Here is a 286344-nt window from a genome sequence, read left to right on the forward strand (position 1 = left end):
GAAAAACTTTGAGCTTCGAGGAGCAGATAATGTCCAAGGACAAATATCTGAGCATATTTTTAAAGTCGAATGGAGGCTATTGTGTTTATTATCCTTCAAATATTTTTCGCAACATGCGGGAATCTCGCGGGAATCGGCAGGATCTGCCATTCTGTCATATGTCAATCACGTCAAAGTTTGTCAGTTGGCTTCCAAAATCTCCACGTCAGATTTCGCTTCAGGTCGAAAGCGTTTGTTTGGGGAAAAGGTAAACATTTGAAAGGAAAGTAAACTTGTTTAATTCCGTGAAACACAAAAGCAAGATACAAGTGGCGGATAAGGTTACAGGGAATCTAACTACCTCTCGAGAACAAGCTAAAGACCACTGAAAGCGAAAAACTGTAAAGTATCGCATTCCGTAAAAAGTGTAAACTGCCGTCAACGAAATAGCCGGCATCTCGTGTTCAATAGCTTACCGTCAAAAACGTTTAGAGCTCTTTAGAGCGTATGTTGTTTTCTGGTACTGGTTTATCGACCAGCAGGTTTATCTCTTCTTCTGTCACAAAAGCAAACCGCTCCCCCATCTTGACATTCATTTTAATTCCAAACTTGACGCTCCTTGAAGTTTTTGAAATTGGGGAATATCACTTCGGGAATATCCTCGGATATTCCCCAGTTTTAGCTGGGGTATATTCGGTCACGTGATGCGTTTAGACCAATCGCGCGCGAGCGAAAATATTTGATGGATTATAAGAGCCATTATACCATCCCCGAGAAACAGGGACCATTTACAAGATCTAGCAATATTTCTTGATTGTTTTTAATGAAGTTAAGAATTGGTTCATGCTTAGCGTGCGTATATCGAGTTATGGCTGCACGCGGGAAGTTTGGAGAGCACGAGAGAAGCGTAAGAGTTGCTCGAGGCTTAGCTGAGAGCAACTCTAGCTTCATGAGTGCTCTCCAAACTTCCCGAGTGCATCCATAACTCGATTTATGCACAGCTAAAAGCGTGAACCAATTCTTTTATAACATAGTGAAAATAAAGTAAATGATTCCTGGAAAACAGGTTTTGTTCCTAATTAATTACAACATTCTCTGTACAAAAAAAAAAAGGTAAAAGTGGTTTCTCACATCGGTTTAATCTAAACGTTTCATTAAAGTTCGGCAAGCTCTTATTGCGTCGTCGAAGGAGACGCTTCCTAATCGAGTCGTCCCAATACTGTCCATCATGCCCAGCGCGCGTGTTCCTTAGCGCAAAAAATCGAGAAAATATGTCGGTGCAAAATCGCACCGTCACAATAGCATAATGAATATGACAGTCCATCATGCCCAGCGCGTTTCGTACCCAGTGCCTACCGCTGTAAATGTTCCTAGGCCCGAGTAATCGAGAAAAGAGGTTGTATATCGGATAGGATTGTATATCGGATGGGATCGATATAAAAATAGATATTAATAATGTTTTGAAAAAACACACATACACACACACACGCGCGCGCGTTTCGGGTAAATAACCCTTGCTCAGTGTGGAGAAAACCGCTTTTTGTACTAAGAATCTACCTCTGTGCACATGCATGTTATCAAGCGCGAGAAATCCAGAAAAGGTTGTATATCGGACATGATTGATATAAAAATAAATATCAAAAAGTGCAAAAATGGTTTAAAAAACACAGACGTTTCTTCAGTGTGGTCATGTCATGCATCTCCGAGGAACTTTTCTTTCACCGTTCATTATAAAAACGTCACAATTATAGCATCTTAACGTCCCGCGTGCGTTTCATCCCGTTCCTCGTGGTCGCTACGAAAAGTACAAAACGAAAAGTACAAGACAATGCAAGATCCTTTTCTTTCTGAAATATTTGCCGCATCCTTGGTAGGATGCCCTATAAACACCTGGGACTGGTAGCATAAAACGTTTGTAACGGCTGTGGACAATTGTTCCGAGAAAATAAGCTAATGTTTTGCAACTATACTTACAGGTTCCTGTAATCTTAACATGATTAATGCAACCCAGTAGGGTGCCTAAGGGCCTAAGTCGACGCACTATAATCTTGGATTACTACTAGTAAATATACATTTTTTATGGTGTTGTCTCTCTGTAAAAAGTTTTTTATAACATAGCGCGCGCATGCTTCCACCATCTGACTTGCACACGTCATTGGATGGACGCACGGCCGTGCGTATGTTGAGAAATGTACCATTATGACGCCAATAGGAATTAGACTAGGATGCACGCGCGCTATGTTATACCAATTATTGTACTCACTCTTGTTGGATATAAGCTTGGCCGGGTTGTTCGCAAGCCGATTAACGCTAATCCACGATTAAAAGTTAACCGAGGTTTTCATCTTGCACATTAAAAATGATTTTCAAGGCTCATTTTAAGCTAATGGTAAAGAAAAGTCTCGGGCAAAACTAAAGAACAAAAATCGTTTGGGCGAATCCTTACGGATTAGTGAATATACTCCAATCAAAGTTCACGTTAACCCAGGATTAGCTTTATCGGGCTTTGAACAACTGGGCCCAGATGGTTATAAACAACTCGGCACTACGCGTCTCGCTGGCTATCAGTATCATCTCATATCCAATGGATGCTCGCGAAGTAATTGTTAAGTGTTACCCACTCCAGTAACTACGGTGAGACTGGCACGAGTGATGGATTATGGGATCGCTTGGGTAGAATGATGGAAATTACACCGAGGAATAAGAGCATTTCTTGGCAGACAGTTGTATAGGAAATACTCTTTTAGGGGAAAACTATTTGACAAGAGCTACGCTACTCTGAGAAAAATGACGAAAGATGTCAACTTATTCCGTCGGCGCGATGTCCATTTCAGAGCGGAAAAACGCTCTGCGCAATTTTTCTACGCATATCCGTTCGCGGGCGCAAGTGAATTGAAAATGCTGCCGTTCGATTCTGTATTGTTGAGCAGTGGCTTTTGTGCTTAAACTACATTTTACCATCTACGTTTTGTCCAATTTCATCGAATATGCTATAAAATCGGACCGGGCATTTTTCCCACACCGTGTAAGGACAAGAACGAAAACTGGACTTGCGGTTCAGGTTCCGGTACATGACTATAAAAACAGCAAAGGGGCACTTCTTTCGTAACTATGCTACACGAGCTTCATCTCTATTTAATTCTCTCTGTTTCTCATTACAAGACAATTCAATTTGCCGTCAGCACAACTGAAATTGAAATAAAATTCCATTTAAAAAGTTGCAACTGGTCAACCTCTGCTCACTGGATGCATTTATTTTTTTTTTTTCGTTTCTAAACACAAAATTGCGCGACGAGTGAATGATGGCAAGAGTGCGACCACGGAAGGCTTTGTGAAAGAAATTCAAAATCTCCGCTAAGCACAGTGACTAAAGGGATTATTTGGGAAGTTTCCGTGATTAAAGATATTTTTCCTGCCTTCAGTTGACCTGTGCAGATAAATATTGTTACACATCAGTTGTATAATTGACCTGAGCCTACTAGATGGATGCACACACACCGTGTCAAAAACAAACTTTTTTAATAAATTATTGTGTTTATCATGATCAACTTTTAGCTAATTATACTGGACCACAAGTAGCGAAAGCTAATCGAGGCGGGCAGTGAAAGACAAAAAGAAATAAACAATATACTGAAGAGGCATAAACTAAACTAAACTAAACTAAACTAAACTAAAGGAAATAAAGCAGTACAACATACTAGGAGATCGAAAGTAACGCATCGCATGAAATTGCTCTCTCGACACCGATAATTAGATCCTTGCGAAAAAAATTAAAAATCCACTCTGGCAAACAATTATATACTTTGGCAAACTCAGTAATTAACGATTAACTATTTTTCTACCCAGGGTTGAGCTCTCGACCTTAAATATTCAGGGGTTTGCTTATATAGTCGCCTTTTGTAAAAAGGTCCATGACAATAACAGACCCGTAGAGGCGATTTGTTTACACGCCGCGGGAACATTGAAGATTTGAAAATCTTTCTAAAATTCTAAGAAGCCCTAAGAAAATCGAACCACAGCAAGGTTACATCTGCAGCTATCTTCTTGTGTGGGATAATTATCGCTACTTACCGAGATATCTGCGGTAGCATAGTAAATTGTTGAAAATAAGAAAATTAAAATTGCCGCCATTTTTGAAACTTTTGGTGCCCAGCGCTCACGCAGAGTTCGCGCATGCTTTTTGTGTTTTTCCGCTCTGAAGATGTCCATCCATCTTCCCAAAGAATCCCACAATCCCTCACTCGTACCAGTCTTCTCACGGTTTCTGTGTGGGGAATTCGAGTTTATAATGGACTTTCATTGTTGATGAACGTTCCCGTGTGAACGTTGTTCTTTTCTAAATTCCCGACGAGCACATTTGAATGTCTTATTTTAGGGCTCCGGTCATTTGAGACACACACAACAAACAAGAGAATAGTTTATTGTTTTAAAAGTGTTTTTTCTACAGCAGGGGCGGGGGAGAACACTCCATAACGCCTGGCCAGGGGCGGGGGAGAACACTCCATAGCGCCTGGGAGTTTTTTTGTATCTGAATCATCCAACAAAATTTGACGTCACATCCGGTCAAATTGGCGCTCAACAGCCTCTCTCGGCGAAGTTGAATGATGGCGTCTGGGTCAGGCATGATTTCTTCGGATTTTTGAGCCATCAGTATCAGGAATTGTGAACTGTGGATATGAAAGATGTTGTAAAGATATTGCTTCGACTTCACGAGCAAGAGTTTTCCAAAGGAGTGATTTTTTCTATTGTTTTGACGCAAAATACGAGACAGCTAAGCGTCCTGTCATGGCGAAAATTTCACACTCTCAAAACGAGTGGCGTTCAGACTTTTGGCTCTTGTGGCTTCTGATCGTTCGAAAGCTGAAATTTTAATAGCCTATCCCGTGTGCAACATAATGGAGGAGACATCGTCAGTCATAGTTTGCAGTGTTAACATCGGGAACCTAATTATCACTCGACGTGAAGTGTTGGAAGCCTGTATCATTGAAGCTGTTCCAATTGTCTTCGTTTTAAGAGACTCGTAATCCTTTCAGGTGAGTAAATGTAGTTATCTTTATTTCCAGTTCTTTTCTGCCGACGTGAGTACCTTTGCATGTGGGCTTTAGAGTAATAAGTCGGTTTTGTGCTTCGTAGTTCTTTAATAAAGACGCTAGTGACGATTAATTAATAAATAGTTCATATCATGTTGTCCTGCAAGTGCGGGCTTGAGGAGGGGCTTGAGTCAGAAAAATTAATGTATCTGCGTAGCCTGGTTCATATTGCTAGTGTGAGACAGTTGTTAAAGTTATTGATGTCAAGCCATCTTAAACAATAAATTAAATAGCATTATTGCGAATGACATTATTTCTCAAGTATTGAAAGAAACAACCCCTTCACCCTTTACTTCATCTGCACTCTCACCACTTGGGTGCTCATGGGTTAAGGTCATTCCCTAAAATAGAACCTACACTCAGATTTTTTCCAAACTTTGCCCATGTGTGGTTCACTATATGTAAACTGCAAAAATGAAATAAAAAGAGGGGGTCTCCATGCTTGTTCATCAGCAACGAAGCATTGAAATATGTTAATTTCTGCATGTTTGGACAAAAAGGACTATAATAGAGCATTTGCCAAAAACGGGAATTATTTTCTGAAAAGAACAGTTAACGGCTCATTTCATAGAATATTTTCCTTGTTCATAAATCATTTTCAAATGTGAAATCTGTTTGAAAACTATTCCTAACCAGTACTACTGAGATATTCGACAAAATAATCTAATTCTTTACTTCTGAAGCTAGACCAAAATGTCCATTGGCTAGATATTAAAAGGTGCAAAATTTGATATTTCAAACACTAGGATTTTCCTTAAATTTTCACAGTAGTTAGTAAACGATATTGTGGTTAGAAATCTGAAAAGAGAAAATAGGTTCACCAGGTTGGTTTTGCAGATATTTCACAAAGCAGTGGTAAATCGAGTTTCAAAACTGGTTTCTCCGCGAAGGGACTGGGGCGAGTCTTATGAAAACACCTTAATTTCCTCGCAAAATGCAAATTAAGAATTTTGTTGTTAGATACAAGTCAGATTGAGTGATACTCAGTAGTTAGCTAGAAATGAGCGTAAATTTTTTATTTTGCCATTGTGCGCAGTAGAGTTGCGCACTGCAAAACAAGGGAATGACCTTAAGGCTTTGTATACATTTGTACTATAATTATGTGACGTCAAACTGTGGTAAGAACAAACAGTATGCCACAAGCCACAGACAAGTAGCCTGCGTAACAGTCGTTTCCGTTTCCTTCAAGCCAAGCGGGGTAAGCGCGCGAGGGCATTGGGCAAAAAGGAGCAAAAAAAGTGGGTGCGGGGGGAGAGGCAGGGAAGGAAAGGAAACGCCTGCCGCTGAGCCCAGACATTTGACCAAACGCCGTTCGTCAGCGAACGGGAGGCAATGATGTATTACCATTGGTCAATTGTCTGTCAATCAAACCCATGGACCAAAACAACATCCGGTTAACTGTTTATCAAAGATGAAAATATGGACGAGGCGCAAAAGAACTCTCTCGAGTGTCCTTTCGACCAGTGGTCTCAAAAATACGACAACTATTGGAAGCAAAATTGGCTGGTCAGAGAGCTTGTTTCACATACGAACAAAGAAATTTTTATTCAAACTCTGAAATCATAAATAGATTGAGGAGGCCTCAAGTAAATACTCTGCAGGAAAATTTCAGTTCTAATCACGGTCTGAAAAGGCAGTTTTCAATATTTAGAACGACTTTGTATTTCACGCTACGCGAAATACAATTTTATCCTGGAAACGCGAGGAAGTATTTAGCCATGTTGGACAAGCTCGTTCTGTCTGTAATTCCAGCTGTAAGCAAATGAGTTGATATGCTAAAACGTAAGTATAATTTGTCTTGGGTAATTTTATCTACCTTTGTTCGAGCGACGTTAAGTTTACAGATAATTCATCATTCAAGATAATCTTCTAAAATACTGTAGCTTAAAGCAAACAATTTGCCCGCCGCGATTGTGTTTTCGCTGAGATTTACCAGAAGTTAAAGATGATTGGTTTTCATATGACATTTGACGTGACAGTGTAGGCCCCAAGGGAGCGAAGCCATTTGGGGGCGTTCAGTAAAACGTCTGGGCTCAGCGGCAGGCGTTTCCTTTCCTTCCCCGCCCCTCCCCCTGCACCCACTTTTTTTGCTCCTTTTTGCCCAATGCCCTCGCGCGCTTACCCCGCTTGGCTTGAAGGAAACTGAAACGACTGCTACGCAGGCTACAGACTAGTGGCATGACCGATGTTCTTACCTTGTTTTGATGTCCTCTTTGGGTTATCAAAGGCCACATGGAAGGCCAAATGGACTTTGAAAACTCTTTATGGCTGACAATGTCATTTGTACATCATACAATATTATTATTTACCAGTTATTTCAGTTATGTTAGTTGGTGCCAAATATTTAAGGGTGGGGAATTGCCTTTTTCTCTGTGTCCAAGGTTGGGGAAGAGAACATAAAGTAAAAAAAAATATTGCGAATTCCTGGAGGTTATCTCGCAGCAGAAATTGACCCATACATTAAGTTCTAATAACATTTTCTCGTTTGAACCAATGAAATTCAAAGTTCATTTTGACAAGGAATTTTGAGTTCTGTTTAATTCAATGAAAAATCAAAAGTTCAATAACCACGCAATCAGTTCAGTAACAGTAGACCTCAATTGTAAGAATAACTATGGGTGAAAGGTTTTTTATTACAATGGGACAGATACGAGGAGAGGGGAGAGGAGAGGGTTTTACGAGAGCGTGGTCCATACAATTCAATTAAAAAAAAAAAAACTTCAATAACCACACAAATTATCAATTCGAAAACCCACATTCATTCAGTGACAGTGGGCAAATTGTAAGAATAACTATATAGGTGAAACGTTTTTTTTTTGTTACAATGGGATAGGTAGGAGGAGAGGAGAGGGGAGAGGGTTTTACGGGAGCGTGGTCCATATTTAGAGTAGGCAGAAAGTTACAAGTGAAACTAATAAGTATCTATGTATTACAAATAATGGTAACAACCTGACATGCATTTAAAATAATAATAATACAATAATAATATTTATCCAGGGAGCTCACTCGCCTTGGTGGTTTTCAGTGGGGCCCTGCAAAAATCTATTGCCCACTTATCCATAACCCATTGTTTGTCTTTGTAATCATATTTGGCAACAGCTGCCCAATCATGTAGCTTTTTCTTGTACATAGTTCTACTTCTTTCTTGTCAATTATGTAGACTAGTGGCCTGTTGGTAAATTTGTAAAAATCTAGAAGTCCGACGGTTCATTGAAAATCAAAAAAACACATATCAGTTCAGTGACAGTAGACCTTAAATGTAACAAAAACTATAGGTGATGTGTTTTCAACTTTCTCTCCTTCATGTTTGTCAGGGATGCAAATGAGAGGCCTGCTTGTAAATTTCATATTAGTTCAATTCAAAGAAGGCTTAAAAATTCAATCACCACACCAAAACAACAAACCTCCCCCCCCCCCCCCCCATCCCCCCCCAAAAAGGGGGATTATATTGTAATGTATATTTATTTATTAACCACCTGGGTGATAGCAGACCTCAAAATTAAGAAAATGTACTGGTGTGGGTGTTTTTAGTTCAATGGGGCTTGCAGAGGGAAAGGGAAGGGAAGTGGACAAATGTGTTTGCATTATATTAATAGGTTTATACATTATATTACCATGGTTTAGAATTTTCCTTACCTAGATGAAATTTTTAGGGATTTTAAGTTTTTAATTTTTCATTTTAATTCTTTTATTTTTTGAGATTTAAAGGAAAACTCAACAGGAAAGAGACCGGCAATTATCTCCCCAGACATGGCAAGAGGCAGTGGGGCCCTGCAAAAATCTATTGCCCACTTATCCATAACCCATTGTTTGTCTTTGTAATCATATTTGGCAACAGCTGCCCAATCATGTAGCTTTTTCTTGTGCATAGTTCTACTTCTTTCTTGTCAATTATGTAGACTAGTGGCCTGTTGGTAAATTTGTAAAAATCTAGAAGTCCGACGGTTCATTGAAAATCAAAAAAACACATATCAGTTCAGTGACAGTAGACCTTAAATGTAACAAAAACTATAGGTGATGTGTTTTCAACTTTCTCTCCTTCATGTTTGTCAGGGATGCAAATGAGAGGCCTGCTTGTAAATTTCATATTAGTTCAATTCAAAGAAGGCTTAAAAATTCAATCACCACACCAAAACAACAAACCTCCCCCCCCCCCCCCCATCCCCCCCCAAAAAGGGGGATTATATTGTAATGTATATTTATTTATTAACCACCTGGGTGATAGCAGACCTCAAAATTAAGAAAATGTACTGGTGTGGGTGTTTTTAGTTCAATGGGGCTTGCAGAGGGAAAGGGAAGGGAAGTGGACAAATGTGTTTGCATTATATTAATAGGTTTATACATTATATTACCATGGTTTAGAATTTTCCTTGCCTAGATGAAATTTTTAGGGATTTTAAGTTTTTAATTTTTCATTTTAATTCTTTTATTTTTTGAGATTTAAAGGAAAACTCAACAGGAAAGAGACCGGCAATTATCTCCCCAGACATGGCAAGAGAGGAAACAGACAGTGAAAGGAAGAAAGCAACAAGCGTCATTTTACCTCTTTAACAGTCAGCATCTTTGATCTTTTAGAACAGCAAGATAAATCCACTTTTAAAAGATTTATTAATAATCATATGCCAGGTGCGATCATTCCCAATGAAAAAGAACCAGTATATAATTTGCGTAGGAGAAGGTGTCACCTTCCTAAGATAAAAACGGAGAGTATTGTTGTATTTTATAGTGTATTAATTTTTTTTTTACTTTTTCACTGTAACTTAGGATATGTATTTTTATCCTTGATTGAATAAAGGTTATTATTATTATTGTTATTATTATTATTATTATTATTATTATTATTATTATTATTATTATTATTGTTATTACTATAATTATTATTATTATTTTAAGACCGGAAGAAACTGCGATGGCATGCAGTTAGCAGAAGACAAGGAGGAGCTTGTAAAAAGGGAAACAGGGATTGCGGCACTTGAGAGAAGAGTCGAGAGACAAGAAGAGTCAGTTAAAAAGTAAAGCGACAATTAAAAAAAAAACAGTAGTGGAGGCCAAGCGGGTGGCTGCCCAGCTAAGGCTTATGGCTGGTCAGCTTGACAGCTTGGCTGACCAAATTTTGGATCATAGGAATACGTCAATGTAATCAAACACAATGCTGTACACCAATGTGAAAATTATTGTCAGCAGACATTTATTAGACTTTGACACATAGTAAATTATAATAAATCATATAGCTAAGCGGCCATTGCAGTTACTCCTGGTCTTGTCACATTCTTCCTTTCACTGTCTGTTTCCTTTCCTGCCGTCTCAGTGGGATTTGCCGGTCTCTTTCCTTTTGAGTTTTTGTTTAAATCTCTAAAAATAAAATAATTAAAACGAAAAATTAAAAACATTAAATCCCTAAAAATTTCATCTAGGTAAGGAAAATTCTAAACCATGGTAATATAATGTATAAACCTATTCATATAATGCAAACACATTTGTCCACTTCCCTTCCCTTTCCCTCTGCAAGCCCCATTGAACTAAAAACACCCACACCAGTACATTTTCTTAATTTTGAGGTCTGCTATCACCCAGGTGGTTAATAAATAAATATACATTACAATATAATCCCCCTTTTTGGGGGGGGATGGGGGGGGGGGGGGGGGAGGTTTGTTGTTTTGGTGTGGTGATTGAATTTTTAAGCCTTCTTTGAATTGAACTAATATGAAATTTACAAGCAGGCCTCTCATTTGCATCCCTGACAAACATGAAGGAGAGAAAGTTGAAAACACATCACCTATAGTTTTTGTTACATTTAAGGTCTACTGTCACTGAACTGATATGTGTTTTTTTGATTTTCAATGAACCGTCGGACTTCTAGATTTTTACAAATTTACCAACAGGCCACTAATCCACATAATTGACAAGAAGGAAGTAGAACTATGTACAAGAAAAAGCTACATGATTGGGCAGCTGTTGCCAAATATGATTACAAAGACAAACAATGGGTTATGGATAAGTGGGCAATAGATTTTTGCAGGGCCCCACTGAAAACTGCCAAGGCGAGTGGGCTCCCCGGATAAATATTATTATCATATTATTATTATTTTAAAAACAAGTCAGCCTGTTACCATTATTTGTAATACATAGCAGCGCTCCAAGCTGCGACCGTTTTGGTTGCCATGGCGAGTGGAAAAAATATTTGGCGACTAAAATTCTGGCGAGAGTCGCCAATTGGCGACCAGCAGATTAAAAGAGAATCTTACTTGAAAAATTATCAATAATAGGACGAATTTAAACAATAGTTCAAGTGGCGGCGTCACCTGTATTTCTCTTTTCCTCTCTCGTCGTTCACTAACTCAACGTGAATGCGTAAACTTAAAATGAGCGTAGACTTGAAAGAGGCCAAAGTTTACTTACTGTACCCTTCTGAGGAGCAGAACTTACACCTACCCCGACAAAGACAGTTTCCCTGTTGATACGCTTCAGTGACCGGCTGACCGCAAACGATTTGCCAGGCCGGTCGGTCTGTTGGCGGCAAACTGAATCCATTCCTTTAACATATCGCAATGCAAGATCGAGCGCGAATAATTTTTGATGTATTTTACTTTATAATAAAAATAACTGGATTTCTGTCCTGTTTTGTGCATTTCATTAGTTTTGGGACACTGCCTTATGGAATGAAAAGTCAGGAGCTTTAATTTTCCCATGAGAAAGAAAAATTCAGTGCTAAGTCCAGGTGCAGTTGTCAAGCATGAATAACTACGCAAGTCTGCTTACTTGGTGGCCTCTGCAGCTCAAAGTGGCAAATTTGATCAATTTAAAGGGGTTTTGCGTACCATTGGCAATGTTGCCCGGTCTCACCAGCTTTGTTATGTTGTTAATAGATCATTTTTGCTACTAGACGTCAGTCTCTTCCTTCTCTCTCTATTAGCAAAGCTGGATGTGTTGAAAACGAGCCATTTGGCACATTAAACCTTCGTGTAATATGCCATGAAGTGTCCTCCTTTACATTTCTTCTTTTTTCTTTTTGGCGACTGCATTTTCTTTAATGGCGACCATTTTACAATTGAAGGTCGCCAACAGGCGACTTTTTGAAAAAGTGAACTTGGAGCGCTGCATAGATACTTATTAGTTTCACTTGTACTTTCTGCCTACTCTAAATATGGACCACGCTCCCATAAAACCCTCTCCCCTCTCCTCTCCTCCTACCTGTCCCATTGTAATAAAAAAAAACGTTTCACTTATATAGTTATTCTTACAATTGTCCACTGCCACGGAATGAATGTGGGTTTTTGAATTGATAATTTGTGTGGTTATTGAAATTTTGTTTTTTTTTAATTGAATTGTATGGACCACGCTCCCGTAAAACCCTCTCCTCTCCCCTCTCCTCTTATCTGTCCCATTGTAATAAAAAACCTTTCACCCATAGTTATTCTTACAATTGAGGTCTACTGTTACTGAACTGATTGCGTGGTTATTGAACTTTTGATTTTTCATTGAATTAAACAGAACTCAAAATTCCTTGTCAAAATGAACTTTGAATTTCCTTGGTTCTAACGAGACAATGTTATTAGAACTTAATGTATGGGTCAATTTCTGCTGCTAGATAACCTCCAGGAATTCGCAATATTTTTTTTACTTTGTGTTCTCTTCCCCAACCTTGGACACAGAGAAAAAGACAATTCCCCACCCTTAAATATTTGGCACCAACTAACATAACTGAAATAACTGGTAAATAATAATATTGTATGATGTACAAAAGACATTGTCAGCCATAAAGAGTTTTCAAAGTCCATTTGGCCTTCCATGTGGCCTTTGATAACCCAAAGAGGACATCAAAACGGGGTAAGAACATCGGTCATGCCACTTGTCTGTGGCTTGTGGCGTACTGTTTGTTCTCACCACAGTTTGACGTCACATGTGCATAATTATAGTACAAATGTTAAGGTCATTCCCTTGTTTTGCAGTGCGCAACTCTACTGCGCACAATGGCAAAATAAAAAATTTACGCTCATTTCTAGCTAACTACTGAGTATCACTCAATCTGACTTGCATCTAACAACAAAATTCTTAATTTGCATTTTGCGCGGAAATTAAGGTGTTTTCATAAGACTCGCCCCAGTCCCTTCGCGGAGAAACCAGTTTTGAAACTCGATTTACCACTGCTTTGTGAAATATCTGCAAAACCAACCCGGTGAACCTATTTTCTCTTTTCAGATTTCTAACCACAATATCGTTTACTAACTACCGTGAAAATTTAAGGAAAATCCTAGTGTTTGAAATATCAAATTTTGCACCTTTTAATATCTAGCCAATGGACATTTTGGTCTAGCTTCAGAAGTAAGGAATTAGATTATTTTGTTGAATATTTCAGTAGTACTGGTTAGGAATAGTTTTCAAACAGATTTCACATTTGAAAATGATTTATGAACAAGGAAAATATTCTATGAAATGAGCCGTTAACTGTTCTCTTCAGAAAATAATTCCTGATTTTGGCAAATGCTCTATTATAGTCCTTTTTGTCCAAACATGCAGAAATTAACATATTTTAATGCTTCGTTGCTGAAGAACAAGCATGGGGACCCCCTCTTTTTATTTCATTTTTGCAGTTTACATATAGTGAACCACACATGGGCAACGTTTGGAAAAAATCTGAGTGTAGGTTCTATTTTAGGGAATGACCTTAACCCATGAGCACCCAAGTGGTGAGAGTGCAGATGAAGTAAAGGGTGAAGGGGTTGTTTCTTTCAATACTTGAGAAATAATGTCATTCGCAATAATGCTATTTAATTTATTGTTTAAGATGGCTTGACATCAATAACTTTAACAACTGTCTCACACTAGCAATATGAACCAGGCTACGCAGATACATTAATTTTTCTGACTCAAACCCCTCCTCAAGCCCGCACTTGCAGGACAACATGATATGAACTATTTATTAATTAAACGTCACTTGCGTCTTTATTAAAGAACTACGAAGCACAAAACCGACTTATTACTCTAAAGCCCACATGCAAAGGTACTCACGTCGGCAGAAAAGAACTGGAAATGAAGATAACTACATTTACTCACCTCGAAGATTACGAGTCCCTTAAGGACGGTGCCTACTAATACCGAAGTATTTTTGTGCGGTTTATGACTATGCAGGAAAAGCAGATCTTAGCAAGGGCTATTGGAATCCAAAAAGAAAATTGGGGGTAACCGTGCATTTTTCAGAGATAAGTAAGCAATAATATCTCTAAAAAGCGTCAAAATAGAAAGCAATGTATGGGATTTTTTCCTAACTTGAAGCTTAATTATCTCTGAAAAATGCATGGTTACCCCCAATTTTCTTTTGAGATACCAGAAGCATTTGCTGAGTTCTGCTTTCTCCGTATAGTTTTAAACCGCGCAAAAATATTCCTGTATTAGTGGGCACCACCCATAGGAAACCCGAGTATCTCGAGATGCGCAGAACGTATGCGCAGTAACAATAGTAGGCACCTTCCTTAAAACGAAGACAATTGGAACAGCTTCAGTGATACAGGCTTCCAACACTTCACGTCGAGTGATAATTAGGTTCCCGATGTTAACACTGCAAACTATGACTGACGATGTCTCCTCCATTATGTTGCACACGGGATAGGCTATTATAATTTCAGCTTTCGAACGATCAGAAGCCACAAGAGCCAAAAGTCTGAACGCCACTCGTTTTGAGAGTGTGAAATTTTCGCCATGACACGACGCTTAGCTTAGCTGTCTCGTATTTTCCGTCAAAACAATAGAAAAAAAACACTCCTTTGGAAAACTCTTGTTCGTGAAGTCGAAGCAATATCTTTACAACATCTTTCATATCCACAGCTCACAATTCCTGATACGGATGGCTCAAAAATCCGAAGAAATCATGCCTAACCCGGACGCCATTATTCGACTTTGCCGAGACAGGCTGCTGGGCGGCAATTTGACCGGATGTGACGTCAACTTTTGTTGGATGATTCTGATACAACTAAAGTGGAGGATTTATAAGTAGTTTTTAAAGATTTAAAGGTTAACGTACAGTTGCGGCGAAAACAAAGAAAGAAACAAGAACAGAAAACAAAAAGAAATAAGTAAAAAATCTTTCCAGGACAAGCTAGACTAGTTTCCATTCCTCTTGACGTCAAAATGTCTCAAAATCCTTCAGCGACTTATCAACAAAAAAGTTTAATCCAATGGTGATCTTGTGGTAGGTCTTTCCTTGACGCTTATCCACGATAAAACTAGTTAATCGAAGTTTTCCGTGTTGGTTGGTGAAAGTTTTAAGCTAATGGTAAGAAAAGTCTACGTCAAAACCGAGGGACGAAAATCTTCTGTTAAATCTCTTAATTGATTAGTAATTAAACTCAAATCAAAGTTCACGTTAACCCAGGATTAGCTTAATCGGGCTTTGAACAATTGGGCCCTGGGGTCAATTCAATAAAACTCTTTCACTTTAATCTAAAAGTCGGACCATTGTATTTCTGACTAGCGCAGCCGGAAACGAGTTTTTAAAAATCTTTAAAAGTCCAGCTTTAAAGTGTCCGACTTGTAATTACAGGTGTAGCACACTACACGTGTAAAAGATGGTAAGAATCCAATTTAATAAAACTTTTACAAGAGTCCAACTTGTAAGTCACAAGTGCAAAATACAACTGAAGTCGCATGTCACTTGTAAACACACTGAGTAAGACTTCAGAAAAACAAATTGTATTTTGAAAACATTTCGTCTTCGAGTGAAGAGGAACTCGACGAGCTCCTGAGATGTCAGATAATCCGTCGACCTAGGAAGTTTGAGGAAAGACGGCTGTTTGAGGTCCAAAAGGCCAAGGGAATTTCGAGAGAAATTTCGTCTCCCGGTGGACGCCTTCGGCCATCTTTTAACGCCGAGACGTGAGGAATTATGTGGCAGTCTGTTTAAACAAATAGCAGAGAGGTGACAAGCATAAACTAGCTAGCCTGCTGTCCGCGCTCAAAGACAGTGGGAGATATAATTTTAGGACTAGGCGTATGTTTTCAATCCCAAATGTGAAAACAAAGAGGTTTAGAGATACTTTCATAATGCACTTTGCAATTAAACAACAATTGTAAATAGAAAATTAATACTAGTGTAGTTAGCATTTTTGTAGTTTGAAATTTTAAACATGCTGTATGTAACACAATTAGAACAAGTAATTCAGTTTATAGCTGCAAGTTGTGGTTTTTTGATTAACGATTTATCATCTTTTATCATCAATAGGCCCGCGTTTGGAACATACAACGAGACGTAACCGAGCACTAACGGTAAGACAGCAACTTTTAGTATTTCTCCACTTCCTTGGTACAAATTCCTTCTATCACGTAATGCACTCTTGTCATGGTATCTCCACCTCAACAGTATGGAATATCATTCATCGCGTTGTCCCTGCGATACTAAGCTTTAAGCAAGAGTTCATATGATGGCCTAACCAGCCTCTTAATATAGCCGCAAAATTCAGACACATAGCAGGCTTTCCCTGTGTCGCAGGATGCGTTGATGGAACTCACATCCCAGTGAACCCACCTCAAAATGATGAAGACGCCTACGTCAACCGTCGTCATTCTAAATCTCTGAATGTCGCTATGGTAGCAGGCCCCGATTACACAATCTACTTCTGTAGCAGTCGATGCCCTGGAAGGTGGCATGATTCACGAGTGATTAAAGAAAGCACTTTGTGGACCGCCTTTGAGCAACAGGGGCATAGACCATTTCCAGAAGCAGTTATTCTAGGTGACTCTGCCTACGCGTGCAACAAGTGGTTGCTCTCCCCTTTCAGAGGAGACGTAGAAGGGGCTCGTCTCAGGTTTAACAAGGCACATAAGAAAACACGCTGCACTATCGAGAGGGCCTATGGCGCTCTTAAGAAAAGGCTCTACAGACGGGAATGCGTGAGAGTGAGAAACATGAAAAGAGCCGCCGAGCTTGTCCAGTGTACTGTTATACTGTACAACCTCCGCATTCTGTTTAGTGATAACGGTGATGATCTGCTTGACGATGCAGATCTCGACATTGCATGACGACGATGAGCTAGATATCAACAATGGAGAGGAACAAGAGGACAGACGACAGCCGTTGCTGCAGCACTTCCAATGAGTGCGAAGGATAAGACCAATGACACTTCAAAACTTAAACTGTTTCAATATCATCAAAAGAAAACAGTCCACAACGAAATACGCCATATTTTTTGGAAGGGCCAAATTAATATACCATTTGTTACTCAAAAAAGTGAGTGAATCAAAGAAGACTGGTGCAGGGGGGAGTGGAGAGCTTCCAACGCCACCTAGTTCAAACCAACCCAACGATTAACTTTACTATCTGCTGAGTTAACAGCCGCTCCGGTTCTCCCTGGGCTAGTGCACTCGCACATTTAAGAGGGCTGAATCATATAAAAAGGGACTGTAAAAACTACAAGTGTAATTTCTTTATTGAATTGACCCCTGGTCAGAGTCTTCACTAGTTCTTTGTTTGTCTCTTTAATATCGCCATGATTTCGCATCACGAACAGTTCTTTACGTGGGATGCCTGTTGCAAACCGCGTCAAGGTTTCGGTCGAGTATCTTCTTTTTTTCTTTTTCTTCTTCGTAGTCACAAATTGTAATGTCTTTTAATTAATTTATTCATTAACCAGGATTAAACCTTCTTTCTGACTAGAAGAGAGATTTTTCTCTTCTATTGTTTCAATTGTCTGCAGCAAACACGGCCCAATCAGAAACCATTATCTGCGCGCATATTTATAGGTCTTAGTGGGGCCTGGAAAGGAAGGCTTTTGTCCTAAGCATAAAAAATCCAATCAGTCAATCAAAATAGCAGCCTTGTTCATTCACGCTTCAAGATTCTTATATACCGTTTTCAGAGAGAAAACAAACCTTTTTGAAGCGATAAATCGCAAAAAATAACTTCTAAGAAGTGCTCGACAGTTAAACGGTGGAAATTGGAGAGTTCACGGCGAAGAATTACGCTTTGAGAGACAGATTGCGGTATTTCAAGGCCTAAGTTAGTTTCCCGGCATTGATGCCGTCCATATGTTGGCTGAGTTTGTTGTTGATTCTCGTACCTGCTCCGAGGGTTTTTTTCCGGGTTCTCCAGTTGTCCTCCCTCCACAAAAACAACACTCAGTTTCAATTTCCAATTCGACTCTAATTAACCCTAATTCGACCCGGCTTAATTTACCTCGAGTTAGCTTGGCACTACCTTCCCTAAATATTGTTGCATATTTAAAATTTGGTCATTCTTTCAGAAAGATGAGCAACATATTTTTATTAAGGGATGCTAAAATAAAGGAAGGCTTTATACTGCCGTAATAATTACAAAAATAAGATGTTCATATGATTCACTTCTAATCACAACAACAAAAAGAAAAACCTTTGAATGCAGAGGTCCACACAACGCAGGAATTAAACTTGCTGGTAATTTTGCCGGATTTCTCTTGTGAAAGACCTCGTGTCAGGTGTCACTTGAACGTGAAAATACAAAACTGAATGCAAGGCTGGCACTACGGCAAAGGGCCCACAACAACAACAAACAAGGATGCTAGGATATACTTTAATCAACCCTGAAAAAGCTTGCTAGAATCCTTCCACCCAAAAAATCCTCAAGAAAATTTTATTTCAAATCCCAGAGCATTCCCTAATTGCTAATTTCAAACCTAGCTAGAACATAATCTCGAACCCAGAGTCCTCAGGCTCTTTGACCAGCGCTTGGTCGCCAGGAGAGACTCTGGTGTACTGGAATTTTATTACCACAGGATTTCTGCGCTGGGTGAAACACTGAATGCAGCCAATCAAAAACTTTATTTTATTTCAAATCCCAGAGCATTCCCTAATTGCTAATTTCAAACCTAGCTAGAACATAATCTCGAACCCAGAGTCCTCAGGCTCTTTGACCAGCGCTTGGTCGCCAGGAGAGACTCTGGTGTACTGGAATTTTATTACCACAGGATTTCTGCGCTGGGTGAAACACTGAATGCAGCCAATCAAAAAATTTATTTTTTTTCGAATCCTGGCGACCAACCGCTGGCCAAAGAGCCTGAGGACTCTGGGTACAAGATTGACCCAGAACATGGGCCGTTCGCATCTTCCGGTTATTACTTTACGCGGAAGCCGGCCTCAACTGAGGGATCGAATATAAAACACGCCTTATTCGACGCTAAGGTCATTCACCTCTTTAATAAAAGTCAAGAGTATCTCTTCTTGTTCGTGGCCATTTGGCTGACTTAACAGATTTTCAGGGAGCCCATTTGGTTGAGGGAAAGTATCACGGGCATTTTGATGTTTTTGGTGTGCAACAATGTCTTCACTTAGTAGCAAAATAATTTTAAACACCAAGATAAAGAATCGAAATAAACTGAACTCTTGAAAGAGGAACAAATAATAATCTGTTCTAGCGCAGTTTGGAGTTCAAAAAAGTTACCGTAACTTTTTTCAAGCTTGCTATCCATTCAAAAACCCAATCCATCTTTTGTGACTCACTGATCTTGAATTTTAGTACACTGTACTTTAGTGGTAATTTAGAACAAAGCTGTATCATTATTTTATGGTTTTTGTTCAGTAATAGAAAAATGCTTTCGGGGATTTTTGAAATGGCACCAAATTACTTGACACTTGTCCTTTAACGTGGCTGAAATACGATGTTCTAACACGCTGAAAAATTTTTTCCAGAAGGAAACTGACGAGAGATGTTGCGGCAGCAGAATATTCCAGTTTTCAATTCCGCTTTACGGCGAATACCGCTCACTCAGCTTTGTTTACACCACAATTCGCAATCAAGGAACACCCTCGCTTGCATTAATAGTATCTTTATTTCCGCTAAGTTTTACCACGCGTAAATCAACCTCGTGGACTTCTATTGTAACGGTGTGTTATAACAGCCAATATTAGTAACAAGGGGGCTCATTAGGGACAATAAATATGGTCGTGGGAGGTCAATTTTGGTGTAAACTACGCTTTAGTGGTAATGAAGCCCCGAGGAAACGTGACGATGAAAAGAATTCAAAAGAGTTTGGCTTTCAGATTTCAGCTGTGTCAGTGCTCTAAAAAAATTACAGTTTTTGCCGATTTAAGTCTGAAGGTTATGGTTTTGAATGGAACTACCCGGGCGTCAGTCAGAATAAGCGTATTGATTTCTTTTCGTCAGTCCGTGAGATCAAAAAGAGAGAGACGTCTTCAAAAGTCAAATCATAAAGTGCAATGCGCTTTACTCTTTGAGTTGACGCAAACGTCAAGTCTGAAAACTCCGGTATTTGGATTTCAGAGGACATTTCCAAACCTGAAAATACGGTCCAGAGAGCGCCCAACACCCTCCCAAATAATCTGAATAATCAGGAAAAATTTTAAAAATAAATAAAAATCTGGAGAGTTTCGTAGAACCGCCTGCTAACAAAGGCCCTTTCAAATGCTATTTCGAATTGTTTTTAAGTCAGTAATAAAAAATCTAATGTACGCTGTGCTAGCGTTAATAGCAAAATTGTGAGATTTATTAATTTGACCTTGACATGTATGAGAAAGATGACCATATTGATACGGAATGCTGATGGGCGGTTAATTAACGGGCGACTATAAACGAAATCCATTTTATCCAACGTGTTGATAATCATTCATCATTCAGTAAGAATTTAAAGGCCTGACCGTGCAGATAATTTATTTTAAAATTTGGCGATATTTTGTATTAGCTTTGGAAAAATAAACAACTCATCTTACAGTGTACAATGAGGCACGTACGGACATAAAAAACGTGATCCCCATATAAAGTGCTCTGAGTTTATGATCGATTGGGATGTATTATAAATTCACTCTTTCAGTATTTGCTTTATATATCTCCGCGTACATCACGAGAAAAACTCATAATCACTTATACACAGTGTATTACGATGTATGGAATATGTATGTGATTTGAACTATTTTCATAGCCGGTACATAACTTTGTAAAATTCACGAAATCTTGTTTTGAATACATGTACGGATTCTACGTGCTGCTGTCTTTGAGCATCATCAACTTTAAAAAGTGTCGAATGTCTTTCAGTTTAGCTGAGGTTTCGAATTCTCGAAGTTAGAGCAAAATCTCGCGGTAACAATTTCGCGGCAAATTTTAGCGATATTCGATGACGACAAGTGCACACGTACCAAAGCTGAAAAAACTATACAAACATTCAGTCTCAAAAAGACATGAGTGACATTAAGTAACTAGAAAAAAAAAATCAATGAACAGGAAAGTAAAGTTAAATTTTCTTTCTATGGATAAGCCGATTTTCGTGGGTTGAATCTTAACGCGACCAGAACAAGGAATTAGGATACCTGATAATCAAAAATTTTCATTTGTAATGAATTCTTTTAAAATTGAAAGATTTAAATGAAGGAATATTTATTTACCAAACCTCAAGATGAAATTTTATCTGTCATTTGCCTAAGTTTATCGCATTTTCACGGCCTTCCGGGTTCCACGTTTTTTTAAAATATATTTTTGTTCTTGTATCGCCAGCACATTGTGACAGAACTAGTTTCAAGTAACACGGGCAACGCTCTTTCTACTTTTTGTAACATGGAAATTTGCTGCGCACGTAGATGGTAACACGGGCAACAATCAATCGCAACTTGCAATGCAACATCGTTGCGCGACAGGTTGTAAGAAAATGTTGCCCGTATTACTTGGCTAGTTAGGTTCGTCGGACCGAAACACGCGAAATAAGTCCGAACGGAAAATGAACTCTCCTCAACTTTCAACAAAGACCTTGTCTTCCGCGTTGTTTTATCCTTCCTTGTTTATATTTACATATCTCTATAATCATCACAGACACAATCCGGTACGGTGTCAGCAAGTTAAGGCCCTGAAAACAAAGAACAGCATTGTTCCCGAAACTGAGTGAAAACTGAAGAGTGGGCACACCAAGTAATGCATCAGCTTACAGTTGGAGGATACGGTTGATAACTCGCTAGTCGAGAAATTTCTCTTCGTGAAAGATCTAAATTTGCACGAGCTAATGCTTAGTAAAAGAACAAATTGAATTAATTCCGGCTTAATAATACGAAGGTGGAGGCTGATTGATCCGGTAAAAGGTTTCCGGTTTTTTTATCAGGCTGAAATTCTCTACGGGGCTTTCTTCTTTTAGGTGGATGGAAATGCCGAAAATTTAATGGGAAAATGTTTCTCGAGAGTTCTAACTCCCTCTCCCAACCGTTTCCAGAGTCGAGGTTCAAAACGGGGGAGTAACAGGTACTGAATTTTGCTTTGCAAAAAACTCTCGTGAAAATCGACACCGCACTGGGTATGGTGCCGCAGGCATTGTCCCGATTAATTCTAATTTGGAAGCACCTCGCGAAGAACTGCAGACAAACACTGCTACAATACGTGGACTTTGTGACTAGTTCATTAGATTTCTGATCTTTTATAAATGACTGCTGGTCGGCAGCTTCAACCCCCTTATAAAAGATGACTTTTCCGAAACAAAGATTGATCAGAGTTCGACGCGCTGAACTGCTGGCTAGCACGCCTCCAGTCAACCAATCAGATTACACCGTGCGGGATAATAAACGCCACAATAAACAGGAAAGTCGATTGCTCAATAGCTTGAAATCATTTGAATGGTCACGGACTAGCAGAACTAAAACGCTACACCCACTAGTCACGAACAATGGTTGTAACATTTCTGTTCTCGGCGATAGTTGCTAAAGAAACCTTATGTTGCCTCGGTGGGAGAGAGAACTGAGACGAAAATTTGGTTGTATCAAATTTCCTGACCAAAACGGCTCAAAACGGTTCAAAATGCATCAATGCAACACCTTGGGGACCGCACGTACTATATATTTATATAGCGGAGTACTAGCCCCCGGGACTCAAACACTTGGTCACGTTGAAGAGATTCAAAAACTGACGCAGGCCCTTCGTTAGAATGAGCAGCGCTTATTCCAGAACAGTCAATCGGTTAAACACCTTACCGAGAGCTTTAACTGTTTAAAAATCACGATCTTCGTTTCTGAGGTTTCGACCCCCCCACTCTCGATCCATTTCGAATAATTGTTTTATCTCGGAGTACATAACAAGCTGAATAATAAAAAAAATAGTTAAAAAAAAAAAAAAAGAAACATTTCTTTGTAAATGGAAAACAAGCTTTATTATTTATAATATTTCGAGATTTATGTTTTTAACTTTGTCCGCACTGCGTGGCAGAAACAAGCGTGACGGTCAAAATCCGTCCAACACTGATCTGACACAAAGCAAAAATAGATATCCACAATTTCGATTTCAACAACAGTCAAGAAAAAAAAAATGAGAAAATTATTTTCCGTTCGTGCGGACATTATACAGGCAGTGACAGGTAATGGTCACGAACGCTCGCAATTATCATGGGTTGTCTTGGCAACGAGAACAATACACGCGTGAAGGTTGCGAAGCTAAACACTTTCTAGATTTTCGTTTCAGCACTTGGTACTTGATAAATTAATTTCATGAACGCAGTTTGCTGACAGCTGCGTATATCTATAATTACGCTTGAAAAAAATCCTTTGTACATAAACTGCCACTTGGTTTAAATAGTGGCAAAGTTATCGGGAAGAAAAATCCAGAAGATTTTTTAACATGTCTTGCGCACGAACTGAGAATTTCAATTTTTGGTAATGTCGTTGATTTTGCATTGTGAAACGAACTAAAAGAAAAGTTATTCTTTATAATGTCACGAGGATTAATGTTCTGAGTCGTCACATCCTGTGGACTTATTATGCGAGTTTTTCATCTTTGATGTACTGTATGCCGCCGACTTCCGACCCAAACAAGTCGGACACATGATTCGTCATGAGAAAAATATATAATCAACTCACGCACCAGTCCTATGACTCATGGCACGGATTGTCAGCTGACGGCCTTTTCTCGATCAAATCTATTTTTGTCAATGAAGTTTCCCAAGGAATTGATCTTAAGACTTTTCGATGGTGACATTTTTTGAGTAAACGATGCAATTTATTGACCATCTGATGATTTCGTGTTAAGTTTGAAATGTGTTGCCGCACGAATATGCAAATTTTCAAAGAAAACGAAAGAACCGCCCGGAAAAGTTTCCTTTACTCATGAACAAAAGCCTTTGTGTTTTCAACCAATCAGTTACCGTAAATTACATCAGATGACCTGATGATGACGAAATACTTCCTTTTATGGAAGGTAGGTCTTCGCGGACCTCTAAACACAAAACCCTCATTGCGTCAGTTCGTTCTGATGTGTCCTCAGTAATAATTTTCGTTGCGAAACTTTACCATCGAACTTATTGAGTATTACACCATCATGGCACTTGTATTCTACCTTGTTTGCTAGGAGGAAGGCCAGGCAGGCCTTCCAGCGAATCAAACCATCTACGAAGGTAGAATTAGAGCGATACGAAGCGATTTTCGATCGAATTGTTGTCGCACAAGAGCTGACTTACGCCATCGCATCGCCACTTTGGTGCAACGTCATACGTCTTACTTGGCAAAAACGAAATACACGTATAGTCGTACACGGACGCATTTTGCTGATTTGGCTGCCTCGATTTCTCTCGATTCGTTCCACGAAGAAAGAGTCTGTTTAAAAGGAAATTTGGTTGCTTTAAATGAACCCTTCGACGATTCGTTACCATCCCTATCAGCGTAATGCATCCAAAACAAATATTGAAGCTACGCCATTATCGAACTTGACTATAACGCATCAAGCAACGAAGCGGACAAATGATTTACCACAGATATGCAAGGTTGGAAAATACCTTTTACTGGAAAGACCCGGTGGAAGTGCTTTATACAAAGCGGTGGATACGGAGTCGAAAACAGAACTTGCTTGCAAGATAATAGACGTGAATAAATTCCGGGAGACACTAGCGCCGATGTTTCATCTGCCACCTCACGACGGTATCAATAAGATTATTGAAATTTTGGTCAGTGACTCGTACGCTTATGTATTTTTTGAGCGATCCTTTGGGGATTTACACTCGTACGTTAGAACGAAACGCAGACTAAAAGAAGAGGAAGCAAGCAAACTATTTCATCAGATCGTCAGTTCTGTTGCACATTGTCACGACGCGGGTGTTGTCTTGCGCGACTTGAAACTCAGGAAATTTGTGTTTCAAAATCCGGAGAGGTAAGCGCGTTTTTTCTCGATCTGTGAGTAGGGATGTTTTCAAATGTCTATGTTGCTCATAGCTTACGATAAACTCGTATTTCCATGTGCTTTTTTCTGAATCTATTCAGTATTGTTCGGTTAGCTCCTCGTGGCTAGATTGTGTGAGCTTTACGTAGCGTGGCTTACAAGCGGGTAGTGCAACTTTGTTGTGGTTATACATCTCTTAGCTACGGGCGCTGATTTTATTATTAGCGTTTTACGACCTCTAGAAAACAAAACTACGTTCTTGTTGGTTTGAGTTTAAACTTGCCCGTGACAAAAGACTTGAATATTTCCATGTAATATTTTCTTCATGACAAAAACAAAACATCGTTCGTGTAGATTTCAGTTCATTTCCGGTTCGGAGAGTTCCCGAGGCACCTGCACTTGGAATGCATGAAATCTCTTTCGTGGCGTAGTTTTAACGTCGAAGAGTAAAACAACTCTTACTATGTTGAAAAAACCTCTCTTCCTAACAGTGAAATTAAAGGGAATTGTGAAAACGTACAATCATCGCTGGATCCAAACAATTATGATAATTTTTGTGTGGGCCGATGTTTTATCATCTCTAGGGCTTTCGTCATTCGAACGCGCACTGCCTCGTTGTGGCATAAATAGAAATAGTAGGAGAAATTAAGTACGTAGGCGCTTTCCGATAAAAGTTTACTAGTCAGCGTTTTTGCTTTCACCACCCCCTCCGCAATTCTCCTTTTTGCGCTCCCGGAAATGGCGGGTGTCTGCGGCGGGAAATTTTAATCTTCATTGTCATTCAACCCGGTTACCCAGTTTACCAAAAGTGATCTTTATATCGCCAAAGGAAATACGATTAATTTTATTGGATTTCGATAAAAATGTTTCAGATCGACGGATCGGATTTAATTTTCGGCCCCATGATGTGAAAGTTTTGAGTCGTTGGCAGATGAAATCATTCTCCACGTGGCATTTCAAAATCTCTAAAACGTTGCAAGTTTGTCAAGCCGATGTAGCCACGTGGAATCACGCTCTCCTCATTGTGTTTTATTCTCGAGATAGACCTGGCCGTTACTATTTGGTCGACAAAGCATATATTGTGGCAACACAATTAACTCGCACGCTTTTATTCCAAAACCAGCAGCGTGTTCCGGCGGTTGCTCTTTGTTTCGAAGGTTTTAAAAAGATCATCGTACTTTGTTGACAATTCTTTGATTTATAAACGGGAAACGAATTTCAAACGTCGTAAAGCGAAACTTTGAACAAAACTTTACGAAGTCAACTTTAAATATGGATTTGTCATCCTGATGTAAGTGTGTTGTTTTTAGTAATCCTTGCTTTCGGATTACCTGAGATCTTCACAGTGTATTTTAAGAGAGATGTTTGATATTCGCCCATGCTCTCGAGTGCTTTTAAAAGAGGATAAATTACGAATAGATTGTACGCCATATGGGTGGGGGCATCTTTGGTAAGTTTTACACTCGCAAAACAAAGGCTGTTATTTTGATTTATCCGAGGTGTTGCGATTCTATTTCCTTGGCATGACGTTTGCTCTTCCACTTCCTTTTGATTTTATTTTGGTCTCACGCTAATTGTGCTCATTAAACTTTGTCGAAGGGCCGGAAAAATCGACGGAGAGTGTTCAGTTTAAATACAGCTGTTCTTTAAGAACTTAAATTTTTCTTTTGCCCCGAGAGAAACAAAACCAAGTATTTTGCTTTGAGAAGTAAAACGCTGCCATTTATTTTTATTGTTCATCGCTAAACTTGAGTTTTCAATTGACCTAGTATTAGAAACAAATTGTGACTTTCTTCAAACAACTTCAAACGGCATCAGATATAGAATTTCTTGTTCGTTAATGGAAATATTGGAGCGAAACCAAATAGGCAACCTGGAGCTGAACTGTTGCTTTCTGCACGAGGAATAATTTATAATGACATAAATTTATTGTGAATTGATCAATGTGAAAAATTAAACCTGGTCTTACATGTGGGGCAGATGTTTGCACTGAAAATGCATTCAAGGAAAATCTCGACAGGGATGAAAAACAAAAAGAAAATGGTTTTGAGCAAAAGTCGGATTATTGTAATTTTGAAAAACTCTTATTTCGGAAAATTTGTGTCGAGTTTATTGTTTGATTGCACTTTCATTTTCAGGCCCGTAACCTCGAAATGTTGTTCATTTTTAAAGATCACGGCGTTTCCGGGATGTAGATTGTGAAGAGTGAAATCATAATCAAAACGAAGATAAGGAATAGAATTCGGTTATATTACTTCGGCAGAAGAGCACGGAACTGGCCAAAAGGCGGTGAAATTAAATTCGAGCTTTGTAAAATTTTAGAGGCTGTTCAGTTGTGATATTGTCTTTTGTTATTGTTGACATGTTTTAATAGTTAGTGGTCTCTCTTTCTTAAGAAACACCAGCTTCCCTCCGCTGAATATCGTCCATGGGAAATATAACCATTACTGCACGTGCTTCAGTTCCACCGTATAACACGTGGCTTCGCCCTGTTTTGTTACCCTTAAACTTGACGCATTAATCGGTTTTAGAATTCGTATCATTCTCATTTTACATTCCCCAACAATAGTCCCATTTGCTGTTCAAATCTACGATGTTGTTATAAAACAAAGCCTTAAGCCCTATTTTCATGTCTTTATACCTTTTTTGGCATAAATCAACCACCATATGTCTAAAATTAATTGGAACACTGTCATTTGTTAACGTGCGTTCCAGTTTGGCCTTTGTTCCGCTTTTTTTCGACCTCTTTTTTCAGTTCTTTGTTTGCTGAAAAAAATCAAAATAATAGTACGACCTGAAACACGACACTTCTGCAGCGGTTGAATGAACCGTAAGTTTAGCGAAAAATCTTCGATTCCTTAAGAGTGCACTTCGTTTATCGTGTGTTTGAGACGAAAACATACTGTTGCTTTTTTTGCGTGATCTTCAATGCTCTGACATTTGCGCACGTGGCTCGTGGGGTCCTCGCTTACCGTTCTCTTTGTTCTTTGTTTGACTCCTCGCTTTTGTTTTCTTTGGTCGTTTAGCCCTAATTGCGGTATCGAAATTTCTGGACTCGGTAAAACAACGGTAATGGTAAATGAAAGTTCTTAGACGAAAAATTATGGCCACTTTTCTGAGGAGCAAAAATTACCCACACGGCGCAGCTTGAGTATTTTTATCTTGGGTGTGTTTTTCCAACGTTTTGCAATTGGCGAAAAACTGACGAAATAACAGCATCCCGGAACTGGAAACACTGTCTACCATGGCTGTTTCGTAACATCAAATGCTATAATCATGTGGCTAGGAATTGAGTTTAAACTTTTGAGAGAACACTACCCAACCGTTTCGCCCTTGATAACCAACGTTCTCGTTTCTTTTTTGTTCAGGACAAATGTGAAACTCGAAGGCTTAGAAGACGCCTTCCCTCTAGACGGTCAAGACGATACGCTGGAAGACAAACACGGCTGTCCTGCGTATGTTAGCCCGGAGATCTTACAAGCTAGTGGTGGTTACTCGGGCAAAGCCGCGGACGTGTGGAGCCTCGGGGTGATGCTGTATACTATGCTAGTGGGCCGGTACCCTTTTCATGACACCGAACCTAGCGTCCTTTTCACGAAAATTAGGCGCGGACATTTCACGATACCGGATACTATTTCTTCGAAAGCGAAGTGTCTCATTCGCTCAATGATGCGGCGGGAACCGACTGAGCGACTCTCAGCCAGGGAAATTCTTGAGCATCCATGGTTCATGTCGAGTTTTCACATTACTAGCCCCTGTAAAATAGACCAAAAACTGGCAGATCAAACGGTGCCCGACCTAGCAGCAGATGACACTACATCGTTCTTTGTTTGACTGTCACGTTTGTAGCAAATTATTTAAATATTCCCTGTACATACATAGCAAGGTCTTCGCTTTAAAGACCAAGACGCAAGGAGAGAGTATGTTTTATCTCAGAGATTTTATTAGATTAATTTTTACCTTTCAAAAATTATCGCTAGTTGTAGACCGAGGAGTCCCTCTAATTTCTTTATTGAAACGCGCGCGTAGATTGGCATTTTCCTGTCTCGCGCGTGTACTTCGCGTCCTTCGCGACTTGTCAGGAATTAGAGGAACAGCTCGTTGTCTATCGTGTTTGTGCATTTTTATCTTTCTTTTTGCCGATATCGACATCAGAATAATATTATCGGAAATTTATCGGACTTGCGTGTATTTTCAGTTAGAGAGGCTTTTTTGTGCTAAAGTCACGAGCTTTGCAAGGGAGGAAAAACGGCATTCTGAGCGGATTTTCGCTTCCGTGTGCTGTTTGGCGGGAACGCTGTTCATCCATGCCGGGCACACAGTGAAGGGCTTATGGTTTGGAGATTTACCGAGGGAAAAACGTCCAACATTTACTATGCTGCAGTCATGGTTCATCGTTGTGATTAAAGGTTGAGAAAAAGTCCTTGTGTCTTTTCACTTTGTTGTGTTATTATTGCTGGTTATCTTTGATAACGTTTTGCGAATCTTTTCCATTTATAAGTGCATGATCAATCAAGGCTTGAGTTTTCTGACTGGATAACTTTAATGCGCTGAACACTCCATACCTAGCAGATAGAATTCAGTGTTCCCCGGTTTTAAACTCCAAACATTTCGAAGCGGAATCTTACTTAGAGACCGGGACTTAGCGGCGCTCACAAACGCCCGTAGGTTGCAAACAGGCTTGCCTGTGAACAGAGCGAAAGTAACACTAACCTTTTACTAAATAACTTGGATCACCGAGAGAGAATACGCTCGTGATGAAAGGCATCAAATATTCTTGCCGAAATAAGTTGAATGTACGTAAGCTGTTCTATTTAAAGCGTTAAGTGCAGTTGCGGACTTCCGGGGATTTTGACGTTCGCTGTGGTTACGACAAATATACGACCCAAATTGAGTTCCGTTTTGATCAAACCTAGAACTCGAAAGAAAATTGAGTCGAATTTTGGATTTGCTACATGATCAAATGTGTATCGTCTAAATCGGTTCTTTCTAAATTGAGTAAGTTCTTAGCATGTCCTTAATCCCAGAACCAAGATACAAACGGTCTTGTATGCACGTCTGTAACACGGTGGCTGAAGAAATGTTCACTAGTTCCTATTTCTTTAATTCCTTCAACTGACAAAAAATTTAACTCTCGTAACATTTGTGAATCCTGTTTTTGAATGATTGTATGCGTACTGAAATGGAACACGAAGATATTGCGCTGCCCCCGCCCCCGACCAATCTCCAAGGGAGCGAGTTAGGTTGTTTGAATGTGGTTCATGTATCACCCGGGACACTCTGCTCATATTCGCCGCGCAGTCGTACAGTTCGTTTCAGTGGGGGACGTGTTTAGTTCCCAAATGATCTATATAACAGACTGGTATTATTTAGAAAAGGAACAAGTTAGAAAATGAAGATGACTTTTTCCGGAAATATATCGCTTTTGCCCGAAGGCCGACCGGTATTTAAGTGAAAGGGGCGGAGTTGCTCTTCGGCCACTGGGCATGGGAGAAGTGATTTTGACCTTGGCATTTCCTGTTATTTTTCTAATTTAGAATTTATTCATCTCCACATAATATATTAGAAAAAAATAGTATAAATATTTATAGGGAGAGAACGAAAGAAAAAAATATGCATTATAAAACATAAACCGCATATACATAGGCAGAACACATTTTCGTGCCCTAGCTGATACTCTGCTTAGAAATCAATGCACGTTGGTTTGGTGCCGCCGTTACCAATAACACGAGAAGAAATCAAAACAATGTCGATTATACCTGTTAAAACCGGAAATGAACTAGCCCGCGTAGCAAGGGTTTCCTTTGGGGTTTTGTGCGATTTTTGCAGTGTGAACGCGCGGTAAAGCGAAACACGCACGAAAACCCAAAACCCAACGGAAACGCTTTTCTACGGCGCAGGCTAGAAACGAACGAGTTCAACGATACATGCTTTATTTAACAGCTGTACCCCGGAGGGTTTTTGAACAACCAATTATATTGAAAAATATTACTGGTAGTATGTACAAAATATATGTAAAATATAGAATATAACGGGACTATACGATACAATTATCGTGCTGAAATTACTAAGAAGACAACTTAAGCATAGACTTTCAGCTAAGTCGTTTGCCCTCGGTTGATTCTTGAGATATTCCGCATACAGAACTTTGACAGTTTTGTACTTATTTTATTCCCGATGCAGACCCATGATAACGGGATTTCCAGTAGGTCTCGATTGCGACTCTGGAAGTCGTGTATTCAAGAGCGTCAACCAAACTTGTTACATGAATATTGTGGTGCAATCTGACTGTGGTTTATTGGCCAACTGCCTTGTATTCTGCTAGATTTTTTCATAGATATGAAGGACGCATTCAACCCTTGCTTGCTTGCCCTCTGTAAAATCTCCAGTCTCTGCCAGAGTTTGTTGAACTTTCTCGTCAAAGTGCTATCTCGGTGATCCTGCGTTCCTTTTCAAAATTAACTTTTTGTCCGACTCAGCGGGGCAAGAGCATACTTCAAAAATATACTAGGCCAACGTTCGAAAGACTGGAGTTGAAAGTAATCGCCGCGCTTTGTCCAGGGTGTTCTCATATCAGTTTGAAGAGGGATTAGAAAGGCTTAAAAATGAGTTTAATCTGTCGCCTTAAGGAAAAACGCGCAAGTTCATAATTACCGAAAAAAGGTTAAAATACTACAAGACCAGCAGAAATGTATGAAAAACTACCCTGCAACCTTTGTTGGAATGTTGACACACGGCATATTATTCACAGATTAAAAAGTTTTTATCCTAAACCTGACAACTCGACTAGACGTTTGACTCGTGGGATTAAATTCATTCTAACAAGATTTTTCCTTAATTCTTTCCTCCAGCAAAACGGATTTTCACTTATTGAAAAGTCATCTTTCTTCCGTCCAAATCCTTTCCCGCCACGTAAGTTGCCTGTGTTGCGAGTTACAAGAGAACTTTCAAACGCGCAGCAACATCATAGAAACCGCACGGCCTCGATCGACTTTTGATTAAAGAGGATTAGAGAATTGACAACTGAAGTTTACGTAGCACTAGCTTGTTTAAGGGGAAAGCAATTAATTATTTTTCGCCTCAAAAGTGCAAACCAATCTGACAATATTGAAATATTGATGCGTTCTTGACAGAAGTTCCGATACTATTGAAGTGCCGATTATGATCATGTTTACATCAAGATTATGATAAATAAGTTAAAAGCTGCCATTTCTAATTATTCACAAGGGTAAACTATGTTTATTTCTAAGAATAGTAAGCCCCACCTATACGCCCAGGAAAGCTAATCCATAGTTTTATCAGTGTTTTACAAGGTTGTGCCTTAAGTCTCGTCACAAAAACATAAATCCGTGATATTGTCCTCGCGACACCCTTGGATGAGTAATAGTGTCCGTTGAAAAGACCAACGCAAAGAGTTATAAATTTTAATATTCGACTTGAATTAGAAGCCTAGTAAAACAGTTAGACGATACTGCAATATTTGGCACGGACCGCAAAGCAGGACAGTGTGCCGTGAGTGTCTGATTGTTTGTTTTGGTGATCTTTGACTGAGGGTCAATTTGGAAAGATTGAGTTGCCATTCCAAAAGTTGGGGAAAAAACCCCATAAATTCGGGGTTTCACGGAGCCAGAAAGCTAAAAAAATACACCTTTTATTGCTGAGCTACTGTATTTGTTTTGGGTAACTTTCATAGGGTGACGAGAGAAGTAAATTTTACGGGACTACTGTATTTTTGCGGGTGATAGTTGGCATTTTTGTGGAATCTATATTTTCTGCGGTAAATATCGTTTCATAGTTGAATTGGACCACACCTAAGACTACGTTGCGCAACACACCTGTAACGTTTCCGTTTCAAGACAAAGGACACATGGGGTGCTTATCATTTGCATGGAATCCAGTTGGAAAATCAAATGGCACGCATCATTCCATTTGGAGTACTTCTGAAATTATGGGCTTCTGGTCAAATGGATGCATTTTAATAATTACTCCTTTTGGGATTTACAGCTGATGTTCATACATTTATACATTCATACATTCATATTATCCATCTTCTGTTAAGTAAGAGAAGCTAAATAATTTCGTATTAACGCCGAAAATTTCCATTCGGGTGGTTTGCGCAAATGATAAGCACCGAAGGTTAGGGGTACTTATATTAGAGACCTATAGACTGCAGTACGAGTACAACTACCAATATGAGATTTGACTTCATGTCTTCAGCGAAGTACTAAGAAGAGATATACTCGCTAGGAAGCTTCATTTTACTCCGGGTTTGTGAGCCACGAACTTGACGCAGTTGTTTTCAATGATGATAGCTAAGCCCTTTCGTGATCCAAAAAGATGAGGTCACCTACGTCTCGAGGCCTTGTTTTCGCCACTACGCCGTTCTCACAAAAGCTCAGTCGTAGTAAAATGACGTCCGTTATCTCGTTTTCCCGCCAAAATGACACTGATTCACGCGTGCGCACTCTTTTTCTATTGGAAAACTTATACTTGCAGTCGTACTAGAACCCAACTGACTCTATTAACCCTCTATTTTCAATAAAGAGCCCATATGGGGCTCCTGCAGCGGTAACAGTAATTCAGAAAACAGTTTCTAAGATCCGGATCGCAAGGAAATTTACAGGCGATCATTTGGGGGTAGTGGAAATGCACGCATAAATACTAGGGAAAGGCGAGTCATGGATATTTGCGTTCACTGGTCGCAGCGTCCTGACAGGCTCAGGTCAAGTTCCACGGTCGAGGTAGGTACAGTTCATGTCCATGTGGGTGTGGTCGAGCCTTAGTGGACCCGTCAAGGAAGTTAGTTTAAAACTGTGGCAGTGATGCCGCGTTGACGGCGTGACAGGAGGAATGGAGGCGAATATTTGGTCAACATAGATGATAAGGTAATTTGACCACCATAAAGAGATTCGAGTGCTGACGTTTCATGTGTTAGCCCTTCGTCTGAGCGACTGACCCGGTATTGTATCTGAACATTTTACCTTAAAAGAATATTTAAAATATGCACCGAATCATATCCGATTGGGACAAATGAACGGTGCCATTTCTAAAGACACACCCTCAGTTGCGCTGATCATTATGATATAAGGACTGTAACTCCACCCGTACAATTAGGAATTCGAATGCTACAGAAATGATGACTTTACACGAGTGATTCTCCTTTTATTCTCAACATTATTCTTAGGCAGTACGTTATATTATTTACCAGATACTCGTCGACGATTGCACTGAGAGTGTCCGTTAACAGATCGTGGCGAAGATTTTTAACTTTTAATTTTCGGTCATTTTTCTAAGCCATGACGTCAATCAATTAGTCGACTCAATCAATTAATAACAAATTTAATAACATGTTCGATCTGCGGATCGAGATAAGAAAGCTAAATTGGATCAAAGTGAAAGCTTATTTCTCACTTAACTCCACCCAAGTTCTATGAAGTGTTTTGCTGAGATATGAGGAGACGTGAAGGCGATCAAAGAAACACTGATGGATCCAGGAGCAAAACAAGGTGAACCAGGGAAAAACAAATAGCACTGACGTTTAGGGATCAAGACTAATGACTGTTACCCCAATGTCTAGTGTTAGTAATGGACCTAATGAAGGTAATACAAATTTCAGTCGGAATTTAGCAGAACTCATTGTGTGTGTTTTTTAGGGAAGTAATACTATGTTGCAATAACTTTTGTTAGTGATTTTGTCATTTTGTGTGCGAATATTACTGCATATAGAGAAAATTTTACTGGCAAACACTAAGTGAGCATTTTTATACGATTTTGTGAATTCTGTATTCACGAAGACGCTCAGGTATATACAGAGGCTGAGGAAAGATGACATATAGGTGGCCTTTTGTACATTTTTTGTACTGGCGGCCGGGACTGGAGAGGACATACCCTCATCCATACTGATTCAGAACTGTATGTACATAAATGGTGAACCCTCTATGTAAACTGAACACATTAGTTTCTCGATTTAAGGGGTGTGTGTGTGTTTTTTTTTTTAGCTATTTTCAAAGAAAACGACAAAACCTTTAAGTTTACAAAACAAGTTTCGACAGAGACTTCTGTCATCTTCAGTTAGCGGTTAATGTACAAAGCGTTAATTGGAAGTTGAATTTATAATCTTTGAATAGACAAAAATGCTAATTATGATAAACGGTCACAACAAAATGAACATGAAACGTGACAATGTGAGAATTAATACAAGGATAAAACAATTTGGGTCTGAAATAGTCGACTGGCTATTTTGACGAGTTTTGCTGTTTTGCCTAATAATTTGGTCTGTATTAGCCTCTCAAGCAGTATTTTTTAGGCTCGTAGTATTACTCTTCTTCCATGCAACAAATAACACAACGCCCTAATTTTTTTTTGATATTTTGTCTTTGGATTAAAATATTCGCGAGCTCGATTGTTTCAGTAATTTGGAAGGATTCCGTTCGCCTGCCTTTTCTTCGTTAGTAAAGGGTCTCTGATACGCGGGTTAACCCGCGCTCTTTGACCCGACGGCTAAGCCATGCTGATGAGCCCCAATAAGGGCGAAACAGCTGTCCATGGCTGTCACTGCCCACGTGATATGGCTGTGCGCATGCGTAAGGTACTGGCCAGGCCGTGGGTTGGTGTCCGAGTGTGTCACTTGCTTTATTTGATTGTCTTTTCTTCGTTGTTTGAACCACCCCTCCCATTTCCCCTTTCAGTTTTCCTCCTTTTCCGTTCGGACTCTCTTTTTTTCGTTTAACCCAATTCCACCAAATGAGTGAGTACTGTACCACAGATGAACTCAAGAGAGGATGAACTAGATTTTTCTGGGGGACATGTTTGACTTGTTAGCCCCCCCCCCCCCCTCCGGAGGGATTCTCAGGTGACGGGGCGGCGCGAATGAGGCCAAACTGTTAGACTCCCATGCGACATTTTTTGACATTTTTTTATTTAAACTCTCCTCGCTTACCGTTACATAACCGCAGCTCAAAAATACAATTCAAATAGGAGAGAGGAGAGAAGAGGGGCACCTCTAGTAAAACTAATACTGTGCCCCTTTAAAGGAAGTAAATTGATAAGAAACGTAACTAAGTAGAATAGAAAAAATAAGACCTCCATAAAGTCCAGTTAGGCTAAAACTGGACACATAAAATCCATGGTCATGCAAGGACGTGACCCATAATTGTTCAACATGCATGAATAACGAAAACCCTGGGTTTCACTTATTATTCACTTTCAGTCAACCTCCCCTTCCCCCTCCCCCAAAATACGTTACCAAAATCTTTCACCTCAGAAAAGGTCACCACAAATTTTCAAACCAAGTCTTCCAAAGGACCTTCGAACCTCTCCTTCCCTAATATACGCAAGTATCCCCGCCCCTGGTGTTAGCCCATGTTCGCCAATGTCAAATATTGTCCTTATTTGGGATATGCATAGTCGGCCGGGTACTGATGTGCAAGGCAGTGATGACCAATTATATTTTTAGATCACGGATATACTGATAAAATTAAGACTGGTAATGTGTAGTGCATAGCTTTCCGCCGTCGCAGTTGTGTCAGCAGCTGCGACAGAAAAACCCGAAAAAAGAATTTAGCTATATTACATTGCATGTCCCACTAATAACAAGAATCTGTTGCAAGATTGCGTTTATTATATGGATAACAAAATAAATATTTATGAGAAAAATTATAGAAAAAACATTTAAAAACTACACTCACGCTTGACCTGCTACGATGGTGCCTTTAGTAGAACTACATTAATAGGGAGCTTTGGCAACGATGACGACGACGGCATAGAAAACGTCACTATTAAAATGAATTCACGTTTTTCAAACGTCGTCGTGGTTATTCCAACTCGCTATAGTTGTCAAATGTAGGTGAAATTTCCTGGAGTTGTATTCTTGGAGACCGCACCGCCCAAGATTTGAAAGAGAAAGAAAAATTCGTCGTCGTGTGTTTACGTCCTCCGTAAAATAGCGCCCCATCAGGAAATTCCACGTCCTAATCGTGCAAAGACGGCAAAGAAGTAAAAAAAAATGTACCAAAAAGTGTGATGCAAGTGCAGAGTTGTTGTTTTGGTTATTAAGCCTATTGCGTTTTTGACGCTAAAGCTCCCCATTGCCTTGCATGCATTGTCAACGCGTTCCGGGAGTGACAGAAAGCTTGTTCTTCTAGCGGAAATGTATACATCGCCGCCCGTTTTAAATTTAAAACTGAATTTTCTGTGCTTTAAGATGTCTGTGTTGTTGTCGATATTGTTCGCAACGTCTAGACGCACGCGAAAAAAAGAATTTCGCGAACGAGTTTCTTGCAGCGCCAAAATTTTGCCTGATGCGAACAATTTACAGTTTCAGTCAATAATAAAATGAGTTTAATCATGAGTAACCTCTCGTCGATGTATCCCTTTAAAATCCAGGAAAAATTTGCCACCTTTTAGCGGTGACAAAACAAGCTTTTGAAATCCCCCTTCCCGTGAACTTTTGCCTGGCGCAGTCACGCAAGAGAGCCACAAGAAATCCTCACTGTAATAATCGCGCCTAGAAATGGTAGCAGCCACGCGCAAGAGCACAGAAAATGGACTGGCCTAATTTCCTGTTTTCATCCTGTCTTCCATCAAATTGCATTTTGCACGATATACGGGCATATACCCGCCACCGCCCGCCATGTTTACATCCCGCGGGCAGGGCAATCCCGTAAAAGTGACAGTCGGTGACAGTCGTGGTGGGAGTGTCAACTCGGAAGGCCTGGGCACCAATCGCGTAATTCGCCGGAAACTTCAATCTCACTTCACTCGGAAAGCTGGCAAAGTTCGCCACAAAAATGTTCCCTAAATGAAACCTTAGGTGAAAACGATTAACCAAACAACAAGTATGCCTGACAGAATTAGCGTCAGAAGCTTCCTAGACGAAGCCAGAGAGGATGTATCATCTCCTACAACCTCGAATTTCATGTCAACAATGAACGCTTGTCGAAACACTGTCGGAGCATTGGAGGAGGTAGGTTGTCACCGACAATTTTCATTTTCGTATGCGTCGATTTCTATCTCTTTGTGAATGAAAATGCGTGTTATCAAGGAAGGAGTGCTGTTTGCATTGGTGGGTTCTGCTAATAACAGGTAGTTTGGTGTTAAAGAATAATGTTGGAAGCAGTAATTTGCGGTAATTGATATTCTATGATCGATAAACTGTTATTATAAACATGCATGTAAGATTTTCTGTGAACAATTGCGATGAAGCTTGTATTTTTCAGTACTCATTCATTGATATACGCTACAAAATTTCACAAAGTAACCACTTGATGGATAATTTTGATAATCGATCGTTTTATTTCGAAGAATTATGGCGGCTTGTGGGAATATGTTTGAAGAATGTTTGTCCTAGCTGTTCAGGACTGTTTATGGATAAACCCTAAGATGATCCAGATATAAACTATATTTTTATACTCATGAAAATTTATGATTAAGTGCTTGATATGCTCTCTTCCATATAAGCTCAACATTAGGACCACTACCATTACAGAAATTATGGAGTCATGAATGCGGAGATTTTATTCTTACCCGAAAAGATAAATATAACCAGCTTAATTTATTTAATCTAGAGTCCAAATAAACTAAGATTTAATAAATATAAACTGATTAGGTAAATTAAATAGTTTCAAGTAAAACCTTAAAATTATAACTTTTAATAACTAAGAAGTGATCAAATGAATAAGACTACATGTACACTGTACTGTACTATGACTATGACAAAGCACATTGCAGTTGAACTCACTGATCGCATGGCAATGTACTCATATTAATCACCAACAGTGAATCATAATAGGGCCGTTTATATGAAAGAAATTTAACTATAACTTAAACTTGGCTAAGCTGTGAAGTACGTCAAATTGCGCTGTTTTTACCAAGATAAGGGTTAGTTTAATTCGTGATCTATGTTGTTATTTTCAACGTATTTATATGGTAAGTTCACGACTTGGCTAAAGAAGTACATGTAGCTAATTTAACCCATGACCTATTTCTCTCATATAAACAGCATTATTCAACACATTGTAACACTGCCCAAAAATGGTTATGGTACACTGAACATTTGTCGTCCAAAGTCAACAGATATTTTTCAATATATATAATTCCATGTGTCACGAGTGGAGAAAAATAGTAAACTGAATAAAGATTGTCTTCAGTTTTTCTGCAATAAAACGGTGCTTTGCTATCAATATATTGAGTAACAAAACAACTATCCTGGTCAATTTTGCAGAATATCCCCTGATTTTAGCCAGCTCAGCCTACGACCTCTTCGGCTGAGTATCAGGCAATATTCTGCGTGATTTCGCAGGATAATTGTCAATTATTGACAATGTGAAATGGTGCCTAAATGGATGGTTAGGGTGTGCACTAAAAGGTGGTTTTCACTAGCGACGGAGTTGGAGTCGGAGTCGTAAGAGCGCTTATGACCTAGTGAAAATCAAAAACAGGAGTCGGAAGCGGAGTCATAAGCGCGACAGAATCGGAGTCAGAAGAATCAGAAGGTTTCCATTTTCTTCCGACTCCGCTTACGACTCCGTCGCTTACGTTTCGGAATCGGAACGCTGCTTTCACGAGGTCATAAGCTCTACGCTTCTGATTATGGCTCCGACTCTGTCGCTAGTGAAAACCAGCCTTAAATCCATGGACACCATTGATACACTACAGAACAGTGCACAATGTTCACTGGAACATCAAAATAAAGCGTAACATATCCAGGAAGAACTAAATATCAGGCTTGGTCTAGCTAGTTGTCAGCTGGTAAGTGTTATGGTGTGTCTGGTTTTAGCACATGCTGATGGTGGGCTCTACTGTATTCAACAAGGCACAAGAAATGGGTAGCAGACTTTCTGAGATTTAGTTCTTCACTTCAAAAAATTCCTGGACACATTGTGGGCAAGACTAAACAATTAAAATAAAGGAACCATGGAGTTCAATGAATACCAATTACCATGCAGGCACAGCCATGCTTATAGAACCAGTATTAAAGATAATTACTTTTCATGTATCTTATCCAGGGATGTACGTGAAGCTAAACATTAGAAGGCTCATTAATAAACCCAGCAGGCTCTTTTGTACTGGCACCTTTAAAATTAGCCTCAAGTATTTGGGCCAGTTATTTAAACAGAGTCTAACTTAGGCTGTGGCTTAAGCCAGTCAGTGGGCCTCCAAATCTGTTCAGATTAAGTGGTTTATTTTAAGTAAATAAATAGTTTGCTAGTCTGGGATGCAAGCCTTCCTAATTTACCGTCAACAGCAGACAGTGTTTAGATATGACTGTGGGTAAAATTGAAAATGGCTTAAAACGTGGTTTTGTTAAACATTGTCTAAACTGGTCTTTTGTGTTTTGTTGAAATTTCAGTCGGTAATAAGCTCTCTTTCAGACTGTAAGATTTGTTGGTAGCTGGCTCTTAGTGACATCCCTGCTTATCAAAACCCCACCTACGAAAATGAGGCAGGTCAAAGATCTAGAACAATCAAAGTCACCACTGCTTTTATAATCTACATTTAAACAATACAAAGTGAATTTATCATGACCATCTTTAAGTCAACTTTGCTATTAGTGGTAGCTTCTGAATCTAGCTGGCATTGTCTCAAGGTCTGTGTTAGGGAGCACTTCTCTTTTTGGAAGATTCAAGTGAAATTTGATAGAAAACCAGTGCTATCACACCACAAATTAGCCAACCAAAAATTAGTTTTGTGCAAGTGAGTTAGTCTTGTGTGCAAACCATTGTTTCCTTAAAACATAAGATCTAGGCCTTTTAGCTTGGTGGTTTAGCTAACATAGCAGCGTTATCTGCAAGTTTTTTTGCTCCCACTCTACCCACCCTGCTTTGGCGCATATTTGGTAAGTATTCCTTACCACTGACTTGCTCAGAGTGACAGCACATGGCGGTCATTATTTGTAGGGTTGCCATGGAAACCTTCTTGCTCCCAAAACTCCACCCAGCTCCATCACCTTTAATTATTTGTTAAAAGCCATCTGTACCTAAGCTCATCTATTGGCAATGAATTTAGGCTATGGTATCTGTTTTGTATCAAATACAAGCTTCATGGCTATTCCTGAAACCTCTGAGTCTCAGAGAATTTGTAAACTGAGATGATCTTGAATAATATTTCTCTTGTACCTTTATTTCAGAGTCTTGATGAAGATTACAACATACTAAGTAAACTGAAGAAATCAAGCAAAAATGTTCATGCAGCAGGACTGAGTATGTTTTTATATCACCTAGTATTTCTTCTCTCGTTTAGTATTTATTTAGCAGTTATTAAAACTGGATTGATGGAAAATGTACTTCCGGCGTTTTGATTGGCTTAGCAGCTGTGAGATATCAGCCATTATTAAAAATTGGATCATTGCATAATGCAATTCCATGGATTTGATTGGCTTAGCGGCCAAGGTATATGGGCCATTATACCATGCCCGAGAAATAGCGACCATTAAATTGTCTTCTGGTTGTTCTTGCAAAGCAAAATCAGCAAGATCAAGCAATGATTGTTTTAAATAAAACAATTATCCACTCATGCTTGTTGGATGTAAGATGGTTTAGCCAAATTGTGCATCATGTGCTAGGTGGTTATCTGTTATCTCATATCCAATGCACTCAAGGAATAATAAATTGTTATAAATTATACCATGCCCAAGAAATAGCGACCAATTGTTTTCTGGTTGTTCTTGCAAGGTGAAATCAGGAAGATCTAGCAATATTTTCTTGGTTGTTTTTAATAAAAACAATTGTTTCACTGCTATTATTGGATATGAGATGATTATACATGTAGCCAACAGGGTGCCAAGTTGGCTATCTATCAACTCATATCCAAGATGTGTTTGTGAAATCAATATTGTAATTGAAGGGCTGGGAGCATTAAACCGACTTATGTCGAATTTCAGCCCGTTTTTCGAGTTTGCTCGGATTTGTCCGAATTTTTGCATGTGAACTTCAATTCGATTGAAAAACATTGTTCAGTATTTTTTTCCGCCGAGTTGTGTTTCATATTAATGTCATTGGGAATTGTTACCATCTTCTCAAGAAAAATCGATAACATTATAGTCACTATGGATGACCAAAAGGACAATGCATTGAGTATTAATATTTGTATTAAATATAAACTTGTTGTCTTTGAACCACGGCACACGAAAGCGGTCTTTCTCGCGGGAGAAACGAAAAGAATTCTGTTACACTTTCATTTGATTGTTACAAACTACTACGTGCGTGACAGGAATGTAAGAAACCCACCTCAGATACAATACGTCATCAAAATGTCCGCACATTTCTCGACCACAGCTCTCACCTCTAAAAAGTCATTTATATATGTTTGTTGGCAATGTGTTACCTTTGGCAGCGTGTAAATGCTTTGTTTATCATTAGATCGCCATGTTGAAATGCTTTCCTAAAGGTGTTTCACAGAGGAAATCTATTTTCCAACAGTTCTCACCCCATTACGTAAAAATAATTCAAAATTCAATTAGTTTCTTTATTGCGACATGGGAGAGAACTGTTGCCAAATTACTAAGACGCACTTTTGCTGTGATCAAAAGGGGTAGAATAGAAGGGCAACAAATCGGTTTTTCATTGAGAGAAAAGTTTATCTCATAACAAGCCATTTCCTTTCCTGCAACACGATTTGAATAAGCGAGAACTGAGGGCGAGAACTGTTATGCATTGAAAGGAAACAAGTTCTATGTCATGCACTGCGTGACTTACGGCCTTACTGGCTTTCAAGAGACCGGTCTTTGTATGAAATGCAGTTATTTTCCCTTACGGTTTAGTGAAAAGTTACAACCATGTTAATGAAATAATGTGACAGTGTTGCTTGAAGTTCGTTATGCTACTAGTTGGTTTTATCGCCCCGAAAGGAAAACACAAAATTGGAACTAGCATTTTGCTGAAATCATGCGAAAGCTATTTGCGCCACACTTAACCTACGGCTAAAAAGAGTAACTTTCTTGACTTCGTTAATGCGCAAAGCGAAAATATGCACCATAGGACTTGGCTGACCGAAAGCCGTGACTTACATTCCAATGTTTCCACTTCCCAAATACGCACAGTTACCTTACAACAAGAACACGTGGTCCGAGTCTCTTAACCGACGAGTATGACGTGGACAACATCTCTAACAACATTACCTTTCCAAGCACGTGCACTAGTAAACAAGGAAACCACCACATTCCCTTCCCCCCCCCCCCAACTCAATGTTGTTTTCTGGGTCACGAACAGTCTCCTGGCAAGCATCACCTTCCAAATCAATATTGCATAAGGGGGGGGGGGGGGGGGGGAAGGGGGGAGGGAGAAATAACTGTGGTAGAATTAAGAAGAGAGAAACAGTGAGTGAGTGGTTTCTACATCTGTTTTCGGTTGTCATTGTATAGGGGGAGGGAGTGGGAGAGAGAAGTAAAGTTCTGTGGTAGAATTAACAAGAGAGAAATAGTAAGCAAGTGGTTTTTGCGCTGTTGGTGTTTGGTTTTCTCAAGGAGTTTTGTACACGATTGTAAAACCGCGAAATGTTTTCAAAACCAGGGAGAGCAAAAATTGGGACAAATCCGAGCGAAATCGAAAACTGGCCTAAAATTCGACATAAGTCGGTTATGCTCTCAGCTCTTCAATTATACCATGCCGGAGAAACAAGGTCCATTAAACTGTCTTGTGATGTTTCTTGCAGAATGAAATCAGTATGATCTACATGTATAGTAGCAATAATTATTTCTTAAGTTGCTTTCTACTAAAACAATTGATCACTCCACTTGCATTTGATGGATATGGGATGATTATAGCCAATTCGTTGCTACAATGTGTGTGCCTTGTTGCACTCATGGAATGGTAATTGATAAAAAAATTTATTATTAATTAACATTTTTTAACAGGACTTCACCCGGCATAAAATAGTAATGTCTGATCATCTGGAACAGCTTGTTGTTGTTGTTGGTAGACTTATAATTTCATGCCCACCTGGTAATGATGAGGTATAGCCAACAATTTATGTTTGGAAAGAGCACACAGTAATAACTGGCTGAACCCATGATAAACTATCTTCTTTTTGTGATCTTCAGATTATACAACAAATCAATTATCGTTAGCAGAGAGCCTTGAAAAGCTTGGTTCATCCTCGCTCTCAAAGGAAGCTGATACCGGAATTGGTAAGTATAATAATAATATTTACTTCTCAATTGTAGTGAGAAGTACATATTAGACCAAAATAAGTTATTTTGTCTACAAATTATTGTTGGTAATATTTTTAATAATTGTTGTCTTGAAGTTCTGTTACCTGAGAACCTTCTGATTGATGAGTAGGTGTGGATCAACATCGTAACAAAGAATTGTGCATTTGTTGCAACTCAAATCCTAGCAGTATACAGGATGTTTGTCACATTAACCTAGTTTAAATTAATGGCCTAACTCCCATGAGTGTCTTGTACAGTAGCTGGGTGGTAGAGCATCTGAACTAATAATTGGAAGGTCATAGGTTCGACTCTCGTCGGGAGAACTTGGATTTTCTTTTTCTGAGTATGCCTGTGTAAATGACCAAAAAAATGCTTCTGTTACAGTCATAAGTTGCCCACAAAAAGTTTGGAGTCCCCAGTAGGAATCAAACCCTTTATCTTCCTCCACAATGAACTTCAAATTTGTCTCAAAATGGGTGATTGATGGAACTTTTTTATAGGGATGTTCTTGCACATACTGTACATGTAAGCCACCACCCCACCTCCCGCCCAAATTTTAGCAAAATTGTTGGGGAAAAGTTTGCGGCTTCTCTGGTACCCTATGGTTACCGTACCTTATTCACTTCTTGTTTTCACTGTGCCATATTAATTTGTTTTCAGGTACTGCATTTTTAAAATTTTCTGTTACATTTAAGGTAGGTAATAATGGATGTGTTTACAAATGTTATTAATTAACATATTTTGAGAAAAAAAAAACAGATTTTCTGTGTTTCAACTAGAGTTGCGTGATTGTATTTATTATGATTATGTCCATAATGCTTAGTTTAGTTACTATAATAATTGTCTATAAAAATAAATGTCTATAATAATTATTGTCTCTTTACTCTTTTTTTCCAGGAACTCTGTTCAGTTATGAAAACACTGGTAAGAAATTCTCAAGAGCTGTTACTTTAAATAATAAAATTAAAATTAACCAATCAATGGCAGTTTTCTATAGACCATAGAAAACTGCCATTGATTTGTTTTTTACAATAACATGGAAAAAGTATGATTGGTATTGGCTTTTTAATTATTTTCCGATGAGAAAGCGCACACAATTCATTTGATGTCATTTTTGTTGCCAATCCACATGCGGGAAATTTGACAGTTATTGTAAAATTTTGTTTAGAACCCTCCCTCGGCTAAAATTAGTGATACATTTGCTTATCAAGTTTTTGTAAATAAATAGTCAGAGAGTTATTTATAACCAGCTGCATTTTTTGTTACAGTTCACAAACTACAACAACATGGTTTTGATTCCTCTGGATTCTTTGTTAAAGGGGGACCTAAAAGATGTCAAAGGGGTAAGGAAATCATTTCATGAAGTACAGTGTTCGTGTATCTATAACTTATGCCTGTGGGGTTGAGTCATCATCAGCAAAAAATGGATTGTGCTCCTCTTAGACCTAATAAAACAAGGTTAAATTAGCTAAAATCTAAAATGAAATCGCATAATTTGCCGCATAATAGACCTTTCTTGCCGCATAATGAGACTTAAAAGTGCCGCATAATTTCCAATTTTTTTCGCACCCTATCAGAAGCCCTGAATAAATAATAGTGTGGATGTTAGTGATTGAGCATGTTTATAATTTGTTAGTTCTTTATGATATACTGGTTTTATGCATATTTTTATTTTTATATTCTTTGATACGTGTAGTTGTCTTTACTTAGTGGGAAACTGCTATTAATATGATATTGACACAGACGTAAATTTATTGTTATTATAATTATTATTACTATGTAGCCTTGCAAGTGTCTAATTATCATTTGGGAACTTAAGCAGCGACGATGGCAATGCCAACGAAAACGTCACCTGAAAATATAACTTTATATTATTTGTGCTACTTCGCGATTATTTCTGCTTGTTTAATTTAGATACAGAAATGGCATAACTACCCTGAGGAACCAAATTCGCTGTCGTGTGTTCACGTTTTTTACAAAACCTTGAATTTGGTCATTTCACGTTGTTGTTTTGCACAGGACGGCAAAGAAATGTCAGTACCAAAATGTAAAACGCATGTGCAAAGCGATTGTTTTTGCTCATTAAACCTACTGTTTTGCGGCGTTGTCGTTGCCGTTGCCATCGTCGTTGCTTAAGTTCCCTATTAATAAAAAGAATGCTCTTCCAAGGAGCCATTTATGAAGTACAAATACAAAACAGAAAAATATCAGCACACACTTTGCTGAATACTCAGTAAAGTTCCATGTGAGGAAGGCTTTTCCAGAAGTTTGATAAACCCAAGGCCAGGTGCTTTAATAATTGTTTATTTTAATACTTCTGTGAATGTCAATAGTTTGTCAAAACAGTGTCATTCTGTACATAACTCATTTTTTTCAGGATATGAGAAAATCATTTGACAAAGCTTGGAAGGATTACGAGGCCAAAGTGTAAGTCTAGAATGTTATTTCAAAATACTCCTTTCCTATGCCATTAATGAACGTCTTGATTTATTGTTAACTTAATGGATTTATTTGTAGGTAACAAACCAGTTTCTTTGAACTAACCCTGAAATAAACTTGTGGTAATATTAAAAACAAAGAAACAAAGAAATTTTTAAGATTAATTTTTCCATGCGTCTCCAAAGTAGTACACAATGCTGTTAACACTACATTTTAAACCTCAGGCTAGTGGTAATACTACTTTTAAATACCTCTTACTAACTGAGTTTGAGGTCCCGACTGTAAGTTACAGACCGAGTTTTTTGCTGTTGATTTGTGACCCAAGCACAAAGCACGCAGGTGAAAAAACGAAGATCTGTAACTTACAGTACAGACCAAGAAAACAAGGTTAGTAAGATATTTATTATATCTTTGAGATTAATTGGGTACACGGGAAAGGAAACTTTAAATTTAGGGGGCCATACATTGAAATATGGCCTGAGGGAAAGACAGCGGTTTCAAATGTTTAATACTTAATAGCTTTTTAATAGCTTGCCTGGGTTAACACAAAAGTTAGTCATTATGTTATTGCAGCAGAAAAAATCTGAGTGTGGGAAGATTTGGCACAAACATTTTTAAATTGAAACCAATTTAATTTTAATTTTTTTTATTTCTGGACAGATTTATTTACATCACAGTAATTGTACATGTAATCTGGGTCAAAAGAAAATTGAAGTCATTGGAACTGGTGTGAAAATTTTCAAAGCAAAATCATGACTGATTCTTTTGTAGGGCAAAGATTGAGAAAGAAAAGAAGAAGCTTGCCCAAGAAGCTGGGTGTGTCAGAACAGAAGTGACTGGGGGAGAGGTATAATCTCCAGGAAATTGACTTTTGCACCTGTTACTGATGTCCACCGTACCGGTTAACTGCAGTCAAATGCAAAACAAAAATTAATGAGAAATGTCTGTTACGTTTAAGATAGCGTTTTTACTGTACCATGAGAGCTCAATGCTGATAAGTTTTTTTGTGAGTTTGTGAATTTACTTACTAAATCACTTTATGATTTACTAAAAATGTTTCAAGCTTTTTTTAAAGTGAAGTGTGTGGAAACTGATGGACTCTGTCTGTCTGTGTTGACTGTTTTAATAGGTGGCATACTTCACTTTAAAAAAACTTGAAACGTTTTGTAAAGTAAAATAATCATAAAATGATCTGGTAAACTAACAGATGAACGAAAAACTTTTTTGAGCTCTTAAAGTAAAAAAGATACCTTTGTAAGACTTTTCTTATTTGTTAACATTATTTTGACTGTGGTTTTAAAAGCTTACCAGTGATGAAATCTTCAAAGACATACATTCTTTTCTTCAATGAGTTTAACTTATGCGAATGCTGAAAGATTTGCTATCTCAGCCAAGGTTGCACAGTTTCATTCCAAAAAGCTACAAACAACTTAATATTTGAGCACCAAAGTTCACCTAAGGCTTATGGCCAGTTGAACTTCAAAACAAGAAAATAACAAAAAGTGGAAAAAGATGGAAAAAATGGAACACAGTTTTGTTAGGATTTATTAAATAATTTGTAATGGTTCAATGGGCAGCTAGGGTGAGCCAAAATATTAGTAACAATAATCTAAAATCAATGAGCACTTCCTGAATTAGTTTATTTGCTTTAATTATTAGATGGCTGAAGAAACAGAAAGGGAGAGAAGATATTTCCAGTTGCAAATGTGTGAGGTATTAGAATGATGCAAATTTGTTTTTTAAATTTCCTAATTTAATTTTAAAGTCTGTACTTGAACTGCACATGTCGTTTTCCAGTATAATTTGCCCACTACATGTAGGTTATGCTTTTTGTTAATAGAAATATTTTTCTCTGTTTTTCTTTCATCCAAGTTTTTAATTAAAGTCAATGAAATCAAAGTCAAGAAGGGAGTTGAGTTGGCTCAGCGTCTGGTAGATTTCTACCATGCTCAAGTCACGTAAGTTTTTAGAACTCTTGAAAATACTTCTTAATGGCCAGGACAGTCCGTCTACATCAAGCATGACCAGTATTTCCAAGAATGAAATCAACATTTGAATTCCTCTGTGTAATGTCTGGCATTTGAGGGGAATCTTGAAGATTTCTGTGGAAATCTTTCTGAAAAAGACTCATGAACTGCCATAAAAAAAATCAAAATACTTGGGAAACAATATTGTTATTTTTGAAAATATGTAATGTCATGAAAAATTCATAGTTAGTTTTATCAATAAACTAGCGAAATTTCTATGTGAATTCTGAAATTTTGTTCAAATTTATTTAAAAAATACTGGTCACACGTGATGTAGATTGATTGTAGAATGTTGTTGCATTAACATGGGGGAAAAGGAGAGGATATTAACAGCCCAATTTCGATATTATTTTATAATATTAAAAATGCACCCTGAAACAGTAACATCACTCCGAGGTTCCGGGGAATAAATTGTAGAGTTTATAAGGGTTTATTCGCCAGAGCCTCGCAGTGATGTTTATTGTTTCTGGCTGAATTTTAATACATCGAAATTGGGCTATTTCCTTAGGAATAACTTCTTCTTCATTTTTGGTGGGGGTGTTCCCTGGTTTTTCACATCCTGACTCATTTTAATATCAACTCTTTCAGTTTGCATACAGTTACATGTACCTGTTTATAGATATGGTCTCTAAAATCCATACCTATGTGCATTTTCAATCAAGAAGTTAGCATACCGGATCTGAGTGAAATTATTAATCGCACTTTATAATTTTCAGAATGACGTATTTCAGTTCTTGTTCCCTCTTTTTCATTTGAGACGATACTCTTGTGCCCGCGTAGAAAACACACCTGATGTCTGACTCAAGTCAAAACCATATCCATTTTTAAATCAAACCTGGCAAAAGTATTGCAAAGTTTAAGACCAAAAGCCATCATAGAGGATATTTAGAGGAATGCTATATCTGTAATGCTTACATATTGGGAGTAATTTAAGGGGTGCCTGGATAAAAGCCCTTAGTGACTTCTGATAAATTGCTAGAATCTCCTTTCATGTTACCTTGTATTTGCTTGTGAAACAAAAGAAGAATGATACCTTTCATCAAAAGTCACTTAGGGCCTTATTATGCACTCCCGTTTAACTGTTGCCACTTTTCTTACTCCAGGCTTTCTTCTGTTTGTCCAATGAACACTTTCTGTCTCCTTTTGTGATAAGTTTCCCCATCCTCCACACGTCAACTGACTTTAAAATCTGTATAATTTGTTGCAGGTACTTTCAGATGGCATCACAGGTGCTTGAAAGTATGAAGGGGTATCTAGAAGAACTTGCTGCAGATCTTCAACAGGTCAGAATACAGTTTAATTGTGTAGTACTATTTTGCATACCCATTTCTTTTCTAAGAGTCCCCCCCCCCCTGTCACATTTGGAAATTCCAATTTAGCGTCATAATTCCCCACCCCCACCCCCACTCATGGAGGAGTACTGTGAAGTAATACTTCTTGACACTTCATGTTGGATATCCTGTAACGGATTATTAGTGGTCTGCCTGTGGTCTTATGCACCCTGTGGAGGTGTTATGTGGGATTTCTGTAGAAAAGCACAATTATGTCATACACAGAAAAGTTCATAGCTACATGTAGCTTAAGTGAAGATTGCAGACTTGTATTATAGAGTCCTAAAGTGTGACGTCACAAACATTTGAATTTTTGAAATTATGGGATTTGTTAGTGCATTCGGAAAGAGCATGATGAAAAATACCTACTTGCCAAAAATCAGCATCTTATTGCAATTTGGGAACGAGATATTAGCCCCTATGACTCCATACAAATCCTTCTAATTTTGTCTCAGTTCTTAACGTTTGGAGCTGAGACAAAATTACAAGGATTTGTATTTGTAACTGTATTTGTCACACTAACCTGTCTGTAAATTGAATGCATCATTTCGAAGGGATGGTGCTGTAAATTTTGAAAAGTAATCCCTCCGAAAATGGTACGCGCTAGTTTGAAGAAATTCAAAGGACTAGGATAAAACTTACAAATCCTTAAAATTGGTACAGTCTCTTTACGAACTGATCTGTCTGGCCAGCAGTTCTGACAAATGGAAAGCGGCCTTGTTGTTGTTGTTGTTGTTGCTGTTGTCGGAGTGCTTCTTCATTGAGAAATATTTGTTTTTGTTTAGTTAAGATCCCAGCAAGATGACGAAAGAAAGGAACTGAATGACTTGAGAAACAAAATCAAGAGCCAGCTACAACTGGATAAGGAGGTGAGTTTAAAGTTAATCCTGTCAGAGTGAGCCAGTTTTAGGTTTTATTTAAACTCCTGAAGATATTAAGTGTTCTGCAATATGTGCTTGAACCTTGAAGCTTTTTCAGATTATGCAAGCTTGAGCATTTTTTTTAATTATTGATAGACAACACAGGTCAAGGGCAGCTACAGTTTACATGGTCAGCAAGGTGACAAGCTTCATGGGAATGAGAGAGCAGGCTTCCTGCAGAAGCGCAGTGAAGGGTAAGCTTCACTTCAATCAATATATGTGACCTTCATGCAAAAAAAAACGTACAATAACGATGCCCTGGTAATCTGTTAAATGTAAGAAAACTAACGGATAGTAACGGATAGCTAACGGCTTTTAAGTCATTCTAATGTTTCGTCCTAACATTTAAATGCCTGCTACTAAATGTTCTATTAACCCCTACATGGGGTCAACATTCTAACGGTTCAAGTCATTGCTAATGGATCACCAAAGCGTTTGAACAGTTGTATAATACCATTCTAGCGAACGGATCGTGTAAGGCGTTAAGCTGTTGTTCGAAAACTTTAACATACGCCGGAAAAGCGTTTCCAATTTATTACTAAATAATAAATAATTATTATAAATTGAATTCGGTTTGCGGTGTTTACAAGCATCAAAATCAGTCCAAACATTTAATCATTGTTGATGCAACAAGCTTTGGCAAAAAACAACAACAAAAAAATTGTTCTTAATCCAAGATGTGTAGTTCACTTGAAGGGAAGTCTAATGTATAGTTTACATGTATAATTAAAAGCAATCCTCTAAAATGCACCTCTTGGCTCTTAGCGCAAATTATTTTTAGAATACTAGTTAATGCTCACTGATAAAAATGTCATCACTTTTTTCAGTTTACGAAAAGTGTGGCAAAAGAGGTACTGTGTTGCTAAGGACGGACAGTTCACATTAGCTCACTCACCGGTAAGGCAAAGTTTAATGACACAGTCTTAGGTTTTGATCAAATGCAATGGTAATGGAAGTTTGATTGTGCATCAATTGCTTTTCTTTTTTCAGACAAGTCGACCAACTCAAACACTCAATCTTCTGGTTTGTCAAGTTAAAGTAAGTGTTCCTTCAGTCTATAGCATACAATAATTGGTTAAGCTGTTGCGGTCTCCCTGTTTACGCACTAGTTATTATTTTTCTTTCTTTTTCTGTGCCATTAGGTGCCATTAGGTGGTAACGAAGTATTTTGCTTTTTGTATTTTTATATTAGTAAAAAAAAGAACGAAATATTTTGTTTTTTGTATTTTTATAGTAGTACAACTCAGATTCCAACTCGAACTTCAACTCGAAGTCCAACTCGAAGTCCAACTCGAAGTCTAAATTGAAGTCCAACTCGATTTCGAACTCGAATCCAAACTCGATGATTCGGGATTCCCCCATTAGGTGAAGCAAAATAAAATACATGTAGTATCTTACATAAACCCCTTTTACATCCATTGGTATTCAAGGTCCTGGAGTATGTTCCTCAAAATTCCCAAATAATTTTTTGGATCCGAATAGTATTTTTCAAGGCCACTTTCTCCTGATGTTGGTAGTTTTTCATGCAAACTAACCCAATGTGTTTCTTAATGTTGTGAAGGTTCCCACCTTTTAGCTTTCAAAATTATGACAAGTTGAATTTTTGGTAATGAACATTGTGCATGTAGGATATTTTTTTCGGGTCCTAACTGTGTTCAGGGGTTTTGAGAAGTGCTCACCTGATCCCTCTGCTGCTCCCCTTGCTGGAGATTCTTCATTCTCTCACCAAAATGCCGGTTAATCTCAGTCTTCCTGTCTTTTTTCACTCAGTCATCCATGGTTTGTTGTTGGGATCTTGTAGGGGTCTCGGTTTGTAAACCAATTTTTTTTTTCTCAGTGCGTGAGCAGGCGAAGATTCAGTAAATGAATGGGATGTAATCTGATTAGTTCAGGCAGTGGGCAGAATTTTTTTTATCTTGCCCACAAACCCCGGGCGGATTTGCTGAAAATTGTTGTGACAAACAAATGAAATATACCGTAATCGTTCATGCTTAACTTTTAGGAAGAGGATGGAAAGAAACATACTTTCAACATTGTGTCTCGTAAGTTGATAACTTTTGAAGTAATAATTATGTAAAATTAAATAGAAGAAAGACCCTTGCAGTTTTTTTACGCAACTTGAGCAGTTGCGAAAAGAAGGCCTGAAAAAAATTCAGGCTTGAATGGGATTCGATACCATGACCTCTGCGATCCCGATGTAATGCTCTACCAACTGAGCTATCAAGCCAACTGGGAGCTGGTCATATTGTGAGTTGGTAATAAGTTGTCTAAATAACTGCAAGGGTCTTTCTCCTATTTAATCTTTCACCCGGAGTTCAAATATTATTCAGATATGTAAAATGTAGACACAATTTTCTCAAAATAGAACAAAACTGCTAATCCTCTCTTTTCAGAGCATATGATCACTATCACCCAGTATGTCACATGAAAACTGGCTTTTGCAGCAATTTGTCCCTTTTTTATATTTTTATTTTTTGCAGTTTAATACCTTATGACGTAAAGAAGCCAGAATAATTCTGTATTTCATAACGTTTAGTAGAATGTCACGTAATGCTGTTCCTGGAGCAAATTTTCATCGTTTTTAACCTCTTGTAAGCGATCACTTGACATTATAGTCTAATCTTCATGTTCGCTGTATGTACAACGCTACTCAGAGTTTACGAGGAACTTTTAGTGACAACCTAGCACTGCTCGTATTGTAACTAGGAAAATGCATGCGATAAATTCTCTTCTAATAAAGAGATGTGTCAGACCTGTTCCCGGAAGAGACCCCCCTCTGGTTCGGCTCTCGTACGCGACCACCCTCCGTAAGCGACCGCTACATCTTAAGGCCCGTTTAAACGGTTTCAACATTTGCCTAACATTCGTTGAACAAAAGTTGAGCGGATGTTGGGCAAATGTTGGATGAGCGGAGTGTTCAAACGGTTTCAACGCAATTCAACATTTTTAAGAACAAAGGAAATGTTGAAGTGATGTTGGATGAAAGTTTAAACCAATTTAAATTTGATTCAACAAGCTTTTAACATTTTTATTACACTTTCAACAATGTTGAATGACCTGTTCAAACGCCCCCGATATTTGGTTCAACAAAGTGTTGAACGCATGTTGAAGCAAATGATGAATCCTTAGTTTAAATGGGCCTTTTGCAGTTTGTGTAGTTACTTACTTGAGGTTCGACTGTAGTTTATACTTCACCCGTATGCTGATTCAGCGGTTTTCATTTTGCAGACAATAGAACATATTTATTTCAAGCTGATGATGAAGCAGACTTAGAGGCGTAAGTTATTAACTGAATGATTGCACTGTTAGGAATTAAACAAGAACTGCCTTGAAACTGATTGTGAAATAATGTTCTCCACAGATGGGTGTCTGTTCTCAACAACAGTCGGACAGAAGCTTTGGAGAAGGCATTTGGTGACAGTGACAAAGCTGAGGTACTCGTTATTATTTCATCATATGAAAAATATTAGAATTTCAGTCAGGAATGGACATGATTTAATGTTAAACGGGTCGGACTGTCACTCGGACTTAAAAAAACGTTGAAACACAACGTTTATCAAAAACTTATAAAAGACATTTTGGCCGAAAATCTTCGGCCTTCGTCGGTTCAAAAAAACACGAATAAGCAAACGTCTATCTAACGCCTGTGAACCGTAAGATAGGCGTTCGAGAAATTTGATGCTGATCAGGGGAAATAAGCCGCTGCAATTTCAAGTGAAAAACTATAAATTTAGCCTTCGAAAATGCTCCTAATTGATTATGTGATCGACACATGGTATAATATCGCCTTGGCGTGTGGGGAAGAAGTGAACTTACCTGCGGGAAAGAAGATTGCTTGTAGGGGAAGTAATTTGCGATGTGGCAGTGTCTGTGTGTCTGAAACGTTTTGTTTCCATTTTTGAAAAGCTCAGGAAAATTTAATTGCATCGTTTTACTTTTCGTTTACTTTCCTTTCAGTCGGAGGAAAACTCATCAGTGGTTAGCAATCTTAAAGAGGTAAAACTTTCTTTGTGCATTGTCTGTCTTGTTTTCTTTGTTGTTGTTTGTTTAGAACTTGTTAGTTTTGATCGTATAATTTTGATTGTCAGCTGAGGCAGAGGATTGTCAAACAAGTACGACGATTACCAGGAAATGACACTTGTGCAGACTGCTCTGGGAAAGGTACTGAAATTACTCTATCACTTCTCCTACGTTCTGGTCCCCAAAACAAAACCACTATCGGAAAGTGTTTGAAGAGCTTTTGTTTGAATGGTCGCATCCCAAAATTTCTATCCACCTACTCGAAATTTTCACTGGAAAGTGCTGCTCAGCAGATTTCATTTGAATGGACACACTTTAGGATTTCATCCACAGACTCAAAAGTTAGAATCACCTTGTACAGCATAATAAACAGCACCTCATGAAAGTACTGCTCAGTAGCTTTCATTTGAATGGTCACACTTTAGGATTTCATCATCAGACTCAAACGTTAGAATCACCTTGTACAGCATAATAAACACAGCACTGGAAAGTACTGCTCAGTACCTTTCATTTGAATGGTCACACTTTAGGATTTCATCCGTAGAATATGAGGTAAGCATCACATTGGGTTCATATAAATCTTAGAACATGTCTTTGCCTTCACAAAACCATCATTGATAGGTTGCTATAGATGCTTTTTTCATATTTCATAAAGCGGTGTTAATCAGTTCCGTTGGTTGTGTTCCTTTGGCAGATCCAACATGGCTGGCAACCAATCTTGGCGTATTGCTGTGTATAGAGTGTTCGGGGATTCACAGAGACATGGGTGTTCACATCTCAAGAATACGATCCATTGAACTCGACAAACTAGGAACTGTAGAATTACTCGTAAGTTTTTATTGTGTCTCAGGATTCACAGATACATGACAGCCCACATTTTGAAAATGAGTTCAATTTAAGGCAGCGTAGCCTGCTCTGTCAGAAATGTTTGCGTTGTCCGTTTTCCTCAATGCCCAGAGAAGACTTACTAATAAAGTCAAATTCGGGAAATATGGAAAAAGAATGGCAACGATTTTCTGAGTTTTATCCAAGTGAAATGCATGGTATATATAAGGGCAGACCTTTTGTTATCTCAAGAACACCGTACCGACCTCAATTTTGTGTACGACTTAGGGTGCGTTCGATTGACCCTATTCCGGAATAGGAATACATACAATGATGACAAGAAATTGCCTTCCCAAATGTACTTAATAAAAAGGGAATTCTAGTAGAAAATCCGCTTATTCGTATTCCAGAATACGGTCAATCGAACGCAACCTTACATGTAATGTTTGCGATTTTTGCAAATTTCTTAAAGATGTGAAAAACGTTTTGGGGAGAAATGACCCTGCCAACAGAGCGTGTCTTCCTGGCAAGTATTTTTTTTTAACATGTACGAAGTTGTGTTTCGCATCGTTGGCTTGTTAAACGTACCCCGGCCGAGAAATACAAAAGGCTAAGCCTCCGTTAGCAGGTTAGAGAAAATTTTAGAACCCTTACAAACGTTAACACATGGTGTTGTTTTTTTTATATTTACAGCAAGCGAAAGCTGTAGGAAATGGTGGATTCAATGAAATAATGGAAGCAACGTTAGATTACAATGAGAAACCCACGGCCTCAAGTAAAATGTAAGTCGCTCGCTTTATTCTGTACGTCTTTCAGGCGGATGTTACAGGGAACAATTTTTGGTGCAACATCAGTGTATTGAAAATTGCCTTATTAGTTATCTTGTAACGTGATGCGCGGACATTGGTTAACGAAGAAATTTGTTGTGGAAACAAGTTTTTTTTGTCTGTCTTCAAAGCCTTGCCACACGTTACCGTGAGAAACAACAATAACAGCAACAACAAAAAACTTTATTTACCCCAGAGTCTACAAAAAGCATTTACGATGTAACACACAAATAGTAGGGAGACTGGCTACCTGAACCTTAGAGTTAAAAATGCCAGGTAGAAAATATATTTTCCACTGTGTTGTCTTCATGCGCCATGTACATTTTTTTTTTATCAACTAATGAGATTATAAGTTTGGATCGACTGGAAGAAAGCATTTCCATTTGACTCGGAAAACGTCCGAAATTTCCAACCGAGAATTTTGAAATGCCCCATTCACACCAAGGCTTAAACACATAAACACATTAAGGCTGCTTTTGGATTTTTGTAGACTACAGATTTAGCACAAATGAAAGCATAAGTTATAAGTTAACGTTTACTTGAATCCTATGTCAAAGCCAATGGTACAGCTCTCTGTTACCAATTTTCGTTTTGTTAAACCCAGTTTAATTAAACATGTTTTGTTGGTGTGAATGAGGCTTAAGTTGCCCGTTCCGGAGTTCAAACATTGGAGGCTGGGGACGGGTTTTTAAATTTTCATTTAATTAGAAATTAGAACGATCACATTAAAATTAGTCAGTTTACCAAATTTGAGGTGCTGTTGTTAGATTGCAACCGTGTAGGAGGCTTGCAAAAATCGGAAAAATTAGAGCCTTTGTATGGATTTGGGGACGCCATCTCAGAATTAGAGATATTTGTAAGGAATTTGGGCGACCTTTGACAGGTCACAGCCTGGTTACTATGCACTGAAACATAACCAAACTTTGTAAACTTACTAATTTTTATGTGATCTTTCTGTTAATGGGGTTCATTTCTTCATATGACGCAATTTGAACAATGTGTAAAGTAGGGTCCAGTCCCTTTATGACCTTCGGAACGGGCAATAATGGGAAGCGCTTCAGGTGGCCTTATCTTGAGTGACGAATTTTGTTTTTCAGGGATGAAAGAAAGGAGTTCATACGAGCGAAATACATTCAACATAAATACGCGATAAAATCCGGGGATAATACGGACAAAATACTGCAGGTATGCTTTTATGATGTTTCTAAAATACTTATTTCGTTACATCAAAACTGCAAGTGTTAAAAAAATTTATTAAATTCTCAGCCTCGGATATTGCATTTCTAGCGCTCTGATTGGTTCACTAAATCCCGGTTATCAGCTCATATACCGTAGTTTGACCTTATATGGAAAACGATTGCCCGAGGTGTCGCTAAGCTAAGAACTTTTTTCGGCGGGAAGCGAAAGTTTCTTCGGAAAAATGGAGAAAAATAAAAGAAAAGGAAAGAAATACCAGACAATGACAACAATAAAAGCCACAAAGTTCGGCATGACACTATTTAATAATACGTATCTCTTAAGTTTCTTTTAAAATCAGAAAAAAATGCACGATTTTACGATTACATAACAACAAAAACAATAACCGGTTACCTTCAAAAATTTCAGGATGGCTTGCAAATCCTGGCGGTAAGAGGTTAAAACCGATCGAAGAAATTTCTCAAGAAGAGCTTAATGCCTGTCTTTCCGTTTCTACGCATTTACGAGGACTCCAGTTACAAAAGTTCATCCATGAAATCCGTACGAGCGGCGGCCATAATGTTCGTTTCCGTCGCTCGGCACCACTCAGCAAAACATTTGCACAAATGTGCACAGCTCTTACGCTTCTCGATAAGCTTGAAGTTGAAAAACTTGCAGCAAATGCTTGTCTCAGTGAGATTGTACCTCGTACACTTGGACTCGTCTTGCCTTAAGTGTTTTAAAACGTCTGCGAGGAATTCAGTTCAGCATAAAAAAAGCCGTCCTTGATCCCTTCCTTCGTTCGGCACCACACAGCAAAACATTTGCTCAAATGTGCTCAACTATTATGCTTCTCGATTAGCTGGAACTTCAAAGGCACTTAAATGCTTGTCTCAGAAAGGTTGTTACTTGTACACTTGAACGTATCTTGAATTTGAGATGTCCGGCTTTGTCCGATCTACTTCGCTTTCGATTTTTCATTCAACTCCGTTCGCAATGAGCTGCGCGTGTCATGTGATCATTAAGTTTCGCGCGCTTTGGTCGGAAGTTGTCTCAACTAGTCAACATCCGGTCGTTTAATTTAAAAGAAATTTTTACTTAAAATTAAATTCTTAAAACTTCAACATCAATATCCAAACGGGGAGAATTTAATAAAACAATTATTCCATTCGCGCTTGTTGGATATGAGATTGGTTATAGCCAACTCGGCGCTTCGCGCCTCGTTGGCTATTTACCATCTCATATCCAACACGCGCTCATGGAATAATTGTTAAATATATTTTCTGTATTTCAATTTTAACAGTTATCAGTTGTCGAAGGTCGAAAAGACGACTGTTTCCAATGTTGCTTCGAATTTTTTCAAACTTCAATTTAATTTTTCCTGAACTGCCAATGGTTCATTAAGCGAATAACCCATTTTAACTATGTCTCATGGAATTATAGAGACATTAATTTCAACCGCATTTACTAAAATCGGATTTGGCTTCAACTTTGCTCGAAACAGGAACTTCACCAGGCTGTGAAGTCTAAGGACATTTTAGCTGTTTTACAAGCTTTTGCTGAAGGAGTTGAACTGACAACGCCGCTTCCTGGACATGTAAGTTGAATGCACCACAGCAACAGGTGCAATGTAATGTAAACTAAGTTTTTCTACAAAATTATCATTTTTATTGATAGTTGTAATGAGTTCAAAAGAGAACAACATAGTCTTTAACCAATCAGAATTTAAATGTAATTTTCTAACCAATCAGAAAGAAGACAACAACTAAGCATGACTTTCTCGTGTTGGCCTGTGGCGCTTTCCCGCACGTGACGTGAATTGCACGTTTCCCGCGCTTGCATGCCACCGAACATGGCAGCTGTTATTTTGTTGTTGTTCTCTAACAAACCTAGTACTTATTGTGACTGAGGAGATGTTATAACGTTCTGCGATACTTTGGGTTTTTGACTGTCATAAAAACTTTCTACATCTGTAATTGCATGCAAGAAATCTCCTGGTGAATTAATTTTGTTTTTCTTTTGTTTTGTCCAGCCCAAGAATGCAACAGCGCTTCATGTGGCCGTTGAACAGGAGGACTTAACTTCGCTTCATATTGTTGACTTCTTAGCGCAGAATTGGTAAGCTAATAGAGAGTTTAGAATTGCGTTTACGGCAAACGGCAAACGCGAGATTCGCGTTTATGTTTTCTTGAAGAAATAAGCACATTTATTTATTTGACTTCGCCTTCAAACTGAAAACTATAAGCAGAACATAACAACGTGAGACAGAAAATAAACGATTCTTGGTTAAGGCAGGGTGACCACAACAGCTAGCGCCAATTAATGTGGGCCCAAGATTTACAAAGTTCGAAAACACTCGAATAAGTTAGTAAAATATAGTAAACTAATAACAACACGAAATAGGTTCTAAAAGGTTGCGTGGCATATTACATTTTAAACAGACAGATTTCCAGGTTCTAGGGTCCTCAATATCGAAGCGCGAAATAAGTGCATCTTTGTAGTATGAGGAGAGCAGAGATTTAAATTGATTCAGAGTTACATGCTCATATCTTGCACATAGCACGAGACTAGTGCAAAATAATCCTTGCCTTTGCAGCTTACCCAAAACTACACAATTTTACTGAGAAACTGTAAACAGCAAGCGGCAAATATAGGATAAACATGGTCGCGTGGTCATCTCTGCTTTTTCCATTTGGCGTAAACGTAAATATACATCTCTCTCTTTTTAGAAGTTTCACGTGGTCAGGAAAGTCCTTAAAGCTAAAAACTACTTTCCACCAAGGAAAGAAAATAAAAAAAGCACACAGACCAGAGAAATACAGAGTCTTCCAGTACTGCACTGTCTACATAATACTGGGTCAATATCCTATTAGATACGAGTGATACAGACACAAGCTCATAAGTACAACTGGAAGCTCAAAGCATACCGTATTCCGGTAACATGCTCCTGTAAAAGCGTTGTAACTGTTCGTTTTATTTTTCAGTATTTATAGGGGCAGCACATCCGTAATTTAAACGATTTTGTTCTAGAAGGAGACTCAATTCTTTTTCGTTGTTTTATTTCGTTCCAGCAACGATGTAAACGTGGCTGATCAAGACGGCAACACAGCGCTTCACGTGGCAGCTTTTTCCAACAAAACAGAATGTATGAGAGTTCTGTTAAGAGGTGGTGGCACAGACAGTCTTAGTATTGGTAAGTGCATTGCACAATCCATTTATCTTGCTTCTCTTTTTCACTTAATCTCTAATAATCTGAATCCCTGTGCTTTTATTGCAGAAAACAAGGATGGAAAAACACCCATGGACATCTCAAAAGAATTAGGACACGCAGAGTCAATTGAACTGGTGAGTGCGCAAAATGATCGCACTCTCCCACCAGTCCTGCCAAATTAATGGCAAGCTATCACCAATGTGTTTCGCCTAACCTTGCAACTCAACTCCAAAATGCCACCCCCTCTAGCAACACTGTTGCCTGTTATGCTTTCCAAAGTAAAGGGAAACAGAATGGGGGAGGACATTTCTTATTTCAGCCATATGGATTATGCTACCTGTTAATATTACGTTAAGCCTTTAAAGATAACAATAACAATAGTAAAATACGTTTATAAAGCGCTAAAACTATAGGTATTCTAAAGCGCTATAAAAAGCGCTTAGCGCTCAAGTATTTAAAGGAAACGTACGTAGGAATTTGACCATCATAGTTATATTATTATATAAATATCCCTGTTCATTATTGTCTTTTAGCATTTTCAACCGTGTAACACTCCTCATGTATATATATACACATGTATAAGATCCTTATTTAATTATGTATTCATTCTACTGTATTTGATTTAATTTCTAGGCGGGTCCACAAGTTTATTAGTCTGAGACTTAATGTTTTTAACTTCGTTCAATAAAGTTCTTATTATTGTACCCTGCAGTTGTCTCATACTTGGCTCCCATCCCTGTGATGTTTATACATCTATTTCTAACCATTTGTTAACTTTATTTTATTTTATCAGCTGAAGCAGAGCGCTTCTGATAAACTGGGTTGGTGTGATAATGTCAAGATAGACTGGGGACTCAACGAGGTAAGGCTGTTTTGTCAAGAACGAAAATTAGGACAGTTATGCTGCTGCTGAACAACATTTTAAATGTCATGGCTCTGAGCGTATGGTACTACATTTTACTACATTTGCAAAACAACAAGGATCTCTGGCGCAAACCACGACTGCAACGCCATTCACACCTTTGGAACTACGTTGCTACAACTTCCACTCCGTTAGTTTATGGAGAAAGTGAATTAATAGATAGATACTTTATTAGCATGTACATGGTAGCCATTGGCTAAATTACGTACAATAACTGTATATACTAAGGGAAAAAAAGCTTTAAAAATGCTAGAGATACTAAAAATATTCTATAAGATATACAACCTAATAAACATTCTTATTGTTGTTAATTAAATTACACTGAAAGTTAATAAAACTATTCTTTGTACGATTAGTTTTATAACTAAGACCAAACATTCGGTTTCTTCTTGGAATTGCAAGCACGTCTTCTGCTCTATAAAATACAGTAGCACTCGTTAAAAGTTGCAGCGATTCCTCTCATCAAAACATCTAATCAGATATGTATTTTATTCTCCAGGCGGACGGCATCTACGATAACCCCTTAGATCTGCTCGATATTAAACCGGAATTCAGCGACGAGGAGACATTAAACGACTCCAAAACTGAGCCAAAGGTGTGAACAGAAGAGATCAACTTGTACCATAGTTAATAAAAGGCAATGGCTATGAAGCCTGACAAACGTCTTGTTATATCTCTTTGTTAGCATTTTTGGCCTTGACTGTGAACAAACCACAATACATTTTAAAATTGTTGGAGCAACGTTCCTCTTAAGATATTTAACGTTAGTGTGAAAATTAAAAACAAAGGATTGTGCACGGTCGCGGCCCTTCTAACGTAAATAGGCTATTTTACAGTTGTGTGCTTAGTGACCTGGCCTTGGATTGGAAGCGAGGTTTATATTAATTCAAGGTCACGCCAGCCTCGCTTACATTCCAAGGCCAGGTCATCTAGCACACAACTGTAAAATGGGCAATTGCAGCACCATTGTTTTCATGGCAAGAACTGTGCTTGTACATTTGAAAATGTTTTGATAGTCACTTGCAGTATGTTCCCTAATGCGCGCTTTATCTTCATCTCAGGCTCGTTCCAGTCCTCCTACACCACCTCGTCACCGGCGCCAGTTACCAAGCCGACCTGTCAGTCAAATGATCCTGCCTGGAGGGGGGTACATGAAAGGAATGCAGGTTCTCCCTGGAATGAGTCCCCTGGTGTCGGGTCTCACACTCATAGGAAGTGAATCGCCAGCAGTTGACAAGGTTCCCGTGGGGTCACCCGTTGTCAGGCGCAGGGCACCCATCCCTCCCTCGGGAGAAACAGTCGCTGTTAACGTACGGGCGAGCATGTTCCTCCCCTCAACAGCTTCAGATAGCGTCTTCCGTCCTATGACAAGTACTTTTGGTCACGGTCCTAAAGGAAAAACGTAAGGTTTATACAATAAGCACTTATTTAGGTCGCTGTTGAAGTATGGCCAGAGTCTTTCAGACGAAAATGGTTAAAATCTATAGACGTGAAAACGACGTGAAGACGTGTTAAAGTAGATACCCTATTTCAGACCAAAACGGCTCCAAAGCCATACCCTTTGGGGCCGCACATAAGAATATAGATTATACAGGGAAGTTCCTGTGGTGCTGTTTATTATGCTGTACAAGGTGGTTCTCACGTTTGAGTCTGTGGATGAAATCCTAAAGTGTGACCATTCAAATGAAAGCTACTGAGCAGTACTTTCCGGTGGTGCTGTTTTAAGATTCTGTTTGTACGAGTTGGTTCTAATTGTTCAGTCTGTATATTTAATCCTTTGGTACTCTTTATTATTCTTCTCAGGAAACCTTGCTGCTCAGGGTGTGAGGAATTCTAATGCTCCCTTTGTTTTTAATTTCAGGGCTGATGATACAGAAGGTGACCTGTCCGACTCTCCTCCTCCTGTCCCTCCAATCCGCTGCTCCTCCGTCAGTCGTGATCGGGATAAACGCATCGCTGTTGACAAACCCGGCCCGCCTTTACCCGCAAAACCTAAATTTGACGATGCTGGGCCCCCTGCCAAACCTCCCCCACCGGCGATAAAAACCCGCCCTCCCACGGATATAGTTAATCGGCGAGCCCCGCCTATTCCGCCCGCCCCTAAACGATCCGGCTCGGATATGAAACCTGCCGCACCCCCTCTGCCAATGCACCGGAGATCGAAATCCGAGGGAAAATCCCCCTTTGGTGAGGACATCCCGGTGGGTCCGGGATCGGAATCGAAGCTTCCCGTGGAGAAAAAGCTTTCAAATCCTTTGGATGCAGAGGAGATGGACAAGGCAGATAATTTCCCTTTACCTCCACCCAGGCCTCTAAAGCACGGCTCGGTTAGAGTGACATCATCTCCGTCATTAGTGGCCAATGGGGACATCGCACCAAGGTCAGTGGTTTACATTTAACTGGTTTGTTATTTCATGTTTGCGTACTGAATTGGATTGTGTTTTGACTGTAGGGCTGCTACACTACCCAGACCTCCTCCACGAGCCGGATCAGAGCTCACCTTCAGCAGACCTCCACCGCTAGGTTAGTATGAAACCTCTAACCACTAACTTGCAGAAGTGATTTCCTTAAGGTAGATTGTTTCTGATGACTTTCTGAAAAGTAAATGTCAAAGAGGGTGTTTACATGATACCGGCGCGATTTTCATTCTGGTACGAGTTCACTCCGGTTTCCTCTTGTGGCTCTGTATTCGTTTACATGATACCAACACAAAATCTCATACCGGAGCGAGTCATACCGGTGCGAGCTCACCCCGGTAACTGTACCCAAGCGAGATTTTCATTCCGGTACGGAAACGCATTCCGATGTAATGCAAACGCGGTGAAACTGTTCGTTCAGGCATGAAATCACTCTCCCGGAAGTCTGGAACGGATAGCGCATGCGTAGTCTTCGATATCCAAACCAAGATGGCAAACTCTTCATGTAAACGCGGATTGAAAATCTCATCCCTTCATGTAAACATGTCATACCGGTATGGAACTCGCACAGGTTCAAGCCCGTTTTCACATGAAAACACCCTGTAAAACCACCCATAACAACGGGAAAATGCTACTAACCATTCAGATTGACGGTAAACATGTATTAACCAATCGCAAGTGTAGGAGAAGCGTGCAACCTGTAAAAAGAGCGGGAAACCTTGTGCGCTTTCCGTTTCGTCATAATTTTCGGTTGGAAATTCCAGTACTTTTCATGTCGATTGGAAAGGCTTTTTTCTATCTGGGCAAAGAATCTCGTTTGCATTTGCAAACTTGCAATTTCATGATAGATCAAAACTTCCTTGATGGCGCAGTGGGGCGCGTGAAGACAACGAAATGGAAGTGGGAGTCTGCAAATGGAACCGTAATTTTGGAAAAAGTAGCGTAGCCCCGAAGATTGTCCTGTTCCGGAAAATTTCCGTTGATCCGCTCTTCAAAATACATTTCAACAAGTCGAACCGAAAATTTTGGCTAAGTGTAACGCGCCCGTGGTAACCAGTGAGAAGCCCGATAAACATGTATTCTATAGGAAGGGAAACATAAACAGTTGTAATTTGTGCCAAGTGTGAGAAACCTTGGAACTTTTGCCAACCGTGGGAAAACATTCAACTTGGCCCAGTTGTTCAAAAGTAGATTATCGCTAATCCCAGATTAAAAGTTGAGCGATGTTTTCATATTGCTCGTTATATATGGTTTTGAAGCTAATTTTAAGCTGATGGTAAAGAAGGGTATATCTCAAAATGGAGGGACAAACATATTTTTGAAAACTCTTTATTGATTAGTAATTAAACTCAAATCAAAGCTCACTCTAACCCAGGATTAGCTTAATGGGGCTTTGAACGGCTGGGTTCTGGTCTCCATGAGCACAGTGCACGCCTACGTTTTACGTGACTTTTGTTTTCAAGCGGTTGTAGGGTTCACGACTCAACATACGCAATCTTGGACTCAATAACTTGCCTCAGTACAAAGCAACCCACTTTTTAAGTAAGGAGTAAGATATTTAAATCTTAACTTGTTTCGGGCCGCCCTTTGAAACAAGGCCTACTCTGTGACCTTAAGTCGCCTAAAGTTGCCCAATGTCGCCTTAAGTCGCTTAAAATCGCTTCAATTTTACAGTGTGTTTTGCTTAAGTCGCCTTATGTCGCCTTAAATCGCCTTAAGTCGCCCAAAATTACGAAGACTTAAGGTCCCAGAGTAGGCCTGAAACAGGTCGTTCTAAATTTGTATCTTTAGAAAACGTTGACAAGAAAAGTAACGAGAAAGCTAAAGAACCCTTAGAAGAAGCAGAAAATTCTGTCCCTGAGAGTCCTATTCCAGGCCTTCCTCCAAGATCATACGGAACAGGGGTGAGTAGGAGTGGGTACTGGTAATGAACCTTCGTTCCCAGGCTTTCCCCGGGAAGAGGGCCAGGGTGACCCTGGGAACGAGGTTTACTCAAACTACAGAATGTTCTTTGCGGATTTACAATAACTCTGCTTTTAAATCTTGTTACATGGTTTGAACACCGCATTGTACGGAAAATTGCTTGTTGTTTTTCATGGAATGTTGATATTTCGTCACCTTTATCTATCATTTCTAAATATCCGTAAGGGGAAATAAAAATATATATCTATTTAGTTCGAGGAGATCTCTTAACATAAGCCCGATAGTTTCTTGATATCTCCTCGCCAATGCTGCTTTTGTTATAGTCTATTGTGTTTTCTTTGTGGCAAATAAAAAACAAACAAAACAAAACAACAACAACAACAACAAAAAAAAACAACAAAACAAAAAAAGAATGAATAACTGCGCGTTCCGAAGTTCATAAAGGGTCTGGGCGCTAGTTAACACATTGTTCGAATTGCGTCATATGAAGAAATCAATCCCATCGCCAGAAAGATCACATGAAAAATTAGTAAGTTTACCAAGTTTGGTTGTTTCATTGCGTAGTAACCAGGCTGTGACCTGTCAAAGGTCGCCCAAATTCCATACAAATGTCTGTCATTCTGAGATGGCATCCTCCAAAATCCATACAGTGTCTACTTTTTCCGATTTTTGAAAGCCTTCTACATGGTTACAATGTAACAACAGAACCTCAAACTTGGTAAGCTGACTAATTTTAATGTGATCTTTCTTGTGATGGACTTCAATTTCTGATTATGGGAACATTTAAAACTCATACCCCATTCTCCATTTGAACTCCGGAACGGGCAATAAGCGACTTAATTGGTTTGAACGAACTAGACAGAACGATATTCATATGTAGTGTCTATTGCATTTGTATGTTTTGGTATATTGTTTTACCACTTTAACTCCAGGGCCATTCTGAATCCCATTTCTGCAATTTGATGTACCTGTTCTGTTAGTATATAACGAATGCTATTATTGAATGGTTATTATTAATATTATGAAAACTCATCCAGTAGTTGATGTAGTGATTATATGGTGTCTTGCTTCGCTAAGAACAATTTTGGCCCTCAAAACTTATTTGGGATATTTATCAAGCATTTAGCATGGACCTTTATTTTTACCTAATAATTTTGTAGCATTGAGTGAGTAGATCCATAGTAGAAATTTAGAAATCAAGCTTCGCACGAAAACGTATGAGCTTTCTCTAAGTGCGTTGCGTTTTTGTAGAGTCAGGTCAGACTTTATCGCGCGTCGCCTACTTTTGGCGTCATAAGATGTCGACTTGTGGCAAATCTAGGAAATGTAGAATCACAATCTTCGAGGGCAGGGAAGTTGAAGTCATGTGTCCATTCTACCTTCACGTGCGAGAGAAACAACACAGACTAAATTGATCTCTGTTCCTGTGCAGACTCCGTCTGGCCTTCCCCGTCGAGTGCAGGCGCTGTACGACTGTGAAGCCGACAATGAGGACGAGCTCACCTTCAAAGAAGGAGATGTTATTTTAGTCAAGGGGGAGGGAGAGGACGCCGAGTGGTGGGTAAGTATCTGTCACTGAGGGAGGGGTGGAGAAATATCTGAGGCTTGAAGAAGGGAAGAGTGGGCAAGTATTTGTTTCTGTTGATCGATGTGAGAAGTGAAGGAGACGGTCTCTGTGGGTGGGTGTGTGAGTTTTTGTAGGCGGGAAGGGGTAGGTGGGTAAGGGAGGGATATACAAATATCTCTGAGGGAAGGGTGGGTGAATATCTGAGACCTGACGAATGAGTTAGGTGAGTACCAAGGCCTGTGGGTTGAAGGGAGGGGTAGGTGGGTAAAGTTTTTTTCTTTCTTTGAGTGATGTCATTACCTACTAAATACGTGTAGGATCAACACGTTCACGACAAACAACTCCCTTTAAGGTGGACATCCCCGGGCCCCTGCCCCTGCCCCGGCCCCGGCCCCGGTACCAGATCCACCCGCCCCATCTGTAAATCTTACCACTGCAACCTTCTCAAAGGGATTGCAAACATAGTGCGAGATGGAGTTTTGAGTGAGAATTTAATGTTGAAATTATTTTGCTGCGAGTCTTCTTTGAAATAATGCCTTAAATAATAAATGGAAAGAAGTCATCAATCTGCTTCTCATTGCGCAGTTTTAATCATTTCCTGTTCTTGTTTGTTTGGCAGTTGGGTGAGATTGAAGGGCAGCCTGAAAAAGCTGGAGTTTTTCCTATAAGCTTTGTCAGAGTTCTTTCTCAATAACGTCTGCTCAACACCAGCAAGTGTCTCACAAACATTCCTGCTTTCTTCACACGTGTTCATTCATCAACAGTCACGCGACCTCATCACGCAGTCCGGTCACGCATTTCTCCTGTGACGAGTCAAACAATCGTTGTTTTTGTTACAGTATTTTAGAATTGATTCTCATAATGAACCTGTAGTTATCTCTCCAGGAATAATTTTTTGTTTGTTTTTGTAAAAGATATAAACTATTTTCCGGATTTTACGATCAACGTATCTTAGAATATTTTATCCCGCAGCAATTTTTTATCATTTGTAACCAAAGGAAATGCCTTTTATGAAATAATTATGGTCGTTCACTATTTTAACAAAGTGAATCGCATGCATATATATGAAGAGTAAATTGTTCTCTTGATCAAGAATCTTAAGAACTTTAATTTATTTGGAATGTGTATTTTTAGTAAACATGATAGGTTAAAGGGAGTCGTGGTTTGCAGTTCCCATAGCAACTAAGCTCGTTTTCTCTCGGGTTGTCAGTGGCATACATAATAATATTTTTGGTTTTTGGTTTTTGTACAAAGGTAGTGTTTGGAAGTAAGAAGTTAATATTTGTGGGTTTGCAAATTCAAGAGTAGTTCAAGTTAATTAGGTGCAATGGTTTTGCATCTTGCAGGTATAGAATTATATGATTTTGACAAGTACTTTATCGAGTCAAGCACGATTTCCGGACGTTTACATGACTAGGTTACAGAAAATCTAAAAATGGATTTGCAGGTTTCTCTACAAATGACAGGAATTTATTAGGAAGTAATTCTTGCTGACGGTGTTGATTGGTGGAATGAAATGGAAACTAGACAGCCGGTGACAGCGTAATCTCGCACCCAGAGTGAGACGACTTTGGTACGAGATTAGTTGACAGTGTTCTTCTAAGTGCAGTAATGAACGTTTTGACGTTGAATTTTCATTTGGAAATGCAGGTAAATCACAAAATATTTGAATGTCGGATGAATAAGGAATCAAAGTCGTGTCTTGGGAACGTGCTTCTCTTCTCTCCATTTCCGATTCTTTGCAGCTTGTTTTAAGGGAGTGACCGTATTTAAGGCGTATAAATTTTGCCAGAGTTTTTGAAAGGAAAATTCAGTTCACTCTTCTATCGATTACTGCGAGTGTACAGATGACCTTAAGCGAGTATACCGCGTTTCGTCACAAATCCATGCCTGAATAACGAGGGGACACGTTCCGCGTGATGACGTAGCAAATGCAAGGTTTCTAATTGGGTCTCAACAGTTTTCCTTTGACCAATCAGCGACACTGGCCAGCACTACGTCATGGAAGTGGAATTCTCGACTCGTAGTTTTGATTTCTTTAGGGAAACATGCAGTTGTTTATAAACGAGCTGTGTCTTGTTTGTTGAGGCCAGGGTTGTTGGATCCTCAACCCGACTGTCTTATTTTACATGTAAGATGAGAGTGATTGTCTAAGTCTCTCTAGTTTTGTGATAGTTTTAAAGTAATTTTACAGTAAATAGATATTTTAGCGGTAAAATTGTTATATCTGTATCATAAATTGCCTAAGAAAATGGCTTTTGATCGTACAACGGTGCCTTATTTGTAGAAAGATGTATTTTTCAAATTAAAATAACAACTTCACAATGAAAGCTCACATGTTCTCGTGTTGTTAAGAAATTTCCTACCCTTTCCTAGGCTCGATTTTCGCCATTTACTCGGTTCGCGTATTTATTTCCCGAATAGACGCTGGAAATCGAGCCAACCATTTGCCCGTTCCTGAGTAATGCAAACTCGAATTTACTCATGGGAAGGAGCAAGGCAAACAATTTGTTTTTACTCCCATTCACTGAATTCACTCAGACACAACGATTATTTGACACTTGTTTTCCCGCGTTTCCCACAGGTAACATGTTTTCCCGCGATTTCCTTATGATGGGCTGGTAGTTTGTTTTCCCGCGCTTTCATTTATAAGTTACGAGAAAATAGTTTCTCATCTCGTCTCGAGTGCTGTGCAGGTGTGAAAACTATTAAGGCGAAAATTTGGAGTGCACAGTGCAACTAGACAATGTAAAAATAATTAGTTACACAAGGAGGTGAAGTCTTAGTGAAAACTTAAGAGTTTTCTGTTTCGCAACGTCTAATGTCCGATGGTAGTGCATGTATTCCAATCCCTAATAATTAGCTTTAGTGATATGTGTCTCCTATACTGCTGGGCTGAATGAAACAGGTACTGTCTTGCGCCTTTGCTGCTCGTTCTACTGGCAAATTCAGATATCAGGGAATATGAATCACTGATTTGGCGTTTATCTATGTATAAAGAATCTCTAGTCGGTGGCATGTACGTCTTACCTCTAAGGAGGGCCATCCTAGTCCTCATAGCAGGCTGGTCACTTCTCCCTCATCTTACACATATTATTTTTCACAAATCGAAGAGATCGTCGTTGGACGGACTCAACCTTCTTCACATCTTTTATGAGATGGGGGTCCCATGCAGCTGATGCATATTCGTCGTGGGGACGCACGAGTGCTTGGTAAATACTTCTGGAGATTTATATAGAGTTTCCTGCGGAGAAAAGCTGAGAAAACCCAGGGAGCGGATTGCCTTGGTGGTGCCCTGTTTGATGCGTTGGTCCCATTTCATGTTTGACTGTAATTTCACAACTAGGTAGGGGTGATGTTTTACTGGCACAAGAGTTTCACCTTTGAGTGTGTCTTGGCTAGTGGTAAATGACCTCGCTTACAGCCTATTAGTAGGTGGCACTCCTTGATGTTAAAAACCAGTTGCCATTTGTCTGACCACAGCTCAAGTTCATCAAATCTGATTGTAATTTAATTTCATCTTCGTTAGTGGCTACGACTCTGAACGTGAGGCGGCAGTCATTTGCAAAAAGTCGGATAGCGCAGACGCCATTAATGTACAGCAGAACAGCAAGGGACCCAGAACCGTGCCCTGAGGAACGCCAGACTTACTTTGACTTAATTTCTGTGGGGTGTGAGGCTGCTCTATCGAGGATAGGGTCTGTCAGCAAGTGTCGAATCCAGTTTCCAAGGTCTCCGGAGACTCCATACTGCTCAACTTTTTTTTAGCAGCACATGGAGTCTATCGAAATCAGGAGACAGTGGTGCTTATTTCTTTTATTTTTCTCGCTTTCCTGGTTGTCGTGCTCTCTACTTCGTCGCCGTCGTGTCGAATGCATTTTCTGGGTTCTGTTACACGTGGCACGCGTGGCCTGGTGTCCGTAGCTTGCTGGTTTGCTTATCCATTTTTGTTATTGCGCGCGTAGCTTAGTTTTACTTGGCATGATGCTCTTGCCTTTGCGGTTTTTGCAGATGCTTTTTACTCGTGGATGCGAGTGTAGTTCCGTATGCAAATGAATCACTCACTCCGGTGTAACCGGAAGTGGAATAATAGCCAATCCTACAGCAAGGGAGACAATAGGGTGGTTGGTGATTGATTCATATTTGCGCTAGTACCAAGATTCTTCTTACACGCGCGAACTTAAATTTCAAAAACAAATATGGCGACCGAACGGGCGAATTTAGTTGTCTTTGCTTTGTTCTAGAGATTTGGATAAAAATAGCAGTGCTTAGACGTCAACCTGTATCAGGACAGTGGATGAAAATAGCAAGGATCTTTTTAAGCGCTTGGAAACTTTGCAGAAGTTTTCAAGTTTGGGAGCGATCTTATTCTTTCGATCCTGCGCCACTGTGTGGAAATGTTCTGCTCTAGATTTGTTTTGTTGAAGGAATTTTTTTAGCGTGATTAATGTTAAAAGTAGAAGGGGTTTTGCTCTTTCGGTGGACGCCGAAAGTTCCCACGGCTTTGTCGTTCGAGGAGGTAAGATAACTTCAAATCTTTATGTATGCTTGCACACTTTTTAAACTAATTGTAGTGTTTTTGTTTGTTTTTGTTTTTTGAGGGGGGAGCAATTTTCTTGAAGTAACCTTTAATCTTTAAGCAAGATAATGTTCAAATTGCAAGCTAATACGGATAATAGTAGGCCAGTGTTGTTATATGAATTCATGTGGTCGGTAACATAATATGCACAATAAAGAGATCGTTCCAAACTGGTACACCGCGGACCAAAACGATTCCTTAGTTATATGGATTTACAAAATATTTTAGATTCATCATTTTCTAGTCAAATTGAGTGATTTTGTTTTTGTTGATGTTTAGGTTCTGTTTGAGGGAGATACACATTGGAGATGTTTGAATACAGGAGAAATATATCAAGCCAAATTAGCTTTGCGGGTCTTTGTGTCATTTTTCTATTTTCTTTTAAGTACCGTACTTGTAGCTCATTAAATGAGCGAGACATGGGGGTCCCTGAACACCGCAACACCGCCAAAAAAATTAACGAACACCGGGAGAGCTCGTTTGTATGAAGGTCCATGAACATGACTGAGAAGTTGACCCGAGAAGCTGCCAAGTGATAAAACAACATTTTCCAGAGCGTCGAGCGTCCTCTTCGGTGACAAGTATTGTCACATCAATAAACTTCGCCGTTCAGGTTTTTTTTTTATCTCTAGAGTATTTTGAAAGATTCACATTGTATCATTGTATTAAAGTTATTATTAAGTTGTATTCAAGTTGTATTAACGATATATAAAAATACATTTTTCGGTCGAATTCGCGCGGCTTAGCTCCGCTCGGGCCTTCGCCCGAAAAATTTATTTACCTCGCTACGCTGCGAGGAATCAACGAAAACAGCTTGGCATTGAAGATTGAGGATTAACTCGATACCTATTCTTTTTTGCGCTCTTCCTACGCCCTTTTCTCCTCGCACGACTTCCCGTGTTGTTTGCTTTTATTGTGCTGTGCCAGGTCATCGGGTTGCTCAGCGCTAATTTCAAGTTTGTGATTTATTTTTCCGTCTATAAAGTGCTATTCTCTGCTCACTATTTGTGAATTTTTGTGCCTTTTGCACCCCTGTTGTTTCTTCTTTTTCCCCCTTTATTTTTACCCAGTTGATGACAGTCTTGAAGGGAGTCTAATTCCCTACTCGGATTACCGGAGCTAAGGCTGTCATCTCCCGGGCTTCACCTTTTTATCCTTTCTCTGTTTTCTCTTTTCTTTTTTCAGCAATTTTATCATAATTTTGCTTTTAATCTATGGGAAATAGTAGATTATTTCTATCCTACAACCGTTTTCCCTATTTCAATGTCGTGGGTTTATAGCTCAGGATGTTGTCTTCCCGCTCAAGCCCGGGAGATGCGAGCTATTGGCCATATCTCAGAAGATTGCGTCTCGGTTGTCTATAAGTTTATTTTCCTTGTCGGAAGCGATTTGTCGCCAGGGAGACTATTACCTAAAGCTTGGGCAAGTACTGCGCCCAGGAGGCCCCTCTGAGATCCTCATATCCCAAGGAGATGACTTATGTTCTATGAGTTCATTTATCTTCCCGTTACCTGTCACTCGAGCTTTTGGTGGTTTTGTTTTGGTTTCTTTTTTTTTAGTTTTGCGGTATTCTGGGGTTCGTTTGTTTAGCGCACCCCTAGTTTGTGTATGGTTAGCATCCTAAAGCGTGAGGGAGAGTGCTGTAAATAGATTACTATTGTCAGCAGTCTCCCTCAAAGCGTATATAAGGATTCACACGATTACATTCATCCCCTTTTCCAATCTCGTACCCAGAGTCCTCAGGCTTTTTGGTCAGCGGGTGGGCGCCAGGAGAGACTCTGGGGACTTCAAAAAAATTAAAATTTTTTGATTGGCTGTTCCGTAACGGTTTCCATTGTTTTACCGCAGAAATCCCGCGGTAATAAAATTCGGTAATAAAGTCCCCAGAGTCTCTCCTGGTGATTAACCGCTGGCCAAAAAGCCTGAGGACTCTGGGTACGAGATTGCCCCTTTTCGCGCCAGCTTAGCCTTTCGGTTAATGGCGCCTTATTCTTCTATTTCAAACTTGTATTTTGCTCACAAGTCGTGTGTCAATTAAGTTGACCTATTTATTGTCTGATTTATTTATTGTTTATTGATTTAATTTCTCTCCCTCCGCTTCTTCGGTTTTTCTCCCACCCTCACACCCCGCTGCTTATGTTTGCTTTCATACTGAAAAGGACAGCTGTCCCCTATTCTGAATCCTAAGGCGTGAGGGAGAGTGCTGTAAATAGATTACTAAATATATTGATGATTACAATGACTACAATCATTCGTCATTGGTGAATATTTGACGCTGTACGTCACTAACGCTGGTTTCTTCTGCGAATTCGTCTTTCATGAGGTTGCGGGCAACAACACATCCACAAGACACTGACCAGAAGCATCAATATTGGGCCAGCAAGCCACTAAAAAACAAGAGGATGAGAAGGGAAAAAAAACACATCAAAAAAGTAAAACGATAAAGCAAAGAAAAAGATTGTTGATTTATGCCCCCTCTACCTTACTCGACTTAGCTAAACTGATCTCCCCCCCCCCCCCCCCTAAAGGACATTTGAACCGGAAGTGGTGGAATTCATGCGCGGGATTTTCCTAGCTTTTGGGAGTTGAGAGGTTTCTCAAGGACAGAATTTTGCCTTTGAGAGGGAGTGGCTTATTCTAATAATAATATAATTTCTATAGCGCTTATACAGTTATGTCCTAAGCGCTTTACAAATCATCTACCTAATATAACTTAACTTGCTGTAAACTTAATATACTTTAAAGGCCGTAAGAAGATCTAAAGAGATAAGTCTAGCCTAGATTTAAACTAGTGTCCTAGTCATAATCAAAGATTAGGGAGTACGTAGGATGATTTCCATCCCAGGCCCTCTCTGTCCTTTGCCAAGTCATCCGCCCCTGCAAAATCTGCGGGGAATGCCAGATAAGCGTCCCAAGATTCATTCGTTGATCGATCGACTGTCCCATGCAATCTCGACTCCAATCTGTATTAGGAGTGCGTTCTTTCTACGTCGAACGCAATAAAGAAATGTTCTTTGACGAGCGCACATGTGAAGGCAGTTCATTCCATGATGCCAGCACATGCCCAAGTACGGAGAAAGGTCTGTATCCATAAGTTTTCATGGACTGTAAAGCATGAAAGGTGATAGGATAGGATAACTTCATTAAGACACAATGGGTCAGTTATCAAAAAACAGTTTAGACGGTGTTTAACAAAACCACGTTCTAAGCCATTTTCAATTTTGCCAACGGTCATATCTAAACATTGTCTGTTGCTGGCGGTAACAAGAAGGCTTGTTTCCCAGACTAGAAAACTGTTTATGTACTTAAAATAAACCACTAACAAATAGATTTGGAGGCCCACTGATTGTCTTAAGCCCGCGGCCTAAGTTAGACTCCGTTTAAATTACTAGCCCAATATTTCCATCAGCTTATTAATCATCTTAAAAGAACTAAACATCAACCTACCTAACTACAATTATAGAAGAAGAAAATTTAAGACAATAAAAGCTGCTTATCTTGAAGACCGTGTTTAAAATCTTATTTATCTTACTTAACTGTAGCGACTCAATTTAGTTTTAAAATCGTTCAAGGAAGTAGCTAGCGCTTGCCCTAATTTTAAGGGTAACCTGTTCCACAGCTGACGCCACTGTACGAAAAACTGCTCTTTAATAATAAATGCGGGGTTGTGGAAGAGCTAGTGCGTTTTCAGTATTCCTTAAATGATACGAATTAACATTAGCGCGAGAAACAAAACATGATCTTAAATCTTCTGGTGCCATTCCATGTAAGGTTTTAAACATCATTATAGAATGATTTATTAATCTTTCATGACAGAGTTTTGCCACCTTATAGCTAGTGCCTGGAACAAATCGTTCAGATTACTATCATGATTACCATGATTGAAGCCTATCAGAAACGCCTATGTTGCAGTTTCCCCACACCATGCCACATTACAATAATCGAACTGAGGTTGAACAATGCTATTGTAAACATCGATTACAATATTAAATGGGATTTTCTGTGGTATGCGTAATGGCAGAAGCAATATTTTTGACAGATATGTTTTATATAACATTCTCAATTTCAAAGATTCGATATCTTCTGCCTAGATGCAATTAGCATAAACTTAGGTTTTGTCAGCTTCAGGGTAAGCTTGTTGGCTCTTAACCAACCCTACACTTTACTTATAACATAATTAAGGTGGTATCATCACCGCGCATCCTCAAGGAGCGGACTTGGAGCATTTGAATGGATTTTTTGCCCCAGGATGCGGGAATTTGAACAAGGCTATCTTGAGGTTTCGAATTGATCAACCCATTACTCTAAAGTGTCATGGATTTGGTATGCATCTTTCATTCACGTCAAAGCGGTTCGTAAAACATCCTGGTATGTATACCACTTGAAATAACTAACTATAAAATAAAATAAAAAAATTAGCCCAAGTGCTAGTCCGGATGGTGACAACTAAGGCTGAATCGCAAGAAACTAGCGACAATGGCGTTAACCTCCATCTGGCCCAATTTTTGTTTTGCTTACTAAACCTTCACCTACTCCTAAAGGGAGAATTATTGCGCGTGACACAAATAACAGCAAAAAGGTTCGTCGAAAAAATTATTCGATCTGATTCTTGTTGCAGTGTCAATAACATGAAGCCCACGGACACTGGAAACGAGGTTGGGACACTAGCGATCTCCTAAAGGTGGCTCATTCAGTTTAAAATTAGAAACGGTGTCACATCAGACCCAACAGTCTACAGTAGGCCCTAGCTCACCTGAGAAAAAAGCGTCATGAGTGATATAGCTCCTCCAGACTGATACCCCTTGGTTCTTTCATTTTGCTCTTTGGCGATCACAAACGACACCATTAAGAGGATCGCAATTACTGGATCAGCAAAGCTGAAAATAAGGGATAGAAGATGAGTACAATATTTGCGACAAATTTGGCGACTTAGCTAAAGCTGTCGAGAAATGAACAATCACTTCTGGCGCTTCACAACAAACGTTCAGTTAACGAATTGAAGTCATTTTTTGTGCCTTTGTCCTCTTCTCAATCGATTATTTTTGGGCGGAGCCCAAGGTATAAAATAGGATTTCTTCGTAAGTCTCAAATGGCAAAGAGGGGTCTACTGCGCGTGCGCTACATGTTGGTCGAGTCTGGGACTGTTTGCTGTATCTCTCCTGTACCTGTCGATGGATCGCGAACGTGACAAAGTCTAAGTTGTCGTTCTGTTAAATGGTATGGGTACGTAGTAATATTCGTTAATTTCGCAGCTAATATTTTTTGATATGTAAGAAACTGGTGTTCCCGAGTGGCGGTGTTAATTTACTGGAAAGTAAAGGATGATTTCAGTCGTTGCGAACGGTTGTGCATCAGGAGCCTCAGCGTGTTGTGTGATTCAACCAAGCTATCAGTGGACGAAATTAAAAATCGGCAGTGTTCTCTAGCTTGGCGACATGTTAAATGCGGCAATGTGGCGATAAAACAGTAGCAACGATTTACGACTTGAAACTGTAAGGGGTTTTCGTTTTGGTGGCAGAGATGACCACGTGACTATGTTTATACTTCATTTGCCGCTCGCTATTTTCAGTTTCTCAGAAGTAATGCGTTAGCATCACAGGTGATAATTATTTCGCACTATTCTCGTATATGTACCCCTTTTTATCAAGAAAACAAACCGCGAATCTCACGTTTGCTCTCTAAAAACAGCGAGCGAGCACGTAGTAGTCATTTATGGAATGAACGGGACGCTTTTGCTTGTTTTGGTGAATTGAAGCTAGTTATATCGTATCGAGGGATACCCATTACACAAGCGTTGAAGTAAGTCGAAAACACGAAGGAACGTGATTTCTGCAGTGATAACGATTAAAACACCATTTGTTTGTTTACCTTGCGGTCTGAAGCGGCATCTCAAGCAAGTCGATTTTGCGTTGCCGTTTTGCTTAGAAGGCGTGACTGAGTGAAAGTGACGAGAAATGTCGTCTATTACGCTCATTCCACATTCAAATACACACGCCGTTCACGGTAGACCCACACTAAAAGATGTTGAACGTTTACGGAACGGGTCGGTGTGCGAACTCAAAGAAAAAGCAAGAGATATTCAATAATACCAAATGGACGAATCGACAGATTGTCATCAAAGCAAAATTGAAAGCAGTTGCTCCACTTTCGTACCTCTTGTGGTAAATGCAGTGATTTTTCTAATTGTTGTATCATTTATACTCGTTATTTTTTTTGGCATGTTCCACAAGCGCAATGTTCGCGATTGTGCATCATCAGCAAAATCTTTTGTAACTGTGTTTGATGATCGTAGTGATGTGTTGGAGAAAACTTTGAAGGTTACTGTACCTAGTCTACCAAATGAAAATGGTGTTCCAGTGAAAATAAACGTAATTTTATTGAGATTTCCTCAAGCGAATTTATTTTTAGCAAAAATAATCGTGTTGGCATTCACAGGTGTGTGCTTCGACGTGATCGTGCGCCCAGGTCGTGTTACCAGTGAAAAAGCTGAAACTTTTGTCACAGAAAACCCAGAAAATAAGGTTATCAGGCTGGAAAGGTACTCGCACAAATACTCCTCTGTCGCCAAAATTTATCATTATCTTAGGTGCACTTCATGGCTACAAAATCCGACATGTTTAGTAAGAGAGTAATGTTTTATTTTGTTTATTCATCCTTTGCATGACATTTTCGTTTGAACGACGTCACGTTTATCGCAAATACAAAGTGATGCCTTAGACTCTCAGCGAGTCTTTTATCGTACACCTGTCATCAAAGACTGAACTAACGTGAATGCTCATATAATCCTAATACAGCGGCGCCCAAGTATACGCTCCCACAGCGTCTTGTTCATTAGAAACGAAGGCACTCAGATATGTCTTTGGAGGGAAACTAAATAACCGTCGCAATCTTAAGGACACAAGCATCCAAATCAACAATATCATAAAGAGAGCGGTTTTCATCTGAGTATCGTAAAACAAACCCAACATCACCTTAAATGGTGAATCAAAACAGACGTAAACAGTTCAATGAACCAATCAGGACTCAATGGTTATACACGTAACCGGCCCGAAGCGCGGGAAAAAGCCTGCTGCAAGTCACGATTAGCTTTGGAGTTTTTTCTCATTAATTCAAAAAGTGGTGCGATGATTGCTAACCAATCACAAATCGCAGTAAAGCAAAACCAAAACAAATGCGGAATTACTTTCGACACTCATTGAAAACCACTCTAAAAGCGTCTTAAGTAACCTACTTCATAATGTAATCCCAGATTCTTGGCAGTGTCCAGTCTTCTAGTCCAAACTAAACCACAGAAAAGTATTTTCAAGAGTGAATGAATTAGCAAAACTTTAATTTTCCCGGTTCAATGAATCACTGTCAAAACGTGACTCGTGTAAATTGGTGATACGTTTGGGCCTCAGAGTAATCACCTGAAAGCAACTATCTAGTATCTAGATGAACACTTAAATTCTGTCAGGCATTGTTTCTTACTACGGGGATGAAATCTTGGATTGAAACCAAAATGAAGTAACTGAGCAGTACTTTATTTCCTACTGTGCTGTTTATCATCTAGTACATAATTATATGTTATTTAACTAGTATACCAGAACAGCAGTGAGTTCTGCCGTGGAGAGCTCGAGGGAGGTTAATTGAGAACTATTGTGTTAAGAATAGGAAGGGAAGATTGCAGGAGTTGAGACTGGCCTATTGTGCTTATGCGTGTTGAATTATCTGTAAACTACTATCAGGAATCGCCAGATAAATCTTCAGCAGTTATCGTGTTCTGTCATGGTTACGCGTGATTATTAATGAATAGAGACAAGCATAAACAATGAACGATAAGGCATTTGATTGACAGTCACAAGATTTGTACTTTGTATCATATATTATTCGTGCAAATGCGCGAGCGATTACTAAGCGGATTCAGTCTATTTCAAACTTATATTAAAGAAATAAAATCAAAGGTTCAATGCTTGGATTCACTGTTTCGAAATCAACACCTTTTTTAATGTTTCCTATGTTCTTAATGCAGATAGTCCTTCTTCCATGGTGGTGGTTTGGGTACTGACACAGCGAGCGGACGGGTTGGCGCGTGGTCAAAATTTGGCTTCTGTTGTACAACCTCCGGATTAGGGCCTGGTGTTTCTGCTTGCTGCACTGCATTTTCTCTGGTTCACTGAATGTCTCTAGGTCTGATCTATACCGTACTTGGCGGAGTACGTGTAAGTCAATGTGTCAGTCCCACTGAAACACTGGGGTTGCCCATGGATTTCTTGGTTTTCTTCAAGTGGAATCAGTTTCTTCGGTATGCGTCGAGTTTCAACAGTGTACGATCTTTCGTCGAGTCGCTATTTGACTTCTGCCTTCTCCGAAGTCTTTTTTCCCGCTACATAGTCCTTCAGTCTCACGACGTCGCCTAGTTCTAGTGGTTCTTAAATCAATTATCATTTTTAATATTATTTATGTACAGTTTTTTAACTTTTATTTCTTGATTATGATTGGAAATTGTCACTGAGAAACCCCTATGGGGAGTATCAATAAAGTATTGTATTGTATTGTTCTAACTATTGGCGCTTGCTGAGGGTAGATATCTCCGTGTCAGGTGCTACTGGCCGTAGTTTCAGCAGATCTCTTGTGGTGAGAAGAAGAGTATCTGCCTATTCATCAACTGTTGTACAGGGCTTGACTCCATTCCCTGTGTCGGAGTGTTTCGGTGATCAAGGATAGCCAAGTATGGATCAGTTTCTGCATCAGTGGATTTGCGTGTAAGTTGTTTTGCGCTCTTAACTGGTGATTCCACTTTCCCGTTGCCTTTGCTGTTGTATGAGGTTATGGGTGTGTGGTCGAACTCGTATACTGCTACGAAAATGGCAAATTCTCGTGACTTAAATTGGGAGATATTATCTGTGCCCACTTGGTCTGGGATCCCGTAACGTGCGAATTGGCACTAAAGCTTGGCGATGACTGTGATGAACTTTGCGTCTGTGAGAGGTCTGGCAACCTCCAAGAAAAAGCTGTAATAATCCACGGTTGTTAGGTATTTATTGCCATTCAGCTCAAAGTTATCAACTCCTATCTTCTCCTAAGGTCGTGAGGGTACATCGTGTGACGCCAGCAGTTCTTTCTGTGGGCCTGTTTCAAACTTTCTGGACATCTCCAAGGTTTCCAGCATCTGTTTAATTTCAGCTGAGAATCCAGGACAACCACTCGTTGTAGACGGAAATGAGACCATCTTGAAAGGTGAGTTCATCTCGAACATTGAAGAATGGATGCACTTGGGGGCTAAATCCTTCTTGTCTCCAGGCCAGCCACGTGTGATGGTAGACTTGAGTTCCTGGGGAGATCTCACCCAGCCTCTCCTCGGCTACAGAAAGATAGCTCCCCATGTTTATGGTTGCCTTCCGTGGGAAGATGTGCTCGCGACAGCATGTTAGCAAGGTCACTTCGAAGTCATATTTCTGTAGTCGCATTATCACCTCCCGAAGTCGTCTCGGTGATGCTGCGAGCGGTTTCGATAGAATGGACTCCAGTGGCTTGTGATCACTGGACACTCTTACGTGACGGCTAAACGTGTACTGATTAAACCTCGCCACCGAAAACTCGATTGCAAGCATTTCCTTCTGACATTTTGCTCAGTATCTCTGCTCTGTGTCTGACAGGGAGCGGCTTGCTTGCATTGGTTTGCCATCCTGTAGCAGAGCGGCGCCAAGGCCCTTCTGACTCGCATCACACTGAATCCTTAAGGGTCGGTCAGGATGATAATAACTTAGAAATTGGGCTTGAAATGCTAATCTCTTGACTTAGTTGAAGGCCTCTTTTTTTCCGTCGCTCCGTGTCCACTTTGCGTCTTTCCTAGTTAATCGTTGGGAAGGTTTCATGACGTCTTGCAGTTGGGGAAGAAACTTGGAGAAGTAATTCACGAATCCGTTCAGTCTCTGCACTCCCTCCGGGTCTATTGGTGGTGTCATTTCTTGTATTGCGCGTGCTTTATCAAGATCTACTCTTGAGGCCATTGGCTGTGAAGATGTGACTACGAACGCTTCTTCTTGTCGTCTCAGCTTGAGCTGGTTTTTGTTCAGTGCTATCCCTCTTTGCAGTAGGGCCTTCAGATTTTTGTCGTGGTCCTTAGTTGCTTCCTCTAGGTCTATACCAACACCATATACCAGGATATCATCAGTGATGTAGGGTATTTCTTTGTACTTCCAAGGCTCGGTTCAGCGCTTCTGGAATATCTCGGATGAGACAGAGAGACCAAAAGAAGTCTCAGCCACCGATACCTACCGCAGAGCGTCGTGAATGTCGTAAGGAGACTGGATACAGGATCATCGAGGATACAGTGCCAGTAGCGCTTTGAGGTCCACTTTGGAGAACACTCTAGCTAGCAGTAGCTCGAATGACACATTATCTTACATCGGCTGCTGATATTTTTTTCTTCAGGTGTTTAGGGTCAATGCATATTCTCCAGGGCCCTGACTTCTTTGTCGCGATAGCCGGACTGCTGACCCACGGAAATAGTTCCACTACTGGGGCCACTACTTCTTCCTTGAGCTTTTCTTTCAGAACAGTGGGCACTCTTGGTGTTAAAATGACCACAGGGCTTATTTTGCATTGACCTCAGTTTCGAGGATTTCGAGGTGAACCGTTCCTAATAGTGTTTTCATTTCCCGTTTGAAATAAGCTGCGCAGTCCTGAACAGTCGTCTCTGCAGAGGTCAGTTGGTGAACTTTGTGATGTGACGGTCTGGTCGAGGAAGATGCTACGAAATTCGTGCTGTATCCGTTGATATATTTCATTTGTTGGGCCGCACGTCCTCTGATAAGTGGCGTGAACGGTTTACGAACGACGACAAGATCGATGGAATACTTCTTTCCTTTTTTTGGATTGTGCAGTACTCACAAGGGTTGAGCCGAATGGAACAGGATTTGCGCCATGCGACATTGCGCCATTCGACATGCGAAGTGTTTTATTTGACGGCTTAATCAGGTAGTTCCCAAGATATTTGAGTGGTAAAATGTTCACTGAAGCTTCGCAATCGATTTGAAATGATATCGTGTTGCCATTTATCATCACCTCGGCGTAGACTTCCTTTGCGTATTCATCATCTGAAACCTGAGATATGCATTCTTCTTCAAGGCAAAGCTGGTGATAAATTCCACGTTACTGTCGGTGCCTGTGTCGCTCTCCATGACCTGATGTATTCTTTCATCCTTTTTACAGACACTTTACAATATTATTCCTACAATTGCATTTCTGGCACTGCTTTCCCTACGCGGGACATTTTTTTTAGACATCTCGTGTCTGTTTCCACAAAAAAAAAACATAGTTTCCTGACGCGTGTTGTTTGTGGTTTGTCTCGAGATTTAGCATACCGATCATTCCTTGGTTTCCGCCAGGACGTGCGAAGGTTTCCACGAGTAGGATTCTCAGTTACCGTTTCTACTTTAATACTAGAAGCAGTTTCTTTCATTTGTGAGTTTGTGGCTTCAGCGCTTCGGTAAATGTCCATATATATCTCCAATGCGAACTTGCGTTCCCGTAGTAACTTTTGTCTGTACACCAAACACAATCCTATCACGGACTAGCTAACGAGTCGTGTAGAAATCCAAAATTACATGTTTTGGCCAGATTTCTTAGGGTTGACACGTAAGCGTCGATTCCCTTGGAAGGCTCTTGGTAACTATTGTTAAACCTGTATCTTTCAGACGTTTCATTCATCTGTCCGACCGAGTATTCTTCAAATTCCTCAATCACTTTGTCAAGCTTCTGTCCCCTTCTGTAGATCGCATTCATCATCAAACGAAAACCTTGAGCGCGTACAATGTAACAACAGCGCCACTTTATATTCTTCTGACTGTTTCTCCAAGCCAGTGATTATAGCATATATCTTCCATACTTGGTGAAAGTATTTCAATTCGCTGCCAAGTCGCCATTAAAGTTTAGAGGTTTGGGCAGTTGAATCGACGTATATTGCATAATGATTTGCAATTGCGAGAGCGCTACTGCTTGTTCGAGCGTCTCGGGCATCTTTTTTTTTTCTTAATTGTCTTTACTGCTGTCTCATTTACTTTAACACCGCTGTCACCGTGCTAGATTATCTGCAAACTACTATCAGAAATCATTTGTTCTAGCTTCTTTTTTCTAGCAAGAATGATACACGATCTAATAGAAAGTACAAATCTCGTGACTGTCAAATGCCTTATTGTTTATTGTTCATGCTTGTCTCTATTCATTACCGATCACGCGTAGCCATGACATAACAATGTGAAGCGAAAAAACTCAGTATGGACAAATAACGTGTTTAACAACTCAAAGCATGTTGACAGAACAGACACAACAGAGCTTACAATTAGATTCCTTCAGTGAATGCAATCACGTAATGAAATGAAATAAAATGTTGCCGTGTCAAGCTTGTCATTTGAAAACGATTTTAATCGTTTTTTAAATGGGTACGTTTGAAATGTCATCCTCGGTATAGGACCATTCTTCTGCAAACACAGTTTTGTACTAAAAAAATGAACAAAAATGGAATAATCAACCCGGATATTCAGCAACACATGCAACTTTCAAACGAATTTGTCTTCATTTATCAATACCTAGAGGATGTACCTTAGCCTATATGCTAATATATTGCGATTTGAGATAAAACGAGATGCAGTTTAGAAAATATAATCGAAGTAAAAGTATTCCGAAAATTAGGGACATTGAAAAAGAGAAAATACTCACCTTGATATCTCCAGGTCTGACTCAGTTCTATCCGAACAGCGAGCAGAGCAGAGCAGAGCAGAGCAGAGCAGAGCAGCGCGTTGCATTTTCGTGTCCACAAAATTAACCACAATGCCTTGTCCCTTCGATCTTACCGCGACCAAAATGCTTTGCGTTTTGCAAGAAGGGTGAACGAAGGACCCCATGCGTGGACATAAGGTTATATTTGTGCCGATTAGAGACCTGCCTTGCTTGCTTGCTTTAAGGCTCCCTTGCCGTTGCAGCAACTATAAAGTCGAGTTCTTCTTCTTTTTTTTTGCAAGTTTGTTTGCTTCCCCATTCCAGACCGAACAAGATTAAGTTACAGTTTTCTGCCAATTCGCGACACGAAACGTGAGTAATAAACAACGGATTAGCTATAGCAATACCACAAAACACTTTTTAATTTAATCAAATTTAAACTTAAAACATTTCTGATTTGACCTTGAAAACTTCTTTGGAATGCTGTGTAGAGTCTTTATCTGCCTCAAGAGTCACTTTTCGCAAAGTGAATAACTTTTAGTAGGGACGTTACATGTCACCAAGAATGGTTCTTTTTAAATGTTTGGCTTCTGTGCGGCATAATTATAATCACATCAGCTTAATTCAAACCCATCTCATCCTATTTTAAATGAGATACAACGCTGCAACGATTCCCACATAAAAGCTGAATTCGTATGCTGGAAGCAAATAACTTACCCTAAAAATAACTCAATATCGATCAAAGTTCTATAAAATAAAAGTTTACCAAACGTTTTGCTGTTCTAAATGCTGTTTGACCCCATTTCGTTACCACAAATGTAAAGAGCAAACATGGGCTATAGGAAACATGGGTTTCGACTAAATAAAGATAACATTTATCTCAAATAAAGTTGAATTACTCATACTGAAGTAGCCTTTTATCTTTTCTGGTCGTTTCTCCCCATTTATGTCAAGTAGAATAGCCCTTACATTCTATATCGCCAGCATGTATTCGTTAAGTCTTGGTTACCGTGCGTGCTATCTAAACCCCAGACGCGGCCGCAAAGCGCGCGAGCGTTAACTGATGAGTTAACACTCGCGCGCTTAGCACCCCCGCCTGGAATTTCAATAGGGCGCACGGTTACCAAGACTTAACGAATGCTGGCGATAAAGTTCAACGGCGCGTTGTTAGGGCTATTCTACAAGAAATAAGTAATTTATATATTTAGTCAAGCCTAAAAGCGGAGCTCCACAATTAGAAATTATTAATTTATATATTTAGCCAAGCCTAAAAGCGGAGCTCCACAATTCCTATTTTTAATAACATTTATAGAAGTCTGCTTATGGTATGATCGTAATAACCTAATGAGTTCCTCATCCATTCTGCTATATATTTATTTAAATGCATACTCAGCAAACTGCTCATCAACAATAACAATGGACTACAGAGGGCAAAATTACTGAATGCTGATTTGTTGTAACAGAGGCAGACTCGTACCCAGTCCCCATTTACGTGTTTTGTGGGGTGAAAAGATTGGATACGAGGATGGATTGAGGCCTACGGGGTGTCATGGGAAGAGGCGAAGGAAAAATAGCGACTGGCAAATTTCGTTTGACAGATCCGTGCAATCGTGCGTGGAACCGTGCAGAGCTCTTTTTCAAGAAAATGGAGTAATTTTAGACATTTCTTGCAGTCAAAATTCATTGCGGGTTCTAGTTTGGTATTTAACGAGCTAAAGCGTTCGTCCGATGAGTGATTTCTTTTTTGTTGGCTTGTAATGTCGTGCTGCAGTAATGGATTCTTCGCGGGAACATTCACAGGAAGACGATGTGGGTGATTTGGACAGTTCTTTCAGTGAATTGTGGATCGAAGGTTAGTATCACAGTCATATTTCGTCTTCCCGCGAATATTCCCGCGAAGAAGCCATTATGGCAGCATCACATTACAAGCCAACAAAAAAGAAATCGCTCCTCGGACGAACGCCATATTGGATCGAAATCTGCCAGTCGCTATTTTTCCTTCGCCTCTTCCCATGACATCCCGCGCGCCTCAATCCATCCTCATATCCAATCGTCTAACCCCACGAAACACGTAAATAGCGACTGTGTACGAGTCTGTAACAGACGGCATTTTTTTGTAATTTTTCTTTCACCTAGGGCAAAATTACTAACTCCTGATTGGTCGAGCGGCAAAAATACACGCTCCTGATTGGCTGAGCACGCCAGTTTTACATTTTGTCGCTTTCTTCAGTTTTGTGTCCAAAAACAACGAGTTCTTTGGAGTTCGACTCTTTTAAGCTGGGTTGTTTGTACCAAAAATACATGGAAATCAAGTGCTGTAGCTAAAAAGGAAATTCCTAAAGGTCAATTCTTGTGTTCCTTAAAAGAAACAGCAAAAGATTATTTGTGTCAAAAGCTTAAGACTTGGATCGAATTGATTTTATTTTGTTTGGTCGAGAAAATGAAATCGGTCATGGCGACCAAGTGCTTTCACCTCGCTACCTCTTTTTACAACGAACGATAGCCGAGCATGACGGTGTTCTTTTGATGGGAGGAAGGTGCAGGTCAAATTCGGTGGAAAAAATTACTCCGCAAGTTCTTTCTTTGGATCCACCGTTTGCTATTTTTATCGATCTATGTTAATCGTCTGATTTCCAAGCGGTAGGAAGCTTCACAGCGCAGGTGAATAATTAATTATGTCTAGCATTTGGTTTTAGCGATCTTAGTTTGCTCCTGAATTAAACTTATATTCTCTCATAATTACATCGTGTATAATGGGAACTGTTCTCGTCGGCTTTGTTTGTTTTGTACGCTACGAAAAAATTAAATAATTTGTTGGTTTGCTTGCACCTATGGTGAGTGTTTTACTGACTGTTTTACGAAGTTCCTTGATAGTTTAAAGAGCATTTTGCCCTCTGTGTTATAAAAGCGAAATTAAATGGACTTCAAATTATTTTTATTTTTTCTGCTTTATTTTTCTTTTTAGTTTTTAAGATGATCGAGGCGAACCGGTTTGTGAAGGGTCAACGCGCGCTACGTAGCACCGTCACTGTTCTGCGGTAAATGTTGTTTATCAAGAAGACCGTACGTAAACCTCAGAGAAAATGGCCACGCTAACCAAAAACAGTGTTCAAATATATCCTAGAGTAATAAATGAACAAAAAAAAAAAACAAAAAAACAAAAACAAAAAAAAAACAAACTGTGATAATTCATAGCAATCAGTACAGGAATAAACTAAACAACGATCTTTCAAAAATTCCCAAAAACTTGTAAGCAAATGAATGTTTTGCGTACGCTTTGTTTTGATGAAAATGAAATCACACTTTTATTTTAAATTCGCTTTTTAACGCTCTTTGAAAAGATTTCAGTGAAAAATACTCACACATCTTAATCTTTGCCGTTATATCCTACTGTTTAAAGTATTTTTTTTTGTTCTCTGTCAAGATTGTGAGAAATAAATGCTAAAATTAGAAAAAAACTTGTCAGTGTTGCGAGACGTTTGTTTGACTGACTACTTTAGCTAAGAATCAAGTTTTCTTAAATGAAGCGAAATGGGACGAGATTAGAATATAAAACTCCAAGGGAAATAACGACTGCTCAAAAGACTGCTCTGAAGTTAAACAAGTTGCAGTGTCAACACTGCAAGAAAAACAATATTTTGCAAAAAAGCAAAGTTTGGTCAACAAAATCACTCGAATATACTCGCCTCTTTTGAGAATAACCAGTCCTTTTATTCGATTGCTAATTTTTTCGTTCGTTTTACAACGTTAAGTTTCACTGCAAAAGGAAAAATCCAACGTTTCTTCGCGCCGGATCAGAGTAAAATAAATTCTTTTCATGATTCGGCCGCTATTTATGAAGTGCCGCCTCTAAAAGAGTCGATTTGTTTCTCCCCTGCGAGTTGCCTTGCTCTTTCTCCCGCTGTCTGATGGCAAAATTGGACGAGATTAGAAAATAAAACTCCAAGGTAAATGATATACATGGACCGAAAAAAAAATGACTTCAAAAGACTGCTTCGAAGTTAGCAGTATTTAGCTTAACCTTACGTTAAACGGCGTGTCAAAACTGCAAGAAAACAATATCTGGAAAAGCAGCCAACTAGCGAAGTTTTGTCAACAAAATTTCATGAATATACTCGCCTCTTCTGAGAGTAACCAGCCCTTTTATTCCATTGAGCAAAAGGTTTCACTTCAAGGGCAAAAATCCAACGTTTCGTCGCGCCGGATCGCAGTAAAATGATTTCACTTCAAGATTCTGATGTGTCAGTCGATTTGTTTCTCCCGCCACTAGTCACCTTGCTATTTCTCCCGCTGTTGGTCACATGAATTGACTTTGTATTTTGTGGTCTTCAAAATCATTTTTTTTTAAAACGCAGTTGGCGATGCAATTTCTCGCCAAACAAACGCGGGCGTCAGCCGAAAAAAACCCGGGCTGCAGCACAGGGTTTGAGTGTCTCATTTCACATTGGCTTACATGGAGGAGCGTACGTACGTACGGTCGGACGGCAGTGACGTCATAACCAAACCAAAATTTCTCGCACTGATGGGTTTACCAAAATCTCTTTGACAAGTACTTTATAAAATGCCCGTTATCGAGTCAAGCACGATTTCCGGAAGTTTATATTTCTAGGTTGCAGAAAATCCAAAAATGGATCTGCGGAAGGTTTCTCTACAAATGACAGGAATTTATTAGGAAGTAATTCTTGTTGACGGTGTTGATTGGTGGAATGAAAAGGAAACTAGACAGACGGTACGTGATAGCGTAATCACGCACCCAGAGTGAGACGACTTTGGTACGAGATTAGTTGACAGTGTTTTTTTAAGTGCAGTAATGAACGTTTTGACGTTGAATTTTCATTTGGGAATGCAAGTAAATCACAAAATATTTGAATGTCGGATGAATAAGGAATCAAAGTCGTGTCTTGGGAACGTGCTTCTCTTCTCTCCATTTCCGATTCTTTGCAGCTTGTTTTAAGGGAGTGACCTTATTTAAGGCGTATAAATTTTGCCAGAGTTTTTGTAAGGAAAATTCAGTTCACTCTTCTATTGATTACTGCGAGTGTACAGATGATTTTAAGTGAGTATACTGCGTTTCGTCACAAATCCATGTCTTAATAACGAGGGGACACGTTCCGCGTGATGACGTAGCAAATGCAAGGTTTCTAATTGGGTCTCAACAGTTTTCCTTTGACCAATCAGCGACACTGGCCAGCACTACGTCATGGAAGTGGAATTCTCGACTCGTAGTTTTGATTTCTTTAGGGAAACATGCAGTTGTTTATAAATGAGCTGTGTCTTGTTTGTTGAAGCCAGGGTTGTTGGATCCTCAACCCGACTGTCTTATTTTACATGTAAGATGAGAGTGATTGTCTAAGTCTCTTTAGTTTTGCGATAGTTTTAAAGTAATTTTACAGTAAATAGATATTTTAGCGGTAAAATTGTTATATCTGTATCATAAATTGCCCAAGAAAATGGCTTTTGATCGTACAACGGTGCCTTATTTGTAGAAAGATGTATTTTTCAAATTAAAATAACAACTTCACAATGAAAGCTCACATGTTCTCGTGTTGTTAAGAAATTTGCTACCGTTTGCTAGGTGCGTATTTATTAAAGCTGGAAATTGAGCCAAACCCTTTGCGCGTTCCTGAGTTATTAGAAATGAGATACCGCTGTTTCGACAAAGGTTGTCCAAAAAAGCATAAGAAAAGCTCAATAAAAGCTCAGAATCCATAAATGCAGCAAAGATTTGAGATGGCGGGCAATGTGGATACTGAGCTTTTATTGAAATTTATTGGGTATTTCCCAGACTACCTTTCGGCGTACGTTTTTACGCTTTTTTTGGACAACTTTTGTCGAAACAGCTGTATTCACATGGACGTGTAATCCACTCCTCGGTTTATTTTCTGAGAAGAGGAGATTGGAACAAAGAAAATCCAGGTGCTAAGGGTACGTGTCATATTTCCTCCCATTCACTGAAGTCACTCAGATTTCACACTTGTTTTCCGCGATTTTCATATGGTAGGCTGCTAGCGTGTTTTCCCGGGCTTGCCAATACCCAATACTAAGAGGGAAAACATCCTTTTTTTCAGATGCCAGGAAATTGTGGGTGGGAGGGTAAATTGCACCGACCATGTCCCCAAGGGGATCTATATTCTTCATACAGTGCCAAAAGCTTGCACTCAACGTTGCACTGGAGAGACGCTAATTTCTTCATAATTTTGTTGAACTTACATACAATACCGATAATTTATGCAGCGTATAGAGAACACTATCGTACCGTGACATTAACGAAACACCGAATGCCGCAGGCAAAGAAACGACGAGAAAAACAATACTTACTCCTAGCATACTTTATTTCTAGTGGGTGTAAACTTGAATTGTACGATTTACAGGCTTTCTACATACAGCGTGAATTATTTGGAATACATTAGAAATTCTGAACACATAGGATAGAGAAAACTCAGACTATCTAGTTTACTAAATATATCGGTGATTAAAATGACTATCTTTCGTCATTGGTGAATACTTGACGCTGTGCATCACGAATGCTGGAGATTCTGTGAATTCTTCTTCGAGTTCGGCGCCGACACATCCACAATGCATTGGCCAGCAGCAGCAATATTAGAACAACAAGCCACTGAAAAACAAGACGGTGAGAAAACGAAGTAAACATCGATAAACGATAGAAACAATTGCTGATATATGCGCAGGTCAACTCGTAAAAAGTAATAAATTAGTCAAAGTGTTGCTTCAAGAGTGTGACAATTGATGAAGACTGAATCGAGCCGCAAGGAACTATTCAAGAGGCAATGGTGTTAACCTGCAATCTGGTCCAATTTTGGTTTTGCTTGCTAAATTATCACCTACTCCTGAAGGGAGGATCATTTCGAGTAACAGCAAAAAGGTTCGTCGAAAAAAATATTCCGATCTGATTCTTGATACAGTGAATCACACGGACACTGGCAACCTCGTTCCCAGGGTGAGGACACTAGGAACGAGGTTCGGGGACACTGATTTGCTTCCTCGTCATTCTCCCAATGGGGGCTCACTCAGTTTAAAATTAGAAACGTTGCCATAGTAAACCCAATAGTCTGCGGTAACCCCTGTCTCCACGGCAACGAACCATCAAATCACCATCTTACCTCGATAACGCATGTCATAAGAGATTCTCGTCCCAACTGATACCATTTGGTTTGTTTATCCTGTACTGTGTCGATTACGAACGATATTATTAAGAGGACTGCAATTCCTGGATCAACAAAGCTGAAAAATAACGGATAACACAAACTGATTTGCGACAAATTATGGCGACTTTGTTATGAGTAATCACTTCTGGCGCTTCACAACAAACTTCCACTTAACGAATTCAAGTCATTTTTTGTGCCTTTGTCCTCTTTTCAATCACACTAACATTTTTGAGATCGAGAAACTACTCATGCATCTTTTGAGGAAAACTAAGCAATCGCCAAAAATTCATAAGGCCTGCACCTTTTCTAAGCTCTATTTTCACTAAACCCAGATAACCTAAAGCTCCATTGTTTTATGTGTCTAGGAGCATTGTTCTGTTGTTCGTTCTTTTGTCCTCACGACCAATAATTAACAATTATTCACCGAAGTGGAGGTGAATAGTGATGGACAAATATCCATCACTTTCACCAACACTGAGGTGAATAATTGTTTTAGTATATACCACACAAGCTGAATAACTAGCGGACCAAAAAATTATTCTGACAATATGCCGACAAATGGTATGAACTTTTAAAACCTCGCGCGCCACGCGCTAAGCGATTTCTTATGGACACAAGTATTCAAATCAACAATATTATTTACGTTTATAGAGCGGTTTTCATTTGAGTGTCGTAAAACCAAACCCAACATCACCTTAAATGGTCAACCAAAACTGACATAAACAGTACAATGAACCAATCAGAACGCAAAGGAAATACATGAAACCGCCCCGAAGCGCGGGAAACTGAGCGTGCGGCAAGTCACGATTGATGTTGGATTTCTTTCTTATTGGTCGAGAAAAGGGTGCGAGATTTGCTAACCAATCACAGAGCAAAACCAATGAAAACGCAAATTACTCTGGATACTCAATTGGAAACTGCTCTGTAAGTAAGAGATAAATACCGAGAACGGAGGTATTAATCCATATACATCCCGAAGGGGACAAACGCCGGCTAATTAGTACCGTCACACTAAGGTGAGAAACGGCGAACAATAGAAGCAACCTGATGTGTGCGTTTCTCGCAGTACTGCTAATGTAAATGAGGGATTTATCTGTATAAATCCCTCGTTTCAGTTAGTTTAATATTCATGAAGGATGTAAGTTAAATAAAGGATGTTGAATAACAAAAGAAAATGTGTGATTCATGAAATAAGCGAGTTAAGTAACCTACTTTATAATGTAATCCCAAATTCTTGGTAGAGTCCAGTCTTCTAGTCCAAACTAAACCATAGAAAAGAATTTAAAGATGGTAGAGTTAAAAAAATTCTAGCTCTAGATGAAGAAATCCGGAAGTGTAATCAAATGTAAACTAATGAGCAGTACTTTATTGCGGTGTAGTTTATTATGTTATCCACGCCGGTGTCAACTTTCGAGTCCGTGGATGACATCCTAATGTATGACCATTCAAATTTATGAAAGCTACATAGTGAGACTGGGAAAGAGATGCCCAACAGGCGAACGTGAGATATAACAACATACCTGATTTATTGTATCGCTGCGAAATTTTGAAGCTCCATAACGGATTGGAATAGATATCGTCAGCACACCTGCTAAGACCTGAGCAAACGCCCAGACAAAGTCCTGTGGTAATGAGTAGATAATGTAATAAGGCCACAGAACCTCTAAATTTCCAAAGCTGAGATAGGAGTGTAAATGGAAGAGGAATCTACATTGCCCAAATGGAAAATGTCAAGAACAAACGGATTTTTTTAAAAAGAAGTCCAAAATTCTCAGAGAGAATTTACAAACGGAAAATGGGTATACAACTGCGCGTCTATCTCTATCTCTCTCTCACCTGATTAACTAAGATGTCGAGATTCAATGCTGACGGGATACCAAAGCAAAATACTCCAAGAAGCACAAGAGGGAGACCAAACTTCCGAGGAACTGTAACGAACGCAAAAATATAAAACAACAATCATTTTAATAATAAAATCTCTCTCTGATACTGAACCAGTCTGAATTTCCGCTGACCTCCTGTGGGCGCAGATGAGAGAGAGTGTGCCCAATAAGGTACATTTACATAATTTTGCGCCCCTACTAAAATGTTTTAGGTTGATGCTCCATTTCTCCCACTTAAATGCTCGGCCTTCCAAAGATATTTCAGTAAATGCTCGGATAATGCTCATAATACGGATGTTTATTCTATCACTTCTGTCGATTTAAACAGGGTTTTTACTACACTGAAAAACAACGTGTCAGTGAAATAACAGCGACGTAAAGTTAGAGCAGAAAACCATCCAAACTTAATCGTCTTTGACTCCAAAAACTTACGTAACTCACCTCTCCTCATTCTCTACTAAGCTATTAGATAGAGCACGGCTGCCTTGGCGTTTGAATTCTTAAAACCTTGATCGAGTACCACTTAACATTTTCTTTTACATTATTTAAACACGATAAGTATTTGAGCTTTGCAGCTCGTGGGGTCGTGTGTAACTAACTTACTGACTGACTGACTGACTGACTAAATAAATAAATAAATAAATAAATAAATAAATAAATAAATAAATAATAATTACAAAATAAGACTTAAAAATTTACAATCTAAGGTCTAATCTAGTTTAAATAAAAATTTACAGCTAATAATTTACCTAATTGTTGATTTTCTCTTTAAAAAAATATGCTTTACACAAATTAAAAAAAATGTATATCAAAGTGCGGCTGACGCTTGAAACGAAAAAGAACTTATGTTTGACTGTATCAACAGAGTTCAGATACTGAAGGTAATTAGGCTACCGTAAAGAGATTCCAGAGTTGATGTTTTCGAGTGTTAGCCCTTCATCAGAGCGAATGACGAAGGTCTAACGCTCGAGACGTCAGCCCTGGAATCTCTTTACGGTGATCAAATTACCTTCAGTATCTGAACTCTGTTGATAAAATTCATTTCCAACCCCGACCCACGCAGCACCACAATTTCTTTCGAAACTAACTCCATTATACTGAAATGAACTTACTCCGCATTTCTTCCAGTGTGTGTACCGGTAATTCAAGCATAGCTACAAGCGAACTAATACCAGCCAGAGATAAGCACAAGAAAAATAAGCATGACAGTACACGACCAGGGACCCCAAGCTCTTCGTAGAGCACAGGCATCCTGAAATAAAACCACAAAAGATATAAAAAAAAAAACTGGAAAATTTTGTCACATATAAGCTTATTCCACTGTCTTAGCGTTCTATGCGATTTGTGGAAGAAATAATGGTTCCTTTCAACATATTCTTCAAATTGTCAGAAATTTACACGACTAATTTAACCGCCAGAAATGTCTTTGACCAATTGCTTCTTATGAGTAATGGTGATGGCCCTTAAAATCTGTTGCAACGTGCATCGTAACCTGAAAGTAGCGTTTTGTAATAACACGCGAGTCCTGATTGAAGGTCAAATATCAACTAACCATTGCATTTTACACTACGGTAACTCATATAACTGTAAATGGTTTGAACCCAGGAGTCATGTCATAAGTACGTAAATTATGATCATCCGGATGGGTGTAGTCCTGAGAAGGATTGTTTGAGGTGACATTGACTGACGTTTCGACAAGTCACCGTCAGAGTCAAGTAAATTGTGAACGTCACTGAGTGGATGGTATAAATATGTCTGGTTGTTGACCTGATTGGCCAACGAAGTCGAGATGTTATTGGTCGTTCGTCAGTTAAGGTGTGATGTTTTTGGCTGTGAAGACTGTAGAAAGTGATTGGTGCGTTTCGATCCGTCTTTTGCAAGTCAAAAGCCCGTTGGTCTATTGTTAGTAAAGTTGTCCGATTGTTTGTCTGTTTTGTTGATGTTGATGTTATCAATAACCAACGATAACCAACGGAACCTTGAAAATAGAAACAGACGAAATGGGTCGATATCCACAGACCGCAAAGCCAAAAACGTCATTTTTAGCTAGCTGAACTAAACTGCTGTGTTTGATGAACGTGTTCTTTAGTAATCGACGTCGGGCAAAACACAACATTTGGACAATTGACCGCAGTAAGTGCCCTCAAGATGCCTTGTGTGCCACTGAAGCACAACAAGGATGTGTAGCGGCAACTAATTTCCTTGTATTAAACCTCAAACCTGCGTAACGCAATGACGAAGTTTTCCCGTGGTGGAACTGCAGCAATGATCGTTAAATCCGCAACAGGAAAGGGTTTTACGAGGGGTATCTGCTTAGAATGTAACCATGGTAACCACATACCAAAGGAAAGTGAGTCCTGTATTGGCGTATCCATCGTTTTTGAGTAAACTGGTGATATTAGCTTGATCAGCGCCTTCTTTGATTTTCGTAGAAAAGACCGTGGAATATAGCATTATGGCAGACAACAAGCTGCAAAAAACGACACATCAAAGGTAATTCAAACAAACCTAATTGCTGCTAGTAATTATTTAAGGAGTCGGAGATGCACAGTGTGGCTGACAGTACAAGGTGACGTTCCAAGCAATTTATCACACAATGGTGGAGTATATTAAACTCAAGCTTAAGGAATACATTACAGGTGATTCTGTTTCGCAGTTTAAAAATTTCAGGAAATGCCTAAAAGCAATTTGTTGTGGCTGGATGATGAATGAAGGATACAATTACTGTTAATGATTGTGTCCACCTTATTAAGTTGTTACATGCGGGGAGAACAAGTCCTAATTTGACCACACTATTTCTCCTTGTCATGAACGTTGCATATGTCAAAAATAAACCCGCACCAGCACCTAGAAGAAAAGGAAAATAAAACACTCATTAAATCAAGAGGAAAAGCTAGTGTCCGACATAAGATTCCCAATGTAGAGAAGATTACACCGCAATTCACAATTTTTTTTTAAATTTCCGAGGTGATGTGTAAGTAAAATACTGTTCTTATAGGCCGCGCTCACCGTATTTGTAATTTTCTTTTATAGTCGCTCGGATCTCACCTGTGTCCCAAGCATTTTGGGAAGCTGCATCTACCCACAGTCTTAGGTTTTTCAATTCATCTGACGAAAGAGAAAAGGAAACACATGGTTCCAAAGCTGCAAATTACATTAATACTGAGGAATAGTCTGTCTAAAAACTTTATTCAACAACAGTTGAGACTTATATTTGGTGTGTAAAATAAACTGAGTGTGGTTTGCAACGCGGTTTCTCCAGAAAAAACAAGAGACAACCCTGTGAGTGAGGATGGGAGGGGGTGGGGGTCCCCGGCGGGGGTACTCTGGGTCAAAAGTGACGGGGAGGTGGAAAGGATTTTTTGGGGGTTTGAAATTCACGATTTCGGGATTTTTTTGGTAGAAAATTTTGGTTAGTATTTTTTGGTAGTTTCATTTTACCATCTGGATTTTTGGGGTATTCAAAAGAAAAAAAAAATGGCGAGATTCGCAATAAAAATAGACTGCAAAACAGTCATTTTTTCTCTTACAAAGGCGCGAAGCGCCGTAAGCGTGGATTCGCGCGCGCGAAGCGCGAGCGCGAGCCTCACACGCCCGCAGGGCGTGTGAGGCGATAAAAAACGACTGTCGGCTTTCCATACAACGAATTCGTTCTGACTCGGATATCACTGAGGTGCGAAAATTCGCTGACAGCTCCGCCCACATTTAAATATGATACACTCGATGGGTTTATTTATTTTTTATTTTTAATTTAAGCGTGTTCGGCTTTTAACCGAAATGTTGGTGGAAGTGTTCTGTTTTTAAATATGGATCAAACAACACCAAAGAAACCTGCTTCTCGACGTGGAAGAAAGTCGAAGGAAGCGACCACGGCGGATAATTGGAGATAGTGTGGTCGTTCTTTTAAAATTCAGTATGGGAATTTTAAAACCGGCTGAATATCCTCAGAAAACATGTTTGTTGAGCCCCGAAGAAACGGTAAAACGTTGCCGATGCTGGCGAAAGTAATTACAGTTGATCTCTCCCTTGAACTGGACGAAGGGAATTCTCTTGTGTCGAAAGTTGAACTAAGTTGATCTTATCTGCTCTTCTATGATGCTCTTTAGTGGGCAAATGACAATGATCGACGGCCGTTCGACCGAAGAAGCTGCTTTTGGGCTCGCGTTCTTCGCCAAAACAAACAGTTGATAAGTAAGACTTTTTCCAAAGCCTGTTGGTAACACACCAAAAACATCCCTTCCTCTGAGAAGCGACTCGACCGCTTCCTTTTGCTCTGATTTCAGAATAAATCACAAATCTCTTGCAAGCGCATCCAAATCCACGTCTTCCATTTTCAAGAGATCATTTGAGCGTGAAATTGACATAGGTTCGATTATCTCTGATGAGGTGCGATTGACATTATGTTGACAGGTAGCGTCATAATTCAACCAATGGGAATTTCCCGTTCGTACAGCAACGGGAAATTCGAACGAATTCGTTGTATGGATAGCCGACAGTCGTATTTTTCAGCGTCTCTCCCCAGTCCCACTCTCCGTTTTCACACTCGGTCCAGACCTTTCGATCGAAGACCGCGCGTACTCCTACGACAAACAAACGCAAAAAATACGACTGTTTTGCAGTCTACAATAAAAAAAATGATATGATACGTTAAGCGGAGGTTAAGCTACAAAAGTCGTTTTAATATTCACCGGTTGGCTCAAGTCCGAGGTATTTTTTGGGAATTAACTTAAGACTCCATTTGCATCTCCCCATCACTTTTAACCCGAAGTATCCCCCCCCCCCTGGGATGGGGGTTAGGCAAGTTTACTTATGACGGGCAAGCAGTGATTTTCAGGGGCAAAAACAACAAAACAGGCATAGAGAAGACCTTTTTGTCAGCCAAAATACTTTTATTGATACGCTATAAACAATTTAGGCGATATTTGTTTGCAGAGTGGAGGATCTCTTTAAGTGAGGTGCATAATACTCACTTCGGCCTTATGCGCCTACTGGCGCGCCGAGAATTGATGATGATGATGATAATACTCACCCCAGTCAGGTGTAAAAAGGAAAGTGACTCCATGTGATGCGTACTCCAAGGCTAACGACCAATAAAAAGACACTACTAGCACTAGCAACAGCAGTGGCACAATGATAATGTTTACTCTTTCAATTGATGAGACTGATCTTGTCAGTGAGAGACTGGTGATTACCAGAGTTAGCAGGTGGAGTAGGACTGGCAGATACTTGTGATTCTGTAAAAAAAAAAAGGTACCAAAGGAGTGCATGTGCTAACACCTGCAAGGCAGTAAATGTTTAATCAGGGTTTTCATTTCAGGCTGGAGGCCAGATGAAAAGTTCGGTTGCTTGCTATATGATGTGACGATGATGATTCAGCCTTTGGTTCTAATGAGGGCCTTGATGGATAGACTAGTTTAATATTTGAGAGTTTTGAAACACAAAGTCCAAGGACACCAGCTCTACATGTATAGTATTCTACAGTTTTTCGTGGTTATTAGCCTGGTGGTTAAACTAAAACAGTTTTTTCGTGGTTATTAGCCTAGCTCCAGTTGTTCAAAGGCCGGATAACTTTATCCTGTGGATAAGTCACTATCAGACAGTTTCAATCTGTGCAAAGATTTCAGTATTTCCTCTTGTACAAGCAAATATGCACACTCTAACCACAGTTAAGTTTCGGAGTGTACGAAAACCTTGGACAACGTTTTACGGGAAGTATATTTTACACCCTGAATAGTGCCTTATCCAGCGGATAAAGTTATCCGGCCGTTGAACAACTGGGGCCTGGTGGTTAAAATAAAACAGTTTTTGGTGGTTATTAGCCCAGTGTTTAATTCGTGGTTATAAGCCTGGTGGTTAAAAATATAACACTGTTAAAGTTTTTCGTGGTTATTAATCCAGTGGTTAAACTAAAACAGTTTTTTGTGGTTATTAACATGGTGGTTAAAATAAAACCGTTTTTGGTCGTTATTAGCCCGGTGGTTACAATAAAACAGTTTTTGGTGGTTATTAGCCCAATGGTTAAAACAAAAAAGTTTTTGGTAGTTATTATCCCAGTGGTTAAAAAAAACAGTTTTTGGTGGTTATTGGCCCAATGGTTAAGATAAAACAGTTTTTGGTGGTTATTAGCCCAGTTTATAAAATAAAACAGTTTTTGGTGGTTATAAGCCTGGTGGTTAAAAATATAACACTGTTAAAGTTTTTCGTGGTTATTAGCCCAGTTGTTAAACTAAAACAGTTTTTTGTGGTTGGTTCAGTCTAATTTAAATCGGATTATTGTTCTGCAAAAAAAGATCATTAGAATAATATCAAAAGTTTCTTTTGATGCTCATACCGGTGTTCTTTTTAAAGAACAGGAGATTTTAAAATTCTCTGACATTTATTTATACCAAATAGGTAAATTTATGTATCTTTTTAAAAGAAGCTTACTACCAAATTATTTTCGTGATATGTTTACTCTTGCAAGTCAAATACATTCTTATAAAACAAGAAATTCCAACCTTTTCTATATACCTTATTGTCGAACTAATCTTCGAAAATTCTCAATTCGGTTTCAAGGTCCTTCGTTTTTCAACTCGCTAAGTCGTGAAATTCAAAACAGTGAAACTATCAGTTTGTTTGGCAAAAGACTTAAAAAATTCCTTCTATCTAAGTTAAATTGACTCTTTGTTGAGCTACACACCTTTTCTTTTTTTTCTTCCTTTCCTTTTTTTTTTTTTTTTTTTTTTCTTCTTTTAAAAAAAAAAAATTAATTGCAAATTTCAATCAGTACCCTTAACTTCTATGTTTTATCCATGGGTTCTAGGAAGCCTATAGCTAATAAGCCCCCGGCTTCTATATAGGCTTCCTAGCCTTTAACACATTTAATATTGTAAATAGTCAAGTATGAATATTGTAATAGTAAGAATATTGTGTGTCGTCCATAATGTATTTATGTTGTATTTTTTTGTTAATGGCAAATAAAATCGAATTCAATGAATTGAATTAGTTAAAATAAAACCGTTTTTGGTGGTTATTAGCCCAGTGGTTAAAATCAAACAGTTATTGGTGGTTATTAGCCCAATGGTTAAAATAAAAAAGTTTTTGGTAGTTATTATCCCAGTGGTTAAAATAAAACAGTTTTTGGTGGTTATTAGCCAAATGGTTTAAATAAAACAGTTTTTGGTGGTTATTATCCCCGTGGTTAAAATACAACAGTTTTTGGTGGTTATTAGCCCAGTGGTTAAAAAAAAAAACAGTTTTTGGTGGTTATTAGCCCGGTGGTTAAAATAAAACAGTTTTTGGTGGTTATAAACACAATGGTTAAAATAAAACAGTTTTTGGTGGTTATTAGCCCAGTGGTTAAAATAAAACAGTTTTTGGTGGTTATTAGCCAAATAGTTAAAATAAAACAGTTTTTGGTGGTTATTAGCCCGGTGGTTAAAATAAAACAGTTTTTGGTGGTTATTATTCCTGTGGTTCAAATACAACAGTTTTTGGTGGTTACTAGCCCAATGGTTAAAATAAAACAGTTTTTAGTGGTTATTATCCCTGTGGTTAAAATAAAACAGTTTTTGGTGGTTATTAGGCCGGTGATTAAATTAAAACAGTTTTTCCTGGTTATTAGCCCGATGGTTAAAATAAAAAAGTTTTTGGTGGTTATTAGCCCAATGGTTAAAATAAAACAGTTTTTGGTAATTATTAGCCGGGTGGTTAAAATAAAACAGTTTTTCGTGGTTGTTAGCCCAGTGGTTAAAATCAAACAGTTTTGGGTGGTTATTAGCCCAATGGTTAAAATAAAACAGTTTTGGGTGGTTATTAGCGCAATCGTTTAAATAAAACAGTTTTTGGTGGTTATTATCCCAGTGGTTAAAATAAAACAGTTTTTAGTGGTTATTAGCCCAATGGTTAAAATAAAAAAGTTTCTGGTGGTTATTAGCACGGTGGTTAAAATAAACAGCTTTTGGTGGTTATTAGCCTGGTGGTTAAAATAAAACAGTTTTTGGTGGTTATTAGCCCAGTGGTTAAAATAAAACAGTTTTTGGTGGTTATTAGCCCGGTGGTTAAAATAAAACAGTTTTTGGTGGTTATTATCCCGGTGGTTAAAATAAAACAGTTTTTGGTGGTTATTAGCCCGGTGATTAAAATATAACAGTTTTTGGTGGTTATTACCCCAATGGTCAAAATAAAACAGTTTTTGGCGGTTATTAGCCCGGTGGTTTAAATAAAACAGTTTTTGGTGGTTATTAGCCCGGTGGTTAAAATAAAACAGTTTTTCGTGGTTATTAGCCCGGTGGTTAAAATATAACAGTTTTGGGTGGTTATTAGCCCAATCGTTTAAATAAAACAGTTTTTGGTGGTTATTATCCCAGTGGTTAAAATAAAACAGTTTTTGGTGGTTATTAGCCCAATGGTTAACAAAAAAAAGTTTTTGGTGGTTATAAGCCCAATTGTTAAAATAAAACAGTTTTTGGTGGTTATTATCCCGGTGGTTAAAATAAAACAGTTTTTGGTGGTTATTACCCTGGTGGTTAAAATAAAACAATTTTTGGTGGTTATTAGCCCGGTGGTTAAAATAAAACAGTTTTTGGTGGTTATTATCCCAGTGGTTAAAATAAAACAGTTTTTGGTGATTATTAGCCCGGTGGTTAAAATAAAACAGTTTTTGGTGGTTATTACCCCAATGGTCAAAATAAAACAGTTTTTGGCGGTTATTAGCCCGGTGGTTTAAATAAAACAGTTTTTGGTGGTTATTAGCCCGGTGGTTAAAATAAAACAGTTTTTCGTGGTTATTAGCCCGGTGGTTAAAATATAACAGTTTTGGGTGGTTATTAGCCCAATCGTTTAAATAAAACAGTTTTTGGTGGTTATTATCCCAGTGGTTAAAATAAAACAGTTTTTGGTGGTTATTAGCCCAATGGTTAACAAAAAAAAGTTTTTGGCGGTTATAAGCCCAATTGTTAAAATAAAACAGTTTTTGGTGGTTATTATCCCGGTGGTTAAAATAAAACAGTTTTTGGTGGTTATTACCCTGGTGGTTAAAATAAAACAATTTTTGGTGGTTATTAGCCCGGTGGTTAAAATAAAACAGTTTTTGGTGGTTATTATCCCAGTGGTTAAAATAAAACAGTTTTTGGTGATTATTAGCCCGGTGGTTAAAATAAAACAGTTTTTGGTGGTTATTAGCCCAATGGTTAACATAAAAAAGTTTTTGGTGGTTATTATCTCGGTGGTTAAAATAAAACAGTTTTTGGTGGTTATTAGCCCGTTGGTTAAAAAAAACAGCTTTTGGTGGTTATTACCCCAATGGTCAAAATAAAACAGTTTTTGGCGGTTATTAGCCCGGTGGTTAAAACAAAACAGTTTTTGGTGGTTATTAGCCCGGTGGTTAAAATAAAACAGTTTTTCGTGGTTACTAGCCCGGTGGTTAAAATATAACAGTTTTGGGTGGTTATTAGGACAATTGTTAAAATAAAACAGTTTTTGGTGGTTATTACCCCAATGGTCAAAATAAAACAGTTTTTGGCGGTTATTAGCGCTGTGGTTAAAATAAAACAGTTTTTGGTGGTTATTAGCCCGGTGGTTAAAATAAAACAGTTTTTCGTGGTAATTAGCCCGGTGGTTAAAATATAACAGTTTTGGGTGGTTATTAGCCCAATCGTTTAAATAAAACAGTTTTTGGTGGTTATTATCCCAGTGGTTAAAATAAAACAGTTTTTGGTGGTTATTAGCCCAATGGTTAACATGAAAAAGTTCTTGGTGGTTATTAGCCCAATTGTTAAAATAAAACAGTTTTTGGTGGTTATCAACACAATGGTTAAAATAACACAGTTTTTGGTGGTTATTAGCCCGGTGGTTAAAATAAAACAGTTTTTGGTGGTTATTAGCCCGGTGGTTAAAGTAAAACAGTTTTTGGCGGTTATAAGGCCGGTGGTTAAACCAAAACAGTTTTTCGTGGTTGTTAGACCGGTGGTTAAAATATAACAGTTTTGGGTGGTTATTAGCCCAATTGTTAAAATAAAACAGTTTTTGGTGGTTATCAACACAATGGTTAAAATAACACAGTTTTTGGTGGTTATTAGCCCGGTGGTTAAAATAAAACAGTTTTTGGTGGTTATTAGCCCAATGGTTAACATAAAAAAGTTTTTGGTGGTTATTAGCTCAATTGTTAAAATAAAACAGTTTTTGGTGGTTATCAACACATTGGTTAAAATAACACAGTTTTTGGTTGTTATTAGCCAGGTGGTTAAAATAAAACAGTTTTTGGTGGTTATTATTCCGGGAGTTAAAATAAAACAGTTTTTGGTGGTTATTACCCCAATGGTCAAAATAAAACAGTTTTTGGCGGTTATTAGCCTGGTGGTTAAAATAAAAGTTTTTGGTGGTTATTATCCCAGTGGTTAAAATAAAACAGTTTTTGGTGGTTATTAGCCCGGTGGTTAAAATAAAACAGTTTTTTGTGGTTATTAGCCCAATGGTTAACATAAAAAAGTTTTTGGTGGTTATTATCGCGGTGGTTAAAATAAAACAGTTTTTGGTGCTTATTAGCCTGTTGGTTAAAATAAAACAGCTTTTGGTGGTTATTACCCCAATGGTCAAAATAAAACAGTTTTTGCGGTTATTAGCCAGGTGGTTAAAACAAAACAGTTTTTGGTGGTTATTAGCCCGGTGGTTAAAATAAAACAGTTTTTCGTGGTTACTAGCCCGGTGGTTAAAATATAACAGTTTTGGGTGGTTATTAGCCCAATCGTTTAAATAAAACAGTTTTTGGTGGTTATTATCCCAGTGGTTAAAATAAAACAGTTTTTGGTGGTTATTAGCCCAAAGGTTAACATAAAAAAGTTTTTGGTGGTTATCAACACAATGGTTAAAATAACACAGTTTTTGGTGGTTATTATCCCGCTGGTTAAAATAAAACAGTTTTTGGTGGTTATTAGCCTAATGGTTTAAATAAAACAGTTTTTGGTGGTTATTATCTCGGTGGTTAAAATAAAACAGTTTTTGGTGGTTATTATCCCAGTGGTTAAAATAAAATAGTTTTTGGTGGTTATTAGCCCAATGGTTAACATAAAAAAGTTTTTGGTGGTTATTAGCCCAATTGTTAAAATAAAACAGTTTTTGGTGGTTATCAACACAATGGTTAAAATAACACAGTTTTTGGTGGTTATTAGCTCGGTGGTTAGAATAAAACAGTTTTTGGTGGTTATTATCCCGGTCGTTAGAATAAAACAATTTTTGGTGGTTATTAGCTCGGTGGTTAAAATAAAACAGTCCTTGTTGGTTATTACCCCAATGGTCAAAATAAAACAGTTTTTGGCGGTTATTAGCCTGATGGTTAAAATAAAACAGTTTTTGGTGGTTATTTGCCCGGTGGTTAAAATAAAACAGTTTTTGGTGGTTATTATTCCTGTGGTTCAAATACAACAGTTTTTGGTGGTTATTAGCCCAATGGTTAAAATAAAACAGTTTTTAGTGGTTATTATCCCTGTGGTTAAAATAAAACAGTTTTTGTTGGTTATTAGGCCGGTGGTTAAATTAAAACAGTTTTTCCTGGTTCTTAGCCCGGTGGTTAAAATAAAAAAGTTTTTGGTGGTTATTAGCCCAATGGTTAAAATAAAACAGTTTTTGGTAATTATTAGCCGGGTGGTTAAAATAAAACAGTTTTTCGTGGTTGTTAGCCCAGTGGTTAAAATCAAACAGTTTTGGGTGGTTATTAGCCCAATGGTTAAAATAAAACAGTTTTGGGTGGTTATTAGCGCAATCGTTTAAATAAAACAGTTTTTGGTGGTTATTATCCCAGTGGTTAAAATAAAACAGTTTTTAGTGGTTATTAGCCCAATGGTTAAAATAAAAAAGTTTCTGGTGGTTATTAGCACGGTGGTTAAAATAAACAGCTTTTGGTGGTTATTAGCCTGGTGGTTAAAATAAAACAGTTTTAGGTGGTTATTAGCCCTGTGGTTAAAATAAAACAGTTTTTGGTGGTTATTAGCCCGGTGGTTAAAATAAAACAGTTTTTGGTGGTTATTATCCCGGTGGTTAAAATAAAACAGTTTTTGGTGGTTATTAGCCCGGTGATTAAAATAAAACAGTTTTCGGTGGTTATTACCCCAATGGTCAAAATAAAACAGTTTTTGGCGGTTATTAGCCCGGTGGTTAAAATAAAACAGTTTTTGGTGGTTATTAGCCCGGTGGTTAAAATAAAACAGTTTTTCGTGGTTATTAGCCCGGTGGTTAAAATATAACAGTTTTGGGTGGTTATTAGCCCAATCGTTTAAATAAAACAGTTTTTGGTGGTTATTATCCCAGTGGTTAAAATAAAACAGTTTTTGGTGGTTATTAGCCCAATGGTTAACAAAAAAAAGTTTTTGGTGGTTATAAGCCCAATTGTTAAAATAAAACAGTTTTTGGTGGTTATTATCCCGGTGGTTAAAATAAAACAGTTTTTGGTGGTTATTACCCTGGTGGTTAAAATAAAACAATTTTTGTGGTTATTAGCCCGGTGGTTAAAATAAAACAGTTTTTGGTGGTTATTATCCCAGTGGTTAAAATAAAACAGTTTTTGGTGGTTATTAGCCCGGTGGTTAAAATAAAACAGTTTTTGGTGGTTATTAGCCCAATGGTTAACATAAAAAAGTTTTTGGTGGTTATTATCTCGGTAGTTAAAATAAAACACTTTTTGGTGGTTATTAGGCCGTTGGTTAAAAAAAACAGCTTTTGGTGGTTATTACCCCAATGGTCAAAATAAAACAGTTTTTGGTGGTTATTATCCCGGTCGTTAGAATAAAACAATTTTTGGTGGTTATTAGCTCGGTGGTTAAAATAAAACAGTCCTTGGTGGTTATTACCCCAATGGTCAAAATAAAACAGTTTTTGGCGGTTATTAGCCCGATGGTTAAAATAAAACAGTTTTTGGTGGTTATTTGCCTGGTGGTTAAAATAAAACAGTTTTTTCATGGTTATTAGCCCTGTGGTTAAAATATAACAGTTTTGGCTGGTTATTAGCCCCATCATTTAAATAAAACGGTTTTTGCTGGTTATTATCCCAGTGGTTAAAATAAAACAGTTTTTGGTGGTTATTAGCAAAATGGTAAACATAAAAAAGTTTTTGGTGGTTATTAGCCCAATTGTTAAAATAAAATAGTTTTTGGTGGTTATCAACACAATGGTTAAAATAAAACAGTTTTTGGTGGTTATTATCCCCATGGTTAAAATAAAACAGTTTTTGGTGGTTATTATCCCCGTGGTTAAATAAAAACAGTTTTTGGTGGTTATTAGCCCGGTGGTTAAAATAAAACAGTTTTTGGTGGCTATTACCCCAATGGTCAAAATAAAAAAGTTTTTGGCGGTTATTAGCCCTGTGGTTAAAATAAAACAGTTTTTGGTGGTTATTAGCCCGGTGGTTAAAATAAAACAGTTTTTCGTGGTTATTAGCCCGGTGGTTAAAATATAACAGTTTTGGGTGGTTATAAGCCCAATCATTTAACTAAAACAGTTTTTGGTGGTTATAATCCCAGTGGTTAAAATAAAACATTTTTTGGTGGTTATTAGCCCAATGGTTAACAAAAAAAAGTTTTTGGTGGTTATTAGCCCAATTGTTAAAATAAAACAGTTTTTGGTGGTTATTAACACAATGGTTAAAATAACACAGTTTTTGGTGGTTAATAGCCCGGGGCTTCAAATAAAACAGTTTTTGGTGGTTATTAACACAATGGTTAAAATAAAACAGTTTTTGGTGGTTATTAGCCCGGTGGTTAAAATAAAACAGTTTTTTGTGGTTATTAGCCCAATTGTTAAAATAAAACAGTTTTTGGTGGTTATTACCCCAATGGTCAAAATAAAACAGTTTTTGGCGGTTATTAGCCCTGTGGTTAAAATAAAACAGTGTTTGGTGGTTATTAGCACGGTGGTTAAAATAAAACAGTTTTTCGTGGTAATTAGCCCAGTGGTTAAAATATAACAGTTTTGGGTGGTTATTAGCCCAATCGTTTAAATAAAACAGTTTTTGGTGGTTATTATGCCAGTGGTTAAAATAAAACAGTTGTTGGTGGTTATCAGCCCAATGGTTAACATAAAAAAGTTTTTGGTGGTTATTAGCCCAATTGTTAAAATAAAACAGTTTTTGGTGGTTATCAACACATTGGTTAAAATAACACAGTTTTTGGTGGTTATTAACATGGTGGTTAAAATAAAACCGTTTTTGGTCGTTATTAGCCCGGTGGTTACAATAAAACAGTTTTTGGTGGTTATTAGCCCAATGGTTAAAACAAAAAAGTTTTTGGTAGTTATTATCCCAGTGGTTAAAAAAAACAGTTTTTGGTGGTTATTGGCCCAATGGTTAAGATAAAACAGTTTTTGGTGGTTATTAGCCCAGTTTATAAAATAAAACAGTTTTTGGTGGTTATAAGCCTGGTGGTTAAAAATATAACACTGTTAAAGTTTTTCGTGGTTATTAGCCCAGTTGTTAAACTAAAACAGTTTTTTGTGGTTGGTTCAGTCTAATTTAAATCGGATTATTGTTCCGCAAAAAAAGATCATTAGAATAATATCAAAAGTTTCTTTTGATGCTCATACCGGTGTTCTTTTTAAAGAACAGGAGATTTTAAAATTCTCTGACATTTATTTATACCAAATAGGTAAATTTATGTATCTTTTTAAAAGAAGCTTACTACCAAATTATTTTCGTGATATGTTTACTCTTGCAAGTCAAATACATTCTTATAAAACAAGAAATTCCAACCTTTTCTATATACCTTATTGTCGAACTAATCTTCGAAAATTCTCAATTCGGTTTCAAGGTCCTTCGTTTTTCAACTCGCTAAGTCGTGAAATTCAAAACAGTGAAACTATCAGTTTGTTTGGCAAAAGACTTAAAAAATTCCTTCTATCTAAGTTAAATTGACTCTTTGTTGAGCTACACACCTTTTCTTTTTTTTCTTCCTTTCCTTTTTTTTTTTTTTTTTTTTTTCTTCTTTTAAAAAAAAAAAATTAATTGCAAATTTCAATCAGTACCCTTAACTTCTATGTTTTATCCATGGGTTCTAGGAAGCCTATAGCTAATAAGCCCCCGGCTTCTATATAGGCTTCCTAGCCTTTAACACATTTAATATTGTAAATAGTCAAGTATGAATATTGTAATAGTAAGAATATTGTGTGTCGTCCATAATGTATTTATGTTGTATTTTTTTGTTAATGGCAAATAAAATCGAATTCAATGAATTGAATTAGTTAAAATAAAACCGTTTTTGGTGGTTATTAGCCCAGTGGTTAAAATCAAACAGTTATTGGTGGTTATTAGCCCAATGGTTAAAATAAAAAAGTTTTTGGTAGTTATTATCCCAGTGGTTAAAATAAAACAGTTTTTGGTGGTTATTAGCCAAATGGTTTAAATAAAACAGTTTTTGGTGGTTATTATCCCCGTGGTTAAAATACAACAGTTTTTGGTGGTTATTAGCCCAGTGGTTAAAAAAAAAAACAGTTTTTGGTGGTTATTAGCCCGGTGGTTAAAATAAAACAGTTTTTGGTGGTTATAAACACAATGGTTAAAATAAAACAGTTTTTGGTGGTTATTAGCCCAGTGGTTAAAATAAAACAGTTTTTGGTGGTTATTAGCCAAATAGTTAAAATAAAACAGTTTTTGGTGGTTATTAGCCCGGTGGTTAAAATAAAACAGTTTTTGGTGGTTATTATTCCTGTGGTTCAAATACAACAGTTTTTGGTGGTTACTAGCCCAATGGTTAAAATAAAACAGTTTTTAGTGGTTATTATCCCTGTGGTTAAAATAAAACAGTTTTTGGTGGTTATTAGGCCGGTGATTAAATTAAAACAGTTTTTCCTGGTTATTAGCCCGATGGTTAAAATAAAAAAGTTTTTGGTGGTTATTAGCCCAATGGTTAAAATAAAACAGTTTTTGGTAATTATTAGCCGGGTGGTTAAAATAAAACAGTTTTTCGTGGTTGTTAGCCCAGTGGTTAAAATCAAACAGTTTTGGGTGGTTATTAGCCCAATGGTTAAAATAAAACAGTTTTGGGTGGTTATTAGCGCAATCGTTTAAATAAAACAGTTTTTGGTGGTTATTATCCCAGTGGTTAAAATAAAACAGTTTTTAGTGGTTATTAGCCCAATGGTTAAAATAAAAAAGTTTCTGGTGGTTATTAGCACGGTGGTTAAAATAAACAGCTTTTGGTGGTTATTAGCCTGGTGGTTAAAATAAAACAGTTTTTGGTGGTTATTAGCCCAGTGGTTAAAATAAAACAGTTTTTGGTGGTTATTAGCCCGGTGGTTAAAATAAAACAGTTTTTGGTGGTTATTATCCCGGTGGTTAAAATAAAACAGTTTTTGGTGGTTATTAGCCCGGTGATTAAAATATAACAGTTTTTGGTGGTTATTACCCCAATGGTCAAAATAAAACAGTTTTTGGCGGTTATTAGCCCGGTGGTTTAAATAAAACAGTTTTTGGTGGTTATTAGCCCGGTGGTTAAAATAAAACAGTTTTTCGTGGTTATTAGCCCGGTGGTTAAAATATAACAGTTTTGGGTGGTTATTAGCCCAATCGTTTAAATAAAACAGTTTTTGGTGGTTATTATCCCAGTGGTTAAAATAAAACAGTTTTTGGTGGTTATTAGCCCAATGGTTAACAAAAAAAAGTTTTTGGTGGTTATAAGCCCAATTGTTAAAATAAAACAGTTTTTGGTGGTTATTATCCCGGTGGTTAAAATAAAACAGTTTTTGGTGGTTATTACCCTGGTGGTTAAAATAAAACAATTTTTGGTGGTTATTAGCCCGGTGGTTAAAATAAAACAGTTTTTGGTGGTTATTATCCCAGTGGTTAAAATAAAACAGTTTTTGGTGATTATTAGCCCGGTGGTTAAAATAAAACAGTTTTTGGTGGTTATTACCCCAATGGTCAAAATAAAACAGTTTTTGGCGGTTATTAGCCCGGTGGTTTAAATAAAACAGTTTTTGGTGGTTATTAGCCCGGTGGTTAAAATAAAACAGTTTTTCGTGGTTATTAGCCCGGTGGTTAAAATATAACAGTTTTGGGTGGTTATTAGCCCAATCGTTTAAATAAAACAGTTTTTGGTGGTTATTATCCCAGTGGTTAAAATAAAACAGTTTTTGGTGGTTATTAGCCCAATGGTTAACAAAAAAAAGTTTTTGGCGGTTATAAGCCCAATTGTTAAAATAAAACAGTTTTTGGTGGTTATTATCCCGGTGGTTAAAATAAAACAGTTTTTGGTGGTTATTACCCTGGTGGTTAAAATAAAACAATTTTTGGTGGTTATTAGCCCGGTGGTTAAAATAAAACAGTTTTTGGTGGTTATTATCCCAGTGGTTAAAATAAAACAGTTTTTGGTGATTATTAGCCCGGTGGTTAAAATAAAACAGTTTTTGGTGGTTATTAGCCCAATGGTTAACATAAAAAAGTTTTTGGTGGTTATTATCTCGGTGGTTAAAATAAAACAGTTTTTGGTGGTTATTAGCCCGTTGGTTAAAAAAAACAGCTTTTGGTGGTTATTACCCCAATGGTCAAAATAAAACAGTTTTTGGCGGTTATTAGCCCGGTGGTTAAAACAAAACAGTTTTTGGTGGTTATTAGCCCGGTGGTTAAAATAAAACAGTTTTTCGTGGTTACTAGCCCGGTGGTTAAAATATAACAGTTTTGGGTGGTTATTAGGACAATTGTTAAAATAAAACAGTTTTTGGTGGTTATTACCCCAATGGTCAAAATAAAACAGTTTTTGGCGGTTATTAGCGCTGTGGTTAAAATAAAACAGTTTTTGGTGGTTATTAGCCCGGTGGTTAAAATAAAACAGTTTTTCATGGTAATTAGCCCGGTGGTTGAAATATAACAGTTTTGGGTGGTTATTAGCCCAATCGTTTAAATAAAACAGTTTTTGGTGGTTATTATCCCAGTGGTTAAAATAAAACAGTTTTTGGTGGTTATTAGCCCAATGGTTAACATGAAAAAGTTCTTGGTGGTTATTAGCCCAATTGTTAAAATAAAACAGTTTTTGGTGGTTATCAACACAATGGTTAAAATAACACAGTTTTTGGTGGTTATTAGCCCGGTGGTTAAAATAAAACAGTTTTTGGTGGTTATTAGCCCGGTGGTTAAAGTAAAACAGTTTTTGGCGGTTATAAGGCCGGTGGTTAAACCAAAACAGTTTTTCGTGGTTGTTAGACCGGTGGTTAAAATATAACAGTTTTGGGTGGTTATTAGCCCAATTGTTAAAATAAAACAGTTTTTGGTGGTTATCAACACAATGGTTAAAATAACACAGTTTTTGGTGGTTATTAGCCCGGTGGTTAAAATAAAACAGTTTTTGGTGGTTATTAGCCCAATGGTTAACATAAAAAAGTTTTTGGTGGTTATTAGCTCAATTGTTAAAATAAAACAGTTTTTGGTGGTTATCAACACATTGGTTAAAATAACACAGTTTTTGGTTGTTATTAGCCAGGTGGTTAAAATAAAACAGTTTTTGGTGGTTATTATTCCGGGAGTTAAAATAAAACAGTTTTTGGTGGTTATTACCCCAATGGTCAAAATAAAACAGTTTTTGGCGGTTATTAGCCTGGTGGTTAAAATAAAAGTTTTTGGTGGTTATTATCCCAGTGGTTAAAATAAAACAGTTTTTGGTGGTTATTAGCCCGGTGGTTAAAATAAAACAGTTTTTTGTGGTTATTAGCCCAATGGTTAACATAAAAAAGTTTTTGGTGGTTATTATCGCGGTGGTTAAAATAAAACAGTTTTTGGTGCTTATTAGCCTGTTGGTTAAAATAAAACAGCTTTTGGTGGTTATTACCCCAATGGTCAAAATAAAACAGTTTTTGCGGTTATTAGCCAGGTGGTTAAAACAAAACAGTTTTTGGTGGTTATTAGCCCGGTGGTTAAAATAAAACAGTTTTTCGTGGTTACTAGCCCGGTGGTTAAAATATAACAGTTTTGGGTGGTTATTAGCCCAATCGTTTAAATAAAACAGTTTTTGGTGGTTATTATCCCAGTGGTTAAAATAAAACAGTTTTTGGTGGTTATTAGCCCAAAGGTTAACATAAAAAAGTTTTTGGTGGTTATCAACACAATGGTTAAAATAACACAGTTTTTGGTGGTTATTATCCCGCTGGTTAAAATAAAACAGTTTTTGGTGGTTATTAGCCTAATGGTTTAAATAAAACAGTTTTTGGTGGTTATTATCTCGGTGGTTAAAATAAAACAGTTTTTGGTGGTTATTATCCCAGTGGTTAAAATAAAATAGTTTTTGGTGGTTATTAGCCCAATGGTTAACATAAAAAAGTTTTTGGTGGTTATTAGCCCAATTGTTAAAATAAAACAGTTTTTGGTGGTTATCAACACAATGGTTAAAATAACACAGTTTTTGGTGGTTATTAGCTCGGTGGTTAGAATAAAACAGTTTTTGGTGGTTATTATCCCGGTCGTTAGAATAAAACAATTTTTGGTGGTTATTAGCTCGGTGGTTAAAATAAAACAGTCCTTGTTGGTTATTACCCCAATGGTCAAAATAAAACAGTTTTTGGCGGTTATTAGCCTGATGGTTAAAATAAAACAGTTTTTGGTGGTTATTTGCCCGGTGGTTAAAATAAAACAGTTTTTGGTGGTTATTATTCCTGTGGTTCAAATACAACAGTTTTTGGTGGTTATTAGCCCAATGGTTAAAATAAAACAGTTTTTAGTGGTTATTATCCCTGTGGTTAAAATAAAACAGTTTTTGTTGGTTATTAGGCCGGTGGTTAAATTAAAACAGTTTTTCCTGGTTCTTAGCCCGGTGGTTAAAATAAAAAAGTTTTTGGTGGTTATTAGCCCAATGGTTAAAATAAAACAGTTTTTGGTAATTATTAGCCGGGTGGTTAAAATAAAACAGTTTTTCGTGGTTGTTAGCCCAGTGGTTAAAATCAAACAGTTTTGGGTGGTTATTAGCCCAATGGTTAAAATAAAACAGTTTTGGGTGGTTATTAGCGCAATCGTTTAAATAAAACAGTTTTTGGTGGTTATTATCCCAGTGGTTAAAATAAAACAGTTTTTAGTGGTTATTAGCCCAATGGTTAAAATAAAAAAGTTTCTGGTGGTTATTAGCACGGTGGTTAAAATAAACAGCTTTTGGTGGTTATTAGCCTGGTGGTTAAAATAAAACAGTTTTAGGTGGTTATTAGCCCTGTGGTTAAAATAAAACAGTTTTTGGTGGTTATTAGCCCGGTGGTTAAAATAAAACAGTTTTTGGTGGTTATTATCCCGGTGGTTAAAATAAAACAGTTTTTGGTGGTTATTAGCCCGGTGATTAAAATAAAACAGTTTTCGGTGGTTATTACCCCAATGGTCAAAATAAAACAGTTTTTGGCGGTTATTAGCCCGGTGGTTAAAATAAAACAGTTTTTGGTGGTTATTAGCCCGGTGGTTAAAATAAAACAGTTTTTCGTGGTTATTAGCCCGGTGGTTAAAATATAACAGTTTTGGGTGGTTATTAGCCCAATCGTTTAAATAAAACAGTTTTTGGTGGTTATTATCCCAGTGGTTAAAATAAAACAGTTTTTGGTGGTTATTAGCCCAATGGTTAACAAAAAAAAGTTTTTGGTGGTTATAAGCCCAATTGTTAAAATAAAACAGTTTTTGGTGGTTATTATCCCGGTGGTTAAAATAAAACAGTTTTTGGTGGTTATTACCCTGGTGGTTAAAATAAAACAATTTTTGGTGGTTATTAGCCCGGTGGTTAAAATAAAACAGTTTTTGGTGGTTATTATCCCAGTGGTTAAAATAAAACAGTTTTTGGTGGTTATTAGCCCGGTGGTTAAAATAAAACAGTTTTTGGTGGTTATTAGCCCAATGGTTAACATAAAAAAGTTTTTGGTGGTTATTATCTCGGTAGTTAAAATAAAACACTTTTTGGTGGTTATTAGGCCGTTGGTTAAAAAAAACAGCTTTTGGTGGTTATTACCCCAATGGTCAAAATAAAACAGTTTTTGGTGGTTATTATCCCGGTCGTTAGAATAAAACAATTTTTGGTGGTTATTAGCTCGGTGGTTAAAATAAAACAGTCCTTGGTGGTTATTACCCCAATGGTCAAAATAAAACAGTTTTTGGCGGTTATTAGCCCGATGGTTAAAATAAAACAGTTTTTGGTGGTTATTTGCCTGGTGGTTAAAATAAAACAGTTTTTTCATGGTTATTAGCCCTGTGGTTAAAATATAACAGTTTTGGCTGGTTATTAGCCCCATCATTTAAATAAAACGGTTTTTGCTGGTTATTATCCCAGTGGTTAAAATAAAACAGTTTTTGGTGGTTATTAGCAAAATGGTAAACATAAAAAAGTTTTTGGTGGTTATTAGCCCAATTGTTAAAATAAAATAGTTTTTGGTGGTTATCAACACAATGGTTAAAATAAAACAGTTTTTGGTGGTTATTATCCCCATGGTTAAAATAAAACAGTTTTTGGTGGTTATTATCCCCGTGGTTAAAATAAAACAGTTTTTGGTGGTTATTAGCCCGGTGGTTAAAATAAAACAGTTTTTGGTGGCTATTACCCCAATGGTCAAAATAAAAAAGTTTTTGGCGGTTATTAGCCCTGTGGTTAAAATAAAACAGTTTTTGGTGGTTATTAGCCCGGTGGTTAAAATAAAACAGTTTTTCGTGGTTATTAGCCCGGTGGTTAAAATATAACAGTTTTGGGTGGTTATAAGCCCAATCATTTAACTAAAACAGTTTTTGGTGGTTATAATCCCAGTGGTTAAAATAAAACATTTTTTGGTGGTTATTAGCCCAATGGTTAACAAAAAAAAGTTTTTGGTGGTTATTAGCCCAATTGTTAAAATAAAACAGTTTTTGGTGGTTATTAACACAATGGTTAAAATAACACAGTTTTTGGTGGTTAATAGCCCGGGGCTTCAAATAAAACAGTTTTTGGTGGTTATTAACACAATGGTTAAAATAAAACAGTTTTTGGTGGTTATTAGCCCGGTGGTTAAAATAAAACAGTTTTTTGTGGTTATTAGCCCAATTGTTAAAATAAAACAGTTTTTGGTGGTTATTACCCCAATGGTCAAAATAAAACAGTTTTTGGCGGTTATTAGCCCTGTGGTTAAAATAAAACAGTGTTTGGTGGTTATTAGCACGGTGGTTAAAATAAAACAGTTTTTCGTGGTAATTAGCCCAGTGGTTAAAATATAACAGTTTTGGGTGGTTATTAGCCCAATCGTTTAAATAAAACAGTTTTTGGTGGTTATTATGCCAGTGGTTAAAATAAAACAGTTGTTGGTGGTTATCAGCCCAATGGTTAACATAAAAAAGTTTTTGGTGGTTATTAGCCCAATTGTTAAAATAAAACAGTTTTTGGTGGTTATCAACACATTGGTTAAAATAACACAGTTTTTGGTGGTTATTAGCCCGGTGGTTAAAATAAAACAGTTTTTGGTGGTTAGTAGCCCGGTGGTTAAAATAAAAGAGTTTTTGGTGGTTATTAGCCCAATGGTTAACATAAAAAAGTTTTTGGTGGTTATTAGCCGAATTGTTAAAATAAAACAGTTTTTGGTGGTTATCAACACAATGGTTAAAATAACACAGTTTTTGGTGGTTATTAGCCCGGTGGTTAAAATAAAACAGTTTTTGGTGGTTATTAGCCCGGTGGTTAAAATAAAACAGTTTTTGGCGGTTATAAGGCCGGTGGTTAAAACAAAACAGTTTTTGGCGGTTACTAGCCCGGTGGTTAAAATAAAACAGTTTTTCGTGGTTATTAGCCCGGTGGTTAAAATATAATAGTTTTGGGTGGTTATTAGCCCAATTGTTAAAAAAAAACAGTTTTTGGTGGGTATCAACACAATGGTTAAAATAACACAGTTTTTGGTGGTTATTAGCCCGGTGGTTAAAATAAAACAGTTTTTGGTGGTTATTAGCCCAATGGTTAACATAAAAAAGTTTTTGGTGGTTATTAGCCCAATTGTTAAAATAAAACAGTTTTTGGTGGTTATCAACACATTGGTTAAAATAACACAGTTTTTGGTGGTTATTAGCCCGGTGGTTAAAATAAAACAGTTTTTGGTGGTTATTATTCCGGGGGTTAAAATAAAACAGTTTTTGGTGGTTATTAGTCCGGTGGTTAAAATAAAACAGTTTTTGGTGGTTATTACCCCAATGGTCAAAATAAAACAGTTTTTGGCGGTTATTAGCCTGGTGGTTAAAATAAAACAGTTTTTGGTGGTTATTAGCCCGGTGGTTAAAACAAAAAGGTTTTTCGTGGTTACTAGCCCGGTGGTTAAAATAAAACAGTTTTTGGTGGTTATTAGCCCGGTGGTTAAAATAAAAAAGTTTTTCGTGGTTACTAGCCCGGTGGTTAAAATATAACAGTTTTGGGTGGTTATTATCCCAATCGTTTAAATAAAACAGTTTTTGGTGGTTATTATCCCAGTGGTTAAAATAAAACAGTTTTTCGTGGTTATTAGCCTAATGGTTGAAATAAAACAGTTTTTGGTGGTTATTATCTCGGTGGTTAAAATAAAACAGTTTTTGGTGGTTATTATCCCAGTGGTTAAAATAAAATAGTTTTTGGTGGTTATTAGCCCAATGGTTAACATAAAAAAGTTTTTGGTGGTTATTAGCCCAATTGTTAAAATAAAACAGTTTTTGGTGGTTATCAACACAATGGTTAAAATAACACAGTTTTTGGTGGTTATTATCCCGGTGGTTAGAATAAAACAGTTTTTGGTGGTTATTATCCCGGTCGTTAGAATAAAACAATTTTTGGTGCTGATTAGCTCGGTGGTTAAAATAAAACAGTCCTTGGTGGTTATTACCCCAATGGTCAAAATAAAACAGTTTTTGGCGGTTATTAGCCTGGTGGTTAAAATATAAGAGTTTTGGCTGGTTATTAGCCCCATCATTTAAATAAAAAAGTTTTTGGTGGTTAGTATCCCAGTGGTTAAAATAAAACAGTTTTTGGTGGTTATTAGCAAAATGGTAAACATAAAAAAGTTTTTGGTGGTTATTAGCCCAATTGTTAAAATAAAACAGTTTTTGGTGGTTATCAACACAATGGTTAAAATAAAACAGTTTTTCGTGGTTATTACCCCATGGTTAAAATAAAACAGTTTTTGGTGGTTATTATCCCCGTGGTTAAAATAAAACAGTTGTTGGTGGTTATTAGCCGGGTGGTTAAAATAAAACAGTTTTTGGTGGTTATTACCCCAATGGTCAAAATAAAACAGTTTTTGGCGGTTATTAGCCCTGTGGTTAAAATAAAACAGTTTTTGGTGGTTATTAGCCCGGTGGTTAAAATAAAACAGTTTTCCGTGGTTATTAGCCTGGTGGTTAAAATATAACAGTTTTGGGTGGTTATTAGCCCAATCGTTTAAATAAAACAGTTTTTGGTGGTTATTATCCCAGTGGTTAAAAAAAAACATTTTTTGGTGGTTATTAGCCCAATGGTTAACAAAAAAAAGGTTTTGGTGTTTATTAGCCCAATTGTTAAAATAAAACAGTTTTTGGTGGTGATTAACACAATGGTTAAAATAACACAGTTTTTGGTGGTTGTTAGCCCGGTGGTTAAGATAAAACATTTTTTGTGGTTATTATCCCGGTGGTTAAAATAAAACAGTTTTTGGTGGTTATTAGCCCGGTGGTTAAAATAAAACAGTTCTTGGTGGTTATTAGCCCAATTGTTAAAATAAAACAGTTTTTAGTGGTTATTACCCCAATGGTCAAAATAAAACAGTTTTTGGCGGTTATTAGCCCTGTGGTTAAAATGAAACAGTTTTTGGTGGTTATTAGCCCGGTGGTTAAAATAAAACAGTTTTTCGTGGTAATTAGCCCTGTGGTTAAAATATAACAGTTTTGGGTGGTTATTAGCCCAATCGTTTAAATAAAACAGTTTTTGGTGGTTATTATCCCAGTGGTTAAAATAAAACAGTTTTTGGTGGTTATTAGCCCAATGGTTAACATAAAAAAGTTTTTGGTGGTTATTAGCCCAATTGTTAAAATAAAACAGTTTTTGGTGGTTATCAACACAATGGTTAAAATAACACAGTTTTTGGTGGTTATTAGCCCGGTGGTTAAAATAAAACAGTTTTTGGTGGTTATTAGCCCAATGGTTAACATAAAAAAGTTTTTGGTGGTTATTAGCCCAATTGTTAAAATAAAACAGTTTTTGGTGGTTATCAACACATTGGTTAAAATAACACAGTTTTTGGTGGTTATTAGCCCGGTGGTTAAAATAAAACAGTTTTTGGTGGTTATTAGCCCAATGGTTAACATAAAAAAGTTTTTGGTGGTTATTATCTCGGTGGTTAAAATAAAACAGTTTTTGGTGCTTATTAGCCCGTTGGTTAAAATAAAACAGCTTTTGGTGGTTATTACCCCAATGGTCAAAATAAAACAGTTTTTGGCGGTTATTAGCCCTGTGGTTAAAACAAAACAGTTTTTGGTGGTTATTAGCCCGGTGGTTAAAACAAAACAGTTTTTCGTGATTATTAGCCCGGTGGTTAAAATATAACAGTTTTGGGTGGTTATTAGCCCAATCGTTTAAATAAAACAGTTTTTGGTGGTTATTAACCCAGTGGTTAAAATAACACAGTTTTTGGTGGTTATTATCCCGATGGTTAAAATAAAACAGTTTTTGGTGGTTATTAGCCTAATGGTTTAAATAAAACAGTTTTTGGTGGTTATTATCTCGGTGGTTAAAATAAAACAGTTTTTGGTGGTTATTATCCCAGTGGTTAAAATAAAATAGTTTTTGGTGGTTATTAGCCCAATGGTTAACATAAAAAAGTTTTTGGTGGTTATTAGCCCAATTGTTAAAATAAAACAGTTTTTGGTGGTTATCAACACAATGGTTAAAATAACACAGTTTTTGGTGGTTATTAGCTCGGTGGTTAGAAGAAAACAGTTTTTGGTGGTTATTATCCCGGTCGTTAGAATAAAACAATTTTTGGTGGTTATTAGCTCGGTGGTTAAAATAAAACAGTCCTTGGTGGTTATTACCCCAATGGTCAAAATAAAACAGTTTTTGGCGGTTATTAGCCCGATGGTTAAAATAAAACAGTTTTTGGTGGTTATTTGCCCGGTGGTTAAAATAAAACAGTTTTTTCATGGTTATTAGCCCGGTAGTTAAAATATAACAGTTTTGGCTGGTTATTAGCCCCATCATTTAAATAAAACAGTTTTTGGTGGTTATTATCCCAGTGGTTAAAATAAAACAGTTTTTGGTGGTTATTAGCAAAAGGGTAAACATAAAAAAGTTTTTGGTGGTTTTTAGCCCAATTGTTAAAATAAAATAGTTTTTGGTGGTTATCAACACAATGGTTAAAATAAAACAGTTTTTGGTGGTTATTATCCCCATGGTAAAAATAAAACAGTTTTTGGTGGTTATTATCCCCATGGTTAAAATAAAACAGTTTTTGGTGGTTATTAGCCCGGTGGTTAAAATAAAACAGTTTTTGGTGGCTATTACCCCAATGGTCAAAATAAAAAAGTTTTTGGCGGTTATTAGCCCTGTGGTTAAAATAAAACAGTTTTTGGTGGTTATTAGCCCGGTGGTTAAAATAAAACAGTTTTTCGTGGTTATTAGCCCGGTGGTTAAAATATAACAGTTTTGGGTGGTTATAAGCCCAATCATTTAACTAAAACAGTTTTTGGTGGTTATTATCCCAGTGGTTAAAATAAAACATTTTTTGGTGGTTATCAGCCCAATGGTTAAAATAAAACAGTTTTTGGTGGTTATTAACACAATGGTTAAAATAACACAGTTTTTGGTGGTTATTAGCCCGGGGGTTCAAATAAAACAGTTTTTGGTGGTTATTAACACAATGGTTAAAATGAAACAGTTTTTGGTGGTTATTTGCCCGGTGGTTAAAATAAAACAGTTTTTGGTGGTTATTAGCCCAATTGTTAAAATAAAACAGTTTTTGGTGGTTATTACCCCAATGGTCAAAATAAAACAGTTTTTGGCGGTTATTAGCCCTGTGGTTAAAATAAAACAGTTTTTGGTGGTTATTAGCCCGGTGGTTAAAATAAAACAGTTTTTCGTGGTAATTAGCCCGGTGGTTAAAATATTACAGTTTTGAGTGGTTATTAGCCCAATCGTTTAAATAAAACAGTTTTTGGTGGTTATTATCCCAGTGGTTAAAATAAAACAGTTGTTGGTGGTTATCAGCCCAATGGTTAACATAAAAAAGTTTTTGGTGGTTATTAGCCCAATTGTTAAAATAAAACAGTTTTTGGTGGTTATCAACACATTGGTTAAAATAACACAGTTTTTGGTGGTTATTAGCCCGGTGGTTAAAATAAAACAGTTTTTGGTGGTTAGTAGCCCGGTGGTTAAAATAAAAGAGTTTTTGGTGGTTAATATCCCAATGGTTAACATAAAAAAGTTTTTGGTGGTTATTAGCCCAATTGTTAAAATAAAAGAGTTTTTGGTGGTTATCAACACAATGGTTAAAATAACACAGTTTTTGGTGGTTATTAGCCCGGTGGTTAAAATAAAACAGTTTTTGGTGGTTATTAGCCCGGTGGTTAAAATAAAACAGTTTTTGGCGGTTATAGGGCCGGTGGGTAAAACAAAACAGTTTTTGGCGGTTACTAGCCCGGTGGTTAAAATATAATAGTTTTGGGTGGTTATTAGCCCAATTGTTAAAATAAAACAGTTTTTGGTGGTTATCAACACAATGGTTAAAATAACACAGTTTTTGGTGGTTATTAGCCCGGTGGTTAAAATAAAACAGTTTTTGGTGGTTATTAGCCCAATGGTTAACATAAAAAAGTTTTTGGTGGTTATTAGCCCAATTGTTAAAATAAAACAGTTTTTGGTGGTTATCAACACATTGGTTAAAATAACACAGTTTTTGGTGGTTATTAACCCGGTGGTTAAAATAAAACAGTTTTTGGTGGTTATTAGCCCGGTGGTTAAAATAAAACAGTTTTTCATGGTTATTAGCCCGGTGGTTAAAATATAACAGTTTTGGGTGGTTATTAGCCCAATCGTTTAAATAAAACAGTTTTTGGTGGTTATTATCCCAGTGGTTAAAATAAAACAGTTTTTGGTGGTTATTAGCCTAATTGTTAAAATAAAACAGTTTTTGGTGGTTATTAACACAAAGGTTGAAATAACACACTTTTTGGTGGTTATTAGCCCGGTGGTTAAAATAAAACAGTTTTTGGTGGTTATTATTCCGGGGGTTAAAATAAAACAGTTTTTGGTGGTTATTAGCCGGGTAGTTAAAATAAAACAGTTTTTGGTGGTTATTATCCCCGTGGTTAAAATAAAACAGTTTTTGGTGGTTATTAGCCTAATGGTTTAAATAAAACAGTTTTTGGTGGTTATTAGCCAAATGGTTATAATAAAACAGTTTTTCATGGTTATCAGCCCGGTGGGTAAAATAAAATAGTTTTTGGTGGTTATTATCGCATTGGTTAAAATAAAACAGTCTTCGGTGGTTATTATCCCGGTGGTTAAAATAAAACAGTTTTTGGTGGTTATTAGCCGAATGGTTTAAATAAAACAGTTTTTGGTGGTTATTAGCCGAATGGTTATAATAAAACAGTTTTTTATGGTTATCAGCCCGATGGGTAAAATAAAACAGCTTTTGGTGGTTATTATCCCGTTGGTTAAAATAAAACAGTTTTTGGTGGTTATTATCCCAGTGGTAAAAATAAAACAGTTTTTGGTGGTTATTATCCCCGTGGTTAAAATAAAATAGTTTTTGGTGGTTATTATCCAGGTGGTTAAAATAAAAGAGTCTTCGGTGGTTATTATCCCAGTGGTTAAAATAAAACAGTTTTTGGTGGTTATTATCTCGTTGGTTAAAATAAAACAGTTTTTGGTGGTTATTATCTCCGTGGTTAAAATAAAACAGTTTTTGGTGGTATTTATCCCCGTGGTTAAAATAAAACAGTTTTTGGTGGTTATTATCCCGGTGGTTAAAATAAAACAGTTTTTGGTGGTTATTATCCTAGTGGTTAAAATACAACAGTTTTTTGTGGTTATTAGCCGGGTGGTTAAAATAAACAGTTTTTGGTGGTTATTATCCCCGTGGTTAAAATAAAACAGTTTTTGGTGGTTATTAGCCTAAGGGTTTAAATAAAACAGTTTTTGGTGGTTATTTGGCGGGTGGTTAAAATAAAACAGTTTTTCGTGGTTATTAGCCCAGTGGTTAAAATAAAACAGTTTTTGGTGGTTATTATCCCAGTGGTTAAAATATAACAGTTTTTGGTGGTTATTACACCGGTGGTTAAAATAAAACAGTTTTTGGTGGTTATTAGCCCGGTGGTTAAAATAAAAAAGTTTTTGGTGGTTATTAGCCCAGTGGTTAAAATAAAACAGTTTTTGGTGGTTATTATCCCAGTGGTTAAAATAAAACAGTTTTTGGTGGTTATTATCCCGGTGGTTAAAAAAAAATAGTTTTTGGTGGTTATTAGCCCGGTGGTTAAGATAAAACAGCTTTTGGTGGTTATTACCCCAATGGTCAAAATAAAACAGTTTTTGGCGGTTATTAGCCCGGTGGTTAAAACAAAACAGTTTTTGGCGGTTATTAGCCCGGTGGTTAAAATAAAACAGTTTTTCGTGGTTATTAACCAGGGGGTTCAAATATAACAGTTTTGGGTGGTTATTAGCCCAATCGTTTAAATAAAACAGTCTTCGGTGGTTATAATCCAGGTGGTTAAAATAAAACAGTTTTTGGTGGTTATTATCCCCGTGGTTAAAATAAAACAGTTTTTGGTGGTTATTATCCCAGTGGTTAACATAAAACATTTTTAGTAATTATTATCCCGGTGGTTAAAATACAACAGTTTTTGGTGGTTATTATCCCCGTGGTTTAAATACAACAGTTTTTGGTGGTTATTAGCCCAGTGGTTAAAACAAAACAGTTTTTGGTGGTTATTATCCCCGCGGTTAAATAAAAACAGTTTTTGGTGGTTATTAGCCCAGTGGTTAAAACAAAACAGTTTTTGGTGGTTATTATCCCCGTGATTAAAATACAACAGTTTTTCGTGGTTATTAGCCCGGTGGTTAAAATATAACAGTTTTGGGTGGTTATTAGCCCAATGGTTAACATAAAAAAGTTTTTGGTGGTTATTAGCCGAATTGTTAAAATAAAACAGTTTTTGGTGGTTATCAACACATTGGTTAAAATAACACAGTTTTTGGTGGTTACTAGCCCGGTGGTTAAAATAAAACAGTTTTTGGTGGTTATTATTCCGGGGGTGAAAATAAAACAGTTTTTGGTGGTTATTAGTCCGGTGGTTAAAATAAAACAGTTTTTGGTGGTTATTACCCCAATGGTCAAAATAAAACAGTTTTTGGCGGTTATTAGCCTGGTGGTTAAAATAAAACAGTTTTTGGTGGTTATTAGCCCGGTGGTTAAAATAAAAAAGTTTTTCGTGGTTACTAGCCCGGTGGTTAAAATATAACAGTTTTGGGTGGTTATTAGCCTAATGGTTTAAATAAAAACAATTTTTTGGTGGTTATTATCTCGGTGGTTAAAATAAAACAGTTTTTGGTGGTTATTATCCCAGTGGTTAAAATAAAATAGTTTTTGGTGGTTATTAGCCTAATGGTTTAAATAAAACAGTTTTTGGTGGTTATTAGCCCAATTGTTAAAATAAAACAGTTTTTGGTGGTTATCAACACAATGGTTAAAATAACACAGTTTTTGGTGGTTATTATCCCGGTGGTTAGAATAAAACAGTTTTTGGTGGTTATTATCCCGGTCGTTAGAATAAAACAATTTTTGGTGGTTATTAGCTCGGTGGTTAAAATAAAACAGTCCTTGGTGGTTATTACCCCAATGGTCAAAATAAAAAAGTTTTTGGCGGTTATTAGCCCGGTGGTTAAAATATAACAGTTTTGGCTGGTTATTAGCCCCATCATTTAAATAAAACAGTTTTTGGTGGTTAATATCCCAGTGGTTAAAATAAAACAGTTTTTGGTGGTTATTAGCAAAATGGTAAACATAAAAAAGTTTTTGGTGGTTATTAGCCCAATTGTTAAAATAAAACAGTTTTTGGTGGTTATCAACACAATGGTTAAAATAAAACAGTTTTTTGTGGTTATTATCCCCATGGTTAAAATAAAACAGTTTTTGGTGGTTATTATCCCCGTGGTTAAAATAAAACAGTTTTTGGTGGTTATTAGCCGGGTGGTTAAAATAAAACAGTTTTTGGTGGTTATTAGCCCGGTGGTTAAAATAAAACAGTTTTTCAAGGTTATTAGCCCGGTGGTTAAAATATAACAGTTTTGGGTGGTTATTAGCCCAATCGTTTAAATAAAACAGTTTTTGGTGGTTATTATCCCAGTGGTTAAAATAAAACATTTTTTGGTGGTTATTAGCCCAATGGTTAACAAAAAAAAGGTTTTGGTGGTTATTAGCCCAATTGTTAAAATAAAACAGTTTTTGGTGGTTATTAACACAATGGTTAAAATAACAAAGTTTTTGGTGGTTGTTAGCCCGGTGGTTAAGATAAAACATTTTTTGTGGTTATTATCCCGGTGGTTAAAATAAAACAGTTTTTGGTGGTTATTAGCCCGGTCGTTAAAATAAAACAGTTCTTGGTGGTTATTAGCCCAATTGTTAAAATAAAACAGTTTTTAGTGGTTATTACCCCAATGGTCAAAATAAAACAGTTTTTGGCGGTTATTAGCCCGGTGGTTAAAATAAAACAGTTTTTCGTGGTAATTAGCCTTGTGGTTAAAATATAACAGTTTTGGGTGGTTATTAGCCCAATCGTTTAAATAAAACAGTTTTTGGTGGTTATTATCCCAGTGGTTAAAATAAAACAGTTTTTGGTGGTTATTAGCCCAATGGTTAACATAAAAAAGTTTTTGGTGGTTATTAGCCCAATTGATAAAATAAAACAGTTTTTGGTGGTTATCAACACAATGGTTAAAATAACACAGTTTTTGGTGGTTATTAGCCCGGTGGTTAAAATAAAACAGTTTTTGGTGGTTATTAGCCCAGTGGTTAAAATAAAACAGTTTTTGGCGGTTATAAGGCCGGTGGTTAAACCAAAACAGTTTTTGGCGGTTACTAGCCCGGTGGTTAAAATAAAACACTTTTTCGTGGTTATTAGCCCGGTGGTTAAAATATAACAGTTTTGGGTGGTTATTAGCCCAATTGTTAAAATAAAACAGTTTTTGGTGGTTATCAACACAATGGTTAAAATAACACAGTTTTTGGTGGTTATTAGCCCGGTGGTTAAAATAAAACAGTTTTTGGTGGTTATTAGCCCAATGGTTAACATAAAAAAGTTTGTGGTGGCCCAATTGTTAAAATAAAACAGTTTTTGGTGGTTATCAACACATTGGTTAAAATAACACAGTTTTTGGTGGTTATTAGCCCGGTGGTTAAAATAAAACAGTTTTTGGTGGTTATTAGCCCAATGGTTAACATAAAAAAGTTTTTGGTGGTTATTATCTCGGTGGTTAAAATAAAACAGTTTTTGGTGCTTATTAGCCCGTTGGTTAAAATAAAACAGCTTTTGGTGGTTATTACCCCAATGGTCAAAATAAAATAGTTTTTGGCGGTTATTAGCCCGGTGGTTAAAACAAAACAGTTTTTGGTGGTTATTAGCCGGGTGGTTAAAATAAAACAGTTTTTCGTGATTATTAGCCCGGTGGTTAAAATATAACAGTTTTGGGTGGTTATTAGCCCAATCGTTTAAATAAAACAGTTTTTGTTGCTTATTAACCCAGTGGTTAAAATAACACAGTTTTTGGTGGTTATTATCCCGATGGTTAAAATAAAACAGTTTTTGGTGGTTATTAGCCTAATGGTTTAAATAAAACAGTTTTTGGTGGTTATTATCTCGGTGGTTAAAATAAAACAGTTTTTGGTGGTTATTATCCCAGTGGTTAAAATAAAATAGTTTTTGGTGGTTATTAGCCCAATGGTTAACATAAAAAAGTTTTTGGTGGTTATTAGCCCAATTGTTAAAATAAAACAGTTTTTGGTGGTTATCAACACAATGGTTAAAATAACACAGTTTTTGGTGGTTATTAGCTCGGTGGTTAGAAGAAAACAGTTTTTGGTGGTTATTATCCCGGTCGTTAGAATAAAACAATTTTGGGTGGTTATTAGCTCGGTGGTTAAAATAAAACAGTCCTTGGTGGTTATTACCCCAATGGTCAAAATAAAACAGTTTTTGGCGGTTATTAGCCCGATGGTTAAAATAAAACAGTTTTTGGTGGTTATTTGCCCGGTGGTTAAAATAAAACAGTTTTTTCATGGTTATTAGCCCGGTGGTTAAAATATAACAGTTTTGGCTGGTTATTAGCCCCATCATTTAAATAAAACAGTTTTTGGTGGTTATTATCCCAGTGGTTAAAATAAAACAGTTTTTGGTGGTTATTAGCAAAATGGTAAACGTAAAAAAGTTTTTGGTGGTTATTAGCCCAATTGTTAAAATAAAATAGTTTTTGGTGGTTATCAACACAATGGTTAAAATAAAACAGTTTTTGGTGGTTATTATCCCCATGGTTAAAATAAAACAGTTTTTGGTGGTTATTATCCCCGTGGTTAAAATAAAACAGTTTTTGGTGGTTATTAGCCCGGTGGTTAAAATAAAACAGTTTTTGGTGGCTATTACCCCAATGGTCAAAATAAAAAAGTTTTTGGCGGTTATTAGCCCTGTGGTTAAAATAAAACAGTTTTTGGTGGTTATTAGCCCGGTGGTTAAAATAAAACAGTTTTTCGTGGTTATTAGCCCGGTGGTTAAAATATAACAGTTTTGGGTAGTTATAAGCCCAATCATTTAACTAAAACAGTTTTTGGTGGTTATTATCCCAGTGGTTAAAATAAAACATTTTTTGGTGGTTATCAGCCCAATGGTTAAAATAAAACAGTTTTTGGTGGTTATTAACACAATGGTTAAAATAACACAGTTTTTGGTGGTTATTAGCCCGGGGGTTCAAATAAAACAGTTTTTGGTGGTTATTAACACAATGGTTAAAATAAAACAGTTTTTGGTGGTTATTAGCCCGGTGGTTAAAATAAAACAGTTTTTGGTGGTTATTAGCCCAATTGTTAAAATAAAACAGTTTTTGGTGGTTATTACCCCAATGGTCAAAATAAAACAGTTTTTGGCGGTTATTAGCCCTGTGGTTAAAATAAAACAGTTTTTGGTGGTTATTAGCCCGGTGGTTAAAATAAAACAGTTTTTCGTGGTAAGTAGCCCGGTGGTTAAAATATTACAGTTTTGGGTGGTTATTAGCCCAATCGTTTAAATAAAACAGTTTTTGGTGGTTATTATCCCAGTGGTTAAAATAAAACAGTTGTTGGTGGTTATCAGCCCAATGGTTAACATAAAAAAGTTTTTGGTGGTTATTAGCCCAATTGTTAAAATAAAACAGTTTTTGGTGGTTATCAACACATTGGTTAAAATAACACAGTTTTTGGTGGTTATTAGCCCGGTGGTTAAAATAAAAAAGTTTTTGGTGGTTAATAGCCCGGTGGTTAAAATAAAAGAGTTTTTGGTGGTTATTAGCCCAATGGTTAACATAAAAAAGTTTTTGGTGGTTATTAGCCCAATTGTTAAAATAAAAGAGTTTTTGGTGGTTATCAACACAATGGTTAAAATAACACAGTTTTTGGTGGTTATTGGCCCGGTGGTTAAAATAAAACAGTTTTTGGTGGTTATTAGCCCAGTGGTTAAAATAAAACAGTTTTTGGCGGTTATAAGGCCGGTGGGTAAAACAAAACAGTTTTTGGCGGTTACTAGCCCGGTGGTTAAAATAAAAAAGTTTTTCGTGGTTATTAGCCCGGTGGTTAAAATATAATAGTTTTGGGTGGTTATTAGCCCAATTGTTAAAATAAAACAGTTTTTGGTGGTTATCAACACAATGGTTAAAATAACACAGTTTTTGGTGGTTATTAGCCCGGTGGTTAAAATAAAACAGTTTTTGGTGGTTATTAGCCCAATGGTTAACATAAAAAAGTTTTTGGTGGTTATTAGCCCAATTGTTAAAATAAAACAGTTTTTGGTGGTTATCAACACAATGGTTAAAATAACACAGTTTTTGGTGGTTATTAGCCCGGTGCTTAAAATAAAACAGTTTTTGGTGGTTATTAGCCCAATGGTTAACATAAAAAAGTTTTTGGTGGTTATTAGCCCAATTGTTAAAATAAAACAGTTTTTGGTGGTTATCAACACATTGGTTAAAATAACACAGTTTTTGGTGGTTATTAGCCCGGTGGTTAAAATAAAACAGTTTTTGGTGGTTATTACCCCAATGGTCAAAATAAAACAGTTTTTGGCGGTTATTAGCCTGGTGGTTAAAATAAAACAGTTTTTGGTGGTTATTAGCCCGGTGGTTAAAATAAAACAGTTTTTCATGGTTATTAGCCAAGTGGTTAAAATATAACAGTTTTGGGTGGTTATTAGCCCAATCGTTTAAATAAAACAGTTTTTGGTGGTTATTATCCCCATGGTTAAAATAAAACAGTTTTTGGTGGTTATTAGCCCAATGGTTAACATAAAAAAGTTTTTGGTGGTTATTAGCCCAATTGTTAAAATAAAACAGTTTTTGGTGGTTATTAACACAAAGGTTGAAATAACACAGTTTTTGGTGGTTATTAGCCCGGTGGTTAAAATAAAACAGTTTTTGGTGGTTATTATTCCAGGGGTTAAAATAAAACAGTTTTTGGTGGTTATTATATCAGTGGTTAAAATAAAACAGTTTTTGGTGGTTATTAGCCGGGTAGTTAAAATAAAACAGTTTTTGGTGGTTATTATCCCCGTGGTTAAAATAAAACAGTTTTTGGTGGTTATTAGCCTAATGGTTTAAATAAAACAGTTTTTGGTGGTTATTAGCCAAATGGTTATAATAAAACAGTTTTTCATGGTTATCAGCCCGGTGGGTAAAATAAAATAGTTTTTGGTGGTTATTATCGCATTGGTTAAAATAAAACAGTTTTTGGTGGTTATTATCCCCGTGGTTAAAATAAAACAGTTTTTGGTGGTTATTATCCCCGTGGTTAAAATAAAACAGTTTTTGGTGGTTATTATTCCAGTGGTTAACATACAACAGTTTTTGGTGGTTATTAGCCGGGTGGTTAAAACAAAAAAGGTTTTTGGTGGTTATTATCCCCGTGGTTAAAATAAAACAGTTTTTGGTGGTTATTAGCCGAATGGTTTAAATAAAACAGTTTTTGGTGGTTATTAGCCGAATGGTTATAATAAAACAGTTTTTCATGGTTATCAGCCCGGTGGGTAAAATCAAACAGCTTTTGGTGGTTATTATCCCGTTGGTTAAAATAAAACAGTCTTCGGTGGTTATTATCCCGGTGGTTAAAATAAAACAGTTTTTGGTGGTTATTATCCCGGTTGTCAAAATAAAACAGTTTTTGGTGGTTATTATCCCAGTGGTTAAAATAAAAAAGTTTTTAGTGGTTATTAGCACGGTGGTTAAAATAGAACAGTTTTTGGTGGTTATTATTCCAGTGGTTAAAATAAGATAGTTTTTGGTTGTTATTATTCCAGTGGTTAAAATAAAACAGTTTTTGGTTGTTATTATTCCAATGTTTAAAATAAAACAGTTTGTGGTGGTTATTATCCCCGTGGTTAAAATGAAACAGTTTTTTGTGGTTATTAGCTCAATAGTTATAAGAAAACAGTTTTTGGTGGTTATTATCTAAGTGGTTAAAATAAAACAATTTTTGGTGGTTATTATCCCAGTGGTTAAAATACAACAGTTTTTGGTGGTTATTAGCCCGGTGGTTAAAATAAAACAGTTTTTGGTGGTTATTATTCCCGTGGTTAAAATAAAACAGTTTTTGGTGGTTATTAGCCCAATGGTTTAAATAAAACAGTTTTTGGTGGTTATTAGCCCGGTGGTTAAAATAAAACAGTTTTTGGTGGTTATCACCCCGGTGGGTAAAATAAAACAGTTTTTGGTGGTTATTATCTCGTTGGTTAAAATAAAACATTCTTTGGTGGTTATTATCCCAATGGCTAAAGTAAAAGAGTTTTTGGTGGTTATTATCCCGGTGGTTAAAATAAAATAGTTTTTGGTGGTTATTATAACCGTGGTTAAAATAAAACAGTTTTTGGTGGTTATTATCCCCGTGGTTAAAATAAAACAGTTTTTAGTGCTTATTATCCCCATGGTTAAAATAAAATAGTTTTTGGTGGTTATTATCCCGGTGGTTAAAATAAAACAGTTTTTGGTGGTTATTATCCCGGTGGTTAAAATAAAACAGTTTTTGGTCGTTATTATCCCCGTGGTGAAAATAAAACAGTATTTGGTGGTTATTATTCCCGTGGTTAAAATAAAACAGTTTTTGGTGGTTATTATCCCGGTGGTTAAAATAAAACAGTTTTTGGTCGTTATTATCCCCGTGGTGAAAATAAAACAGTATTTGGTGGTTATTATTCCCTTGGTTAAAATAAAACAGTTTTTGGTGGTTATTATCCCGGTGGTTAAACCAAAACAGTTTTTGGTGGTTAATATCCCAGTGGTTCAAATAAAACAGTTTTTGCTGGTTATTATCCCAGTGGTTAAAATACAACAGTTGTTGGTGGTTATTACCCCAAAGGTTAAAATAACAGAGTTTTTGGTGGTTTTTATCCCCGTGGTTAAAATAAAACAGTTTTTGGTGGTTATTAGCCCAATGGTTTAAATAAAACAGTTTTTGGTGGTTATTAGCTAAATGGTTAAAATAAAACAGTTTTTCGTGCTTTTCAGCCCGGTGGGTAAAATAAAACAGTTTTTGGTGGTTATTATGCTGTTGGTTAAAATAAACAGTCTTTGGTGGTTATTATCCCAATGGTTAAAATAAAAAAGTTTTTGGTGGTTATTATCCCCGTGGTTAAAATAAAACTATTTTTAGTGGTTATTATCCCCGTGGTTAAAATAAAACAGTTTTTGGTGGTTATTATCCCCGTGGTTAAAATAAAACAGTTTTTGGTGGTTATTAGCCCGGTGGTTAAAATAAAACGGTTTTTGGTGGTTATTATCCCCGTGGTTAAAATAAAACAGTTTTTGGTGGTTATTAGCCCAATGGTTTAAATAAAACAGTTTTTGCTGGTTATTAGCTGAATGGTTAAAATAAAAAAGTTTTTCGTGGTTTTCAGCCGGGTGGGTAAACTAAAACAGTTTTTGGTGGTTATTATCCCGTTGGTTAAAATAAAACAGTCTTTGGTGGTTATTATCCCAATGGTTAAAATAAAACACTCTTTGGTGGTTATTATCCCCGTGGTTAAAATAAAACAGTTTTCAGTGGTTATTATCTCCGTGGTTAAATTAAAACAGTTTCTGGTGGTTATTATCCCGGTGGTTAAAATAAAACAGTTTTTGGTGGTTATTATCCCCGTGGTTAAAATAAAACAGTTTTTGGTGGTTATTATCCCAGTGGTTAAAATAAAACAGTTTTTGGTGGTTATTATCCCCGTGGTTAAAATAAAACAGTTTTTGGTGGTTATTATCCAGGTGGTTAAAATAAAAGAGTCTTCGGTGGTTATTATCCCAGTGGTTAAAATAAAACAGTTTTTGGTGGTTTTTATCTCGTTGGTTAAAATAAAACAGTTTTTGGTGGTTATTATCTCCGTGGTTAAAATAAAACAGTTTTTGGTGGTATTTATCCCCGTGGTTAAAATAAAACAGTTTTTGGTGGTTATTATCCCGGTGGTTAAAATAAAACAGTTTTTGGTGGTTATTATCCCAGTGGTTAAAATACAACAGTTTTTGGTGGTTATTATCCCCGTGGTTAAAATAAAACAGTTTTTGGTGGTTATTAGCCTAAGGGTTTAAATAAAACAGTTTTTGGTGGTTATTTGCCGGGTGGTTAAAATAAAACAGTTTTTCGTGGTTATTAGCCTAGTGGTTAAAATAAAACAGTTTTTGGTGGTTATTATCCCAGTGGTTAAAATATAACAGTTTTTGGTGGTTATTACACCGGTGGTAAAAATAAAACAGTTTTTGGTGGTTATTAGCCCGGTGGTTAAAATAAAACAGTTTTTGGTGGTTATTAGCCCAGTGGTTAAAATAAACAGTTTTTGGTGGTTATTATCCCAGTGGTTAAAATAAAACAGTTTTTGGTGGTTATTATCGCGGTGGTTAAAAAAAAATAGTTTTTGGTGGTTATTAGCCCGGTGGTTAAGATAAAACAGCTTTTGGTGGTTATTATCTCGTTGGTTAAAATAAAACAGTTTTTGGCGGTTATTAGCCCGGTGGTTAAAACAAAACAGTTTTTGGCGGTTATTAGCCCGGTGGTTAAAATAAAACAGTTTTTCGTGGTTATTATCCCAGTGGTTAAAATAAAACAGTTTTTGGTGGTTATTATCCAGGTGGTTAAAATAAAAGAGTCTTCGTTGGCTATTATCCCAGTGGTTAAAATAAAACAGTTTTTGGTGGTTATTATCTCGTTGGTTAAAATAAAACAGTTTTTGGTGGTTATTATCCCCGTGGTTAAAATAAAACAGTTTTTGGTGGTATTTATCCCCGTGGTTAAAATAAAACAGTTTTTGGTGGTTATTTTCCCGGTGGTTAAAATAAAACAGTTTTTGGTGGTTATTATCCCAGTGGTTAAAATACAACAGTTTTTTGTGGTTATTAGCCGGGTGGTTAAAATAAACAGTTTTTGGTGGTTATTATCCCCGTGGTTAAAATAAAACAGTTTTTGGTGGTTATTAGCCTAAGGGTTTAAATAAAACAGTTTTTGGTGGTTATTTGCCGGGTGGTTAAAATAAAAAAGTTTTTCGTGGTTATTAGCCCAGTGGTTAAAATAAAACAGTTTTTGGTGGTTATTATCCCAGTGGTTAAAATAAAACAGTTTTTCGTGGTTATTAGCCCAGTGGTTAAAATAAAACAGTTTTTGGTGGTTATTATCCCAGTGGTTAAAATATAACAGTTTTTGGTGGTTATTACACCGGTGGTTAAAATAAAACAGTTTTTGGTGGTTATTAGCCCAGTGGTTAAAATAAAACAGTTTTTGGTGGTTATTATCCCAGTGGTTAGAATAAAACAGTTTTTGGTGGTTATTATCCCGGTGGTTAAAAAAAAATAGTTTTTGGTGGTTATTAGCCCGGTGGTTAAAATAAAACAGTTTTTGGTGGTTATTAGCCCAGTGGTTAAAATAAACAGTTTTTGGTGGTTATTATCCCCGTGGTTAAAATAAAACAGTTTTTGGTGGTTATTAGCCTAAGGGTTTAAATAAAACAGTTTTTGGTGGTTATTTGCCGGGTGGTTAAAATAAAAAAGTTTTTCGTGGTTATTAGCCCAGTGGTTAAAATAAAACAGTTTTTGGTGGTTATTATCCCAGTGGTTAAAATAAAACAGTTTTTCGTGGTTATTAGCCCAGTGGTTAAAATAAAACAGTTTTTGGTGGTTATTATCCCAGTGGTTAAAATATAACAGTTTTTGGTGGTTATTTCACCGGTGGTTAAAATAAAACAGTTTTTGGTGGTTATTAGCCCAGTGGTTAAAATAAAACAGTTTTTGGTGGTTATTATCCCAGTGGTTAGAATAAAACAGTTTTTGGTGGTTATTATCCCGGTGGTTAAAAAAAAATAGTTTTTGGTGGTTATTAGCCCGGTGGTTAAAATAAAACAGTTTTTGGTGGTTATTAGCCCAGTGGTTAAAATAAACAGTTTTTGGTGGTTATTATCCCAGTGGTTAAAATAAAACAGTTTTTGGTGGTTATTATCGCGGTGGTTAAAAAAAAATAGTTTTTGGTGGTTATTAGCCCGGTGGTTAAGATAAAACAGCTTTTGGTGGTTATTATCTCGTTGGTTAAAATAAAACAGTTTTTGGCGGTTATTAGCCCGGTGGTTAAAACAAAACAGTTTTTGGCGGTTATTAGCCCGGTGGTTAAAATAAAACAGTTTTTCGTGGTTATTAACCAGGGGGTTCAAATATAACAGTTTTGGGTGGTTATTAGCCCAATCGTTTAAATAAAACAGTCTTCGGTGGTTATAATCCAGGTGGTTAAAATAAAACAGTTTTTGGTGGTTATTATCCCCGTGGTTAAAATAAAACAGTTTTTGGTGGTTATTATCCCAGTGGTTAAAATAAAACAGTTTTTGGTGGTTATTATCCCAGTGGTTAAAATATAACAGTTTTTGGTGGTTATTACACCGGTGGTTAAAATAAAACAGTTTTTGGTGGTTATTAGCCCAGTGGTTAAAATAAAACAGTTTTTGGTGGTTATTATCCCAGTGGTTAGAATAAAACAGTTTTTGGTGGTTATTATCCCGGTGGTTAAAAAAAAATAGTTTTTGGTGGTTATTAGCCCGGTGGTTAAAATAAAACAGTTTTTGGTGGTTATTAGCCCAGTGGTTAAAATAAACAGTTTTTGGTGGTTATTATCCCAGTGGTTAAAATAAAACAGTTTTTGGTGGTTATTATCGCGGTGGTTAAAAAAAAATAGTTTTTGGTGGTTATTAGCCCGGTGGTTAAGATAAAACAGCTTTTGGTGGTTATTATCTCGTTGGTTAAAATAAAACAGTTTTTGGCGGTTATTAGCCCGGTGGTTAAAACAAAACAGTTTTTGGCGGTTATTAGCCCGGTGGTCAAAATAAAACAGTTTTTCGTGGTTATTAACCAGGGGGTTCAAATATAACAGTTTTGGGTGGTTATTAGCCCAATCGTTTAAATAAAACAGTCTTCGGTGGTTATAATCCAGGTGGTTAAAATAAAACAGTTTTTGGTGGTTATTATCCCCGTGGTTAAAATAAAACAGTTTTTGGTGGTTATTATCCCAGTGGTTAAAATAAAACAGTTTTTGGTGGTTATTATCCAGGTGGTTAAAATAAAAGAGTCTTCGTTGGCTATTATCCCAGTGGTTAAAATAAAACAGTTTTTGGTGGTTATTATCTCGTTGGTTAAAATAAAACAGTTTTTGGTGGTTATTATCCCCGTGGTTAAAATAAAACAGTTTTTGGTGGTATTTATCCCCGTGGTTAAAATAAAACAGTTTTTGGTGGTTATTTTCCCGGTGGTTAAAATAAAACAGTTTTTGGTGGTTATTATCCCAGTGGTTAAAATACAACAGTTTTTTGTGGTTATTAGCCGGGTGGTTAAAATAAACAGTTTTTGGTGGTTATTATCCCCGTGGTTAAAATAAAACAGTTTTTGGTGGTTATTAGCCTAAGGGTTTAAATAAAACAGTTTTTGGTGGTTATTTGCCGGGTGGTTAAAATAAAAAAGTTTTTCGTGGTTATTAGCCCAGTGGTTAAAATAAAACAGTTTTTGGTGGTTATTATCCCAGTGGTTAAAATAAAACAGTTTTTCGTGGTTATTAGCCCAGTGGTTAAAATAAAACAGTTTTTGGTGGTTATTATCCCAGTGGTTAAAATATAACAGTTTTTGGTGGTTATTACACCGGTGGTTAAAATAAAACAGTTTTTGGTGGTTATTAGCCCAGTGGTTAAAATAAAACAGTTTTTGGTGGTTATTATCCCAGTGGTTAGAATAAAACAGTTTTTGGTGGTTATTATCCCGGTGGTTAAAAAAAAATAGTTTTTGGTGGTTATTAGCCCGGTGGTTAAGATAAAACAGCTTTTGGTGGTTATTACCCCAATGGTCAAAATAAAACAGTTTTTGGCGGTTATTAGCCCGGTGGTTAAAACAAAACAGTTTTTGGCGGTTATTAGCCCAGTGGTTAAAATAAAACAGTTTTTCGTTGTTATTAACCAGGGGGTTCAAATATAACAGTTTTGGGTGGTTATTAGCCCAATCAATTAAATAAAACAGTCTTCGGTGGTTATAATCCAGGTGGTTAAAATAAAACAGTTTTTGGTGGTTATTATCCCCGTGGTTAAAATAAAACAGTTTTTGGTAGTTATTATCCCCGTGGTTAAAAAAAACAGTTTTTGGTGGTTATTATCCCAGTGGTTAAAATAAAACATTTTTAGTGGTTATTATCCCGGTGGTTAAAATACAACAGTTTTTGGTGGTTATTATCCCCGTGGTTTAAATACAACAGTTTTTGGTGGTTATTAGCCCAGTGGTTAAAACAAAACAGTTTTTGGTGGTTATTATCCCCGCGGTTAAATTAAAACACTTTTTGGTGGTTATTAGCCCAGTGGTTAAAACAAAACAGTTTTTGGTGGTTATTATCCCCGTGATTAAAATACAACAGTTTTTGGTGGTTATTAGCCCAGTGGTTAAAACAAAACAGTTTTTGGTGGTTATTATCCCAATGGTTAAAATAAAACAGTTTTTCGTGCTTTTCAGCCCGGTGGGTAAAATAAAACAGTTTTTGGTGGTTATTATGCTGTTGGTTAAAATAAACAGTCTTTGGTGGTTATTATCCCAATGGTTAAAATAAAAAAGTTTTTGGTGGTTATTATCCCCGTGGTTAAAATAAAACTATTTTTAGTGGTTATTATCCCCGTGGTTAAAATAAAACAGTTTTTGGTGGTTATTATCCCCGTGGTTAAAATAAAACAGTTTTTGGTGGTTATTAGCCCGGTGGTTAAAATAAAACGGTTTTTGGTGGTTATTATCCCCGTGGTTAAAATAAAACAGTTTTTGGTGGTTATTAGCCCAATGGTTTAAATAAAACAGTTTTTGCTGGTTATTAGCTTAATGGTTAAAATAAAAAAGTTTTTCGTGGTTTTCAGCCGGGTGGGTAAACTAAAACAGTTTTTGGTGGTTATTATCCCGTTGGTTAAAATAAAACAGTCTTTGGTGGTTATTATCCCAATGGTTAAAATAAAACACTCTTTGGTGGCTATTATCCCCGTGGTTAAAATAAAACAGTTTTCAGTGATTATTATCTCCGTGGTTAAATTAAAACAGTTTCTGGTGGTTATTATCCCGGTGGTTAAAATAAAACAGTTTTTGGTGGTTATTATCCCCGTGGTTAAAATAAAACAGTTTTTGGTGGTTATTATCCCAGTGGTTAAAATAAAACAGTTTTTGGTGGTTATTATCCCCGTGGTTAAAATAAAACAGTTTTTGGTGGTTATTATCCAGGTGGTTAAAATAAAAGAGTCTTCGGTGGTTATTATCCCAGTGGTTAAAATAAAACAGTTTTTGGTGGTTTTTATCTCGTTGGTTAAAATAAAACAGTTTTTGGTGGTTATTATCTCCGTGGTTAAAATAAAACAGTTTTTGGTGGTATTTATCCCCGTGGTTAAAATAAAACAGTTTTTGGTGGTTATTATCCCAGTGGTTAAAATAAAACAGTTTTTGGTGGTTATTATGCCCGTGGATAAAATAAAACAGTTTTTGGTGGTTATTATCCAGGTGGTTAAAATAAAAGAGTCTTCGTTGGCTATTATCCCAGTGGTTAAAATAAAACAGTTTTTGGTGGTTATTATCTCGTTGGTTAAAATAAAACAGTTTTTGGTGGTTATTATCCCCGTGGTTAAAATAAAACAGTTTTTGGTGGTATTTATCCCCGTGGTTAAAATAAAACAGTTTTTGGTGGTTATTTTCCCGGTGGTTAAAATAAAACAGTTTTTGGTGGTTATTATCCCAGTGGTTAAAATACAACAGTTTTTTGTGGTTATTAGCCGGGTGGTTAAAATAAACAGTTTTTGGTGGTTATTATCCCCGTGGTTAAAATAAAACAGTTTTTGGTGGTTATTAGCCTAAGGGTTTAAATAAAACAGTTTTTGGTGGTTATTTGCCGGGTGGTTAAAATAAAAAAGTTTTTTGTGGTTATTAGCCCAGTGGTTAAAATAAAACAGTTTTTGGTGGTTATTATCCCAGTGGTTAAAATAAAACAGTTTTTCGTGGTTATTAGCCCAGTGGTTAAAATAAAACAGTTTTTGGTGGTTATTATCCCAGTGGTTAAAATATAACAGTTTTTGGTGGTTATTACACCGGTGGTTAAAATAAAACAGTTTTTGGTGGTTATTAGCCCAGTGGTTAAAATAAAACAGTTTTTGGTGGTTATTATCCCAGTGGTTAGAATAAAACAGTTTTTGGTGGTTATTATCCCGGTGGTTAAAAAAAAATAGTTTTTGGTGGTTATTAGCCCGGTGGTTAAGATAAAACAGCTTTTGGTGGTTATTACCCCAATGGTCAAAATAAAACAGTTTTTGGCGGTTATTAGCCCGGTGGTTAAAACAAAACAGTTTTTGGCGGTTATTAGCCCAGTGGTTAAAATAAAACAGTTTTTCGTTGTTATTAACCAGGGGGTTCAAATATAACAGTTTTGGGTGGTTATTAGCCCAATCAATGAAATAAAAGAGTCTTCGGTGGTTATAATCCAGGTGGTTAAAATAAAACAGTTTTTGGTGGTTATTATCCCCGTGGTTAAAATAAAACAGTTTTTGGTAGTTATTATCCCCGTGGTTAAAAAAAACAGTTTTTGGTGGTTATTATCCCAGTGGTTAAAATAAAACATTTTTAGTGGTTATTATCCCGGTGGTTAAAATACAACAGTTTTTGGTGGTTATTATCCCCGTGGTTTAAATACAACAGTTTTTGGTGGTTATTAGCCCAGTGGTTAAAACAAAACAGTTTTTGGTGGTTATTATCCCCGCGGTTAAATTAAAACACTTTTTGGTGGTTATTAGCCCAGTGGTTAAAACAAAACAGTTTTTGGTGGTTATTATCCCCGTGATTAAAATACAACAGTTTTTGGTGGTTATTAGCCCAGTGGTTAAAACAAAACAGTTTTTGGTGGTTATTATCCCAATGGTTAAAATACAACAGTTTTTGGTGGTTATTAGAAAAATGGTTCAAATAAAAAAGTTTTTGGTGATTATTAGCCCAGTGGTTAAAATAAAAGAGTTTTTGGTGGTTATTATCCCCGCAATTAAAATAAAACAGTTTTTGGTGGTTAGTAGCCGGGTGGTTAAAATAAAACAGTTTTTCGTGGTTGTTAGCCCGGTGGTTAAAATAAAACAGTTTTGGGTGGTTATTAGCCCAATGGTTAAAATAAAACAGTTTTGGGTGGTTATTAGCGCAATCTTTTAAAAAAAACAGTTTTTCGTGGTTATTATCCCAGTGGTTAAAATAAAACAGTTTTTGGTGGTTATTAGCCACGTGGTTAAAATAAAACAGTTTTTGGTGGTTATTAGCCTGGTGGTTAAAATAAAACAGTTTTTGGTGGTTATTAGCCCGGTGGTTAAAATAAAACAGTTTTTGGTGGTTATTCGCTCGCTGGTTAAAATAAAACAGTTTTTGGTGGCTATTATCCCGTTGGTTAAAATAAAACAGTTTTTGGTGGTTATTAGCCCGGTGGTTAAAATAAAACAGTTTTTGGTGGTTATTAGCCCGGTGGTTAAAATATAACAGTTTTGGGTGGTTATTAGCCCAATCGTTTAAATAAAAGAGTTTTTGTGGTTATTAGCCCAATGGTTTAAATAAAACAGTTTTTGGTGGTTATTAACTGAATGGTTAAAATAAAAAAGTTTTTCGTGGTTTTCAGCCCGGTGGGTAAACTAAAACAGTTTTTGGTGGTTATTATCCCGTTGGTTAAAATAAAGCAGTCTCTGGTGGTTATTATCCCCGTGGTTAAAATAAAACAGTTTTCAGTGGTTATTATCCCCATGGTTAAAATAAAACAGTTTCTGGTGGTTATTATCCCGGTGGTTAAAATAAAACAGTTTTTGGTGGTTATTATCCCCGTGGTTAAAATAAAACAGTTTTTGGTGGTTATTATCCCAGTGGTTAAAATAAAACAGTTTTTGGTGGTTAGTATCCCCGTGGTTAAAATAAAACAGTTTTTGGTGGTAATTATCGCCGTGGTTAAGATAAAAGAGTCTTCGGTGGTTATTATCCGAGTGGTTAAAATAAAACAGTTTTTGGTGGTTATTATCCCAGTGGTTAAAATAAAACAGTTTTTGGTGGTTATTATCCCCGTGGTTAAAATAAAACAGTTTTTGGTGGTAATTATCCCCGTGGTTAAAACAAAACAGTTTTTGGTGGTTATTATCCCAGTGGTTAAAATATAACAGTTTTTGCTGGTTATTAGCCCGGTGGTTAAAATAAAACAGTTTTTGGTTGTTATTAGCCCGGTGGTTAAAATAAAAAAGTTTTTGGTGGTTATTAGCCCAGTGGTTAAAATAAAACAGTTTTTGGTGGTTATTATCCCGGTCGTTAAAATAAAATAGTTTTTGGTGGTTATTAGCCCGGTGGTTAAAATAAAACAGCTTTTGGTGGTTATTACCCCAATGGTCAAAATAAAACAGTTTTTGGCGGTTATTAGCCCGGTGGTTAAAATAGAACAGTTTTTGGTGGTTATTATTCCAGTGGTTAAAATAAGATAGTTTTTGGTTGTTATTATTCCAGTGGTTAAAATAAAACAGTTTTTGGTTGTTATTATTCCAATGTTTAAAATAAAACAGTTTGTGGTGGTTATTATCCCCGTGGTTAAAATAAAACAGTTTTTTGTGGTTATTAGCTCAATAGTTATAAGAAAACAGTTTTTGGTGGTTATTATCTAAGTGGTTAAAATAAAACAATTTTTGGTGGTTATTATCCCAGTGGTTAAAATACAACAGTTTTTGGTGGTTATTAGCCCGGTGGTTAAAATAAAACAGTTTTTGGTGGTTATTATCCCCGTGGTTAAAATAAAACAGTTTTTGGCGGTTATTAGCCCGGTGGTTAAAATAAAACAGTTTTTCGTGGGTATTAGCCCGGTGGTTCAAATATAACAGTTTTGGGTGGTTATTACCCCAATGGTTAAAATAAAACAGTTGTTGGTGGTTATTAGCCTGGTGGTTAAAATAAAACAGTTTTTGGTGGTAATTAACCCGCTAATTAAAATAAAAGAGTTTTTGGTGGTTATTAGCCAAATGGTTAAGATAAAACAGTTTTTGGTGATTATTAGCCCGGTGCTTAAAATAAAACACTTTTTGGTGGTTATTATCCCCGTGGTTAAAATAAAACAGTTGTTGGTGGTTATTAGCCTGGTGGTTAAAATAAAAGAGTTTTTGGTGGTTATTAAGCCGATAATTAAAATAAAACAGTTTTTGGTGGTTATTAGCCAAATGGTTAAAATAAAACAGTTTTTGGTGATTATTAGCCGGGTGGTTAAAATAAAACAGTTTTTGGTGGTTATTATCCCCGTGGTTAAAATAAAACAGTTTTTGGTGGTTAATAGCCCAATGGTTAAAATAAAACAGTTTTTGGTGGTTATTAGCCGGGTGGTTAAAATAAAACAGTTTTTCGTGGTTGTTAGCCCGGTGTTTAAAATAAAACAGTTTTGGGTGGTTATTAGCGCAATCTTTTAAATAAAACAGTTTTTGGTGGTTATTATCCTAGTGGTTAAAATAAAACAGTTTTTGGTGGTTATTAGCCGGGTGGTTAAAATCAAACAGTTTTTGGTGGTTATTAGCACGGTGGTTAAAATAAAACAGTTTTTGGTGGTTATTAGCCCGCTGGTTAAAATAAAACAGTTTTTGGCGGTTATTATCCCGGTGGTTAAAATAAAACAGTTTTTGGTGGTTATTAGCCCGGTGGTTAAAATCAAACAGTTTTTGGTGGTTATTACCCCAATGGTCAAAATAAAACAGTTTTTGGCGGTTATTAGCCCGGTCGTTAAAATAAAACAGTTTTTGGTGGTTATTAGCCCGGTGGTTAAAATAAAACAGTTCTTCGTGGTTAGCCCGGTTGTTAAACTATAACAGTTTTGGGTGGTTATTAGCCCAATCGTTTAAATAAAACAGTTTTTGGTGGTTATTATCCCAGTGGTTAAAATAAAACAGTTTTTGGTGGTTATTACCCAATGTTAACATAAAAAAGTTTTTGGTGGTTATTAGTCCAATTTTTAAAATAAAACAGTTTTTGGTGGTTATCAACACAATGGTTAAAATAACACAGTTTTTGGTGGTTATTAGCCCGGTGGTTAAAATAAAACAGTTTTTGGTGGTTATTATCCCGGTGGTTAAAATAAAACAGTTTTTGGTGGTTCTTAGCCCGGTGGTTAAAATAAAAAAGGTTTTGGTGGTTATTACCCCAATGGTCAATGTAAAAAACTTTTTGGCGGTTATTAGCCCGGTGGTTAAAATAAAACAGTTTGTGGTGGTTATTAGCCCGGTGGTTAAAATGAAACAGTTTTTCATGGTTATTTGCCCGGTGGTTAAAATATAACAGTTTTGGGTGGTTATTAGCCCAATCGTTTAAATAAAACAGTTTTTGGTGGTTATTATCCCAGTGGTTAAAATAAAACAGTTTTTGGTGGTTATTAGCCCAATGGTTAAAATAAAACAGTTTTTGGTGAATATTATCCCCGTGGTTAAAATAAAACAGTTTTTGGTGGTTATTATCCCCGCGGTTAAAATAAAACAGTTTTTGGTGGTTATTAACCCAATGGTTAAAATAAAACAGTTTTTGGTGGTTATTAGCCGGGTGGTTGAAATAAAACAGTTTTTCGTGGTTGTTAGCCAGGTGGTTAAAATAAAACAGTTTTGGGTGGTTATTACCCCAATGGTTAAAATAAAACAGTTTTAGGTGGTTATTAGCGCAATCTTTTAAATAAAACAGTTTTTGGTGGTTATTATCCCAGTTGTTAAAATAAAAAAGGTTTTGGTGGTTATTAGCCCAATGGTTAAGATAAAACAGTTTTTGGTGGCTATTAGCCTGGTGGTTAAAATCAAACAGTTTTTGGTGGTTATTAGCCTGGTTGTTAAAATAAAACAGTTTTTGGTGGTTATTATCCCGGTGGTTAAAATAAAACAGTTTTTAATGGTTATTAGCCCGGTGGTTAAAATAAGACACTTTTTGGTGGTTATTACCCCAATGGTCAAAATAAAACAGTTTTTGGCGGTTATTAGCCCGGTGGTTAAAATAAAACAGTTTTTGGTGGTTATGAGGAGGGTGGTTAAAATAAAACAGTTTTTCGTGGTTATTAGCCCGGTGGTTAAAATATAACAGTTTTGGGTAGTTATTAGCCCAATCGTTTAAATAAAACAGTTTTTGGTGGTTATTATCCCAGTGGTTAAAATAAAACAGTTTTGGTGGTTATTAACCAATGGTTAACATAAAAAAGTTTTTGGTGGTTATTACCCCAATGGTAAAAAAAAAACAGTTTTTGGCGGTAATTAGCCCGGTGGTTAAAATAAAACAGTTTTTGGCGGTTATTAGCCCGGTGGTTAAAATAAAACAGTTTTTCGGTGTTAGTATCCCCGTGGTTAAAATAAAACAGTTTTTGGTGGTTATTATCCCCGTGGTTAAAATAAAACAGGTTTTGGTGGTTATTACCCCAATGGTTAAAATAAAACAGTTTTTGTTGGTTATTAGCCGGGTGGTTAAAATAAAAAAGTTTTTCGTGGTTGTTAGCCCGGTGGTTAAAATAAAACAGTTTTGGGTGGTTATTAGCCCAATGGTTAAAATAAAATAGTTTTGGGTGGTTATTAGCGCAATCGTTTAAATAAAACAGTTTTTGGTGGTTATTATCCCAGTGGTTAAAATAAAACAGTTTTTGGTGGTTATTAGCCCAATGGTTAAAATAAAAATGTTTTTGGTCGTTATTAGCCCGGTGGTTAAAATAAAACAGTTTTTGGTGGTTATTAAACCGGTGGTTAAAATAAAACAGTTTTTGGTGGTTATTATCCCGGTGGTTAAAATAAAAAAGTTTTTGGTGGTTATTAGCCCAGTGGTTAAAATAAAACTATTTTTAGTGGTTATTATCCCCGTGGTTAAAATAAAACAGTTTTTGGTGGTTATTATCCCCGTGGTTAAAATAAAACAGTTTTTGGTGGTTATTAGCCCGGTGGTTAAAATAAAACGGTTTTTGGTGGTTATTATCCCCGTGGTTAAAATAAAACAGTTTTTGGTGGTTATTAGCCCAATGGTTTAAATAAAACAGTTTTTGCTGGTTATTAGCTTAATGGTTAAAATAAAAAAGTTTTTCGTGGTTTTCAGCCGGGTGGGTAAACTAAAACAGTTTTTGGTGGTTATTATCCCGTTGGTTAAAATAAAACAGTCTTTGGTGGTTATTATCCCAATGGTTAAAATAAAACACTCTTTGGTGGCTATTATCCCCGTGGTTAAAATAAAACAGTTTTCAGTGATTATTATCTCCGTGGTTAAATTAAAACAGTTTCTGGTGGTTATTATCCCGGTGGTTAAAATAAAACAGTTTTTGGTGGTTATTATCCCCGTGGTTAAAATAAAACAGTTTTTGGTGGTTATTATCCCAGTGGTTAAAATAAAACAGTTTTTGGTGGTTATTATCCCCGTGGTTAAAATAAAACAGTTTTTGGTGGTTATTATCCAGGTGGTTAAAATAAAAGAGTCTTCGGTGGTTATTATCCCAGTGGTTAAAATAAAACAGTTTTTGGTGGTTTTTATCTCGTTGGTTAAAATAAAACAGTTTTTGGTGGTTATTATCTCCGTGGTTAAAATAAAACAGTTTTTGGTGGTATTTATCCCCGTGGTTAAAATAAAACAGTTTTTGGTGGTTATTATCCCAGTGGTTAAAATAAAACAGTTTTTGGTGGTTATTATGCCCGTGGATAAAATAAAACAGTTTTTGGTGGTTATTATCCAGGTGGTTAAAATAAAAGAGTCTTCGTTGGCTATTATCCCAGTGGTTAAAATAAAACAGTTTTTGGTGGTTATTATCTCGTTGGTTAAAATAAAACAGTTTTTGGTGGTTATTATCCCCGTGGTTAAAATAAAACAGTTTTTGGTGGTATTTATCCCCGTGGTTAAAATAAAACAGTTTTTGGTGGTTATTTTCCCGGTGGTTAAAATAAAACAGTTTTTGGTGGTTATTATCCCAGTGGTTAAAATACAACAGTTTTTTGTGGTTATTAGCCGGGTGGTTAAAATAAACAGTTTTTGGTGGTTATTATCCCCGTGGTTAAAATAAAACAGTTTTTGGTGGTTATTAGCCTAAGGGTTTAAATAAAACAGTTTTTGGTGGTTATTTGCCGGGTGGTTAAAATAAAAAAGTTTTTTGTGGTTATTAGCCCAGTGGTTAAAATAAAACAGTTTTTGGTGGTTATTATCCCAGTGGTTAAAATAAAACAGTTTTTCGTGGTTATTAGCCCAGTGGTTAAAATAAAACAGTTTTTGGTGGTTATTATCCCAGTGGTTAAAATATAACAGTTTTTGGTGGTTATTACACCGGTGGTTAAAATAAAACAGTTTTTGGTGGTTATTAGCCCAGTGGTTAAAATAAAACAGTTTTTGGTGGTTATTATCCCAGTGGTTAGAATAAAACAGTTTTTGGTGGTTATTATCCCGGTGGTTAAAAAAAAATAGTTTTTGGTGGTTATTAGCCCGGTGGTTAAGATAAAACAGCTTTTGGTGGTTATTACCCCAATGGTCAAAATAAAACAGTTTTTGGCGGTTATTAGCCCGGTGGTTAAAACAAAACAGTTTTTGGCGGTTATTAGCCCAGTGGTTAAAATAAAACAGTTTTTCGTTGTTATTAACCAGGGGGTTCAAATATAACAGTTTTGGGTGGTTATTAGCCCAATCAATGAAATAAAAGAGTCTTCGGTGGTTATAATCCAGGTGGTTAAAATAAAACAGTTTTTGGTGGTTATTATCCCCGTGGTTAAAATAAAACAGTTTTTGGTAGTTATTATCCCCGTGGTTAAAAAAAACAGTTTTTGGTGGTTATTATCCCAGTGGTTAAAATAAAACATTTTTAGTGGTTATTATCCCGGTGGTTAAAATACAACAGTTTTTGGTGGTTATTATCCCCGTGGTTTAAATACAACAGTTTTTGGTGGTTATTAGCCCAGTGGTTAAAACAAAACAGTTTTTGGTGGTTATTATCCCCGCGGTTAAATTAAAACACTTTTTGGTGGTTATTAGCCCAGTGGTTAAAACAAAACAGTTTTTGGTGGTTATTATCCCCGTGATTAAAATACAACAGTTTTTGGTGGTTATTAGCCCAGTGGTTAAAACAAAACAGTTTTTGGTGGTTATTATCCCAATGGTTAAAATACAACAGTTTTTGGTGGTTATTAGAAAAATGGTTCAAATAAAAAAGTTTTTGGTGATTATTAGCCCAGTGGTTAAAATAAAAGAGTTTTTGGTGGTTATTATCCCCGCAATTAAAATAAAACAGTTTTTGGTGGTTAGTAGCCGGGTGGTTAAAATAAAACAGTTTTTCGTGGTTGTTAGCCCGGTGGTTAAAATAAAACAGTTTTGGGTGGTTATTAGCCCAATGGTTAAAATAAAACAGTTTTGGGTGGTTATTAGCGCAATCTTTTAAAAAAAACAGTTTTTCGTGGTTATTATCCCAGTGGTTAAAATAAAACAGTTTTTGGTGGTTATTAGCCACGTGGTTAAAATAAAACAGTTTTTGGTGGTTATTAGCCTGGTGGTTAAAATAAAACAGTTTTTGGTGGTTATTAGCCCGGTGGTTAAAATAAAACAGTTTTTGGTGGTTATTCGCTCGCTGGTTAAAATAAAACAGTTTTTGGTGGCTATTATCCCGTTGGTTAAAATAAAACAGTTTTTGGTGGTTATTAGCCCGGTGGTTAAAATAAAACAGTTTTTGGTGGTTATTAGCCCGGTGGTTAAAATATAACAGTTTTGGGTGGTTATTAGCCCAATCGTTTAAATAAAAGAGTTTTTGTGGTTATTAGCCCAATGGTTTAAATAAAACAGTTTTTGGTGGTTATTAACTGAATGGTTAAAATAAAAAAGTTTTTCGTGGTTTTCAGCCCGGTGGGTAAACTAAAACAGTTTTTGGTGGTTATTATCCCGTTGGTTAAAATAAAGCAGTCTCTGGTGGTTATTATCCCCGTGGTTAAAATAAAACAGTTTTCAGTGGTTATTATCCCCATGGTTAAAATAAAACAGTTTCTGGTGGTTATTATCCCGGTGGTTAAAATAAAACAGTTTTTGGTGGTTATTATCCCCGTGGTTAAAATAAAACAGTTTTTGGTGGTTATTATCCCAGTGGTTAAAATAAAACAGTTTTTGGTGGTTAGTATCCCCGTGGTTAAAATAAAACAGTTTTTGGTGGTAATTATCGCCGTGGTTAAGATAAAAGAGTCTTCGGTGGTTATTATCCGAGTGGTTAAAATAAAACAGTTTTTGGTGGTTATTATCCCAGTGGTTAAAATAAAACAGTTTTTGGTGGTTATTATCCCCGTGGTTAAAATAAAACAGTTTTTGGTGGTAATTATCCCCGTGGTTAAAACAAAACAGTTTTTGGTGGTTATTATCCCAGTGGTTAAAATATAACAGTTTTTGCTGGTTATTAGCCCGGTGGTTAAAATAAAACAGTTTTTGGTTGTTATTAGCCCGGTGGTTAAAATAAAAAAGTTTTTGGTGGTTATTAGCCCAGTGGTTAAAATAAAACAGTTTTTGGTGGTTATTATCCCGGTCGTTAAAATAAAATAGTTTTTGGTGGTTATTAGCCCGGTGGTTAAAATAAAACAGCTTTTGGTGGTTATTACCCCAATGGTCAAAATAAAACAGTTTTTGGCGGTTATTAGCCCGGTGGTTAAAATAGAACAGTTTTTGGTGGTTATTATTCCAGTGGTTAAAATAAGATAGTTTTTGGTTGTTATTATTCCAGTGGTTAAAATAAAACAGTTTTTGGTTGTTATTATTCCAATGTTTAAAATAAAACAGTTTGTGGTGGTTATTATCCCCGTGGTTAAAATAAAACAGTTTTTTGTGGTTATTAGCTCAATAGTTATAAGAAAACAGTTTTTGGTGGTTATTATCTAAGTGGTTAAAATAAAACAATTTTTGGTGGTTATTATCCCAGTGGTTAAAATACAACAGTTTTTGGTGGTTATTAGCCCGGTGGTTAAAATAAAACAGTTTTTGGTGGTTATTATCCCCGTGGTTAAAATAAAACAGTTTTTGGCGGTTATTAGCCCGGTGGTTAAAATAAAACAGTTTTTCGTGGGTATTAGCCCGGTGGTTCAAATATAACAGTTTTGGGTGGTTATTACCCCAATGGTTAAAATAAAACAGTTGTTGGTGGTTATTAGCCTGGTGGTTAAAATAAAACAGTTTTTGGTGGTAATTAACCCGCTAATTAAAATAAAAGAGTTTTTGGTGGTTATTAGCCAAATGGTTAAGATAAAACAGTTTTTGGTGATTATTAGCCCGGTGCTTAAAATAAAACACTTTTTGGTGGTTATTATCCCCGTGGTTAAAATAAAACAGTTGTTGGTGGTTATTAGCCTGGTGGTTAAAATAAAAGAGTTTTTGGTGGTTATTAAGCCGATAATTAAAATAAAACAGTTTTTGGTGGTTATTAGCCAAATGGTTAAAATAAAACAGTTTTTGGTGATTATTAGCCGGGTGGTTAAAATAAAACAGTTTTTGGTGGTTATTATCCCCGTGGTTAAAATAAAACAGTTTTTGGTGGTTAATAGCCCAATGGTTAAAATAAAACAGTTTTTGGTGGTTATTAGCCGGGTGGTTAAAATAAAACAGTTTTTCGTGGTTGTTAGCCCGGTGTTTAAAATAAAACAGTTTTGGGTGGTTATTAGCGCAATCTTTTAAATAAAACAGTTTTTGGTGGTTATTATCCTAGTGGTTAAAATAAAACAGTTTTTGGTGGTTATTAGCCGGGTGGTTAAAATCAAACAGTTTTTGGTGGTTATTAGCACGGTGGTTAAAATAAAACAGTTTTTGGTGGTTATTAGCCCGCTGGTTAAAATAAAACAGTTTTTGGCGGTTATTATCCCGGTGGTTAAAATAAAACAGTTTTTGGTGGTTATTAGCCCGGTGGTTAAAATCAAACAGTTTTTGGTGGTTATTACCCCAATGGTCAAAATAAAACAGTTTTTGGCGGTTATTAGCCCGGTCGTTAAAATAAAACAGTTTTTGGTGGTTATTAGCCCGGTGGTTAAAATAAAACAGTTCTTCGTGGTTAGCCCGGTTGTTAAACTATAACAGTTTTGGGTGGTTATTAGCCCAATCGTTTAAATAAAACAGTTTTTGGTGGTTATTATCCCAGTGGTTAAAATAAAACAGTTTTTGGTGGTTATTACCCAATGTTAACATAAAAAAGTTTTTGGTGGTTATTAGTCCAATTTTTAAAATAAAACAGTTTTTGGTGGTTATCAACACAATGGTTAAAATAACACAGTTTTTGGTGGTTATTAGCCCGGTGGTTAAAATAAAACAGTTTTTGGTGGTTATTATCCCGGTGGTTAAAATAAAACAGTTTTTGGTGGTTCTTAGCCCGGTGGTTAAAATAAAAAAGGTTTTGGTGGTTATTACCCCAATGGTCAATGTAAAAAACTTTTTGGCGGTTATTAGCCCGGTGGTTAAAATAAAACAGTTTGTGGTGGTTATTAGCCCGGTGGTTAAAATGAAACAGTTTTTCATGGTTATTTGCCCGGTGGTTAAAATATAACAGTTTTGGGTGGTTATTAGCCCAATCGTTTAAATAAAACAGTTTTTGGTGGTTATTATCCCAGTGGTTAAAATAAAACAGTTTTTGGTGGTTATTAGCCCAATGGTTAAAATAAAACAGTTTTTGGTGAATATTATCCCCGTGGTTAAAATAAAACAGTTTTTGGTGGTTATTATCCCCGCGGTTAAAATAAAACAGTTTTTGGTGGTTATTAACCCAATGGTTAAAATAAAACAGTTTTTGGTGGTTATTAGCCGGGTGGTTGAAATAAAACAGTTTTTCGTGGTTGTTAGCCAGGTGGTTAAAATAAAACAGTTTTGGGTGGTTATTACCCCAATGGTTAAAATAAAACAGTTTTAGGTGGTTATTAGCGCAATCTTTTAAATAAAACAGTTTTTGGTGGTTATTATCCCAGTTGTTAAAATAAAAAAGGTTTTGGTGGTTATTAGCCCAATGGTTAAGATAAAACAGTTTTTGGTGGCTATTAGCCTGGTGGTTAAAATCAAACAGTTTTTGGTGGTTATTAGCCTGGTTGTTAAAATAAAACAGTTTTTGGTGGTTATTATCCCGGTGGTTAAAATAAAACAGTTTTTAATGGTTATTAGCCCGGTGGTTAAAATAAGACACTTTTTGGTGGTTATTACCCCAATGGTCAAAATAAAACAGTTTTTGGCGGTTATTAGCCCGGTGGTTAAAATAAAACAGTTTTTGGTGGTTATGAGGAGGGTGGTTAAAATAAAACAGTTTTTCGTGGTTATTAGCCCGGTGGTTAAAATATAACAGTTTTGGGTAGTTATTAGCCCAATCGTTTAAATAAAACAGTTTTTGGTGGTTATTATCCCAGTGGTTAAAATAAAACAGTTTTGGTGGTTATTAACCAATGGTTAACATAAAAAAGTTTTTGGTGGTTATTACCCCAATGGTAAAAAAAAAACAGTTTTTGGCGGTAATTAGCCCGGTGGTTAAAATAAAACAGTTTTTGGCGGTTATTAGCCCGGTGGTTAAAATAAAACAGTTTTTCGGTGTTAGTATCCCCGTGGTTAAAATAAAACAGTTTTTGGTGGTTATTATCCCCGTGGTTAAAATAAAACAGGTTTTGGTGGTTATTACCCCAATGGTTAAAATAAAACAGTTTTTGTTGGTTATTAGCCGGGTGGTTAAAATAAAAAAGTTTTTCGTGGTTGTTAGCCCGGTGGTTAAAATAAAACAGTTTTGGGTGGTTATTAGCCCAATGGTTAAAATAAAATAGTTTTGGGTGGTTATTAGCGCAATCGTTTAAATAAAACAGTTTTTGGTGGTTATTATCCCAGTGGTTAAAATAAAACAGTTTTTGGTGGTTATTAGCCCAATGGTTAAAATAAAAATGTTTTTGGTCGTTATTAGCCCGGTGGTTAAAATAAAACAGTTTTTGGTGGTTATTAAACCGGTGGTTAAAATAAAACAGTTTTTGGTGGTTATTATCCCGGTGGTTAAAATAAAAAAGTTTTTGGTGGTTATTAGCCCAGTGGTTAAAATAAAACAGTTTTTGGTAGTTATTATCCCCGTGGTTAAAATAAAACAGCTTTGGTGGTTATTAGCCCAATGGTTAAAATAAAACAGTTTTTGGTGGTTATTAACCGGGTGGTTAAAAAAAAACAGTTTTTTGTGGTTGTTAGACCGGTGGTTAAAATAAAACAGTTTTTGGTGGTTATCAACCGGGTGGTTAAAAAAAACCAGTTTTTTGTGGTTGTTAGACCGGTGGTTAAAATAAAACAGTTTTTGGTGGTTATTAGCCCGGTGGTTAAAATAAAACAGTTTTTGGTGGGTATTAGGCTGGTGGTTAAAATAAAACAGTTTTTGGTGGTTATTAGCCCATTGGTTAAAATATAACAGTTTTGGGTGGTTATTAGCCCAATCATTTAAATAAAACAGTTTTTGGTGGTTATTAGCCCAATGGTTAACATAAAAACGTTTTTGGTGGTTATTAGCCCAATTGTTAAAATAAAAAAAAGTTTTTGGTCGTTATCAACACAATGGTTAAAATAAAACAGTTTTTGGTGGTTATTATCCCCGTGGTTAAAATAAAACAGTTTTTGGTGGTTATTATCCCCATGGTTAAAATAAAACCGTTCTTGGTGGTTATTATCCCGGTGGTTAAAATAAAACAGTTTTTGGTGGTGATTAGCCCGGTGGTTAAAATAAAACAGTTTTTGGTGGTTATTACCCCAATGCTCAAAATAAAACAGTTTTTAGTGGTTATTAGCCCGGTGGTTAAAATAAAACAGTTTTTGGTGGTTATTAGCCCGGTGGTTAAAATAAAACAGTTTTTCATGGTTATTAGCCCGGTGGTTAAAATATAACAGTTTTGGGTGGTTATTAGCCCAATCGTTTAAATAAAACAGTTTTTGGTGGTTATTATCCCAGTGGTTAAAATAAAACAGTTTTTGGTGGTTATTAGCCTAATGGTTAAAATAAAACAGTTTTGGGTGGTTATAAGCGCAATCGTTTAAATAAAACAGTTTTTGGTGGTTATTTTCCCAGTGGTTAAAATAAAACAGTTTTTGGTGGTTATTAGCCCAATGGTTAAAATAAAACAGTTTTTGGTGGTTATTAGCCTGGTGGTTAAAATAAAACAGTTTTTGGTAGTTATCAAACCGGTGGTTAAAATAAAACAGTTTTTGGTGGTTATTAGCCGGGTGGTTAAAATAAAACACTTTTTCGTGGTTGTTAGACCGGTGGTTAAAATAAAACAGTTTTTGGTGGTTATTAGCCCGGTGGTTAAAATAAAACAGTTTTTGGTGGGTATTAGCCTGGTGGTTAAAATAAAAAAGGTTTTGGTGGTTATTAGCCCATTGGTTAAAATATAACAGTTTTGGGTGGTTATTAGCCCAATCGTTTAAATAAAACAGTTTTTGGTGGTTATTATCCCAGTGGTTAAAATAAAAGAGTTTTTGGTGGTTATTAGCCCAATGGGTAACAGAAAAACGTTTTTGGTGGTTATTAGCCCAATTGTTAAAATAAAAAAAAGTTTTTGGTCGTTATCAACACAATGGTTAAAATAAAACAGTTTTTCGTGGTTGTTAGACCGGTGGTTAAAATAAAACAGTTTTTGGTGGTTATTAGCCCGGTGGTTAGAATAAAACAGTTTTTGGTGGGTATTAGCCTGGTGGTTAAAATAAAACAGTTTTTGGTGGTTATTAGCCCGGTGGTTAAAATAAAACAGTTTTTGGTGGTTATTACCCTGGTGGTTAATATAAAACAGTTTTTGGTGGTTATTATCCAGGTGGGTAAAATAAAACAGTTTTTGGTGGTGATTAGCCCGGTGGTTAAAATAAAACAGTTTTTGGTGGTTATTACCCCAATGGCCAAAATAAAACAGTTTTTAGTGGTTATTAGCCCGGTGGTTAAAATAAAACAGTTTTTGGTGGTTATTAGCCCGGTGGTTAAAATAAAACAGTTTTTCATGGTTATTACCAGGTGGTTAAAATATAACAGTTTTGGGTGGTTATTAGCCCAATCGTTTAAATAAAACAGTTTTTGGTGGTTATTATCCCAGTGGTTAAAATAAAACAGTTTTTGGTGGTTATTATCCCGGTGGTAAAAATAAAACAGTTTTTGGTGGTTATTATCCCAGTGGTTAAAATAAAAAAGTTTTTGGTGGTTATTAGCACGGTGGTTAAAATAAAACAGTTTTTGGTTGTTATTATTCCAGTGGTTAAAATAAAATAGTTTTTGGTTTTTAATATTTCAGTGGTCAAACTAAACCAGTTTTTGCTTTTTATTATCCCCGTGGTTAAAATAAAACAGATTTTGGTGTTTATTATCTCCATAGTTAAAATAAAACAATTTTTGGTGGTTATTATTTAAGTCGTTAAACGAAAACAGTTTTTGGTGGTTATTATCCCCGTAGTTAAAATAAAACAGTTTTTTGTGGTTATTATCCCAGTGCTTAAAATACAACAGTTTTTGGTGGTTATTAGCCGGGTGGTTAAAATAAAACAGTTTTTGGTGGTTATTATCCCCGTGGTTAAAATAAAATAGTTTTTGGTGGTTATTAGCCTAATGGTTTAAATAAAACAGTTTTTGGTGGTTATTAGCCGAATGGTTAAAATAAAACAGTTTTTCGTGGTTATCAGCCCGGTGGTTAAAATAAAACAGTTTTTGGTGGTTATTAGCCCGGTGGTTAAAATAAAACAGTCTTTGGTGGTTATTATCCCCGTGGTTAAAATAAAACAGTTTTTGGTGGTTATTATCCCCGTGGTTAAAATAAAACAGTTTTTGGTGGTTATTATCCCGGTGGTTAAAATAAAACAGTTTTTGGCGGTTATTATCCCAGTGGTTAAAATACAACAGTTTTTGGTGGTTATTAGCCGGGTGGTTAAAATAAAACAGTTTTTGGTGGTGATTATCCCCGTGGTTAAAATAAAACAGTTTTTGGTGGTTATTAGCCTAATGGTTTAAATAAAACAGTTTTTGGTGGTTATTAGCCGAATGGTTAAAATAAAACAGTTTTTCGTGGTTATCAGCCCGGTGGGTAAAATAAAACAGTTTTTGGTGGTTATTATCCCATTGGTCAAAATAAAACAGTCTTCGGTGGTTATTATCCCAGTGGTTAAAATAAAACAGTTTTTTGTGGTTATTATCCCGGTGTCTAAAATAAAACAGTTTTTGGTGGTTATTATCCCAGTGATTAAAATAAAACAGTTTTTGGTGGTTATTATTCCAGTGGTTAAAATAAAATAGTTTTTGGTTTTTATTATTTCAGTGGTTAAAATAAAACAGTTTTTTGTTTTTATGATCCTCGTGGTTAAAATAAAAGAGATTTTGGTGTTTATTATCCCAGTCCTTAAAATACAACAGTTTTTCGTGGTTATTAGCCGGGTCGTTAAAATAAAACAGTTTTTGGTGGTTATTATCCCCGTGGTTAAAATAAAACAGTTTTTTGTGGTTATTAGGCTAATGGTTTAAATAAAACAGTTTTTGGTGTTTATTAGCCGAATGGTTAAAATAAAACAGTTTTTCGTGGTTATCAGCCCGGTGGGTAAAATAAAACAGTTTTTGGTGGTTATTAGCCCGGTGGTTAAAATAAAACAGTCTTCGGTGGTTATTATCCCCGTGGTTAAAATAAAACAGTTTTTGGTGGTTATTAGCACGGTGGTTAAAATAAAACAGTTTTTGGTGGTTATTATTCCAGTGGTTAAAATAAAATAGTTTTTGGTTTTTATTATTTCAGTGGTTAAAATAAAACAGTTTTTGGTGGTTATTATCCCCGTGGTTAAAATAAAACAGTTTTTGGTGGTTATTAGCCTAATGGTTTAAATAAAACAGTTTTTGGTGTTTATTAGCCGAATGGTTAAAATAAAACAGTTTTTCGTGGTTATCAGCCCGGTGGGTAAAATAAAACAGTTTTTGGTGGTTATTAGCCCGGTGGTTAAAATAAAACAGTCTTCGGTGGTTATTATCCCCGTGGTTAAAATAAAACAGGTTTTGGTGGTTATTAGCACGGTGGTTAAAATAAAACAGTTTTTGGTGGTTATTATCCCTGTGGTTAAAATTAAACAGTGTTTGGTGGTTATTGTCCAAATGGCTAAAATAAAAAAGTTTTTGGTGGTTATTAGCCCGATGGTTTAAATAACACAGTTTTTGGTGGTTATTAGCCCAATAGTTAAAATAAAACAGTTTTTCGTGGTTATGAGCCGGGTGGGTAGAATAAAACAGTTTTTGGTGGTTATTATGCCGTTGGTTAAAATAAAATAGTTTTTGGTGGTTATTATCCCCGTGGTTAAAATAAAAGAGTTTTTGTTGGTTATTATCCCTATGGTTAAAATAAAACAGTTTTTGGTGGTTATTATCCCAGTGGTTAAAATAAAACAGTTTTTGGTGGTTATTATAACCGTGGTTAAAATAAAACAGTTTTTGGTGGTTATTATCCCCGTGGTTAAAATAAAACAGTTTTTGGTGGTTATTATCCCCGTGGTTAAAATAAAACTGTTTTTTGTGGTTATTAGCATAATGGTTTAAATAAAACAGTTTTTGGTGGTTATTAGCCGAATGGTTAAGATAAAACAGTTTTTCATGGTTATCAGCCCGGTGGGTAAAATAAAACAGTTTTTTGTGGTTATTATCCCGGTGGTTAAAATAAAACAGTTTTTGGTGGTTATTATCCCTGTGGTTAAAATAAAACAGTTTTTGGTGGTTATTATCCCTGTGGTTAAAATAAAACAGTTTTTGGTGGTTATTATCCCGGTGGTTTAACTAAAACAGTTTTTGGTGGTTATTAGCCGGATCGTTAAAATAAAACAGTTTTTCGTGGTTATCAGCCCGGTGGGTAAAAAAAAACAGTGTTTGGTGGTTATTATCCGGTTGGTTAAAATAAAACAGTTTTTGGTGGTTATTATCCCCGTGGTTAAAACAAAAGAGTCTTTGGTGGTTATTATCCCAATGGCTAAAGTAAAACAGTTTTTGGTGGTTATTATCCCAGTGGTTAAAATAAAACAGTGTTTGGTGGTTATTATCCCGGTGGTTAAAATAGAACAGTTTTTGGTGGTTAATATCCCAGTGGTTAAAATAAAACAGTTTTTGGTGGTTATTATTTCCGTGGTTAAAATAAAACAGTTTTTGGTGGTTATTAGCCCAATGGTTTAAATAAAACAGTTTTTGGTGGTTATTAGCCGAATGGTTAAAATAAAACAGTATTTGGTGGTTATGATCCCGTTGGTTAAAATAAAACAGTTTTTGGTGGTTATTATCCCGTTGGTTAAAATAAAACAGTTTTTGGTGGTTGTTATCCCTGTGGTTAAAATAAAACAGTTTTTGGTCGTTATTATCCCCTTGGTTAAAATAAAACAGTTTTTGGTGGTTATTAGCCCAATGGTTTAAATAAAACAGTTTTTTGTGGTTATTAGCCGAATGGTTAAAATAAAACAGTTTTTGGTGGTTATTATCCCAATGGCTAAAATAAAACAGTTTTTGGAGGTTATTATCCCAGTGGTTAAAATAAAACAGTCTTTGGTGGTTATTATCCCAATGGTTAAAATAAAACAGTTTTTGGTGGTTATTATCCCGTTGGTTAAAATAAAACAGTTTTTGGTGGTTATTATCCCAACGGTTAAAATAAAACAGTTTTTGGTGGTTATTAGCCCAATGGTTTAAATAAAACAGTTTTTGGTGGTTATTAGCCGAATGGTTAAAATAAAACAGTTTTTGGTGGTTATTATCCCAATGGCTAAAATAAAACAGTTTTTGGAGGTTATTATCCCGGTGGTTAAAATAAAACAGTTTTTCGTGGTTATCAGTTTTTGGTGGTTATTATCCCCTTGGCTAAAATAAAACAGTTTTTGGTGGTTATTAGCCCAATGGTTTAAATAAAAATGTTTTTGGTGGTTATTAGCCGAATGGTTAAAATAAAACAGCTTTTGGTGGTTATTATCCCAGTAGTTAAGAGTTATTGTCTGAGAAAACCAGGCAGAGGTGAAAGATGGGGGTCGGCCGATTTCCTTCAAACTTTCACCATTTAATGTCTGTCCGAAATGATAATGAATGATGCTATTTAGCAATTCTCCTGCTGTTGCGTTTCGTAGTTTGACCACCCCCCCTGGTTTTGACTCTCACTGACCCTGATGTCACGCAAAATATATGCAGAATTTGAAGCTCAATGAAATATATTTCGCGTCATTTCTGGGGACTCATATCGATTGCTTGTATTGTTTACCGTCTAAAAAACGTTGTTAACGGAAAATATCCCGACTTAACATAAAACTTAATTTTTTATAGAATTTTGAAATTTCCTTGCGATCGCAGAAATGTCTTGGGCCAAATGTGAGGCAATTTCGAAACGGTTTTTCTCAGAGGTGCGGCGTTCCTTTCCGAAAATTTCAAGATATATTTTAAGCCAAACATCTGTTCTCCCAAAATCAGCAAACTCTAACTTGAGCCATTAAAATGCGTTTGCATGAGCCACGCTCGAAGTCAAAGATTACTCGGTATTTTTGTTAATAAAGTTCCACAGCAGGTTTTTCTTTATTTCATCTTCTTCTTCTTTTTTTTTTTTTTATTTTGGGTTTTTGGATAAGCTCGATGGAACTATCTTAACTCTCCGAGGTAGAACTTCCCTGGAAGATTTAGTTGAGTGTCGCTTTGGGCAGGATTGGTGTTAGCTCACACTTGATTTGATAAAGCGTGACATGTCACGGTAAATGGCAATTTTGTCAAACGTCATCATAAACAGAACACATTTCCCGCTTCTTTTAACATTCCCATTTTAAACTTGGTAACAGCAAGCTTTTCCCTGATACTAGATGAAGTCTTGGAGTCAGTCTGTTGTCGATAATTGTTAACTAAAATAAAAACAGCAACAAATACCTGTGAAACTTGCCACGGCAAGAGAAGCTTGATGACCGAACCTCCGGTATGTTCGTTACATAAAAGACAATTGAAAGAACAACTAATCTTTCTTCTGTAATGCGTTGGGTTCCACCATGGATCTGAAGTGCTCTTTCTGGTCTGTGGATTCGTCTTGCTATCCTGTACACGAGATATTGAATTGCATTTCGTCAGTCCTGCGTGGCGCGATGGGTTCAAAGATCTCCGAAGCCGATTTGATTCTCAACAGAGCAGGTAAATTTGATGTCCCTGGAGACGAGAAGAGAGGAATGGCTGTTTGCCCCAGACATCGCAGGAACCTTACAACAGACTGGACCAGCCAAAAACGGACTATGTGTTGCCACCCAAGTCATATTAAAGGGACAACGAAAGCCGGGGTAATACACAAACCAACCCGACGAGTAAATGCCAAGATGCCACAAGGTATTTTTGAGCTGCATAACGCTGTTGTTCCCATCGGTTCAGGTTCGTTTTATGTTAACTGACAGAGTGCATACAAGACTCATTTAAAAAACATAAACAACATAGCACTTACGGCCATGGGAACCGAACGCGAAGTTTGGCACATTTGTTTTGTTTACATTTGTTCCGCGGAGTCGTAATGCCGCCTCAAATTAGTCGTATCACAGCGAAACCAATCTTAACCTCCCATGCTAGCTATTATTTTTGGATATAGTTTAAAAACAGCTTTTAGTTGGAATTTGGAATAAAGGCGGAAAACATTCCACCTCACTAAAGTGTTTCTCAAATATATATTCAATATTTCATATTCATCAGAAGAAACTAGTTTTGTTTTATACCAAAAATACATTCCTTTTAAAAAAAAAGGCAGCAGGATTGGCATGAGCTTTCTTCTGATGGATATGAAATATTGAATATATATTTGAGAAACACTTTAATGAGGTAGGATGTTTCCCGCCTTTATTCCAAATTCCAACTAAAAGCTGTTTTTAAACTATATCAAAATACAAAAGCTAGCATGGAAGGTTAAGATTGGTTGCCCTGTGATACGACTAATTTGAGGCGGCATTACGACTCCGCGGAACAAATGTGCTAAACTTCGCGTTCGGTTCCCACGGCCGTAAATGCTATGTTGTTTATATTTTTTAAATGACTCTAGTATGCAGTCAGTCAGTTAACATAAAACGAACCTGAACCGATGGGAACAACTGGAACAACAGCGTTATGCAGCTCAAAATGCCTTGTGACATCGTCCCTTTAGATATGACTTGGATGGCAACACATAGTCCGTTTTCGGCTGGTCCAGTCTGTTGTAAGGTTCTTGCGATGTCTGGGGCAAGCAGTCATTTCTCTCTTCTCATCTTCATGGACATCAAATTTACCTGCTCTGTTGAGAATCAAATCGGCTTCGGAGATCTTTGAACCCGTCGCGCCACGCTTTCTTCTCAAACCAAGACTGACGGGATGCGATTCAATATCTCGTGTACAGGATAGCAAGAGACAAATCCTCAAACCAACACCTTCAGCGCCACAAGGCGAATAAACAGACCAGAAAGAGCACTTCAGATCCATGGCGGAACCCAACGCATTACAGAAGAAAGATTAGTTGTTCTTTCAATTGTCTGTTATGTAACGAACATACCGGAGGTTCGGTCATCAAGCTTCTCTTGCCGTGGCAAGTTTCACAGGTATTTGTTGCTGTTTTTATTTTGGTTAACAATTATCGACAACAGACTGACTCCAAGACTTAATCTAGTATCAAGGAAAAGCTTGCTGTTACCAAGTTTAAATGCAAATAAGCGAGAAATGTGTTCTGTTTATGATGACGTTTGACAAAATTGCCAATTACCGTGACATGTCACGCTTTATCAAATCAACTGTGAGCTAACAACGATTTGATGTTATCCTTCCCAAAGCGTCACTCAACTAAATCTTCCAGGGAAGTTCTACCTCGGACAGTTAGGATAGCTGCATCGAGCTTATCCAAAAACAAAAAAAAGAAGAAGATGAAATAAAGAAAAACCCGCTGTGGAACTTTATTAGCGAAAATACCGAATCATCTTTGACTTCGAGCGTGGCTCATGCAAACGCATTTTAATGGCTCAAGTTAGAGTTTGCTGATTTTGGGAGAACAGATGTTTGGCTTAAAATATATCTTGAAATTTTCGGAAAGAAACGCCGCACCTCTGAGAAAAACCGTTTCGAAATTGCCTCACATTTGGCCCAAAACATTTTCGCGATCGCAAGGAAATTTCAAAATTCTATAAAAAATTAAGTTTTATGTTAAGTCGGGATATTTTCCGTTAACAACGTTTTTTAAACGGTAAACAATACAAGCAATCGATATGAGTCCCCAGAAATGACGCAAAATATATTTTATTGAGCTTCAAATTCTGCATATATTTTGCGTGACATCAGGGTCAGTGAGAGTCAAAACCAGGGGGGGTGGTCAAACTACGAAACGCAACAGCAGGAGAATTGCTAAATAGCATCATTCATTATCATTTCGGACAGACATTAAATGGTGAAAGTTTGAAGGAAATCGGCCGACCCCCATCTTTCACCTCTGCCTGGTTTTCTCAGACAATGACTCTTAAAATAAAACAGTTTTTGGTGGTTATTATCCCGGTGGTTAAAATAAAACAGTTTTTGGTGGTTAATATCCCAGTGGTCAAAATACAACAGTTTTTAGTGGTTATTATCTCCGTGGTTAAAATAAAATAGTTTTTGGTGGTTAATATCACAATGGCTAAAATAAAACAGTTTTTGGTGGTTATTATCCCGGTGGTTAAAATAAAACAGTTTTTGGTGGTTATTAGCCCAATGGTTAAAATAAAACAGTTTTTCGTGGTTTTCAGCCCGGTGGGTAAGATAAAACAGTTTTTGGTGGTTATTATCCCGTTCGTTAAAATAAAACAGTCTTTGGTGGTTATTATCCCAATGGCTAAAATAAAACAGTTTTTGGTGGTTATTATCCCAGTGGTTAAAATAAAACAGTTTTTGGCGGTTATTATCCCCGTGGTTAAAATAAAAAAGTTTTTTGTGGTTATTATCCCCGTGGTTAAAATAAAATAGTTTTTGGTGGTTATTATCCTGGTGGTTAAAATAAAACAGTTTTTGGTGGTTATTATTCCAGTGGTTAAAATAAAACACTTTTTGGTGGTTATTATTCCAGTGGTTAAAAGAAAACAGTTTTTGGTGGTTATTATCCCCGTGGTTAAAATAAAACAGTTTTTTGTGGTTATTACCTCAATGGTTAAAAGAAAACGGTTTTTGGTGGTTATTATCCCAGTGGTTAAAATAAAACAGTTTTTGGTGCTTATTATCTCCATAATTAAAATACAACAGTTTTTGGTGGTTATTATCCCCGTGGTTAAAATAAAACAGTTTTTGGTGGTTATTAGCACGGTGGTTAAAATAAAACAGTTTTTGGTGGTTATTATCCCTGTGGTTAAAATAAAAATATTTTTGGTGATTATTATCCCCGTGGTTAAAATAAAACAGTTTTTGGTGCTTATTATTTCCATAATTAAAATAAAACAGTTTTTGGTGGTTATTATCCCCGTGGTTAAAATAAAACAGTTTTTGGTGGTGATTAGCACGGTGGTTAAAATAAAACAGTTTTTTGTGGTTATTATCCCGTTGGTTAAAATAAAACAGTTTTTGGTGGTTAGTATCCAAGTGGTTAAAATAAAACAGTTTTTGGTGGTTATTATCCCAGTGGTTAAAATAAAACAGTTTTTGGTGGTTTATTATCTCCCCATGGTTAAAATAAAACAGTCTTTGGTGGTTATTATCCCCGTGGTTAAAAAAAAACAGTTTTTGGTGGTTATTATCCGGTGGTTAAATTAAAACAGTTTTTGGTGGTTATTATCGCCGTGGTTATTATAAAACAGTTTTTGGTGGTTATTATCCCGGTGGTTAAAATAAAACAGTTTTTGTGGTTATTATTCCAGTGGTTAAAATAAAACAGTTTTTCGTGGTTATTATTCCCGTGGTTAAAATAAAACAGTTTTTTGTGGTTATTACCTCAATGGTTAAAAGAACACAGTTTCTGGTGGTTATTATCCCAGTGGTTAAAATAAAACAGTTTTTGGTGGTTATTATTCCAGTGGTTAAATAAAACAGTTTTTGGTGGTTATTATCCCAGTAGTTAAAATAAAACAGTTTTTCGTGGTTAATATCCCAGTGGTTAAAATAAAATAGTTTTTGGTGGTTATTATCCCAGTGGTTAAAATACAACAGTTTTTGGTGGTTATTAGCCGGGTGGTTAAAATAAAACAGTTTTTGGTGGTTATTAGCCCAATCGTTTAAATAAAACAGTTTTTGGTGGTTATTAGCCCAATGGTTTACATAAAACAGTTTTTCGTGGTTATTAGCCCGGTGGGTAAAATAAAACAGTTTTTGGTGGTTATTATCCCAATGGTTAAAATTAAACAGTTTATGGTGGTTATTATCCCAATGGTTAAAATAAAACAGTTTTTGGTGGTTATTAGCCCAGTGGTTAAAATAAAACAGTTTTTGGTGGTTATTGTCCCAGTGGTTCAAATAAAACAGTTTATGGTGGTTATTATCCCAATGGTTAAAATAAAACAGTTTTTGGTGGTTATTATTCCAGTGGTTAAAATAAAACAGTTTTTGGTGGTTATTATCCCAGTGGTTCAAATAAAACAGTTTATGGTGGTTATTATCCCAATGGTTATTATCCCAATAAAACAGTTTATGGTGGTTATTATCCCAATGGTTAAAATAAAACAGTTTTTGGTGGTTATTAGTCCAGTGGTTAAAATTAAACAGTTTTTGGTGGTTATTATCCCAGTGGTTAAAATAAAACAGTTTTTGGTGGTTATTATCCCCGTGGTTAAAATAAAACAGTTTTTGGTCGTTATTATCCCAATGGTTAAAATAAAACAGTTTTTGGTGGTTATTAGCCCAGTGGTTAAAATAAAACAGTTTTTGGTGGTTATTGTCCCAGTGGTTCAAATAAAACAGTTTATGGTGGTTATTATCCCAGTGGTTAAAATAAAAAAGGTTTTTGGTGGTTATTATTCCAGTGGTTAAAATAAAACAGTTTTTGGTGGTTATTATCCCAGTGGTTCAAATAAAACAGTTTATGGTGGTTATTATCCCAATGGTTAAATTAAAACAGTTTTTGGTGGTTATTAGCCCAGTGGTTAAAATAAAACAGTTTTTGGTGGTTATTATCCCAGTGGTTCAAATAAAACAGTTTATGGTGGTTATTATCCCAATGGTTAAAATAAAACAGTTTTTCGTGGTTATTATCCCAGTGGTTAAAATAAAACAGTTTTTGGTGGTTATTATCCCAGTGGTTCAAATAAAACAGTTTATGGTGGTTATTATCCCAATGGTTAAAATAAAACAGTTTTTCGTGGTTAATATCCCAGTGGTTAAAATAAAATAGTTTTTGGTGGTTATTATCCATGTGGTTAAAATAAAACAGTTTTTGGTGGTTATTATCCAAGTGGTTAAAATAAAACAGTTTTTGGTGGTTAATATCCCAGTGGTTAAAATAAAATAGTTTTTGGTGGTTATTATCCCAGTGGTTAAAATACAACAGTTTTTGGTGGTTATTAGCACGGTGGTTAAAATAAAACAGTTTTTGGTGGTTATTATCCCCGTGGTTAAAATGCAACAGTTTTTGGTGGTTATTATCCCGTTGGTTAAAATAAACAGTCTTCGGTGGTTATTATCCCAGTGGTTAAAATAAAACAGTTTTTGGTGGTTATTAATTAGCACGGTGGTTAAAATAAAACAGTTTTTTGTGGTTATTATCCCGTTGGTTAAAATCAAACAGTTTTTGGTGGTTAGTATCCAAGTGGTTAAAATAAAACAGTTTTTGGTGGTTATTATCCCAGTGGTTAAAATAAAACAGTTTTTGGTGGTTTATTATCTCCCCATGGTTAAAATAAAACAGTCTTTGGTGGTTATTATCCCCGTGGTTAAAAAAAAACAGTTTTTGGTGGTTATTATCCCGTTGGTTAAAATAAAACAGTCTTCGGTGGTTATTATCCCAGTGGTTAAAATAAAACAGTTTTTGGTGGTTATTAGCACAGTGGTTAAAATAAAACAGTTTTTGTGGTTATTATTCCAGTGGTTAAAATAAAACAGTTTTTGGTGGTTATTATTCCCGTGGTTAAAATAAAACAGTTTTTTGTGGTTATTACCTCAATGGTTAAAAGAAAACAGTTTTTGGTGGTTATTATCCCAGTGGTTAAAATAAAACAGTTTTTGGTGGTTATTATCCCAGTAGTTAAAATAAAACAGTTTTTGGTGGTTAATATCCCAGTGGTTAAAATAAAATAGTTTTTGGTGGTTATTATCCCAGTGGTTAAAATACAACAGTTTTTGGTGGTTATTAGCCGGGTGGTTAAAATAAAACAGTTTTAGTTGGTTATTATCCCCGTGGTTAAAATAAAACAGTTTTTGGTGGTTATTAGCCCAATCGTTTAAATAAAACAGTTTTTGGTGGTTATTAGCCCAATGGTTTACATAAAACAGTTTTTCGTGGTTATCAGCCGGGTGGGTAAAATAAAACAGTTTTTGGTGGTTATTATGACAATGGTTAAAATTAAACAGTTTTTGGTGGTTATTATCTCAGTGGTTCAAATAAAACAGTTTATGGTGGTTATTATCCCAATGGTTAAAATAAAACAGTTTTTGGTGGTTATTAGCCCAGTGGTTAAAATAAAACAGATTTTGGTGGTTATTGTCCCAGTGGTTCAAATAAAACAGTTTATGGTGGTTATTATCCCAATGGTTAAAATAAAACAGTTTTTGGTGGTTATTATTGCAGTGGTTAAAATAAAACAGTTTTTGGTGGTTATTATCCCAGTGGTTCAAATAAAACAGTTTATGGTGGTTATTATCCCAATGGTTATTATCCCAATAAAACAGTTTTTGGTGGTTATTATCCCGGTGGTTAAAATAAAACAGTTTTTGGTGGTTATAATCCCAATGGTTAAAATAAAACAGTTTTTGGTGGTTATTATCCCAGTGGTTCAAATAAAACAGTTTTTGGTGGTTATTATCCCCGTGGTTAAAATAAAACAGTTTTTGGTGGTTATAATCCCAATGGTTAAAATAAAACAGTTTTTGGTGGTTATTATCCCAGTGGTTCAAATAAAACAGTTTTTGGTGGTTATTATCCCCGTGGTTAAAATAAAACAGTTTTTGGTGGTTATAATCCCAATGGTTAAAATAAAACAGTTTTTGGTGGTTATTATCCCAATGGTTCAAATAAAACAGTTTTTGGTGGTTATTATCCCCGTGGTTAAAATAAAACAGTTTTTGGTGGTTATTATCCCCGTGGTTAAAATAAAATAGCTTCTGGTGGTTATTATCCCAGTGGTTAAAATAAAACAGTTTTTTGTGGTTATTATACAAGTGGTTAAAATAAAACAGTTTTTGCTGGTTATTATCCCAGTGGTTAAAATAAAATAGTTTTTGGTGGTTATTATCCCAGTGGTTAAAATACAACAGTTTTTGGTGGTTATTATCCCCGTTGTTAAAATATAAGAGTTTTTGGTGGTTATTAGCCCAATGGTTTAAATAAAACAGTCTTCGGTGGTTATTATCCCAGTGGTTAAAATAAAACAGTTTTGGGTGGTTATTATCCCCGTTGTTAAAATATAAGAGTTTTTGGTGGTTATTAGCCCAAAGGTTCAAATGAAACAGTTTATGGTGGTTTATTACCATTCAAATAGATTTTAATTAGGTCTATTTGAGATTTAAAATAGAGGTCAAATAGATATAGTTTTTCAATTAGATTTTAATTAGTCTTTAAATAAATTTTAAATAGAACTTAAATTTTAAAAATAATCAGTAAATAGTGTTTAAATAGAAAATACTTATGTTAAATAGGTTAAATAGAATTTAAATAGTTAATAAATAGATTGTAAATAGACTTGGTTTCCTAAGGGTATTATCCCAATGGTTAAAATAAAACAGTTTTTGGTGGTTATTAGCCCAGTGGTTAAAATAAAACAGTTTTTGGTGGTTATTGTCCCAGTGGTTCAAATAAAACAGTTTATGGTGGTTATTATCCCAATGGTTAAAATAAAACAGTTTTTGGTGGTTATTAGCCCAGTGGTTAAAATAAAACAGTTTTTGGTGGTTATTGTCCCAGTGGTTCAAATAAAACAGTTTATGGTGGTTATTATCCCAGTGGTTAAAATAAAAAAGGTTTTTGGTGGTTATTATTCCAGTGGTTAAAATAAAACAGTTTTTGGTGGTTATTATCCCAGTGGTTCAAATAAAACAGTTTATGGTGGTTATTATCCCAATGGTTAAAATAAAACAGTTTTTGGTGGTTATTAGCCCAGTGGTTAAAATAAAACAGTTTTTGGTGGTTATTATCCCAGTGGTTCAAATAAAACAGTTTATGGTGGTTATTATCCCAATGGTTAAAATAAAACAGTTTTTGGTGGTTATTATCCCAGTGGTTAAAATAAAATAGTTTTTGGTGGTTATTATCCAAGTGGTTAAAATAAAACAGTTTTTGGTGGTTAATATCCAAGTGGTTAAATTAAAACAGTTTTTGTGGTTAATATCCCAGTGGTTAAAATAAAATAGTTTTTGGTGGTTATTATCCAAGTGGTTAAAATAAAACAGTTTTTGGTGGTTAATATCCCAGTGGTTAAAATAAAATAGTTTTTGGTGGTTATTATCCCAGTGGTTAAAATACAACAGTTTTTGGTGGTTATTAGCCGGGTGGTTAAAATAAAACAGTTTTTGGTGGTTATTATCCCCGTGGTTAAAATGCAACAGTTTTTGGTGGTTATTATCCTGTTGGTTAAAATAAAACAGTCTTCGGTGGTTATTATCTTAGTGGTTAAAATAAAACAGTTTTTGGTGGTTATTAGCACGGTGGTTAAAATAAAACAGTTTTTTGTGGTTATTATTCCAGTGGTTAAAATAAAACAGTTTTTGGTGGTTATTATCCCCGTGGTTAAAATAAAACAGTTTTTGGTGGTTATTATCCCGGTGGTTAAAATAAAACAGTTGTTGGTGGTTATTATCCCCGTGGTTAAAATAAAACAGTTTTTGGTGGTTATTATTCCAGTGGTTAAAATAAAACAGTTTTTGGTGGTTATTATCCCAGTGGTTCAAATAAAACAGTTTATAGTGGTTATTATCGCAATGGTTAAAATAAAACAGTTTTTGGTGGTTATTAGCCAGTGGTTAAAATAAAACAGTTTTTGGTGGTTATTATCCCCGTGGTTAAAATAAAACAGTTTTTGGTGGTTATTATCCCTGTGGTTAAAATAAAACAGTTTCTGGTGGTTATTATCCCTGTGGTTAAAATAAAACAGTTTTTGGTGGTTATTATCCCTGTGGTTAAAATAAAACAGTTTCTGGTGGTTATTATCCCAGTGGTTAAAATAAAACAGTTTCTGGTGGTTATTATCCCCGTGGTTAAAATAAAACAGTTTTTGGTGGTTATTATCCCCGTGGTTAAAATAAAACAGTTTATGGTGGTTATTATCCCAATGGTTAAAATAAAACAGTTTTTGGTGGTTATTATCCCAATGGTTAAAATAAAACAGTTTTTGGTGGTTATTATCCCAGTCGTTAAAATAAAACAGTTTTTCGTGGTTATTAGCCCGGTGGTTAAAAGAAAACAGTTTTTTGTGGTTATCAGCCTGGTGGTTAAAATAAAACAGTTTTTCGTGGTTATTATCCCAGTGGTTACAATAAAACAGTCTTTTGTGTTTATTAATATGATCGTTAAAGTAAAACAGCTGTTCGTGGTTGTTAGCCCGGTGGTTAAAAGAAAACAGTTCTGGTGGTTATCAGCCCGGTGGTTAAAATAAAACAGTTTTTGGTGGTGAATTATTATGCCAGTGGTTAAAATAAAACAGTCTTTTGTTTTTATTAATATGATCGTTAAAATAAAACAGTTTCTCGTGGTTATTAAGGATGGTGCCTAGAAATATCGAAGTATTTTTGTGCGGTTTATGACTATGCAGGAAAAGCAGATCTTAATATAGCATGGCCTATTGAAATCCAAAAAGAAAATTGGGGTAACCACGCATTTTTTAGAGAAAATTAAGCAACAATATCTCGAAAAAACTATAATATAAAGGAATGTATGGGATTTTTTTTTAATTGAACCTTAATTAATTATCTCTGAAAATGCATGGTTACCCTCAATTTTTATTTGAGATACCAAGAGCATTTGGTAAGTTCTACATACACCGCATAGATTTAAACCGCGCAAAAATATCCCTGTATTAGTAGGCACCACCCATAGGAAACCCGAGTATCTCAAGATGCGCAGAACGTATGCCTAGTAACAATAGTAGGCACCGTGGTTAAATATACGAGGGCTAAAATAATACAGTTTTTGTGGCAATTGAAGCAACATTTTTTTTGTTCTTTCTCCCCTTCTCCAACATAAATATATTTCTCAATGTTAACAAACAATGTAAGAACAGAACGGAACAATTAAAAACAATATTGAATATTTATTACAATTTTTTAATTTTTTAATGGTTGACAGATCATTATTTCTTTAAATCAGTGTATTTAAATTGAATTTTATTTGAACTAGTAAGAGTTAGTACCATGTCGTACATTTATCAGAAAAAATCTGAATTTGTTTCATTGTTGCTACAGGTAGTTATAAAATTGAATAAAAACCTGACGAGTGTATAAAATTTGTTAAACAATAAAAAAGCAAATTAGGGTCTTGAACTGTTCTGGTCATAATTCACAAAGCTGTCTTCTTATGAAGTAGTCGTTAATTTGCCTGTACCATTTTACCTTTTTTTACTAGTTTAGCCCCTAAGGTTTCATGTCATTTTCTGGCCCTGCTTGGGTTGAGGAGTGTACTAAAATGTTAACTTTGCTTTAAACCAATGAAGATTAAAAAACAAAAACCATTAAAGAACTTGAAAGAGAACAATTGCTCTTAAGATGAAAACTGCTTTCCTTAAAAATGAGGGAAAAAGCTAATCCATCAGCTAGGTTTCCAACTTGCTCATTAAAAAAGTTTTAAAGCTTACGGTAAAGAAAAGTCTATTAGTCAAAACTAAGGAACAAAAATCTTTTTGCAGAATCTTGTTCAAGATTAGAAACTAAACTTGAACAAATGTTCACGTTACCCCAGGATATGGCTCATTGGGGCTTTGAACAACTGGGCCCTGGTGAATTCTGATCCTTAATTATTAGAAAATGAGAGACAATTTCAGTTACTTACACAACTTAAGCAAGGGTGAAAAAAAACCCTGAAAAAAACTCAGGCCTGAACGGGGTTCCCTCAGCGATACCCGTTCATTACTGAGCTATCAAGCCAACTGGGAGCTTGCTTGATAGCTTAATATGATCTTTATCTAAGTAATAACTGCAAATTATGTATACCTATATCACTTTAACCAGCTAAAAATAATTTACCTGTAAGACCTTCCAAATGTCAGAGCTCTCTTTTGGTGACTTTGGCAGATGGTAAAAGATGGAGTGAAACAGATAATAAAAACACCATCCCACAACAACAGAGTAGTATGACCTGAAATCATTTCATTAAATGAGACACAGTGTTAAAAAGTTTAAATGGTTAATTTATCCCAGCACAGTGTTCCCCTTGAAAATTGGGTGGAGTCAGGGAATCATCTGCAACTTAAAGCAGAACACTAAATTATAACCCTATTGTAAATATACAATTAAAAATACAAGGGTTAATAGCATGATTGATCAACAGCAGAGTAGATTTAATGCATGCCAATATTTCGACTTTATCTAGTCTTGTACGAGTCATAATAAATATATGTTTCAGACCAAAATATAAATATTCCTTGATTCAGGGCCTTAAACATCTTTCCCTTTATTCAGACCACCGGATAAAATAGGGTAAACATTTTAGATCATTGTGGTCTGAAAGTCTGAAAACTGGCATGGATTTTACAGAAATGGGTACAGATTCTACGGACCAGGTCCCAAAACGGGTATGAATTTTAGAGGCCAGACCTGAAAAAGGGAAGCAGAAAGACATATTTTGGTTTGAAATACATGTAGGGTCAGGGTTTGGAGAACTGAGCTGCACACCCCCACCAAAATCCCCCCCTCTCCCACACCCAGACATTTTATGCTGATAACAGTGCAGCCTCTGTTAGTCATTGGTTAAACCAGCCAATCATGGGTTCGTTTTGTAAACGGTATTTGCAGCCAGTCTGAGAATTAACACCCCGAGGCTGGGAGATATGTTTTAAAAACATACTTTATGGTGCCCAAGACAGGGCTGTCAACTCTCCCGGATAATCTGGGAGTCTCCAGATTTTGAACCGTATCTCCCGGTCTCCAGATTTCTGTCTGTAATCTCCAGATTTTGAGCCGTATCTCCCGGTCTCCATATTTACGTCTGTAATCTCCCGGATAATTGACGAAGTTTCCTATTTGTCGTATACTGGACTTTCTGACCAGAAAATCTGAAATGTGTAGCGTTGTTTCTGGTACTGTTTTTTTGCACTCTTCCCCCCCCCCCCCCCACCCTTCCTCACTGAACCTGTGAATTTGGGCTTGATGAGACGCCTCTGTAAGGCGCTTTGTTATTGCTGGCCGGGGAAGTCATATTCTTCACATTTGAAGGCGTGTGAGGTTGACAGCCCTGCCAAGAGTGTGGTATTTGTGCTGTTTATTTCTGAAACTGGGTGTACTATTAAGACTACATGTAGTCATTACCTATGTTCTGGCTTTTAAGTAAGAAGTGTTTTGTCTACTGGCCTGGAAGAAAGCCATAATGATGATGATGATGATCATGGTTTTTTTCTGGTCAACAGTGCTTTTGAAGAATTATTATTTTATAGATTTTGCTATTTCAGACCAAAACAAGTCAAAAACCAATTGCCCTTTGGTGCCACACATATATACCTACCGGTATATAGCTTTTACAGGGGAGAACTGATTGAGTATCGCGTGGGACATGATATCCTGCCCCTAATCTACAGTTATTACCATATGCCTGTCTCCAAAATTTTGGTATGCAACAATTCCAGGGCACAATGACAAAGTACTGCAGTCAGTGATTTATGATTTACTGGACATCGTAACTTTACTGTACACTGAGTGCGATGCCAGATCTCAACCTTTGCCTGCAGGTAAGCCCAACATTTATATTTTTAGAAGGCAAAGTTCTGGAACCGCCACTGCTCTATTGCTCATACTTTTCGTGCAAGCCTCAATACTCACGCAATAAGAACGACAATAGCAACCATCCATCCACCGCACCATGTCGACCAGGGGCCTAGCAGTAGACGGAAAGACTTCACTGGTGCTTTTCTTGTAAATCGTCCAACAGAGTATTCAATTAAGATGACTGGTATTGACCACAGTACCAGAAATAATAACCACACCAGTAAAAACTGCAGTCCACCTGAATTATTAACAGTTAAAACAAACAAAATGATAAATATAGCAAGTAACTGGGAAATAACAGTAAGAAAGGGTGAACTGTTTCCATCGTTCCGTCCCTGCTCAAAGAACTTCTCCAAGCCAGGATGTTAGCTATCGTTATTACAGTACAGCTAACAAATAAGCTTTTTCCAAACAATAGTGGTTCAAAGGATATTATCTAGCTCCGCTTGTAGTGTGGGGTTATTTTAACTTAGAATTTATTTGCACCAATCCAATTGTGCTGATGGATCTTGGCACAAATGGACGTGGTCTGACCGCTGACCAACTTTCCTGATCTCAAAGGTGTCGCTTACTTCAACAGTTCCACTATAGTTGATGTTTGATTCAAATGGACAAAAACAATCATGAATGAAACAATAAAACCTGTTATTACTACATTTCCTCACCAAGTAAATGCTTTTATGGCATTGGCAAAGTGCCATACTTTTCTGGACACTTTTTGAGAGTTCTTGTAATTTTGTGAAAGTTGCAAAACCACTTTGAACGATGGTGCCTCGTTTTGTTACTGTGCAGAAGTTCTGTACATCTTGGGAGGATTCAAGAAACTTGGGTTTCTTAAGGACATGCATGGCAAATATATAAACTTGAGATTTTTGCATGTTTATGACTCAGAGCACAGGAAAAGATGTTAGAAAGGGTTGTTGCAGGAATCCAACCACACATTTTTCAGAGATATTTGATGCTTTAACATGGAAAAAATGCCATAAATTGTATATATTTTAAACATTTTTAGAATGATGGTTGCTTAATCATCTTTGAAAAAGGCATGGTTACCGCCTAATTTTAGTGAGCTTACGCAATAGGATGGCTGAGGGAAAGGGACGGTGAAGTATCGTTGTGTGACCAACATGACATTTTAGTTAACCTTCACATTTTTAGGTGATTTGCGACTAAAACTGGTGTTCTCTCATTTGTGACAACATGAAAACCATGAGTGGTAGGAATGTTGCAACCTAGAGTCATGAAAACTTGGCCGTCATGTTGGTCGCACAAGGACAATTCGCCGTCCCACCACATCAGCCGTCCTGCTGCATAAACTCGGTTTTATTTGTGGATTCCAATAACCCAGCTTGCTGAAATCTGTTTTTCCTGTATGGTCATAAATTTGATAAACTTGGATGGCATTCTGGTCAGATAACTTTACCCAACGTTTACCACCCCACCCCACCCCACCCCCTCTCGTTACAAACCCCTCCCCCTCCACACCTACCCGGCTAACAATGACAAACTTTGCATTCAAAATAGTTAGTTCCTGGTTTCCATTATTCAAAAACACAAAAACTTTACAACACTGTATGTCGCAATTATAGTTACGGCTATCAGCTATGGGAATCAAGATACAAAAATAGCCTTTTATGTAAACACAAGCTAATACGTCACAGACGGAAAATTATTTTCCCCGAACTACGCTTACCTTTCTCGCCACTGTTATTTGCAACTATTCTTGGAAATCTCCAAATATTTCCTGTTCCAATAACACAACCAAGGCAGGACAAAACAAGGCCCCATTTGCTTGAGAATACGACAGATGATTCCTAAAAAAAAAACAATGACATTCAAACCAAAACATCGCTGTAGACACACACCACGCCAATAATAGGCCACATCAAAGAGTCTAAGAACTCTATAAGACGTTCAGCCACTTGACGTTTACCTCATTAGTGGAGATTTGTCGTTCTGAGCTTGATGAATCACCTCTCAAAAGGGGCCGATGCTCTGCGGCAGACATGACTGGTCCGGGAATTTTTTTGTTTTGTTTTGCGTGACAGCTTATGTGACAAAATCGATATTTGTCGTCCAGTCTCGCGCGACTAAATGAGATACGCCTTGCAGAGACCGGCCGCAAAACGATCGTGATGTAATCGATGTATTAATTCTTGAATTTCGGCATTTTTTTTGCTTAGAACCAAGATGTCTTCGTGGTTTTCATACTGGAGAGTACAAACAAAGTTTCCGGACCTGACGGGTCCATTTGCTGTTGGCTGTACGGATTATATGTGCGCCAAAGATGAGTCGGCTGGTGTCGGAGGTGAAAAGGGAAGTTTTATCCGTTTCTATTACCCAACAGAGAATACGGCTAAAACACAGGATGAATCAAACAATTGCGTTTGGATACCTCGTCACGAATATACCTTAGGGCTGGTTAACTTCATGAAACTTCCTGCCTGGTTTTTTGGCAGACTGTTTTATTGGACTGTCGGTGAGTGCATACAGTAGAAGTTTAGCACTTTAGATTTATTACGAAACTGTGATGAGTACAGTAGGGATATGATAGCGTAATCTCTTTAATGTATCCCTAGTCTTCTTTAAATTATTTATAAAAAGAATCAAGCAATTCCGTCCAAAAAACTATTGCAAGATTTTCAGGTAAGCAAGTTATTGGTTCAGATAGCATCTTGTTTCCTTAGATGGGAAACTTTGTTCCATATTGACTCTCTTCTCTCAACATGTATTAATTAATGGTCATGCTGGGGAGGGGAGGGCGGAGGTACCCTGTGATGTCTTAGCATTCAACCCTCATTCTACCCACTGAAACTGAGTCAAACTTCAGCTGTGGGTGTACTTATGGGTCATGTGTTACATTTCCTACTTTTAAGTAGGAGGGTGTTAAAAAGCTATAGGGCAGTGGAAGAAAAGCTCCGAGCTTCTGCTAAAGACACTGAAGTCTTCTTCAATATCAATGCCCAGAGGACAATAATTTTACTAAACTTAATCTTAGTCAGTCGTTGAATTGAGAACTCAATTTTGTGTTAATCCAGTGTTGTGATCATGGTTATTTCAGGAAGTTTGCGGATACCTGCAGTGTACAATGCTCCTGTTTATAAAACATCTGGTGATAATTCCAAGGTACAGTCATTACCCTGTGTTGTGTTTTCACACGGCCTGGGTGGTAACAGACTCATTTACAGTACTTACTGCTGTGATCTTGCTTCTCGTGGATGTTTGGTGGCATGCGTCGAACACAGGTATGACCGCAGTATCAGAAAATATGCATCTCAATTGTATACAGTTCTTATTCAAGGGTTTGGTGCAGAAGGAACAGTACAAAATCATGGTGTCCCTTGAAAAAAAATGAAAAAAATAAAGATAAATTGTATAAATTGGAAATATAAATATTGTAATAATAAATATTTTAACCCGAGTTTTTGTCTGATTATTGGTCAGTAGCCATGTTTGTTTTGTTTGTTGTTGTTTTTTTGCTGGCTGTGTGTTGTTGCAAAATGTTTAATTAAAAAATTTAATTTAGCTGCCCTCAGGAAAAATCAAAGTTTCTATTGATGAGTAGAGATGTTAAACCAAACTCCCTCCAAAGAGCCTGAAAACAACATCATTTTGAAAAGCTCCTCAGTTACTCTACCATTGTGGGTTAGCAGACACTCACCAGTCATTTTAAGAATTGTCTTTGGGAAACTAACAGCTTACTCCCTTTTAATGATAACTTTTAATGAGCTCAGATTGCAAACACCATATTTAAAAGTTCGGCCATTGGAGGTTTACCACAAACTGTACTTATTTACATGGATAAGGGGGTTACTTTCTAAAGAAACTGTGGTGCTTCTTCTTCGCTGGGGAGTAGAAACAAAAATTAATGTTTGGTTTATCAACAGAGGTAATAACTAACGGTAAATTGGCCACCTTAAAAGATTTGAGTGCTGGCGTTTTGATAGCCCTTCATCAGAGCAAAATATCAGCACTCAGATCTCATTACGGTGAAAAAATCAAAAAAAATCAAAGTTGTATTTCTAAATTTAATCTTATTAGTCATTAACTCTGTTGATAAATCAAACATTTGTTTGGATTCGCTCTGTTGAAGGACTAACGCTCAAAACATCAGCAGTCTTGTTACAGTGTACTTATTCAATGTGGATTGAGTTTTTGTCTGAATTTTTCTAGAGATGAATCGGCATCTGCCACTGTAGTGTTAAAGGAGAGAGAAGGTGACGCTGAGATGATGGAGGAGTGGATCCAGTATCACCCACTGCAGCCTAGTTATAATGAGTTTGAATTTAGAAACAGTCAGGTTTGTTTCACTGAGTGCTTTTGATAAGGAAAGGGACGTCTGTGCTATGATTTCACAAACAACTTTATTTTGTCCCAGACTAATCATGTTTCTACAAATTTCAGTGTGAGACTAAAATTGCTCAGATTAACTGCCCAATGATATATATTGAATGTTAAACACGGAGGGTATTGGTCAAATTACTAATATTGTGCTAATAACACTGAACGTAAAAGATCTTAATTCCAGATGCTCCTTTTCTGGCAAAGAATGGAAATAAAAGGCCTCTACGCATACTACCTTACAGAATTTTAGTTTTGACTTCCCTTCCAAGGAAGTATGGTGCGAGTGACGATTTGACTCTAATAATCCAAATTTACATGTAGCTACAGTCAAAGACATTCTACTTTCAGCTGGCCTGAAGACTTGTTAATTATTATGCTAGATCTTTTGTTTAGCTTTAAACAGAGAAAGGAAATCATTTCAAACATCACTTACTGTAATAGTTGGTTCAGTTTTAAGACTAAATTTATGAGTTTGTTGGGTAAATTCGAGCCCTTAAATCACAACATACATAGTATGGAAGTACATGTTTGACACAAATAACCATCCTGTATACAGACCAATGCAAATTAGTGCACATGCATTTAGAGAAATTTTGGATTCCAACTACAAGTTGCCACTTGTGCCCTTTTGCAACTTGGCCTTTCAATTTGACATTTAATATAAAATTGAAGTTAGGATTTTTTGCTCCAATTATTTATTATTTGTCTCACTTTTTATTCATAGGTTCACCAAAGGGCAAATGAATGCATATATGCACATAACATACTAGAGAAGATTCAAACAGGAAATTTACCCAAAAATTTGTTCAAAGATACATCTATTCTACAACAGCTTAAGGTATATATTTTAACTGCTCTACATTTGATCTTACAACATTAGATATTTCTTATGCCAAAGCAATAATTTACCTGGTTTAGTGTAAAATCCGTGCCAAAAATGTTGGGATGATTTCCAAACCTCAATAAGCATATCTCCGCAATCCCCCATCCTTGTGGAATGTTAGCACGTTGTTGTGTTTATGTACACTCAGAAAGATTCCAGTGGCTATCAACATTGCCTGGGGGAGAGGGGCTGGGGACTTCCAAAATTTGCAATGACAGCACCACCAAGCTTACAAAGACTGATTACAGAAATCCAAAATACAAATGTACAGTGCACTGCCAAGTGCCAACGCTATTTTCGTATCTGTCCCAGAAAATATTGGCCATGATGATATGATATGAAGTTTAAAGTTTATTTGCCTTTCTTTCTAATATATTTACAATTAATTGAGTGGTTAATTTATGGCGAGGTGACCTCTAGAAACCACCAGGCTTATAGTTGAGGCCACCTCGTACCTAAAAAATATATGCTTATATTATTTGTGCAACAAGTGTGCGGCTTTGCCAATTCAGTGTGATTATTTTATTAAAAACTCTAGCAGTTTATACTTAAAGTGCCCATATCGGAATTTTTTTTTATTTTCTTATCTGAATCTAAACATCACCCTAAGAACTTCAGTGAAAAAATTTTTCGATTTGCATAAAACGCGAATTTTTTATGAATTTTATAAACGTTCAAATTTGCCGCCATTTTGGCCTACTATTCGCATTAGTCTCCTCTCGGTTTAGCAAGAGCTGTGACGTACATTCAGGAACACGTGACTTCAGCCTTTCTCTGGATCTCACTGAAAACAAGTCGCGGTATTTCTGCGCGTTTCTCGAAAATGCCGGAAAGATGTGTTGCAGCGAGATGTGGAAACATCAAAGACGAAGCGAATGGAATAAGCATGCACAGGATTCCTTTCTTTGGCACCACATGCCCGCAAAGACTGAGGAGGCGAAAGAAATGGATCGATTTTATGCTGGAGCGTAGGAAGATGTGGACGCGCGCCTGGAAAGACCTCGTCCTTGTGCTCGATGCACTTCAATGACAAGGATTTCACAAGGCTGATGAATTCAGGTTTAAACTTAAAACATGAAGTGAAGTAGGATGACATCGCGTTTGTGTTTATCCTAAGCTAAGCGAAAGGAAGACGAAGACCAAGAGCCACCTTCGAAGAGGAGCAGGGAAAAGCGAATGGTAAGCTTTCGATACTGAATATTCACCCGCTTGTGACATTCTAAGCGTTGTAACCTTCTGAGGTTTATAGTTTGACCTCACTGTTAACTCAGTCGCAAGTTTAATAAAATATGGCGTAATTGTTTTGGTATATATTCTCATAGATCGTGAGATCCGCGAAGTTTCGTTGAGAGCAAGCTCAAGCACAAATGCTACCACTGATGTAAATAGATCAATGCGAGAACAGTCGCACTCGGCGAACACAGAAAACATTATAAACCACGATGTAGATAAGGTAGATAAACTGCAGCAAGAATTCAACGAGCTCAAACAAATATTGTACACACATGTGTTGCAGAATTCTGCAAACAATAAAAATGTTGAAAAATATAACAGCGTTATCTCTGAAAACCTAACCACCACAACGGGGGTTCAAAATAAAAAAAAGGCACAAAACAAATAACAAGCGCAAAGAGCGCAGAAAAAAATTGGCTAAAAAACGGATTGAGACACAAAGAGAAAAACACGAGAAATTCATGAAGAATTTTTCAAACAAACAACTTAGCGACAGCCTGTTAGCGTTATTTCTAAAGGGCTCAAATTTGTCCCGACACCGGTGACAGACACGAATTGCATTAGACGCCAACTCTTGTGAGACTTCGAACATTTCGCAAGACGTATGCGCCTAAAAGATACAATGGATTTCGTAAACTGTGGGACAGTGACAAAAAGGAAATTAACCTGTTCATTGGACAAGCTAACAACTTCCATCCTACAATCAAATTTACGCCCGAAATTTCAGAGAACGAGACAAGCTATTATTGATATTATCACAGTTCAACGCGTGTCCTTCCTGTAGTTCCGCGAGAACAATGTCGCTAGTCAGCGCTTCCCAATTGCCTTCGAGTTCCTTGTAGCAGTAGCACTCGCTGATATTTGCTAGCAGATCACGGCTAGTTACCACAAGTACATCTACATGGAAAATAATTCGTTCGAATGTATGTGAGTACTTGGCCATAGTTTTGACAGATGATAATGAAGAGCGCGTATGCAAAATGCAAGGTGAGAACTTTACCATCCACTAACACGCACTCTATTCTCCAAGCGTTTCGTTAAATCTTCCTCGAGTCGTCGCTTCTCCTCTTGTTCCTTGCGATATCTTTTTAGCCATTCTTCGTCTGCTATCGGCTCGTCCGCGAACGGTTCGAGTGTATCATCATCTTCACACGTATTACTTAATTAATTGTTTCGTGGACGCCATCTATCGCCTCGACTTCGACGCTTTCAAATTCGTTCTAGCTGCTTTCTTCAGCGGTTTGCTCACTTTCCGTGTCAGATAAGTTTTCTGCCATGGAATATACTTATTTGGAGCTAAGTTTTTCCTTCCTACCGGTGAATCTGACGATTTTCTTTCTGCCGCGAATGTACTTTACTGAAGGTCAAGTGAGTGCATAGACTCGAGAGTTCCTGAATGTACGTCACAGACCATGTCACGTGGCCTTATTGTGAGCCTGTCGGCATTCTCATCAGCGGGGCGGGTGGACCGCAATAAAATAGGATTTTAGAGATTTGTAAAATTCATAAAAAATTTGCGTTTCATGCAAATCGAAAAATCTTTTCGCGGACGTTCTTCGCGTGATGTAAAGATTCAGATGAGAAAATAAAAAAAATTCCGTTGTGGGCACTTTAAAGTTGGGAAAACTTGTCAGAGAAGTGATTGTAACAGCTATTGATAGCTGAAAGCTATCAATAGGTGAACATTCCCAAGTGAATTCATTTTAAGTTAATGTGGCTAACATTGCTAGGTGCTACCATTATATTAACAATACCCAAGGACGATGTTTACTGTTTCCTCAGAAGATGGACTTGCATGCGCTAAAACTCATGATGTAATTAAACCAGCATTCATGGTGGTATAATTAACTCTTATTTATTGGTAAATCGTAGCATGTGCAATTTTAGAAAATTATGAGTTAATTCTCTTATTCTATGCTTGTTTTTATTCAAGGGTAGGCTGGACTTAAGTAAGGTTGCAGTTGTAGGCCATTCATTTGGAGGAGCTACCACTGTGCTCTCCTTAGCAAAAGAAAAACGGTTTAGGTAAGCAACATTAAGACGATGACTGGAAGACATATTGCTTAATATATTGTAATCACGACTTCTATGGAGCAGTAAACATGTGAAAGAATTAAAAGGTTAATTTTTCCCTTGCCCGCTCAATGTGTTACGTCCTACTTTCAACTTTCAACTTTATTAGGTGTTTTTTTTTTTAAAAATATACATTTACAATTTGCAGGTAGCATAGCTAATCTAGGCGGCAAAAAAGAAAGAAAGAATAAATTTACAAAATGTACAGTTTACTGGACTGCAGAAAGCTTACTGCACTAGAGAATCACAGAAAGTTTCAAAAATTACCCAAGCATAAAATAAATGTAGCTTTCAACCAATTTAGCCTAAGGAACATGTTTTAAGGCAAACACAGTCCATGTCCTATACAAATTCTGCATTGTCTTAATTGTGGATCATTGTATACCCAAATTAGATGTGTGTTCAATAACTGAAGCTTTTCGTTGTTGGGGCCAGTGTGTGTAAATAAAGATTCATTCATTCACGCGTTCGTTTGTTCATTCGTTCGTTCGTTCGTTCGTTCGTTCGTTCGTTCGTTCGTTCGTTCGTTCGTTCGTTCGTTCGTTCGTTCGTTCGTTCGTTCGTTCGTTCGTTCGTTCGTTCGTTCGTTCGTTCGTTCGTTCGTTCGTTCGTTCTTTCGTTCGTTCGTTCATTCATTCATTCATTCATTCACGCGTTCGTTCGTTTGTTCATTTAATTCAATCTGATGTTCATCACTCTCTATTCACAATATAGCCTGTACCCCATTAATAATTCTCTTACGTATCTCATAGTGCTGAAACATTTTGTTCATTATATATTCCTTATCCGGTTATCCCACAATGGGGCCTTGCGGTTTACTGAGGATGGTATAGAGTACATACGTTAGAGTATTCGACTCCAGTAAAGAGAGACAATGTGAAGTTAAGTTTCTTGTCTGTTGAGGTAAGACACCAGCCCGCACATTTCCTTAACATTACATGTGGTTTCAAACGTCTTGCTGGATGTGTTTTGTTTTGCAGATGTGGTGTTGCTCTAGACGTGTGGATGTTGCCGTTAGGAGAAGAGATTTTCAACTATGATATCGATCAGCCATTGCTGTTTGTCAATTCACAAGCATTTCACCGCTGGAAGGAAAACGTAGAACCACTGAAGAAGCTTATAAATAAAAAGCCAGGTAAGGGTTTGATTTTATGTCGACTGAAGCCTTTTTAATATTCAAAGTTTCCCCGTACGGATCTTTTACAAACTTCCTTGAAGTCATCCGTTGCTATCAAATGTTCAGGGAAAAAGTAAATTACAGTTCAAAACTTTCAATTGTCACTATTGTCACTATTGAAACTGAGAGATGAAATAAATAAAATTAATCAGTCGACTGTGTTTTAACGAGGGTGCCCGAGGTTGGACACTGCTTGGAATTTTTGACGGGGGTGTTCGACTCGGTCTTCAAAACCCTGAGTCTATTTCAGACCAAAATAGGTAATTTTCCGGTAACCTTTGTGATACCTGACCTCTAAAATTCAAACCCCATTTAGCAGACCTTGTTTCTAGAATCCATACCCGTTTTCAGACTTTCAGACCAAACTAGTTAAAACAATACCCTATTTCAGAACTGAACGGCTCAAAAACCATACCGTTTGAGGCGCCACATACCTAATATAGCTTATATGGCGGAGTACCTCCCCCCCCTCCCCCTCCCCCCGGGCGAGGATGATAATTCGTAGTCTAATGACTAAAGTCGCTGTTACACTAGGCAATTGCTCTCACAACTTGTCTCGCAATCTCGTTGAGCCGTTGCGACACAAGTTGCAAGGATCGTAGCGTAGTGTAACATGCCCTGAAAGTAACATCTCTCGGAACGTTTTTGTTGCAGTCACCGTTGCACGAAGTCGAATCGACTTCTACTTCTGGCAACGGTTGGGGCAACAACAAAAAATTTCGAGACATGTTCGTTTCAGGGCAAGTTACGCTACGCAACGATTCGTGCAACTTGTGTCGCAACAAAATTGCGAGACGAACTACAAGAAAAAGTGCCTGGTATAACAGCGCCTTAACGAACTGTGGCCTTCGGAGTCAGGATCGAATTGGAACTGGTCACAAGAGTAGAAGGAGAGTGCAAAAATAAATAAAGTAAATTAATCAATAAATAAATACAAAAAAAGGAGAGTGCTCTCATCACTGCACCATCCCAGCTTCAACAACAACAACAACAACAATTTATTTACAAATTCAGATGATATAAGGGGCTTGTCCCGCAAATAGCCACAGAGCTAGTCGAGGCGGGACAAGACAAGCACGAGAACATAATGGAAAAAAATGACAAACAGGTCATAACGGGAAGAGATTCCTTTTTACTACCAAACCTATTCCACATTTTGTTTTTCTCGTGGACACATTGCTTGTTTATATCGCCTATTTTTGTATCCATGTTCAATACACTCAAACGGAATCGAATCGTCTGAAAGCCAAACGATCCGACTCACTGGAAGGCAGGTCGCAAGAGACAAAAAAAAAAATATCATAAACCTTTATCGTTCTTTAAAAATCGTGTGCGCGAGAAGGAAAATTTCATGCACCGATTAAAACTTGTTCCTCGATATGTTTTATGAAAACAATTAGGTAATGTGTAAAACAGGAGCAGCAGTGTTTTATCGGGATTTAAAACGTTTTAGACCCGATAAAACACGTGCAGTGAGTTTTTTTTGAACGGCTTCAAAAACATTCCTGGAAAAGCGTGTGTCAAGAGAGTTCATAACAATGATGCTTTTGTGAACGTTGGAAATTAGCATACGAGAAAAACATTAAACACCGCATACTAATAAGGAGGAGGTTTTATCGGGTTTTAAAACCACTGCAGGTGATGTTTTATCGACCATTTGATAGGTCAATGGGCTTATGAATTATTAATGAGTTTTTAAATTAATTATAAATGCCCATATTAAAAAACTCGTTCAGAATTCACTGAGCCATGTAATAATTTGTGGAATGTAAGACATTGTCATATTGTTTTCTCTAATTTCTTGTAGATTCACGACCGATTGTAGCGATAAGGTAAGAGTTCTCATTTGTATCAGTAAAATCATCCCCAAAGTAGTTTGAAAGTTCATCTGTACGCCCCGGTGAACGAAGATATCATGAATTTGACAAGGGTACAGCCATTCCTCTTTCATCCAGTTTTCCTGGCAAAATGTTGTTGTAACCTTTTTAGCATTTTTTTCAGGAGGAACTAGCAACAACAACTTTATTCGATTAAACAAACATTCACATGAAAAACTTGTGAACCCCCAGGCAGCTTTTCAGATACTCGAGCGTTGCTCAAGAAAGAAAACGATATTGAAATAAAAGGATGAAAAAACGGGTAACTGTAGTTTAACACTATAGCGCTAATCTGGGGGCACTGTAAATCAGTGAAATTGATAAACAAACTGAACATAACGTTTGCTAAAAATCCCAGCTGGTGGGAGGCAAACCAGCTGGCTATTTACAGAGCGTGGCTTTGTATTTGAAAACGGGGCTACTGTGAAACAAATCCAAGTGGTCAGAGCGAGACTTGAACCCGGGGCCTCGGGATTACGAGTCCGGCGCCCTAACCACTGGGTCACGCGGCCTCCCGCTAAAGAAGCAATCTAGGGCCCTATTCACACCAACAAAACATGTTTAATTAAACCAGGTTTAACAAAATGAAAATTGGTAACAGAAAGCTGAACCATTGGCTTTCACAAAGGATTCAAGTAAACTTTAACTTGTGCTCTCATTTGTGCCAAGTCTGTAGTCGACAAAAATCCGAAAGAAGCTTTTATGAAGAAGACAGTTTTAAACAGTGTTTAACTAAACAGCTTTTAAGCGTGTTTAGGCCTTGGTGTGAATGGGGCATAGGGTTTATTAGTTTTGTTGTTGTAATCAGTCTTGGTGTGTAATGTACAGGATAGCAGCGCGGTCATCCACCGAGTTGCTTCACAATACTTGGTTAATCGTTTTAGACATTTGTGGCCCGCACCAAAAAAGCAGGCAGTGGCTCATAAAAACATGATCTGTTTCTCTCAGGTGGACAAAGCACATGAATCAATGTGATATCCCCTCTGTGCTGCCGCCCTATATATTGCGTTGGACTTCTCTTGGCAGCAAACTTGACCAATCTACTGCAGTCCATCTAAACAGAGAAGCTATCTGGGCCTTCTTAGCAAGGCATCTTGGTACGTGAACATACCTAAAGTAAAGTTAATTATCTTTTTGTTGTTTCTATGTATCCAATACTCGATACCCATGATACTTTGAACTGAATAGGCCTTATCACGGTTTTCGACGCCATTTTGACGAGTAGGCAAACACACTTGAAAAAACAGTGTTTGTATGGAAATCCGATGTCAAATAATTTTAGTAAAAGATCGCCTCTGAAAAATTTATGAATTGGAAACTTTTGGCACTAAGAAAAAAAAGTTGGAGGAATGTAGCTGTGCCAGGAAGCGTCCAGTCGTGTTTTGAACTTTCCATACATTTGTCTGTATAGGGAACCAGCCGTGAACTGCTCTAAAAATAGTTCGCGGGAAAAAAAATACGGTATCAATACTCGCAAACTGCGGCATCGGTTTGTTTCGTTTCTGCCCCGTGAGTAGTTGTGATGGTGATTCGTTCCTTTATCTTGTCTCTCGTTGAAAGAAACCTATGGTCGTCTTTGTGAAAATTCCAAAGACGACCAATATAGTTACATGTATAACTAGACAAAAGGTTTAACTATGACTGCAAATAAGGGATTAACGCTATTTAACAATTAGATTATGAGACGGGATTTTTACTACTCACTATCTATCACAGAATAGATAGCGAGTAGCGTAGCCAATAAGAGAACGGCATTCGTGATAGAACACCAGTAGATTTATACTAAATTATATTAAATTATATTAACGCTGACCAATTTGCAAGAATCATCAATTTTGATGGAGACAAATTAATGGTAGATAGATAGACATGTTTTCATGTCTAACGCATGTCTTTGTGAATTGTTCCTCTTGTTCGCCGTTTAGTTTCCTTTGCGTGTCACCCCAATGCCTCTTATTTCTTATTAATTTCTTGTCAGTGCCTCATTTCCGAGTCTTTCTTGTTACTGTTTTACAATGTAACGTCTTTTACTATAGTCAGGTTGTAAAATACCCTGAGGAAGAAACGCCGTGCCTTTCAGAATATTGGGAAAATATATATTCCCTGACCGTGAAATCAACCTTGTTCTAATCTCGTACCCTGATCTCCCACGGTCAGGCGGAGGGGAGATCTGGTAAAGTTCGATTTGAGGCCCGGAATACGGGCCTGCCCATCATCCTTTGTCCACCGTGCTGAATGGCCGCCGGCTCGTAACTGTGATCATTCCTGGTGAGGTTTTCGCTTTCGAGGGTGCTCTTCGGAACGTTCTTCGGTCGAGAGGACAACAAAACCTGAAACTTAAACCAAAACGAAAAAGGCAACAGGAGAGATTGCAATCAACAAGCGCGGTAAATCACTTTTTTACTAAGATTAGTTCCTACCCTTTGTGACCATCTAGACCATCTTTGTAATGAAAACTGTTCCAAGAACAAATCCATCGTAATTGTGCTTTCTCCACTCAAGATCAACGTGCTTATCGACGATCAATTAAAAAGACTTAAGTCAACCGGAGTAAGCTGTACCAGTTTTCGCCTTAGATGGTAACTGTATTGAAGATACTGTAATTTACAGGCAGGGAAATGTCACATAATTTTTGTGCACCCCAAGGTAAAGGTAGCAACAGACAGTGCAGAGAGTTTTTGTTGTCGAAGCTTTATCAGAAAAATTTTGTGGTCGTTGTTGTAGATGAGGCACAATAGAGTTACTGATTGGCATCTTGGTGTTAAATTTCGCATTGGAAAGTCAAATGGTTCATGTCATATTTTCATTTGCAAAGTTTCAGAAATTGTGGTCTACCAGTGATACGTAAAAATTATTCCTTCTCTTTGTAGTCTTTCAGCTGATTTGGTCACACAAATTCTCCTTCTTCCATAAGTTAATGGTTTAAATTTCCAAACCAAATGGATTGTGTAAATGCGGCAGGTTTCTTTTACAGGCCAAAGGACACGACTCAAGGTCACTGTAATAATATAATTTTATATGAACCAGCTAAACAGGGCCTCCTCCTACCTACAACAACTGTCCACTCCTATAACACCAGAAATTCTGCCAAGCTTAATTTCCACCGACCACAAGTTAACTAACATAGGCAAATTTACTTTTAAGTACTCTGCTTCTGTCATATGGGAAACTGTCCCCATGGCATTGAAAAAAACAAAAACTTTTAACAGGTTTAAGAAACTTTATAAGGCCCTACTATGAAAAATGGACATGTAGAGACCAGTAAGGAGAAACTGTATGTTGACACTGAGGCTTAAAGGTTAAAAGCTAATAAATACAGAGCCATATTGTTGGTGATTATCGCAGCTTCTTTTATGCTTCGTCCTTCCACCACCCCATGCGTCAAAAAGGGCTTAGTTACTTGAGAATCCCTTTTTATTCCGCCTTCTCATTATCCATTTTCTGGTAATTATATTGTCTTATTCTAATGGAAAGAATAACAACATCCCAGTGAATGACTACAGTTTTTTCTTAATTAATTGCATCTTTGTTCAGGGGGCACAACTTCAGAGTACAGCAAACGAGGAACACTTTCCTCAGTATTCCCTACAGCGAAGATTGTTGTCATGACAACAACAGCAACAGAAAAACAACCAAACTACAATCATACAAAGTTTGAATATGAAAGATTTATGGAGTACTACAAAGGCCCTCCTGTCTTAACACAAAGTAATGTTGACCAGTTTGATTAAATATTTTCGCCCATAGCAGATGAACTTATCACCACCAATGTCAAAAATTAAGCCTGTCAGCCTATTATTTACTCATCATTAGTACTGTGTGGATTTGGGGGTGCCTTTTTGGGTGGAAAGCTTGCGGATCACCAGTTCTACCTTACTCCCCAAATTCCTCAAAATGCACTTTTGGCTCAGTCTCATTCTCTACAGACTGACAATGAATATTATTTGCCACAATCTTTGGGAATGGGGTTTGATTCTCATTGTGTTGGAAGGATAATAATTTATTCATTTTGGTCTTCCGCAAACTATGGAAAGTTTTTTCCAAGAAAGTGGAAGAGATGGGAAGCCTGCTACATCAAAACTTTACTTTAACAACAATCATATTGGTGCAAATATTGAAGAAATGCAACCCACCATGACAGATTAGTGTAAATACCCCAGAAATCTGTGCAGGGGAAAATTTTTGCTTATAACCACTTTGGTTTTGGCTTTTGTGTGAGAAATGCAGCTGTTGTGATATCTGTTGTCCGAAATGACTGTCATTGCTCTTAATTATGTGTTGAGCTGTGTCCAGCTGTTTTAGCCCTTGAAGATATTCACATCACTGATAGGAACTTTAGGAACTTGCTTCTCCCTAGAAATCAGGTGGAAGAAATTAAGGCAGAGTTAACAAGAAATAAAGGAGAAACTGAGGCCAGTGATAACTATTTGTATCAGAGAATGTGCTAAGGATTAACAATGGAAGTAGTAAATGAAGTGTGTTTAGTACTTCAAGGACTCCATACTAATGATAAAATAATGGAGAAATTCCCCCATCTTGAAGAAAAGAACAATGGCAAAAAGATTCTAAAAACTGTAAGTGATGTCAAATCCAAAGAGGCATGTCCTCCTTTTAAAACAGTATTATTTTTAAACTACTTCTTTTCTAAAGCCTATCACAAGCATAGACCTGCAAAACATTAGGTGGTGCAGACATGTAAACCAATGTCCCCATTTTTATTTTAGAGGAAGGCTAGTTTTATATTTTGGATCCAAATGTTTTTTTAACTCAGCAGGTGGGAGAGAGGGGATAAAATTAAACTAACTACACTTACATAAAGAGCCGTAATCGGTTCAGACAAGGTGTTCTCTGTTGTAGTACGGGTTTCATTACTATTATTTTGGCGGTCATAAGTCGGACATTTTTCATTTCTCTTAGCTGAGGGGTGGGAGGGATATTGATCTCACCAGATGGATAATAATATTGTGTGGACACTCTATCAATTTCTCAAAAGTCCTATGAGAGATCTTGTATGGATCTTGAAGGAATAAGCACACTGGTCTGAAAGGACTAATATTATATTATGAAGTCTCTTACTCAAAGTCCAGTTCAATTTATAGAAGGAAAATAGTCTTTTAGCAGAAGACAAAAACTGAAAATATGCTAGCAAATGCGGCGCGCGTGTTCAGGAACTCAAGGTAAAGTATTTTGGGAAAATTAATTTGCGTTTACTAAATAAATAATCATTTAAAAAAAATCATTTTTTGTCAAGAAATACCAAAAAAAAAAATATATGACCTACCTCCATTTTATCCCCAAAAGTAAGCAAGCTTATATCCATCGTGTTGGAAACTTGTGTAATCTGGCAAGGCCGTTTGAACGTTACTGCAAACTCTTTTCGGCTAAAGTCGCTGTTGTCTTCCGAAAAAACAATTTCTCACTGTTCTCTCCCCACACAAAGGGCATGTATGTATTAAAACGTCGCATGACAATCTTAATCGGAGCGAAAACTTTTCCGTGTTTTTGTTTCTTCCCCGAACTGAACGAAAACCAAACACAGAAGGAAAGAGCCAATCACAGAGCAGATTAGAATGAGGCATTCTAAATTCTGGTAACCAACCAGAAATGGCGTTGTATCGAACTTTACCAGATCTCACATTTCGACATTCCCGAACCGACGACTGAGATCGGGGTACGAGATTAGCCTTGTTCAATAGACCATATTTGTATTCTCGGTATTGAACTGGATCGAGCTTGCAATGGAGGCTCTTGCGGGGGAATATATTAGAAACTATTTGCATGCGAAAAGATTTCCCCGCATAAGCCTCGTGTGCAAGCTAATTCCAGTTCAATACCGAGAATACGAATACGGTCTATTTTGCATTAAATGTGACGTCACCCGTTGAGCTCTCGCGCTCGGCTCCAAGCCCCCATAGCCAAGCTCGGTTACTTCGATAAGCGCGTTGAGGCCTGGGTACGAAGCTTGAACTGAGCTGTTGTCTCTGTTTGTTGTAGATATTGGTGACCCACCTGTACATGTGCCAATCATTGACGGAGGAGAAGGGACACCAGATCTTATTATCATCGGCGGGGAATTTACTCCTCCAAAACAAGACTTAGAAGTCAATTCAGTGCAAAGTTCACTTTGATAATTCCTTCTGAATAAACACAAAGTTCTATTAAACACAGTTTTATTGTCCACTTTCTCTCTGTTTTTACTGAGATATCGAGGCCTTTATGTCGCACAAAGAAACAAGACTGTTCCGAAAGTCCGTAGTGGAGAAGCGCAAAGTTCTGTTGTCTATTATCACTAAGTGTTCACTGAATTCATCACAGGAAAAAAAAACCGTTCTTGTGGTATAGCTAGGGGTGCAATACGCATGCGTTTTTGTTTTATAACACTATTAACGGGTTTGTCGGCTATGTCATACAGAGTGCTAATTACGAACTACAGCAACTTTGGCAACGGCAGAGTTTCCTCAAAATCGCCTTGTATTCTCTCTTGAAGTGCCTATTCATAACCCCGTATATGAAAGGGTTAATCGTACTGCTCAAATAGACCAAGAACCCGTATGTAAGGTAGGCCTGTCGCGGAAAAGTGCGTCCCCCTCTCGCAGTGTCAATGAAATCCACTATACAAACTGGAAGCCAGCAAAACGCAAAACCTACCATCACCGCCGCCAGAGTCTTGGTCACTTTTGCTTCTTGCACGTTTGGAAGGAGTCGCTGGGGATGATTTTCAAGAGAGAAAACACGATTTGTTCGAGAAATGGTGTAAAACACTTTGATATAGCAGAATGTGATAAGTGAAAAGGGCATTCCAAGAAAAACGCATTGAACAATGATGGTGTAAGTAATGCTGGTTTCAAATGCGTACATGCATTGTGCTTGTCCGGGTTTGAATATATATCCACTTTTTGTGAAAAAAAGTGGAGGCATTGCTACAAAAAGGGCCAAGGAAAACGCAGCGGCAATGCATATGAGAATCCTTTGTTTGTTGAATAACACAATGTACTTTTCTCGTTTCACAACGCAGAAATATCGGCTGACGGCGATTAGTGCCATCGTGCTTAAAGAAGCAATTCCAAACGTAAAACATACGAATCCGTGAAATCGGCAAAAAGTTGCGCCGAAAACCCACCTGCCGTGGTACAGAGTTGTAACTGAAAGAGGCATAGAACAGATAGAGATTGAAATATCGCTCACAGCCAGTGCTACCACAAACATGTTGGGCAGCGAGCGAAGTCTCTGGGTTCTGTATACGGCGTAACAAACGGAGAGATTTCCAAAAAAGGCTGTCACATTGATGACGGAGAACAAAACTGTCTCAGTCAAACAAGATGATCGCTCCTTTTTGAAAGCTCGAGAGAAATCGAGTCCTCCATTATTATTGCACACCACAGGCGAAGGTTTGGTTCAAATTTTGATGCTTACCTCGTAAAACACGACTGGCTAGCGATAACCTGCTCGCCTCAAGACAAGTTGTATGCCAAAATGCGTGAACTGAAGACAGAAATCGGAAACAAAGTTACACCTGTCTTTGAATGTAAATAATAATTGCCTCAAGCGCTAAAAGGAAACTCCAAATATATTGTTACGTTAGATAATTAAACACTTATTCTTAACAACTTTGGACTCTAATAACTTTGCACGTCAAAGCAAATGAGTCCCCGTAATTGTTTTTAGATGTGTTTTATTTTCCGTTGCGTGGAAGAAAACTAATACTTAATTGTCGGAAAATAACCGGAGATGGTTATGGTAAGTGATTTTTTTCTTTGCTTCAAAATGCTTCATTATCTAATGGGGCCATAATTCATAATGTTATAATGGAAATTATTTTGGAGGACTTCCTTAAAACAAGGGCGCGTGGGAGAGCAATGGTGGTATCCAAAGAAGAAACACCGCTTTTGCGTCGGGAATGTTAGAAATTATAAAAATGGCGTTATACGATTTTTAATTTTTCTTAACTCAATTTTTAAGCATACCATAACGGTTTCAAAAATTACAATTATAATTATTGTTTCGTGTTATCGAATCATCGTTATTTTTGTAATTTCAATATTTCCTTGTCAGATTATTTACCTTTCAAAACATTGTTTCACCTTGAAAAAGAATAAATAATTGCTAAGCGTATCATCTTATGGCGCAAGCAGTCAATTAATGAGCCTTAAAGTAAGGTCAGTAATGATATTAATAAAAATAAAATTTGCTATTTGAATGAAATGACCAACAGTACCTTACAATTGTTATTCACAAGAACATCAAACATGTAAAATCAACAGTCAATCAACCACATGCACCACAGTATTCAAATGATTTTTAATCGATTCTCAAAAATTTCGCTTCAGTTTGAACGAAAATTCAGAATAGCAAAAGAAGGATTAGTGTTTTTTCCCAATTGTCATGAAAATTTCTCTAAAGACATTTAAACACGAGTATTGAAAAAGTTTGAGCCTCGTAAAGTGTATGCAGTTGTTTCAATAGACCGTATTCGACGTATTCTCGGTATTGACTGAACTTGATCCACAATGTAGCTTGCAACGGAATCTTTTGGGGGAAATATATGCGATAAATAAACCCCTTCAGGCGGCTGGTATATTTGAAAATAAAGCTCGAGGCAGCGACCGCGATAACTTGCTCGCCTCAAAACTCGTTAAAGGTCAAAATGCGTGAACTGAAGACAGAAATCGGAAACAAAGTTACGCCTGTTTTTCAATGTAAATAATAATTGTCTCAAGCGCTAAACGGAAACTCCAAATATATTGTTACGTTAGATAATTAAACACTTATACTTAACAATTTTGAAATGTGCTAAATTGACTCCTAGCTACACACTCTAATAACGTTTCATTACTGTGCGTTTGTCCGTCAAAGTCCAATGACTTCCCGCAATTGTTTTTAGATGTATTTTATTTTCCGTTGCGTGGAAGAAAATTTATACTTAACTGTCGGAAAATAACCGGAGATGGTTATTGTAAGTGATTTTTTTTCTTTGCTTCAAAATGCTGCATTATCTAATGGGGCCATAAATCGAAGATGCTATAATGAAAATTAGTTTAGAGGACTTCCTTAAAACAAGGGGAACGGGGGAGCAATTGTGGTATCCAAAGAAAGACCGCTTTTGCGTAGAGAATGTTAGAAATTATAAAAATGGCGTTATACGATTTTTATTTTTCTTAACTCAATTTTTAAGCGGTTTCAAAAATTACAATTATAATTTCGAATCATCGATATTTTAGTAATTTAAATATTTCCGTGTCAGATTATTTACTGTTGAAAACCAACATTCGTTTTTCAAAACATCGTCTCACCTTGAGAAAGAATAAATAATTGCTAAGTGTGTCATGTTATGGCGCAAAACAGTCAATTAATTAGCCTTAAACTAAGGTCAGTAATGATATTAATAAAAATAAAATTTGCTATTTGCATGAAATGACCAACAGTACCTTACAATTGTTATTCACAGGAACATCAAACATGTAAAATCAACAGACAATCAACCACACGTGCTACAGTCTCCAAAATTTCGCCTCAGTGTCAATAAAAATTCAGAATTGCAAAGAAAGGATTAGAATTATTCCCAATTGTCATAAAAATTTCTGTAAAAAAATATATATATACGAATATTGAAAAAGTTGTAATGTAAGCGTTGTAAAGTGTGTACAGCTGTTTTAATAGACCTTATGCGTATACTCAGTATTGAACTGGATCAACAATGTAGCTTTTACCTTGGAAAAAAATCTCTTAAAATAGCATCTTCATTGAATGTAAAATAAATTCTAAAGGGAAAATAAGACGATGCTTTTTTGTGATACATCGCTATTCTTACTTCTCAAAAATACCAAAAACCTTTTTTACTCACTCCTACCCTGACCCATTGTTTAACTGAAGGCTTTGAAGTCTGGGGCGTTTACCTTAAAGATGATTTCAACTTCTGGGATAGAGACAAAATTAAAAAAAAAGAAAATCTTATTTTGCTCTGGGAGTAAATAAGCGATGTCCAAAAGCTGCAGCTTGAAATGAACTCGGTAGATTACAATTTCTCATAGAAACTTAAATTATCATTAACTAGTTTGGATCATTTACAAAATTTGGCAAGAAAAAGCATTGCGAAATAATGTCAACAACTCTCCAAGGAAATGACTGAGAATAACCAGCCAAGTCTTGCACAGAAAATAAAAAACATTGATGCCAAGTTCAACTTAATCTCTATGAAAATTGAACGAAAACAACGTAAAAGAGAACCTTTATTTCCCACATTAAACAATGTATCCACAATTCTCTTACCGAACTTCTTTAACGAAGAGAAAAGTGAGGTTTTATTTTACCTTTAAGAACCATACCAGGAAAGCTGATTTCTTATGCATGATTAGAAATCTTCGTCACAGGATAGCTATAAGTAAATTTCGATTAGGGAATCACCATAGACATATTGAGACAGGCACTGTACTAAAGACACCTGAAAACCTAAGATTATGTTTTTTTTTTGTCAGACAAATGAAGTTGAAAATGAACTTCGTTTCCTATTCTCCTGTAACCTTTATGACAATTTACGTCTTAATTATTTCATGAAATAATTATAGGCCTTAGATAGTGGGGCCCTGAAAAGAAATCTTCTGTCCTGGGCGTAAAAGATCCAATTTCAGTAGAATGAATTCATGTTGTTCTCGTTTTAAGACTCTAATATGCCGTTTTCAGAAAGAAAACAAACTTTTTTGATTACAAATTAAAAATAAATAAAATAAATAAACAAATGAAAATTTGTTGCTAACAGAAATTTTATGAAGTGTTCGGTGCTTATAAGTTTGTTTTCTGGTCACTGTTCGTACTCGCAATAAAAAGCAGTGCTCGCATACTCGGGAATGCTCGCAAAGACCATTCAATAACCCCATCACTGGCGCTGCAGGCGTTGTCGAAAATGATTGAGCGCAGCAGCGAATCCACCTTACTAAAAACACTTACAGGTTTGATTGTCAATTTTTACGAAAATACTCTTTTGATTGACCTATTCTTCGTATTCCTAACAGTTTTAGCGAAATATTTGAAAAACATGCTCCGCACGAGTCAATAATATATTTGTATCAATTCTGACCCGCAATTCTTTCAAATTGCTTGGGTATGTGAAAATTGTACGAATTCACTTTTTTTATTAAACTTTTCATTTAGGAAGGCTTTTAGTCTGTTTTTCTTGATTGAGCACTAAAACACAATAAAATTTCTAATTACAGCTATGTAATATAATATCAAACTTAAGCTTAAATTCCCTTACATTTTCTTCAATGTTTTCAACACATATTTCAAATCAGGGCACAAGGTTTAAACAGTTTCTCATTTAAGTATTCAATAGACCCTTCTCCAAAATGGCGGCGACAGATTTGAATGAGTTAGAATTGAACTGAATGAAAAACTGATACCAGTACTGGAAAGAGCACCTTTTTACCTCGCACAGTTTCAGCATATTAGGTGTTATATCAGCTTAGGAAATGTAAGATGAAATTTGACCAATTTACAGACGTTTGTATGACTGGGAATATAAGTCATACCCCCAGTCATAAAAACGTCTGTTAATTTTTCATATTTACATTTACATTTTCTCAGCAGATATTACACCTGATATGCTGAAACTTTGCAGGGTTACTAAAGCGATAGTGCTCTTTCTAGTGCTGGTATAGGTTTTTAATTTTAACGTATTTGAATTTTCGGCCGCCATTTTGGAGAAGGGTCCATCCAAGTACCAAGTGAAACCTCACTCTATCCACGAGCTCAACAAAAGATGCCTCAGTGTGATAATTTATTTGTACGTATGAACAAATTATGACTGTGAGTAGCTGTTCAAAGTTTATGTTTGCATCGACAAAAACATCCCGCGTGAACGCCTCTAGACATTTTTTAAAAACAATACATCATCGTTTTTCAAAGTACAGACTGATTATGATCATCTATGACCCGTTAATGTTTGCATTGTGGTCTCGCCGAAACAGACTGATATTATCTTCTCTGAAACTGAACTTCTATTCACCTTATTTGTATCGACAGCAAGTGAGAAAACTTTCAAAATTGCCTGTGAGTGGATCTACGTCAATCCATGCCAAACACAGCGCATGGGTCACGTGATGAACAATGGCACCAGGCTACTATGATTTAATATTAAGGAGCTTAAGAAACGGCGACGGCGACGGCAACGGCAACGACAACTTCGCAAAAAAATAGTTTTAATGAGCAAAAACAATCGCTCTGCACGTACATTTTACGTTTTGGTACATTTCCTTACTGTCCTCTGCAAAACAACCGATTGCGGCGAATTGATCGCCAGCGAAAATCGAAAGCGATTGTCGTCACCGATTGATGCGGACACACTTGGCGATTTTTTTCGCCAATCGCGGCGATGTGGCAGTTTTGAAAACTCATGTGATAAAATCGCCCAACCTGATGGGTTGGCTTTACTGGCGATTCGAAGCAATGACCGTAGAAAATCGCGGGAACGGGCACACTTGGCGAATACCGGCGAATTTAGTCGCCGATATCTGACATGCCAGACATCGTCGATTTTATACGCCGATCGCGGCGATCGGCGTATAAAATCGGCAAGTGTGTCGCTGGGTTAAGGTTTGGTGGAGAACGTGAACGCACGACGATGAATTCTTCACTTTCTTTTTAACTTGTACGCCACTCCTACCAATTTAGTTCCTGGATCGCCTTTTATGCGAAAGTTGAACGAGCTGAAATGATCGCAAAGTAGCACAAATGAAATAAAGTTATATTTTCAGGTGCCGTTTTCGTTGCCGTTGTTGCGTTGCTTAAGCTCCCTATTGGCTTTGAAAACTCTTCATTCTACCATTTGCTTTTTTCAGTAATATATAGTGACTTAGATGACCAGGATTACTGAGCAGGCAATCAGACAAAATGAACGTAAATGAGATGTTGAAACATCAGTCTCTACTAATGTACATTGGTTTCAGTTTCCCCTTTTTTAAAAGTTGATAACTATGAAACACTTCTTCCTTGAGGTACGGCAATGCGTAAAAGACGGATGCAGTCAGTTATGAAATATTGCAACTTTGGCAACGACAAAATTTCGTCAAAATAGCTTTGTATTCTCGCCTGAAGTACCTACTCATAGCCCCGTATATGAAAGGGTTAATGGCACTACTCAGGAAAACCAAGAGCCCGTATGTAAAGTTGGCCTGTCGTGGCCAACTGTGTCCCCCTCTCACGGCATCCGTGAAATCCATTAAACTAACGGGAACCCAGCAAAACATGAAACCAACCACCACCGCCGCTAGAGTCTTGGTGACTTTCGCTTCTTCCACGTTTGCTCGGAGCTGCTGGGGGTGGTTTTCTTGCGAGAAAACTTGATTTGTTCGAGAAACAGCGTAAAACACTTTGATATAGCAGAATGTGATAAGTGATAAGGGAATAGCGATATAAACGCATTTAATAAAGACGGTGTAAGGAATGTTGGTTTCAAATGCGTACATGCATGCTGAGAGTCCGGGTGTTAGTCTATATCCTTTTGCGAAAAATAGTGGAGGCACAGATCCAACAAGGGCAACGCAACAGACACCAGCAACGTACACGAGAATCCTTCGTTTGTTGAATAACACGATGTACTTTTCTCGTTTTAGAACGCAGAAATATCGGCTGACGGCGATTAGTGCCATCGTGCTTAAAGAAGCCATTCCAAACGTAAAACATGCGAATCCTTGAAATTGGCAAAAATTTGCGCCGAAAATCCACCTGCCGTGGTACAGAGTTGTAACTGAAAATGGCATGCAGCAGATAGACATGGAAATATCGCTCACAGCCAGCGCCACCACCAACATGTTTGGCAGCGAGCGAAGTCTCTGGTTTCTGTACACAGCGTAACAAACGGAGAGATTTCCAAAAAAGGCAATCACGTTGATGACGGAGAGCAAAACTGTCTCAGTCCAAACTAGAAGATCGCTCCTTTTCGAAAGCTCGAGAGAAATCGACTCCTCCATGATTATGGCACACCATAGGCGAAAGTTTGGTTCAAATTTTGACACTTTTTAACCTCGTTGTAAAACACGAGCCGGCAAAGAGAAGACAAAAATCGGAAACAAAGTTACACCTGTCTTTGAATGTAAATAACAATTGCCTCAAGCGCTAAAAGGAAACTCCAAATATATTGTTACGGTAGATAATTAAACACTTATACTGAAGTATAATGAAATGTGGTATATTGACTTCTAATGAACACACTCTAATAACATGTCATTACTGTGAGTTTGTAAGTCAAAGCCCAATGAGTCCCCACAATTGTTTTTTACATTTATTTTATTTACCTTTGTGTAAAAGAAAGCTCATACTTAATTGTCGGAAAATAACCGGAGATGGTTATTGTGAATGATTTTTTTATGCATTTCAAAAACAGGCCATTGTTTAATGGGGCCATAATTCGAAGATGTTTTAATAGAAATTACCTTAGAGGATTCCTAAAAACAGGGGAAATTGTGGTATCCAAAGAAAGACCGCTTTTGCATCGAGCATGTTAGAAAAATGGCGTTATACGAGTTTTAATTTTTCCTAACTCAATTTTTAAGTATGCCATAACGTTTTCAAAAAACAAGAATGATAATTATTATTTCGTGATATCGAATCAACGATTTTTTCAGTAGTATATTTAAATATTTCCGTGTCAGATTATTTACCTTTCAAAACCAACATTCGTTTTTCAAAACATCGTGTCACCTTGAGAAAGAACAAATAATTGCTAAGCGTATCACCTTTTGGCGCAAAATTATACACGACAATACTACGCGGTAACAAGAGCTTTTATAAATAGATTTACGAACGACATCAACCGATTACTACGTGAGTCACACCAGAGCCAATAGAAAATCGGCAGAGTCAACGTATTACACAAGGGCAGAATTAGCGATCAAGGAATGTGAAAACCATACTCCTCTGAATATGTTGAATATCGCAAGTAAAATTACTGAATCGATTACAGTAGAACCCCGTTTTACGACCACCTCTTTATTACGACTAATTTTTTGTGCCCCGAACGAATTGAAAGTCCAGTCATTTCCTTAATTTACAACCTTGTTACTCCGACCACCCTGTTATTACAACCACATTTTCACGGTCCGAAGGTGGTCGTATTAAAGGGGTTCCACTGTATTTGCAATATTATTGATAATCATCTACGTGAGGCTCTTCAAAACAAACAAACAAACAAACAAACAAACAAACAAACAAACAAACAAAAAACAATGTGGCTACAGAAAGTGCATCTTATTAGAGTCACCATTACTGTACCTAATTGAATCTTGGAAAGATTTTATAGACAAAGGCAAAGTTGTAGGAGCTGTTTACTGATCATGACTTTAAAAAGACATTTGACTCAGTTACATTTGACTCATAAGTAAACATTTTGTATTTATGACAATGCACGCTTGCAGACTGAGCGAAAATTTACTGTGCTGGCTACATAGATTTTATTTTATAGAGTGTTTTACTGGAAAATACACCACTCGTAAAATTCTTACGAAACTACATCCAGGATCGGAGTGGCGTATTTTCCATATCCTCACAGGTGAGGATATTGTGACGTCATTTCCCGCTTTTTTTTCCACGGTTGTTTATGCAAACAGCTCGGTGAAAAAAGGCGAGCGATAGATTTGTCTATATAAAAAAAAGAAAATTACAGGATGGCTTGAAGATATGAATTTCATTTTCTCGTGTTTAAAATAATATTCGTAAGATAGTGTGTTTACCACTCGAAAATAAAATTCATATCTTCGCGCCGCCGTGTAATATCCTCCATATGTTGATCCCATCGCCATCAATTTGTTGAGCTTAATGATGTTATACCACCTCTTCTAGAAGTGAAGTATGGTGTTCCATAACAGTCACTTATTAGACCAAGGCTGTATTCAATTTATGTGAACAATTTCTCCAACAGTGTACCAACCACCAGGAAAGTTACATCTATACGCGGACGACACAACGGCCTGTGTAATTGCGGGTCGTACTGACGATGTGGTTTAATTGAATATTTGAAAAGTCTACTATTGATGCGAGTTCAAGAATCTAATTTTACACACTAGAAAATCTGGAGACAATTGATGATAATAGAAAGATATCGATTTATGGGCGCCCTGTTACCAGCTAAGATGAGGTAATATTGAAATTGAATGTAAAAACATGCGTACAAAATAAAATTATTGGGTGAGTGGCATTGTAGACAACAGAATTGTATGGAGAGAGCATTTGGACAAGGTGCATTTGATCAATCGGACCAGTCGATCCGAAATTTGCCGTTCCATTTTGATAAACCGGGTTCGTTTCCCTGCTTCTCTTCAGTAGATTTCCACTTGTGTGGAGGATCGGGGAAAGGAATAGAAAATGGCCCAGTTTGATAGGAAAATGTCGTTCCATTCTACAACGCTTCGTCACGCTTGTCAATCTGATAAAATGGAAAGCATCCTCAAGTTTAAATCCCAAAACGTTCTTTTTTATAAGGGCCAAGCCGTATTAAATGTTGTATTTTGTTAGCTATGTATTTAAGTAGAAGTAGGTTAGGAGGGCTCCACTGAAAACCGCCTTGGCAAGTTGGACCCCCTCATTAAATATTATCATTACTTCGCAGTACTAATAACACAATAATCAGTCCAGTGAAAAAACAAGCACAAGGATCTCCATCTCCGTACAAAGTTCAGGCTTGGTGTTTCCAAGAAAGAGTTGAATTTCTCTTCCTAAACGAAAGCATAGACAACAACAGCGAACTGAGGATTATTGGCTAGTTTTAATCACTTAATTATTTAGCTTTTTACTGGCTGCCGTCTAATTTGCTATTGAATAAGTTGCTTTCTATTTTTCAATTCACCTGTAATGTATGAAATAGTGTAACCTACTTTTTTCTACCCGCCTTGATTTGATGATGATGATGATGATGATGATGATGATGATGATGATACAACCTTGAGGAAGCAACACATTTATGGGGCATAAAAAGGAAGAGTATCCCGAAGATCAGAAGGTACCTTGTGAAAAATCCTAAAACTTTGTTTTCCATTTTCACTATACTTCTACTAAGCTGACCACCAAAAAGCCTTTTTTCTTGTACAGCAAGTACCCTGTGTAGCAATGGTTTCCTTTGGAGCGCAAGAAGCGTACGAAGCCGAGAAGGATCTCCTTCTCGACTTCACGAGCCACCCACACTCATGTTATCCTATTTATGAACTACTGCAACTTTGGCAACGACAAAACTTTGTCAAAATAACCTTGTATTCTTGCCTGAAGTACCTATTCATAGCCCCTGATATGAAAGGGTTAATCGTACTGCTCAAATAGACCATGAACCCGTATGTAAGGTAGGCCTGTCGTGGCAGAGTGGGTCCCCCTCTCGCGGCATCAATGTAATCCATGATACAGATTGGGAGCCAGCTAAACGCGAAACCGGCCATCACCGCCGCTAGAGTCTTGGTCACTTTCGCTTCTTCCACGTTTGCTCGGAGCTGCTGACGGTTATTTTCGTGGGAGAAAACTTGGTTTGATTGTGACACCGTGTAAAACACTTTGATATAGCAGAATGTGATAAGTGATAAGGGTGCAGAAATATAAACACATTCAATAAAGACGGTGTAAGCAATGCTGGTTTCAAATGCGTACATGCATGCTGCTTGTCCGAGTTTTAGTTCATATCCGCCTTTTGCGAAGAAAAGTGGAGGCACAGATCCAACAAGAGCCACGCAACACACAGCGGCAATGTACACCAGAATCCTTCGTTTGTTGAATACACGATGTACTTTTCTGGTTTGACGATGCAGAAATATCGGCTGACAGCGATTATTCCCATGATGTGAAGAGAAGTCATTGAAAAAGTAAAAAATGTGAATCCGTGAAATCGACAAAAATCTGCGCCGAAAATCCACCTGCCGTGGTACAGAGTCGCAACTGAAAAAGGCATGCAGCAGATAGAGATTGAAATATCACTTACAGCCAGCGCTACCACAAACATTTTGGGCAGCGAGCGAAGTCTCTGGTTTCTGTACACAGCGTCACAAACAGAGAGATTTCCAAAGAAGGCAGCCACATTGATGACGGAGAGCAACTGAACTGTCTCAGTCCAAACAAGATGTTCGCTCCTTGTTGGAAGCTCAAGAGAAATTGATTCATCCGTGATCTTTCACCTCGTAGAAAATTATTTTTGTTCAAATTCTGAAATTTTTAACCTCGTTCGACAACACTGCGGCAAGGATTTTGCCTGCCTGTTAAGGTTTGTTCGCTCCTTGCTGGAATTTCTAGCGAAACTGATCCATCATTAATGCTCACCAGATGTAAATTGTTTTGGTTCACGTTTTGAAGCTTTTATCGTTAAGTTGTTAGGCTTTTTGGAGTATCTGAGACCCACTGATTGTCTTTTTGTTTTTTTATATATATAGTTTTCTCCTTTCTTTGAATATAATTAAGAAAATTGCTTGAAGTTTTGAAATGAAACTCCTGATATCATGCCATGTTTATAAAATTAGTCACCTTTGCAACATTGAATTGTGCTAAATTCACTTACACAATTTGAAGATTCGAATAACATCCGTCAGTATTTGACTACCGCGTGTCGATACGTTTAAAAGAATAACAAGTTTTCTCACACGCTTTTTTCTTTATTAATTTTTTTGTACCCCTCCGGCTAGTTTAACTTCCATTTGCGTGTGAAAGAAACCTTATACTGTACACGTTTTGAAGCTTTTATCGTAACATCAAAGGTACGTTGTTAGGCTTTTTGGAGTGTCTGAGACCCGATGATTGTTCTTTTCTTTCGTTTTTTTTTTTTTTTTTTTTTTTTAATATTCAAGGTTTTCATCTCTCTTTAAATAGAATTAAGAAAATTGCTTGAAGCTTCGAAATGAAACTCCACATACCCTGCTACGTTTATAAAATGAGTCACCTTTGCAACATTGAATTGTGCTAAATTCATTTACACATTCGAATAACATCCGACAGTATTTGAGTACCGCGTGTTGATACGTGTATAAGAATAACAACTTGTCTCCAACGCTTTTTTATTAAATGAATATTTTTTTTGTACCCCTCGGGCTAGCTTAATTTCTATTTACGTGTGAAAGAAATCTTATGTTGGACATATCATATGCTATCAGGCGAGTAAATTATCATTGTAATTACAATTGTTGTTTTTTCTCCTGAAAAGAAAGCCATTTTTCAATGAAAGCTATATCATTCGAAGACATTGTGTTTTAAGGGAAATTGTTTAGGAACGTTGCATCAGCCAAAAGGGAAGAGAATACTTTCAGAGGTCCGGCTGTTATTGGCCCCTTTGGGGTTAATCGGGGGACTGAGTCGTGTTGTAATTTATAAATGGATACCACCATATGAAAGACCACTTTAAGATTAGTCATTTGACCAAGTTTGGTACTGTTTAGCTGAGTAACAACCAAGTCATGTACCTCAGTGAAACATGGTTCAAACTCCATACAAACGTCTCCAATTTTGAGACGACGTCCCCTAAAACGATATAGACTCTCTCAAAATGTTTTTGCAGTTCTGTGATATACTTAAAAATTGATAAACATCGTAATTTAACAACCAAGTTTCTTTGAAATGGTAACTATAAGACATTATTATATCTCTCATTTAGTACGCGCCGTGTAATTGGTTAGTTTTGCGGGCTGTGTTTCACTGTACGGCCCGCTAAATTTGAAAGTTTCCTTTCCCGCGTGCCCGATTAACCTTAGAGATTTCATATATTACTAACGTCGTTTTGTCGGTCCGTAAGGTAAGTTAAGGATCCTCGTTTTTTCCCGTTGATTTATGGCCCACGTGCTTCGCGCATGGGACAAATCAATGGGAAAAAAATTCAAATTTCCCATAAATCAATGGGAAAAAACTCGGTCCGTAATTTACAGTACGGACCTCGACTTCAGTTAGTAAGCGGTATGTACTTTACAGGAGTAACAAAAATTAGTAACTTTTTAAGCATTTGTATGGTTTTGGGGGACGTCTCTGAGCGACCACTTCCCTTTAAGGGACCACTATCCAAAACACCAAATTTTTCCCAGTCCCACATTTTGGGAAAACACCACATTTTTCGCAGTCCCAAATTTTTCCACACGTAAGCGATCGCCACGCATTTTTGGGGTGACGGCATTATAATTTTTGATTGTTTTTAACCTCTTGTAAGGGACCACTTGAAACATGTTTGCTGTATGTACTACGCTACTCAGAGTTTACGAGGAACTTTTGGTGAAAACCTAGCACTGCTCGTATTGTAACTAGTAGAATGTATGCAATAAATTCTTTTCGAATAAGTACATGTGTCAGACCTGTTCCTGGAAGAGACCCCCCTCTGGTTCGACTCGTAAGCAACCACCACTCGTAAACGACTACTAAATTTTGGTATTTTGGATGGTCGCTAACGGGAGGTTCGACTCTATACAAGAAAAAAAATCACTCTCCATGCCAACTCAATTGCTCACTATTTGAACCACATACAACCCATAATTTCTTGATTCGCTCTGACGAACTGGCTAACGTAACGCTCAAAACGTCAGCATTTAGATCTCTTTATGGAGGCCAAATTAGTTTATCAACTCTGTTGATGAAAGCAAACGTTCGTTTCCAAATTTAAACGCTTAGTTTTGAGTGTCCGTCAAAAAATGGCGGACAACTGTCAGCCTGAGTAGGACGAATGAAAAAAAGTCTGTTTATAATCGGAGAACACAAAAAAAAACCTTGCACTCTTCACGATACTAAAAAAATGCTTTAGTTAAAAACAACGAAACAAACCAACAACTTTCGGTAATCATGAAGCATGTATACGTACTGCGAACGAAAGATTATATAGAAGAAAGATTCTCGCAGTTATCTACGCAAGGGGACTGTTGTTTTTTTGCAACAGTCTGGCGAGAGATAACTGCGAGAACTTGTGGTAGTTTTCCGAAATTTTGTGAAAATCCAATATGGCTGATCCAGGATGGCCGCCGTTTTGAAACCATGACGTAATTTCCACGTCGGTCACATATCCCATAACCGGATAACTTCCCATTGCACACTACAAAAGAAACATGTCGGGTCATCCTCTAAGCTTCCTCAACCACCTTAAGATCCGAGGACTGCGGGTGGAGATAAAGAAAATTGCCGAACCACTTCCGGATAGCCGTCGTGAAAAATTTCCCTCCGTAGCGGGATTGTGTACTACGTCGAAAGGCCCGCAGTTTGCCGCCTTGTCTAACTGAATTGAGTAAATCACTTTAGGTCTAATTCGACGAAATTCTTTTTTACTTTGGACGCTTAAAGAATTTTCAATCTTAGTGGATCGTTTATTTGAGTTTTTTTACGAAAGGAAAACGATTTTAAAGGAATAATTTCCCTTTCATTTTATCGATCTTGCCAGGCTGTCGACGACCACATGGAAAACCGCTGTGACTCTGCCCTCACGAAGCCGCCAAACCAGTAACTTGTCAATGTGCCTTTTTATGCACTGTAAGTAATATCTATGAAAGACTTAAATTAGAAAATATCCCGTTTGAATTCATTCTGTTGTGTTGTAGATAAACCAGTTGTCCTTTATCGAAATAACGAGTAAGCAAAATCGAGCTTGTTTTGATTTGAGCTTAAGACTTAAATTAAAGCCATGTTAAAGCTTTAAATTTTTCCTGCCGGAATGAGGACAATTAGTAGAAGACCCTTGTAGGGCAGGGATGTCTCTCGGCGAGACACTCACTGTCATGCATATCATTCAATTTGAATTTGTCGTAACTTTCGTAGGGAAAATCTGAATTTTTCGACTTGTTTAAATTTTACAAGAGAAGAAATTCGTCGTCGAAGCTTTCAAGGAGAAGGTCATGGACCAATCTGAATAAAGCCATAACTACAATAAAATTTATGCGAACTTTCTTTATTCAACGCGTAGCCGTCATACGGTTTCTTAAAGTTTACTTTTCCCGCCTCACAACGGCGGCCTCTCCCCAGGTTAATACTCTCGTAGTTATGTTAGGGGAGGGGGGGGGGGGGAGGGTGTAGATAACTAAACAAATCTCAGTCTAAATACGGTCCCGTCATGCCTTCGTGTGGTCCCGAGAGACACGTGCGCTTTTAAACAGATCAACGCCACCATGGAACCGTGGAACACGGAGCCTTTTGTTGACGTTGGGACAGCGAGGCTCGATGTAAGACTGATCATGCCAAAGATTTCTCAAACTCCCCTTGGTAGAGCAAAGTATGTAAGACGCATGCGTGTTTTGTATTTACATTGTTATCAGCAGTATGTCGCTGATAAAAAACGGGATGGATTATGAGAAAGTACAAGTTTGGAGCTACCTCAGATCTAAATAAAAAGACAAGGTCAATTGGGGAGAAGTGAGGCGGTTTATCAACAAAAAATCGAGAACAATTAGGTCAAATAGTATATAACATTCAAGGCCAGGTGGATACATTTTCGAAAATAAGGAGATTCTGAAACAAACGTTTTAAACTAAAAAAATTAAGTAAAAATATGCCTTTTTATATAACCTAAGATCTACTGGAAATTTTTTGGTCATATTTCCAGAGGAATTAAAGAATTTAGTTAGTAGGCAAGTAAGAAATCTTTTGTTTTTATTTCTGTTTTTGAATGGTCCTAAATTCTTTAAAGAAAAAGCGAGCGTTCTCGGGACATGTGACGTGATTTGAAAATTGAAGGTCGCGCATGTTTACTCAAATCTAAAGCAATCCAATATCACAATCTTGCTGTTCTGTGAACGGGAAGCAAATCAAGCAAGTTCCGATGTAACACGTTTATGTTTCAGAACTCAAATATCACAAGCGTCAATTCCAATATTTAGACCGCTAATTGCCAACTTCGCATGTTTTTACTGTTATTTTGAGGAATACTGCTTTGTATGTTACCTTTAGCTTTCTTTAACGGATAAGTATCATATTTACAGATATTATTTATCGCATTATTGCAGAAATTACGATCATTTATTGATCCTGTAACATTTTATTTTTTCCTAAGTGAGAGCGTTCTCTTTATGCTAAAAAAGGCCTCTGGTCACGTAAATTGAACGGCTGTTGTCTTCTCTTTTCAGAATACTAGAGAGATGAAGACTGCAAAAACTTTGGTGGTTAAAACAAAACAAGGTCAGAATACAGAACGAATGAAATAATAATGTCATAGAAACTATGGTGTTAAAAACAAAACACGTTTCGGTGATTGTTTTTCCCAGACCTTATGTATGCGCTCTAACAGAGCATATTTTAACTTATACGATCCGCATCCGCTTATTAGAGTTACCCGCTAACAGGAGGTTAGAAATGTAGACTTTCTGTAGAAATTCCGGAAGGCAGTTTGATGTCCGATTGCAGTAGTTTGACTCCTCGTCAATTTTCTGAGGATAAAGGTTGCAGCGTGAGGGGTTGAAGAGTGTTTAAGTACAAAGCACCCCGTCTACAACGACCAACCGTACTCCCCTTAAATGGCAACGCTGCCAAACCTAACAGAACCAACCGCTGTAGGAACTGATCACCAATTTCACGACACAAATTTCCCCAACACCATTTTTATTTCTTTCAGCTGACTGAGCATTGATATCAAGTTACAGCTTTAAGTTTTACATCTAATGAGCAAGTGCCGCGCTCTCAACTTTTAACTTACAATATAATATCCTGTTTACAGAATCCGAAATAACTAACTTTGGATAAGGCTCACAGCTGCTTGGTTTAGATAAGGCACTGGATGCCTAAAGATGCTTTTCGCAAAGAATGGTGGGAGCCTTCGGAGCCCAAACTCCTACGCATTCGCAGCTTAAGTCATTCCACTTTCTTAGTGTTTTGATAAAGTGGCCGCAATCCTCATTACCTCCCACGTTGTTAGGTTCCCCTGGTCCCCAATTGATATACTGCCCTTCCAATGGGGTGCCATCAATCCAATACCATTTGGAGTCATCAGTGTTTTTCTTCAGTCCGATCCACGCTATCCCCTGAGGGACCGTTTCCTGCTTCACTGCCAGTTGGTAAACGAAGTCGTTTTCTTCGGCTGAGTTGATTACAACAAGGTCTCCTCCAAGCTTCTTACAAACTGCTCGAGCATCTTCCCATTTCGGAGTTATCGTATCGTCGGCGTAATAGCATGACCCTCCTGATCGTACCCAACCAGATGGACAACCTACGCAGCGAAAGTAAACAAATTAATCTTCTCTTCTCTCGTTCTTATATGAATTCATACAAACTTTTAGATGTTTTGTCTGAAGCTAAATTTGTCTGTGTAACAGCGATTTTTTGCGTCGTTATAGTGTACGCATATTTCAATTTCTTCGAAATTTCTTTTAATTGCGTCTTAAGTGTACATGTTTGCATATATGTATGTTTTTAAGTGAAATGCAAAATTAATACTAAATTGGAATTTTATCAGTTTGTTTTCTTTATGTACGCTCACGCTTTTACTGCTGTGCAACCATTAAATTTCTCCTATAAACTTGGTTATTCCGTTCTATAACTATCAAGGATATCTGTTTGCCAACTTACACTTTACAATGCATCTGTCAGTGCAAGTGTCTCCGCAGGATGACGAATCCCGAGCGAAAATTGCCTTCACTGTGGAAAAAAATAATACCAGACTAATTTAAACCTTATGACAATATCATGAAAATAATCAACAGATAGGAATACAGCTCCTACATGAATTATGTGCATAAGTGCATGAAGGAATCATGCAAAGTTAATACTATGGAATAAAATCATGTTGGATTAAGTTTGTAATATCACTTCCAAAATAATAAACTTTAATTAAACTTGAATGGGCGCGAACAATAACAAGTATGACAAAAAATAGTATGTAGCCTGTGCGTGGGAATCGAAAAGGTAGCCTGTAAACAATTTTTAATTCAAGATAAATGACTTTCAAAAGGGGAAACAGGCGAAAATATTTCTCTAGTGGAGAGCTTTTAAGTCTGGTTTCTATGCGATAGCCAAACCTGTGCGGAACGAGTTTTCTAAAGAGTAGCTGGTGAATTAGTCTACTTGTTATAGCCTATTAATTTGTATGTTTCGAATAGGCCAATTTTCACGATGACAATTATACCAGAATTTAGTTTGTTTTCCTTTTCAAATTCAAATTTTGTAACATAAGTGGAGAGCAAAGAACAATAGCTTTATTAGCATGAAGAAACAAAAACCTGAAGGATTCTGTTTGCCGTTGATAATGTGCTATTAGCCCGTGTTGACTCGGGTTGTATCTGAACATTCAATTATAATTATTGCAATCTTACTTCGTTCCTTCCCAGAATGCTCTGCCTTCGCCACCACTGACATGACGACGAGAATAAGGCAAATTGCTTCCTTGATTGCCATCTTTGATTCTGCCAAGAAAAAAAAAAGCAAACAAACAAACAAACAAACAAACAAGCACACTATAACGATAACTTTTAAATTTACAGCGATTGATGAATTTCTGATAATGTAATCTATATAGTCCGTGTTTCATTTGCTTACTACAAAAACCTTTTCTTTTTTCAGGATCCCCTTATTTTCGGAAATTTTTTCTACCAAGTTTTAAAAATATTATCTACACTAAATATTTCTCGATTTTTTTTGTCCATTAAGCCTCTCAGTTTTCCCCAGTCGACCTTCTCTCCTTGTACTATGCATTGTTTATTATTAGCTGTATTTTGTAGAGTTGTTATCGCAAGAGTTTCGACTACGACCACCAATAAATATGGAGAGAGGAGATCACCCAATAAACTAAATTCGACGGCACTACGACTTTATATTGACGGCTAGTTGGGAGAAAATATATTCCGTATTGGGCAGAGTCGCGAAGCGACAGAGCCCAATACGGAATATATTTTCTCCCAACGCCGTCAATATAAAGTCGTACTGCCGTCTTAAAATCGAATTTAGTTTTTTATCGCGATACTGACATTTTGTTGGAGAAAGTAAACGGATAAAGTACAAATCGTGCGCTGATTGAAAGAGAAATTCTTACTTAGGTTAAACTGTAGATATGGTAATATCCGTGCGCGAAATTTTTTCCCGGGGCAGGTTATTGAATTTTTGGCTTTAATTTTTACGTCAAAACAAAGAAAATGCAAAATATTTACAGTCTATAAAGCACCTACCATTGATAAAATAGACGAGCTAGTAGGTTTGAACATTTTACCAGCAAATTTTATTGAAAATTTGTTACCGCCGAGATATAAACAACAACATGAAAACAGTGATGAATAAACCTCACAACCAGAAGCAAGAATAAAAAGAGCAACCATACTAGTACCCAAAAACGAAAACAGAGCACTGTTATCCTAGCTTAGATGCCGAGGAGATTTAGAAATTTGAAAGAGACCAAGCAGCGAAAAATATTGTAAAAATTACCGAGTCTGCCGTTCGGCGCTACGACAAGAAGATCAAATTTACAGACCTGAACCATTTAAGAGAACGCAGCAGAGCTCTTGGAGCAAATTTTTCTAGAGATAAGAGATATCAGAAAAGAAACAGATCCTTTTGCTTTGAAAATGCCATAATTTGTTGGAATTTAAGCTCATCGAATTTTCGCTTATCTTCAAGAAAAAAGTTGTATCCGCTGTATCATGGTACATCCTCACCACAAAAAAAATATTATAAGTGGTCCTCGAACAGTGTCAGTCAGAAGCTTTGTAAACTCAAATGAAAAGAAAAAAACAACACCATCTAACGTCGCATGATTATTTACAGAGGTAAAATTTTGATCTGTGCGCGCCGAACCTATTTAAGTGTCGTGCTGCCGTGTGGTCGATTAGTTCCTTTGGCCAGGGACAGAGTGGCTCGGAATGGATTGAATCTTGAAAAATTTTAGGCAGGTTCTCGTATTTTTGCTTCCAAAATGTGCTAGAACAGATCACGAGTTGTTTCTTTCAAGAACTGAGTTTATTTCTTTCTTCTCGTTGTTGTATAATTATTTTGTAGCCAAGTGAAGGTCTTATTTCACCATTTTTAACAAAGTGGTCAAAAACTCCATGATACTTCCCCTTTAACCCACCGAATAAAATCTTGACCAAGCCGTCATGCCTCTAAACAACTAACAAGACAATTCCACTCTATGCTGATTATCCGATGGTTGTTTCACTCGTCAGACACAACACAAAGACACGCAAAGACAGGCAAGCAAATAAAAACAACGAAAGGTTTGTCCTTCTCTCCTGTCCCTAACCTTCGTTGTTCGATAAAACAGCTTTGCGGTGTCTTATTCTAATCCAAGTGCGAGGGGTTTTCTTTTTGCCCCACCTTTGTGGATCATGATATACCAAAAATTTTCATCGTCAGATTGATGTAGTTTAAATTCAAAATACCGTAGTTTGGTTGTTGCTAAAGAATGCGAACTATACAATATAAGCTCTGTTGTGCAGGATATCAGCAAACTAGCCCAACGCCTAACGCAGAGTTCAGGAATTGAATCACAGCGTAACGCAGAAACAATTGTTGTGAGAGTAGAAATAATTTTCGCTTAGCTTAAATGTTAATGCCAAAAAATTATCCTATGGTACATACCTTTGGTATCTTAGCCCTGTCGATCACAGTTACTTAGTTTTGCAGTAAAACAGGTGAACCTGCAAATAAAACAATTGTGTCAATCGACTTGGGCTTACTTTCAATTTAAAATTTACGATAGAAACTACCTGATGTCAAACCGATAAGCCTTGCTTCAGAAAGACAAACTAATCTTCAATGACCACCAAGATATGGCAACGAAGGATGGGCTAATTGGTGGCAGGTAGCTCTGCTATTGACTGGCGGAGACTTGGGAAATTATGATTGGTTATCAGCAAAGTAAACAAAACGTAATTGGTAAAAAGATGATTGACAAAGCATGAAATCCACGCCCCGTACCATTCCCCTCGCGTTAAGTTGCCAAAGCAACAACTTCCTCCACCGTAGGCATTCCCCAGTTCCCAATTCCTATGACATACCCGAACTACATTCTATCTTCCATAACAACGTTTCTTTTCATGGCCAGAAACGGTGTAAAATATATAAAGATTCAATAATATCATACCCAACTTGTTTTTCCAAGTGTGAAAGTGATTTTTAAGTACAAAATTTCTGCAGATTGATACTCCGCAGTGTTCTCAATTAAAATTATGCTCTAGACATACAAGATTAAGGTTCATAAAGAAAACATATCAAACACTTGTGTTTTGACGGCTTAAAATGGATTTACAATGATATTGATATAAAACGACAGTGGCGCCACACTTTGTTTACAGCTTTTGGAAAATTGAAACTAAAGCTTAAGTTATTCATGGCGTTGCAGTAGCGTTTAATACAATAAGAGAAACGATACGTTTTAGAGACATGTACAATGCACATTTTTGCAGCGAAAAAAAGATGGGAAAACCTGGATTGGAAGTAAAACGATTTTCTTGCTCTTTTTTAGGGATTGCATCTATATCAAACTTGCAACCGAGACAACGGGAACGTCCGGGAATCGTCCAAGCCATTTAAGGTAAGGCCCACGATCATTATATTTTGTCCTTTGACAAAATGTCAAAATGATATATGTTGGAAATTATGTAGCGAACTGGTGGCGGCACATCAAAGCTGTTTGTTATTTTTCCTTTTGGTGAGCTTCCTAACTGAACATGTCTTTAATATTATCATTAAGCTTATTATTGTAAGAATAAACTTTAGGTGAAAGTAATAAAAACTAAAACCATTTATTGCTTGCTCCTTTTGGTAGGATAAGGGTTTAAAGTTTGCATTTAATAATAATAATAATAATAATAATAATAATACTAATAATAATAATAATAATAATAATAATAATAATAATGATAATAATACTAATAATAATTTATTATTATTTATATAGCGCGAGAATTTAATAGCGAAAATAAAAGCGTGGATGATAGAAAAAAGGAACGCTAAAAACAATAAAAGCCGAAACATTGATGCTGATGTCCATCCTGTCTACACAAGTCAGAAGATCAAGGGAAAAACCAAACCAAAGGAACATAAACCTCCAACTGAGAATCAACAAAACCTTGTTTATTATTTCAAGTGTGGTCTGTGCGATGCAGACTATGTTGATTTCATGAGTCGACACTTACATCAACGTGTGAAGGAACACAAGTGGTCAACAATCGGCAATAACGTAAAGGATGAGATGGAAAGGATCCAGAGACAGTATTGCAAGCAATTTTACAATCCTAAAGTCGTGCCTGAGCAAACCCGACTGTTTGATCTTCGAGACGTTTTTTATTGGCCACCTAAAGCCGAAGATCCGTGCGAAGTTATTTGTTTAATTATTTCACTTTTAAATACCTTTTATTGTTTTTAACGTTCCTCTTTTATCATTCACGCTATTATTTTCTTGTATTGTTTCGATGTAGATATCTTGGAGCTTTTAGTCAGTATCTCATTAGTCCTTTCACAATTGTATATAAGCACATACTAATTTTACTTCTTAGCTTGAACTTGAAAACGATCGTCGGACGGTTGAAACGTCGTTCTTTTTAACGTAAATTTTTGGAGTTAAGTCCGTTTCGAAAAGTTTGTTGATTCGTAAATGTAATAAATTTGTTGAACGCTATCGGTCAGACCAGTTCCTATGGCGCTTATGTCATTTCAACGTAAGAACGAGATGTTAATCAACATTCAGTATAGATGTTGACATCACGAAATGCTAAAATTCTTGAACAATTTTAATCAATTGGCGTGTGTTAAACTGACTTAGCTCTGTAATTTTGGAGCACGAAGTAAAACATGATGTAGGATCTTTGTCTCTTATTTAATATTAGTTATTTCTTCGCATGGGAAATTGAAAATGATCAATTAACGTTTGCCCTGCCTAGTGTCAAGGAGCAGCAATTGATAAGCTTTATAATGCAAAATTTCCATTCTTTTTATTTTTCGGATACAATTCAATTCAATTCAATTTTATTTTTCACACGTACAGCGAGATTCAATACTGATAAATAAAAAAAAAACAATAAACATTTATATTACAAAATGTCAAAATGAGGTATGTTGGAAATTATGTAGCGAGCTGGTGGCGGCAGATCAAAGCTTTTTGTTATTTTTCATTTTTGGTGAGCTTCCTAAAACATGTCCTTAATATTATCATTAAGCTTATTATTGTAAGAATAATTTTTTGGTAATAAAAACTAAAACCATTTGTTACTTGCTCCTTTTGGTAGGATAAGGGTTTAAAGTTTGAATTTAATAATAATAATAATAATAATAATAATAATAATAATAATAATAATAATAATAATAATAATTGATTATTATTTATATAGCGCGCGAATTTAATAGCGAAAATAAAAGCGTGAATGATAGAAAAAAGGAACGCTAAAAACAATAAAAGCCGAAACATTGATGTTGATGTCCATCCTGTCTACACAAGTCAGAAGATCAAGGGAAAAATCAAACCAAAGGAACATAAACCTCCAGCTGAATTATTTCAAGTGTGGTCTGTGCGATGCAGACTATGTTGACTTCATGAGTCGACACTTACATCAACTTGTGGAGGAACACAAATGGTCAGCAATCGACCTAAAGCCGAGACTGAACAAACAATGCGACTAGATCCGTGCGAAGTTATTTGTTTAATTATTTCACTTTTAAATACCTTTTATTGTTTTTAACGTTCCTCTTTTATCATTCACGCTATTATTTTCTTGTATTGTTTCGATGTAGATATCTTGGAGCTTTTAGTCGGTATCTCATTAGTCCTTTCACAATTGTATATAAGCACATACTAATTTTACTTCTTAGCTTGAACTTGAAAACGATCGTCGGACGGTTGAAACGTCGTTCTTTTTAACGTAAACTTTTAGAGTTAAATCCGTTTCGAAAAGTTTGTTGATTCGTTAATGTAATAAATTTGTTGAACGCTATCGGGCAGACCAGTTCCTATGGCGCTGATGTCATTTCAACGTAAGAACGAGATGTTAATCAACATTTAGTATAGATGTTGACATCACGAAATGCTAAAATTCTTGAACAACTTTAATCAATTGGCGTGTGTTAAACTGACTTAGCTCTGTAATTTTGGAGCACGAAGTAAAACATGATGTAGGATCTTTGTCTCTTATTTAATATTAGTTATTTCTTAGCATGGGAAATTGAAAATGATCAATTAGCGTTTGCCCTGTCTACTGTCAAGGAGCAGCAATTGATAAGCTTTATAATGCAAAATTTCCATTCTTATTATTTTTCGGATACAATTCAATTCAATTCAATTTTATTTTTCACACGTACAGCGAGATTCAATACAATACATAAAAAAACAATAAACATTTATATTACAAAGGAGGATTAAAAAGAATTAGGATAAATTTGTTTGGTTTAGTGTGAGCAGTGCCCAAAGGAGCATGCTGCTTTCGAGTTGGGCACTGCTTACGATGGAAGAGAAAACTATTTCGGTGGAAGACAAAAATTATTTGGAAATGTTTGAAAAAGAAAAAGAGCGTGTTTAGCGAACGGATGACGGTGAAGAACTCTACATTACTTTTGGTTTATAAGCAAATTTTTCCTGTATTTGGTTTTAAACGAAGAAGCGGAGTTTGATTGCTTAATGTTATAGTCTATTGTTTCCCATATTTGTGATGCTGGATAGGGTGTTGTTAGAAATTAAACTATGAGCATAAATTAGCATAATTACGCGTGAGTGGCGGGAAGAGGCCACGTGAGAAGAACATGCCTTTGAGTTGAGATTTTATCGTCGGATGCGGATCGATGGAGTTTTGAGTGTAGAGTGTAGAATCCGTTGTTAGATCAACTTTACAGAACTGAAACAGCCTAAGTGAAGCGTAATTACGAGGAAAATTGTGAAGAAGTCATTATTTATCGTGAGTGGAATTAAATACTTGAAAAACCTTTATTACATGGTCCTCCGATCCCGGATAAGCTGCCAGAACAACGAGTGAATCATCAAAACAGCTACAAATCATCGAAGGACTGCATTGAAAAGCCAAGGTTCCCTTAGCGGAGAGTTTGGAAACATCATGAACGCCGAAAAGGCCAGGAATATTCGAGAGGCTCACGAGGCGTTTGTGTACAAAACGATGAAACAAGGACCCTGACTATAAAAGGACCTTTGGCCTGGCCAAGCTGTCATTCATTTATCCCCAGACACTGAGCTGTCAACATCAAATCCCGCTCTCCGCGACGGTGCTCAGTGCTCAGTGACCTCAGTGGAAAGAGACATACCTCTCGGCGCTGTATTGTTCAGTTCTATTAGAAATATATAGTAAGAATCTGGTAAGAAATTCATTCAAAGATGATCGGTGGTGGAAAACGAATATGGTTAAGTAGAACTGGCCATATACGTCTATGGCATTTTAATATTATATACAAGCCGTTTCCATTTCGCATTTGTCTCCTTGTCTGTACTTCATATATAATAATTATTGCGTTTCTTTTTAGCTAACCGTTGAAGTTTTCGTAGATGAACAACAAAATATCATACAATCGATACGAGACGCATCTACGACTTGCGAAGTCGTATCGATGAAGCGTGTGAAGGCAAACGGTCAGTAAAATCAAATTTAGGATAGTAATAACACGTACCACTGTTCCCTTGTTGGCTGTATCTTTAGCAATTTCCGAGTATTAGAATATAGTATTTTATTCGAATACATTTCGTACGAACACAATCCATCAAATATGTACGGGAAAAAAAAAAAGATTTGAGTTCTAGAGCGGCTTTTTGAATTGCGCGCTTTTTCTTTCCAACAGAGGTAGAAACCCGATTCCGGTCTGCGGGTCGAAAATATGAAAGGTCACGGCGAAGGCTTTCATCAAAAATCTATTGCATTTTTAAATATAACTACAAATACCGATTTTGTTAAGACATCATGATCTGGGTTTTTTTTTTGCCTGACCTGAAACTGGTACGATTTCTTTTTTTGTGCGGAAAGGTTGCAGCAATTTAGAAGCGATAATTTCTTCTCTTGCCCTACTCGCCTTGTTTTGCTTTTATTGGTCGTCAGTGTTGTCACTTCTCCTGTGTTTCTTCCCGGGTTTCTTGTATGTTATGTATCGAACTCATGATAATTTGCAAGTTTGTTGTCTAGGTAGTTAGTTATCTTATTTGTTATATAGAATTAACTTTTTATTATAATTACTTATTAATATAGTTGGCTCGAAGATATTAGCACTTCAGTGCTACACTGTAAATTCGAGGGTAAATAAAGTTTATTGATTGATTGATTGATTGAAAACACTGGCTGCATGTCTGACTGGCGATGCAGTCTTGTTTTGGGCCCTGGATCATGTTATCAGATGTTCTCTTTTATTGCTAATAAAAGCTTATGCAGTTGATAAAATTACTGAGGATCACTCATAGTTTAGTTTATTGTTCTATTTTTAGTTCCTGGCAGACGATTCGAAATTCCGGCTGTTGCAGATGAAAATGGACCTACAGAACCAATACGTCTTTTCCACCGACGTAACGATATTCAGGCCCCCGAAACTGGCCCTGAACTAGCAGAAGCAGCTGCTGAGGCACCTGCAGAAGCAACAGCGTGTGAGTTTTGTCTTCAGGCGCGCTGCATCACTGCTTCCCCTTTCAAGCCGCAGAGAAGAAGTGACGCAAGAATAAAAAACCACACCAAGCGCGGAAAAGACTACAAATGGTACTGGAAGACGCTAAAGGATTGTGGCCTTTGGGAGAATGCCACATATCTAGAACGAAAGGAGCAGTTGGGGTGTCTAATAGACGATGTGAGGGAGGTGATGCCCCATTGTGTCATCAAAGATGTTCGTGGCCGATGGCCCAATCCTGCCAATGTACCCTACCAGGGGCACAGAAGATCTTAGTCGGCAGAACAATAATTAAAATAGCAGTCTTTCCTTTCCTGAGTGGAGAATATATTTTGCTACTGACAAGTAAACAAGTGCATTTCATTATAATTTTGTTTACTTGTCGAAATAAAAGAAAACTTCAATAGTATTTTTAATTCCTTTGTATAAATGATATAGTGCGCTGTCTAATTTTTGTCATTTTTTCAAACATTTACAACAAGTTATAAAAGAAAGCCCAAATGGAATCCTTGAAGTGAAAAGTCCTCTCAACCAGCACTCTATGAGGTGCAATCCTGTCAGGTTGCCGGCTGGTCTGATAGAACTGCTCGCTGCTCGTTTCTCGCAGCACATTCTCATTCTAGAAAAAAATAGAGATGGAAATAATGTATGTCAGTATACATGTGTGGTTGACGTTCAGTACCATAATAAAGTGTAGTGGTTTCCAATAATTATATGTCACCAGATCAAAACCCATTTTCATCACACCCCCCCCCCCTCCCCCCACCCACACACACACACGCGCAACCCAACTGAACGAAACACTACTCCATATCTACACATCGGCACATCCCCCACCAAATAAAATATGCCCCAGACTACAAATTAATTTCAGAACACTGAGAAACTTCAGAAGTAGCAACCCAATTCCTTCCCCGCCCTAATCCATTTACAATAACCACTAACCCTCCTTAGAAAATATAGTAACCAATGGAGGGAGCTCTACTATACCCAGTCAAGAATAGCCAACTGCATCTGCGTCTTATACGTGTCTGCACGACTAAAATGAATGCGTTTTGCCGCATAGACAAGCTTTACCAAGTGCAACGTCTCAACCCAATACGTGTCAAGGCACTGCAAAAACATGAATAAGGGTTAGATTGAAGTGATAAGTTGGTCATAACAGTTTTTTAAACACCAAATAGTGTATTTAGGCAACTCAATGGAAACTCTGGTCACATTTTTGACAAAGACATGTACAGTATATATTAAATCCACAACGGAAAAAAGATTGTAATGTCTAAATACCTGGGCATAATCAGCAGCATTTTTGTAGATTGTAGTCCCTTCAATAGCTTTCCTGTATGCAGCAATAGCCCTGTCACTGATAAGGGGTTTCTTGTTGCATACATACCCCTCTTGGTGACATCTGGAGTCCTCGTGACATTTGAAATGGTCTCCCTAAGTAAATAAAAAGAGTGCACATAATATATGAAAGACATCAAAGCACAAAAAAAAATTATCAGGCCAGTAGTTAGTGATGACTTTTGATTATTTAGCACAGTTTACAACTTAATATGTTTCAATGTTGGAAAAAAGTTTACAACTTATTTTTTGTTGGCATACCATGCCAGGTGTCATAGGAGTTCTTTAAAATTCCTTTCCCATTCAGCCAAATCTTAAGTGCCGGTACATAGTCGTGTGCAACTTCACCAATGCGATGACCTAAAAAAGGAAAGAATTATTGGTTGGTAGAGTTGCATTTATATGCATTAATTACTGTGAAGTATAATTTGTTTACACTGAACAGAGTAAACTGATAAGAAAACATTACTTGAATGTCATGAGTCAAGTGAACACAGGACCCGTAGCAAAAAAAGACTAAACATAGGAAATTAGGAATCAAAATTTATAGGCCATTGCCGAGTTGCCTGGGTATGTGCCAAGTCTTTCATATGATAATGAGTTTGCGTTCATACCGAAATAACACTCACTTTCATATGAGACCTTGCACTTACCCTCGCTTCGCAAAGGAGGCTACAGGCAACTTGTTGCATTTATCTCACCAAGAGCTGTTAGAGAATCAACCACTTCTTTGGTCATTGGAACTTCCCGTGAAGCAGCTGATGCCATGTCATTCTTTGACCAACTGAGGCTAAAAATAACCTTCTTGTTGCTCTGAAATAAAACGAAGGCAGAATTTTTACTACCAACAATCAATACTCAGCTACTATGTGCCAAAGAAGTTGTGGCCTACAGCTGCAATATATTTCATGTTTAATAAATTATACAACAGCTACTATAGTGGACTCAACCAGCTGGCCTCCTCAGCTGAGCAGCCAATGAAACCCAGTCCTCTGTTTGTAGTCAAAGTTATTGTACCAGTAAATACGTATCCCAAAGGTATGGTGTATTATCTATCACTGTTAATATTGTTATCACATTATTCATACCGGTGAGATATAGCTGAAACAGTGGTGTGTTGTGCAGGACGACTTGAGTCATGTCTTGCATCTGTAATGATGACCTGGAAAAAATACACAAAATAATAATATTAAAGTATGAGGCAAGAAGCCAGATGATTAGTCCTCTTTTTGTAAGCATGTTGTGCCTTTATAATATATTCAAATTATAAATAAAAATACTAACATCCCCATTTGCAGCATATTAAGGATCTTGTTGTACCTCTCTGCGAGCCTCAAGCAGTTTTTCCTCATACACAGCTTTCACAGCATTTTTGTAGCCAAGGGAGGAGTACACTGCCAAGAAAGAAAATATTGTCGTTACATTATGTGTCTGCCAGTTCCATCAATGCATTAGCTTTGTTGGAAAATATAAATGATTGGCATGCAATATACGCAACTGATGAAATTCTCTCCGGTGCCTGAGGAACAACACTAAACACTTGTCAGAAGAAATCGCTGAAGCATCCTAGAGATTCCCATGACAGTTACTGACTGTCTTAGCTTTGAATATCTGCCGGATGCGAGCTAACGCACAAAACAATGGAGATACATGTCAGCTCTAAGAACATCATCCTTGTCTTTCAGTCACGAACTGAGCAACAGAGCTGAAAACAACTGCAAGAGGTCAAAGCTCTCGAAAGCGAAAGACAGCAGTGATCAACATTGTAAAGACGTGGATCTGATAGACCCTCATATACGTGATAAACGAACACCCTGCAATCTCACCGCAGGTCAATAGCATCAACATGAAATCACGAGTAACGCATGCCACGGATCCTATGTCTTCATAGATGACATATATTTAACGCTGTCTCCTAAAGACGCGGATCTATTAGACTCTCATATACGTGATAAACGAACAGCCTGCAATCTTACTGCAGATAAGCATGAAATCACAAGTCAGTTAAAAAAATCCACGGATCCCATGTCTTCATAGATAGCATTTATTTAGCACTGTCTGATATCTTGCAGTTAATCCGAGCCAGTGAACCCAGACAAATGCCACAGAGCTAGCATTTTCAATGGCATATAAAGAACTTCTCTTAACGGCTCAGAATGATCATTAAGAAAATCTCCATTCAGTACATTTGAGTTTTTTCCTTCATGATCAAGATTAACGTCTCATTAAGCAGAGATAAGCTATAAAGGCTTTAAGACCAATCTTTCTGCGAACTGCAGGAGTCACGCAGGCCCGTCAACACTTTTATACAAATAGATATAACTAGCACACAAGAACTTGTTTTTTGATTTAGTACACAAATGTGTCTCAGTACTAGTAAACATGCAGGTATGCATGGATGTGTGAGATTTTGTTTGTGTGTGTTTGTGAAATTTAACTTGTACCACCAACAAGCTCTATATCTGGTAGCAGATTTGTCCTCAGTAATGACTGTGCCATTTCATATAAAAACAAGACACCCAACATGTAACCAAATTACCAGTAGAAATGTACTTCTGTTCCACATTGCCAATGTTAGCTGCTTTGCAGCTGGAGATGTACTGGGTGTCAGTAAGCCCAGCACTGATAAATCCGTGCATCATCCTAAAAAGAGACAAGTGCATGTAATGCTGGCAGTGATCCTCAAGTCAAACGAACATAAATTTTCCAAAGTATAATATATATTGTGATATGCCAGTGACAAATGACATACCTCAAATTTGCAGTAAACTTTCCTGAGAAGCTGCTACTTGAAAACCATCGCAGTGAATGGCCAGCAGCACAAAAAACGCTTATGCGAACAACATGGCCATGCCGCAGCACTTCAAATGACTGCATGTCTAGATCATATCCACAGAGAGGACACCTTCCATTGTATTTTGCCATCGTGCCCATCAGTTGATTTATGGCGTCGGTTGATGCAACAAAATAACCCTCATCAGGCTTACTTGCTGTGTGGATATCAAAACGGCCAGTCGTATTCTCCCCGATGGACAAAACGAACGGCAGAACGTCGGATTACAATCCGTTTGCGTCTCAGCATTGCAGGTCAGAGGGGAAGGCTTGTAATCATGATGATGGAACGAGCTAGATGGAAACAATGTGGAATAACTTGCACTCGCCATTCTTCTTTGTTCAGACTCTTCGAAGGAGTCCAAGAGTCGTTCCATCATCAAAACATTTCCCATTGGCGTGCGACTGGTTATTTGTAAGATGTCCTTTATCCGCTGAATATGCGATTTCACCCTGTCCAATCGCCATTTCTGATCAGCTTCGACTTCGAGTTGAAAGGTGGACCTGACTCGATCGCGAGGTGCTTGCGGCATCACTTTGGCTTTCTTGGACGCAGAATCGGCCATAGCGAAATAGATTTGAGAATATAATCGACGGTGAAGCTGGAAGAATAATTGCGGTGTGCCTACGACTCTCGCTAGTGGTTCGATTCAAAGTGGAAGACGAGCCATCGAAATACCTCGCCATCCGCCATGAATCGAGCCATCATATTCCCAATATAGATTTATTTCATCACACTTCCACAGTTTGAGCATGTTATTAAAATGAACACCTCAAGCCATGGGTATACAAGGCTCAGATAGGCGCCACAAACGCAGAGAAGAGACTGTGTGCCATTATGAATTAGTCCGCCATTGGGGGAACCGCTGCGATCGCGAAATTTGAATTTTTTTAGGACAAGCTGTTTTTTCAAGGAAAGCAGCGTTGATAGTTTATTATACACTTATTAGCTTATTAGTTATCAACTCTGATAATAAATCAAACATTTGTTTGGATTTGCTCTGTTGAGGGATTAACGCTCAAAACATCAGCACTCTTGTTACAGTGTACTTATTCAATGTGGATTGAGTTTTTGTCTGAATTTTTCTAGAGATGAATCGGCATCTGCCACTTTAGTGTTAAAGGAGAGAGAAGGTGACGCTGAGATGACGGAGGAGTGGATCCAGTATCACCCACTGCAGCCTAGTTATAATGAGTTTGAATTTAGAAACAATCAGGTTTGTGTCACTGAGTGCTTTTGATAAGGAAAGGGTCGTCTGTGCTATTATTTCACATTCGTCAAACAACTTTATTTTGTCCCATAATCATGTGAGACTAAAATTGCTTAACTGCCCAATTGATATATATTGAATGTTAAACACGGAGGGTATTTGGTCAAATAACTAATATTGTGCTAATAACACTGAAAGTAAAAGATTTTATTAGCAGATGCTCCTTTTCTGGCAAAGAATGGAAATAAAAGGCCTCTACGCATACTACCTGACAGAATTTTAGTTTTGACTTCCCTTCCAAGGAAGTATGGTGCGAGTGAGGATTTGACTCTAATAATCCAAATTTACATGTATCTACAATCAAAGACATTCTACTTTCAGCTGGCCTGAAGACTTGTTAATTATTATGCTAGATCTTTTGTTTAGCTTTAAACAGAGAAAGGAAATCATTTCAAACATCACTTACCGTAATAGATGGTTCAGTTTCAAGACTAAATTTATGAGTTTGTTGGGTAAATTCGAGCCCTTAAATCACAACATACATAGTATGAAAGTACATGTTTGACACAAATAACCATCCTGTATACAGACCAATGCAAATTAGTGTGCATTTAGAGAAATTTTGGATTCCAAGTACAAGTTGTCACTTGTTTCCCTTTTGCAACTTGGCCTTTCAATTTCACATTTAATATAATAATAATAATAATAATAATAATAATAATAATAATAATAATAATAATAATAATAATAATAATAACTTTATTAACGTGTCAAGAAATGTAGCTGAGGGGAGAAGTCCCCTCTACTAAAATTGAAGTTAGGATTTTTTGCTCCAATTATTTATTATTTGTCTCACTTTTTATTCATAGGTTCACCAAAGGGCAAATGAATGCATATATGCACATAACATACTAGAGCAGATTCAAACAGGAAATTTACCCAAAAATTTGTTCAAAGATACATCTATTCTACAACAGCTTAAGGTATATATTAACTGCTGTACATGTGATCTTATAACATTAGATATTTTCTTATGTCATGGAGCAATAATTTACCTGGTTTATTGTAAAATCCTTGCCAAAAATGTTGGGATGATTTCCAAACCTTAATATGAAATATCTCCACAATCCCCCATTCTCATGCAATGTTGTCATGTTGCTATGTTTATGTACAGTCAGAATGATTCCAGTGGCTATCAACATGGCTTGGGGGAGAGGGGGTGGGAACTTCCAAAATTTGACATGACAGCACTACCAAGCTTACAAAGACTGGTTACAGAAATACAGAATACAAAATTTAATGTACAGTACACTGCCAAGTGCCAACGCTATTTTCGTATCTGTCCCAGAAAATATTGGCCAGGATGATGTGATATGAAGTTTGAAGTTTATTTGCCTTTCTTTCTAATATATTTACAATTAATTGAGTGGTTAATGTATGGCGAGGTGACCTCTAGAAACCACCAGGCTTATAGTTGAGGCTACCTCGTACCTAAAAAATATATGCTTATAAAATTATAGTTTGTGCAACAAGTGTGCGGCTTTGCCAATTCAGTGTGATTATTTTATTAAAAACTCTAGCAGTTTATACTTAAAGTTGGGAAAACTTGTCAGAGAAGTGATTGTAACAGCTATTGATAGCTGAAAGCTATCAATAGGTGAACATTCCCAAGTGAATTCATTTTAAGTTAATGTGGCTAACATTGCTAGGTGCTACCATTATATTAACAATACCCAAGGACGATGTTTACTGTTTCCTCAGAAGATGGACTTGCATGCGCTAAAACCCATGATATAATTAAACCAGCGTTCATGGTGGTATAATGTACTCTTATTTATTGGTAAATCATAGCATGTGCAATTTTAGAAAATTATGTGTTAATCTTAATATTTTATGCTTGTTTTTATTCAAGGGTAGGCTGGATTTAAGCAAGGTTGCAGTTGTAGGCCATTCATTTGGGGGAGCTACCACTGTGCTTATGTTGGACATATCATATGCTATCAGGCGAGTAAATTATTATTGTAATTACAATTGTTGTTTTTTCTCCTGAAAAGAAAGCCATTTTTCCATGAAAGCTATATCATTCGAAGACATTGTGTTTTAAGGTAAATTGTTTAGGAACGTTGCATCAGCCAAAAGGGAAGAGAATACTTTCAGAGGTCCGGCTGTTATTGGCCCCTTTGGGGTTAATCAGGGGACTGAGTCGTGTTGTAAATTGTATCTAATTTATAAATGGATACCAAAATATAAAAGACCACTTTAAGATAAGTCATTTGACCAAGTTTGGTACTGTTTAGCTGAATAACAACCAAGTTATGTACCTCAGTGAAACATGGTTCAAACTCCATACAAACGTCTCCAATTTTGAGACGACGTCCCCTAAAACGATATAGACTCTCTCAAAATGTTTTTGCAGTTCTGTGATATACTTAAAAATTGATAAACATCGTAATTTAACAACCAAGTTTCTTTGAAATGGTAACTATAAGACATTATTATATCTCTCATTTAGTATGCGCCGTGTAATTGGTTAGTTTTGCGGGCTGTGTTTCACTGTACGGCCCGCTAAATTTGAAAGTTTCCTTTCCCGCGTGCCCGATTAACCTCAGAGATATCATATCTTACTAACGTCGTTTTATCGGTCCGTAAGGTAAGTTAAGGATCCTCGTTTTTTCCCGTTGATTTATGGCCCACGTGCTTCGCGCATGGGACAAATCAATGGGAAAAACATTCAAATTTCCCATAAATCAATGGGAAAAAACTCGGTCCGTAATTTACAGTACGGACCTCGACTTCGGTTAGTAAGCGGTATGTACTTTACAGGAGTAACAAAAATTAGTAACTTTTTAAGCATTTGTATGGTTTTGGGGGACGTCTCTGAGCGACCACTTCCCATTAAGGGACCACTATCCAAAACACCAAATTTTTCCCAGTCCCAAATTTTGGGAAAACACCACATTTTTCGCAGTCCCAAATTTTTCCACACGTAAGCGATCGCCACGCATTTTTGGGGTGACGGCATTATAATTTTTGATTGTTTTTAACCTCTTGTAAGGGACCACTTGAAACATGCTCGCTGTATGTACTACGCTACTCAGAGTTTACGAGGAACTTTTGGTGAAAACCTAGCACTGCTCGTATTGTAACTAGTAGAATGAATGCAATAAATTCTTTTCGAATAAGTACATGTGTCAGACCTGTTCCTGGAAGAGACCCCCCTCTGGTTCGACTCTCGTAAGCAACCACCACTCGTAAACGACTACTAAATTTTGGTATTTTGGATGGTCGCTAACGGGAGGTTCGACTCTATACAAGAAAAAAAACCACTCTCCATGCCAACTCCACTGCTCACTATTTGAACCACATACAACCCATAATTTCTTGATTCGCTCTGACGAACTGGCTAACGTAACGCTCAAAACGTCAGCATTTAGATCTCTTTATGGAGGCCAAATTAGTTTATCAACTCTGTTGATGAAAACAATCGTTTGTTTCCAAATCCAACAGCTTAGTTTTGAGTGTCCGTCAAAAAATGGCGGACAACTGTCAGCCTGAATAGGACGAATGAAAAAAAGTCTGTTTATAATCGGAGAACACAAACAAAACCTTGCACTCTTCACGATACTAAAAAAATTCTTTAGTTAAAAACAACGAAACAAACCAACAACTTTCGGTAATCATGAAGCATGTATACGTACTGCGAATGAAAGATTATATAGAAGAAAGATTCTCGCAGTTATCTACGCAAGGAGACTGTTGTTTTTTTGCAACAGTCTGGCGAGAGATAACTACGAGAACTTGTGGTAGTTTTCCGAACTTTTGTGGAAATCCAATATGGCTGATCCAGGATGGCCGCCGTTTTGAAATCATGACGTAATTTCCACGTCGGTCACATATCACATAACGGGATAACTTCCCATTGCACACCACAAAAGAAACATGTCGGGTCATCCTCTAAGCTTCCTCAACCACCTTAAGATCCGAGGACTGCGGGTGGAGATAAAGAAAATAGCCGAACCACTTCCGGATAGCCGTCGTGAAAAATTTCCCTCCGTAGCGGGATTGTCTACTACGTTGAAAGGCCGAGTTTGCCGCCTTGTCTAACTGAATTGAGTAAATCACTTTAGGTCTAATTCGACGAAATTCTTTTATACTTTGGATGCTTAAAGAATTTTTAATCTTAGTGGATCGTTTATTTGAGTTTTTTACGAAAGGAAAACGATTTTAAAGGAATAATTTCCCTTTCATTTTATCGATCTTGGCAGGCTGTCGACGACCACATGGAAAACCGCTGTGACTCTGCCCTCACAAAGCCGCCAAACCAGTAACTTGTCAATGTGCCTTTTTATGCACTGTAAGTAATATCTATGAAAGATTTAAATTAGAAAATACCCCGTTTGAATTCATTCTGTTGTGTTGTAGATTAAACCAGTTGTCCGTTATCGAAATAACGAGTAAGCAAAATCGAGCTTGTCTTGATTTGAGCTTAAGACTTAAATTAAAGCCATGTTAAAAATTTTTCCTGCTGGAATTAGGACAATTAGTAGAAGACCCTTGTAGGGCAGGGCTGTCTAGCGGCGAGACACTCACTGTCATGCATCTCATTCAATTTGAATTTGTCGTAACTTTCGTAGGGAAAATCTGAATTTTTCGACTTGTTTAAATTTTACAAGAGAAGAAATTCGTCGTCGAAGCTTTCAAGGAGAAGGTCATGGACCAATCTGAATAAGGCCATAACTACAATAAAATTTATGCGAACTTTCTTTATTCAACGCGTACCCGTCATACGGTTTCTTAAAGTTTACTTTTCCCGCCTCACAACGGCGACCTCTCGCCAGGTTAATACTCTCGTAGTTATGTTAGGGGAAGGGGGGGGGGGGGGGGGGGAGGGTGTAGATAACTAAACAAATCTCAGTCTAAATACGGTCCCGTCATGCCTTCGTGTGGTCCCGAGAGACACGTGCGCTTTTAAACAGATCAACGCCACTATGGAACCGTGGAACGCGGAGCCTTTTGTTGACGTTGGGACAGCGAGGCTCGATGTAAGACTGATCATGCCAAAGATTTCTCAAACTCCCCTTGGTAGAGCAAAGTATGTAAGACGCATGCGTGTTTTGTATTTACATTGCTATCAGCAGTATGTCGCTAATAAAAAACGGGATGGATTATGAGAAAGTACAAGTTTGGAGCTACCTCAGATCTAAATAAAAAGACAAGGTCGTTTGGGGAGAAGTGAGGCGGTTTATGAACAAAAAACCGAGAACAATTAGGTCAAATAGTATATAACATTCAAGGCCAGGTGGATACATTTTCGAAAATAAGGAGATTCTGAAACAAACGTTTTAAAATATGCCTTTTTATATAACCTAAGATGTACTGGAAATTTTTTGGTCATATTTCCAGAGGAATTGAAGAATTTAGTTAGTAGGCAAGTAAGAAATCTTTTGTTTTTATTTCTGTTTTTGAATGGTTCTAAATTCTTTAAAGAAAAAGCGAGCGTTCTCGGGACATGTGACGTGATTTGAAAATTGAAGGTCGCATTTACGTTTATGTTTCAGAACTCAAATATCACAAGCGTCAATTCCAATATTTAGACCGCTAATTGCCAACTTCGCATGTTTTTACTGTTATTTTGAGGAATACTGCTTTGTATGTTACCTTTAGCTTTCTTTAACGGATAAGTATCATATTTACAGATATTATTTATCGCATTATTGCAGAAATTACGATCATTTATTGATCCTGTAACATTTTATTTTTTCCCAAGTTAGAGCGTTCTCTTCATGCTAAAAAAGGCCTCTGGTCACGTAAATTGAACGGCTGTTGTCTTCTCTTTTCAGAATACTAGAGAGATGAAGACTGCAAAAACTTTGGTGGTTAAAACAAAACAAGGTCAGAATACAGAACAAATGAAATAATAATGTCATAGAAACTATGGTGTTAAAAACAAAACACGTTTCGGTGATTGTTTTTACCAGACCTTATGTATGCGCTCTAACAGAGCATATTTTAACTTATACGATCCGCATCCGCTTATTAGAGTTACCCGCTAACAGGAGGTTAGAAATGTAGACTTTCTGTAGAAATTCCGGAAGGCAGTTTGATGTCCGATTGCAGTGGTTTGACTCCTCGTCAATTTTCTGAGGATAAAGGTTGGAGCGTGAGGGGTTGAAGAGTGTTTAAGTACAAAGCACCCCGTCTACAACGACCAACCGTACTCCCCTTAAATGGCAACGCTGCCAAACCTAACAGAACCAACCGCTGTAGGAACTGATCACCAATTTCACGACACAAATTTCCCCAACACCATTTTTATTTCTTTCAGCTGACTGAGCATTGATATCAAGTTACAGCTTTAAGTTTTACATCTAATGAGCAAGTGCCACGCTCTCAACTTTTAACTTACAATATAATATCCTGTTTATAGAATCCGAAATAACTACCTTTGGATAAGGCTCACAGCTGCTTGGTTTAGATTAGGCACTGGATGCCTAAAGATGCTTTTCGCAAAGAATGGTGGGAGCCTTCGGAGCCCAAACTCCTACGCATTCGCAGCTTAAGTCATTCCACTTTCTTAGTGTTTTGATAAAGTGGCCGCAATCCTCATTACCTCCCACGTTGTTAGGTTCCCCTGGTCCCCAATTGATATACTGCCCTTCCAATGGGGTGCCATCAATCCAATACCATTTGGAGTCATCAGTGTTTTTCTTCAGTCCGATCCACGCTATCCCCTGAGGGACCGTTTCCTGCTTCACTGCCAGTTGGTAAACGAAGTCGTTTTCTTCGGCTGAGTTGATTACAACAAGGTCTCCTCCAAGCTTCTTACAAACTGCTCGAGCATCTTCCCATTTCGGAGTTATCGTATCGTCGGCGTAATAGCATGACCCTCCTGATCGTACCCAACCAGATGGACAACCTACGCAGCGAAAGTAAACAAATTAATCTTCTCTTCTCTCGTTCTTATATGAATTCATACAAACTTTTAGATGTTTTGTCTGAGGCTAAATTTGCCTGTGTAACAGCGATTTTTTGCGTCGTTATAGTGTACGCATATTTCAATTTCTTCGAAATTTCTTTTAATTGCGTCTTAAGTGTACATGTTTGCATATATGTATGTTTTTAAGTGAAATGCAAAATTAATACTAAATTGGAATTTTATCAGTTTGTTTTCTTTATGTACGCTCACGCTTTTACTGCTGTGCAACCATTAAATTTCTCCTATAAACTTGGTTATTCCGTTCTATAACTATCAAGGATATCTGTTTGCCAACTTACACTTTACAATGCATCTGTCAGTGCAAGTGTCTCCGCAGGATGACGAATCCCGAGCGAAAATTGCCCTCACTGTGGAAAAAAATAATACCAGACTAATTTAAACCTTATGACAATATCATGAAAATAATCAACAGATAGGAATACAGCTCCTACATGAATTATGTGCATAAGTGCATGAAGGAATTATGCAAAGTTAATACTATGGAATAAAATCATGTTGGATTAAGTTTGTAATATCACTTCCAAAATAATCAACTTTAATTAAACTTGAGTTGGCGCGAACAATAACAAGTATGACAAAAAATAGTATGTAGCCTGTGCGTGGGAATCGAAAAGGTAGCCTGTAAACAATTTTTAATTCAAGATAAATGACTTTCAAAAGGGGAAACAGGCGAAAATATTTCTCTAGTGGAGAGCTTTTAAGTCTGGTTTCTATGCGATAGCCAAACCTGTGCGGAACGAGTTTTCTAAAGAGTAGCTGGTGAATTAGTCTACTTGTTATAGCCTATTAATTTGTATGTTTCGAATAGGCCAATTTTCACGATGACAATTATACCAGAATTTAGTTTGTTTTCCTTTTCAAATTCAAATTTTGTAACATAAGTGGAGAGCAAAGAACAATAGCTTTATTAGCATGAAGAAACAAAAACCTGAAGGATTCTGTTTGCCGTTGATAATGTGCTATTAGCGCGTGTTGACTCGGGTTGTATCTAAACATTCAATTACAATTATTGCAATCTTACTTCGTTCCTTGCCAGAATGCTCTGCCTTCGCCACCACTGACATGACGACGAGAATAAGGCACATTGCTTCCTTGATTGCCATCTTTGATTCTGCTAAGAAAAAACAAACAAACAAACAAACAAACAAGCACACTATAACGATAACTTTTAAATTTACAGCGATTGATGAATTTCTGATAATGTAATCTATATAGTCCGTGTTTCATTTGCTTACTACAAAAACCTTTTCTTTTTTCAGGATCCCCTTATTTTCGGAAATTTTTTCTACCAAGTTTTAAAAATATTATCTACACTAAATATTTCTCGATTTTTTTGTCCATTAAGCCTCTCAGTTTTCCCCAGTCGACCTTCTCTCCTTGTACTATGCATTGTATATTATTAGCTTTTGTAGAGTTGTTATCGCAAGAGTTTCGACCACGACCACCAATAAATATGGAGAGAAGAGATCACCCTATAAACTAAATTCGACGGCACTACGACTTTATATTGACGGCTAGTTGGGAGAAAATATATTCCGTATTGGGCAGAGTCGCGAAGCGACAGAGCCCAATACGGAATATATTTTCTCCCAACGCCGTCAATATAAAGTCGTACTGCCGTCTTAAAATCGAATTTAGTTTTTTATCGCGATACTGACATTTTGTTGGAGAAAGTAAACGGATAAAGTACAAATCGTGCGCTGATTGAAAGAGAAATTCTTACTTAGGTTAAACTGTAGCCATGGTAATATCCGTGCGCGAAATTTTTTCTCGGGGCAGGTTATTGAATTTTTGGCTTTAATTTTTACGTCAAAACAAAGAAAATGCAAAAAATTTACAGTCCATAAAGCACCTACCATTGATGAAATAGACGAGCTAGTAGGTTTGAACATTTTACCAGCAAATTTTATTGAAAATTTGTTACCGCCGAGATATAAACAACAACATGAAAACAGTGATGAATAAACCTCACAACCAGAAGCAAGAATAAAAAGAGCAACCATACTACTACCCAAAAACGAAAACACAGCACTGTTATCCTAGCTTAGATGCCGTGGAGATTTAGAAATTTGAAAGAGACCAAGCAGCGAAAAATACTGTAAAAATTACCGAGTCTGCCGTTCGGCGCTACGACAAGAAGATCAAATTTACAGACCTGAACCATGTAAGAGAACGCAGCAGAGTTCTTGGAGCAAATTTTTCTAGAGATAAGAGACATCAGAAAAGAAACAGATCCTTTTGCTTTGAAAATGCCATAATTTATTGGAATTTAAGCTCATCGAATTTTCGCTTATCTTCAAGAAAAAAGTTGTATCCGCTGTATCATGGTACATGCTCACCACAAAAAAAATATTATAAGTGGTCCTCGAACAGTGTCAGTCAGAAGCTTTGTAAACTCAAATGAAAAGAAAAAAACAACACCATCCAACGTCGCATGTTTATTCACAGAAGTAAAATTTTGATCTGTGCGCGCCGAAGCTATTTAAGTGCCGTGCTGTCATGCTTACATGACAGTTTTTGAGCCAATCAGAAACCGTCATTTTGAGACGACAATATCGCAAATGATGTGGTCTCAGCGCGATGGGAAGATACCCTAGGATCGCGATAATGTCTTACACCCCGTTCCAAAGCAAAATAGTCCGTTGTAAGGCCATTATTAATAACACAGCTTTGTATATTTTGTACAATGTCTTAAAGGGGAAGTATCACGCAAATTTGATGTCATTTCAAAACCCAGAAATGTTTCTCTGTCAAAGAAACAAAAAAGTAACTGCCTAGTTTTGCTATAAATTATCACCCCAGTGCAATAAAACGGTCGATTAGTTCCTTTGGCCAGAGACAGAGTAGCTCGGAATGGATTGAATCTTGAAAAATGTTAGGCAAGTTCTTGTATTGTTGCTTCCAAAATGCACTAGAACAGATCACGAGTTGTTTCTTTCAAGAACTGAGTTTATTTCTTTCCTCTCGTTGTTCTAGAATTATTTTGTAGCCAAGTGAAGGTCTTATTTCACCATTTTTAACAAAGTGGTCAAAAACCCCATGATACTTCCCCTTTAACCCACCGAATAAAATCTTGACCAAGCCGACATGCTTCCAAACAACTGACAAGACAATTCCACTCTATGCTGATTATCTGATGGTTGTTTCACTCGTCAGACACAACACAAAGACACGCAAAGACAGGCAAGCAAATAAGAACAACGAAAGGTTTGTCCTTCTCTCCTGTCCCTAACCTTCGTTGTTCGATAAAACAGCTTCGTGGTGTCTTATTCTAATCCAAGTGCGAGGGGTTTTCTTTTTGCCCCACTTTTGTGGATCATGATATACCAAAAATTTTCATCGTCAGATTGATGTAGTTTAAATTCAAAATACCGTAGTTTGGTTGTGGCTAAAGAATGCGAACTATACAATATAAGCTCTGTTGTGCAGGATATCAGCAAACTAGCCCAACGCCTAACGCAGAGTTCAGGAACTGGATCACAGCGTAACGCAGGAACAATTGTTGGGAGAGTAGAAATAATTTTCGCTTAGTTTAAATGTTAATGCCAAAAAATTATCCTATGGTACATACCTTTGGTATCTTAGCCCTGTCGATCACAGTTACTTAGTTTTGCAGTAAAACAGGTGAACCTGCAAATAAAACAATTGTGTCAATCGACTTTGGCTTACTTTCAATTTAAAATTTACGATAGAAACTACCTGATGTCAAACCGATAATCCTTGCTTCAGAAAGACAAACTAATCTTCAATGACGACCAAGATATGGCAACGAAGGATGGGCTAATTGGTGGCAGGTAGCTCTGCTATTGACTGGCGAAGACTTGGGAAATTATGATTGGTTATCAGCAAAGTAAACAAAACGTAATTGGTAAAAAGATGATTGACAAAGCATGAAATCCACGCCCCGTACCATTCCCCTCGCGTTAAGTTGCCAAAGCAACCACTTCCTCCACAGTAGGCATTCCTTAATTCCCAATTCCTATGACATACCCGAACTACATTCTATCTTCTATAACAACGTTTCTTTTCATGGCCAGAAACGGTGTAAAATATATAAAGATTCAATAATATTATACCCAACTTGTTTTTCCAAGTGTGAAAGTGATTTTTAAGTACAAAATTTCTGCAGATTGATACTCCGCAGTGTTCTCAATTAAAATTATGCTCTAGACATACAAGATTAAGGTTTATAAAGAAAACATATCAAACACTTGTGTTTTTTGCGGCTTAAAATGATATTTACAATGATATTGATATAAAACGACAGTGGCGCCACACTATGTTTACAGCTTTTGGGAAATTTAAACTAAAGCTTAAGTTATTCATGGCGTTGCAGTAGCGTTCAATACAATAAGAGAAACGATACTTTTAGGGACGTGTACAATGCACATTTTTGCAGCGAAAAAAAGATGGGAAAACATGGATTGGAAGTAAAACGATTTTCTTGCTCTTTTTTTAGGGATTGCATCTACATCAAACTTGCAACCGAGACAACGGGAACGTCCGGGAATCGTCCAAGCCATTTAAGGTAATAATAAATTTGTTGAACGCTATCGGGCAGACCAGTTCCTATGGCGCGTATCTCATTTAAACGTAAGAACGAGATGTTAATCAACATTTAGTATAGATGTTGACATCACGAAATGCTAAAATTCTTGAACAACTTTAATCAATTGGCGTGTGTTAAACTGACTTAGCTCTGCAATTTTGGAGCACGAAGTAAAACATGATGTAGGATCTTTGTTTCTTATTTAATATTAGTTATTATTTCTTAGCATGCGAAATTGAAAATGATCAATTAGCGTTTGCCCTGTCTAGTGTCAAGGAGCAGCAATTGATAAGCTTTATAATGCAAAATTTCCATTCTTTTTATTTTTGGGATACAATTTAATTCAATTCAATTCAATTTTATTTTTCACACGTACAGCGAGATTCAATACTGATACATAAAAAAAACAATAAACATTTATATTACAAAATGTCAAAATGAGATATGTTGGAAATTATGTAGCGAACTGGTGGCGGCACATCAAAGCTGTTTGCTATTTTTCATTTTTGGTGAGCTTCCTAAAACATGTCCTCAATATTATCATTAAGCTTATTATTGTAAGAATAAACTTTAGGTAATAAAAACTAAAACCATTTGTTGCTTGCTCCTTTTGGTAGGATAAGGGTTTAAAGTTTGAATTTAATAGCGAAATTAATAGCGAAAATAATAAGCTTTATAATGCAAAATCTCCATTCTTTTTATTTTTGGGATACAATTCAATTCAATTCAATTCAATTTTATTTTTCACACGTACAGCGAGATTCAATACTGATACATAAAAAAAAAACAACAAACATTTATATTACAAAGGAGGATTAAAAAGAATTAGGATAAATTTGTTTGGTTTAGTGTGAGAAGTGCCCAAAGGAGCGTGCTGCTTTCGAGTTGGGCACTGCTTACGATGCAAGAGGAAATTATTTCGGTGGAAGAGAAAATTATTTGGAAATGTTTGAAAAAGAAAAAGAGCGTGTTTAGCGAACGGATGACGGTGAAGAACTCTACATTACTCTTACTCTGGTATATAAGCAAATTTTTCTTGTATTTGGTTTTAAACGATGAAGCGGAGTTTGATTGCTTAATGTTACAGTCCATTGTTTCCCATATTTGTGATGCTGGATAGGGTGTTGTTAGAAATTAAACTATGACCATAAATTAGCATAATTACGCGTGAGTGGCGGGAAGAGACCACGTGAGAAGAACATGCCTTCGAGTTGAGATTTTATCGTCGGATCGATGGAGTTTTGAGTGTAGAGTGTAGAATCCGTTGTTAGATCAACTTTACAGAACTGAAACAGCCGGAGTGAAGCGTAATTACGAGGAAAATTGTGAAGAAGTCATTATTTATCGTGAGTGGAATTAAATACTTGAAAAACCTTTATTACATGGTCCCCCGATCCCGGATAAGCTGCCAGAACAACGAGTGAATCATCAAAACAACTACAAATCGTCGAAGGACTGCATTGAAAAGCCAAGGTTCCCTTAGCGGAGAGTTTGGAAAGATCGGAACGTCGAAAAGGCCAGGAATATTCGAGAGGCTCACAAGGCGTTTGTGTACAAAACGATGAAACAAGGACCCTGACTATAAAAGGACCTTTGGCCTGGCCAAGCCGTCATTCATTTATCCCCACACACTGAGCTGTCAACATCAAATCCCGCTCTCCGCGACGGTGCTCAGTGCTCAGTGTCCTCAGTGGAAAGAGACATACCTATCGGCGCTGTATTGTTCAGTTCTATTAGAAATATATAGTAAGAATCTGGTAAGAAATTCATTCAAAGATGATCGGTGGTGCAAGAAAACGAATACGGGTAAGTAGAACTGGCCATATACGTCTATGGCGTTTATTATATACAAGCCGTTTCCATTTCGCATTTGTCTCCTTGTCTGTACTTCATATATAATAATTATCGCGTTTCTTTTTAGCTAACCGTTGAAGTTTTCGAAGATGAACAACAAAATATCATACAATCGATACGAGACGCATCTACGACTTGCGAAGTCGTATCGATGAAGCGTGTGAAGGCAAACGGTCAGTAAAATAAAATTTAGGATAGTAATAACACGTACCACTGTTCCCTAGTTGGCTGTATCTTTAGCAATTTTCGAGTATTAGAATAGAGTATTTTATTCGAATACATTTCGTACGAACACAGTCCATCAAATATGTACGAAAAAAAAAAAGAGTTGAGTTCTAGAGCGGCTTTTTGAATTGCGCGCTTTTTCTTTCCAACAGAGGTAGAAACCCGATTCCGGTCTGCAGGTCGAAAATATGAAAGGTCACGGCGAAGGCATTGTTCAAAAATCTATTGCATTTGTAAATATAACTTCAAATACCGATATTGTGAATCCTGCATTTGTTAAGACATCATGATCTGTTTTTTTTTTTTTGACTGACCTGAAACTGGTAAGATTTCTTTTTTTGTGCGGAAAGGTTGCAGCAATTTAGTAGCGATAATTTCTTCTCTTGTCCTACTCGCCTTGTTTTGCTTTCATTGGTCGTCAGTGTTGTCACTTCTCCTGTGTTTCTTCCCGGGTTTCTTGTATGTTATGTATCGAACTTCAAAACACTGCCTGCATGTCTGACTGGCGATGCAGTCTTGTTTTGGGGCCCTGGATCATGTTATCAGATGTTCTCTTTTATTGCTAATAAAAGCTTATGCAGTTGATAAAATTACTGAGGATAATTCATAGTTTAGTTTATTGTTCTATTTTTAGTTCCTGGCAGACGATTCGAAATTCCGGCTGTCGCAGATGAAAATGGACCTACAGAACCAATACGTCTTTTCCACCGACGTAACGATATTCAGGCCGCTAAAACTGGCCCTGAACCAGCAGAACCAGCTGCTGAGGCACCTGCAGAAGCAACAGCGTGTGAGTTTTGTCTTCAGGCGCGCTGCATCACTGCTTCCCCTTTCAAGCCGCAGGGAAGAAGTGACGCAAGAATAACAAACCACACCAAGCGCCGAAAAGACTACAAATGGTACTGGAAGACGCTAAAGGATTGTGGCCTTTGGGAGAATGCCACATATCTAGAACGAAAGGAGCAGTTGGGGTGCCTAATAGACGATGTGAGGGAGGTGATGCCCCATTGTGTCATCAAAGATGTTCGTGGCCGATGGCCCAATCCTGCCAATATACCCTACAAGGGGCACAGAAGATCTTAGTCGGCAGAACAATAATTGAAATAGCAGTCTTTCCTTTCCTGAGTGGAGAATATATTTTGCTACTGACAAGTAAACAAGTGCATTTCATTATAATTTTGTTTACTTGTCGAAATAAAAGAAAACCTCAATAGTACTTTCAATGGCTTTGTATAAATGATATAGTGCGCTGTCTAATTTTTGTCATTTTTTCAAACATTTACAACAAGTTATAAAAGAAAGCCCAAATGGAATCCTTGAAGTGAAAAGTCTTCTCAACCAGCACTCTATGAGGTGCAATCCTGTCAGGTTGCCGGCTGGTCTGATGGAACTGCTCGCTGCTCGTTTCTCGCAGCACATTCTCATTCTACAAAAAAATAGAGATGGAAATAATGTATGTCAGTATACATGTGTGGTTGACGTTCAGTACCCCCCCACCACACACACACACACACACACACACACACACACACACACACACACACACGCACAACCCAACAGAACGAAACACTACTATCTACACATCGGCACATCCCCCACCAAATAAAATATGCCCCAGACTAAAAATTAATTTCAGAACACTGAGAAACTTCAGAAGTAGGAACCCAATTCCTTCCCCGCCCTAAACCATTTACAATTACCAGAAGGAGATTTAGACATATTGGCCTTCTTGTCAAGCTAAACATCTACTGAAAAGCAAATTATACAAACTGACTGGTCACAAGTCCCGTTGAGAGAGGTTGTGTAGCAGTATTTAGCAAATTGGGAGGTGGTCGCTTACGGAAAGTGGCCGCTAAGAAAGAGTTAACGGTATCAAATAGAATCATTCTGTTTAGAAAGATCGATGTTTTCTCTTGAATTAAAATGTTAAGCTAAGAAATCGTTTAATAAAAGAGGAGAACATTATTCAGGAGCGCGTAGAATAAAGAGCGTAGAGTGGTATAACAACTCTCTTACCCTTGTTAAATGGCTGATTAAATTTGGTTTTTAGCTTCTCTTTACTGCTTTGACTCTCTTTGTGTTCTTTGATTAATGATGGAGAAAAGCAACAGTGTATTGTAAGTAAATGCAAGTGTAAGTAGGTAGTAGAAGTCGTTTAAGTAGCCATATATTCTCCAGGTACCAGCGATAAAGCTTTCGATCGAAACTCCTCCTGTATGTATATAGTGTTGGTAGCAAGGAAAACACCACGTTTACGCCTTTACCACTTAATCTGACAACCGCTTCCGCCTAGCTTTTTAGCTTGTCCTCGCCCAAATTCTGAAAACTTGGGAATATTGTGACCCTTCGCTCCTCTTTCCCTGGTATTGATAGTAATATAAACAGCAGTTTATTAATTTGGGGATCCAAAAATCCATACTTCATAAGCCAGACAACTGAGGGATAATAGCTAAAGCTGTACTGAAGGTTGCTGTGATCAAGTTTAACCACTCGCACACAGTGGATAGTAATGTACCTTAAGCTTTACTAACAATAATCCATCAGAAAGATTGTTACGTTTTGCGTTGTTACATTTCGCGTTAAAGAAATTGTTACATTTTGCGTTAGAAGTTGTTACAATTCGGGTTAATATTACATTTTGCGTCAAAAGTTGTTACATTTTGCTTTAGTGTTACATTTTGAGTTAATTGTTACATTTTGCGGCGTAACAAACGTCTCAACCCAATACGTGTCACGGCACTGTAAAAACATGAATAAGGGTTAGATTGAAGTGATAAGTTGGTCATAACAGTTTTTTAAACACCAAATAGTGTATTTAGGCAACTCAGTGGAAACTCTGGTCACATTTTTGACAAAGACATGTACAGTATATATTAAATCCACAACGGAAAAAAGGTTGTAATGTCTAAATACCTGGCCATAATCAGCAGCATTTTTGTAGATTGTAGTCCCTTCAATAGCTTTCCTGTATGCAGCAATAGCCCTGTCACTGATAAGGGGTTTTTTGCTGCATACATACCCGTCTTGGTGACATCTGGAGTTCTCGTCTCGTGACATTTGGAATGGTCTCCCTAAGTAAATAAAAAGAGTGCACATAATATATGAAAGACATCAAAGCACCAAAAAAAAATTATCAGGCCAGTAGTTAGTGATGACTTTTGATTATTTAGCACAGTTTACAACATAATATGTTTCAATGTTGAAAAAAAGTTTACAACTTATTTTTTGTTGGCATACCATGCCAGCTGTCATAGGAGTTCTTTAAAATTCCTTTCCCATTCAGCCAAATCTTTAGTGCCGGTACATAGTCGTGTGCAACTTCACCAATGCGATGACCCAAAAAAGGAAAGAATTATTGGTTGGTAGAGTTGCATTTATATGCATTAATTACTGTGAAGTATAATTTGTTTACACTGAACAGAGTAAACTAATAAGAAAACATTACTTGAATGTCATGAGTCAAGTGAAAACAGGATCCATAGCAAAAAAAGACTAAACATAGGAAATTAGGAAACAAAATTAATAGGCCATTGCCGAGTTGCCTGGGTATGTGCCAAGTCTTTCATATGAAAATGAGTTTGCGTTCACATCGAAATAACACTCACTTTCATATGAGACCTTGGACTTACCCTCGCTTCGCAAAGGAGGCTACAGACAACTTGTTGCATTTATCTCACCAAGAGCTGTTAGAGAATCAACCACTTCTTTGGTCATTGGAACTTCCCGTGAAGCAGCTGATACCATGTCATTCTTTGACCAACTGAGGCTAAAAATAACCTTCTTGTTGCTATGAAATAAAACGAAGGCAGAATTTTTACTACCAACAATCAATACTCAGCTACTATGTGCCAAAGAAGTTGTGGCCTACAGCTGCAATATATTTCATGTTTAATAAATTATACAACAGCTACTATAGTGGACTCAACCAGCTGGCCTCCTCAGCTGAGCAGCCAATGAAACCCAGTCCTCTGTTGGTAGTCAAAGTTATTGTACCAGTAAATACGTACCCCAAAGGTATGGTGTATTATCTATCACTGTTAATATTGTTATCACATTATTCATACCGGTGAGATATAGCTGAAACAGTGGTGTGTTGTGCAGCACGACTTGAGTCATGTCTTGCATCTGTAATGATGACCTGGAAAAAATACACAAAATAATAATATTAAAGTATGAGGCAAGAAGCCAGATGATTAGTCTTCTTTTTGTAAACATGTTGTGCCTTTATCATGAATGAATGAATGAATTCTTATATACCGCACATATCACCAAGTCGCATGGCGGTTTACATTTCTGTGGGGTGAGATCGGACGTCAGCATGTGAAGGCGCCTCTGGCAGCCGCTATCGGTCCATATTCGATCTCACCCACCCACCCACCCACCCACTTAACCCAAGCATGAGTGTGAAAGATAGAAGGCCAGACCACAACACCGGGAACTACGTCCCCTACTCTTGCGAACAGTGTGTGGGTTCTTTAACGTCCCACAAAGTAATCATGAACAAGGGTTGTGAGACGGGACCTACGATTTATCGTCCTTATCCGAGAAGACTAGAAAGTCTAACCGTTTGCAGATGTTATTACAAAGGCAGCACTTTCTCCTTAGTTATTTAAAGACCCTAAGTGTTGGTCCGGCCGGGGTTTGAACCCGCGACCTCCCGCACGGGAGCCCGGTGCTCTACCAACTGAGCCAACCGACATCAACTAGCATCCCCATTTGCAGCATATTGAGGATCTTGTTGTACCTCTCTGCGAGCTTCAAGCAGTTTTTCCTCATAAACAGCTTTCACAGCATTTTTGTAGCCAAGGGAGGAGTACACTGCCAAGAAAGAAAATAATGTAGTTACATTATGTGTCTGCCAGTTCCATCAATGCATTAGCTTTGTTGGAAAAAATAAATGATTGGCATGCAATATACGCAACTGATGAAATTCTCTCCGGTGCACATGCATTATATCAAATAGATATAACTAGCACACAAGAACTTGTTTTTTGATTTAGTACACAAATGTGTCTCAGTACTAGTAAACATGCAGGTATGCATGGATGTGTGAGATTTTGTTTGTGTGTGTTTGTGAAATTTAACTTGTACCACCAACAAGCTCTATATCTGGAAGCAGGTTTGTCCTCAGTAATGACTGTGCCATTTCATATAAAAACAAAACACCCAACATGTAACCAAATTACCAGTAGAAATGTACTTCTGTTCCACATTGCCAATGTTAGCTGCTCTGCAGCTGGAGATGTAGTGGGTGTCAGTAAGCCCAGTACTGATAAATCCGTGCATCATCCTAAAAAGAGACAAGTGCATGTAATGCTGGCAGTGATCCTCAAGTCAAACAAATATAAATTTTCCAAAGTATAATAAATATTGTGGTATGCCAGTGACAAATGACATACCTCAAATTTGCAGTAAACTTTCCTGAGAAGCTGCTACTTGAAAACCATCGCAGTGAATGGCCAGCAGCACAAAAAAACGCTTATGCGAACAACATGGCCATGCCGCAGCACTTTAAATGACTGCAAAAAAAATCATATCCACAGAGAGGACACCTTCCATTGTATTTTGCCAACGTGCCCATAAGTTGATTTATGGCGTCGGTTGATGCAACAAAATAATCCTCATCAGGCTTACTTGCTGTGTGGGATATCAAAACGGCCAGTCGTATTCTCCCCGATGGACAAAACGAACGGCAGAACGTACGGATTACAATCCGTTTGCGTCTCAGCATTGCAGGTGAGAGGGGAAGGCTTGTAATCATGATGATGGAACGAGCTAGATGGAAACAATGAGGAATAACTTGCACTCGCCATTCTTCTTTGTTCAGACTCTTCGAAGGAGTCCAAGAGTCGTTCCATCACCAAGACATTTCCCATTGGCGTACGGCTGGATATTTGTAAGATGTCCTTTATCCGCTGAATATGCGATTTCACCCTGTCCAATCGCCATTTCTGATCAGCTTCGACTTCGAGTTGAAAGGTGGACCTGACTCGATCGCGAGGTGCTTGCGGCATCACTTTGGCTTTCCTGGACGCAGAATCGGCCATAGCGAAATAGATTTGAGAATATAATCGACGGTGAAGCTGGAAGAATGATTGCGGTGCGCCTACATCTCTCGCTAGTCAGCTGGCTAGTGGTTCGATTCAAAGTGGAAGACGAGCCATCGAAATACCTCGCCATCCGCCATGAATCGAGCCATCATATTCCCAATATAGATTTATTTCATCACACTTCCACAGTTTGAGCATGTTATTAAAATGAACACCTCAAGCCATGGGTATACAAGGCTCAGATAGGCGCCACAAACGCAGAGAGGAGACTGTGTGCCATTATGAATTAGTCCGCCATTGGGGGAACCGTTGCGAGCGCGAAATTTGAATTTTTTTAGGGCAAGCTGTTTTTTCAAGGAAAGCAGCGTTGATAGTTTATTATACACTTATTAGCTTATTAGTTATCAACTCTGATAATAAATCAAACTTTGTTTGGATTTGCTCTGTTGAGGGATTAACGCTCAAAACATCAGCACTCTTGTTACAGTGTACTTATTCAATGTGGATTGAGTTTTTGTCTGAATTTTTCTAGAGATGAATCGGCATCTGCCACTTTAGTGTTAAAGGAGAGAGAAGGTGACGCTGAGATGACAGAGGAGTGGATCCAGTATCACCCACTGCAGCCTAGTAATAATGAGTTTGAATTTAGAAACAATCAGGTTTGTGTCACTGAGTGCTTTTGATAATTAAAGGGTCGTCTGTGCTATTATTTCACATTCGTCAAACAACTTTATTTTGTCCCATAATCATCTGTTTCTACAAATTTCAGTGTGAGACTAAAATTGCTCAGATTAACTGCCCAATGATATGTATTGAATGTTAAACACGGAGGGTATTTGGTCAAATTACTAATATTGTGCTAATAACACTGAAAGTAAAAAGATTTTAATACCAGATGCTCCTTTTCTGACAAAGAATGGAAATAAAAGGCCTCTACGCATACTACCTTACAGAGTTTTAGTTTTGACTTCCCTTCCAAGGAAGTATGGTGCGAGTGACGATTTGACTCTAATAATCCAAATTTACATGTATCTACAATCAAAGACATTCTACTTTCAGCTGGCCTGAAGACTTGTTAATTATTATGCTAGATCTTTTGTTTAGCTTTAAACAGAGAAAGGAAATCATTTCAATTATCACTTACCGTAATAGTTGGTTCAGTTTTAAGACTAAATTTATGAGTTTGTTGGGTAAATTCGAGCCCTTAAATCACAACATACATAGTATGGAAGTACATGTTTGACACAAATAACCATCCTGTATACAGACCAATTCAAATTAGTGTGCATTTAGAGAAATTTTGGATTCCAAGTACAAGTTGTCACTTGTTCCCCTTTTGCAACTTGGCCTTTCAATTTCACATTTAATATAAAATTGAAGTTAGGATTTTTTGCTCCAATTATTTATTATTTGTCTCACTTTTTATTCATAGGTTCACCAAAGGGCAAATGAATGCATATATGCACATAACATACTAGAGAAGATTCAAACAGGAAATTTACCCAAAAATTTGTTCAAAGATACATCTATTCTACAACAGCTTAAGGTATATATTAACTGCTCTACATTTTATCTTATAACATTAGATATATACTTTTGCCAGAGCAATAATTTACCTGGTTTAGTGTAGAATCCGTGCCAAAAATGTTGGGATGATTTCCAAACCTCAATAAGAATATCTCCGCAACCCCCCATCCTTGTGGAATGTTAGCACGTTGTTGTGTTTATGTACACTCAGAATGATTCCAGTGGCTATCAACATTGCCCGGGGGAGAGGGGCTGAAGACTTCCAAAATTTGCAATGACAGCACCACCAAGCTTACAAAGACTGATTACAGAAATCCAGAATACAAATGTACAGTGCACTGCCAAGTGCCAACGCTATTTACGTATCTGTCCCAGAAAATATTGGCCAGGATGACATGATATGAAGTTTGAAGTTTATTTGCCTTTCTTTCTAAAATATTTACAATTAATTGAGTGGTTAATGTATGGCGAGGTGACCTCTAGAAACCACCAGGCTTATAGTTGAGGCCACCTCGTACCTAAAAAATATATGCTTATATAGTTTGTGCAGCAAGTGTGCGGCTTTGCCAATTCAGTGTGATTATTTTATTGAAAACTCTAGCAGTTTATACTTAAAGTTGGGAAAACTTGTTAGAGAAGTGATTGTAACAGCTATTGATAGCTGAAAGCTATCAATAGGTGAACATTCCCAAGTGAATTCATTTTAAGTTAATGTGGCTAACATTGCTAGGTGCTACCATTATATTTACAATACCCAAGGACGATGTTTACTGTTTCCTCAGAAGATGGACTTGCATGCGCTAAAACTCATGATGTAATTAAACCAGCATTCATGGTGGTATAATAAACTCTTATTTATTGGTAAATCATAGCATGTGCAATTTTAGAAAATGTATTAATCTTATTACTTGATGCTTATTCTTATTCAAGGGTAGGTTGGACTTAAGTAAGGTTGCAGTTGTAGGCCATTCATTTGGAGGAGCTACCACTGTGCTCTCCTTAGCAAAAGAAAAACGGTTTAGGTAAGCAACATAAAGACGATGACTGGAAGACATATTGCTTAATACATTGTAATCACGACTTCTATGGAGCAGTAAACATTTGAAAGAATTAAAAGATTAATTCCTCCCTCTTCCGCTCAATGTGTTACGTCCTACTTTCAACTTTCAACTTTATTAGGTGTTTTTTTTAAAAAAATTATATTTACAATTTCTTGGCGCCGCAGGTAGCATAGCTAATCTAGGCGGCAAAAAAGAAAGAAAGAATAAATTTACAAAATGTACAGTTTACTGGACTGCAGAAAGCTTACTGCACAGTTTACTGGAATGTACAGTTTACTGGACTGCAGAAAGCTTACTGCACTAGAGAATCACAGAAAGTTTCAAAAATTACGCAAGCATAACATAAATGTAGCTTTCAACCAATTTAGCGTAAGGAACATGTTTTAAGGTAAACACTGTCCATGTCCTATACAAATTCTGCATTGCCTTAATTGTGGATCATTGTATACCCAAATTAGATGTGTGTTCAATAACTGAAGCTTTTCGTTGTTGGGGCCAGTGTGTGTAAATAAAGATTCATTCATTCACGCGTTCGTTCGTTCATTTAATCCAATCTGATGTTCATCACTCTCTCAATATAGCCTGTACCCCATTAATAATTCTCTTACGTATCTCATGGCGCTAAAACAGTTTGTCCGTTATATGCCTTATCCTGTTATCCCACAATAAGACCTTGCGGTTTACTGAGTTGGTATAGAGTGCGTACGTAAGAGTATTTGACTCCAGTAAAGAGAGACAATGCGGAGTTAATTTTCTTGTCTGTTGAGGTAAGACACCAGCCCGCACATTTCCTAAACGTTACGTAATAGATCAAACACGAGGAAGTGTTTCCTCCGATTTCCAAACACCGAGAAGTAGGTTGGAAAAACGAGGCGCAGCCGAGTTTTTTTTAACCAACTTCGAGGTTTTTGGAAATAGGAGGAAACCCTCTTTCGAGTGTTTGATATAGCTTCTCAAACTATTGATAATTCTTGGAGAAGTTCGAAGCAAAATTTTATGATAATTAAGACCACATTTCCAAACCTCCTTCACGCTAGTGATTTCCTTTGCTTTCTCTTCATGAATTATTAATGAGTTTGAGAAATGTAGTTTCAAACGTCTTGCTAGATGTGTTTTGTTTCTGCAGATGTGGTGTTGCTCTAGACGTGTGGATGTTGCCGTTAGGAGAAGAGATTTTCAACTATGATATCGATCAGCCATTGCTGTTTGTCAATTCACAAGCATTTCACCGCTGGAAGGAAAACGTAGAACCACTGAAGAAGCTTATAAATAAAAAGCCAGGTAAGGGTTTGATTTCATGACGACTGAAGCCTTTTTAATATTCAAAATTTCCCCGTACTGATCTTTTACAAATTTCCTTGAAGTCATCCGTTGCTATCAAATGTTCAGGGAAAAAGTAAATTACAGTTCATAACTTTCAATTGTCACTATTGTCACCATTGAAACTGAGAGATGAAATAAATAAAATTAATCAGTCGACTGTGTTTTAACGAGGGTGCCCGAGGTTGGACACTGCTTGGAATTTTTGACGGGGGTGTTCGACTCGGTCTTCAAAACCCTGAGCCTATTTCAGACCAAAATAGGTAATTTTCCGGTAACCTTTTTGATACCTGACCTCTAAAATTCAAACTCCATTTAGCAGATCTTGTTTCTAGAATCCATACCCGTTTTCAGATTTTCAGACCAAAATAGTTAAAACAATACCTAATACTGAACGGCTCAAAAACCATACCCTTTGAGGCCCCACATACCTAACATAGCTTATATGGCGGAGTACCTCCCCCCCCTCCCCCTCCCCCCGGGCGAAGATGATACTTCGTAGTCTAATGACTTAAGTCGCTGTTACGCTAGGCAATTGCACTTACAACTTGTCTCGCAATTTTGTTGCGACACAAGTCGCACGGATTGTTGCGTAGTTTAACATACCCTAGAAATGAACATGTCTCGCAACGTTTTTGTTGCAGTCACCGTTGCACGAAATAGAACCGGCTTCTACTTCTGGCAACGGTTGCGGCAACAAAAAAATTGCGAGACATGCTCATTTCAGGGCATGTTACACTAGGCAATGATTCGTGCAACTTGTGTCACAACAAAATTGTGAGACAAGTTGCAAGAAAAAGTACCTGGTATAACAGCGGCTTAACGAACGGTGGCCTTCGGATTCAGGATCGAACTGGAACTAGCCACAATAATAGAAGGAGAGTGCAGAAAAAAAATAATAAATAAATAAATAAATAAATAAATGAATAAATAAAAAAGGAGAGTGGTCTCATCACTGCGCAATCCCATCTTCATTCGGCATAACGGGAGGAGATTCCTTTTTACTACCAAACCTATTCCACATTTTGTTTTTTTTTTCGTGGACACATTGCTTGCTTATATCGCCTATTTTTGTATCCATGTCCAATACACTCAAACGGAGTCGAATCGTCTGAAAGCCAAACGATCCGACTCACTGGAAGACAGGTCGCAAGAGACAAAAAAAAAAAAACATAAACCTTTCTTGTTCTTAAATCGTGTGCGCGAGAAGGGCACGATTAAAACTTGTTCCTCAATATGTTTTATGAAAACAATTAGGTAATGTTTAAAACAAGAGCAGCAGTGTTTTATCGGGATTTAAAACCACGAGACGCAGCCGAGTGGTTTTAGACCCGATCAAACACGTGCTGCGAGTTTTTTCAACGGCGTCAAAAACATTCCTGGAAAAGCGTGTGTCAAGAGAGTTCATAACTATGATGCTTTTGTGAACGTTGGAAATTGGCATACGAGAAAAACGTTAAACACCGCTTGCTAATAAGGAGGAGGTTTTATCGGGTTTTAAAACCACTGCACGTGATGTTTTATCGACCATTTGATAGGTCTATGGTCTTATCAATTATTAATGAGTTTTTGAAGTAATAGATCAAACACGAGGAAGAGTGTTTCGTCCTATTTCCAAACACCGAGAAGTAGGTTGGAAAAACGAGGCGCAGCGGAGTTTTTTTTAACCAACTTCGAGGTGTTTGGAAATCGGAGGAAACACTCTTTTAAGTGTTTGATAAAGCTTCTCAAACTATTGATAATTCTTGGAGAAATTCGAAGCAAAAGTTCACCAAAATTTTATGATAATTAAGATCACATTTCCAAACCTCCTTCACGGTGGTGATTTCCTTTGTTTTCTCTTTATGAATTATTAATGAGTTTGAGAATTAATTATAAATGCTCGTATCGAAAAACTCGTTCAGAATTCACTGAGCCATGTAATAATTTGTGGAATGCAAGAAATTATCATATTGTTGTCTCTAATTTCTTGCAGATTCACGACCGATTATAGCGATAAGGTAAGAGTTTTCATTTGTATCAGTAAAATCATCCATAAAGTATTTTGGAAGTTCATCTGTTCGCCCCGGTGGACGAAGATATCATGAATTTGACAAGGGTACAGCCATTCCGCTTTCATCCAGTTTTCCTGGCAAAATGTTGGTGTAACCTTTCAGCATTCTTTTCAGGAGGAACTAGCAACAACAACTTTATTCAGTTAAACAAACATTCACATGAAAAACTTGCGAACCCGCAGGTAGCTTTTGAGATACTAGGGCGGGCTCAAGAAAGAAAACAATATTGAAATAGGAGGATGAAAAAACGGGTAACTGTAGTTTAACACTGTAGCGCTAATTTGGGGACACTGAAAATCAGTGAAATAAATATACAAACTGAAAAGTTCCAACTGGTTTGAGGCAAACCAGCTGGCTTTTTACACAGCGTGGCTTTGGATTTGAAAACGGGGCTACCGTGAAACAAATCCAAGTGGTCAGAGCGAGACTTGAACCCGAGACTTGCGGATGACAAGTCGGGCGCCCTTACCACTTGGCCACGCGGCCTCCCACTTAAGAAGCAAGCTAGGGTTTATTAGTTTTGTTGTTGTAGTCAGTCTTGGTGTGTAATGTACAGGATAATTGCGCGATCCATGACCAAAACCTGGTCATCCACCGTGTTGCTTCACAATACTTGGTTAATCGTTTGAGACATTTGTGGCCCGCACCTAAAAAGCAGGCAGTGGCTCATAAAAACATGATCTGTTTCTCTCAGGTGGACAAAACACATGAATCAATGTGACATCCCCTCTGTGCTGCCGCCATATATATTGCGTTGGACTTCTCTCGGCAGCAAACTTGACCAATCTACTGCAGTCCATCTAAACAGAGAAGCTATCTGGGCCTTCTTAGCCAGGCATCTTGGTACGTAAACATACCTAAAGTAAAGTTACTTATCTTTTTGTTGTTTCTATGAATCCAATACTCGATACCCATGATACTTTGAGAATCAGCATCGATAATCGCAAACCGCGGTATCGGTTTGTTTCGTTTCTGTCCCGTGAGTAGTTGTTACGGTGATTCGTTCCTTTATCTTGTCTCTCGTTGAAAGAAACCTATGGTTGTCTTTGTGAAAAATTCCAAAGACGACCAATATAGTTACATGTATAACTAGACAAAAGGTTTAACTATGACTGCAAATAAGGGGTTAACGCTATTTAACAATTAGATTATGAGCTCGAGATTTTTGCTACTCACTATCTATCACAGAATAGATAGCGAGTAGCGTAGCCAATAAGAGAACGGCATTCGTGATAGAACACCAGTAGATTTATACTAAATTAAATTATATTATATTATATTAACGCTGACCGATTTGCAAGAATCGTCAATTTGGATGGAGACAAATTAATGGTAGATAGATAGACTTGTTTTTATGTCTAACGCATGTCTTTGTGAAGCGTTCCTCTTGTTCACCGTTTAGTTTGCTTTGCGGGTCACCCCAATACCTCTTATTTCTCATTAATTTCTTGTCAATGCCTGTTTTACAATGTAACGTCTTCTACCATAGTCAGGTTGTAAAATACCCTGATGAAGAAACGCCGTGCCTTTCAAAATATTGGGAAAATATATATTCCCCTACCGTGAAATCAGCCTTGTTCAATTTTGCATTAAACGTGACGTCATCCGTTGAGCTCTCGCGCTTGGCTCCAAGCCCCCATAGCCAAGCTCGGTTACTTCGATAAGCGCGTTGAGGCCTGGGTACGAAGCTTGAACTGAGCTGTTGTCTCTGTTTGTTGTAGATATTGGTGACCCACCTGTACATGTGCCAATCATTGACGGAGGAGAAGGGACACCAGATCTTATTATCATCGGCGGGGAATTTACTCCTCCAAAACAAGACTTAGAAGTCAATTCAGTGCAAAGTTCACTTTGATAATTCCTTCTGAATTAACACAAAGTTCTATTAAACACAGTTTTATTGTCCACTTTCTCTCTGTTTTTACTGAGATATCGAGGCCTTTATGTCGCACAAAGAAACAAGACTGTTCCGAAAGTACGTTGTGGAGAAGCGCAAAGTTCTGTTGTCTATTATCACTAAGTGTTCACTGAATTCATCAGAGGAAAAAAAAAACCGTTCTTGTGGTAAAGCGAGGTGTGCAATACGCATGCGTATTTGTTTTATAACACTATTAACGGGTTTGTCGGCTATGTCATACAGAGTGCTAAGTACGAACTACAGCAACTTTGGCAACGGCAGAGTTTCCTCAAAATCGCCTTGTATTCTCGCCTGAAGTGCCTATTCATAACCCCGTATATGAAAGGGTTAATCGTACTGCTCAAATAGACCAAGAACCCGTATGTAAGGTAGGCCTGTCGTGGAAAAGTGCGTCCCCCTCTCGCGGTGTCAATGAAATCCACTATACAAACTGGAAGCCAGCAAAACGCAAAACCTATCATCACCGCTGCCAGAGTCTTGGTCACTTTCGCTTCTTGCACGTTTGGAAGGAGTCGCTGGCGATTATTTTTAAGAGAGAAAACTCGATTTGTTCGAGAAATGGTGTAAAACACTTTGATATAGCAGAATGTGATAAGTGAAAAGGGCATTCCAAAAAAAACGCATTGAACAATGATGGTGTAAGCAATGCTGGTTTCAAATGCATACATGTATTGTGCTTGTCCGGGTTTGAATATATATCCGCTTTTTGTGAAAAAAAGTGGAGGCATTGCTACAAAAAGGGCCAAGAAAAACGCAGCGGCAATGCATATGAGAATCCTTCGTTTGTTGAATAACACAATGTACTTTTCTCGTTTCACAACGCAGAAATATCGGCTGACGGCGATTAGTGCCATCGTGCTTAAAGAAGCCATTCCAAACGTAAAACATACGAATCCGTGAAATTGGCAAAAAGTTGCGCCGAAAACCCACCTGCCGTGGTACAGAGTTGTAACTGAAAAAGGCATAGAACAGATAGAGATTGAAATATCGCTCACAGCCAGTGCTACCACAAACATGTTGGGCAGCGAGCGAAGTCTCTGGTTTCTGTATACGGCGTAACAAACGGAGAGATTTCCAAAAAAGGCTGTCACATTGATGACGGAAAACAAAACTGTCTCAGTCCAAACAAGGTGATCGCTCCTTTTTGAAAGCTCAAGAGAAATCGAGTCCTCCATTATTATTGCACACCACAGGCGAAGGTTTGGTTCAAATTTTGACGCTTACCTCGTTGTAAAACACGACTGGCTAGTGATAACCTGCTCGCCTCAAGACAAGTTGTATGCCAAAATGCGTGAACTTAAGACATAAATCGGAAACAAAGTTACACCTGTCTTTGAATGTAAATAATAATTGCCTCAAGCGCTTAAAGGAAACTTTAAATATATTGTTACGTTGGATAATTAAAAACTTATTCTTAACAACTTTGGACTCTAATAACATTTCATTGAGTTTGCACGTCAAAGCCCAATGAGTCCCCGCAATTGTTTTTAGATGTGTTTTATTTTCCGGTTGCGTGGAAGAAAACTAATACTTAGTTGTCGGAAAATAACCGGAGATGGTTATGGTAAGTGATTTTTTTATTTGCTTCAAAATGCTTCATTATCTAATGGGGCCATAAATCGACGATGTTATAATGTAAATTATTTTGGAGGACTTCCTTAAAACAAGGGCGCGTGGAGGAGCAATTGTGGTATCCAAAGAAGAAACACCGCTTTTGCGTCGGGAATGTTAGAAATTATAAAAATAACGTTATACGATTTTTAATTTTTCTTAACTCAATTTATAAGCATACCATAACCGTTTCAAAAATTGCAATTATAATTATTGTTTCGTGTTATCAAATCATCGTTATTTTTGTAATTTAAATATTTCCTTGTCAGATTATTTACCTTTCAAAACATTGTTTCACCTTGAAAAAGAATAAATAATTGCTAAGCGTATCATCTTATGGCGCAAAACAGTCAATTAATGAGCCTTAAACTAAGGTCAGTAATGATATTAATAAAAATAAAATTTGCTATTTACATGAAATAACTAACAGTACCTTACAATTGTTATTCACAGGAACATCAAACATGTAAAATCAACAGTCAATCAACCACACGCACCACAGTATTCAAATGATTTTTAATCGATTTTCAAAAATTTCGCTTCAGTTTGAATGAAAATTCAGAATAGCAAAGGAAGGATTAGTATTTTTTCGCAATTGTCATGAAAATTTCTCTTAAGACATAAGAACACGACTATTGAAAAAGTTTGAGCCTCGTAAAGTGTATGCAGTTGTTTCAATAGACCGTATTCGACGTATTCTCGGTATTGACTGAACTTGATCCACAATGTAGCTTGCAACGGAATCTTTTGGGGGAAATATATGCGATAAATAAACCCCTTCAGGCGGCTGGTATATTTGAAAATAAAGCTCGAGGCAGCGACCGCGATAACTTGCTCGCCTCAAAACTCGTTAAAGGTCAAAATGCGTGAACTGAAGATAGAAATCGGAAACAAAGTTACGCCTGTTTTTCAATGTAAATAATAATTGTCTCAAGCGCTAAAAGGAAACTCCAAATATATTGTTACGTTAGATAATTAAACACTTATACTTAACAATTTTGAAATGTGCTAAATTGACTCCTAGCTACACACTCTAATAACGTTTCATTACTGTGCGTTTGTCCGTCAAAGTCCAATGACTTCCCGCAATTGTTTTTAGATGTATTTTATTTTCCGTTGCGTGGAAGAAAATTTATACTTAACTGTCGGAAAATAACCGGAGATGGTTATTGTCAGTGATTTTTTTCTTTGCTTCAAAATGCTTCATAATCTAATGGGGCCATAAATCGAAGATGTTATAATGGAAATTAGTTTAGAGGACTTCCTTAAAACAAGGGGAACAGGGGAGCAATTGTGGTATCCAAAGAAAGACCGCTTTTGCGTAGAGAATGTTAGAAATTATAAAAATGGCGTTATACGATTTTTATTTTTCTTAACTCAATTTTTAAGCGGTTTCAAAAATTACAATTATAATTTCGAATCATCGATATTTTAGTAATTTAAATATTTCCGTGTCAGGTTATTTACTGTTGAAAACCAACATTCGTTTTTCAAAACATCGTCTAACCTTGAGAAAGAATACATAATTGCTAAGCGTGTCATCTTATGGCGCAAAACAGTCAATTAATGAGCCTTAAGCTAAGGTCAGTAATGATATTAATAAAAATAAAATTTGCTATTTGCATGAAATGACCAACAGTACCTTTCAATTGTTATTCACAGGAACATCAAACATGTAAAATCAACAGTCAATCAACCACACGCACTACAGTATTCAAAAGATTTTTAATCGCTTCTCAAAAATTTCGCCTCAGTTTCAATAAAATTCAGAGTTAAAAGAAAGGATTAGAATTATTCCCAATTGTCATAAAAATTTCTGTAAAAAAAAAAAATACGAGTATTCAAAAAAGTTGTAATGTAAGCGTTGTAAAGTGTATACAGCTGTTTCAATAGACCTTATGCGTATACTCAGTATTGAACTGGATCAACAATGTAGCTTTTACCTTGGAATAAAATCTCTTAAAATAGCATCTTCAGTGAATGTAAAATAAATTCTAAACGGAAAATAAGACGATGCTTTTTTGCGATACGTTGCTATGTTGACTTCTTCAAAAATACCAAGTGATATTACTAATAAACTTTTTTACTCACTCCTACCCTGACCCATTGTTTAGCAAAAGCAATCGCTCTGCACGTGCATTTCACGTTTTGGTACATTTCCTTACCGTCCTCTGCAAAACAGCCGATTGCGGCGAATTGATCGCCAGCGAAAATCGAAAGCGATTGTCGTCACCGATTGATGCGGACACACTTGGCGATTTTTTTCGCCAATCGCGGCGATGTGGCAGTTTTGAAAACTCATGTGATAAAATCGCCCAACCTGATGGGTTGGCTTTACTGGCGATTCGAAGCAATGACCGTAGAAAATCGCGGGAACGGGCACACTTGGCGAATACCGGCGAATTTAGTCGCCGATATGTGACATGCCAGACATCGTCGATTTAATACGCCGATCGCGGCGAATCGCCAAGTGTGTCGCTGGGTTAAGGTTTGGTGGAGAACGTGAACGCACGATGATGAATTCTTCACTTTCTTTCTTAACTTGTACGCCACTCCTACCAAGATCGCCTTTTATGCGAAAGTTGAACGAGCTGAAATGATCGCAAAGTAGCACAAATGAAATAAAGTTATATTTTCAGGTGCCGTTTTCGTTGCCGTTGTTGCGTTGCTTAAGCTCCCTATTGGCTTTGAAAACTCTTCATTCTACCATTTGCTTTTTTCAGTAATATATAGTGACTTAGATGACCAGGATTACTGAGCAGGCAATCAGACAAAATGAACGTAAATGAGATGTTGAAACATCAGTCTCTACTAATGTACATTGGTTTCAGTTTCCCCTTTTTTAAAAGTTGATAACTATGAAACACTTCTTCCTTGAGGTACGGCAATGCGTAAAAGACGGATGCAGTCAGTTATGAAATATTGCAACTTTGGCAACGACAAAATTTCGTCAAAATAGCTTTGTATTCTCGCCTGAAGTACCTACTCATAGCCCCGTATATGAAAGGGTTAATGGCACTACTCAGGAAAACCAAGAGCCCGTATGTAAAGTTGGCCTGTCGTGGCCAACTGTGTCCCCCTCTCACGGCATCCGTGAAATCCATTAAACTAACGGGAACCCAGCAAAACATGAAACCAACCACCACCGCCGCTAGAGTCTTGGTGACTTTCGCTTCTTCCACGTTTGCTCGGAGCTGCTGGGGGTGGTTTTCTTGCGAGAAAACTTGATTTGTTCGAGAAACAGCGTAAAACACTTTGATATAGCAGAATGTGATAAGTGATAAGGGAATAGCGATATAAACGCATTTAATAAAGACGGTGTAAGGAATGTTGGTTTCAAATGCGTACATGCATGCTGAGAGTCCGGGTGTTAGTCTATATCCTTTTGCGAAAAATAGTGGAGGCACAGATCCAACAAGGGCAACGCAACAGACACCAGCAACGTACACGAGAATCCTTCGTTTGTTGAATAACACGATGTACTTTTCTCGTTTTAGAACGCAGAAATATCGGCTGACGGCGATTAGTGCCATCGTGCTTAAAGAAGCCATTCCAAACGTAAAACATGCGAATCCTTGAAATTGGCAAAAATTTGCGCCGAAAATCCACCTGCCGTGGTACAGAGTTGTAACTGAAAATGGCATGCAGCAGATAGACATGGAAATATCGCTCACAGCCAGCGCCACCACCAACATGTTTGGCAGCGAGCGAAGTCTCTGGTTTCTGTACACAGCGTAACAAACGGAGAGATTTCCAAAAAAGGCAATCACGTTGATGACGGAGAGCAAAACTGTCTCAGTCCAAACTAGATGATCGCTCCTTTTCGAAAGCTCGAGAGAAATCGAGTCCTCCATGATTATTGCACACCATAGGCGAAAGTTTGGTTTAAATTTTGACGCCTTTTAACCTCGTTGTAAAACACGAGCCGGCAAAGAGAAGACAAAAATCGGAAACAAAGTTACACCTGTCTTTGAATGTAAATAATAATTGCCGCAAGCGCTAAAAGGAAACTCCAAATATATTGTTACGGTAGATAATTAAACACTTATACTTAAGTATAATGACATGTACTAAATTGACTTCTAATAAACACACTCTAATAACATGTCATTACTGTGAGTTTGTAAGTCAAAGCCCAATGAGTCCCCGCAATTGCTTTTTACATTTATTTTATTTACCTTTGTGAAAAAAAAAAAAAACTTAAGAGTAAATGTCAGTAAAAATCGAGGAAAATTCAAAAAACGTGGCCACGGTCAAAAATCGATTTCGCTCATACTTTGTCAGTTTGAAGGCCTAGGTAAGTGACTGAAGGATATGAGGTTAGTTTTTTGAAATATTCTATTCAACGGCAGAAAACCACGAAAACCGGTCACCGCACCGGAAGCTCAGATTTCACCTAGCGGAAACTCGAAATTTTACACTTTTCAGCTGCTCGCTACACAGACGTTTACATAGCTGTGAATCTTTCTTAAGTTTAATTGAATACATTGATTTTTCCTTAGTCAAACCATGGCAATAACTTTTATCTCTACTCATTTGTGAGTGAACTGAGACCCGATTAAGAAGACACACTTTTCTCATTTACGCGAAGGTGTAAAATAATCCAAACTCAGCGGCGAAAAAAGCTGACAGGTAGTTCTTCAAATCCTCTGATATTATAACCAAAGACAGTTCAGTCATTGATTTTTAGGTCTACGTTTTTAAATCTTTAGGATCTAGTAGCACTTTTGCATGAACGCCGATCAAAATTCGATAAAATTCAAATTGAGCGCCTTTGAAATCTACAACTCTACATAACAAAACACTATTGAATAAATTAACTCCTCGGCCAAAGTTTGTACATAAACATGAGGGTTTTACGTTTTTAGCGTTTTGAACCGTTTTAAAGTATTTATTGATGTTAAATATTGTCTACACAGGTAAAACAAACTATGAAACACCAAAATTACCACGAGCTGAAATTAAATCTCACAGGCTCGCTCTCTAATCTGTGTCACGCACGAGCGACTTAGCTACAATTAGTACAGTAACAAACAGATATTTACATCTGTTGATTTAAAATAAGTCTTATTTTAAAATATCTTAGTCAACGATGTGCCAGGTTCCCCAGTTAACTCGCTGAAATAAAAAAAAAATTCCTTAATATTAACTCAAACTACTGTCTAGAACAATAAGAATCGATTTTATTTAGTATGAGAAGTTTTGTGCCGTCGATAACCAATCGGAAGTAACTGTTTCCGCGAAAAGCAAATATTGCACCGTTCTCTGAATAAACAAATCTACTTAACCATATAACCAGAGTATGTTGTTGGTGAAGTTCATAGACATACACAGCAACGATGTCTTGCTTGTTCTTGAGTATTGTCGGTGGGATTTGCGGCGCAGGCGAACGCACTTGCTACTCAACTTCCGTCACACTACTCACGCTCAGTGTAACCAGGATATAAAACATCGCACAGTCCTAAAACTCTCCGGACTTGAACAAAGAATTGATTTTAGCAAGATTGCGTGTTTTTAAAAGCCAACGAATTTATTGGAGATGACCACCCGTTCGTCTCATCGTGTCAGGTTAGGCATAACCTGACATGATGTCGATAGGCTCCACTCCTGAGGCCAGGGTGCATTCCGCGTCAACATCACGCCGAAGGTACGCCAAGGACGCCTTAATTCCACGCCAAGCCGCCAACTTGACATTTGAAAACAATGTGACCAGCGGAATTACTTACCAAGATGGCGGGCCGGCGATTTTGCGCGGGAGATTAGCGTGACAAAGTCGCGCTCTGGAGCCTGGTCACTTGGGTAAATCACGTCATGCAGGTAACTAAATCACTTTGGCACCGACATGTTTGGGGTCTGTTCGAGTAAATTTATTTTCTAGCTACTTTGATGATTGTACTGCTTACGCCACAAGATATACGCCAGCTGTACGCCAACGACTTCGATCGTACGCCAGTACGCCGAGCTCTCTTCAAGGCCACGCCGAAGATCTTCGGCGTATCCTACATGAAATGCAGCCTGGTCCTGAGGGAACACTCGGATTTCTTTTTTCCTGTGCCACTTACTGAGTAATACATCATTCTCAAAAGTAATTTTTGCACCATACGGGAAGTTGTTTCGGGTCACTCAGCAGGAGCTGTGGAAAGTAGCCGCACTGGAATAGGAATATATTTTTTCCAATCCATGAAGATATTTGACCTTTCAAAATAGCTCCTCCCTACGGGCTCCGGTAAATAACAACTGCAAAATGTACTACCAAGCAGGAACTGTCTCCAATGAGCGTGAGTTTGTATCCTCTTCATTCTGTTGTCCAATGCGACTATAATAAACACTATGAGTTTTACGACTTGCATGTTTTATTGATTGCGCTTGTCAAACAACAGTACAGTCTGTCATTGATAGAGAAAATAAAGTTTAATTTTGACAATACTCGATGAAAAATACTAAGACGTTTCCAAAGAAGGCACCGAAGAATAAGTAATGTGCACTGTCATTTTTACGACAGTTAAAAAGGAGGGAAGGGTGTGTGTGTGTGTGTGTGGGGGGGGGGGGGGGGGGAGGATTTAACAACCATACTATTCTCTCTCCCCAACCACCCACAAAGTAAACAGTTTGCACAGTATACTAGTGGAAACGTCACATTGACAATTATTTGTTTACGTCTAATAGCACAATTACGGTCCTTGCATCACTCCAATATGTCCATTTCCTCACAAAACTATATTTAAGTAGATCTTTGATCAATCTTTTACGTCAAGCTTTGTTACTTTGAATTTGTCTTGGCTTCTTGCGGAGACATTTCAAACTTTTAACCCCTACGACTTTGAATGGATTTACAACTGTAATTAGCGAGTTACACGCTTGTTGGCCGGTTTAATCGCGGGGGCAGCCTTGAGGTGGTCGCCATACCATTAGTGTATCTACCTCTTCACTGAACACACTTTTAAAAAAGATAACCTGATCAAATAAAACGATTTTTCGAAAGAAAATAAATAATGTTATATTTTATACAATTATGCGCAATTATAACGTAACGAGGTTACTGAAATATTTATTATGTGTCTGAGCTCAATCGGGCGCGCGGGAATGGAAACTAGTTAAAGTTTAGCGGGCCGCGCGTACGAACTTAGAGATAAAAAAACACATTGCGTACATGTGGGTAGTGCTGTGCACGTGCTGCGGACCTGTTTATGGACACCCTCTCACTCACTCACTCACTCACTCACTCACTTGCTCACTCACTCACTCACTCACTTGCCCACTCACTCACTCACTCACTGACTCACTGACTCACTTGCTCACTTGCTCACTTGCTCACTCACTCACTCACTCACTCACACACTCACTCACTCACTCACTCACTCACCCACTCACCCACTCACCCACTCACCCACTCACCCACTCACCCACTCACCCACTCACCCACTCACCCACTCAACCACTCACCCACTCACCCACTCACCCACTCACCCACTCACTCACTCACTCACTCACTCACTCACTCACTCACTCACTCACTCACTCACTCACTCACTCACTCACTCACTCACTCACTCACTCACTCACTCACTCACTCACTCACTCACTCACTCACTCACTCACCCACTCACATACCTGGCGACAAAGTGGGTAGGGCATTAAACAGTGCACACACTAATATAAGCGCAATCCATAAAAAAATGAGAGGCATGAACAAAAGGTTGTTATAAAAATATTGGATTGGATAACTGAATGAAGAGATAAGTAATGAAATGACCCTCCTTATTTCTCTCCGTCGTTTAAACAAATGATTCTTTCATATAAACTTAAGTTATCAGAATGAATAGACTAAAAATAATAGGCCTTATCACGGTTTTCGACGCCATTTTGACGAGTAGGCAAACAGGGTCGAAATAACAGTGTTTGTATGGAAATCCGATGTCAAATAATTTTCATAAAACATCGCTTCTGAAAAATTCATGAATTGGAAACTTTTGGCACTAGGAAAAGGATTTTAAGAAAAAATTTGGAGGGATGTAGCTGTGCCAGAAAGCGTCCAGTCGTGTTTTGAACTTTCCATACATTTCCCTGTATTTTTTCCCTGCGAGCTATTTTTAGAGCAGTTCACGGCTGGTTCGCTAACAGACAAATGTATGGAAAGTTCAAAACACGACTGGACGCTTTGTGGCACAGCTACATCCCTCCAATTTTTTTCTTAAAATCCTTTTCCTATTGCCAAACGCTTCCAATTCATGAATTTTTCAGAAGCGATGTTTTATGAAAATTATTTGACATCGGATTTCCATACAAACACTGTTATTTCGAGCCTGTTTGCCTACTCGTCAAAATGGCGTCGAAAACCCTGATAAGGCCTATTCATTGGAGAGAGTTTCTGTTTGGTAGAACATCAAGTAGTTGGTTGCTTACCTGAGCCCACAGGGACGAGTTTTTTTGAAAGCTCAAATATCTTCATGTATTGGAATAAATTTATTCCTTTTTCCAGTGCGGGTGCCTTCCTCACTCCTTGCAGTGACCAGAAACAACTTCTGGGATGGTGCAAAGATTACCAGTCCTTCGCCAACCTATACATAACTTGGCACGATGAACCGGACAGATAGTCATATCCGATAAATTCGCCGGCTTCTGAAAACATCCACATCTCGCCAAAATTAATTCTACCTCCGTTTCAATTCCGGAAAATTTCACAGCGTGAGTGGCGTGACGGAAGTTGAAGAACTTGTGCGTTCGTCTGCGCCGCAAATCCCACCGACAATATTCAAGAACGAACAAGACATCTTTGTTCTATGAACTTCCCCGACAATAATCTCTGGTTTTAGATGCAATGTTTCACAGATAAAGATAACTCGATTTATTTATTTAGAGAACGATGCAATTTTCGTGAGAACAGGTACTTCTGATTGGCTATCGACGGCATAAAGCTTCTCATTCTTAATAACATCAATTCTAATCGTTTCAGTTTGAATTGATATTTTCTTTTATTTTTATTTCAGCAAGTTAACTGGGGAACCTGGCACATCGTTGACTAAGATATTTTAAAATAAGACTTATTTTAAATCAACAGATGTAAATATCTGTTTGTTACTGTACTAATTGTAGCTAAGTCGTTCGTGCGTGACACAGATTAGGGAGCGAGCCTGTGAGATTTAATTTCAGCTCGTGGTAATTTTGGTGTTTCATAGTTTGTTTTACCTGTGTAGACAATATTTAACATCAATAAATACTTTAAAACGGTTCAAAACGCTAAAAACGTAAAACCCTCATGTTTATGTACAAACTTTGGCCGAGGAGTTAATTTATTGCTTTGTTATGTAGAGTTGTAGATTTCAAAAGCGCTCAATTTGAATTTTATCGAATTTTGATCGGCGTTCATGCAAAAGTGCTACTAGATCCTAAAGATTTAAAAACGTAGACCTAAAAATCAATGACTGAACTGTCTTTGGTTATAATATCAGAGGATTTGAAGAACTACCGGTCAGCTTTTTTCGCCGCTGAGTTTGGATTATTTTACACCTTCGCGTAAATGAGAAAAGTGTGTCTTCTTAATCGGGTCTCAGTTCACTCACAAATGAGTAGAGATAAAAGTTATTGCCATGGTTTGACTAAGGAAAAATCAATGTATTCAATTAAACTTAAGAAAGATTCACAGCTATGTAAACGTCTGTGTAGCGAGCAGCTGAAAAGTGTAAAATTTCGAGTTTCCGCTAGGTGAAATCTGAGCTTCCGGTAGGGTGACCGTTTTTCGTGGTTTTCTGCCGTTAAATGGAATGTTTCAAAAAACTAACCTCATATCCTTCAGTCACTTACCTAGGCCTTCAAACTGACAAAGTATGAGCGAAATCGATTTTTTGACCGTGGCCACCATTTCTTTGATTTTTACTGACAATCACTCTTAATTGTCGGAAAATAACCGGAGATGGTTATTGTGAATGATTTTTTTTTATGTGTTTCAAGCAGGCCATTGTTTAATGGGCCATAATTCGAAGATGTTTTAACAGAAATTACCTTAAAGGATTCCTAAAAACAGGGGAAATTGTGGTATCCAAAGAAAGACCGCTTTTGCATCGAGCATGTTAGAAAAATGGCGTTATACGAGTTTTAATTTTTCCTAACTCAATTTTTAAGTATGTCGTAATGTTTTCAAAAAACAAGAATGATAATTATTGTTTCGTGATATCGAATCAACGATTTTTTCAGTAGTATATTTAAATATTTCCGTGTCAGATTATTAACCTTTCAAAACCAACATTCGTTTTTCAAAACATCGTCTCACCTTGAGAAAGAATAAATAATTGCTAAGCGTATCACCTTTTGGCGCAAAATTATACACGACAATACCACGCGGTAACAAGAGCTTTTATGAATAGATTTACGAACGACATCAACCGATTACTTGGGTCACATCAGAACCAATAGGAAATCGGCAGACTCAACGTATTACACAAGGGCAGAAATAGCGATCAAGGAATGTGGAAACCATACACCTCTGAATATGTTGAATATCGCAAGTAAAATTACTGAATCGATTACAGTAGAACCCCACTTTACGACCACCTCTTTATTACGACTAATTTTTTGTGCCCCGAACGAGCTGAAATTCCAGTCATTTCCTTTGTTTACAGCCTTGTTACACCGACCACCCTGTTATTACAACCACATTTTCACGGTCCGAAGGTGGTCGTATTAAAGGGGTTCCACTGTATTTGTAATATTTTTGATAATCATCTACGTGAGGCTCTTCAAAACAAACAAACAAACAAACAAACAAACAAAAAAAAAAAAAAAACAATGGGGCTACAGAAAGGGCATCTCAATAGAGTCACTACTACTGTACCTTACAGAATCTTGGAAAGAGTTAAAGACGAAGGCAAAGTTATAGGAGCTGTTCAGTGATCATGATTTTAAAAAGACATTTGACTCAGCTACATTTGACACATAACATATTATATTTATGACAATGCAAGTTTGCGGACTAAGCGAAAATTTACTGTGCTGGCTACATAGATTTTATTTTATAGACAGTGTTTTACTGCAAAATACACCACTCGTAAAATTCATACGAAACTACATCCAGGATCGGAGTGGCGTATTTTCCATATCCTCACAAGTGAGGATATTTTGACGTCATTTCCCGCTTTTTTTTCCACGGTTGTTTATGCAAACAGCTCGGTGAAAAAAGGCGAGCGATAGATTTGTCTATATAATAAAAAGAAAATTACAGGATGGCTTGAAGATATGAATTTTATTTTCTCGTGTTAAAAAGAATATTCGTAAAATATTGTTTTTACCATTCGAAAATAAAATTCATATCTTCGCGCCGCCGTGTAATATCCTCCATATGTTGATCCCATCGCCATCAATTTGTTCAGCTTATATGTTAGCCCACCTCTACTAGAAGTGAAGTATGGTGTTCCACAACAGTCACTTATTAGACCAAGGCTGTATTCAATTTATGTGAACAATTTCTCCAACAGTGTACCAACCACCAGGAAAGTTACATCTTTATGCGGACGACACAACGGCCTGTGTAATTGCGGGTCGTACTGACGATGTGGTTTAATTGAATATTTGAAAAGTCTACTCTTGATGCGAGTTCAAGAATCTAATTTTACACACTAGAAAATCTGGAGACAATTGATGATAATAGAAAGATATCGATTTATGGGCGCCCTGTTACCAGCTAAGATGAGGTAATATTGAAATTGAATGTAAAAACATGCGTACAAAATAAAATTATTGGGTGAGTGGCATTGTAGACAACAGAATTGTATGGAGAGAGCATTTGGACAAGGTGCATTTGATCAATCGGACCAGTCGATCCGAAATTTGCCGTTCCATTTTGACAAACCGGGTTCGTTTCCCTGCTTCTCTTCAGTAGATTTCCACTTGTGTGGAGGATCGGGGAAAGGAATAGAAAATGGCCCAGTTTGATCGGAAAATGTCGTTCCATTCTACAACGCTTCGTCACGCTTGTCAATCTGATAAAATGGAAAGCATCCTCAAGTTTAAATCCTAAAACGTTCTTTTTTATAAGGACCAAGCCGTATTAAATGTTGTATTTTGTTAGGCTATGTATTTAAGTAGAAGTAGGTTAGGAGGGCTCCACTGAAAACCGCCTTGGCAAGTTGGACCCCCTCATTAAATATTATCATTACTTCGCAGTACTAATAACACAATAATCAGTCCAGTGAAAAAACAAGCACAAGGATCTCCATCTCCGTACAAAGTTCAGGCTTGGTGTTTCCAAGAAAGAGTTGAATTTCTCTTCCTAAACGAAAGCATAGACAACAACAGCGAACTGAGGATTATTGGCTAGTTTTAATCACTTAATTATTTAGCTTTTTACTGGCTGCCGTCTAATTTGCTATTGAATAAGTTGCTTTCTATTTTTCAATTCACCTGTAATGTATGAAATAGTGTAACCTACTTTTTTCTACCCGCCTTGATTTGATGATGATGATGATGATGATGATGATGATGATGATGATGATGATACAACCTTGAGGAAGCAACACATTTATGGGGCATAAAAAGGAAGAGTATCCCGAAGATCAGAAGGTACCTTGTGAAAAATCCTAAAACTTTGTTTTCCATTTTCACTATACTTCTACTAAGCTGACCACCAAAAAGCCTTTTTTCTTGTACAGCAAGTACCCTGTGTAGCAATGGTTTCCTTTGGAGCGCAAGAAGCGAACGAAGCCCAGAAGGATCTCCTTCTCGACTTCACGAGCCACCCACACTCATGTTATCCTATTTATGAACTACTGCAACTTTGGCAACGACAAAACTTTGTCAAAATAACCTTGTATTCTTGCCTGAAGTACCTATTCATAGCCCCTGATATGAAAGGGTTAATCGTACTGCTCAAATAGACCATGAACCCGTATGTAAGGTAGGCCTGTCGTGGCAGAGTGGGTCCCCCTCTCGCGGCATCAATGTAATCCATGATACAGATTGGAAGCCAGCTAAACGCGAAACTGGCCATCACCGCCGCTAGAGTCTTGGTCACTTTCGCTTCTTCCACGTTTGCTCGGAGCTGCTGAGGGTTATTTTCGTGCGAGAAAACTTGGTTTGATTGTGACACCGTGTAAAACACTTTGATATAGCAGAATGTGATAAGTGATAAGGGTGCAGAAATATAAACACATTCAATAAAGACGGTGTAAGCAATGCTGGTTTCAAATGCGTACATGCATGCTGCTTGTCCGAGTTTTAGTTCATATCCGCCTTTTGCGAAGAAAAGTGGAGGCACAGATCCAACAAGAGCCACGCAACACACAGCGGCAATGTACACCAGAATCCTTCGTTTGTTGAATACACGATGTACTTTTCTGGTTTGACGATGCAGAAATATCGGCTGACAGCGATTATTCCCATGATGTGAAGAGAAGTCATTGAAAAAGTAAAAAATGTGAATCCGTGAAATCGACAAAAATCTGCGCCGAAAATCCACCTGCCGTGGTACAGAGTCGCAACTGAAAAAGGCATGCAGCAGATAGAGATTGAAATATCACTTACAGCCAGCGCTACCACAAACATTTTGGGCAGCGAGCGAAGTCTCTGGTTTCTGTACACAGCGTCACAAACAGAGAGATTTCCAAAGAAGGCAGCCACATTGATGACGGAGAGCAACTGAACTGTCTCAGTCCAAACAAGATGTTCGCTCCTTGTTGGAAGCTCAAGAGAAATTGATTCATCCGTGATCTTTCACCTCGTAGAAAATTATTTTTGTTCAAATTCTGAAATTTTTAACCTCGTTCGACAACACTGCGGCAAGGATTTTGCCTGCCTGTTAAGGTTTGTTCGCTCCTTGCTGGAATTTCTAGCGAAACTGATCCATCATTAATGCTCACCAGATGTAAATTGTTTTGGTTCACGTTTTGAAGCTTTTATCGTTAAGTTGTTAGGCTTTTTGGAGTATCTGAGACCCACTGATTGTCTTTTTGTTTTTTTATATATATAGTTTTCTCCTTTCTTTGAATATAATTAAGAAAATTGCTTGAAGTTTTGAAATGAAACTCCTGATATCATGCCATGTTTATAAAATTAGTCACCTTTGCAACATTGAATTGTGCTAAATTCACTTACACAATTTGAAGATTCGAATAACATCCGTCAGTATTTGACTACCGCGTGTCGATACGTTTAAAAGAATAACAAGTTTTCTCACACGCTTTTTTCTTTATTAATTTTTTTGTACCCCTCCGGCTAGTTTAACTTCCATTTGCGTGTGAAAGAAACCTTATACTGTACACGTTTTGAAGCTTTTATCGTAACCTCAAAGGTAAGTTGTTAGGCTTTTTGGAGTGTCTGAGACCCGATGATTGTTCTTTTCTTTCGTTCTTTTTTTTTTTTGTTTTTTTTTTTTTAATATTCAAGGTTTTCATCTCTCTTTGAATAGAATTAAGAAAATTGCTTGAAGCTTCGAAATGAAACTCCACATACCCTGCTACGTTTATAAAAGGAGTCACCTTTGCAACATTGAATTGTGCTAAATTCATTTACACATTCGAATAACATCCGACAGTATTTGAGTACCGCGTGTTGATACGTGTATAAGAATAGCAATTTGTCTCAAACGCTTTTTTATTAAATGAATATTTTTTTGTACCCCTCGGGCTAGCTTAATTTCTATTTACGTGTGAAAGAAATCTTATGTTGGACATATCATATGCTATCAGGCGAGTAAATTATTATTGTAATTACAATTGTTGTTTTTTCTCCTGAAAAGAGAGCCATTTTTCAATGAAAGCTATGTCATTCGAAGACATTGTGTTTTAAGGGAAATTGTTTAGGAACGTTGCATCAGCCAAAAGGGAAGAGAATACTTTCAGAGGTCCGGCTGTTATTGGCCCCTTTGGGGTTAATCGGGGGACTGAGTCGTGTTGTAATTTATAAATGGATACCACCATATGAAAGACCACTTTAAGATTAGTCATTTGACCAAGTTTGGTACTGTTTAGCTGAGTAAGAACCAAGTTATGTACCTCAGTGAAACATGGTTCAAACTCCATACAAACGTCTCCAATTTTGAGACGACGTCCCCTAAAACGATATAGACTCTCTCAAAATGTTTTTGCAGTTCTGTGATATACTTAAAAATTGATAAACATCGTAATTTAACAACCAAGTTTCTTTGAAATGGTAACTATAAGACATTATTATATCTCTCATTTAGTACGCGCCGTGTAATTGGTTAGTTTTGCGGGCTGTGTTTCACTGTACGGCCCGCTAAATTTGAAAGTTTCCTTTCCCGCGTGCCCGATTAACCTCAGAGATTTCATATATTACTAACGTCATTTTGTCGGTCCGTAAGGTAAGTTAAGGATCCTCGTTTTTTCCCGTTGATTTATGGCCCACGTGCTTCGCGCATGGGACAAATCAATGGGAAAAAAATTCAAATTTCCCATAAATCAATGGGAAAAAACTCGGTCCGTAATTTACAGTACGGACCTCGACTTCAGTTAGTAAGCGGTATGTACTTTACAGGAGTAACAAAAATTAGTAACTTTTTAAGCATTTGTATGGTTTTGGGGGACGTCCCTGAGCGACCACTTCCCTTTAAGGGACCACTATCCAAAACACCAAATTTTTCCCAGTCCCACATTTTGGGAAAACACCACATTTTTCGCAGTCCCAAATTTTTCCACACGTAAGCGATCGCCACGCATTTTTGGGGTGACGGCATTATAATTTTTGATTGTTTTTAACCTCTTGTAAGGGACCACTTGAAACATGTTTGCTGTATGTACTACGCTACTCAGCGTTTACGAGGAACTTTTGGTGAAAACCTAGCACTGCTCGTATTGTAACTAGTAGAATGTATAAAATAAATTCTTTTCGAATAAGTACATGTGTCAGACCTGTTCCTGGAAGAGACCCCCCTCTGGTTCGACTCGTAAGCAACCACCACTCGTAAACGACTACTAAATTTTGGTATTTTGGATGGTCGCTAACGGGAGGTTCGACTCTATACAAGAAAAAAAACCACTCTCCATGCCAACTCCATTGCTCACTATTTGAACCACATACAACCCATAATTTCTTGATTCGCTCTGACGAACTGGCTAACGTAACGCTCAAAACGTCAGCATTTAGATCTCTTTATGGAGGCCAAATTAGTTTATCAACTCTGTTGATGAACGCAAACGTTCGTTTCCAAATTTAAACGCTTAGTTTTGAGTGTCCGTCAAAAAATGGCGGACAACTGTCAGCCTGAGTAGGACGAATGAAAAAACGTCTGTTTATAATCGGAGAACACAAACAAAACCTTGCACTCTTCACGATACTAAAAAAATGCTTTAGTTAAAAACAACGAAACAAACCAACAACTTTCGGTAATCATGAAGCATGTATACGTACTGCGAACGAAAGATTATATAGAAGAAAGATTCTCGCAGTTATCTACGCAAGGGGACTGTTGTTTTTTTGCAACAGTCTGGCGAGAGATAACTGCGAGAACTTGTGGTAGTTTTCCGAAATTTTGTGAAAATCCAATATGGCTGATCCAGGATGGCCGCCGTTTTGAAACCATGACGTAATTTCCACGTCGGTCACATATCCCATAACCGGATAACTTCCCATTGCACACTACAAAAGAAACATGTCGGGTCATCCTCTAAGCTTCCTCAACCACCTTAAGATCCGAGGACTGCGGGTGGAGATAAAGAAAATTGCCGAACCACTTCCGGATAGCCGTCGTGAAAAATTTCCCTCCGTAGCGGGATTGTCTACTACGTCGAAAGGCCCGGAGTTTGCCGCCTTGTCTAACTGAATTGAGTAAATCACTTTAGGTCTAATTCGACGAAATTCTTTTTTACTTTGGATGCTTAAAGAATTTTCAATCTTAGTGGATCGTTTATTTGAGTTTTTTACGAAAGGAAAACGATTTTAAAGGAATAATTTCCCTTTCATTTTATCGATCTTGCCAGGGTGTCGACGACCACATGGAAAACCGCTGTGACGCTGCCCTCACGAAGCCGCCAAACCAGTAACTTGTCAATGTGCCTTTTTATGCACTGTAAGTAATATCTATGAAAGACTTAAATTAGAAAATATCCCGTTTGAATTCATTCTGTTGTGTTGTAGATAAACCAGTTGTCCTTTATCGAAATAACGAGTAAGCAAAATCGAGCTTGTCTTGATTTGAGCTTAAGACTTAAATTAAAGCCATGTTAAAGCTTTAAATTTTTCCAGCCGGAATGAGGACAATTAGTAGAAGACCCTTGTAGGGCAGGGATGTCTCTCGGCGAGACACTCACTGTCATGCATATCATTCAATTTGAATTTGTCGTAACTTTCGTAGGGAAAATCTGAATTTTTCGACTTGTTTAAATTTTACAAGAGAAGAAATTCGTCGTCGAAGCTTTCAAGGAGAAGGTCATGGACCAATCTGAATAAAGCCATAACTACAATAAAATTTATGCGAACTTTCTTTATTCAACGCGTAGCTGTCATACGGTTTCTTAAAGTTTACTTTTCCCGCCTCACAACGGCGGCCTCTCCCCAGGTTAATACTCTCGTAGTTATGTTTAAGGGGAGGGGGGGGGGGGGGGGGGTGTAGATAACTAAACAAATCTCAGTCTTAATACTGTCCCGTCATGCCTTCGTGTGGTCCCGAGAGACACGTGCGCTTTTAAACAGATCAACGCCACCATGGAACCGTGGAACACGGAGCCTTTTGTTGACGTTGGGACAGCGAGGCTCGATGTAAGATTGATCATGCCAAAGATTTCTCAAACTCCCCTTGGTAGAGCAAAGTATGTAAGACGCATGCGTGTTTTGTATTTACATTGTTATCAGCAGTATGTCGCTGATAAAAAACGGGATGGATTATGAGAAAGTACAAGTTTGGAGCTACCTCAGATCTAAATAAAAAGACAAGGTCAATTGGGGAGAAGTGAGGCGGTTTATCAACAAAAAATCGAGAACAATTAGGTCAAATAGTATATAACATTCAAGGCCAGGTGGATACATTTTCGAAAATAAGGAGATTCTGAAACAAACGTTTTAAACTAAAAAAATTAAGTAAAAATATGCCTTTTTATATAACCTAAGATCTACTGGAAATTTTTTGGTCATATTTCCAGAGGAATTAAAGAATTTAGTTAGTAGGCAAGTAAGGAATCTTTTGTTTTTATTTCTGTTTTTGAATGGTCCTAAATTCTTTAAAGAAAAAGCGAGCGTTCTCGGGACATGTGACGTGATTTGAAAATTGAAGGTCGCACATGTTTACTCAAATCTAAAGCAATCCAATATCACAATCTTGCTGTTCTGTGAACGGGAAGCAAATCAAGCAAGTTCCGATGTAACACGTTTATGTTTCAGAACTCAAATATCACAAGCGTCAATTCCAATATTTAGACCGCTAATTGCCAACTTCGCATGTTTTTACTGTTATTTTGAGGAATACTGCTTTGTATGTTACCTTTAGCTTTCTTTAACGGATAAGTATCATATTTACAGATATTATTTATCGCATTATTGCAGAAATTACGATCATTTATTGATCCTGTAACATTTTATTTTTTCCTAAGTTAGAGCGTTCTCTTTATGCTAAAAAAGGCCTCTGGTCACGTAAATTGAACGGCTGTTGTCTTCTCTTTTCAGAATACTAGAGAGATGAAGACTGCAAAAACTTTGGTGGTTAAAACAAAACAAGGTCAGAATACAGAACGAATGAAATAATAATGTCATAGAAACTATGGTGTTAAAAACAAAACACGTTTCGGTGATTGTTTTTCCCAGACCTTATGTATGCGCTCTAACAGAGCATATTTTAACTTATACGATCCGCATCCGCTTATTAGAGTTACCCGCTAACAGGAGGTTAGAAATGTAGACTTTCTGTAGAAATTCCGGAAGGCAGTTTGATGTCCGATTGCAGTGGTTTGACTCCTCGTCAATTTTCTGAGGATAAAGGTTGGAGCGTGAGGGGTTGAAGAGTGTTTAAGTACAAAGCACCCCGTCTACAACGACCAACCGTACTCCCCTTAAATGGCAACGCTGCCAAACCTAACAGAACCAACCGCTGTAGGAACTGATCACTAATTTCACGACACAAATTTCCCCAACACCATTTTTATTTCTTTCAGCTGACTGAGCATTGATATCAAGTTACAGCTTTAAGTTTTACATCTAATGAGCAAGTGCCACGCTCTCAACTTTTAACTTACAATATAATATCCTGTTTATAGAATCCGAAATAACTACCTTTGGATAAGGCTCACAGCTGCTTGGTTTAGATTAGGCACTGGATGCCTAAAGATGCTTTTCGCAAAGAATGGTGGGAGCCTTCGGAGCCCAAACTCCTACGCATTCGCAGCTTAAGTCATTCCACTTTCTTAGTGTTTTGATAAAGTGGCCGCAATCCTCATTACCTCCCACGTTGTTAGGTTCCCCTGGTCCCCAATTGACATACTGCCCTTCCAATGGGGTGCCATCAATCCAATACCATTTGGAGTCATCAGTGTTTTTCTTCAGTCCGATCCACGCTATCCCCTGAGGGACCGTTTCCTGCTTCACTGCCAGTTGGTAAACGAAGTCGTTTTCTTCGGCTGAGTTGATTACAACAAGGTCTCCTCCAAGCTTCTTACAAACTGCTCGAGCATCTTCCCATTTCGGAGTTATCGTATCGTCGGCGTAATAGCATGACCCTCCTGATCGTACCCAACCAGATGGACAACCTACGCAGCGAAAGTAAACAAATTAATCTTCTCTTCTCTCGTTCTTATATGAATTCATACAAACTTTTAGATGTTTTGTCTGAAGCTAAATTTGTCTGTGTAACAGCGATTTTTTGCGTCGTTATAGTGTACGCATATTTCAATTTCTTCGAAATTTCTTTTAATTGCGTCTTAAGTGTACATGTTTGCATATATGTATGTTTTTAAGTGAAATGCAAAATTAATACTAAATTGGAATTTTATCAGTTTGTTTTCTTTATGTACGCTCACGCTTTTACTGCTGTGCAACCATTAAATTTCTCCTATAAACTTGGTTATTCCGTTCTATAACTATCAAGGATATCTGTTTGCCAACTTACACTTTACAATGCATCTGTCAGTGCAAGTGTCTCCGCAGGATGACGAATCCCGAGCGAAAATTGCCTTCACTGTGGAAAAAAATAATACCAGACTAATTTAAACCTTATGACAATATCATGAAAATAATCAACAGATAGGAATACAGCTCCTACATGAATTATGTGCATAAGTGCATGAAGGAATCATGCAAAGTTAATACTATGGAATAAAATCATGTTGGATTAAGTTTGTAATATCACTTCCAAAATAATCAACTTTAATTAAACTTGAATGGGCGCGAACAATAACAAGTATGACAAAAAATAGTATGTAGCCTGTGCGTGGGAATCGAAAAGGTAGCCTGTAAACAATTTTTAATTCAAGATAAATGACTTTCAAAAGGGGAAACAGGCGAAAATATTTCTCTAGTGGAGAGCTTTTAAGTCTGGTTTCTATGCGATAGCCAAACCTGTGCGGAACGAGTTTTCTAAAGAGTAGCTGGTGAATAAGTCTACTTGTTATAGCCTATTAATTTGTATGTTTCGAATAGGCCAATTTTCACGATGACAATTATACCAGAATTTAGTTTGTTTTCCTTTTCAAATTCAAATTTTGTAACATAAGTGGAGAGCAAAGAACAATAGCTCTATTAGCATGAAGAAACAAAAACCTGCAGGATTCTGTTTGTCGTTGATAATGTGCTATTAGCCCGTGTTGACTCGGGTTGTATATAAACATTCAATTATAATTATTGCAATATTACTTCGTTCCTTCCCAGAATGTTCTGCCTTCGCCACCACTGACATGACGAGGAGAAGAAAGCACATTGCTTCCTTGATTGCCATCTTTGATTCTGCCAAGAAAAAAAAAACAAACAAACAAACAAGCACACTATAACGATAACTTTTAAATTTACAGCGATTGATGAATTTCTGATAATGTAATCTATATAGTCCGTGTTTCATTTGCTTACAACAAAAACATTTTCATTTTTCAGGATCCCCTTATTTTCGGAAATTTTTCTACCAAGTTTTAAAAATATTATCTAAACTAAAGATTTCTCGATTTTTTTTGTCCATTAAGCCTCTCAGTTTTCCCCAGTCGACCTTCTCTCCTTGTACTATGCATTGTAAATCATTAGCTGTATTTTCTAGAGTTGTTATCACAAGAGTTTCGACTACGACCACCAATAAAGATGGAGAGAGGAGATCACCTTATAAACTAAATTCGATTTTGAGACGGCAATACGACTTTATATTGACGGCTAGTTGGGAGAAAATATATTCCGTATTGGGCAGAGTCGCGAAGCGACAGAGCCCAATACGGAATATATTTTCTCCCAACGCCGTCAATATAAAATCGTATTGCCGTCTTAAAATCGAATTTAGTTTTTTATAGCGATACTGACATTTTGTTGAAGAAAGTAAACGGATAAAGTACAAATCGTGCGCTGATTGAAAGAGAAATTCTTACTTAGGTTAAACTGTAGCCATGGTAATATCCGTGCGCGAAATTTTTTCTCGGGGCAGGTTATTGAATTTTTGGCTTTAAATTTTACGTCAAAACAAAGAAAATGCAAAAAATTTACAGTCCATAAAGCACCTACTATTGATGAAATAGACGAGCTAGTAGGTTTGAACATTTTACTAGCAAATTTTTTTGAAAATTAGTTACCGCCGAGATATAAACAAGAAAATGAAAACAGTGATGAATAAACCTCACAACCAGAAGCAAGAATAAAAAGAGCAACCATACTAGTACCCAAAAACGAAAACAGAGCACTGTTATCCTAGCTTAGATGCCGTGGAGATTTAGAAATTTGAAAGAGACCAAGCAGCGAAAAATACTGTAAAAATTACCGAGTCTGCCGTTCGGCGTTACGACAACAAGATGAAATTTACAGACCTGAACCATGTAAGAGAACGCAGCAGAGCTCTTAGAGCAAATTTTTCTAGAGATAAGAGACATCAGAAAAAAAAACAGATCCTTTTGCTTTGAAATGCCATAATTTATTGGAATTTAAGCTCATCGAATTTTCGCTTATCTTCAAGAAAAAAGTTGTATCCGCTGTATCATGGTACATGCTCACCACAAAAAAAATATTATAAGTGGTCCTCGAACAGTGTCAGTCAGAAGCTTTGTAAACTCAAATGAAAAGAAAAAAACAACACCATCCAACGTCGCATGTTTATTCACAGAAGTAAAATTTTGATCTGTGCGCGCCGAAGCTATTTAAGTGCCGTGCTGTCATGCTTACATGACAGTTTTTGAGCCAATCAGAAACCGCATTTTGAGACGACAATATCGCAAATAACGTCGTCTCAGCGCGATGGGAAGATACCCTAGGATCGCGATAATGTCTTACACCCCGTTCCAAAGCAAAACAGTCCGTTGTAAGGCCATTATTAATAACACAGCTTTGTATATTTTGTACAATGTCTTAAAGGGGAAGTATCACGCAAATTTGATGTCATTTCAAAACCCAGAAATGTTTCTCTGTCAAAGAAACAAAAAAGTAACTGCCTAGTTTTGCTATAAATTATCACCCCAGTGCAATAAAACGGTCGATTAGTTCCTTTGGCCAGAGACAGAGTAGCTCGGAATGGATTGAATCTTGAAAAATGTTAGGCAAGTTCTTGTATTGTTGCTTCCAAAATGCACTAGAACAGATCACGAGTTGTTTCTTTCAAGAACTGAGTTTATTTCTTTCCTCTCGTTGTTCTAGAATTATTTTGTAGCCAAGTGAAGGTCTTATTTCACCATTTTTAACAAAGTGGTCAAAAACTCCATGATACTTCCCCTTTAACCCACCGAATAAAATCTTGACCAAGCTAAACAACTAACAAGACAATTCCACTCTATGCTGATTATCCGATGGTTGTTTCACTCGTCAGACACAACACAAAGACACGCAAAGACAGGCAAGCAAATAAAAACAACGAAAGGTTTGTTCTTCTCTCCTGTCCCTAACCTTCGTTGTTCGATAAAACAGCTTTGCGGTGTCTTATTCTAATCCAAGTGCGAGGGGTTTTCTTTTTGCCCCACCTTTGTGGATCATGATATACCAAAAATTTTCATCGTCAGATTGATGTAGTTTAAATTCAAAATACCGTAGTTTGGTTGTGGCTAAAGAATGCGAACTATACAATATAAGCTCTGTTGTGCAGGATATCAGCAAACTAGCCCAACGCCTAACGCAGAGTTCAGGAATTGAATCACAGCGTAACGCAGAAAGAATTGTTGTGAGAGTAGAAATAATTTTCGCTTAGCTTAAATGTTAATGCCAAAAAATTATCCTATGGTACATACCTTTGGTATCTTAGCCCTGTCGATCACAGTTACTTAGTTTTGCAGTAAAACAGGTGAACCTGCAAATAAAACAATTGTGTCAATCGACTTGGGCTTACTTTCAATTTAAAATTTACGATAGAAACTACCTGATGTCAAACCGATAAGCCTTGCTTCAGAAAGACAAACTAATCTTCAATGACCACCAAGATATGGCAACGAAAGATGGGCTAATTGGTGGCAGGTAGCTCTGCTATTGACTGGCGAAGACTTGGGAAATTATGATTGGTTATCAGCAAAGTAAACAAAACGTAATTGGTAAAAAGATGATTGACAAAGCATGAAATCCACGCCCCGTACCATTCCCCTCGCGTTAAGTTGCCAAAGCAACAACTTCCTCCAAAGTAGGCATTCCCCAATTCCCAATTCCTATGACATACCCGAACTACATTCTATCTTCTATAACAACGTTTCTTTTCATGGCCAGAAACGGTGTAAAATATATAAAGATTCAACAATATTATACCCAACTTGTTTTTCCAAGTGTGAAAGTGATTTTTAAGTATAAAATTTCTGCAGATTGATACTCCGCAGTGTTCTCAATTAAAATTATGCTCTAGACATACAAGATTAAGGTTTATAAAGAAAACATATCAAACACTTGTGTTTTTTGCGGCTTAAAATGATATTTACAATGATATTGATATAAAACGACAGTGGCGCCACACTATGTTTACAGCTTTTGGGAAATTTAAACTAAAGCTTACGTTATTCATGGCGTTGCAGTAGCGTTCAATACAATAAGAGAAACGATACTTTTAGAGACGTGTACAATGCACATTTTTGCAGCGAAAAAAAGATGGGAAAACATGGATTGGAAGTAAAACGATTTTCTTGCTCTTTTTTTAGGGATTGCATCTACATCAAACTTGCAACCGAGACAACGGGAACGTCCGGGAATCGTCCAAGCCATTTGAGGTAATAATAAATTTGTTGAACGCTATCGGGCAGACCAGTTCCTATGGCGCGTATGTCATTTAAACGTAAGAACGAGATGTTAATCAACATTTAGTATAGATGTTGACATCACGAAATGCTAAAATTCTTGAACAACTTTAATCAATTGGCGTGTGTTAAACTGACTTAGCTCTACAATTTTGGAGCACGAAGTAAAACATGATGTAGGATCTTTGTTTCTTATTTAATATTAGTTATTATTTCTTAGCATGGGAAATTGAAAATGATCAATTAGCGTTTGCCCTGTCTAGTGTCAAGGAGCAGCAATTGATAAGCTTTATAATGCAAAATTTCCATTCTTTTTATTTTTGGGATACAATTTAATTCAATTCAATTCAATTTTATTTTTCACACGTACAGCGAGATTCAATACTGATACATAAAAAAACAATAAACATTTATATTACAAAATGTCAAAATGAGATATGTTGGAAATTATGTAGCGAACTGGTGGCGGCACATCAAAGCTGTTTGCTATTTTTCATTTTTGGTGAGCTTCCTAAAACATGTCCTCAATATTATCATTAAGCTTATTATTGTAAGAATAAACTTTAGGTAATAAAAACTAAAACCATTTGTTGCTTGCTCCTTTTGGTAGGATAAGGGTTTAAAGTTTGAATTTAATAGCGAAATTAATAGCGAAAATAATAAGCTTTATAATGCAAAATCTCCATTCTTTTTATTTTTGGGATACAATTCAATTCAATTCAATTCAATTCTATTTTTCACACGTTCAGCGAGATTCAATACTGATACATAAAAAAAAACAACAAACATTTATATTACAAAGGAGGATTAAAAAGAATTAGGATAAATTTGTTTGGTTTAGTGTGAGAAGTGCCCAAAGGAGCGTGCTGCTTTCGAGTTGGGCACTGCTTACGATGCAAGAGGAAATTATTTCGGTGGAAGAGAAAATTATTTGGAAATGTTTGAAAAAGAAAAAGAGCGTGTTTAGCGAACGGATGACGGTGAAGAACTCTACATTACTCTTGGTATATAAGCAAATTTTTCTTGTATTTGGTTTTAAACGAAGAAGCAGAGTTTGATTGCTTAATGTTACAGTCCATTGTTTCCCATATTTGTGATGCTGGATAGGGTGTTGTTAGAAATTAAACTATGACCATAAATTAGCATAATTACGCGTGAGTGGCGGGAAGAGACCACGTGAGAAGAACATGCCTTCGAGTTGAGATTTTATCGTCGGATCGATGGAGTTTTGAGTGTAGAGTGTAGAATCCGTTGTTAGATCAACTTTACAGAACTGAAACAGCCGGAGTGAAGCGTAATTACGAGGAAAATTGTGAAGAAGTCATTATTTATCGTGAGTGGAATTAAATACTTGAAAAACCTTTATTACATGGTCCTCCGATCCCGGATAAGCTGCCAGAACAACGAGTGAATCATCAAAACAACTACAAATCGTCGAAGGACTGCATTGAAAAGCCAAGGTTCCCTTAGCGGAGAGTTTGGAAAGATCGGAACGTCGAAAAGGCCAGGAATATTCGAGAGGCTCACAAGGCGTTTGTGTACAAAACGATGAAACAAGGATCCTGACTATAAAAGGACCTTTGGCCTGGCCAAGCCGTCATTCATTTATCCCCACACACTGAGCTGTCAACATCAAATCCCGCTCTCCGCGACGGTGCTCAGTGCTCAGTGTCCTCAGTGGAAAGAGACATACCTCTCGGCGCTGTATTGTTCAGTTCTATTAGAAATATATAGTAAGAATCTGGTAAGAAATTCATTCAAAGATGATCGGTGGTGCAAGAAAACGAATACGGGTAAGTAGAACTGGCCATATACGTCTATGGCGTTTATTATATACAAGCCGTTTCCATTTCGCATTTGTCTCCTTGTCTGTACTTCATATACTATAATAATTATCGCGTTTCTTTTTAGCTAACCGTTGAAGTTTTCGAAGATGAACAACAAAATATCATACAATCGATACGAGACGCATCTACGACTTGCGAAGTCGTATCGATGAAGCGTGTGAAGGCAAACGGTCAGTAAAATAAAATTTAGGATAGTAATAACACGTACCACTGTTCCCTAGTTGGCTGTATCTTTAGCAATTTTCGAGTATTAGAATAGGGTATTTTATTGGAATACATTTCGTACGAACACAGTCCATCAAATATGTACGAAAAAAAAAAAGAGTTGAGTTCTAGAGCGGCTTTTTGAATTGCGCGCTTTTTCTTTCCAACAGAGGTAGAAACCCGATTCCGGTCTGCAGGTCGAAAATATGAAAGGTCACGGCGAAGGCATTCATCAAAAATCTATTGCATTTTTAAATATAACTTCAAATACCGATTTTGTGAATCCTGCATTTGTTAAGACATCATGATCTGTTTTTTTTTTTTTGACTGACCTGAAACTGGTAAGATTTCTTTTTTTGTGCGGAAAGGTTGCAGCAATTTAGTAGCGATAATTTCTTCTCTTGCCCTACTCGCCTTGTTTTGCTTTCATTGGTCGTCAGTGTTGTCACTTCTCCTGTGTTTCTTCCCGGGTTTCTTGTATGTTATGTATCGAACTTCAAAACACTGCCTGCATGTCTGACTGGCGATGCAGTCTTGTTTTGGGGCCCTGGATCATGTTATCAGATGTTCTCTTTTATTGCTAATAAAAGCTTATGCAGTTGATAAAATTACTGAGGATAATTCATAGTTTAGTTTATTGTTCTATTTTTAGTTCCTGGCAGACGATTCGAAATTCCGGCTGTCGCAGATGAAAATGGACCTACAGAACCAATACGTCTTTTCCACCGACGTAACGATATTCAGGCCGCTAAAACTGGCCCTGAACCAGCAGAACCAGCTGCTGAGGCACCTGCAGAAGCAACAGCGTGTGAGTTTTGTCTTCAGGAGCGCTGCATCACTGCTTCCCCTTTCAAGCCGCAGGGAAGAAGTGACGCAAGAATAACAAACCACGCCAAGCGCCGAAAAGACTACAAATGGTACTGAAAGACGCTAAAGGATTGTGGCCTTTGGGAGAATGCCACATATCTAGAACGAAAGGAGCAGTTGGGGTGCCTAATAGACGATGTGAGGGAGGTGATGCCCCATTGTGTCATCAAAGATGTTCGTGGCCGATGGCCCAATCCTGCCAATGTACCCTACAAGGGGCACAGAAGATCTTAGTCGGCAGAACAATAATTGAAATAGCAGTCTTTCCTTTCCTGAGTGGAGAATATATTTTGCTACTGACAAGTAAACAAGTGCATTTCATTATAATTTTGTTTACTTGTCGAAATAAAAGAAAACCTCAATAGTACTTTCAATGGCTTTGTATAAATGATATAGTGCGCTGTCTAATTTTTGTCATTTTTTCAAACATTTACAAGAAGTTATAAAAGAAAGCCCAAATGGAATCCTTGAAGTGAAAAGTCTTCTCAACCAGCACTCTATGAGGTGCAATCCTGTCAGGTTGCCGGCTGGTCTTATGGAACTGCTCGCTGCTCGTTTCTCGCAGCACATTCTCATTCTACAAAAAAATAGAGATGGAAATAATGTATGTCAGTATACATGTGTGGTTGACGTTCAGTACCCCCCCACCACAGACACACACACACACACACACACGCACAACCCAACAGAACGAAACACTACTATCTACACATCGGCACATCCCCCACCAAATAAAATATGCCCCAGACTAAAAATTAATTTCAGAACACTGAGAAACTTCAGAAGTAGGAACCCAATTCCTTCCCCGCCCTAAACCATTTACAATTACCAGAAGGAGATTTAGACATATTAGCCTTCTTGTCAAGCTAAACATCTACTGAAAAGCAAATTATACAAACTGACTGGTCACAAGTCCCGTTGAGAGAGGTTGTGTAGCGGTATTTAGCAAAACGGGAGGTGGTCGCTTACGGAAAGTGGCCGCTAAGAAAGAGTTAACGGTATCAAATAGAATCATTCTGTTTAGAAAGATCGATGTTTTCTCTTGAATTAAAATGTTAAGCTAAGAAATCGTTTAATAAAAGAGGAGAACATTATTCAGGAGGGCGTAGAATAAAGAGCGTAGAGTGGTATAACAACTCTCTTACCCTTGTTAAATGGCTGATTAAATTTGGTTTTTAGCTTCTCTTTACTGCTTTGACTCTCTTTGTGTTCTTTGATTAATGATGGAGAAAAGCAACAGTGTATTGTAAGTAAATGCAAGTGTAAGTAGGTAGTAGAAGTCGTTTAAGTAGCCATATATTCTCCAGGTACCAGCGATAAAGCTTTCGATCGAAACTCCTCCTGTATGTATATAGTGTTGGTAGCAAGGAAAACACCACGTTTACGCCTTTACCACTTAATCTGACAACCGCTTCCGCCTAGCTTTTTAGCTTGTCCTCGCCCAAATTCTGAAAACTTGGGAATATTGTGACCCTTCGCTCCTCTTTCCCTGGTATTGATAGTAATATAAACAGCAGTTTATTAATTTGGGGATCCAAAAATCCATACTTCATAAGCCAGACAACTGAGGGATAATAGCTAAAGCTGTACTGAAGGTTGCTGTGATCAAGTTTAACCACTCGCACACAGTGGATAGTAATGTACCTTAAGCTTTACTAACAATAATCCATCAGAAAGATTGTTACGTTTTGCGTTGTTACATTTCGCGTTAAAGAAATTGTTACATTTTGCGTTAGAAGTTGTTACAATTCGGGTTAATATTACATTTTGCGTCAAAAGTTGTTACATTTTGCTTTAGTGTTACATTTTGCGTTAATTGTTACATTTTGCGGCGTAACAAATGTCTCAACCCAATACGTGTCACGGCACTGTAAAAACATGAATAAGGGTTAGATTGAAGTGATAAGTTGGTCATAACAGTTTTTTGAACACCAAATAGTGTATTTAGGCAACTCAGTGGAAACTCTGGTCACATTTTTGACAAAGACATGTACAGTATATATTAAATCCACAACGGAAAAAAGGTTGTAATGTCTAAATACCTGGGTATAATCAGCAGCATTTTTGTAGATTGTAGTCCCTTCAATAGCTTTCCTGTATGCAGCAATAGCCCTGTCACTGATAAGGGGTTTTTTGCTGCATACATACCCGTCTTGGTGACATCTGGAGTTCTCGTCTCGTGACATTTGGAATGGTCTCCCTAAGTAAATAAAAAGAGTGCACATAATATATGAAAGACATCAAAGCACCAAAAAAAAATTATCAGGCCAGTAGTTAGTGATGACTTTTGATTATTTAGCACAGTTTACAACTTAATATGTTTCAATGTTGAAAAAAAGTTTACAACTTATTTTTTGTTGGCATACCATGCCAGCTGTCATAGGAGTTCTTTAAAATTCCTTTCCCATTCAGCCAAATCTTTAGTGCCGGTACATAGTCGTGTGCAACTTCACCAATGCGATGACCCAAAAAAGGAAAGAATTATTGGTTGGTAGAGTTGCATTTATATGCATTAATTACTGTGAAGTATAATTTGTTTACACTGAACAGAGTAAACTAATAAGAAAACATTACTTGAATGTCATGAGTCGAGTGAACACAGGATCCATAGCAAAAAAAGACTAAACATAGGAAATTAGGAAACAAAATTAATAGGCCATTGCCGAGTTGCCTGGGTATGTGCCAAGTCTTTCATATGAAAATGAGTTTGCGTTCACATCGAAATAACACTCACTTTCATATGAGACCTTGCACTTACCCTCGCTTCGCAAAGGAGGCTACAGACAACTTGTTGCATTTATCTCACCAAGAGCTGTTAGAGAATCAACCACTTCTTTGGTCATTGGAACTTCCCGTGAAGCAGCTGATGCCATGTCATTCTTTGACCAACTGAGGCTAAAAATAACCTTCTTGTTGCTATGAAATAAAACGAAGGCAGAATTTTTACTACCAACAATCAATACTCAGCTACTATGTGCCAAAGAAGTTGTGGCCTACAGCTGCAATATATTTCATGTTTAATAAATTATACAACAGCTACTATAGTGGACTCAACCAGCTGGCCTCCTCAGCTGAGCAGCCAATGAAACCCAGTCCTCTGTTGGTAGTCAAAGTTATTGTACCAGTAAATACGTACCCCAAAGGTATGGTGTATTATCTATCACTGTTAATATTGTTATCACATTATTCATACCGGTGAGATATAGCTGAAACAGTGGTGTGTTGTGCAGCACGACTTGAGTCATGTCTTGCATCTGTAATGATGACCTGGAAAAAATACACAAAATAATAATATTAAAGTATGAGGCAAGAAGCCAGATGATTAGTCTTCTTTTTGTAAACATGTTGTGCCTTTATCATGAATGAATGAATGAATTCTTATATACCGCACATATCACCAAGTCGCATGGCGGTTTACATTTCTGTGGGGTGAGATCGGACGTCAGCATGTGAAGGCGCCTCTGGCAGCCGCTATCGGTCCATATTCGATCCCACCCACCCACCCACTTAACCCAAGCATGAGTGTGAAAGATAGAAGGCCAGACCACAACACCGGGAACTACGTCCCCTACTCTTGCGAACAGTGTGTGGGTTCTTTAACGTCCCACAAAGTAATCATGAACAAGGGTTGTGAGACGGGACCTACGATTTATCGTCCTTATCCGAGAAGACTAGAAAGTCTAACCGTTTGCAGATGTTATTACAAAGGCAGCACTTTCTCCTTAGTTATTTAAAGACCCTAAGTGTTGGTCAAACTAGCTTTTACTCCAGTCTCATGAAGATGAGTGAATTGATTACGCATTGAATGAAAATAACATCAAACAATATATAGATCTTATGAAAAAGAAATATATCTCTTATTGGCACCAAACCCTTCAACACTCACAAAAACTCAGCTTTTGTTACACAATCAAAAAGACTTTTGGCCCCTCTGCTTACCTAGATCTCACAAGGAAAAACGCTTCTAGGAAAGCATTAGTGAAACTAAGAATAAGCAGCCACAAGCTTTTGATTGAAACAGGAAGATACGACAACATGCCCCGTAATGAAAGGGTGTGCAATGTTTGCAGCCGTAAAACCATTGAAGACGAAATTCATTTTTTATTAGATTGCCCAAGTTACTCTTCTTTAAGAGATATGTTCTTTTCTAAAGTAGAACCTAGCCTTCCATTTACACGACTATTAGTAAAAGAAACTTTACTATCGCATATAATGAACTCAACAGACTATTTTATAAACACTCAATTAATTTCATTTGTTTCCTCGTGCTTCGAATTGAGAGATAAACTTCTCTCCGGAATGATTACTTCTACTGTATGAAAAGTTTAAAATAAGCAAAGACTTCAGTTACTTTATTTTATTTTATTTTATTTTAAGTTATCTTAAGAATTAGTTAACGAATCAATAATTAGCTGTGAATAGCTTTTGCAATACTGTATTTGTTATAGTCATGCAAATAAAGCTTGTTGTTGTTGTTAAGAACTACCACAATCGGTGCAAGCGAAAATAAGTTAATTTGCAGACGATACAACGCTCATTCGCAGGGATGCAGACGCGCTAAAAGAAAACACGAAAGTTTTAAATGAATTCCGTGATATCCCTGGCCTCCGATTAAATAAAAAGAAAACAAAAGCAATGTGGATAGGTTCAAGTAAAAACAATAGAACTCAACCTATGGGTTTCCAATCGTTTCAAGAACCAATAAAAACTTCAAGGACTGTTACGCCGCAAAATGTAATACTAACGTAAAATGTAATAAGAATCGATTTGATTATGAAAATTACGGGTAGAATAACATTTACAACGTTTCGGTGTTCTCATGACACCATCTACCCGTAATTTTCATAATCAAATCGATCACTTTATCATGCTTGATAAGAATCGCCTCAGAATGTAATAAAGTATTCAACGCAAAATGTAAGAATTTTTCTGACGCATAATGTAATAAATTCAAAATGCAATAACTCACGAATGAGGTGAATGGTATTTCTAAAATCAGTATTATGATTCAGTGTACGTTCACCTATGCATAAATTGAACAACAGGTGCACAGGATTTATTCTCAACTCTTAAAAGTTTCAGATCGGGGGACTGATGTTCTCTTACCGTATCTACTTATTGTGGCGCTTAAAAATGTGAGTTTTTCGGTGCTACACTTATTTAAAACAATCACTTCTGGATAAAAAAAAATGTATAATCGGAATAAAGAGACTCAGATAAGTTTGAAAACTCTGTAGATCGGAATCGGGTACAGTGGAACCTCTTCTTACGGACACCTCTATAATACGGACACCCTTCTATTATGAACAGTTCACTTGGTCCCTGAGAGACCGAAATCCATATAAAGCCTACTTCTCTAAAACGGGCACCTCTATAATCCGGACACTTATTCCTGTCCCCTTGGTGTTCGTAATAAAGAGGTTTGACTGTCCTTATGTCAGGGTGAAACCCCCTTCGTAATCTTCCGCCCTAGAGTTCATGAACAGGACATCCTTGTTGATTTGAGTTGAGTTTGTTTGAAGTATTTTATAAGCAAATGCTAAAGTTTCAACCAATATAGGTTATTGTTGCGTTCCTTTATACTTTGAAGATATTGGACGGGTGTTATTGTTTCGTTTCCACTTATCGTCAACTTCCACTTTGTGGACACCTCTTTCTTACGGACACCTCGATACAACGAAACCTCCGGCAATACCATTCACGTCATTTGTGAGTTATTACATTCTACATTGTTAAATTATGCGTCAGAAAAGTTCTTACATTTTGCGTTGAATACTTTATTACATTTTGCGTCGATGTTATTACATTTTGCGGTGTAACAAAAGTGAATTCATTCTTTGGAATAACAAACAAATAACAATAGAGAACATGTCTATTTTTGGCGAAATCTTTTTGAACGGGGAATATGCTTCGTACGTGACCTGCTCGATGAGAATGGAAAATTTTTATCTCTAGAAAAGGTCCAACATAAATACAATGTACACTTAAATTACTTGCAATATTTTCAACTTATTGCAGCCATCCCCAATCACTTAAAGAGAGATGCAATGGAGAATGTTATACCTAACAGAAGTATTCTTGAGGAATGCAATGTATTTCATCTCTCTGATAACAAACAATGCTACTGACTAAGATGCGTTGCAAGGACTACTACAAGTTTTTTCAGGAAAAGGTTACAACAGAACCTACAGAAAAGTCTTGGTCTAAACGGGATCCTGATCTAACACACTGTTGGAGTAAATTATTTAAAAACATCTACAAAATCTCCATTGATAATAAGCTAAGAGAATTTGCCTTATTAGTAACTAATAAGGAACTTAAGAGATTTAAAATTAAAATTGACGATGCCTGCTTTCAGTGTCAAAACACTGATTCATTGAAACACACTTTTTCGAAATGCTTCGTAGGCATTAAGTTCTATCAGGAAGTATTATCCTGGTTCAATGAATCAGAAAATACACAAATAAATTTGTCGAACGAAAACTGATTCCTATTTCAAAATTTACACTCTCTCCCGCTGTGCACCAAAGCCTACGCCGCCAACTAGATTTGTTGCTTCTTTTCACAAAGAAATATTTATTTGCATGTAAAATGACTGAGTCAAACCCTAGCTGTTTGCAGTTTTTTACTAACCGAAAATTGCAATGGAAAAGTGAGAATATAAGCTACAAAGACCTCCTCTTTAGTTGTTTAACTTCCCTCTACGTTTTTTTCTTTCATTTAGTATATTTAGCTATTTATTTATTTTTTATAATTATCTATCTTTTGACTTCTCTTCCTCTATTAAATGTTTGCGCCGAAAATCCACCTGCCGTGGTACAGAGTTGCGACTAAAAAGGCAAGCAGCAGATAGAGACTAAAATATCGCTCACAGCCAGCGCTACCATAAACATGTTGGGCAACGAGCGAAGTCTCTGGTTTCTGTACACAACGTAACAAACGAAAAGATTTCCAAAGAAGGCAGCCACGTTGATCATGGTTGATGACGGAGAGCAAAACTGTTTCAGTCCAAACAAGATATTCGCTCCTAGTTGGAAGCTCAAGGGAAATTGATTCATCCATGATTCTTCACCTCGTTGAAAATTATTTTTGATCAAATTCTGAAATTTTCAACCTTGTTCGACAACACTACAGCAAGGATTTTGCCTTCCCGTTAGGTTTGTCTAAGACTCGCTGAATGTCTGAATGAATGAACCAGACGAAAATCGTAAACAGTAACACCTTTATTTCAGTGAATGTATATGCGAGAGCACGCTTACAACACGCTTCTACTTAGATACAAAATAATTATTATCTCATGAGTGATTTCTTTTGTTCTCATGACAAACTTCAGAAAATGAAGCATGTACAGTCAAACAATGAAGCGTGTTGTCATCCGGCGAACAACAACGCGGGTTTTAATTTTGAAACAAAACTGCACTTTGTGAAATTGCACAACACGATAGCCGTACGAGGAACATGCTCAAAGCGTGATAGCCAAATATTGACCATTGGCCAAGGCCAAAAGAAGAAAATTTACTTACTTTTAAATGAAAGGACAAGCTTTAGGAAACATCAGTCGAAAATGAACTTAGCGTAAGCAAGTTTATCGTCAGAGGTTTGATTACGGTTGATTTCTTCCTACCTTTTTCTTGGGTTG

General features: G+C 37.3%; 15 protein-coding genes, 3 long non-coding RNA genes and 4 pseudogenes across 26 annotated transcripts; 9 read left to right on the forward strand and 13 right to left on the reverse strand.

Moving 5' to 3' along the window:
* Positions 1–4534: 4534 nt before the first annotated feature.
* Positions 4535–10105, forward strand: LOC146451772 (uncharacterized). The gene is made up of 2 exons (XR_014859948.1): positions 4535–5012; positions 9508–10105. It is a non-coding gene; the product is annotated as an uncharacterized LOC146451772 (long non-coding RNA).
* A 14150-nt stretch (positions 10106–24255) lies between these two features.
* LOC146451773 (tribbles homolog 2-like) lies at positions 24256–29584 on the forward strand. The gene is made up of 2 exons (XM_085098626.1): positions 24256–25152; positions 28530–29584. The coding sequence occupies exons 1-2, from the start codon at positions 24632–24634 to the stop codon at positions 28993–28995; spliced, it is 987 nt and encodes a 328-aa protein (XP_084954752.1). The 5' UTR covers positions 24256–24631; the 3' UTR covers positions 28996–29584.
* Positions 29585–37901: 8317 nt separating this feature from the next.
* On the forward strand, positions 37902–70183 carry LOC146451774 (arf-GAP with SH3 domain, ANK repeat and PH domain-containing protein 2-like). Its single transcript, XM_085098627.1, has 35 exons — positions 37902–38125; positions 41288–41360; positions 44198–44284; positions 44969–45003; positions 45206–45232; positions 45577–45651; positions 46686–46735; positions 47519–47594; positions 48407–48460; positions 48620–48705; positions 49982–50057; positions 50891–50974; positions 51122–51219; positions 51853–51922; positions 52016–52063; positions 53028–53067; positions 54254–54302; positions 54387–54459; positions 54983–55021; positions 55114–55186; positions 55740–55873; positions 56564–56652; positions 57795–57882; positions 59378–59470; positions 59906–59991; positions 60945–61066; positions 61151–61218; positions 61878–61946; positions 62506–62601; positions 63068–63408; positions 63868–64386; positions 64459–64529; positions 66215–66327; positions 67779–67907; positions 68533–70183. The coding sequence occupies exons 1-35, from the start codon at positions 38000–38002 to the stop codon at positions 68605–68607; spliced, it is 3432 nt and encodes a 1143-aa protein (XP_084954753.1). The 5' UTR covers positions 37902–37999; the 3' UTR covers positions 68608–70183.
* Positions 70184–74524: 4341 nt separating this feature from the next.
* Positions 74525–85463, reverse strand: LOC146451775 (uncharacterized). 6 transcript variants are annotated; one of them, XM_085098636.1, is made up of 5 exons: positions 85195–85432; positions 79724–79773; positions 77246–77369; positions 76835–76886; positions 74525–74879 (listed from the first exon to the last, which is right to left on the reverse strand). In XM_085098636.1, exons 2-4 carry the CDS (start codon positions 79726–79728, stop codon positions 76836–76838), a joined length of 180 nt encoding a protein of 59 aa, XP_084954762.1. In that variant the 5' UTR covers positions 79729–79773; positions 85195–85432; the 3' UTR covers positions 74525–74879; position 76835. The 6 variants fall into 6 exon arrangements, with proteins under 6 accessions (XP_084954762.1, XP_084954759.1, XP_084954760.1 ...); XM_085098633.1 differs by lacking the exon at positions 79724–79773 and having other exon boundaries at positions 85195–85463; XM_085098634.1 differs by lacking the exon at positions 76835–76886 and having other exon boundaries at positions 74525–75597; positions 85195–85438.
* LOC146451776 (uncharacterized) lies at positions 77377–81024 on the forward strand. The gene is made up of 2 exons (XR_014859944.1): positions 77377–77709; positions 80504–81024. It is a non-coding gene; the product is annotated as an uncharacterized LOC146451776 (long non-coding RNA).
* Positions 85464–91507: 6044 nt separating the features above from the next.
* On the reverse strand, positions 91508–173927 carry LOC146451777 (uncharacterized). The gene is made up of 14 exons (XM_085098655.1): positions 173808–173927; positions 173568–173688; positions 171929–172112; positions 170141–170252; positions 99273–99477; positions 97292–97351; positions 96988–97090; positions 96585–96713; positions 95356–95495; positions 94197–94288; positions 93881–93982; positions 93573–93622; positions 92316–92436; positions 91508–91810 (listed from the first exon to the last, which is right to left on the reverse strand). Exons 1-14 carry the CDS (start codon positions 173880–173882, stop codon positions 91676–91678), a joined length of 1629 nt encoding a protein of 542 aa, XP_084954781.1. The 5' UTR covers positions 173883–173927; the 3' UTR covers positions 91508–91675.
* Positions 173928–174035: 108 nt separating this feature from the next.
* LOC146451778 (platelet-activating factor acetylhydrolase 2, cytoplasmic-like) lies at positions 174036–189641 on the forward strand. The gene is made up of 9 exons (XM_085098666.1): positions 174036–174353; positions 174936–175119; positions 176048–176174; positions 176943–177056; positions 180268–180359; positions 181388–181542; positions 183392–183416; positions 184410–184558; positions 189456–189641. The coding sequence occupies exons 1-9, from the start codon at positions 174065–174067 to the stop codon at positions 189587–189589; spliced, it is 1269 nt and encodes a 422-aa protein (XP_084954792.1). The 5' UTR covers positions 174036–174064; the 3' UTR covers positions 189590–189641.
* Positions 189642–196480: 6839 nt separating this feature from the next.
* LOC146451779 (melatonin receptor type 1A-like) lies at positions 196481–197422 on the reverse strand. The gene has a single exon (XM_085098671.1). The coding sequence runs from the start codon at positions 197420–197422 to the stop codon at positions 196481–196483; it is 942 nt and encodes a 313-aa protein (XP_084954797.1).
* Positions 197423–200641: 3219 nt separating this feature from the next.
* LOC146451780 (melatonin receptor type 1A-like) lies at positions 200642–202383 on the reverse strand (annotated as a pseudogene).
* A 4563-nt stretch (positions 202384–206946) lies between these two features.
* LOC146451781 (CD209 antigen-like protein A) lies at positions 206947–211122 on the reverse strand. Of its 2 annotated transcripts, XM_085098661.1 has the most exons (5): positions 211052–211122; positions 210924–210982; positions 208670–208759; positions 207927–207995; positions 206947–207567 (listed from the first exon to the last, which is right to left on the reverse strand). In XM_085098661.1, the coding sequence occupies exons 3-5, from the start codon at positions 208749–208751 to the stop codon at positions 207143–207145; spliced, it is 576 nt and encodes a 191-aa protein (XP_084954787.1). In that variant the 5' UTR covers positions 208752–208759; positions 210924–210982; positions 211052–211122; the 3' UTR covers positions 206947–207142. The 2 variants fall into 2 exon arrangements, with proteins under 2 accessions (XP_084954787.1, XP_084954788.1); XM_085098662.1 differs by lacking the exon at positions 211052–211122 and having other exon boundaries at positions 210920–210982.
* A 3480-nt stretch (positions 211123–214602) lies between these two features.
* LOC146451782 (uncharacterized) lies at positions 214603–217199 on the forward strand. 2 transcript variants are annotated; one of them, XM_085098663.1, is made up of 2 exons: positions 214603–215910; positions 216751–217199. In XM_085098663.1, exons 1-2 carry the CDS (start codon positions 215889–215891, stop codon positions 217197–217199), a joined length of 471 nt encoding a protein of 156 aa, XP_084954789.1. In that variant the 5' UTR covers positions 214603–215888. The 2 variants fall into 2 exon arrangements, with proteins under 2 accessions (XP_084954789.1, XP_084954790.1); XM_085098664.1 differs by lacking the exon at positions 214603–215910 and adding an exon at positions 216127–216159.
* Positions 217200–217395: 196 nt separating this feature from the next.
* LOC146451783 (uncharacterized) lies at positions 217396–221783 on the reverse strand (annotated as a pseudogene). The gene is made up of 9 exons (XR_014859951.1): positions 221020–221783; positions 220807–220910; positions 219552–219661; positions 219356–219429; positions 218969–219078; positions 218403–218627; positions 218211–218363; positions 217914–218036; positions 217396–217542 (listed from the first exon to the last, which is right to left on the reverse strand). The product of XR_014859951.1 is annotated as an uncharacterized LOC146451783 (transcript).
* A 6822-nt stretch (positions 221784–228605) lies between these two features.
* Positions 228606–233087, reverse strand: LOC146451784 (CD209 antigen-like protein A). The gene is made up of 5 exons (XM_085098659.1): positions 233007–233087; positions 232879–232937; positions 230329–230418; positions 229586–229654; positions 228606–229226 (listed from the first exon to the last, which is right to left on the reverse strand). Exons 3-5 carry the CDS (start codon positions 230408–230410, stop codon positions 228802–228804), a joined length of 576 nt encoding a protein of 191 aa, XP_084954785.1. The 5' UTR covers positions 230411–230418; positions 232879–232937; positions 233007–233087; the 3' UTR covers positions 228606–228801.
* Positions 233088–235500: 2413 nt separating this feature from the next.
* On the forward strand, positions 235501–237202 carry LOC146451785 (uncharacterized). Its single transcript, XM_085098658.1, has 3 exons — positions 235501–235662; positions 235778–235883; positions 236570–237202. The coding sequence occupies exons 1-3, from the start codon at positions 235633–235635 to the stop codon at positions 237016–237018; spliced, it is 585 nt and encodes a 194-aa protein (XP_084954784.1). The 5' UTR covers positions 235501–235632; the 3' UTR covers positions 237019–237202.
* Positions 237203–237212: 10 nt separating this feature from the next.
* LOC146451786 (uncharacterized) lies at positions 237213–242133 on the reverse strand (annotated as a pseudogene).
* A 59-nt stretch (positions 242134–242192) lies between these two features.
* On the forward strand, positions 242193–249847 carry LOC146451787 (platelet-activating factor acetylhydrolase-like). The gene is made up of 8 exons (XM_085098672.1): positions 242193–242212; positions 242518–242644; positions 243418–243531; positions 244443–244534; positions 245700–245854; positions 247869–247893; positions 248642–248790; positions 249669–249847. Exons 1-8 carry the CDS (start codon positions 242193–242195, stop codon positions 249800–249802), a joined length of 816 nt encoding a protein of 271 aa, XP_084954798.1. The 3' UTR covers positions 249803–249847.
* Positions 249848–250074: 227 nt separating this feature from the next.
* On the reverse strand, positions 250075–251040 carry LOC146451788 (melatonin receptor type 1A-like). The gene has a single exon (XM_085098673.1). The coding sequence runs from the start codon at positions 251038–251040 to the stop codon at positions 250075–250077; it is 966 nt and encodes a 321-aa protein (XP_084954799.1).
* Positions 251041–254388: 3348 nt separating this feature from the next.
* LOC146451789 (melatonin receptor type 1A-like) lies at positions 254389–255330 on the reverse strand. Its single transcript, XM_085098674.1, has one exon. The coding sequence runs from the start codon at positions 255328–255330 to the stop codon at positions 254389–254391; it is 942 nt and encodes a 313-aa protein (XP_084954800.1).
* An 8894-nt stretch (positions 255331–264224) lies between these two features.
* LOC146451790 (melatonin receptor type 1A-like) lies at positions 264225–265971 on the reverse strand (annotated as a pseudogene).
* A 4563-nt stretch (positions 265972–270534) lies between these two features.
* Positions 270535–275022, reverse strand: LOC146451791 (CD209 antigen-like protein A). The gene is made up of 5 exons (XM_085098660.1): positions 274932–275022; positions 274804–274862; positions 272258–272347; positions 271515–271583; positions 270535–271155 (listed from the first exon to the last, which is right to left on the reverse strand). The coding sequence occupies exons 3-5, from the start codon at positions 272337–272339 to the stop codon at positions 270731–270733; spliced, it is 576 nt and encodes a 191-aa protein (XP_084954786.1). The 5' UTR covers positions 272340–272347; positions 274804–274862; positions 274932–275022; the 3' UTR covers positions 270535–270730.
* A 2383-nt stretch (positions 275023–277405) lies between these two features.
* LOC146451792 (uncharacterized) lies at positions 277406–278762 on the forward strand. The gene is made up of 3 exons (XM_085098675.1): positions 277406–277580; positions 277699–277804; positions 278491–278762. The coding sequence occupies exons 1-3, from the start codon at positions 277551–277553 to the stop codon at positions 278760–278762; spliced, it is 408 nt and encodes a 135-aa protein (XP_084954801.1). The 5' UTR covers positions 277406–277550.
* Positions 278763–281330: 2568 nt separating this feature from the next.
* LOC146451793 (uncharacterized) lies at positions 281331–281972 on the reverse strand. The gene is made up of 2 exons (XR_014859943.1): positions 281899–281972; positions 281331–281621 (listed from the first exon to the last, which is right to left on the reverse strand). It is a non-coding gene; the product is annotated as an uncharacterized LOC146451793 (long non-coding RNA).
* Between the last annotated feature and the right edge of the window lie 4372 nt (positions 281973–286344).

The sequence above is a fragment of the Pavona decussata genome, unplaced genomic scaffold, assembly GCF_977016875.1.
Source record: "Pavona decussata unplaced genomic scaffold, jaPavDecu1.1 SCAFFOLD_384, whole genome shotgun sequence".
NCBI classification, from domain to species: Eukaryota; Metazoa; Cnidaria; class Anthozoa; order Scleractinia; family Agariciidae; genus Pavona; species Pavona decussata.

What these genes read in the sequence shown, in the direction of transcription:
- LOC146451773 (XM_085098626.1), top strand. Translation starts at nt 24,632, where the DNA reads ATGAACCCTTCGACGATTCGTTACCATCCCTATCAGCGTAATGCATCC. An exon ending in GTGTTTCAAAATCCGGAGAG is followed by an intron (nt 25,153 to 28,529) that starts GTAAGCGCGTTT and finishes TTTTTTGTTCAG; the next exon opens with GACAAATGTGAAACTCGAAG.
- LOC146451774 (XM_085098627.1), top strand. Translation starts at nt 38,000, where the DNA reads ATGCCTGACAGAATTAGCGTCAGAAGCTTCCTAGACGAAGCCAGAGAG. An exon ending in ACCTAAAAGATGTCAAAGGG is followed by an intron (nt 45,652 to 46,685) that starts GTAAGGAAATCA and finishes CATTTTTTTCAG; the next exon opens with GATATGAGAAAATCATTTGA. An exon ending in TTGCTGCAGATCTTCAACAG is followed by an intron (nt 50,058 to 50,890) that starts GTCAGAATACAG and finishes GTTTTTGTTTAG; the next exon opens with TTAAGATCCCAGCAAGATGA.
- LOC146451775 (XM_085098631.1), bottom strand. Translation starts at nt 85,379, where the DNA reads ATGGGGTCCTTCGTTCACCCTTCTTGCAAAACGCAAAGCATTTTGGTC. An exon ending in TCAGACCTGGAGATATCAAG is followed by an intron (nt 77,370 to 85,194) that starts GTGAGTATTTTC and finishes CCTTATTTTCAG; the next exon opens with CTTTGCTGATCCAGTAATTG. An exon ending in TCATGACGCTTTTTTCTCAG is followed by an intron (nt 75,598 to 77,245) that starts GTGAGCTAGGGC and finishes CATGCTTTACAG; the next exon opens with TCCATGAAAACTTATGGATA.
- LOC146451777 (XM_085098655.1), bottom strand. Translation starts at nt 173,882, where the DNA reads ATGTCTGCCGCAGAGCATCGGCCCCTTTTGAGAGGTGATTCATCAAGC. An exon ending in CCAAAATGCTTGGGACACAG is followed by an intron (nt 97,091 to 97,291) that starts GTGAGATCCGAG and finishes CTTTTCTTCTAG; the next exon opens with GTGCTGGTGCGGGTTTATTT. An exon ending in ACAGGACTCACTTTCCTTTG is followed by an intron (nt 95,496 to 96,584) that starts GTATGTGGTTAC and finishes GTTTTATTTCAG; the next exon opens with GATGCCTGTGCTCTACGAAG.
- LOC146451778 (XM_085098666.1), top strand. Translation starts at nt 174,065, where the DNA reads ATGTCTTCGTGGTTTTCATACTGGAGAGTACAAACAAAGTTTCCGGAC. An exon ending in TTGAATTTAGAAACAGTCAG is followed by an intron (nt 176,175 to 176,942) that starts GTTTGTTTCACT and finishes TTTTATTCATAG; the next exon opens with GTTCACCAAAGGGCAAATGA. An exon ending in CGACCGATTGTAGCGATAAG is followed by an intron (nt 183,417 to 184,409) that starts GTAAGAGTTCTC and finishes TGTTTCTCTCAG; the next exon opens with GTGGACAAAGCACATGAATC.
- LOC146451779 (XM_085098671.1), bottom strand. Translation starts at nt 197,422, where the DNA reads ATGGAGGAGTCGATTTCTCTCGAGCTTTCGAAAAGGAGCGATCTTCTA.
- LOC146451781 (XM_085098661.1), bottom strand. Translation starts at nt 208,751, where the DNA reads ATGGCAATCAAGGAAGCAATTTGCCTTATTCTCGTCGTCATGTCAGTG. An exon ending in GCATTCTGGGAAGGAACGAA is followed by an intron (nt 207,996 to 208,669) that starts GTAAGATTGCAA and finishes TTTTTTCCACAG; the next exon opens with TGAAGGCAATTTTCGCTCGG. An exon ending in TGACAGATGCATTGTAAAGT is followed by an intron (nt 207,568 to 207,926) that starts GTAAGTTGGCAA and finishes TTCGCTGCGTAG; the next exon opens with GTTGTCCATCTGGTTGGGTA.
- LOC146451782 (XM_085098663.1), top strand. Translation starts at nt 215,889, where the DNA reads ATGAAGCGTGTGAAGGCAAACG. An exon ending in GAAGCGTGTGAAGGCAAACG is followed by an intron (nt 215,911 to 216,750) that starts GTCAGTAAAATC and finishes TTCTATTTTTAG; the next exon opens with TTCCTGGCAGACGATTCGAA.
- LOC146451784 (XM_085098659.1), bottom strand. Translation starts at nt 230,410, where the DNA reads ATGGCAATCAAGGAAGCAATGTGCCTTATTCTCGTCGTCATGTCAGTG. An exon ending in GCATTCTGGCAAGGAACGAA is followed by an intron (nt 229,655 to 230,328) that starts GTAAGATTGCAA and finishes TTTTTTCCACAG; the next exon opens with TGAGGGCAATTTTCGCTCGG. An exon ending in TGACAGATGCATTGTAAAGT is followed by an intron (nt 229,227 to 229,585) that starts GTAAGTTGGCAA and finishes TTCGCTGCGTAG; the next exon opens with GTTGTCCATCTGGTTGGGTA.
- LOC146451785 (XM_085098658.1), top strand. Translation starts at nt 235,633, where the DNA reads ATGATCGGTGGTGCAAGAAAACGAATACGG. An exon ending in GTGCAAGAAAACGAATACGG is followed by an intron (nt 235,663 to 235,777) that starts GTAAGTAGAACT and finishes GTTTCTTTTTAG; the next exon opens with CTAACCGTTGAAGTTTTCGA. An exon ending in GAAGCGTGTGAAGGCAAACG is followed by an intron (nt 235,884 to 236,569) that starts GTCAGTAAAATA and finishes TTCTATTTTTAG; the next exon opens with TTCCTGGCAGACGATTCGAA.
- LOC146451787 (XM_085098672.1), top strand. Translation starts at nt 242,193, where the DNA reads ATGAACACCTCAAGCCATGG. An exon ending in TTGAATTTAGAAACAATCAG is followed by an intron (nt 242,645 to 243,417) that starts GTTTGTGTCACT and finishes TTTTATTCATAG; the next exon opens with GTTCACCAAAGGGCAAATGA. An exon ending in GCAAAAGAAAAACGGTTTAG is followed by an intron (nt 244,535 to 245,699) that starts GTAAGCAACATA and finishes TTGTTTCTGCAG; the next exon opens with ATGTGGTGTTGCTCTAGACG.
- LOC146451788 (XM_085098673.1), bottom strand. Translation starts at nt 251,040, where the DNA reads ATGGAGGACTCGATTTCTCTTGAGCTTTCAAAAAGGAGCGATCACCTT.
- LOC146451789 (XM_085098674.1), bottom strand. Translation starts at nt 255,330, where the DNA reads ATGGAGGACTCGATTTCTCTCGAGCTTTCGAAAAGGAGCGATCATCTA.
- LOC146451791 (XM_085098660.1), bottom strand. Translation starts at nt 272,339, where the DNA reads ATGGCAATCAAGGAAGCAATGTGCTTTCTTCTCCTCGTCATGTCAGTG. An exon ending in ACATTCTGGGAAGGAACGAA is followed by an intron (nt 271,584 to 272,257) that starts GTAATATTGCAA and finishes TTTTTTCCACAG; the next exon opens with TGAAGGCAATTTTCGCTCGG. An exon ending in TGACAGATGCATTGTAAAGT is followed by an intron (nt 271,156 to 271,514) that starts GTAAGTTGGCAA and finishes TTCGCTGCGTAG; the next exon opens with GTTGTCCATCTGGTTGGGTA.
- LOC146451792 (XM_085098675.1), top strand. Translation starts at nt 277,551, where the DNA reads ATGATCGGTGGTGCAAGAAAACGAATACGG. An exon ending in GTGCAAGAAAACGAATACGG is followed by an intron (nt 277,581 to 277,698) that starts GTAAGTAGAACT and finishes GTTTCTTTTTAG; the next exon opens with CTAACCGTTGAAGTTTTCGA. An exon ending in GAAGCGTGTGAAGGCAAACG is followed by an intron (nt 277,805 to 278,490) that starts GTCAGTAAAATA and finishes TTCTATTTTTAG; the next exon opens with TTCCTGGCAGACGATTCGAA.